Below are 257,677 nucleotides of genomic sequence, written 5' to 3'. Positions count from 1 at the left end.
CTCCTATTTCGCTTGAGCAGCTTGCAACCCACAGTACGAATATTGATTGCTAACTTCAAGTAACCCTTAGTGTAAGAAAATAACTGCAGATGCTGGTACAAATCGACGGTATTTATTCACAAAATGCTGGAGTAACTCAGCAGGTCAGGCAGCATCTCAGGAGAGAAGGAATGGGTGACGTTTCGGGTTGAGACCCTCCTTCAGACTGATGTCAGGGGGTGGGGCAAAGGAAGGATATAGATGGAGCCAGGAAGACAGTGGGAGATAGGGGAAGGGGAAGAGAGGGACAGAGGAACTATCTAAAGTTGGAGAAGTCAATGTTGATACCGCTGGGCTGCAAGCTGCCCAGGTGAAATATGAGGTGCTGTTCCTCCAATTGCCCAGGCGAAATATAAGGTGCTGTTCCTCCAATTGGCCAGGCAAAATATCAGGTGCTGTTCTTTGCTTTCCCTCTCTCTTTGTCCCTCCCCCACCCTAGTTCTCTGACTAATTTTTCTGTCTTGAATAATTTTACTGATTATGTCTCGTTGTCACCATCCCCTCAGCTAACAATCAACCATTCGACATTTCCTTGATCAACGTCTGCTTTGATCTGTCATTTTCACACCTCACCCTTCCATATCTCTAGTCTACCAGTCCCGTCTCTCAGTCTGAAGAGGGGTCTCGACCCGATACATCACCCATTCCTTCTCTTCTCCTGTCCCACTGTCACTAGCATTTTGTGTCTATCTTTGAAGAAAGAAGAAATGCCTAAGTGCCTGAGCGTTGTATTTGACGCTCTAAAATAAAGTCTTGATTGTGGTGTATTTTAAAGTTTTCTTTAACAGCTAACATTAAGATTCTCTTATGATTTATTAATATGAATTTATATTATATGCTTCCTGTTGTCCAATCTTCAGATCCATTCTTAATTAGATTTTAGCACAGCAAGGCCCATCCAACGTCTACAAGGCGCAATAGTGGAGAGTCAGAATCCTTCTCGCTTCACTGGTTAAGTGTTGCTCTAATAGCCCTCAAAGTGTTTGTTGCAATCAGAACAAAGCAGCCCACTTGATTCGTACTGCAACGACCACCTTAAACATTCACTCCACTCCGCCCCTGCACAACTGCAGTTACTTAACCAGGCTCTTCAGAGAGCATCCCCCAAACCTGCAACTTTCACCACCTACAAGGATATAGACACCTCATGCATTGACCACCATCCTGGTTTGGAAATATCTTGCTGGTCCTTTAATGTAACTAGTTCTTAATCCTGCTGCTCCCTATTGGAAGCATTGTGGGAGCACCTTTAGCAGAACATCTTATCAAGATGGCAGCTCATCAATACCATGGCATACCATGACTTCCACCTCCCTTCAAATGACCTCAACTGCATCTCCTCCATTTCCTGCACTTAAAACGTCAACCCAAAGCATGGTTCCTCATAGCCTCACTTTCCACCCTGTCAGTCTACACTGTAAATGGATCCTCCTCTGCAATTTTCACTCCCTTCAACAAGGTTCTAGCATTAGGCCCACGTCCCCTCCTCTTCCTTTCCAATGGGAGCATTCCCGACATGACCACCTGGTTTGCTCTTCCATCTCCAGCAGTCCATCACATTACTTTCCTAAGCATCCACGGGAGATACAACAGCTGGCTTTTTACAACCCTCTCTTCATCAGTGGACACAGTCTTTCCAGATGAAGCAGCGATTCACTTGCACATCTTACAATTATCGAGCTGCATTCAGAGCTCAGGATATAATCTTTAGACCAGAGAAACTGAATGCAGACCAGGAAACCACTTTTCTTCAGACTGCAAGGAAGACCTTAATCCTGTCCCACTCCCAGTGATCTCACCATCTTAGGCCCCGAAATTATCCCAAAGGTGCCCAAGCAGTTATAACATCTTATGTTCTGTCTGACACGATGCAGAATTTTACATTGAATTCAACCATCTCGACTTACCGGCCCTTCCTTTTCTCACGTTTTTTCACTTTGTTCTTATTTTCCCGTTTGTTGCATCTCTTAAGCACTGGCATTTATGCATTGATAACTTTTACAACTTTGGTCTGTGCCCTATTACAGCGATTTTCTCTATTATCTTCACTCCTCCCAGTTTCCATGGCTTAAAAATGCTTTTTTTTCCCCAACACCTTTCCTGTTCCAATGAAGAGTCACTAACTTGAAACTCTCTCTTCCTTGGATGCTGCTTGACCTGCTGAGTGCTGTGGCCATTATCTGTTCTCACTTCTAATATCTAAAGTTTATTCAAATTGATTGGATCTGTAGCAAAACGGTATGCCAAGATGGTTCCATTTAATCCTTATATTCCTGAGTATATTTTCCTTCGATGAACAAGGCAACACAGTGGCACAATGGTAGAGGTGTTGCCGTACCGAGACCTGGGTTAGATCCTGACTGCTGGTGCTCCCTGTAGTTTGTGCGTTCTCCCTGTGACCACATGAATTTTCTCCGGTTGCTCCAGTTTCCTCCTGCACTCCAAAGATATACAGGTTTGTGGGTTAATTGGCATGTTGTAAACGTGTCCCTACAGTGTGTATACATTGGTGCAGACACGATGAGCTGAAGGGCCTGTTTCCGCACTGTATCTCTAGATTCTAACGGTAACTACCACCAGAAGGGCGACCACATTGGTATTTCTGCTACTGGGTTTTCTTCTGTTAAGTTCCAGACTTTCCTGGGTTTTGAAACTATACTAGACTGTTACAGTCATCCAATTGGAAGTGCAGCTGCCCCTAAACACGAGATAAAGACACATCAGAAGCAAGCATTTAAATCTAATATTAGACTCCAAATTTTGCACAGCTTATTAATTGAACACAAGTCTAGTGACCAGGAATAATAGTTTTATAATTGCAACATCTATCACATAATTACATGGGAGATTAAGACCTTATTAATTCAAAGGTCTTTGCAAAAAATTCTCCACTAATTCAGTAATAAGTGATTTCACTTATTTCCCAGGCAACATTGGGATGCATATTCATAGCACACATATTTTATGTTAAATAACTTATAAAAAGTTAAATTTCACACAAATTAGACTTTCACTGGTACAACATGTCAATTATATTAGCAACAGTATTTGTGGATCATAGCAGGAATATAATCCAGAATTATAGCCGTTCTATAGCAACTAACTACTACTATACTAGCCAAACTACTCGGGTTTGTAGTCTGCCTCTTGTTTGCTACTCATTTAATGCACCAGTTAAGAATAAGTAAACAACTTGTGTAATATTAAAATATTTAATTGGCTTTTGCTAGAAGTGTTTATGCTACCTTGTTGCCTCCACGATATCCATTGTAATTATCTCACACATTTGTTCCACGTATGTTGTGACTATGAGGAAAGTAGTTTAAAAAAAATCTTTTCCCCTTAGTCATAACATATTTGGAATCTGCAAGATTCTTGTTATTCTTACAGTCTTTGTTCAGTTACCTGTCACTCTTTTGCAATGTTTGCTTGCATGGTTTGCAACATTCCTTAACCAAGTTTAGTCCCAAGTTTGAATTGCTACCGGGTTTAAATAGACAGCGAGGTCCCAGGGAGTTGTGCTATCACTATTCTTACAACCTTCTTCCCTTTGTATATGCTTCACTACCAACCAGAAACTTTAGGAAGATACAAGGAACTGTACATGCTGGAATCTTGAGCAAAACACAGAGGAGTGCTAAAGGAACTCAACGTGTCAGGCAGCATCTGTGGAGGAAATAAACAGATGACATTTCAGGCAGATAAAAAACTGCAGATGCTGGTTATATACCAAAGATAGATACAAAGTGCTGGAGTAACTCAGTGGGTCAGGCAGCATTTCTGGAGAAAAAGGATGGGTGACATTTCGGGTCGGGACCCTTTTAGTTACTCCAGCACTTTGTCTATCTTCAGATGACTTTTTGGATCATGACCCTTCTTCAGACTGATTGCAGTAGGGAAGAGATCTGGAAGAGAGGGGTTAGGGTGGGACAAGCTTGGCAAGTGATGTGGATAAAGGTGAAGGGGGATTTGAATAGCAGATGTGTGGAATAAGTGACATGGGGCAGAGGTTAAAACTTTAAGGAATCAGTGCATGTTAACGAGACAAAAATTAATGTATTTGTCTAAATCGTTCTACAAATAGTTGAAAGCTACATGCATGCTTTACATTCAGTTAAATATTTTAATTTATTTTCTACTGAAAACCTATTTTCAATTTGTTTCTAAAACCCGAACCCTCTTCAAGCACAAACTGTAACAGGTTCCACCTTTCGACAAAAAAATCAATATTTATTGTCAAGGTGCCTTAATGAGAAAATAACAGAACACAGTTAATTTAAAAACTATGTTACAAAGAATAATGGTAGGCAACAATTCCTCTAACTCATAACTCCTCCTTGCCCTTAATCTGACTACAAAATTGCAGCCTTGAACTCAAATTTTATTGTTTTTAACTCATTTCAGATCAGAATCAATGGCATTTCCTAGGATGAAGGCTATCGAAATGTCAAACGTAGCAATTATTTTTTCAGCCTTTGGATTATTTACCAATCATAACAGTACTGTGCAGAACAAGACATGCACATTAAATGGTAAGGCCTGGGGAGTGTTTTGTAGCAGAAAGATTCAAAGCTGTAGGTACATTGTTCCTTGGAAGTGGAGAAACGGATAGATGTGCAAGGAAGATGTTTGGCACGTTTGTCTTCATCGGTTAGAGTATTGAGCACAGGATTTGAACATCATGTTACAAATGCACTAAGATGTTCTTAAATTTGGATAATGTGTGCTGTTCTATTCGCCGGGATCTGGGTTTGGGTTGTAAGGAAAGGCTGGTAGTTTGGTCCCCGAAACCAAGGAGAAGTTGGATTTTTTTTACCCCTGGAAGACGAGGGGTGACTTTATTGATGCTGTTTTTTTCAGAAGGGGGTACGAAGGATAGGTCCTAGAATTAACCGTAAGTGTAGTCAAATCCCCCACATACATTGACTTTAGCTTTAGGGAAAAACAGGAGCCCAAACCATACAAGGCAATATTCCTGCCCCTCCTCTCTTCCAGCTTTCATACCCACCCCACCTCCCTACTATCAGTCTGAAGGGTCCTGACCCAAAATGGCACCTATCCATGTTCTTCATGGATGTTCCTGACTCGCTGAGTTACTCCAACACTGTGTCTTTCCCACTATTTTAACAAGCATAGAGCAAACTTTGGACAGCCGCAAAACACATTTGATTTACTCAAGCACCATCTGACAAATCTACTTCTTCAAAAGATTCATTTCAATCCATAATTTAACCAGAATCTTTGAATTCTGCATTTTACTTAACTGAAAACATTAGGCTGCGAGATAAGCTACAAAATGATTCTTCATCCACCCCTCTTGTGGTTTCTGCCTTTAAAAAAAGAAAAAAAAGGAAGAAATGCAGAAAGAGTTTAAAAATCTCTCTCCAAATAGGAAAATAAGCCTTTGGTAGATTAAGTAGAACTATTAAAAGCTGGTAAAATGTACATAAAGGAATGGCAAGAAATGCTTTGATAAATGAGGCTACAGTTATGAGGGTAGGATAATTGAGGGAAATTGTGAAAGGTGGGTAAGCAATAATCCGTACACATACCTAATGTTTCATTGCTTCTTCCTCTCCCATACAGTTGTTGAGCCTGTGCTTCCAGCTCAACACAGAATTATTCAGCCTAATCATGCCAACCAAAAATGGGTTGATTCCAATTTTATTTCCCAGCTCTTGTTGTTCAAGTGGTCACACATCAACTTCAGCCTTTCCACCTCCAGCAATCTATCAAGTGTGAAGGACCGGCCATGCCTTATGCATTATACGAGAAGAGTTTTCCTTGATTTCCCTATGAATACGTTTACCAGGTTTGTTTTACATACAAGTTTCCGCATGGTAAAATGATTACACCGGACGGAATAAACTTCCTGATAAATTTGCAGGAGCTTAAACCTTACTCTAGATCCAAAAAGGTGAAGAGCAGGATTTAAACAAAAGATGTGGGCAGATCAAAGTGTTATACAAATCATTCAATCTAACTGTCCAATTCCAAGGTTAAATATTTCAGTGCTGTAACAACTGACTTTAGCAGTTCCATTACAGTGACTTGCATTTGAATACTGCTGCATGAGCTGAACACTTTCCAAATTTGCCAGCAATTAAGGTTTAAAAATTACAAGAACGCTTTGAAGAAATTGACATAGTGGAACTTTATTAGAACATACTCTCCACACTTAAAAGAAGTGTAAAGAATAGGCCCGAACAGCTATATTTTAAAAAAAAAAACTGGCTTTTATTTTGCTATTAGTATTGCTGGTAACTATTTACGGACACAGCCAAAAAAAAACCTAAGGAACTGCAAGTGAGGTACATTCGGAACCTCAAATACATCTTCAATGTAAAACAATAACATAAAAAGGCAGGCATTACATATACCAACATATGATAAATAGAAGGCCTTGAGTGCATGGTGCCAATGGCCACGCGCATATGTTTATTGAAGGACTGCCGAGCTGTTTCGCAAGCGGAGCAGGACCTCTACTTAATCTGCAAGGACACAGCTGTGGCCTGGAACAGAGACAGAATTCCTGTCCCTCAACCTCCAACCCACCCCCCCCCACATTAAATTTTCCACATTGTACATAAGCTTGACTTGGTTTACATCGATTATCACTTTTCAGAAGTCATCAAGATTTTATGTAAAGGAATTCCAATTCCATTATTTTGCACTACCCCCCCCCCCCCCCCTCCTCCTCCCCCCAATACATTTAAAATTTTCAGTTTAGGCTACAGTATTAGCATTAAGAAATCCAATTATACAAAAGTCGAATCAAGCTACATCTATAAACAGTGATGGCAACTAATTTCTTAGTTTGGTTCTATGTCAAGAAATACAAGCTGACAGAGTGCGTTTTCCTACCAGTAAGGCTGCACCTACTGACCATGTAAAGTAGATAGGTTTTTAAAAAAGCTACAGTAATGTTTAACCAAAGTTTAGATGGATACATGCATACTGTAAAAATGACCATAACTATACATCAGTACACCACTGAACTAGAAATAAAAAACAGCCTTTGTTGGCTTTTAAATATTGGTAGCCGAGATGTCAGGAACAGTATATAGATCAAATGAGAGGCCAGAATAATCAAGACACTATCTTACTAGGTTTAACAAACACCAATTCAAGATTGAATTTTTAAATCAAGTGACTGTAAATATAATGGTAGGGTGCACTGGTCTTGCGTTTGTGCCTTATAGAACACTACAAAACGCCTTATGCCTCGGGCGCTTAGCTTGCAGGGCAGCCCTTGTGGCCATTTCAAAAACTTCCCTCACACCATCTTTAGTTTTTGCTGAGCATTCCATGTAGCCGTATGCACAAATCTTGGTGACCATCTCCTTGCCTTCTTCGGGTTTCACAGGCTCCTGCACAATACAAAAGACCACTATTAAAATTTAAATAATATTAAAAACTAGGATTCAAATCACTAATTCATTGCTAATTAATAGAAAATCTGAAGTTAGTCTGCATTACTTTCTACTCAGTTCTGACTTGATAGTAAAGTTTATCTAGTCATGAGTGGTGTAACTATTTTTAAGCTCAGAATTATAGTCACACGGCATGGAAACAGGCCCTTCAGCTCAACTTGCCCGCACTGACCAACATGTCACATCTACACTAGTCACTTCTGCCTGCGTTTGGTCCACATCCTTCTAAACCTGTCCTATCCATATACATGTCTAAACGTTTCTAAAACATTGCCAGAGTACCTGCCTCAACTACCTCCCCCGGCAGCTTATTTCACCACCACCCTTTGTGTGAAACACCAACCCCTCAGATTCCTATTAAATCTTTTCCTCACCTTAACCTGCCTTCTGGATCTCTATTTCCCTACTATAGGCAAGAGATTGTGTGTCTGCCCGATCTATTTATTTCATGATTCTGTACACCTTTATAAGATTTAAGTTTTCCCCAAAGATTCAAAACTGAAAAAGACATCGCGAACAGATACATCCCTTGCTGGTGTTCAACTCAACGTATATGCTATTATAGTAAAACAGGATGCCCAGGACAAAAATCACAATTGATATCTCAAAGTAAATACTCTGAACCTTAAGCAATGACTTCCACCCCCCAAAAGAACACAGACACTGATGAACTTGGTCAGTCTCTTCACAAAACACAAAGTGTTGGAGTAATTCAGACAAGAAATGCCCCAACCCATTTGAACAAGGGTCCCCACCCAAACATCACCTACCACGTCCTCCAGGGATGCTGCGTGATCCACTGAGTTACTTCAGCACTTAGTGTTTTGCTCAAAGTTCCAGCATCTGTAATCTCTTGTTCCTTCAGTCTCTTCCTGTATTTCCCTACTAACCTGTTTCATCTTTGCCAGTTCCCTTCGTGTGTGCTCATCGTTCCTCAAATCCTTTTTGTTCCCAACAAGAATAATGGGCACACTCGGGCAAAAATGTTTCACTTCTGGTGTCCACTTTTCTGGAATATTTTCTAGTTTGGAGAAAAGAAATGAATACATGTGTTTTACTTGTATAGCAGATTCAGAATCCTATGCAGCATGGCAGTTTAGGGTGATTTCTATAACACTTTCTGTTATATATTTTTTGTTTTTAAAATCAAATTGCTATTTGAAAAGATTCTATTGAATCAGTTCCCACCAGCCCGTAAAAAAAAGCACATAAAATACTAATTACGAGGGAAAAAAGGTTGTCTCACATTACCTCTTTTTGACTGAGCAGCCCATGTCTGTGATATCTGATAGTCAACTTCTTAATTAAAAGGACTTTCTGTTTTTTCTAAATACTTCATGATCTTCAAAACATGAAACTGCCTCTGCTATTTCACTCTCAAAAGTTCTACAATCACACTCCAACTATACTTCAGCTCTATAACTATTGTAGCAAATCTCTTCAGACTCCTCTCCCAAGCCGTCATGTCCTTCCAAAAATGCAGTGTCAGCACCAAACATTACTTCTGCCTCAGCAGGATGATGCTCTGTATAAGCTTAGTTCAACTTCGTAGATACGGCCATAATGTACAAAAGCCAGAGTCCAGGATACTGTTCACTTTAGTGAGTGATTTAACCTGGCTTGCACGTTTGAAAACCTTTACTTCCATGTTCAAGTGCTTTCAAGCTATCGGTGTTCTCAGTCTCATTTTTAAATGCATTAGGGTTAATGGTCTGATTTTGACAATATTACCACAGAGAGTCTTCTGTAGCTGCAAATCATTCCGGACTTCCAGGAGTATTAAATATCCTACTCAGCTGGGGGGGAGGGGGAGAATGGGTAGATACACTTTGCACCAAGCTGACCAGCTTTATGCTGTGTGATAAATCTAGAGGGGCTTTATATGCTTGACTAAAGGTCATTACCCTTAATTAAATACGCAAGTTTAGCCAAGGCTGTTCACCTTGATTTAATTTGCACTCATTTTTTGTTTTATTGCACCAGTCTTTTTTCTTTCATCGTCTTGTATAATTTCTGTGTAATTAATGTCAATTAATGTTTTTGTATGTTGTCTGAATCTATGCGGCTGCAAGATTTCCATTGTACCTGTGCTTGTGCTCACTGTTCTTGTGCATGTAAAAAGAAACGTCTTTACTTCTCTGCATTTTTACACTTTAACAATAATTCAAAATGTTAAAATAGCACAGCCACCTCACATTTTACATGGGGAGGGGGGGATACATTCTTGAAAAGGCGGGTGTAATTCAAAACAGCGCAAATTGAACATAAGCGATTGCGCTGCTAGGCGTAAATTTGAGCGTGTTATTCCAAAATACAAGCTGGTAAATCGGGCTTTAGTATTAAATGAAAAAGCATGTTATTCTAAAAACGCATAAATCAAACACGCATAAGACACGAGGTGCCTGCAATGATAATGCAATTAATTTTAACTGTTTATAAAAGTGATGGTCAAGATAGTGCAGGGGGCTCAGGTGGTGACCAAACCATTTGTAACATGTTGCCAGCTGTGGCGCTGCAGGAATTTAGTGCCGTCGTGGGGCTGGTGCAGGGTCCAGGATGGACGGAGGACAATTTGACCCAGTGCTTTTGTACTTGCCACACTGTGTATCGCACGTCTTCAATAACCAGCAAGCAACTCCAAAACAATGCTTTCATAAGTGTTTCAAATAAAAAAATATGCAAGAAATAACCCACAGCAATGCCATGGAAAATCACCCCCGAAGAATCTCTACACTGAATAATGTAACAGGAGGATCAAAGGCAATGAAATCATATAAATTATAATGAGACTGCAGAACAAGGTTAGTCATCACACTAAATATTAACCTTACAGATCACTGTACAAGGCAATAAACTGTTCATTTCCAGAATTTTTTTAATGTCTGAAAAGGTTTTTAAATTTCTTCGTATTTTTACATTTATAAGATCTTCAGAAAGAATTAAATACAGCACACACCCTTCTCAAAAGAGCACTACACATAAGTAGTCTTAATATTTTTTGTTAAATGTCTCCTTTAGATGGTCATTTCTAACTGCAAATACAAATCACTCTTCAACACTGACAAAAGCAAAATTACTTCAGTTTATAGATTAATATATTTAAAGACTGATAGAGTAGTAAGATTAAGCAGTACATCAAAGTCATCTCACCCAAACTGTCAGGACTATCAATTGAAAAACACATTAGAATTACATCTGTATCTGGATAGGAGAGAGGCCGAAGTCGATCATAATCTTCCTGTCCTGCTGTGTCCCAAAGAGCCAGTTCAACCTGGAGAAAATTAAATGTCAATTTTTATACATCTCAAATAAAGAAAATTCATGTTCTGTTCCTGAATTAAAACAATCCCTGCAGCATTGCAAATAGAACAGGCAAATCACACAGGTTTGCTCTTCATTATGAGAGAGCAACTCTGCTGTAAAGATAGTCTTGAATATTGGTAATAAACTCAAAAACATCGATGAATGTTTAGTTTAGAGATACAGCATGGAAACAGGCCCTTCCACCCATTGAGTCCATGACAACCATTGATGACCTATTCACATTATTTCCATGTTATCCAATCCCTACACACTAGGAGCGATTTTACAAAGGGCAACAAAGCCCTCATGCTTTTGGGATGTGGGAGGAATCCTGTGCATGAACAGGGAGATCATGCAAACTCCACACAGACAGTACATGAGCTTATGATTGAACCCGGTTCTACCGCTCCAATTAAAATTCTAAAGGATCTCAACCCAAAGCTTCACCTATTCCTTTTCTCCAGAGATGCTGCGTGACCCGCTGAGTTACTCCAGCATTTTATGTCTATCTTTGGTGTAAACCAGCATCTGTATTTCATTCCCACACCTTAAACAAGGCCCGATTAATGAGTCTTACAGCACGAGAGACTTAATGTCGATCCTGACTACAGGTAGTGTCCATACGGAGTTTGTATGTTTTCCCTGTTTCCGCATTGTATTTCTAAAGTCTGAAGAGTCTTAAAATGGTCAAGAAATATTAAAAACATACAATCATGTTTCAACAGGGTTAACACAATCAGCTTAATAACACACTTTACAGTTCACCATTAGTCTGTTCGTTCCTCTCCTAAACTCTCACTTCTATTTTAAAAGCGGGACCAATGCTGATAAATTCAGACAATTGGGGAAATAATATTATGCATTAAAACTAGATTTTGGCCTTGATGAACAATAGCCAATAGAATAGGGTCCTTGAAGCCTTTTGAATGTTACACATGTTATACTAACAGAATATTTTAGATGTTACTACCAACCTGCTTTCCATCCACTTCAATATCTGCTACATAATTTTCAAAAACCGTTGGAACGTACACCTCAGGGAACTGATCTTTACTGAAGACAATGAGTAGACATGTCTTGCCACAAGCACCATCACCAACTATAACGAGTTTTTTGCGAATGGCAGCCATCGCTGTAAAAAGAACAGAGATCTATTACATATTGCAAACATCATACCAATTCAGTTACAAATTATACCCAGCAATCAACTCTTTTTAATGTGCAATTGTTCAACTTCTAGTGTTTTTTAATTGGGAAACTGGAATTTCCGTTTGTATTGTTCAGCTTCTGCGAAAGTGTATACCCACAGTACAGTTGGGTAGAAAAATAGACCCAGTGACAATGGAAGTGACAGTGTGCAAGCTGGAGTCATGGAAAAAGATTCAGCATAGTAACAGGCCGTTCAGCCCATTGAATCTGCACGAACCACAAACCATTCAGTTGCACAAATCCCACATTAATCCCATCTTTTAATCTCTATAAAATCCCCATCCACTAGGTTTCCTCATTCACGTATATTAGGAGCAATTTACAATGAAGCTATCCCGCACGGCTTTGAGATGTGTGAAATATCGGGCACTCAGAGAAAACCCCACGTGATCACAGGGAGAATGTATAAACTCCGCACAGACAGTAAACAAGATCAGGATCGATTCCTGGTCTCCAGTGCCACGAGGCAATGGCTCTATCTGCTGCACTAACATGCCGCTTGACAAGAACTTGCATGTTGTGGTGTTCCCTTTCATCTACAGCCTCATCCTTATGGTTTGGCAAGTGCTTTGAGATAGATAAACACAATGCATTTATGGTAGATGAAACATCCAACAGGTACTGATCACCAGCTCAGGTGGTGGGGATAGACCCAATCAAGCAAGCTGCTGTACCTTGGTGGTATTAAGGTTAGAAAACATTGTTGAATCTGCACACATCTAGCCAAGCAGAAACGTTCCATCATACTCTCGATTCACCTTGTAGATAATGTAAAGGCTTTGGGGATTTAAGAGGTCCAATAGGATATCTGCTCTTATAATCACCATATTCATGTGGCTAGTCTAATTATGGCTTTGGTTAACAGTGACCCCAGGTTGTTAAAGGTGAGGGATTTGTGTAATGCCAATGATTGACTATTTTGTTGGTGGTAGTTAAGATGAGAATTTCATGTTCATAAGTTCTAAGAGCAGAATCAGGCCATTTGGCCCATCAAGTCTACTCCGCCATTCAATAATGGCTAATCTATCTTTCCCTCGCAACCCCATTCTCCTGCCTTCTCTCCATAACCCCTGACACCCTTACTAATTAAGAAACTGGAAAATTCTGAAAATTTTCACATTGCAGTTAGAATTTGAGCAGAAGAAAATACAGGGAAAGCAGGCCACCAGAGAAGCTCAAAGACCAAAAATGACTCATTTGGTACAGAATGAAATCTTAAATCTACTCCTGAAAACTCACCTCCACTTGAGTTTTATATACTCATAGTTTTGAGTAAATTACGTATTTATACAGTGCCTATAACAAACTAAAAGGTCCACTGCTTCAGTCCTTGGAAATGTATGACATTATAAAAAGATTAAGGAAGATATCATGAAGAGTTCAAGTTTTTAAAAAAAAGAGGTAGCATAGGAGGTTTAGGCAAACATTTCAGAACTCAGGGCAGCCAAAGCACACCCACCAAAGGACATAGCAAATAAAAATTTATGGATTCTCACAATGCTAGAATTAGAGAACCGCAGGCGTGAGCAAAGAATGCAAGGTTGAAGGAGATTACAGATGTGGAAAGTTGAGGTCATGGGGAGACAAAAGAGAGAATTTGTTGTATATTTGCCACGATAAGGAACCTTTGTTTGGGCACACATTCTTACCACATCCAACAAAACACCTGGCTTACAGGTTTAGACAACTCCCATGAAACAAAATGCACATAACTACAAGTCAATTTATGTAATTCCTTTGGCAAGTGGGTGTAACTATAGCTTTGAATCAATGTTTTGGCATGCTATGGCAAGGCTTGGGGTTACTGCAGATTTGTCATTTCAGGAAGCTGTCAAGTTTGACAGCATAACTGCTGTCAATTAGTAGGCAAAATGGCAAGTATTGCTAAAGGGGTGACAGAAACCAGAAAGACAACCTTCATTTGCTCTTCTAGAACAAAACACAAAGTGTAGGAGTAACTCAGCAAGTCAGGCAGCATCTGTGGAAGAAATGGATAGCCGACGTTTCGGATCAGGACACTTCTTCAGAAACCAGAAATGTCTCCTATCCATTTCCCCCGCAGATGCTGCCTGATCTGATGGTTTACTCCAGCACTTCATGCATTGCTCAAGAATCCTGCATGCAAGGTTCCTTGGGTCTCCATTTGCTCTTTCCTGGTTAAAACTGGACTAGTCAATATAATGTTACGGAATATTATAAAAGTAGAAGGTACAGGCAAGGGAAAAAAGGGCGCATAATTCCCCCAGCCTATCCCTCTAGTATAAACAATAGGAATGGGATGTGCAAACTGTTTTTGTCAATATCATTTTATAATCTGAAGTAAATGCTTAGTGAAAGATCTATCTTTCTAAATTAACTAGGAACTTCCATTTTCTCCACAGCAACAACAAAGCTAAATGACAACTATCCATTCTTCTACAGATGCTGCCTGACTTGCGGTTACTCCAGCACTGTACGTATTGCTCAAGAGGAGCAAATGAAGGGTGTCATGAGTTTCTGTCACCACTGTAAAGAACAGCTTTATCGATTCTCTAGAAAAGTTAGTTACTTTACCTTGAAATGCTATTGTTCACGTAGTTCAAAATGTGATTTTTGGAATAAGTATCCAAAGGAAATAGGATCCAACGATCTAATTAATGTAATTAGAACATTTTTGTCAGGCATACTAAGATTTCAGGATAGGCACTTAAAAAAGGGAGACAAGAGACTGCAGATTCTTGAATCTAAAGCAAAAAGAAAATGCTGCAAGAACTCAGTGGGTCAGGCAGCATCTGTGGAAGCAAATGGATGATTGAAGCTTCTGGCCGAGACCCCGCATCAGGATGCGGTTCATCCAATATCGTTTATTTTTTGCTCACTCGAAGGAGAAAATGCAACGCCTGCCGAATACTTGGGAGGTTTAAATGGTTTACTTGCAAAATGCACTGCAATGAGATTTTGTACTTTGTGTTCTTAACTGCAGAAATACATAACCAATTCTTTCTAAAACTGAACGTTTAATTCTTCCTTATTTTCTTTCTATTTAACAGAATGTTCCACCCCAAAAGAAAGTTGATTGTTAAGGATCATTAAGGAACCACATCATTTAAACAAAACTTAACACTTCACATTTCAATGTGCGCATTTTTTTAAAATCTCGAAATTATTTGTAAATCCTTCCTAAAATAGTTCAAATTCAGTAATTATTCTTCACCATTTTGTGCACTCAAAACCACTTTCCATTCTGGTCTGAATCTTCAATTACACAAGGAGGGATTTTAGAATTTGATTTACTTTAATAAAATACTTCACTTTTGTAAAATTGCACATTTGCCTTTCTGCTTACAAATGTCTAGCGATCTGCAACACAGTATTCTCCAAAATCTAGGAATTATTGCTCATGTCTTAATGTATTATTAGAATATGTTGCAGGACCTTCGCGAAACTCCTGCACGTGATCCCAGCAATGTGCTAAAATAAGAGCAGTATACTCAGATTTAGTTTAGAGATACATGAAAGAGGCCTTTCAGCCCACTGACCACTTGTTTACACTAGCTCTATATTATCCCACTTTCTCATCAGCCAACGACACACTAGGATATATATATATATATATATATATATATATATTTATTTATTTTCTTCTTTTTTAACACAGGCCAATTTACCTACAAACCCAGACACCTTTGTTCAACTCCATTAGACAGCACCAGAGGTCAGGATTGAACCCGGGTATCTGACGTTGTGAGGCAGGAGCTCTGCTCTACCAGTTGCGCCACTGTGCTGCTCAGATTGATGGGCAGGTTTTGGGGAGGCGGGTAAATGAGGTGGAACAAAAAGATCCAAGCCTGGAAAGGTGCTTTGGAAAATAAAACTAAGAAACAAAATGACTGAAATATACTTACTCATATTCCTTTTATTACTGAAGGTAGACACAAAGTGCTGGAGTAACTCAGCGGGTCAGGCAGCATCTCGGGAGAGAAGGGTGTGGTTTCAGGTCGAGACCATTCTTCAGACTGATCCCTTTTATTACCTCCATGTTATTTGCTACTGCTAAGCAACCCTCTAAACTTCATCAAATGAGCAGATTGAATGTCACAATCAGAAGAAATGGAACGCGGAACCAAAATAACCTTAAATTTAAATGACCTGCTACAAATACTGCTCACTAAACCCGTTTCTGTAATTCATTACGCATATGTATGTAAAGAGACAGTAAATCAGTCCAATGCGAGCAGTTTATTTTTTGTTCTAGGTTCTAGGTTCGGGCATTTGCATTCTCTGTGCCTCTGCGAGATATACATTGTTCAGACATTATGGCTAACAACACAAATGCAAGGAGTGTCATTATTTTTTTTCTGTTATCAGCAAAATATCACTAGGCCCTCATGGCAGGGAATGGGTGGAGTCAACCACCAGTAGGCAGTGTTCCTGCCAATGTGGTCCCTACTAGCCCTAAAGTCCACTGCTTTCACAGGCCACAGGAACTCCATTAACCCTTTCCTCCCTCCACCCATTCTCCTACTGCATTCTCTAGCTTCAGAAAGAGAATGATTATGGTGTGAACCATGTCACTAGATGGAAAGTAAATGCCTTTCACAGGAATGATAGATAACACAAGCAAAAAGGAATGGAAGGATTGGGTGAGATAATAAAGAATAGGAAGAGCTCAAGTGAAGCACACACAAGATCACAAATTAGTTAAGATGAATGACTTGCTTTTGTCATGTGCATTCAACGTAATGCTGTGGTATTTCGAAATAATTGAACCAATTCATTTTTAAACAATGCGGTATGACACCACCAACAAAAATCAGGTTGAAAGCTTAAGAAAATACGTACTGTTGGCTCTAATGATGATGTAGTAAAATTGATCATGAGTAACAAAATAGAAATGCGGCTGCCAATTGAGGGATTCAGATTTGGGGCTGTTTTGACAGCAGTCTTTGACTCTTCTGGCCTCTAGACTAACTTGGGTGCAAACATCTCTTCCCTCATCAGTCATGCAGCTAAATTCAGCTGTGGATGTGTAATACACGGGATGGAAAATAGACTCATTCCCCAAGATGTGCTCTTTCGGGAGGTCGTCAATGCACAGAGGCCAAGAGGAAGACCAAAGAGTTGCTGCATGGATATGATTAAGGGAGATTTGACAAATTTGAACATTGGCACTGACAACTTGGAAACAGCTGCTGGGGAACTTGGGGAGGTGAAGAACGGGCCTCTAGGTGGATATGAAGCACCATGGCACCGTCTTTCAAGACTCTGGAGGCCAGGCGGCACCGCCACAAAATGGTCAGTGGCAAGAGCACCACACTCCCCAATTCAACACCCAGAGACAACTTCACATAGAAGCTGTGGGAGAGTCTACCTGCTAAGGATAGGCCGAGTCAGCCACAGAAGGAAATGCAACCACAGAAGAAACATTCCCCTCTCCAAGCAGGACAATGTCAAAGTCCCACCATCATCTCTCGCAGATGGATCAGATGCCAACCAACCATGTGTTAAATATGTATTCGGGAGGAATGCTTGAGTAAGACATGTTGGATCATCCATTTAACACTTTTGGATGAACATGTCTATAACTGCTTCAGCCACGTCTTCAGAACTTGCTTGCTGGGCCCAGCCATCATTAAGGATAGCATTGTGTAGGAAGGAACTGCAGATGCTGGTTTACCCTGAAGATAGACATTAAACATCACCCATTCCATCTCTCCAGAGATGCTGCCTGTCCTGCTGAGTTACTCCAGCATTTCAAGGTTTCAAAGTCAGTTTATTGTCACATGTACCAATTAAGGTACAGTGAAATTTGAGTTACCATGCAGCCATACTAAATGAAAAGCAACAAGACACACAACCACTTAAAGTAAACATATACATCCACCACAAGTGGATTCCACATTCCTCACTTTGATGGAAGGCAATAAAGTTCAATCTCTTCCTCTTTGTTCTTTGTTTGTGTCTATTTTAGGGTAGCATTGTTCTTGGAGTTGTTGCCTCTTGTTCAACTGTTCAATTGACCTCCACCATGCATGCCGGGATCTGAGAGTACTGCAGAGATTTGATCAGCTCTATTAAATTCCCATACAATTTTAAGGACTAAGAAATCTCTTTAACCATCTAAATGAAATGTTTACAGAGCCTGGCATTTTAATTTAAATCCAAGTACTAGTTTTATTGTAGTGTTACCTCTCCAACATATTCTTTTGGATGTTGTTCTTCTAAGTGACTGGAGTTCATAGGGTCTGGTCAAAGCATTATAACATATTGTTTGAGATCCAGTCTCAGGAAGGGTTCCAACCCAAAATGTCACCTATCCATGTTCTCCGGAGAAGCTGCCTGACCCATTGAGTTACTCCAGCACTGTGACCTTTTTTGTTTGAGATCAATGTTCTGTTGTTAATATTTGTAAAGAGCCACTTGTCTGCTTAACTTTGTGCCGCAAGACAGCAGTGGGCTGGCTTTTATTATTTACTAGAACAGGGTGGACCCATTGGGCTCAAAGCTCTCCTGCATTGGTGAAGCACCCTCCCCTTTCCCCCCCCCCCCCCACCCCATCCCCCCTCAACCCCACTTTTCTCCCCCTCCTCCCCTCACCCACTCCATCCTCCCTCAACCCCCCTCAACCCCCCTCCATCCACTCTCCCCCCTCCCCCCCCTCCCCCCTCACCCGCTCCATCCCCCTCTCCAACCCACTCCATCCTCCCTCAACCTGGGCACCCTGGATCTTGGAGATCCTCAAGACTGTCCCCTCATTCAGCAGCAGCGGCAGCTCGACGGCCGTTGCTTTGAGCGGGAAGATGGGCATCCCCCCCCATTGGCCACCACTCGGGCGGGTCCTGCCCCGGCGGCCACCTTGGGCACCCACCCCCACCCACTGATTGGCCGCCACTCCCGTCACTCGGGCGGGTCCCATTGTGACGTCAAATGTGGCCGACGGCCAGGGAGAGTGGAGGTGATTTTTAAAAAAGTTTAAAATGTCAATAACTTTAAAAATACAACACCAATTTGAACGAGACTTGCCATTTGCACACCCCAGGACTAGACCAAGTGGGCCCATTGGGCTCATTCCCACACCCCCCCATTCTCTCCTCCCCCAGCACCACTGTTACTCTCCCCTACCCCCCCTTTCTCCACCACCCCCGCTGTCCCCCTCCCCCGTCCCACTCTCCCTCCCACCCCCACTCTCTCCTCTTCCCACCCTCCCCGTCCCCCCCACTCTTACTCTCCCGGAGCGGCGGACTGCTGGAGACGGGCAGTGCGGCGGCGGCTGTGGCGGACTGCTGGAGACGGGGCTGTGGCCTAGCCGAGCTGTGATTACTCGCGGCGGTTGTGGGGGAGAAGGGAGAGAGGAGAGGGAAGCGAGGGGAGAGTGGAGAGAGAAGCGAGGGGAGAGGGGAGCCCCCGATTGCGGGCAGGCGGCTCCGCCAACGGCATCCACCTTGTGTGCGCAAGTGAAGAGAGAGGTCGTGCGTGCCGAATGGTGATGTCATACGCACAGCAGTGCTTGGGAAAAGGTCTTTAGAAATGAGATTGTTGAAGTTTAAAACGTCTAATTTAAAAAATAAGAGCGATTTAAATGAAATTGTTATAGGCACTGGCGGCGAGAGTGGTGATTAAGGTGGTGCAAAAATTGTGGCGCTACGGTTGACCGTTTTGCCAAAATGACAGACAGACAGACAGATAGATAGGGATATATATATATATATATATACACAAGATCTGAGTTTTAGTAGTAGTAATAATATATATATATATATATATATATATATATATATATATACGATAAATATAGATAAGCTAATTTTTGTAGCTAAGCTGAAGAACCTTTGCATGCAGAGATTTTTGACATCAAGTCCAACAAGAAAAATCTGTTCTTTCCAAAGTATGCACTTTTTGATAAAGCTTTTTCATTATTGACTTTTCAGTGAACGTTCAGAGAACTGAACGATAATTTATTCAAACATTCCTTCTTGGCAAGTATTGAAAATGCCTAGTGCCAAAGGCAAAGTGTCCAAACCTTTAATGTACTGTTTATGTTTGCTACTTGGAAGTTCTTACAGCTTGCTATGCATCAGATCATTTGATTCAAAATAGAAATGTTTTATTCAATCAAGTTACTGGTATGTTCCCTCTCATTTGGGAAGTTGTAAAGTTGCACGTTAACATCATCTGGTAGCATGCATATATAAAACAGAAGCACCTGTAGTATAGCTGTGTGGCTGGTAAGGGAAATGATGTTTGCATCCTAGTGTACATCTACACTGGTCTTGCGTAGAAGCCAGAATACATGACAAAACAGCCCAAAACGCCAAATCTGAATTTTTTGTCAAAGAGTGGAAAGTGTGGTAGATCTTATCAACATACACATAGAATCTTCCACAGGGTTGGTATATATCTAGCCCCAAGCGCCTTCCCCACCCTCACCACTTCTTGTCACTTAAAAAAATAAGTTAAAAAATTAAAAGATGTGATCTTTAGCTTTTCTCTTGCTCCCTGACCATGTGGCCTGAATGCTGCAAAGTGACAATGTCCTTCTGCTGCTTTGTGATTAAATGACATATCAATTGATAAAAAGCTGATTAAACGATAACATGGTCCTGCCCAATTAGTTTGGTGGCAATACGTAAATGATAAATAAGTCAATACCTTATGCTTATGGGCTTCCAGACATAGTTATTCATGAGCAGAAATAGGTAATGCTCCAGGAAACACATAAAGTGGTTCTTTTGATAGCAAATAAAGCACAAGAATCGTGACTCATTCTATTGTCCTTGCCCTGAACAAAAAGGGGAAGAAAAGGTTTCATACAATCACAAAGGAAAATCATATGTGAAGTTGATGAAATGGGATCAATGAAAACTGAGAACTAAAAAAAAAAGAGAAGTTACAAAAGAAATTGTAGTAACCAAATACAAAGGGAAAAACAAGAAATGCTGAAAAACAGAATTAGGTAAATGGAAAAGGAAGGAGACTGGCATGCTGAATACAAGCACCAGCTTTACTGGACAAATTTGTCATGTTATGCAATGCCGTATTAACAGGTCATATGCATAGAAGAAACATCTGGAAAAGACAAACCCCATTTGAAAGGATACACAACTGCTTTCCTCATTCGTAACCATATCTTTTCTGTTAATGATCTTGAAGGTGCTGCCACATAATCTTAATTTAACCTCATTCGGTTATTCCATTATTGCACCTTTTTTTGTACTGCAATGTTCACACCATTTTGCTGTATTTGTGTTTATTGTCGTATCTTTCATTACCACGTACACTGTGTATTCTATGAACTTGTGCAAACAAGGAATTTCATTGCACCCTGGTGTATATGCCAAACTATTCTGTAACTGAATCGATTCTTATTTCCTAGCAGGATTTAAAGTATTTCAGCTTCTGGAAGAAACAGGAACAGTATAATTTTCAGGAAATTGAACCTAAGAGTATTGTATACTAAAATATTTTTTTCCTTTAAAAAAACTCTCAGTAGCCAATGAAATGAGTATGATCCAAGTGTGTCTCTACTTTAAATTAAACTTACAGAATTACAAATAACAGCAAGGAAGACAGTCTGTGGAGTTCCTACCAGCTCTAAGAGCAATCCAGTTTGTCCAACTCTGCTCTCCACAGCCCTGCAAATATTTTCTTATTGATAGTTATCTGTTTTCTTATTGACCTCTACAATGTAATCTGGCGGTGTTCAACTAAAAATAGTCATGCTCACCTCAAAAGTCATGAGTCAACAGTGCTTTCTTGCAATCTGTCCTGCAACAGAACAATGAAATTCCTACGTCGCAAATCCATGTTCAAGGGATAGCCCAGTGGAAGAGCCATTTGTGCTGCTAAAACACAGCTCCAGGGACCCAAGTTCAATCCTGACCTCATGGGCTTCTGTGTAAGCAATTTGCATTCTCTCCCCAGTTTCGGCTGGGTGGCCAAGCTTTCTCTCACATCTTGAAGACAAGATAGTAGGTTAATTAGCGACTATCAATTATCTCTTTGTATGTGTTAAGTGAGAAAAGAACTGAAGTGAAGTTGATGAAGATGCAAGAGAGAATATGATACAGGGCTGCAAGGGGAAAACGGAATGGGGCTGAAGGGATTGTTCCACTGAGAGCCAGTGTGGGCTTGAGGGACGGGTGAACTCTCTGTTTCCTCACAATTGATTAGCACAGGTGTCAGGAGTTATGGGGCAAAGGCAGGAGAATGGAGTTGTGAGGGAAAGATAGATCAGCCATGATTGAATGGCGAAGTAGACTTGATGGGCCAAATGGCCTAATTCTGCTCGTAGAAATTATGAACCAGTACAGTATTTCTCAGTGAAGACTGGCTATAAACAAATTACCCATTTTACACATACAGACAGGTTGCAGCCACCAGTGCCTCTTAACTAAGAGACTTCACGATGTTCCCGATAGAACATCCAAACATTTCAGATTTGGCTCAGTGCTAAAATTCCTGGCTTTCCATCAAGCAGCTCTTCTAATGCTACTTTGAGTTCAAGTGGGACTTGAAAAATATTAACACATCTTCAGAAATGCGCTGTCTGATTATTTGCTAAACAAAAGGCACCATGCATTCTCTCAGGACACTGGTCAAGATTTTGTGATGCTATTCAAAAAGGTAAGGGAATGGTATTTGAGCCTTGCCCAATATTTAACTCCTAACTAATTTTACTCAAACTGATTACCTGCTCATTTTTTATTGTCACTGTCTAACAGATCTTGCTGTGCACAAACTAGTAATTATTTGCCCTCATACTATAGCAGTACCTACACTGACCATAGAATAGGGTTGTGTTCTCTTTGTTCTCAGGATGATTTAAGCTTCCAGTTGAAACTGTTTGTGTGCACACGGGTCCATATTGCATTGCTACCCTCTCAAAATATATTTTCTAATCAACACTAAAAAAAATTGCAGAACAACACAGCCAACAGAATTTGGACCTTGATCTTTAATAACCCTTACAGCAAGTAAGCTGAAATCCTTGCCATGATGCAAATGTAATGCATTTTGTTCCAAAAAGATGCACAATACCAGTCAAAATGCTGACACAGTCCAGTCCTATTCAAAGCTGCATTCACAGGATGTCCCACCTCTCAGATTGACCTAGTTTCCAAAATAACTCAAAGGAAACAGACAAGTTTGACACCCTGCCCAATTCAGAGATCCGCATTCCAGTTTCTAATCCAGAACATGCCTGGGGGAATCAAAAACTGGCTGAAATCTACTTTGATTTCCTCATTCTCCATACAGTCTCTAAACAAAAAGGGCGGCACGGTGGCGCAGCAGTAGAGTTGCTGCTTTACAGCGAATGCAGCGCCGGAGACTCAGGTTCGATCCTGACTACGGGTGCTGCACTGTAAGGAGTTTGTACGTTCTCCCCGTGACCTGCGTGGGTTTTCTCCGAGATCTTCGGTTTCCTCCCACACTCCAAAGACGTACAGGTATGTAGGTTAATTGGCTGGGTAAATGTAAAAAAATTGTCCCTAGTGTGTGTAGGATAGTGTTAATGTGCGGGGATCGCTGGGCGGCACGGACTTGGAGGGCCGAAAAGGCCTGTTTCCGGCTGTATATATATATGATATGATATGAATGCAGCCCTTTATAAAAATAATAAAAAATAACAGGATTTGCTTCTTTAAGAGCTCATAGGAAATATGCAAATAGCTGTCTTTTATAACAAACAGTCAAGATAACAAGTTATCCAGATTTAAGTGTTACTAGACCAAGTGGACCCGATGGGCCCATTCCTCATAGAGGGGGGACAGGGAAGGGGAGAGGGTTCACTGACCTCGGCCCCGTGGTGCAGGACTGCAGCCAGAGCGAGCAATGGACCCAAAGCCTCTCCTGTATTGGTCTACACCCTCACCCCCTCACTCAACCCCCCTTATTCCTCCCCCCCCACCACCTCCCCCCACTCCATCGTTTCACTGGGCTCGATTATAATTGATGCATGAACTCAAGACTCTCAGCACCATTGCCAATCTTTCATCGCCACTGACTGATCATGGGCCAGGGATTCTCAAGAGTCAGTGGAGATGTTACTTCCCCCCCCCCCCCAAAGAGGCTTTGAACATATTCTTGAATCTTTCCAGCAGGGAATCTTTTCTTGTGGAAGTGTCTGAAACAGAGTGAGAGTTTTTGGGGTCTGGTGTTCAGCATGTAAATACTGTGGCCTGCCCAATGGAACCAAATAAATGCAATTAGGATCTTAAAGGGGAATACCAGCATGGCAGAGGTCACTGACATCAGTTTGCTTATGCTGTCAATAGATTTGGAAGACTTTGCAAAGTCTGTCTCAGTGGCATTTCCACAATGGTGATAACATGTCGCAGAAACACGAGGGTTATTCTGAAACAGTCTGAAGAGCCCCGACCTGAAATGTCACCTATCCATGTTCTCCAGATATGCTGCCTGACCCGCTGAGTTATTCCAGCATTGTGACCTTTTGTGTAAACCAGCATTTGTTTCCGCACCCTGCTTCACAGATATTCAAGATATGATATTTTGTATGTCAGTGACTCTTTGGGGTATGCATCTTGGATTTAAGCCATTTTTCACTATAACAAATACTGCACCCTCTCTGTGCATGGGAAAATACTGAAGCAAAAATCCAACAATGCATCTTGCCTCAATGTTTTAATTGATAAAATTTGGCTGGTTTAATCATTTCACCGGAACATATGGCTTTTGTAAATCAAACAATGGTTGTATCTGGCATAAATGGAGGTGTTTATTAAGTGCACAACATGCAAGTACAAGATATCATGCAGGCTGTTTTGTGCAAAATATCACACAGTATCCACATCAACTTTATACTAGAGTGACATTTAATAATTGCATAATATGTGCTTTTATCATTCAGAGACATGTGTACATGTTCCAGCACGCATTCTATCCTAGATTTTAAGAAAACGGCACAGAAAGAATTTATGCTATTGCCTTTTGAATGTGTTTTGGCCCCAAGCCAGAGGTATTTTGGGACGGTTGGGGGTAGCTGCAGGAAGCTTTCTACTTCATCAATCCTTGGTGGAAATGCCAACAGAACCACAGAGAATGGAAGTGAGATTAGTTGTGATGGCCTCCATAACCAAGTAACCCATTGAAGTATACTCCACTTACACAATATGTCCACGTGGGCAGAATATCAGATGGGTTCATTGCTCTCTGACATAAACCACTCTCCAGAAGCAGAGAAAACTGGAAATAAAAATAACAATTGTGCTCATTGAACTTAACGTGACAGATTGCAGGATTAATTATGCCTCTGATCAGAGCACCAGTCAGTAAGACACTTCAGTGCATTACAAGTTAAAGTCCAATGATGAATACGTCACCCAATTCTCTACTAAAGTTCTACAGATGTACGGTGGAGAACGTACTGACCGGGTGCATCACAGCCTAGTTTGGTAATTCAAGTGGTCAGGAATGGAGGCTGCAGAAAGTGGTGGACATTGCTTAGTCCATCGTGGATTATTGATTCCCCAACTTTGAAGGGAACTGCATCAAGAAGACAGCTAATATCATCAATGACGCTCAACACCCCGTCATGCTCTCATCTTGCCGCTATCATCAGGAGGAAAGTACTGAAGCCCGAGAACTGTGATATTGGAAACAAGCGATTCATGAAAAGCTCAATTATGTAGAGTACTTTTAGCAGAAATTTGAACTGCAATTTCAAGTGCACTTTGGACACAATTTCCTGACTACATTCAAAACAGGAACTCTAGCTCATTGTTTGAAGAAGTGCGAACATGGGAATTATATTCTTGCTTTATCTTTCAACTGCTTTAATACCGAAATGCAGATTTACTCGTTTTAACACATTGCATCAAAAAAATTACATGTATTCTGAACCAATATTTGTACATCAATATGATGTTCACTTCCAACATTTGGAACATATATTGGAAATCTTGATAATCTAAAGTATAATGGATGGAACATGCAAAAGATGGGGGAGAATTATATTAAATTTTGAAAATGGGCCATTTTTCCACCATCTTCCCAAAAGGTGGGTCTAGTAGTGAGTGGAATAGAAATTTAAATATTAAGGATGCAAATATGACATTTATCCCAATTAATTTTATTTAACCTTTTGAATTTTTATAATTAGACATATAATTAGACTGGCTCAGAAACCTTCCATTAAACATGGGCTAAGTTATGAACATTTAACTAATTTTTTTTCTATTCATGCACATGCCCACATATCTGAATATAATTGTACCCGCCTCCACCACTTCCTCCGGCAGCTTGTTCCATGTACCTACTGCAGTGCAGAAAAAAAAAGCCTCTCAGGTTCTCTCTAAATCTTTCCTTTCTCATCTATGCCCCTTTATAGTTTTAGGCCTCCACTCCCCTGGGAACTCTCTCCAATGATCTGCTAATTAATCAGTAGTAACAAATGTTGATTAAAAGATAATCTGGACATTATCACATTTGTCCATCTGACTGTGCATAAAAAATTGTCTTCCCCGATTCCTCATTTTAAGTACAGCAAACAATCCATTCTTCCGAATGCACATGGCCATTTTGCCCATATGCTATAAATGTGAAGACCACTTATGAGGTGTTTGCGCAGTAATCTACCAGAACCAGAAGTACTGATCATAAGAGCTTCAGAACAGTCAAAGATTTATCAATAATTATCGGCGCCCATCTTCCATTGTCTCTCTGCAAAAAATTATGGAATGATATCCAAATATTCTGCGTAGTTAGATTTAATTGGATTGCAGACAAACATTGGAGAAGCACTTTTTTCCTTATATTGGCATACTACAGAAATATATTTTCTCGCATTAAAAGTTTCTTTCTTTTGAACCCAACTGCAAAGCATAAGTATACAAAATAGTTGTGAGATAACCATGTTACATCCTCTGTAAGGTAAATCTCACGAGTGGTATTTTAATCGTGATGACTTGGATTTTACATTCAAACTCTTTATCAGGTGCTAGTTTTTAAATTGTGAGGTCAACCAAAGTCTTGGAAGTAATCAGCAAATATATTGTATACTCCAAAAGAAAACCACTGCCGTTCTTCAGCCTGAAGGGTCCTGATCCAAAACATTGTCTTGCTATTTTCTTCCACAGATGCTGCCTGACCTGCTAAGTTACTCCAACACTTTGCAATTTACTCAAGATTCCAGCATTTGCAGTTCATTGCATCTCCACTTGCTTTCTTGTTTTGCATTTGGACAATCCTCTGCCAATTATTTTTTTGTATTTGTATACTTGAAGTAAAGAGGCATTTTATTCTAACACCATTTTATTTCATTATTCAAGGCAACAAATCATTTGGTACAAAACCGAGCAGCTGGAGGAATTCACGAGGACAGGCATCAAACTCACCTGGCACCAGAGCTTATTACATGTCCTCCCCAGGTTACAAGGTTCTGTTACTGAGAAATGTTTGTATCCAAACTGTTCGCAAGTCAAAAAGATAGCCACCCAGCAATATATTTCAATAAAGACAATCAACCAAGGATAACGTGGAGTTAAACCATAGTGTTTAACTCAACCAGATATTAAATAGAAACTGTATTGTACTTACTCTATTTCGATATTGTTTTTTGGGGTTGTTTTGTTGCTTCAGTACAGATTTGGAAGACTTTTAATATTGTTTCAGAAAATCAATTGGGCTCTATGTAGGAAACATTTGTAGTAACACTAAACTATAAAAAGCTGCTGAATCTTCATTGATATTGAACTTGTCATTAGTGCTTCACACTTGTGGGCTTTTAAAAAAGCAGGTCAGAATCCTCTCTATTCTGCATTACTAGTCAAAAATAAAAAAGTAAATGAAATGAATTAGAAAAACTTGCCTGACACGAGTCAGCTTTAGACCATCTGCACATTCCAATGACAATGAGGTATGTGAAACATCACTAATAACTTTTGCATCCTAAGGCTGCAGTACAGGTCCAATGCTTCACCAACTACAGCGCTTCAGAATGTTAGGTACAACAGGAAGTATTGAAATTTAATCTGAACAATTTAATAACCTAGCGATTGTTTTCCACCTCACACAGAACATACACAAATTATGGTCAATTTTAATCATTTCAAATACATGTCTGGGGTTTAAGAATTTTATGTTTTTCATGAGTTTATTAGTATGGTCACTGTCCAGATAATATTCTCAAATCAGCATTATCTAAACATTCACTATAACGAAATCAGAACACTGAATATTTCAGAATTTGAATACAACTGGTGCAACAATTGTAGGCGTGTGCTTCTCCTGTGCAGAAAAACAATGTAGGATGATGAATTAGAGAATAATTTTCAATTGCCCATTCTCCCTCAGAGGACTAGGTAAGTATTCTGCCAATTATTTTCCCCCTTCACACCCTTGAACAGAATCTGTTAAAGCTAAACTTTAGTCCACACAGCTTATCGTTTTGGGTTTCCAATGGCATGATTTCTGTGGTGAAACGTGATGCTGTTTTTATTCATTTTTAAAATGCAGTGGTTCTTGAGTAGAGATAATTTGTATTTCATCCAAAGATGTTGTTTTCCCCACTAGCCCACTCACACATGCCAATTATGCTGACATCAGATCCATCCAATCACAATCCAGGATTAAAATTCTTACAGCACAATAAAACTTAAGATATTGCATTCTTCAAGGGAAAAAAAATTGCTTCAGGGTGGAAATTATTCCAGAAACTTGCTAATCATAGACAATTATACAATTCAGATAAAAATTTCATCTTAAGAAACTTAGGAACCAACCAGATGGTTCAGAAAGTAAAATTTGTCTTTTGTTGGAGAGATTCTAGTCATCAAAAGTAAGCCATATATATATATCTGTTAAAACCAACTGTTGGGAATTACATTTGAGGGAAATGGGAGGAGTCAAATTTCTATAGAAAAACTAAAAGACTAATGACAACTTTTATTGTTTCAAGATCAATTACACAAAATCCAAATTGGAATCTTTTATTCATGCTCATATGATGAACTCATGAATTGGCAGGCAATCCATTGGCAGGTCATTAGTCATGATGAAGAATTCCAATTTTACTGAGATGATCAATTGGAAACAAGTTAATTTATCAGATGGATGACAAAGCTAATCAAAGCAGATAAAATGATTGGAAAGTTGGCAAAAGCAGACCAGCTGACAGCAGTAAATATATAGGATGAATGAACAATAGGCAACATACATCAAGCAGATTTAAAGTGCTAAAAACTAAACCCTTGTATGCATGTTGGTATATAAAAGCAGTCATTTTTACAAGCAAAAACATCAATATAAATTTGTCTCAAACTGGCAGATTGACACCAAATGCAATGAATTATTTTATTCCAGATGACCGATGGAACATATCTACAAAATAAGTTTCCTGACAGAACAAACAGATGTAGGGTTACAAACGCACAGATCTTCAAAAAGTTAGAGCAGATGAAAAGCCCATAAAAAGGCATATGTGATATTAAGCACAAGCACAGTACAAAAGCAACAAACAGGACAAAATCTGTTCCCCATCGCTTTAGCCAGAGAAAAGGCATTAAAAATACCATCAAAATGTTTATAAGTTCATAAATGATAGGAGCAGAATTAGGCCAGTTGGCTCATCAAGTCTCCTATACCATTCAATCATGGCTGATCTATCTCTCGCTCCTAACCCCATTCTCCCGCCTTCTCCCCATAACCTCTGACACTCGTACTAATCAAGAATGTATCTATCCATCTCTGCCTTAAAAATATCCATTGACTGCCTCTACAGCCTTCTGTGGCAATGAATTCCACAGATTCACTATCCTCCGAGTAAAGAAGTTCTTCCTCAAGGAATGTCCTCTAATTCTGAGGCTATGACCTCTGGTCCTAGACTCTCCCACTAGTGGAAATATCCTCTTTATATCCACTATTGGGTAAACAATAAAAGTTCCTAACTCTGCTGTTCAGAGAATTGAAATAAAATGACAATTTCAGGATCACTGGAGGTACTAAATAATTTTGAATGCTTCATCTTAAGGTAGATACTGATTTTTAAAATGATTTAGGTATTTGAAAACAACTAGAAAGTAACAGAAGTGGATTTACTATGCCACTCCCACAGTTGCAGTTATATACAAATACTCTGTTTTGTGTATAATTTATTAAAATGCTCCAAAATAGCTTTGCACATATTTCCTCAAAAATGCAAAGCAGTGACATTACAATTGGGGCATATGAAAAGTTAAAAATATCATGCTGTTTTTGTTTGTTGTTTATTAATAATAATAGACTGTATAGGTTGCACCACATACTTTGGTTTGTACTATTATGATCTGGTTACCAAGTATTACTGATAACTTAGAGTTATTGATTATTGTACATTTATTGTATTCTTGCGTAAATGTGTCTGTAAAGTTGCAGTAAGAATTTTGTTGTTCCCATATGAAAATTACATTGACTAATCAAGAGAAAAATCGGCAGAGCTAGACTTCAGATAATTTCAGTATAATTTAGCATAATTCCATAAAGGAAACTACTACACACAAGATCAGATATCTAGAATCTGATTAAATTATCAAAATTAGTCACCAAGCTATCACTTAAATGGAAACAATACTGTCCTACTGGGTCCGAAAACTCTGACTCTAAATAGAATTGCACCAGAGAATTAACATAGACTGTTAATTTCAAAAAAGCAGTATTCCTCAAAGAATCTTCGCTGTATTATTTAAGTGTGAAAACGTAGCAGCACAGAACAAGATTTTGTATACCAAAATTGTCTCAAGGTGTACTGTTTTAAAATTAAGTGCTGATAAATAAACAAGAATGTTACATTCAACTCAAACCACACTCGCACATTAAAACCTAAAGAGCATTTATGATTATATTTGAATCAAATGAATAATGGATGTGGGAATTAGTTAGGAAGCCAATATTTATTAGCAATCCTAATTACCTTTGAAAAGATGCGGTTTCTTCCTTCTCAAAGTACTGCGGTGTGAAGTTACTACAATTGAGCTGGTAGGCAATGAGTTACGGAAATTAGATGCAATGACAAAGGATGCATGATATTTTCCCCAAAGAAAGTAAGATTTGAAATGATGGGGTATTTGTGAATAATGGTCCTAGGTAACTGCTCCTTTGAACCAGTGAGGATCATGGATCTGGGAAATGCTGTTGAAGAAGCATCTCGCAAGGCTGCAACCATAGTGAACCAGTGCAGAGGGAATGGCTATTTAAGGAGGCAGATATGGAAGCAACTAAGGGGTTGCTTAGTATAGATTCTATAGAAGGTAGAAACAAGGAAGTCGATTGAACATCGACTTCTCCAATTTTAGATAGTTCCTCTGTCTCTCCCTTCCCCTCCTCCTTCCCAGATCTCCCTCTATCTTCCTGTCTCCACCTATATCCTTCCTTTGTCTCGCCCCCCTGACATCAGTCTGAAGAAGGATCTCGACCCGAAACGTCACCCATTCCTTCTCTCCCGAGATGCTGCCTGACCTGCTGAGTTACTCCAGCATTTTGTGAATAGGAACTGCAGATGCTGGTTTGCAAAAGATACAAAGTGTTAAGAGTAACTCAGTGGGTCAGGCAGCATCCCTGGGGAACAAGGATAGGTGATGTTTTGGATTGGGACCATTCTTCAGACTGATTGCTTATTTTGAATGATGTCAAACTTTGAGTTCTCCAAAGTCAATTATTGCAGAACATTCTGCCGAAAAACAGCTCCTATAATATTTCCAAGGTGGGTTCTGTTCACCATCTAGTCAAATGCAGTCCCCAGGACATTGACAGAGTGATATTTGGTGATGCGAATGCAATCAAATATCTAAAAGAGGTCAGGAGGTGTTGGTTAGAGTCACTTGTTGAACATAAATTATTGCCTGATAGTGAAAAGGCACAAATATTACTCGTCTAAATGTCACCCAGATTTTCTTCCATGCGGCAACAGACAATTTCATTATGAAGAACCAAGAATGGAATTGTTTGCTCTGTAAACCCAGGCAGAAATCCTTACATCCGGACTGATGATGGAGGAAAAGTCTAATGGAACAGCTGAATGCCATGATGGTTTTATACCTCCAATCCTATCTTGGTCCATCTTGCTTTGTGCTAGATACAATTCCATGCAAGAGAGGATATTTCCCAAATATTTCAAAAGTTCTTTGAAAATGCACCATCAAATACCACAATGCTATCCCATTATCCCCTGAAGAGAACAGCACAATCAGTGTTTTCCACTTTTCAGAATAAAAGCCTCGTAATGAAGTCAGGCCCTGATTAAACATCATATTCCCAACATCTAATTTCATTTCTAATTTCCAGAAGAACATTTTGCTTTTGTACCCGAGCATGGTCATGAAAACATGAGCATGTTTTCACACACAAATTCTTATCTTGCCATACCAATCAGATGGCATATTTACATCTCAATTTTTGCTGGAAAATACATGTAATTTCATCAGAGTTCTGATTACATGCAAAAATAAAATCACTCCTTCCATACAGATCTGCTAATATAATATATACATCACCAGAGACACATGTTGCTCTTAAAATATCCAACTGTGGAAAAGCTCATAGCCAAATTCACAAATCACACCTGGCAAGATTATACACCAATCAGCCAAAACATTATGACCACTGACAGGCGAAGTGAATAACATTATTTTGTTACAATGGCAACTGTCAAGGGGTGGGATATATTAGGCAGCAAGTGAACAGTCAGTTCTTGAAGTTGATGTGTTGGATGCAGGAGAAATGGGCAGGAGTAAAGACCTCAGCGACTTTGACAAGGGCCAAATTGTTATGGCCAGACGACTGGGTCAGAGCATCTCTGAAACGGCAAGTCTTGTGGGGTGCTCCCGGTCAGCAGTGGTGAGTACCTACCGACAGTGGTCCGCCGATGAGGGACAAACCACAAACTGGCAACAGGGTGTTGGGCACCCAAGGCTCATCGATGTGCGAGGGCAACGAAGGCTATCCCGTCTTGTCCAAACCGACAGAAGGTCTACTGTGGCACAAGTCACAGAAAATTTTAATGGTGGTCACAGGAGGAATGTGTCACAATACACAGTGCATCGCACCCTTCTGCGTATGGGGCTGCACACAGAGGACCAAGAGCATATTAGGCTGGTGGTCATAATGTTTTGGCTGATCGGTGTATGAAGAAGCAGGCTATTCAGCCCCTCAAATCATTTAATGTAGCCGAGTTAACCATAACCAACCTGATCATAATCTCTATGCTGCATTCTTGTCTATCATGGGTAGCATTACACCCACCTCCCAATATATCACCGACCCTTTTTTCCCTGACCCACTACTCAATTGTGCCCCCACTGTTGTACAGATTCTGTAAAGATATCTTAGCATGAACTGGAAATCTAACCATACATCATTTTAATTATAGTTATATATTTTACAAGAAATGAGCAAATGACCCCAACCTGAGGAAAGACGTTCTTGCCTTAGAGGGAGTACAGAGAAGGTTCACCAGATTGATCCCTGGGATGGCGGGACTTACATATGAGGAAAGACTAGATAGACTGGGCTTGTACTCGCTGGAATTTAGAAGACTGAAGGGGGATCTTATAGAAACATATAAAATTCTTAAGGGGTTGGAGAGGCTAGATGCGGGAAGATTTTCCCGATGTTGGGGGAGTCCAGAACCAGGGGTCACAGCTTAAGGATAAGGGGGAAGTCTTTTAGGACCGAGATGAGAAAATATTTCTTCACACAGAGTGGTGAGTCTGTGGAATTCTCTGCCACAGAAGGTAGTTGAGGCCAGTTCATTGGCTATATTTAAGAGGGAGTTAGATGTGGCCCTTTTTGCTAAAGGGATCAGGGGGTAAGGAGAGAAGGCAGGTACAGGCTACTGAGCTGAATGATCAGCCATGATCATATTGAATGGCGGTGCAGGCTCGAAGGGCCGAATGGCCTACTCCTGCACCTATTTTCTATGTTTCTATGACCACCAAAAAACTATTTCTTAGGTCAAGTTTTGTTCAAATCTTTTCCATATTTTAAAATATTCACTGAATCAATTCTAAGTGTATAAAGTAACAACTTATTTTGCAAGGATGTATGTTATTTAATATTTAATATTATAACATGTAATATATTTAATATTTAAGGACGTTTAATATTTCGTAAAATTGGTGGTAAAAGATCAGCCATTGTAATCCATTTAAAATAAAATTGGAAACGGTCAATGTTAAGGTAGGCAAAATAACTAGAGTTCCAACAGGTTCAGAACCAGTTCCCCTTTAAGCTTATGGGAAACAATAAAAGCTTCCTTCATTGAGAAAATGTCATCCCCAGAGATGAAGCTTCAGCCAAGGCATCAGAGATCATCTCTTAAGTATTCTCCTTTTAGATTGTTCATTGTTGAATTTATTTTTGTATGGATTATTTAAAGTAAAAGGATAATGTTATTTAAGGGTTTAAAAAACAGCCATTGCAAAACAAGGACTGGATGGGCTACAATCCTGAAATATTAATACAAACTAATTGCTCAAACACATTGTTGGAAAAGGTGCAGGGAAATTAAGCTGCCAATTTGGCAATTTTTGGGTGAATACTCAGCAGAAACGACAAATTTAAAAAGATTTATTTTTAAAAAAAGAAATCCAAGAAATCCTAACTTGGGTCACGATAAGGCAAACATTTCTAGAGCCCAACCCTTCTTAAAAAAAGGTCCAAAAACCTTAACAGAACTAGGACTAGTCTGCCAAAAAACACAGGCACAGAAGCCAAAGAAAATCTAAATTTAGGGCGGTTGCCATTTTAAAATAGATTACCTCATTTTAGATGTCCTGATATTTCCGGGGTTTTTTTTTAACATAAGAAGCTGTCTGATTATACTTGAAATATAAAGCTAAATCCTGTAGATGTGTAAAACGAGAAAACATATCTAAGATTTTTAACCATTAAAAACGTAATCTTGGTTTTAAATAAAGTAATTCCCTCACACCCATCTCTGTTATAAACACAAGGGCCTCGATTTACAAATGCTTCCTCTCACCAGTTACAAAGAAAATGCATTCAGTATTCCACCCACCCACCACCAACTTAAACCGGCATCTCAAGAGCCCAACACAGGCAGTAAATTCTTCGCATTAAAGAATTAACAACACAATAAAACTTTCCAACACTCAGGAAAAAAGAGAAAACTTAGGAAAATCTTCAACTGAAAGCAAAACAGGAATAACCCGGGGAAGAAGATACCCACATGATGCTCCAACTTTTGTGTTTGGGTGAAGAAGGGAAGATGGAGGGGAGGCAGGGAGCGGGGCAAGGGGTTAACTAACCGTTGAGGTGCGGGGTTAAAGCAACGAGGCTGTTAATTTGAACATTTTTTGTTCAGTCAGAGATAAAGGAGAGTCCACCCCATCCTGCAAGATGCCTCCCCCTCCCCCCCCCTCCCATTTCCATTGGGTTGGGTCAATTGCCCCCAAAACAAACTCCAAACATAAGATGGCGGCGGCCAGCAACAGATGATTAAAAAATGGGGCAAAAACACCACTAAATTCATTCGCAACAGGTCAACATCCACAATATAAACCTTGAGATCAAAAACTCTTTTTTATAAAAACAATTAACCTTGATTAAATCCAGTCAAACTGAACATACAAGCACTCACACACACCCAAATGTCCCGTCAGCGCAGGCCGGCTGTCGTTGGAAAAAACCCCCAGGCAAAAAAAAAACCCATAATAGAATAAAAAGAAAGGTTTTAAGGTGATGGTTCTCGATCTGAAAGCAGCCGAATTAGTAGATGCAATGTGACTTACCGGCAAGGTTGTGATTTTGGCGTGAGGGTTGGAGGTTTGTGTGTGTGTGTGTTAGGCAAAGGTTTGCTCGTCCTTTTTTTTCTGTCTGTGGCGCCGCTTCCTTTTCTCTCTCGGTTAGAATCGGGCCGGGCTGAGACGAGGCGCGCTCCCGCGCGACGTGGCCACGCCTGGGGGGAGGCGAGGGTTGCACAATCCACAGCAACACTACACTTACTCTCTTCCCAGGGGCGAGAACTTCTCTCTCTCTCTCTCTCTCCTGGAGACCAATTGATCACTTGAGCCTTGCGGGAGGGAAGGAATTCACCACAGGGTGGGGGACCTTGGTATTGCACACGTTGGCATTAAAGAAACAACAACAACAACAAAAACCTCTGAATAATGTCTAGCTTCCAATGAATCACCAAAAAGTTATTTTACGTTGACGCATTAGTCACCATACAGAGTAGTCTATGGTCGCACTAAGGATTTAATGCTTTTTTGCACTCTTATTAGCGTAATTAATTTATTGATTTTCTTTTTGTTTATTATATATTACCCATGTCTATTGTGTTTTCAGGCCGGTTATACTGCTGCAAATAAGAGTTTCATTGTTCAAATGTGAAAATTCAAGAATGCTGGTACAAATGAGAATTAAAATCCCTTGACCAGTAGAGGCTCTCAAAGCTGGGGTGTGGAATTATTATGGGCAACCCCTGTCAGTCTGATCCACCCACTTTTTCCCCATAACCATGCAACTTATTCTCTCTCGTGTCAATCCAAATTTCTCTGTCTAGCTTTGTCTCTGGAACTGTTCCACTACAATGCTGAGAACTAAATTCTGCACTCTATGGCGAGTCGTAGGCGAAGTACGTTGAAGTAGTCGTTTATTATAACTTTAACAACCGTGACAATCAACGCATCAAACGACAGACAACCATAAATCTTACTGTCTCCGCTGGAGGACTAAACGAGACTGCCTCGTTCCCTTTACCTGCGTACCACCTCACCCGGTCTACCAATCAGAGGGTTCGATGGCCTGGACCAATCCCTGTGTCCCTACATGACCCCCCCCCCCCCCCCCCCCCAGAACCCCCGGTGCGGTACCGGGCAGGTGTCCGGACCATCCGACCGGAGCGGGTGCGGAGAGGAGAGGGGGGCCTTGCCGGGGGAGGGGACGGGGAAACCGGCACGGCGGGAGAAGGTGAAACTGCCGGAGCCGGAGGGAGCAGTGGCAAGGAGACCGGGGGAAGCGGGGTCCCGAACGGGGGCAGCGAGGGGGAAAACTGCTGTACAGGAGCCGCGGCCGGAGGGCGGCCTCTGCGAGGAGGTTGAGCCGCTGTGACGGGCTGGTCTGGGTCTAAATAAGCAGGCTTAAGGCGGGACACCGAGACGACCTCTTGTCTTGTACCCACTTCTAACGTGAAGGTGACTGTGCCTCTCTTCACTACCCTGAACGGACCCTGGTAAACTGGTCGGAAAGGGGGGCGGTGGGCATCGATGCGCCGGAAAACGAACACGCAGTCGACAAAGCCGGCGGGACGTGTGAAGGGGGATCCCCGTGACGAGAAGCAGGGACCGGGGCTAGGGACCCCACCCGCGCTCGGAGTGCAGCTAAGAGTGCTGTCATGGAGGGAGGGGGGGGTGGAACATTGGGGAAGAACGTCGCCTGGTACCCGCAGGGGCGAGCCATAGACCAGGTCTGCCGAGGAAGCTCCGAGATCGTGCTTTGGAGCCGTGCGGATACCCAGGAGAACCCATGGGAGCTGGTCGGCCCAGTCGGGGCCGGACAGGCGGGCAGTGAGGGACGCTTTAAGCTGCCTGTGGAACCGCTCCACCATCCCGTTGGCCTGGGGGTGATAGGCGGTGGTTTGTTGTAACCGGGACCCGCACAGTTGAGTCAGAGCCACCCACAGGGATGAGGTGAATTGGGCGCCCCGGTCGGTAGTGATGACGTCCGGGACGCCGAAACGGGCAATCCAATTTAGCGCCAGAGCCCGCGCGCAGGAGGCTGCTGAGATGTCGGACAACGGGAGCGCCTCTGGCCACCGGCTGAACCGCTCGACTACCGTGAGGAGGTGGGTGTAGCCCCTGGAGTGGGGTAACGGGCCGACGAGATCCACATGGATGTGGAGGAATCGGTCTGCGGGGATCGTGAACTGTTGGACGGGGGGCCGAGTGTGTCGGTGGACCTTGGAGGTTTGGCACGGAATGCAGGCGCGGGCCCAGGAGGCCACCTGCTTCCGCAGCCCGTGCCAGACAAATCGAGCCGCAATGAGAGCCGAAGTGGCCCGTATGGACGGGTGTGCCAGGTCGTGAATAGTGTCGAAAACCTGGCGCCACATGGAAGTGGGTACTACCGGGTGGGTGCGCGGCAGGGAAACGTCGCACCAGAGTTTAGTACGCGTGGGACCACAGGCTACCTGTGCTAACCGCAACCCCGAGGTGGTGTGGGGGTACAGGGAGGGGGTGTATTCCAGGCGCTGAGCCTCCGCGAGCTCCTGGAAATCCACCCCGGAACTTACCTCGGCCACCGGGGAAACCGCCGGTCTGGACAGGGCATCCGCGACGGCGTTTAGTTTTCCCGCAATGTGCCGAACGTCGGTGGTAAATTCCGAAACGTAAGTGAGGTGTCGCTGCTGGCGGGCCGACCATGGATCGGAATCCTTCGAAAAAGCAAACGTCAGTGGCTTGTGGTCAGTGAAAGCCACGAAAAAGCGACCCTCTAAAAAATAGCGAAAATGACGGATCGCCAGGTAGAGGGCCAGGAGCTCCCGATCAAAGGCACTGTAAGCTATCTCGGGGCGAGTAAGCTGGTGGCTGAAAAAGGCCAAAGGGTGCCAGAGGCCGTTAACCTGCTGTTCTAAGACGCCCCCCACCGCCATGCCGGAGGCATCGACGGTGAGGGCAGTGGGGGCAGAGGCGCGCGGGTGGACGAGCATGGTGGCGTTCGCGAGGGCCAGCTTGGCTGCTGTGAAAGCCGCGTCGGCAGCAGGGGACCACACGAGCTCGGTGGGGTTACCCGCGAGGCATTGGAAAAGGGGGCGCATGATCCGAGCTGCCGCCGGGACGAAGCGGTGGTAAAAGTTTATCATCCCTACAAACTCTTGTAACCCTTTGATGGTGTCGGGGCGGGGAAAGGAGCGGATAGCAGCCACCTTCTCGGGCAAGGGAACGGAACCTGCCTGTGTGATCCGATGGCCCAGGAAATCTACTGAGGATAGTCCGAATTGGCATTTGGACGGGTGTAGGATCAGACCGTGGTCCGGCAACCTTTGGAATATGGAGCGCAGGTGGGACCGGTGTTCGTGAGCCGACCGACTTGCCACGAGAATATCGTCCAGATATATGAATACAAAAGGCATACCCCGACCCACATGATCCTTGAGACGTTGGAACGCCTGTGCGGCGTTTTTGAGGCCGAAAGGCATCCGCAGCCACTCGAAAAGCCCGAACGGGGTGATTGTGGCGGTCTTAGGAATGTCTGCAGGGCGAACCGGGATCTGGTGATACCCTCGGATTAAGTCCAGTTTTGAGAAAACCGTGGCACCCTCTAGGCTGGCCGAAAAATCCTGAATATGCGGGATCGGGTATCGGGCAGCCGTGGTGATGGCGTTCAGGCGTCGGTAATCGCCACATGGTCTCCACCCCCCAGATGCTTTTGGGACCATGTGTAACGGTGAGGCCCACGGGCTGTCTGACGGGCGTATAATCCCCAGTCGTTCCAAAGTGAGGAACTCTTCGCGAGCGACTGCCAGCTTATCGGGGGGTAGGCGTCGGGCTCGGGCGAAAACCGGCGGTCCCTCCGTGGGGATGAAGTGTACGACTCCGTGCTTGGCAGCAGGTGTGTCGAATCGCTGGACTAGGAGCTCCGGGAAATCAGCGAGTATCGCAGCAAACGGGTCGGAGGTCGTAGTGACGGCCTGGACGGTCGGGGTGGATGACACGGAAACCGAAGGAGCGGGGGGGTCAACACTACTGGACGACGGCTGCAGGGTCTTCCCGCGGACGTCAGGGATTAACGCGAAAGCCCAAAGGAAATCCGCGCCCAGGATTGCCTGGCCTACATCTGCGATGATGAAAGTCCAGTTGTAGGTCCTGGAACCAAAGGACAGGGACATGTCCCGTGTTCCATAGGTACGGACAGGGCTGCCGTTGACCGCAATGAGTGGGGGGCCGGTCTTACCTGATCGCGCTTCTTGGCAGGATGGGGGCACAATGCTGACGATCGCCCCGGTGTCCACGAGGAAAACGGTGCCCGTATGTTGTTCCGTCAGGTAGAGGCGATGGTTCTGGCCGATCGAGATTGCCTCTACATTTGATCGGCCGAGGCATTTCCCGAGAATGTGCAGGGGCTTCTACAGTTGCGTGCCGCTGCTCCCCATCTTCTATGAAAGAAACACCAGCCGCGTTGGTGTGTTTCTGTGTCGCGGGCCTGCTTCAAAATGGCCGCCGTCGACGTAGCAGCTTGGCGGGCTTTTTGAAAAGTGGCGGGCGGATGGGCGCCATCTTGGCCGCGCGGTCAGTCGCTCACCTGTGTTGAAACCCGATTTACTGACCCGGGGCGCCTCGCCTTTGCCGCGACCAGTGCGTCCGCCTTTTCTGTGAAATCCATCGGGTCCCCGAAAGTAACGTCTGCTAGGACTACGCAGACGTCCTCTGGCATCTTTTCGCGGAATGCCTCCTCGAACATGAGGCATTTGGTGTGTTCTCCCGCTAGAGTCATCATCTCCGTCATGAGGACCGACGGCGGTCGGTCCCCGAGCTCGGGTAAGTGCAGGAGTGTGCTGGCCCGCTGTTGTTGGCTGCGCCCGAAGGTTTTCAGCAGCAGCGACTTGAGGCCCGCATACTTATCGGTTTCTGGCGGCTCGGTGACGTACTGTGCGACCCGTGCGGACGTTTCCGACGGCAGGACGCTCAGTAGGTGGTAGAACCGGGTCGCGTCCTCCTGTATTCCCCGGAGGTGGAACTGTGTCTCCGCTTGGGCGAACCACAGGCGTGGTTGGTGGGCCCAGAACGGGGGCAGATGAACGCCGACTGCGTTTGGCGTCGATGCCTCCTGATGGGACATCTTGGTGATCTGTGATCACGTCGGGGTCACCACTATGGCGAGTCGTAGGCGAAGTACGTTGAAGTAGCCGTTTATTATAACTTTAACAACCGTGACAATCAACGCATCAAACGACATACAACCATAAATCTTACTGTCTCCGTTGGAGGACTAAACGAGACTGCCTCGTTCCCTTTACCTGCGTACCACCTCACCCGGTCTACCAATCAGAGGGTTCGATGGCCTGGACCAATCCCTGTGTCCCTACAACTCAATCTTTTTCTTCGCTTGACCTCTTGCACCAAGCTTGGCTTGATGTATTCATGTATAATATCTGATTTTGCTGGACAGCAAGCAAAACAAAGCTTTTCACCGTACCTTGGTACACGTGACAATAATAAACCTGGACACAAGGAACTGCGGATGCTGGTTTACAAAAAAAGACACAAAATGCTGGAGTACTTCAGTGAAGTTTTAATTTATTTTTAATGGCAGCATCTCTGGAGGTCATGGATGGGTGAGATTTCGGATCCGGACCCTTCTTCAAACAGAATGTAGTAGTGGGGAGAAAGGTGGAAGAGAAGTGGGGCAGGACCCGGGGAGTGGGGTGGATACAGATGAGGGGGGTGCCCCGCACATCTTTAAACTTTGCCCCTGTCACGTTAACGCTATGCCTTATTTGATGTTTTTCATCCTGGGAAAAATGTTCTGACTGCTTGGGATTCTGTAAGTTCTGAAGAATCTCTTCCTTCTGTGACCTCCGGTATTCCAGGAAAAATAATCCAAGTCTATCTAACCTCCCTGTGGCTAATATCCCCTAATCTAAACATCATTCTGGTAAACGTCCTCTGCATGCTTTCTAATGTCTCCTGTGATGTGGTGACCAGAACAGCATGCAATACTACAAATGCTGCCTCTCCAAATTCATATAAACCTGCATCATGATTTCCTGACTCTTATACTCAATTCCCCGACCAATGAAGGCAAGCATACTATTAGCCTTCTTTACTACTCTATCTACTTGTGTTGCCACTTTCAGGGAGTTATGGACTCGGACCCCAAGATCCCTCTGTACATCAATGCTGTTGTTATGCCATTAATTGTATATTTTTTCCCATACTTTTGACTTCCCAAGTGCAACACCTCATACTTCCTTGGATTAAATTATATCCATCATTTCTCTGCACTGTACCTGATCTATATCCTGCTGTATAGTTTGACAGTCTGTGACTCTCGCTGTCATCTGCGAACTTATTAACCAACACCAACTAAGTGTACATCTAAGAAATTCATATATATCACAAGCAGCAAAGATCCCTGCACACATCCCTGCAGAACTCCACTGGTCAAAGAACTCCATCCTGAATATTGCCCTTCCACCACTGCCTTTCTCAGTAAGTCAGTTCTGAATCCATATGTCACTGTTAAAAATGTGCATCTTAAACCAAGTCACTGTTAATTCCATGCAAATATTAACATATTTGATGGTGATTATGCTATAGAATGTCATTAGAATGTGATTAGAATGTATTCAAAGGGTATCACATTGGCAGAGCTGCTGCCTCACAGCTCCAGTGATCTGGGTTTAATCCGGACTTTCAAGGCTGTCTTCATTGAAGTTGCACATTCTTCATGTGAATGCATAGTTTTCCTTTGAGTGAGGCCCAACGCAAATTGGAGGAACAGCACCTCATATTTTGCTTGGGCAGATTACCACCCAGCGGTATAAATATTGACTCCATCCATCCCCCATCCTAGTTCTCCGACTACTGTCCTCCTGATTAAATGTTTAATGATTGTATAGACAATAGACAATAGAAAATAGGTGCAGGAGAAGGCCATTCGGCCCTTCGAGCCAGCACCGCCATTCAATGTGATCATGGCTGATCATTCTCAATCAGTACCCCGTTCCTGCCTTCTCCCCATACCCCCTGACTCCGCTATCCTTAAGAGCTCTATCTAGCTCTCTCTTGAATGTATTCAGAGAATTGGTCTCCACTGCCCTCTGAGGCAGAGAATTCCACAGATTCACAACTCTCTGACTAAAAAAGTTTTTCCTCATCTCTGTTCTAAATGGCCTACCCCTTATTCTTAAACTGTGGCCCCTGGTTCTGGACTCCCCCAACATTGGGAACATGTTTCCTGCCTCTAACGTGTCCAACCCCTTAATAATTTTATACGTTTCGATAAGATCCCCTCTCATCCTTCTAAATTCCAGTGTATACAAACCTAGTCGCTCCAGTCTTTCAACATATGACAGTCCCGCCATTCCGGGAATTAACCTAGTAAACCTACGCTGCACGCCCTCAATAGCAAGAATATCCTTCCTCAAATTTGGAGACCAAAACTGCACACAGTACTCCAGGTGCGGTCTCACTAGGGCCCTGTACAACTGCAGAAGGACCTCTTTGCTCCTATACTCAACTCCTCTTGTTATGAAGGCCAACATTCCATTGGCTTTCTTCACTGCCTGCATGCTTCCTTTCAGTGACTGATGCACTAAGACACCCAGATCACGTTGTACGTCCCCTTTTCCTAACTTGACACCATTCAGATAATAATCTGCCTTCCTATTCTTACCACCAAAGTGGATAACCTCACACTTATCTACATTAAACTGCATCTGCCATGCATCCGCCCACTCACACAACCTGTCCAAGTCACCCTGCAACCTCATAGCATCTTCCTCACAGTTCACACTGCCACCTAGCTTTGTATCATTGGCAAATTTGCTAATGGTACTTTTAATCCCTTCATCCAAGTCATTGATTGTATGCCTCCTTGTCATCTTCCCCTCAGCTAACAATGATCCATTCTCTATTTCCTTGATCTTCGTCCCATGATCTCTCGTTTTCATACTTTACATTCCATACCTGTGTCTCCATCTCCCCTGACACTCAGTCTGAAGAAGTGTCTCGACCTGAAACGTCACAAATTCCTTCTCTCTAAAGATGCTGCCTGAAATGCTGTGTTACTCCAGCAATTTGTGTCTATCTTCGGTGTAAACCAGCATCTACAGGTCCTTCCTACACATTTCAGAATGGAAGTAGAAATTGTGCCATAATTTAGTTTAGTTTATTATTGTCACCTGTACAGAGGTACAGTGAAACTTTTTTTGTTGCGTGCTATCCCACCAGTCAAAAGACTATACATGATCAAGTCGTCCACAGTGTCTAGATAAAGGATAAAGGGCATAACGTTTAACGCAAGATAAAGTCCAGTAAAGTCTGTATATAGTTCAAAGGTCTCCAATGAGGTCAATGGAAGGTCAGGGATGTGAATTGGACAGGAATCACCAAGCTTCTCCATTTATGACCATATGATTGATCGAAGCTCATGTTTGAAGCAACCCAAGGTGGTTGCGGGTAGATTACCATCTTGGGACTAAAATCATGTGTTCGGCATAACTTAATTGATGGAAAGTTTAACCGATGAATCTTGTTGACTTTAACTTTACTATTTGATATCACAATCAGTTCAATGTTGCCTCAATATAAAGCCAGCCACTCTCATATCACTCCTTGAATTCAACTGTTATGTCTGTGAGGTCTGAAACGAAGTGTTCATGACATAATTTACAAGTTCACAAGTTATAGGAGTAGAATTAGGCCATTCAGCCCATAGTCTACTCCGCCATTCAATCATGGCTGATTTCTACCTCCTGATCCCATTTACCTGCCTTCTCCCCATAACTTTTGGCTCCCGTTCTAATCAAGAATTTGTCTATCTCTGCCTTACAAATATCCATTGACTTGGCCTCCACAGCCCTCGGTGGCAATGAGCGCCACAGATTAATTTTAAAGCCAGCACTGATAAGCATATGATTAATGAATAATGTTGATGGATGTTGAGTGGTGATCTAATAGAGGTATACAAAATGATGAGGAAATTTGATAGGATGAATGCATAGAGCCTTGTACTCGGGGAAGAGGAATCAAGAACCACAGTACATATGTTTAAGGTGAAGGGAGAAAGATTTAATAGGAATCTGAGGGCTGACTTTTTCACTCGAATGGTGGTGGGTATATGGAATGAGCGATTAGAGGAGGTAGTTGAGGCAGGTCCTATAACAGCATTTACAAGATACTTGGATAGGTACATGGATAGAAAAGGTTTTGGAGGAATATTTGCCAGGTCCTGGCAAATGGGATTAGGTTGGTTAGGCAACTTGGTCGACATACGCCTGTTTCTGTGCCCTATGACTGGTACCGGATAATATGTCATTGACGACTCTATCATTTTGCTGATGATTTAAAGTAGGCTGATCGTGTCAGATTGGATTTGTTGTGCCATTCCCTCTGATTTTAATCAGATAATCCTTCTTAAGTCATTAATGTAATGGTTTACAGATTGATCAGGCCTAGTAAATTATTTTAAACCCAAAAGCTGATTTAAACCAGAGAAATAGCCAGTGTATTTGATAAACACAGACAGCAAATGCACTGTCACTGGGCCAAAACCAGTTTCCTGCCTCACCAGGTGAGTCATGAGATTAAATCGCTTTCAAAGTTAATCAGAAATTTCTCAGTTACCAATCCGGTGTCTATGGACCCTTTGTGGACATCTGGTTCTCAGTGTGAAGATGGACACAAAAAGATAGAGTAACTCAGCAGGACAGGAAGCATCTCTGGAGAGAAGGAATGGGTGACGTTTCGGGTTGAGACCCTTCTTCAATGTGTCTCAGTTCTGAAAGAGAGGTAGTGTTCCATGGTAGGAAATCATTTGCGACTTCCAGCCAAAGCCAAGCATCAGTGTTATGCAGGTTCATGCGAATGGCATCATTTCTGCAGCAATGCTTGAACACAGCCTCCTGCTTAAACACTGCAGTAAACATGCATAACTCAAGAGGTTTACTCAAGGAACAAACCGCCCAAAGTTCACTTGTGAAAGAGACCCATTTATAGTATCATTCAACCCTTTATAAAAAGAAGCATTTAACAACCGTATTCGGAACACTTACTGCTGGTGAGTATTTCAACAATTCATGCTTTGAGAGTAAATTAATTCTACTTTGCTTTGAGCGAGTCCAATCACATGCAAGGGAGAAATTTAACTGTATGTTAACTCAAGTGTACACTTTATCTGATCAGAGTTTTTGCTTTCATGTGCTAATACAGCAAATTAGTATAGAAGTTGGGGAGTCATGTTGCAGTTATATCAGATGTTGGTGAGGCCAAATATAGAGTATTGTGTTCGGTTTTGGGCACCATGTTACTGGAAAGATGTTGTGAAAGTGGAAAAGATGCAGAGAAGGTTTACAAGTATGTTGCCAGAACTCGAGGGCCTGAGCAATAGGGAGAGGTTGAGCGGGCTGGGACTCTATTCCTTGGAGTGCAGGAGGATGAGGTGTGATCTTATAGAAGTGTACAAAATCGTGAGAGGAATGGATCGGGTAAACGCGTAGTCTCTTGCCCAGAGTAGGGGAATCAACAACCAGAGGACTAAGGTTTAAGGTGAAGGGGGAAAGAATTAATAGGAACCTGAGGGGTAACTTTTTTTTTACACAAAGAGTGATAGGTATAACCAATACAGGTACTATTGCAATGTTTAAAAAACATTTAGACAGGTACGTGGATAGGATAGGGTTGGAGGTATATGGTCCAAAAGGAAGATACAGCATGGGAACAGCATCTTCTGCCCACTGAGTCTATGCTGACCATCGATCACCCGTTCATTACTAGTTCTATGTTATCCCACTTTCTCATCCACTCAGGACACATTAGGGGCAATGTTACAGAGAACAATTAACTTATAAACCTGCATGGCTTTAGGATATGGGAAGAAACTGGAGGACCAGGAGGAAACCCACGTGGTCACAGAGAGAACATGCCAACTCCACACAGACAGCACCCGAGGTCAGGATCAGCCCGGGGTCTCTGGCGTTGTGAGGCACTCTCGGTGTGCTATTCCAGAATTGGATCTATTAGACCTTACACTTTAGAGACACAGGCCCTTGAGTCCACCAAGACTGCATTGATCAGTGAGCCCCATACACTAGCACTAACCTACACATTAGGGACAATTTACAGTTTTACCAAAGCCAATTAACCTACATACCCACACATCTTTGGAATGTGGGAGGAAGCCGGAGCATCCGGGGAAAACCCATGCGGTCACAGGGAGAACATACAAATTCTAAACAGACAGCAACCGTAGTCAGGATCGAAACTGGGTCGCTGGTGCTGTAAGGCAGCAACTCTACCGCTGAGCCACTGTACCTTCCCTGTATTATACTCGTGTATGGTACAACTTGACTGGATAGTATGCAGAACAAGCATTTCACCACACTTCTGTCCATATGACAATAAATGATCCATAACCAAACTAAAATCTGCAGAAAATAACTGGAGGATATGGAAAATAGATATGACTGTTTAGGTTAGTTTAATTTAGAGATACAGCGGGGAAACAGGCCCTTCAGCCCACCGAGTCCGTACCAGCCAGCCATCCCTGTACACCAATACTAGCCTACACACCAGGCACAATTTAAAACCAAAGCCAATTAACTTACAAACCTGTATGTCTTTGGAGTGAGGGAGGAAACTGGAGCACATGGAGAAAACCCACAAGGGGAGAATCTACAAACTCCGTACCTGTAGTCAGGTTCGAACCCAGGTCTCTGGTGCTGTAAGCTGCAATTCTACCTCTGGGCCACCGTGTCGCACTGATTGAAGTGGAGAATCTGCCTTGATCTACTTCAATGACAGAGCAGGTTTGAGAGGCTGCATGGTCTCCTCCTACTTGTGATGATATCCTTTAAGCCAAACAGAAAGTTAGATAACCAATAAGACCATAAGACATTGGAGCAGGATTGGGTCATTTGGCCCATTGAGTTTACTCCACCATTCGATCATGGCCGATCTATTTTTCCCTCTCCCACCTTCTCCCCATAACCATTGACATTCTTTCAGGACAATCACATCATAGAGAATGTGTTTTGTTGTGGAAAAGAGTGGCATTGTAGCTGTTAAAAACAGTGAAGACTAATCTTTTGAATGGGAAGACGTGCACAAAAGGCAAAGACTCAAGGAAACCCAACCAAGATTTTGGAAATTTCAACATGTCATAAATTTCTCATCACAAACACTGAACCTTGGGATGCAGGAACAGTTATATAGGACATTTTGAAATAAGGCATTTATTATAATTTGGACATTTCAGGGACAAATATAATTCTCCCCAATCAGCAATTAAATGGATTAAATACTGCAGCTGACATGAAGTACTCAAAAGATTCTCTCAAGAAACAAATTACCCCAAATTTACTCTTTTAATGCGTCAGTCAACCTTTAACAAAAAGCATTCAACAACAACGCTCACAACATTTCCTGATATGATTCTACAACGGATAATTTTGACATCACTAATTTCACCATGCGATGAGACTTGCTCTGGGACCCCCATTACTAAATGCCAACCAGTGATCCCCAAGTTCATGATGGGGATCACTTCGCGTTCATAAGTGATAGGAGCAGAAGTAGGCCATTCAGCTCATCGAGCCTCCATCATTCATTCATGGCTGATCTATCTTTCTCCTTCAAACCCATTCTCCTTCCTTCAGCCCATAACATTTGACATCCTTATTAATCAAGAACCTGTCAATCTCTGCTTTAAAAATACTCAATGGATACCAAATACCCAATGCTACTTCAAAGCTGCTTTGCCAGACAAATCCAGTACGTAACCAAGAGGCTCACTTACAACAGATAGACACAAAAAGCTGGAGTAACTCAGCGGGACAGGCAGAGAGAAGGAATGGGTGACGTTTTGGGTCGAGACCCTTCTTCAGACTGGTTAGGGATAAGGGAAACGAGAGATATAGACGGTGATGTGGAGAGATAAAGAACAATGAAAAATATGCAAAAAAGTAACAATGATAAAGGAAACAGGCCTTGTAAGCTGTTTGTAGGGTGAAAATGAAAAGCTAGTGCAACTTGGGTGTGGGTGGGATAGAGAGAGGGAATGCCGGGGCTACCTGAAATGAAAGAAATCAATATTTATTGCACTGGGCTGCAAGCTGCCTAAGCAAAATATGAGATACTGTTCCTCCAATTTGTGTTTAGCCTCACTCTGATAATGGAGGAAACCGAGGACAGAACGGTCTGTGTTGGAATGGGAAGGAGAATTAAAGTGTCCAGCAACCGGGAGTTCAGGTGGGCTGAAACAATCGCCCAGTCTGCTTTTGGTTTCGCTGATGTATAAGAGTCCTCATCTTGAACAACGGATACAGTAGATGAGGTTGGAGGAGGTGCAAGTGAACCTCTGCCTAACCTGAAGGGAATGTCGGGGTCTCTGGACAGCGTAGAGGGAGGAGGTATAGCGACAGGTGTTGCAACTTCTGTGGTTGCAAGGGAAGGTACCTGGTGAGGGGGTAGTTTGGGTGGAAAGGGGTGAGTTAGTTGCGGAGGGATTGGTCTCTGTGGAAGGCGGAAAGCGATGGAGATGGGAAAATGTGGCTGGTGGTGGGATCCTATTGGAGGTGGCAGAAATTTCAGAGGATTGTGTTGTTTGTGATGGCTGGTAAGGACTAGGGGGACTCTGTCTCTGTTGCGACTGGTAGGAGGGGGAGCAAGGGCAGAGCTGCGGGGTACCGAGGAGACACAAGTGAGGGCCTCATCTATGATGGGAGAGAGGACCTCCCGTTTCCTAAAGAATGAGGACATCTCAGATGTTCTAGAATGGAACACCTCATCTAGGGCGCAGATGCAGCATAGACGGAGGAATTGGGAGTAGGGAATAGTCTTTGCAGGAAGCAGGGTGGGAAGAAGTGTAGTCGAGGTAGTTGTGGGAGTCAGTGAGTTTGTAATAGACGTCAGTCAATAGTCTATTTCCTGTGATGGAGACGGTGAGATCATGAAAGGGGAGGGAGGTGTCGGAGATGGTTCAAGTAAATTTGAGTGCAGGATGAAAATTAGTGGTGAAGTTGATGAAGTCCATGAGTTCTGCATGGCTGCAGGAGGTAGCACCAATGCAGTCATCAATGTAACGGAGATGGAGTTTGGGGATAGGGCCAGTGTACACCTGGAACAGGGATTGTTCAACGTACCCTACAAAGAGGCAGGCATAGCTGGAGCCCATGGCTATGCCTTAGACTTGGAGGAAGTGGAAGCAGTCAAAGGAGAAGTTGTTGAGGGTGAGGACCAGCTCCGCTAGGCGGAGTAGAGTGTTAGTAGAGGGAAATTGGATGGTTCTGCAGTCGAGGAAGAAAAGGAGGGCTTTCAGGCATTTCTGGTGGGAGATGGAGGTGTTGAGTGACTGAACATCCAAGGTAAAGATGAGGGAGTGGGGGCTCGGAAAGCGGAAATCATTAAAGAGATGAAGGGCATGTGAGGTATCTTGGACATAGGTCGGGAGACCTCTTACAACAGGTACCATTTAAGTAACATCTCTAACATTGGCACATCTCAGGATCTTTAAAGAACAAAAAAAAGCCAAAATCACAGAAGACTTTTTTTTCTGATGAAGGGTTTATGACCTGAAAAATCAACTGTTTCTCTTTCCATGGATGCTGCCTAATCTGCTGAATGTTCCCAGCATTTACTGTTTTTATTGCTTTGTCAATAAGATCTCTAAGCCTTAAAGGAGGAGAGAGCAAAGAAGCAGAAGGCTGGAATCTGGGAACAGGAGTGCACTATTTAACCATTCAAGCTTGTTTGCCATGTAATGCGATCATGGGTGATCTGTGACGTAATCACATCTATGCTTCTTTGTTTCGTATCCCTTCATAACTTTCCAGACTTCATCTACACATGAACTTTCTGAGATCACCGTGCAAGGGTTTACAGAACCTCGGAAAACTATGAACTAGTGTACCACTTTCTTAAAAATGTTTTTCCGTTCCCTCTAGCAAATTGGATAATCTAGCATATTACATTTCATATAGGATACAGTGGTGTGGTGATTACATCACAGTGCCAATAATCAGATTTCTTGTCCATTGATCCAGCATTGCGAGTTTGAATCTCGTCAAGGCAGCTATCTAATTCAAGTAATTAAGAAAATCTGGATATTAAAACAAGCTAATTTCCATAGCAGTAACCATGAAGCTAATGGATTGTTATTAAAAACCTATCTGGCTCATGGGAGGACCCAGATTTCTTCCTTCAAGGGAAGAAATCTATCTTCCTTGCAAGTTTTGGCCCAAAGATATTACTCAGACCCCCAACATGTTGACTCTAAACTACCTCTGCTGTTCAAGTGCAATTAAGGATCTGTAGCGACCATAGAGAATGGTCCAGGTCGTCGAACCCTCGGATTGGCCAGCGAGGTCACGTGTGAACGCGACCATGGGGATTGGTCCAGGGAGCGACATCGCTGATTGGCCAGCGATGTCATGTGCGCTTTTGGCGCCCGAAATAGCCAGTTCGGCGAAGTCTTCGAAGAAGACAGTAAGTTTCTGATGGTTGTCCTTTACCTTGTTGTTTAACTCTGTATTCGAATATTGCGGCTGCAATAAACTTCTTCTACAACCAACAAGTTTTCGGACTCGCCATATTGGTGACCCCGACGTGATCTGGACGATCACCGACTAAGCAGGAACCCGACGCCTCGTTGACGATGACCGCGCCGGGCACACCGGAGTTAGGCGCGGCAAGCGTTCACCTTCCGTTGTTTTGGACGCACGCACCGCAAGCTTGGTTTATCCACACCGAAGCTCAATTTCATATAAAGAAGATATCGGACGAATCCACGATGTACTACTACCTCGTCAGCGCTCTATCGCCGGACACAACCAAGCGCGTGATGCGGTTCATCGTGAATCCACCTGCGGAAAACAAGTACGAGGCCATGAAGAAAGTATTACTGCGAATCTTCGGGTTTAATAAGCATGGTGGTGCGGCAAGACTTCTGCACCTACCGGATCTTGGAGACCAACTGCCTTCCGTCCTCATGTCCGAAATGATGATGCTAGCCGGTGAGCATACGGATTGCCCTATGTTCGAACAGGCATTCCGCGAGAGACTTCCCGAGGATGTCCGACTGCTGCTCACGGATTGTTCTTTTAAGGACCCCGAAGCATATGCAGCGAAAGCGGACGCGCTCATAGCGGCAAAAAACAAGGCAAGCGTTTCGATCAACAAGGTCTCGACATCAGTGACCACGCCACAGCGACGGCAAGATGGCGCCACGTCTCCCGCCAATTCTCAGAAAGCCCGCCAAAAAGATCCGCACAAGCGCGGCTGGTGCTATTATCACCTACGATGGGGTAGCGAATCCCGCAACTGCCGTTTGCCTTGTACCTTCGCGGGAAATGCCTCGGCCGATCGTACATAGGGGCAGTTACGATTGGCCAGAACCGGCGCCTCTATGTCCATGATCGATTCACGGACACAGAATTTTTGGTGGACACGGGAGCCATCGTCAGCATAGTGCCGCCGACCGACCTCGAAACCAGATCGGGTAAGACAGGTCCCACCCTCATCGCGGTTAATGGCAGCCCAATTCGCACTTTCGGTACACGGAAGATGTCCCTTGTGTTAGGCCTCCGCACGTACGAATGGCCATTCATCATAGCCGACGTCAAACAAGCGATCCTGGGCGCAGATTTTCTCTGGGCTTTTTCACTGGTTCCTGATGTCCGCGGTAACGACCTCCGACCCTCCGCCGAAGATGAGCACGTCGCTCCGACAATCGCCTCCTCGCCCAGCCCTATTGTCCAGGCCGTCGTCGCGGCCCCCGACTCATATGCTGAGATTCTGGCAGAGTTTCCAGAGCTGCTCATCCAACGTTTTGACACGCCTTCGGCCAAGCACGGCGTGGTCCATCACATCCGCACCGAAGGCCCTCCCGTTTTCGCTCGGGCCAGGAGACTACCGCCAGACAAACTGGTGGTGGCACGGGCGGAGTTCAGGAAGATGGAGGAAATGGGAATTGTCCGTCAGTCTGACAGCCCGTGGGCCTCGCCGTTACATATGGTCTCCAAGGCATCTGGGGGGTGGAGACCATGTGGCGATTATCGGCGTCTCAATGCTGTCACCATGGCTGATCGCTACCCCATACCGCACCTACAGGACTTTTCATCTGGGCTGGAAGGAGCGGTGGTGTTTTCCAAAATCGATTTGGTGCGAGGATACCACCAGATCCCGGTGCGACCGGAGGACATACAGAAAACTGCAACGATTACTCCGTTCGGGTTGTTTGAATGGTTGCGTATGCCTTTCGGTTTAAAGAACGCGGCACAGGCTTTCCAGTGACTGATGGACCGCGTGGGCCGGGGTTTACCCTTTTTGTTTATTTATTTAGACGACATCCTGGTCGCCAGCCCCTCAGTGCAGGAACACCAGGCCCACTTGCGGACCGTGTTCCAGCGGCTCCAAGACCACGGGCTCATTATCCAACCCTCCAAATGTCAATTCGGCCTTCCTGCTCTTGATTTTCTAGGGCACAGAATTACCCCTGCCGGCGCCTCCCCTTTGCCCGAGAAGGTGGAGGCTATCCGGGCATTTCCCAGGCCCACCACAGTAAAAGGGCTACAGGAGTTCGTAGGCATGGTTAATTTCTACCATAGGTTCGTTCCGGCAGCTGCGCGAGTCATGCGCCCGCTTTTCCAATGCCTTGCAGGGAATCCGGTAGAGTTGATATGGTCCCCGACCACAGAGTCGGCTTTTACAGCAGCTAAGGCAGCCTTGGCTGATGCCACCATGTTGGTCCATCCGAGCCCCTCCGCCCCCACGGCCCTGACGGTTGACGCCTCTGACGTGGCGGTGGGCGGGGTTCTGGAGCAGCAGGTCGGTGGCCGTTGGCAGCCTTTAACGTTTTTCAGCCGGCAACTAAATTCGGCCGAGCTGAAGTATAGCGCATTTGACCGAGAGCTTCTGGCTCTCTATTTAGCTGTTCGTCATTTCAGGTACTTCCTCGAGGGCCGCCCATTTGTGGCCTTTACGGACCACAAACCATTAACATTTGCTTTTTTGAAATTGTCTGACCTATGGTCGGCCCGCCAGCAGCGGCACCTGACTGCTATCTCCGAATTTACCACCGATGTCCGTCATGTCGCGGGTAAGCTTAATGCCGTTGCTGACGCCCTGTCTAGACCCGCTTTTCCCCCTATTTCGGCGGTGGACTGCGAAGTGGATCCCCAGGAGCTTGCGGAGGCACAGCTTCTAGCGGATACCGTTTCGGCATACCGGTCCACCACTTCGGGATTGAAGTTGGCCCAGGTAGCTTGTGGGTCGGAGGGCACAAAAGTCTGGTGCGATGTTTCTCTTCCCCGTCCCAGGCCGGTAGTACCGCCCTCCCTTCAGCGCCGGGTTTTCGATGCCATTCATGGGCTGGCGCACCCGTCCATCCGCTCCACCTCTGCCTTGGTAGCAGCGAGGTTTGTCTGGCATGGCCTACGGAAACAGGTAGCGGGGTGGGCACGTTCCTGCGTTCCCTGTCAGACCGCTAAAGTCCAGCGCCACGTCCAGCCCCCCGTACAGGATTTCGAGGTCCCAGCAGTTCGTTTTTTCCACATCCACGTGGATTTGGTCGGGCCTTTGCCTTCCTCCCGGGGCTACACCCACCTCCTCATGGTGGTGGATCGGTTCACCCGCTGGCCAGAGGCTTTCCCATTGTTTGATATTTCGTCAGCGTCTTGTGCTAGGACTTTGGCCCTTCATTGGGTAGCTCGTTTCGGGGTCCCGGCAGTTATTACCACTGACAGAGGGCCACAGTTCACTTCGTCCCTCTGGGCCGCGCTCGCAGAACTGTACGGTTCCAAGTTACAACCCACTACTGCATATCACCCCCAGGCAAATGGACTCGTAGAAAGGTTCCACCATCAACTTAAGGCATCCCTCAGTGCAAGGCTTGAAGGCCCGGACTGGGTAGACCAGCTCCCTTGGGTGCTTTTGGGCATCCGGACTGCTCCTAAGCTAGATCTCGGTGCGTCGTCCGCGGAGCTAGTATATGGCTCGACACTTCGAGTACCCGGAGATTTGTTTCCGGACCTTTCAGACCAGCTGCCTACAGTCCCATCGGTGTTAGCATCTCTCCGGCAACGGGTGGGCTCCCTGGCCCCAGTTCCAACTTCACGTCATGGGTGTCCCATGGTACATGAACCGCCTTCCCTGAAGGACTGTGAGTTTGTTTTTCTGCGAAAAGATGCCCATCGCGCCCCGTTGCAGAGGGTCTATCAAGGGCCGTTCCGGGTTTTGCGTAAGGGAACGGCTACCTTCACCTTAGACATGTGCGGCAAGAGTGAGCTCGTCTCGGTGTCCCGGCTCAAACCTGCACATTTGGATCCGGATCAACCAGTCCTGGTCGGTCAAACCCCTAGGAGAGGCCGACCTCCGTTAGTTCCGCTCAGTCCAGGACCCCCCGTTCCGACAGTTCCTCCAGGACCCCCCGTTCCGACAGTTCCTCCAGGACCCCCCGTTCTGATAGTTCCTCCAGGACCTCCAGTTCCGGCTGTTCCGCCAAGTCCGGAACCCCCGGCTCCTGTGGTTCAGGCTGTCCCTCTCCGTACTCGTTATGGTCGCAAAATCCGGCTCCCTGCTAGGTTCCGCACCTCGGGTTCTGGGGGGGGTCATGTAGCGACCATAGAGAATGGTCCAGGTCGTCGAACCCTCGGATTGGCCAGCGAGGTCACGTGTGAACGCGACCATGGGGATTGGTCCAGGGAGCGACATCGTTGATTGGCCAGCGATGTCATGTGCGCTTTTGCGCCCGAAATAGCCAGTTCGGCGAAGTCTTCGAAGAAGACAGTAAGTTTGTGATGGTTGTCCTTTACCTTGTTGTTTAACTCTGTATTCGAATATTGCGGCTGCAATAAACTTCTTCTACAACCAACAAGTTTTCGGACTCGCCATAGATCAATAATAAAGATCCCATGACCTATGATTTCAACCTCTTATAAATAAACCTAAAAATTAAAACTTGTCACATTTTTGCGCAAAGGTTAACTAGTTTAAATCCCATCCCATGCTCTTTTTTTGCTTCCTCATAGTTTAAGAGCAGCACAGTGGTGCAGCGGTAGAGTTGCTGCCTTACAGCACCAGAGACCTGGGTTCGATCTTGACCTCGGGAGCTGTCTGTGCGGAGTTTGTACATTCTCCCTGTGATCGCGTAGGTTTTCTCTGGGTGCTCTGGTTTCCTCTCACATTCCAAAGACGTGCAGGTTTTTAGGTTAATGGGCCTCTAAAAATCAACCCTGGTGTGCAGTGCATGCCGATCGCTGGTTGATGCAGACTCAGTGGGCCGAAGGGCCTGTTTTCAAGCTGTGTCTCGAAACGTAAATAAAAAACTAAACTCCCCTCACAATTTATTTACCTGCACACCTTCATATCACTTAATACATTGTACTTGGAGCACTAACCCAAGTTATATAGTTTACAACCGATTTGACCCCATTGTGACCCCTGAGCTTACTCTGCTATTGAATCAGATCACATCCTCGTTCATTTTCCTGTCCAATTCCCATACTTTGCAGCCAATTTTTCATTTACATACTGTGCACATTATGGGACAGTTGGTTACTGTTCTTTGAATCCCGCCTGGCAACGAGGGAATCTAATTCAATAATTAAATAAATCTGGGTTTCAAAAACCAGCTGTGAATGTTGGGTGGGGATACGAGGACATGGAAAGGGCTTGACAACTGAGTGGGTCAAGGGAGGTTGCTTCCACTATGGCGGGCTGTTGAAAATAAAAAGATCTCCAGGCTGCCAGCAAAAGTTTCCAAGAGAGTCTCTCCATAATCCAGGGTGGTTGGCAACCTTATAGTCTTGCAGTTGCTGATGTGTGGGCCTCCTTGTTCTTGGAACTTCTCATCCAACAGCTATGGAAGTAAAACCACAAAAAAAACATTTGACTGCAGGAGACCTAACCTTTAAAATAAGTAACATGAATAGATTTCATGTCATCAATGCATCATGTGATCAAACCATCAAGACTGCCTCCAACCACACTTGAGTAAATATTTAATTAATATGTAGTTAGTTCTGTTTCAAGATACAGAGTGGAAACAGGCCCTTCGGCCCACTGAGTACGAGCCAACCAACGATCACCCATACACATTCTAGTACTGCCCACTGTGGTCACAGGGAGAATGTAGAAACTCCAAACAGACAGCACCCATAGTCAGGATTGAACCAGGGTCTCTGGCACTGTAAGGCAGCAGCTCTACCGCTGTGCCACTGTGCTGTCATTATCATGCAGTTACAGGATGGTGACAAATTTCTGAAGAAAGAATAAGTTTGAGATGAGTCATTGAAATGAATGTTATCTTTTGCTAGTTTTCCAAACTGATATTGATGAATATTAATATATTACAACATCATGCCACAATTGCAAGGAAAATACGAGGTGAAGTATAAAGCATCATGCATGACCATGCTCTACTTCCTCTTCAGCTGAAAGAAACTGTGGACAATTAATGTGTCTGCCTTCAGAAATTTGCCTCCATTTTGTAACTGAATGATGACATACAAGCCACAATTCTAACCAATGGAACCTCCAGCAGTTTGCTTTTCACTCTTCTCAATCTTTCTCACTGCAATCTTTGCACTTCTCTAAGAAAGCCTTCTGCTGGATCTAAATGAGTCTACAGGATGAATGGGAAACTAACTTTTCATCTGCATTCCAAATCAAGACCATTCTAACCTCAATCAATGCTCAGATGATATTTTGTATGAACACACTCAGAGAATAGGTGACCAGTTAAGTGTCAAGGAAGTTTAATTGCATTATGAACCAACAATGAAGTAATTCATTTCCTGTAGAACCAAATAAAACTGCAGACGCTGATTAAAGGTTCAAAGGTCTGTTTATTGTCACGTGTACCAATTAAGGCACATTGAAACTCGAATTACCATACAGCCATACTAAAAAAAAGCAACAAGACACACAACTACATAAAAGTTAACATAAACATCCACCACAGCGGATTGCCCACATTCCTCACTGTGATGGAAGGCAATAAAGTCTAATCTTCTTCCCTCTTTATTCTCTCACGGTTGGGGCAGTCGAACCATCCGCAGTCGGGGTGATCGAAGCTCTCGCGTCAAGGCAATCAAAGCTCCCGCGTCATGGCGGACGAAGCTCCTGCGGCCTGGAGCTCCCGAAATCGGTCCCTAACCAGAGACCGCGAGCTCTACGAATGTTAAAGTCCGCAGGCTTCCATGGTTGGAGCTCCGAGGTCGATCCCAGACAGGGACCACCAACTCCACGATGTTAAGTCCTGCAGGCTCCCACAGTTGGTGCTCCCAACATCGATCTCCAGCAAGAGGCCACCAACTTCACAATTAGGCCGCAGTGCGGACGGAGATACGATGCAGAATTTTTTTATTTTTTAAATCGCATCTCCGTCGAAGTAAGAGATTGAAAAAAGTTTCCCCCAACCCCCCCCACACCCACATAAAACAAGCTAAAGAACACTAAAACATACATTTAATACTTACTATAACACAACAACGAATGAAGGGACGAGACAGACTGTTGGCAAGGCAGCCATTGCGGGCGCCACCCAGTGGACACAAAAGGAAACAAAATACTTGAGTAACTCAGCAGATCAGGCAGCATCTCTGAAGAACATGGTTCAACCTATCCATGTTTTAGGTCGAAAACCTTTTTTCAGACTGCTTCTTACTTACAGCAGCATAACAAGTCAGTAACACAATACATATAGATAATATATAATAAACAAAATAAATCAATAAATTAGTAATCCCAACATTCGTGCCCAAAAAAAGCCCGAAGTCCTTATTGCAACCAAAGAGAACCCACAGTTCACAGGTTAGTGCTGTGTTCTGTTGGTTATTGGGAAAAAACTATTCTTGAACCTGGTGGTCATGGTTTTCAGACTTCTAAGGTGTCATGACGATGAGTCATGATAATGATATGCAAATATCGTGACCTTTGAATCAGGTGACTGGAGAGTTGGAAGGTGTGCTTGCTGTGTCCTGCAAGGCTGGAGGTTGCAGTCAGGAGACAATAAACATAGAAACTAAGTAATGTAACCTATACAGATTGTGTCTGCATCATTACTCCACATCTGAGGCGAAGATGTGACATTGGCGACGAGGATATTTTGGATTTGGAAATTTTGGATACTGAATCCGTAGCAAATTGCTGGAAAAAGGTTAGAAAAATGTCATAATGGCAGTCACTGGAGCTGATTTCTTAGCACTTCACGGAGTTCCACACTTTGATCCGACGGGTGATGCGAGTACCGTCAGCGTGAAGTGGAAAGCATGGCTGGAGGAATCCGAGGCCTTCGCCGACAGTCGAGGACTCTTTCTTGATGAGAGTACGCCAGGGCAGAAGGCGCAGCGGAGAGCGTTGCTTCTCTTCACCGCGGGGCCAACAGTTCGAGAAATGTTTAAAACACTCCCTGACACCGATCTGAAGGAAGACTATAAGAAAGCCCTTGATGCATTGAACAGTCATTATGTGGCGATGCCGAATGCTACATTTCAACGCCATTTATTCTGCAAAACTAAACAGGAAGAGGGAGAAACTGTTGCTCAATTTGTGACGAGACTCAGACAAGTGTCTGTTGGATACAAATATGTGGCTGCTGATGTGGCAAACCAGATATTGGATCAGGTTGTCCAGCATTGCAGATCAGACAAGCTCAGAAGGCTGCTAGAAAAAGGTGGTGAGTTAAACCTTAATGATGCTTTGTCGATTGCAGCAGCACTGGAAGCTGTTGAAGCACAATTTCACAGCATGAAATTGAAAGATTCCAAGACTGGGCAAGTTAACTGACTGTCCCATGGTAGACCAAGAAGTAAGCCTGAACGTGAGATTGAGTGGCAACAAGGGTCACATGGGGAAAGATGCATGTTGTCCAGCAAAAGGTAGAACATGTAGGAAGTGTGGAGGCAAAGATCATTTTGCAAAGAAATGTAAAAGTAAAGCCAGGGAAAATACGTGATTACAAGAGTGAATCTTCCAAGGCAAGGGAGAAAGGAAAGTCCAGTGACAAGATAGACAGACCGTGGCAGAAAAAGAAGAGTCACGTCCGTCACGTAGAAGATGATTTCGGAAGTGATGAGGACAGTGATGAACCTGGCGAGCATGCTGTTAAAAGGAATTATCAATTTGCATTGAATGGTAGCCATCTGGAGAAAGTTGCAGTGACCATCGGAGGTGTTATAGTGCTAGCGAAGAGTCTGAAGAAGGGTCTCGACCCGAAATGTCACCCATTCTTTCTCTCCAGAGATGCTGCCTGACCTGCTGAGTTATTCCAGGATTTTGTGATGCCTTCGATAGTGCCAGTGATTGTAGATTCTGGTAGTGACTGCAACGTAATTGACAGATCACTGTGGGAATGCTTGAAACAGCAGAAAATCAAGTGCACGTCAAGGAGGTGTAGTAGGAAGTTATATCCGAACACCGCAACTGAACTGTTGCAGACCCTTGGATGTTTCACGGCTAAAGTAGAAGTCGGAGATAGAAGAATTGATGCAGAATTCCTGGTGATAGAAGAGAAAAGAGAACCCCTGCTCAGTAAATGTACAGCTCGAGCACTGGGAGTGCTTCACATCGGAGCGCATGTCAATTCAGTGCAGTCAGATGATGACATGAGGCAGGAATTTCACTCAGTATTCCAAGGGGTTGGAAAATTGAACGGCCGGCAAGTGAAGTTAGCCATTGATGAAACTGTTAAGCCGAGAGCACAACCAATGTGGAGAACGCCATTTGGACTTCATGGAAAAGTAGAAGCTAAAATCAAGGAGCTGATTGATCAGGACATTATTGAGCCAGTTGAACGTTCAACACCATGGGTGAGTCCAGTAGTGATAGTGCCGAAACCCAATAATGATATCAGACTGTGCGTGGACATGAGGAGAGCCAATGAAGCAGTAAGCAGTGAAAGACACCCAATTCCGACGATCAATGTGGTGCTAAAAGTTATCAATCAGTAAAGTGTTCTCCAAAATTGATCTCAAGTGGGGATATCACCAATTGGAATTACATCCAGTCAAGAGAGGTGACAACATTTGTCACTTACTGCGGATTATACCGGTACAAAAGACTGATGTTTGGAATCAATGCTGCCCCTGAGATCTATCAGTACGAAATTCACAGAGTGAATCAGGGTGTACCAGGAGCAGCAAACATATCAGATTACATCATCGTCCATGCATCAATTCGTGAAGAGCATGACAGGAGATTGAAGCTAGTGTTGACTACAAGAAGCAGGTCTCATTGTGAATGAAGACAAGTGCAAGTTTGGTGTCTCTGAGATGGATTTCATGGGACACAGACTCACAAGTGAAGGGTTGAACCCGGCAAAGGCTAAAGTGAAAGCTGTTGCAGATGCACGTGAACCTCAGAATGCAACCGAGATGAGGAGCTTTGTAGGACTGGTCAATTACTGTGCAAAGGTTATTCCAAATTTTGCTACACTGGCAGATCCGCTGAGAAAGTTGACCAGGAAAGACGTACCGTTCCAGTTTGGTAGTGAACAGAGACAGGCATTCAAAGCACTGAAACAGAGTCTAATGAGTGCAGAAACCCTTGGATATTATGATCCAGCTGCACCAACAAAAGTCATAGCTGATGCTAGTCCGGTCGGCTTGGGCGCAGTGCTGGTACAAACACATACAGATGGACCCAGAATCATAGCATATGCCAGTCGATCATTAACCAGCGTGGAGAGAAGGTATTCTCAAACAGAGAAAGAAGCACTGGGACTAGTGTGGGCCTGTGAAAAGTTCCATGCTTACTTGTACGGCATTGAATTTGAACTCGTTACAGATCACAAGCCGCTGGAAGTGATCTATTCAACAAGGTCTAAGCCATGTGCCAGAATAGAACGCTGGGTGCTGAGACTCCAACAGTACAAGTACAAAGTAATCCACATTGCTAGGAAAGCAAACATCGCGGACCCGCTGTCGAGACTGTTGAAGGATGAACAGCTGAGAGCATCATCCACCCCAGTGATGGAAGCAGAGAACTTAGTGTGCTTCGTCGCAATTCAGTCAACGCCAAGAGCTGTGACAACGAAGGAAGTCGAAAGGGAGTTAGAGCATGATCCTGAACTCAGAGAGCATATTCACAGTGGGCAATGGGATCAATGCCCTCACAAAGCATATGTTCCCATAAAAGATTACTTTTGTTTAATTGGTCGTGTGTGCTGAGACGTAACAGATTGGTGATCCCGCAGGCACGACGACCAAGGATCGTGTCATTAGCTCACGAGGGACATTTAGGCATAGTTGGTACCAAACATAATTTGCAGAGCAAAGTGTGGTGGCCAGGTTGTGATAGAGATGCTGAAAAAATTGTCAAGACCTGCCACGGATGCCAAATCATAAGCAGGAGCAACCCACCAGAACCAATTAGAAGTACAAAGTTGCCAACTGGACCATGGGTTGACGAAGCTGTTGACCTTTTTGGACCACTTCCAACAGGTGAATCAATTATGGAAGTGGTAGACTACTACAGCAGATACTACGAGTATGCAATGATGAAATCAACTACGGCAGAAAAGACTGTACAGGCATTAGCAGAGATTTTCGCCAGACACGGGTGCCTGTTACATTGTACTCCGACAATGGGCCACAGTTTGTTTCGGAGACGTTTGTTAAGTACATGAGAACCACAGGTATCCATCATCACAAGGTGACTCCTAAATGGCCACAAGCTAACGGAGAAGTAGAGAGACAAAACCAGTCCATAGAGAAGAGGATACAAATCGCTCATGCCGGAGGGAAAAACTGGAAGGAGGCGCTGCTAGCGTACGTAGCTGTATATCGTGCGACCACTCACTCGACGACAGGAAAAAGCTCTGCAGAAGCCTTGTTTGGAAGGAAAATTTCCACTAAAATGCCTGAGGTACGAGAGATCACGGAAGACCAGGAGCTGAGGACTGTGATGCCGAAAAGAAAGGTGCGGCAAAATGGTATGCCGACATGAAACGAGGAGCCAGGCACTCAGAAATTATACCAGGTGATGACGTACCTGTGAGGCGCGATGATGGTGGTAAGATGGACACTCCTTACCATTGTCAGCCATACAATGTTGTATCGAGGAGCGGCAGCAGGGTGACAGTCAAGTCTCCAGAAGGTGTTATCTACAAGAGGAATGTATCGAGTGTAAAAAAGTACATGTCGAGAGACACTTGAATCGAGGGGGGCCAAAGTTCACCAAGAGCTACCGATTCAGAGGGGCCAGACGACATCCCTGAAGTGTTTCTGAGCCAACCAGGATTTCTGAGGTGGTGACCAGAGTTCCAGAGGCAGCAAGCTGCGATGCAGGTGGTGAGCAGAGATGGCGTATGGATGACAACACTTTGGCAGATTCAACAGACTCTGATGTTCTTGCGCCAGCTGGTAGACCAAAACGTGAAAGGAGAGTTCCCAAAGATACGACGATTTTGTGTAATAGACTATAGTTATAGTTTTGTTTAGTATTATATGATATTTGATCAGAGGCAAAGGAAACTTACAAGTTATTATTTGTATATTTGTATTAAGGGAAAAATAACATGATAATATTTAAGAGTAAAGAATTGTTTAATTGGGGAAAGAACAGTAATTTAAAGTTTAATTCTGGTAAAGGATGGATGTCATGACGATGAGTCATGATAATGATATGCAAATATCGCGACTGTTCCCCTCGAGCACACTTTTGAAAAGTGGCGCCTTTTCAATAATTTTTTAACTCTTTAGTTCACTTGTGCGATAAAAGTCGAATCTCATTATTTAAATTTTTTTTTTATTGCATGGCCTTGGAAGAACTTTCTGGAGTCATTACTTTATTGAACCAACCTCCCAGTGTTTTGAACTGTCTGCTCAATCTCCTGTGATGCGTTGGTGGCCTCTGGCATCTGGGGAACCAAAACAAACCGTGACGTCATAACCTCCTCTCTGACTGGCAGTTTACCTCGTCTCTCAGTACTAAAAGAAGAACAACGCAGTCAGATCAAATCTTTCGCACTGACTCTAAAGAAACTTGCATATCATTATCATGACTCATACTAGATGGACGTCCAGAAAGTCAGCAGTAGAGGCAGTCTTGCAGAATTTATCAGCACTGGTAGTTGCTCTACAAAGAATTCTGGATGGCACGATAAAAAACTGTACTCCTAAGCAGCTCGCTGAGGCAAAGGGTATACTGGAAACACTCAGTACTTATGAATTCTTAATTGTTCTTATATTCTGGAGTAAAGTGCTAGACAAGGCTTTCAATTTATCCACATATTTACAGAAAAGTAGTCTAGATCTTCTACGCCTTCTACGCCCGCACCTCCAGACTCAGGAACAGCTTCATCCCCAGTGCCATAGCTGCTATGAACCGGTCCTGCTGAGCCGGATGGCCACAACGCATAGATCAACTTGCACTTTACCCTGTCCAAAACTGTTACAACTGTTTCGTTTCGTTGGGTTGCTGCTGTCTAAATTACTTTTATTGCATCGTATGGGAGGCGCATTCCCAATCTCGTTGTACCCCTGGGTACAATGACAATAAAGATATATTGTATTGTATTGTATTGTATTGTATCTGGTAACGGCTTATCATTTGATTCAGCTTTTTGAAAAAGATATGAAAAATATGCGAAATGAATATGAATCTCAATTCAAAACTTTTTTATTGTGTTTTGATTTTAAATACAAAATAACAATTATGTACTTCCTTTAAAACTGTATCTTCCGTGTGTTTTGATTTTAAACACAATATATAAATGTATAATGAGTTTAAAATTGTTTGGTGTGTGTCATGGCACCTTTTTTTAATGTGCTCTCTCCCCCTAACTTTAGAACCTGGCTACGCCCCTGGACCGGAGAGTTGAAAGGTGTGCTTGCTGTGTACCACAAGGCCGGAGGTTGTAGTCAGGAGAGACAATAAACATAGAAACTAAATAATGTAACCTATACAGATTGTGTCTGCATCATTATTCCACATCTGAGGTGGAGATGTGACATAAGGTACCTTCCCGATGATAGGCCACACTTTGAATATTGTAGATAGCTAAATGCTGGAATAACTCAGCGGTTAGGCATCTCTGGAGAAAAAGAATAGGTGATATTTTGGGTCAGAACCCTTCATCAGTGTTCCGTTTTGGTCACCCTGTTATAGGAAAGATGTTGTCCAGCTGGAAATGGTGCAGAGAAGATTTACAAGGCTGTTGCCAGGACTTGAGGACCTAAGCTATAGGGAGAGGTTGAGCAGGCTACAACTTTACACCTTGGAGTGCAGGTGGATGAGGGTGATATTATAGGATCATGAAAGGAATAGATAGGGTACATGCACACTTTTACCCATAGGGGAATCAAGAACCAGATAACATGGGTTTAAGGTGAGGGGGGAAAGGAATAGGAACCCGAGAAGCAACTTTTTTTACACAAAGGGTAGTAGGTATATGGAACGAACTAGTTAAAAAAACAATTGGACAGGTACATGGATAGGATAGGTTTAAAGGGATACAGGCCAAATGCACGCAGGCCTAGTATAAAAGGGGCATGGTGGGCGGCGTGGAAAAGTTGGCCGAAGGGCCTGGTTCCATGCTCTATGTAAGAAAATTCTCAACCCAGAATGAATGCCACAACGTTTACAGTTGAAGTGAACAGATTTAAGGAGAAACTTTCATCCGCTTAGCTCTCTGTTTACCTCTCAATCCACGAACAATTTGGAAAGACAGAATCGTACTGAAGTTGGAACGAACAAATTAAAGGAACAATTTTGATCCACTTAGCTTTCTGTTTTCCTCTCAATTCATGGACAATGTGGACAAGGAATCAAGCTGAATCGTGCTGAAGTTGGAACGAACAAATTAAAGGGCCAATTTTGATCCACTTAGCTTTCTGTTTTCCTCTCAATTTATGGACAATGTGGACAAGGAATCAAGCTGAATCGTACTGAAGTTGGAACGAACAAATTAAAGGACCAATTTTGATCCACTTAGCTTTCTGTTTTCCTCTCAATTCATGGACAATGTGGAAAAGGAATCGTACTGAAGTTGGAACGAACAAATTAAAGGACCAATTTTGATCCACTTAGCTTTCTGTTTTCCTCTCAATTCATGGACAATGTGGAAAAGGAATCAAGCAGGAATCGTACTGAAGTTGGAACGAACACATGTAAGGAACAATTTTGATGCACTGTTTACCTCTCCATCGATGGACAATTTGAAAGGCGGTTTGAACGAAGTGTGATCGCGCTCCCCGTTGCCAGGCAACGCTACTTTGTCCTTTCCCCGATCCCGTCGGCGGGGCGTCGCGGACTACACACGTAGTTTATGATACGTGCCCGCAGATCCGCCAGAACTGACAGGCGATTTGCATCGCAATGAAACAAACACAGAGAAAATCGCGCATCTATTAAAATAGTTTGTTTAAAATAAACTCGAAACAACGGGGTTGCGGACGGAATTGGGCGCGAGGGGGTGGGGCAAGGAGGGAGGGTGGGTGTATGGGGGAGGTCCGTGTGGCGGACTGGCGCTGTCTGCGGCGGGAGAGGCGATGAGACGGCGCATCATCGCTGCGGCTGTCGCTGTGGTCGGGCGGACTCGCTGGGGAGCAGCACCAAAGCAGTAGGCGGCGGGGGCAATTTTTAAAAAAAAAGTAAGAGCGAGGGCCAGAGGAGGAAAGGGGACACCTCCGGCCCACGAGTGATGCTGCGCCTGGAGCGGGGATGGAGTTGCCGTGGGATCTCGGGCTTCTCTCGGGCCTGCTGGAGAGCGTGGTGTCTTTCTGCAGCGAGTTCGCCCACGACTGGGGCGCCAACGACATGAGAGTCACAATCTTCAAGTTCCTGCTCGGCTGGTTGGTCTGCAGCTTGGTGGCCATTCACATGGCCTGGAAGTTTTACGGGGCGACCGTCAACGACATGTACTACAGGCAAGGTTTGTGGTGGGAGGGTTGTTGAGGAGTTGGAGTGGATAGGACTGGGGGATAGGGGGAGTGAGTGGAGGATAGGCGAGTGAGGGTAAGAGTGGGGGATAGGAGCATGGATGAGGATGTGAGTGGGGAATGGGGTGGGAGTGGAGGTAGGTGGGGTGGGGTATGGGTGGAGGTAGGTGCAGGTGGGGGAGTGGATGGGATTGAGGTGGGTGGGTGGCCAGGGAGCTTTGTTTTCTAATTTTACCCTGTCGAGTATTTGTAACATTGAACTCAAGCCACTGTAATTAAAGAGGTGACACGAGATACTGGAATCTTGAGCAACGTATAAAGTGTTGGAGGAACTCAGCGAACCGGGCATATCTGTGGGGGACGAAGAAGGGTTCCGTCCCGAAATGTCGCCTGTCCATTTGTTCTATAGATGCTACCTGACCTACTGGGTTACTCCAGCACTTTGTGTTTTACTCACTCACTGTAATTAAAATCGGGCATTGTTAATCCTGAACGGGTGACCTGAAACGTTGGAGTCAAATTGTTTAAATACTCAAATGTATATGATCCTGTTCTATTTTTGTAGCAATTAGTCATCTAATTTTCAGTTATTTTAGCCCAGGTTCTACCATCCCCTGCTTTCCCTGTCGTATGTGGACAAATGGATACAAGTAGTAGGTAATCTCGTGGGGCAGGAATAATTTTCGATGTAAATCAGGAATGTCGACATCAGTGGTTAATCCTAAAGTTTTTGCCCTACAGTGTTATTGTCCATGCCCGAAACCAAAAGATCAGCACAGGTTAAGGTTCAAACAGTATTTGTTATGCCTCTGTTTCCATTGCTTTGTTCTGTGGAGTGTCACATCTATGGTGGTGATCAGCTGTCATTGAATAAATATTTTTCCCTTTTGGTTTAACTTCATTATTTGGGAATGATCAAGCTATTTGCTGCTAGGGTTCTGTTGGGTAAGTTGGTTACAAGTGAGGAAATTATCGGACTCTGTTCTTGACTCCTGTTAAATATTTGTTTTGATGATTGGGATCAAAGGCAGATATGGGCATTTTGCCATGTACGTGGTGCATTCACATTGGACTAATTCTTTTCAAACTGTTTTGCAAAAAAATCCCACTGAGAACTCGACCAGTTTAACAATGAAACATAGTGCAGTCTTGTTATATCATTTTGCTTTTAGTTTAGTCAGAGTTGACAATGACTTCCATCTAGTTGTGATGTGATATCCCAGTGAGGCCATAGTGGGAACCACAATCTTTACTACAGATGGGTCTGGAAGTGCCTGAGTGGAGGGACTGCATAACCTGAGATGGTGAACTCCTTTCACCATTTTTGCCAGGTTTCTGTGTGCTCCCAATTAGTGGATTCTGTGTTCTCTGTGTCGCTTGAATGCCCTCTGAGCAGTCATTTGCGAGGAATTGTTAGGAATCAGTTGGGAAATTACTTCCTTTTCCCTCAAGGAGGCTTTGAAAATATCAACATTTTCTTCCTTTATCCGAAACTTGGCCTCAATGTTCGGTGTGTTAGCCTGAAAGAGGATCTCTATGATGTTCATTAATAGAGTGGATTTGAATTTTATGGAGAAATATTGATGGCATCATTAAGGTGCCTCTGTAAGTCTCAAAAGCATACATAAGGATAGTAATACTTGCTATATGGCTTTGAGTTGGATTTGCGGTCTTGATCTTCACTTGAACCTTTCCTGTCACCCAAATACTTTGCTGTTACACTGAAGCCACTGGTGAATTTCAACATTGATATCTGCTTTCGTTGAGAAATGGCACCCAAAATATGGTGGTTCACGTTTCCGAGGGTCCTTGAACATTTATTGTCAAGGTATGGTGTATTGTATGGTGGGGAGGGTACAGAGATGGTTCAGGAGGGTGGGGACAGGAAGTGTGGGGAAGGTACCAGGATGCTGCATGGTGTTATGGTGTTTATTGTCACGGTAGGATAGGTTGATGGAGAATCTCTGTGGTGGCATGGTGGCATAACTGTTAGAGCTGCTGCCTTGAAGTACCTAAGACCCAGGTTTGAACCTGACTTTGGGTGCTATCCATGTGGAATTTACACGTTCTCCTTGTGACTTGTAGGCTACTTGGCCTTAAAATTCCCCCGAATGTGTAGGAGTAGTTTTGTTTATTGTCACGTGTATCGAGGTAAAATGAAAAACTTTTTGTTGCATGCTAACCAGTCAGGAAAAAGACTATAAATTATTACAATCAAGCCGTTCACAGTGTACAGATACATGATCAAGGCTGCTGTTGGAGTAGAGGTTTAAAAAAAGTGGAGCGATTGTAATGAGTGATTGCAGATCCACTTCTGGGACCAGCAAGCAGAGTCTCCTGGCTTGGCTGCCATAGTGAATTTAGAATAACATGGAACTAGTGCGAACAGGTCATCAACACTCGTGTTTCCATGCTGTATTTCTAAACATAAACAAAACATTAATTTACGTAATTACAAATGATGTCATCATTTAGATACAGGTCATTTAAGTTTGTAATTTTAAGTTTGTTTTCCTCTGCTTGCTGACCCACCTTAACTCCTGGTCCAGAAATTGTTTGGTTTTTGTGTTTTTCATCTTTAATTCCCTTGATGGTATGTAACCTCCAGTCTTAATCTCTGCTCACCATCAATTCAGGCTTGTGCATCTCCAACATTGTTCTTGGTGGCTTTTTTAATTGTTCAGTCACAACACTCTAAAATCACCTCCTAAACCTCTATTCAGTTCATTACATTCCTGTGATGTGTAATGGGGTGTATTTTTACTTTAATTTATATAAATTCAAGTTATGCGTTTATTGAGTAACTGGAGCTTGATAACAATTTTATCAATTTACCTGCTTGGATTCTAGTGCCAAGCATTGTACGCTGCAGTTCTTTTCTGGTTGAAATCAAATAATTCAGGTCACTTTTTTGGACTTTTTACAAAAGAAGAAATGTGCAGATTTCCACCTGCACAGACCCCACCTCTGTTTATTGTAGAGAGCATCGTGACCAGCTGGTAGAGCCGCAGCCTCACAACACCAGAGGTCTGGGGTTGATTCTGACCTCTGGTGCTGTCTGTGTGGAGTTTGCATTTACTCCCTGTGACTGTGCGTTTTCTCCGGGTGCTCCAGTTTCCTTCCACATCCCTAAGATGTGCAGGTGTGTAGGTTAATTGGCTTCTGTAAATTGCCCCGAGTGTGTAGAGAGTTGTTGAGAAAGTGGGAAAACATAGAATTAGTGTGAGCTGGTCACCGTAGGTCGGCGTTCACTCGGCGGGCTGAAAGGCCTGCTTCCATGCTATATCTCTAAGCTAAACTAATTACTATACAAGAGGTGGAGTGGGTGAAAGTAATTTTGAAACTAACCTGTTACACAGCTGTGATTAAGTGACAAACAGGTCCTGCTGCTATGGTCATTAGCAACAAAACACCTTTATTATGAGATCAGGCATTTTGTCCTGTCTTTTAGTGCAGGTGTCATGGATTTCTGGATTGGCTCTACCTTTTAGTATTCAGTTGGGTTTTAGCAACTGGTAAAACTGAAGAAAATGTGGTTCAATTCTCTACTACCTTGAACCAGTTTTTCAGATGAAATCATGAGCAACCTGGTCACTGATTAATAGTAAACACTAGACCAAATGGACCCGTTGGGCCCAAACCTCTCCTGCATTGCAGCACCCTCTCCCCCCCTCCCCTCCCCTCCCTTCCCCTGTCCCCCACTCCATCCCCCTCAACCCCCGTTATCCTCCCTCCTCCCCCCTCCTTCCACCCTCCCTCCCCCCTCGGAAATAGATTTAAACTTTAACATGTGAATAACTTAAAAAATATAACACCGATTTCAATGAAACCTCTTCCATTAGCACCAAAGGGACGACGGTGAGTAAGGTGGGCCTAAAATTGTCGCACTATCATGTACCGTTTTGGCTATAGTTCATGAAAAAACAAACAAACAAATGAGAGTTTTAGTATATAGATTATTGGAGCAAGTTACTACAGATTCTGGAATTTCCTGAATCATTTTGCCATCTTCCATCATCACAAAGTTGCACCTCTCCTCCAGTGAAGGTCTTTTAGAGGTAGAGATAAACATCACATCTGATAGAAATTTGTTCAACCTGCAGCAGTTGTACTCCAGATTCAAGGTCACAGTGAGCTGCACTTTGGTCTGCTCTATATCAGTCAGTTTCTCCGTTTTCTCTCCACCTCCTTCTGTGAAACTTAAAATCATTTGTCTTCACACTTACTAATCTGTTAAAGAATCCTTGCCTAATACATACTATTAGGATTTTAGTTAGAATATAAAATGTCTAGGCGTTACAAGGTACAAGCATGTATGGTCAAACCGGCATTCTTCCCACAGACAGAGATTTACTGATTACTTGAAGATCACTGTACTTATTTTGTACATTTTATTCCAAAGTATTTTTGAAATTATTGGATCAATGGTTTCTTGCATTAATATAGTGGCTTTAGTGTGGAGAATGTTTAGTTGCACTATTTTTAACTAGTTTTATTCAGAAAGTGAGAGCCAATTCAAAGTCTAAGATAGACACAAAAAGCTTGAGGAACTCAGCGGGTCTGGAGAAAAGGAATAGGTGACGTTTAGGGTCAAGACCTTTCTTCAGACAGTCAGGGGAAAGGGAAACGGGAGATATAGACAGTGATGCAGAGAGATATAGAACGAATGAATGAAAGATAGGCAAAAAAGTAACGATGACAAAGGAAACAGACCATTGTTAGCTGTGTGCTATGTGAGAATGAGCACAGATAATGACACTCAACAAGACGATTTTGAAGAAGGTACACCTTGGGTAGGGGAGAGAGTGAGAGAGAGCGAGAGAATTGTCCAAGCAAAATATGAGGTTATGTTCCTCAAATTTGCATTTGCCCTCACTCTGACAATGGAGGAGGCCTAACACTTCTAAAACGTACAAAATTGCAGAAGAGTCAAAAGCCCTTTGGCTACCGTGTCTGTGGCAAGCTTCCTGCCAAATTGATCTCTCTCTTCTGGTACTCTATTCTCTGCATATCCATGTGCTTATCTGAAAGATGCTTAAACACCATAATCTCCATCCACCACCACCCCTGGCAGTGCGTTCCTGGCATCCACCAGGCAGCATTTTGGTAAATCTCTTCTGCGCCTTCTTCAAATCCCAGAATTGTGCACAATACTCCAATTTTGGCCTCACCAAAGTTTTATAAAGTTGCCGACTTCCTGACTATTATACGCAAAGCACTCGTTTAGTACCTCACCTACACTCTCTGACCCCCAAGTATAACTTGAGTGGTCTTACCTTTCCACTAGTTACCCTTGTTTCAAATGTACATACAAAATGTTGCTTGTTAATTTTGTGGCCTCTTTTAGTCCTTCAAATTGCCTACTTGAGTTCTTCGTGCTTGCATTATGTTTCTCAAGGACCCTGTTTGACATCTTTCTAAACCTTGTATAGGCTTCCTTTTACCTTTTGACCAAATTTAGAACCTCCCTGGTCATCCAAGGTTATCTTACCATGCCATCTTAACCCTCTTCCTTACAGGAACATGCCACCCTGATCAGTTAGTCTTTAAAGGACTCCCATGTGTCTGATGTGGACTTGCCCAATGACATCTGCTCCCAATTTACTCCTTTCCTTCTGCTTAATAATGTTGTAATCTGCCTTACCCCAATGTAGTACTTATCCCAAAGGTCCAGACTTGGCCTTATGAATAACTATCTTAAAACGTATAGCATTTTGATCGTTGTTCTTAAAATGCTCTTCTACTTGTTCACGCAATTCAGAGATTGAACAACATTGCTGTTGTATTCTTAATGAATGATAGGTAGGCTATGGTTTTGCACTTTCAATTTTTGGTGAAGTTTTTCCATTTTTGGATTTATGCCAGAGAAATGCTGCAAGAAATTAGTGGTTTCTTCTTTTTCAAAATAGGTGGATATGGGAAATTGTAAAATTATCAACTGACTTTTTTTTTTTACATGGGACAACTTTTTTGAATTTGAGTTTCTTTTGCAGGGAGTGGAGGTCAGAATGGTGGCACTCCAGATGGATCCTCAAACTTTGCTCGTTGGTATGTTTCTATATTTTTATTTATTAAATAACTTCTTGGAACTGCAGAATAGCGCACTTGATAAAAGTAATGATTTGGATGAAAACCTTTTCAATAATTTTAGTTGATTCCATTTTCATATGTCTAAATAGTTGGTTCTGCCACCAGTCCCAGCCTAGTAACTTTTTTTTTGTCCAGGCACATGAAATAGGTAAATTAACTGAATTTCTGTAAATGCTTGTGTACTTGAATTTGGTCAAAAAGAGATTCTTCCTGATGAAGATTTAAGTATTTTGAGCAATTAAAATCCCCTCTGCATTCTATTGATTACTGCAAAACAATCATAAATGTGAAAGCTGGTTATTTTTATGTGCCTGCCTAATCCAGCCTGTGATTCTGTAAGAAAAAATCCATAGTTTCTCTTTCTCTCTACAATAACCCAATAAACTGACCATAGACGATAGACTGAACCAGCTAGTTTCCTCAGTTGCCTTAACTTGGGCGTTAGAAAGGTCCATTCTTTTTAACAGGAAAATGTTAGCAGATAGGTTTATAGCAGGATATAGTTCAACTGGGGGAAAAAAAGGCAAGGGAACAGCAGATGGAATATAACTTGGCCAAGTGCAAAGTGATGTGTTTTATGAAATTAATCTGGGGCAGAACATAAACTTGAATGGCAAGGCCCTGGAAACTCATTTTGAACAGAGTGCTTGGCATGCAAGTACATAGTTCCCTGAACATGGCAACGCAAATAGACGGGATGCCAAAGAAGTTATGTGGTACTGTTACCTTTAATGCGTTGAGAACAGGAGTTAAGGCATCATATTACAGTTTTACAAAAGTTTAGGCTGCACTTGGCATATAGTGTACAATTCGGGTTGTCGCACTACAAGATGTGATTAAGCTAGAGAGAGTGCAGAAAATGTAAGAATGTTGAAAACAGGAACTGCAGGTACTGGTTTACACAATAGGACACAAAGTGTTGGAGTAACTCGGTAGGTCAGGCAGCATCTCTGGAGAATATGGATTGGTGATGTTTCTGGTTGGAACCCTTCAGACAGAAGAAGTATCCCGCTTGTGGGATATGGGATTTGCAATCAAAACTGATCTTTGTGCTCTTTTATGATGAGCCTTTTCACTAGATAGTAGTGTAACAAAGACTTGTTTAATCCTTGGTATGTGGTAAGTTAGTTGGTTCAGATGGTGAGACTACTAGCAATTGGCTGTAACACCATTCAGCTCAATGGGGGGAAAACTGATTGTGACTTCTGTTCCTCGTCACCCTTTTAATATGTTTTAGTTTAGAGATACAGCGTGGAAACAGGCCCTTTCGGCCCACCAAGTCTGCGCCGACCAGCGATCCCCGCATATTAACATTATCCTATACCCACTAGGGACAATTTTTACATAAATCAAGCCAATTAACCTACATACCTGTACGTCTTTGGAGTGTAGGAGGAAACCGAAGATCTCGGAGAAAACACACGCAGGTCACGGGGAGAACGTACAAACTCCATACAGACAGCACCTGTAGATCGAACCCAGGTCTCCGGCGCTGCTTTCACTGTAAGGCAGCAACTCTACCACTGTGCCACCGTGACGGCCTTAGTATCAGCAAATTAGTTGGGAGACTGCCATGAGTTGTATTCAAGGAAAAGTTATGACTAGAAGTTTAACAATGAGGCCTAATGCATTTCATACAACTTTGTGCATGTGACAAATGATACCAACTTTGATTCCTAAAATTTATTTATTTGTTCCTGCAGGGAAAATGCCGGTGGCGAGTCATTTAAAAGTCACAGAGAGTGAGTGGCGAAGATGTGTGAACTCTGTAGCCGAGGCATGCACTAGTTTCTGTATGGAGTAAAGATGGTGTGAACCTGCAGCTCTTTGGGTGCTAGGCTCGTCAAAGTTTAAAGTATTGTGGCCTGTTGACTTGAAATGTGCCATTTGTGATTCGATGCCATTAATGTGCTTTTCTTTTGTAATATTCCTAGGCTTTGCTGAGTTGACACTTGTATCAGGGAACTTTTGCATTGGAACATGTATTGGTTTAAATAGAACCAATACTGCAAAATGTTTATCTTGAACAGTGAATTGGCATAATCCATTAAGAGTCAGATACAAGAAGGAATAAGTGTAACTGTAAGCCTGACAATGAATATTCAAAAAGAACGAATGAATTTAGTGGAGTGTAGCCCATGTCACTATTGACCTGCAACACTTATCAAAAGGTACACTAATCAAGATTTGGTAAAATCGAGGAACACTGATCAGTTATCCTTTTGGTTATATATTTGTACTTTAAGACTGCTAAACTATTCCAAACCAGCAATAGAATGGTTTGAGAGGGTTTATCTGAGAGAGATATTGTTAAAAAATTCACTTGTAAAATAGAGCAGTTTAAAATTTTAACAATCAATATGCTATTGAATTTTGACCTTTATATCTGAATCTGAACTTGTGTGCAAGAATGATTTGATAAAGTTGAACTGAAATCTTAGTTACACGATATTGTACTGACCTCAGAGTTCAAAACAATGTAAAATATTACTGAATGAATCTGTTACCTCAGTCTACCTGTAACAAAACTGTTCCCTCGCTGGGAGCAACTTTTAACTCTCTTGTAGTGTCCTTTGTGAAGTTGGACAGGCAACCTAATGGGGGATCTGCAGCTTGAATTTCAATTTTCTAATGAGTTAAAGAGGAACCAGGACTTTTATTTTGCAGACTGTCATTACTAAGTTGCACAATATTGGTAACCAAACATTGTCATGGAAGTATAGAGACAAGTTTCTGTGAGTGATTCTTTTCTCTCTTCGCCCTGACCCCCCTCCTTCCCCCCCCCCCCCCCACCCCAGTAGAAATAAATAAAATTCTTAACATCGACCATACTGTTTGGTGAGAGAAGATCTTCCTTGGAAATTGAGAACCCATTAGGTGCCCAGTGTCCTTGTTTTTTCATTGGAGTTTACATTTAGACAGACGATTAAAATATGTCCATGATCCCTACCTGAAGCAGTTGGGAGGCTACTTTAGATATTCGTTTGGGTGTTTGGCTTGCGTTGAAATCTTGTTTGTAACATGAAGTAGGTGGAACATACTTCAAACACAGGTATCATTTGTCCAGCCTTTGAGACCTAATTAGATGGGAGTTGTTTGGTTTATTATAATTTGAACTGTGAGGAAAGGAGGCGGAGGAGCAGAAATGCCATGGTGCTTTGTTGAAGTGATCAAACCTGTAATGGGATTTGCTGTGAGTCAGATGATTCTCCGTCCAAGGAAAAATAACTGAAATGGACCCTCTGTCACTCCAGCATGAGGTGTTATGAATCAACCAAGTAGATTTACATTATGAAAAATATTCTACAAGATTAGGAGTTGGGTAATGTGTGCCATGAAAATAGCCTTCAGTTGAGTGTCTGAACTATTGGAAGACGGCAGTTTTCCACAGTGAATAATGAGAATCCATGTTAAAATTAAGTTTCCATTATACTAAAAATGACAGGGTCATATTTGATGAGTTAAGCATTGATGGATGATGATCTACTAATTGTTTAATGAAACTCAGTGGGGTTAGTGATATGAATAGGTTGCTGGATTTGTCTTGAGTTGTCACACTTTTCTCCCCCTTTCCTCAAAACAACTGCAATGCAAGCTGTGATATAAAAAGCTGTTCTTGAACAACATAACAGATCTTGCACCAGGATGCACCAGTTCCATTCAATTTAATGACTGGGGGAAAACAATACTGTACATGGGAGCATATCATTTAACATTTATATTAAAACAAATTCCTGAAGAAAAAAATAAATTTCCATGCCTATTAAAACTATTTGTATTGAAAGGAGATGATGAAATATATTAAGAAGTATAACTCTATGCTGGCCTGCTGAAATGGGTTCAATTTTGAGGTATAAATTAAAATTTTTGTTTACACTTGCTGGAAAAAAACACAGTGAAATTTAACGGATCAGATTTGTGGTACAAGTCCACCACCAATTTTCCGGCACCCTAGGTTCCAGGGACTTGCCAGATTATCCTTCTTGCCCAACCAACAGAAGGCAATATAATAATTAAACAAAACACCTCAGACCCACTAATCATACCCCTCCCATGTCTCTAAAGCACCATGGACTGCTAGAATCGTAAGTAAAACAAATATTAAATGTAAATTAAATTTACAGCGAAACATGCATTTCTTGCACAGACACCCTGGGCATCAGTTAAAGAGTTATCCTCGGAAGTCCCGATGAGGGTCGGATTGACAGCTGCCCACGGGGCATGGGCGCCGCTTTCCCGCTGGCGTGCAGCCTCCGGAGGACAGAAACACAAGCCCAGGTCGAGATCGGCGCCCTCATCCAGCCTAGGTGCCACATTTTCGGGTGTACTTCTGAATGCCCATTCCTCTGAGTTGGCAGCACCATTGGCAAATTGCACGGAGTCCAGCTGCGAAGATCCCGATAAGGTCGAGATCAGCTGCCTCAACTGGCCTAGGCACCACATTTTCGGGGGGACCTCTGGGGGGAATTTAAAGTGCACACTCTTAATTTTGTCTGGATTAAAGGAGGTGCTAGAACATCAGTTGCCGGAAAATCAGTGGTGTACTTGAACTATATTTGTTTATTTTATGGTGCGTGGCTTGACAGTGTGATCTTGCACCTTCCCACCCAACCCTCTCCCCCACATATCAAAAATATCTGGATTGAGTGCAGCTGGAATATTAATGATATTATTTGTACTAGGAAGATCAAAATTAGAAATGTGATTGAGTAATGAAATTTTCCCATCTTAATTGCAAACACAAATAGTGTAATATCCATTGATGGGATGGAACAATATTAAGCTGAATGTTCAATTCCAAAAACAGAGTTATCACTGGCCTTGCTTTGGCTGTTGTGCCTTCATTAAGAATAGAATGTAAGTTTTGTGTTGGTTACTAAAATGTGTCACAATCCAGAGTCTCATTATTTCTTTACCCATAAAAGAGATGCCTCACTTGATATAGTCCTGTTTTATGTTAAGTGGTACGATTTAGCACACATGTGTTGCATCCCTTCAAAGCAAGCTTTTATGTAGGATTCTATGGCTCCAATTGTCATCCATTGAATAACCAAATGAAAATACTGCCAACTATACACCCCTAACCCATGTCTTAGCAATGCGGTATGCGGGGAAAAGGGAATTCTTTCTTTTGCACTAACATGAAACTATTTTCTCTCTGTTATGTTCACCTATATTGGTTTTCTTTAAAAATCGTATTTTATTCTTGCCTAGGTCAATTCTTTTGCGTTTACTCCCTCATAATTCATCATTGTCCCCCAGGGGCAGCACAGTGGTGTAGCGGTAGAGTTGCTGCCTTACAGCGCCAGAGACCCGAGTTTGATCCTGACCACGGGTGCTGTGCGGAGTTTGCACGTTCTCCATTACTGCGTGGGTTCTCCAGTTTTCACCCACATTCCAATAATGTACAGGTTTGTAGGTTAATTGGCTTCTGTAAATTGTCCCTTGTGCGTAGGATAGAACTAGTGTACTGGTCGCTGGTCGGCTTGGACTCTTTGGGCCGAAAGGCCTGTTTACACGCTATATCTCTAAACTAAACTCTAATTGGGTAGTAGAAAATATATCAAGCTTACAAAAAATTGAGTGGAGAAATAACGTATTTGCATTGTCCAGGGACCTCCGAGAGCAATCGGAAGCACTTTTTTTTTTTTTTTTGCTTAACTTTATCTATTCTATATCCTCTGACAGCACTTTCCTGGTTGCTCTTAGCTCCAGCTTGTATTCCTGCAGCCATCTGGCCATATCCTTGGGTTATTCTTGATCTGTAGTGCACAGTTTTACAAAGTAATTGTTTGTATTCTGCTCCTGCAGGAAAGAGCCCCAGCAGCACTACTCCAAGGACACTTTGTGATTTGTCTTCACCCCTTTATTTCTGAAGTTCCTTGCGGAGCATAACACGAGAGAAAGAGGTTTCAGGCTTTTGCCAAAGCTTTTGTTGAACTGGCTAATTGAAAAGGCAGTTCATGGAGACAAATTTCTTCCTAGTTTTTTTGTGTATTCTGCGGACGGAAGTACATGATCTGTACAACGGAACCAAGACCAGTTCAATACTGCGTATAAAGTCCCACCATTTTGTGTGTGTGTCTCTGAAGGGATGGGTGTGCTGGGCATCTTCCCAATCCACCATCATCCCCTTAAACCTGATTCAGTATGTGCAGTTAATACTGTCAAAATGGTTGAAATAAAAGTGTAGACTGTAACCTTTTTACCATTGCAATGTTTTGTTGTAGTCTTGTATTTTGCAGGAATGCAATATGCTTTTTGTTGCACAGTGTATTTTTGTTCCGTATCATTGTTTACTCATTATATTGTAGTGAAAATGTTGAAACTCTGGATTTGAAATGCAGTATGCCAAATATTAGTCCTGAAATAACAGATGCTGGGCTCAATACTGAAGTGATGTATATTCTACTGAAACACCCTTTTTCTATAATAAATGTTTTGTACGTAAACAATACATTTTGTAAATCACTGTGATCCAGAAATTGGATAACCTTTGTAAACTTGTTCCCCGAATGTTAATTAACTTATATATTTATGTTTGGACATGTAAAGGTTTTCCCTGATGCTGTATATTAGAAATAAACCTGTGTGTGTGTGTGTGTGTGTATATATGTACATTTAGCTTACTTTTTTTTTGGGGGGGGGAAGACAATTTGATTATGTTTTAAATATATAAAAAACCGTTGCAGAAACATGCTGTTGTTTGTATTGGTGTTTTTCATTGCTGAAAACCATCTTTTAAATACTGAATCAGATCCAGTCTACAAAACTACATTTTGTTGTAACCGGCTCAAATAAATATTTAAAGAAAAACAGACTGGTATAAATAAACTGGAAGATCAAATTACTTATTCCTTGTATTGAGTTTTAATATTTATCTCCAATGTTTTTCCCTTTGGAATATGAGCGTTGTCTAACTGGATTGACATGATGCCATAAAATGCATCACCTCTTGTTATTGAAGACAACTTTAGTAGTATGTGTCATTACTTGTTATTGATTGCAGCTGGCTTTGTGAAAGAAAACATTAAGTTAGTCCCTCAGGAAGAATGAGTCATCAATCTTTTGGGAGGGCATTGCAAGCCTAATTGCAAAACCTACATGAGGTTTTGCATATTTTCTACTGAGAAATAAAAAAAATGTTTGGGATGTTAGTTTAGTTTGGAGGAGAGAAAAGGTGGTATGTGGTTCATTTTATACCCATTTCCTTGTAGGCTGTGGAATAGGAAATCCTTCAAGTAAAAATATACTGCCTAGTATATGTTTTTGAGTTTTTATCCTTGATTTCCTCTGAGTGCTTTTCTTTTGCCTCTCCTATTTTGATCTCTATTAGGGGTATATAGGGTAGGGCTCTAGGAATTCCTCAACGTTTACCCTACTGTTCATCCTCTGGGTGAGGCCAAGGGCAGGGTGAAACTGCCATGAGGTTCTGCACCTCTTTGTGTGGACTGGCCGATTTATTAATAAGCCAAGGGCGCCTTCCTTTTGCACGCGAGGCTAAATTCTTGATTAGTATGGAAGTCAAAAGTTATGAGGAGACGGCAGGAGAATGGGATTCACAGAGAAAGGTAGATCAGCCATGATTGGTGGAGTAGAGTTGATGGGCTGATTGGCCTAATTCTGCTCTTATGACTTATGAACATGACAATAGGGCCTTAAGTAACCTTTACCAGTTTCCACAGCCAAGCTCCATTTGATTGCCTTAATTTGTAAATGCTTTCATTTTCCAGGATGGGTTGGTACATGGCAATTAGGAGTGGCATTTTTCAAATTCCATTTCCTTCTCAGCCAACAGTGTTTAGGTAAATTGTAGCATGCAAATTTAAAAGCAAAGTAAAATCCCATTGACTTTATTTCAGATTTCGAACACACTGAAAACACTCAGCAAATCAAGCAGTTACTGTGGGGAGAGAATGAGAGTTAATGTTTTCAATCACCGACCCATCATTGGTGACCTAACAATAATGCCGAAGATGAGATGCTTCGAATTGGAAAAAAATTACATTGGAAATAGCAATTTAATGTTGCCTAAAGTGGTACCGGGGGATGCATTTATTTATTAGAATCTGTGCAAACATAGTGTTACTGGGTTTCTACCATCCTTAAGGTAGAACAGCTAAAAGACCAGCTCTATGGCCTGGGGTAATTCCTGTCAAAAGCAAAAGTAATAAAGATGCAAAGTGCTGGAGTAATCCAATGGGTCAGGCAGCATCCCTGGAAAAAGTGGATAGGTGACTTCAGACATTTACTGAGATCTAGATGATAATTGGTTATAAACTTGCCATATTAACTTGAATGTAGTGTGCTAATTTTCAATTTGTTTTGTTTCTTCCCATCTGTCTACTCTGACATGACCATTCCTAAAATGAACTGTGGCAGATGAACCATAATTGGATTGAACAGCAGGACCGGCTTATGTAGCCAAGTGGCCTATTCATGTTGTCTTGTATTCTTGTCCACTGATCTGAGAAATGGATTGATATTTTGGGCAAACCTTGTGAATAGACTTAACTATGGACTATTACCAGAATCTCGTGCATTAACATGGTAAAGCATCTTAATGTGTTCTATAGTAATAATAGCAAACTGAAGACAGAATTGTACAGTATACAACTAGGCCCTTTGGCCCACTATGTCAACCATCATGCCTATCTTTTCTAATCCCACATTTGCCTGTGTTAATTCCACATTCCTGTTCCCGTGGTTGTTCAAGTACCTGTCAAGATGCCTCTCAAATATTGTTATTGTTCCCACCTCTCCTAGCAGCTCATTTCAGATACCAACTATTGTTTTGTGTGAAAGATTTACCCCTCAAACTTCCTTTAAATCTCTTGCATTTCATCTTCACGTTTTCCCTCTAGTTTTAGATGTTCCTATATTGGGCAACACACTGTCCATCTACCCTATCCACCCCTCCCAACCCTTCCGAATTTGGCGGAAAGTTTCCGCTTTCTTATTTCATTTCCGCCATTCCGATTTCGCCTCACATTTTCCTGCAAAACAGTCGGTAATATAAATTTGACAATTCGGCCGCTTGAGATATGCCAGAACACTAGGGTTCCGCGAGGGGTTCCACGAGAAATCCCCCCGCCCTGGAAGTCTTCCCGAAAACCTGCGGCCGGGGCTCTGGAACTCCAGCCCAGCTGGAGCCAGCACATCTATCCCCATAGCCTATTTCCTTGGCCAGCTTTGCAGGCCAGTATCTCGGCCCCCTAGCAGCCAAGGTGGACCGTTCCGGTACCGTTGTACCCCTTCTCGGAGGCCGTGGCGTCCTTTGGTCAGGTAAAATGGATTAACTATTTTCTGGAACCAAGAGTGCCAGGAAATCAGTGGTGGTACTGTAATGAGTAAATATTAAATTTAAGTGCAAGATTATATAACTAAATTAATTAAGATGGGGTGAAAATATAAAACAGCAGAAAAGCCAATTACCACCTTTTTGGGCTGATTATCAATTTATGTGTGAATTTACTTCAACAAGTACTTCAATGTGTACTTCAATAAGCAAGATGACAGTATACTAAATTACTGCAATTAGTGGTCATATGTGGGCTTGTTTTCCCCAGGACAAGATCCAATGTAGAGCAGAAATGCTCATCCTTGCTAATCGTATGTAAATGCATTTTTGAGTCATTTTTGTGTTTAAGTTCATATTTGTAATTTTATTATACACGTAGAGCATATTCTTGGAAAATTCTTGGGTATTATAATAAAGTCTTCAACCTATTACATAATTTTAAAGTATAATAATCATAGGGAATATATTTAGCACGTCTATACGGCGCCAGTGTGAAACGACCTTTAGTGGTCAGTGGACAGGAGCTGTACGTGACAAATTTTTATGTAGAGGTTCCCTGAGAAATGAAAATTATTTCAAGGGTTCTGCAAAGGTAAAATGGTTGAAAAACGCTGTGCCAGATGGTATAGGGATGATCTAAATTACCGACTGTTTTCGGATGGTCAACATCGATGCGTTTTATTGTGATCCTTGTTAACACGGTCACAGACTCGCGCTATGAAATCCTTCCGTATGCTTAGTCGAGTCGCATATATCAACTCTTTCTTCATAACTTAAGTCATACATTATGACCATTGTTCTTTTATTCAATACAAGAGAATTGGGATGTGTAAGGAAAAAGCAAAATAGAAAAAACAAAACAATTTTTTCTTTCTGTTGTAAAAAGTATTTCCATTCAATAACCTTTCTATAAATAGCAGAATATACTCATGATAGGCCTGACATTGTACATGTAGACCCTCCAGTCTGAAGAAGGGTCTCGACCCAAAACGTCACCCTTTCCCTCGCTCCTGGATGCTGCCTGACCTGCTGAGTTACTCCAGCATTTTATGATACCTTCGATTTGTACCAACATCTGCAGTTATTTTCCTATGTATCTGGACCCTCAACCTTCATTCTGCCACCAATCTCAAGGATTCTATTTAATTTATTTCTGACGATTATACATAATAGAACGCAAAGAGCCTCATATCTTCTGTTAATCCAGGTCTGGTTTACATTAACTCGTGGTCAAAGTTCAACAAGTCAAAACTTTACACAAATCCCTGCTCCTTTGCCAATATGATCAGGATTGGAATAGAATTATATTGTGAAATTTGATTATCTTTATTCTATGCCATGTAAGGAAATCATGTAAGAACAATAAGTTCTAGAAGGGAAATTATTTCTTTGTCCATGTAATTAATGTGAAAAAGTTATAAGAGAAACACTTCATATTATTTTTTATTTTCTTTGTTTCCTCAGTTTAGCATTGATCTGATACTCAAGTTTCCTTTGGTTGGATAATAATTGCCTGTATATCCATGACATTGGTACTTGTCAGGCCTGTCATGATTAGATCTGCACCTTTGTTGAACTTGCTGAAGAAAGTAAAGGAATCATTGTTATTTAAGAAATCCTCGACATTAAGCCCTTCACGGAAAGCATTTTCAACCATTTCAGTGTAAGCGAATCCTCCAGCTGCTTCAGTAGGCCCATCTTGTCCATCAGTCCCTCCACTGAGAAAAACAATTTCATGTTTTGCAAAGGGATCGTGTAGAGTCTTTGACTTTGCTTGGTGCAGTTCCAAAGCCACACGCAAGGCCATCTCCTGATTTCGACCCCCTTTCCCTCTGCCCTGAAGTTGAACTGTAGTTTCACCTCCTGCCAAAAGACATAGTGGTTTTCCAGAGCTCAGCGTGTTCTCCAAGAGCTCCAAGCAGCTGTCCAATCGAAAATCAGGGAGCTCCAGGCTTCCAATGATCTGCAGCATCTCATCTTTCAGTGCCTGTGCACATTTTGAATCGTGCACTACCAGAACTGAACACGCGTATCTGATCAAAAGACTGAACAGTCTAGCAACAATTGTGACATCTCCACTCACTCCAGTCGACAGAATAGAGGTATTGTAACCTGAGCTCTCAGATTTACATTTAGCTGCCTCCAAGGCAATTGTATTTGACCCCACAATAAAATTAAAAACATGAGCATAATCTTGGGTTTCCTCTTGGTACATTCTTGTGCTAGGCTGAGAAAGAACTTCTTTCACATTTCCTGGCATGGATGATAACAAGTTATATTTTGACAAAATCTTACAACTATCTTCCTTACTTTGCTTGTTAGATATGGTTGGGCCACTGGCTATGAACTCCAAATTGTCACCAATGATATCGGATAGAATAAGGCTCACCACCTGTTAAACAAAGAATCACAAAGATATAAGGAACCATAGATGCTGGTTTACCAAAAAAGACACCGTGCTGGAGTAACTCAGCAGGTTAAGCAGCATCTGTGGAGAACAGGTTTCGGGTCGGGACCCTTCTTCAGACCCACAGAGAATTGTATTTTATGCTTCTTAATCCATTGGAGTCAAATCTGATAAACATATTCCATTACAAGTCTGTGATTTAAATATTTTTTAAAGAGTTTTTAATTCCAGAGATGGTCTCGAAAATTAAGATAATCTCTCATCAAAAATGCATGCAATAACTATGGCAATACTTTTCTGTGGAATCAGCAAATAAATGTAGGGCATTATTCATATATTCCTTTCAGTGAGTTAACAATTACTAAAGGTAGTAATGTTTGCTGCTTCCTAATGTTGAATTGCTGACTTAATCTATTATCTTGATTAAGTGGTGGTCAATCCGTGGAATTCTTTGCCACAGAAGGCTGTGGAGGAAAAGTTAGGGGATATATTTAAGGCAGAGATAGATAGATTCTTGATTAGTACGGGTGTCAAGGTTATGGGGAGAAGGCAGCAGAATGGGGTTTGGAGTGAGAGATAGATCAGTCATGATTGAATGGGCGAAATGGCCTGATTCGGCTCCTATTACTTATGATCTTAAATATACTTTGCGTAAGTTCCTGCATTCCTGATTATCCCTGTGCTGATTCTAGTAGGAGACGATGTCTATAAAATGGCATGTTAGGGCCACAAATAGGCACAGCGAAGATTAAAATATAAAGCAGCAAACAGGTCTGCTCTTGACTATCACCGTTGTAAGTCTCTCTGGAATTGTGGTCCAATGTTTTGACTACAAAGTGTGAGAATGTGTTCAGTTACATAGATCACACAAGTAAATATTCTGTTCAAACTCACTATCCAGGTTCACTCATAAATCACAGTGATTTGGAAAGAGGTGCTTGGAGCTCTTGGAGTAAATCAGTAGGTCAAGCAACATCCGTAGATGAAATGGACAGATGACGTTTTAGGTTGGGACCTTTCTTCAGACTGAACCCAACCTGAAAGATGTCAAGACTGTCGATTAGCTCCACAATTGCTGCCTGAATTCCTCTAGCACTTTATATCATAGTCAGAGTCAGTCATACAACGCGGAAACAGGCCCCATGGACCAACTTGGCCATGCTGACCAACATGCCCCATCTACGCTAGTCCCACCTGCATCCATTTGTCCCATATCCCTCCAGACCTATGCTATCCATGTACCTGTCCAAATGTTTTCTAAACTTTGTGATAGCAGCACATTCAATATACCTAGCAGGTCTTTAGGTAAAAAGGTTGCCCCTCAGGTTCCTAATAAATCTTTCCCTCCCCTCACCTTAAATCTATGTTCTCAATTCCCCTATTCTGGGCAAAAGACTCACCTCCTGCACTTGAAGGAATAAAGTCCTAGCCTGCTCAACCTCTCCCTATAGGTCAGGCCTCGACTCCTTCTTCTGGCTGCTTGGTCCATCTACGTACCACCGTGTGTGTAAAAAGGTTGCCCCTCAGATTCTTATTAAATTTTTATCCTCCTCACTTTAAACCTATGTCCTCTGGTTCTTGATTCCCCCACTCTGGGTAAAAAAAATTCTGTTCATTTATCCTATCTATTCCTCCCATGACGTTATATGCCCTCCGATGATCTTATACATTCAACTATATTTTACTCAATTTTCCAGCATCTGTAATTCCTTGTGTCTTCTCTTACAAGGCTGATGAGGAAATAGTATCTTTTGGTGATGGTGGAATAGAAAATAGGCTAAAAGTTGTCATTTACATCTCCTCAACTTCAATACACGAGTTTGGGGAAAACAAGAACTAATTTAGTTACATTTTAAGAAACTGTATGTAAATATTATAACTCAGTTATACTTCCCCTGATGTAATGATTTTGTTTTCTGTAAGTGATGAAGAAAAAGGTGCTAACTATTGCATATAATCCTGAAGAATTTTAATTATGAGCACTGCTTCCATGAATTAATGCATTCTCTTTGCCAATCAAAAATTCCAAGGGAACGTCACTGATTCCACGGGTTCGCGTGTTCTCTTTGACAAACAAAGACACATGGAGGACGTTGAATAGGTTTTTTAAATGAAGAATGGCTGGACAGTTCACTTGAAGTGGTGGGATTAGAGGCAGGGACAGGCACATCTAAATGGAGGTAAATATTACGGTTAAATGCTCGGATGGGGTCATAGCTTTGGAACCGATTGATTGAAAACATTATCTTCTACAGAAAACTTGACTGTGTCCTGAAGGAGGAAATGTCTAAAAGAAATAGAAGGTTAAAGCTGGTAAAAGTGATAGAGGATTTATGGGCATCAGTCTCTGTGGACTACATAGCTTTAGAATGGTTGGAATCTAGTCAATACTTTAAACTTTTTATACGTATCAAAGAAGAGAAAAGTGAGTCGCCTGCCAGTATGGAGGAGAACGTTAGTCTCTCGACCTCCATTTTGAATTCCTGAAAGTTAACCAGATCAATTCTCGGGTTGACGGGACTGACATATGATGAAAGAATGGGTCGACTGGGCTTACATTCACTGGCATTTAGAAGGGTGAGAGCGGATCTTATAGAAACATATAAAATTCTTAAGGGATTGGACAGGCTCGATGCAGGAAAAATGTTCCCGATGGAAGAGCTAGATAGAGCTCTTAAGGATAGCAGAGTCAGGGGGTATGGGGAGAAGGCAGGAACTGATTGAGAATGATCAGCCATGATCACATTGAATGGTGGTGCTGGCTCGAAGGGCTGAATGGCCTACTCCTGCACCGATTGTCTATTGTTGAGGGAGTCCAGAACCAGAAGTCACAGTTTGAGAATAAGGGGTAGGCCATTTAGGACTGAGATGAGGAAAAACATTTTCACCAAGAGTTGTGAAACTGTGGAATTCTCTGCCACAGAAGGCAGCGGAGGCCAAGTCACTTAATGTTTTCAAGAGTGAGTTAGATATAGCTCTTAGGGCTAATGGAATCAAGGGATATGGGGAAAAAGCAGGAACGGGGTGCTGATTTTGGATGATCAGCCATGATCATATTGAATGGCGGTGGTGGCTCAAAGGGCCAAATGGCCTACTCCTGCACCTATTTTTTATGTTTCTAAGTGGGGAGTGGAAAGGCCTAGATAGAGTGGATGTGTGAAGATGTTTCAAATAGTGGAAGTGTCGAGGGCCACAGGGCACAGCCTCAGAATAAAAGAAAGTACCTTTAGATTGGGGATGGAGAAGAATTTCTTTAGCCAGAAGAAATCTGTGGAATTCATTGCAACAGACAGCTGTGAAGGCCAAGGGTATTTTTTAAATGGAAATTAATGTGTTCTTAATTAGCACGGAGGCGTCAACGGATATGGGGTGAAGGCAGAATGGGGTTGAGAGGGTAAAATAGATCAGCCATGATCGGATGGTAGAGCACACGAGGGGTGGAATGGCCTAATTCTGCTCCTATGTCTTATGACCTTATGAACTCTTCCCCCCCCCCCCCCCCCCCCCCCACCACATTGTACACAGCTCGTTTTCTTCGGCCATTGACAAAAAAATTGCATATTGGGAGACAGCAATGTTATGGTACAAACCCATTCAAAGATTTATAATCAATTAACCTGAAATAGGAGAACAGGAAGCAGAAGGATACAGACCTGTGCGGGATAGGCAGTTCTGGCCAAACCTCCACCCTTCAGCAGAGAGAGTGACTTGCGAACTGTGTTGAGTTCCTGAATAGTTGCGCCTTTGGAAGCAAGTTGTTTTGTCAGATAATGTTTCTCCTCCAAAGTGACAGGGGGGATAGGCGCCGGCAATAAAGCAGATCCCCCTCCTAAAGAAAACACATTTACAGATTATTTGGACAATTATATAGTCTATTGCCTACTACTACTGCATAGTAAGATGAGCAAAGCATAATATTCACACAATTTAGGTTAGACATTGAAAAAAAAATTTTTTTTTTAAAGAACTTGTAAGCTCAAAGAATAGGAAGTTGTCACTTAAAAGGACTGAAATGTGTGAGCTGAGCTGTAATTAAGGGTTTAGAATTAGGTTTTGGTTTATTTTTGTCACAGGTATTGTGATACAGTGAAAAACATTGTTTGTGTGCTCTCTAACAAATCATACACAAGTACAACAGTGCAAAGAGAAATATACCAGAGTGCAGAATATAGTGTTTGGAACTTTATAACAGTTACAGAGAAAGTGCTAATAAAAAAAGTGCAATGAAGTTTGTTGGAAGATTGGGACTACATTCTAGTTGATGGGAGGACTGTTAAGAAGTCTGATAACAGTGCAGAAAAAGCTGTTCCAGATTCTGTCTGGTGCTTTCAGGCTTTTGTTTCCACCCGACAGGAGATGGGGAAGAGGGAATGATCAGGGTGAAAATGGTTTTTGATTATGTCGGCTGCTTTCTTGAGACAGAGTGAAGTGTTGTTGGATGGAGGGGGTTGAGGCTGTTTTTTGCAATGGACACCATTACTTCTTTTTCTTTCTCCAGAGAGGGTGCAAGGGTTCCCATAGCTGAGAGTCAGCTGGTCAGTTTGTAAGAAACTCCTGATGAGGTCATCATTTGCGATTCTGGATTGAGTAGTTTGGAGGGCTGTTTTCTTATTTTCTTTTGTCTGCAATTTTTCAAAGTTGCAGTGTGAATGGTTTGATAAAACACAATACTGTATTCTTTACCTGAGATAAGCACAAGTAACAGATCATTTTCAGTAAGTCCTTCTGCTAAGTGATGGATCCTTTTTGCTGCCTTCAAAGCATTCTCATCAGGGAGATTATGTTGGGCTCCTTCCTGTGCCTGGATCTTTGTTTGAGGTCTTAAAAGCATCTCCCTGTTGGTTTTTCACGAATGAGGCAGTTAAAAAATGGAGACAATCTGGAATATGTGACCAAGTTTGCTACTTGTCCATATATTTTGCAAAAGGTATACTTTGCAATGCAAATCTTTCTTGCATTGTTTCACTTCTCTACTGCATATATTTCCTGTTTTTAGGGCTTCAATTTCTTCTTGCCCTCCATAACTGTGCATATTTTAGTGCCTATAATTGGTCTGTGCTAGTCCAAATTAACTATGGAAGACACAACAAGTTATGACTAAACTGAACCAAATCTGATGTGAAAGCATCATATAAATTTAAGCACACGAGGAAGTTAATTGGCCCATTATACTCTTGCTCTGTAGGCTAATCTACATCTCTCAGAATAGTCCACAGCTCTGTGGATATGGATTCACGTTTCAAGGGTTTCTGCCTCCATTGCCCTTGCAAGCAGTAGAGTTCCAAGCCCTACCACTGGAGTGAATTATTTTCCTCATTTCCCCACTGGAAGGACGTACCCTTAGAAAGATGAGGAATTTCCTTAGTCAGAGGTTGGTGAACCTATGGAATTCATTACCACCGAAGGCAGTGTGGGCCAGATCAATGGATATTTTTAAGACTGAGATTGACAGATTCTTGATTTGTACAGGTGTCAGTGGTAATGGGGAGAAGGCAGGAGAATAGGGTTGAGAGAGAAAGATACGTCAGCCATGATTGAATGGCGGAGTAGACTTGATGGGCTGAATTGCCTAATTCTGCTCCTATAACTTATGAACACTGGTCAATATCGGTGAAGTCAATTGTAGCATGTCGACTACATTCATAGTTGGAATGGAATTGAAATACAAAACTAGACTCAGTACCATTTGATAAATTCAATGTTATTCTTCATTACATTGTATAAAGCTTGCAATTACAACGGAATATTAATTGCTTATGTTTTGCTACTGTACATTTATGCATTTATACTCTTTGAAAGTTATGATTACATTTCACCATCTTTTCAGGCAGCGAATTCCAAATCATAATGACTGGAACCATAAAAAAAATGTCAATTAGTCTCAGAAGTATGAAGTTTAGTCGTTGTTTTATTGTGTGTTTAATATTGTATCATTCTTTTAAACTACACTTCCCTTTGCACCCATCGTATAGTGGAAAATGTCTAAATCTGTTAAGATGGACCTTAATGTAGCTCCATTCAGGACCTTATTGTAGCTCCCTACCAGACCTATTAACCAGTTTACAGTAAAAAACACAAATGGCGTTAATGCTGTATAGACTCCTTAAGCACGGTGAGTCCCCTTTTCTGATCCTATCTGAGTCTGTCACTAAATTGAATTGAAAGATACAGCCTGGAAATAAGCCCTTTTCTTATCCCATCTCTGTCTAGCTAAATGAAATTGCAAGATATAGCTTAAATTGAAGCCTACAAACCTGCATGTTCTTTGTGACACGGGAGGAAACCTGAGTACCCAGAGGAAATGCACGTGGTCACAGGGAAAATGTAGTAACTCCACACAGACAGCACCCAAGGTCAGGATCAAACCTGGGCCTCTGGCCCTGTGAGGCAGCAGATCTACCAGCTGCTCCACTGTGCCACTCCAAGTGATTAGAAATTAGTAATTAAATCAGAGAAAATCACGTTTTACTGTGGATGCATTTCATTAGTTGGCATGAACGCCAGCATCCTCACAAACTTCTACAGATGCACCATCGAGAGCCTGCTGACGGGCTGCATTACAGTCTGGTACGGGAACTGTTCTGCCCACAGCCACAAATCACTACAGAGAGTGGTGAAGACAGCACAGCACATCACTGGCAACTGTCTCCTGGCCATTCAGGACATTTTCTACCATATTATTTTTAATATTGTCTTTTTACCTATTTTTAATATTGTCTTTTTACCTATTTTTAATATTGTCTTTTTACCTTACTAATGTCATTTTTTATAATCTTATTTATCCTTGGAATATTACTGCTGAGGTGACCTTTTGTCTTGTCAAATACATTTCATTGTACCGTTGACCCTGTGCCAACCTTCATATGACAAATAAAATTTATTATTATTATTAAAATTTATTATTATAGATTACAAATTAACCAGTGCAGGCATGCTCAATATCCAAGCATCCTTTTGCGTGACATTCCTTTTAGGACCTATTGGGGATGGGACATTAGAACTGATGGTTAGCACAAAAAAATCTACGTGATAATTTTCCGTTTCTTACTCTTTTCCAGCCAGCCGAAGAACCTTCTGAATTCCAAGAGGAACACTGATCACTCCTTGGACCAAGTGGTCTCCCAGTATCTGTTCCACAGCAGCTGCCATTCCCATCACAGCCTTCCCAAATCCAGCAAGATAAACATTATTATGGACTGGGAAAGACTGATTTTGTATTAGTAGCCTATTTCCTTCCATGCAAATATTATTCTTGATTATGTTTTGAGGCAGAACGCTATTGATTGCAGTTTGAAATATCTCCAGACATTTCTGCTTAAGGGACAATTCCCTGGTGATTACAGAAGCACTCATTTTAAGTCTTTTCGGTTGCCAGTTCTTGGAAATTAGTTGATGATTGGAACGAAGCCACAAGTATCTTCTAAATGAACAGACCATCCTTATTAATGAAGCACATTGATTCCTTGGAATGATTTCATCCTGCCAGAAAACGGATGTGGATTAGAAACAATTCAATATTAAACACAGATTGCTTCCACTATATGTCATTATATAACTATGACTGTTGTTTATACCAGTTGCCAGACATAGTTGTATCTGTAATCACTCATTAGCTGAGTCAGAATGGTGTATAATTGGAGTTAACCTAGAGGATGGTCTAAATTCTGGAACTCAATGTCATTGTTCGGGTACCTTCAGCACTACACTGCCATGGGAAGACAAGTCATTATCTTCTCAAGGGCAATAATCAATAGCTAATAAATGCCAGGCTTGCAAATAATGCCCCATTTCCAGACAATTAATTAAAAAAAATTGCAAAGTACAGCATTTAGCCAAACTAGTCTTCATTAAGTTGAGCTCACAGCATCTTTATAACCATCCCTCAAATCGACATTACTTTTACCGCATTATCCTATTTTTTATCTTGCCTCCAGTTGTCAACCCCCCTCCACCTCCCTCCCCTCTTTCAGTCTGAAGAAGGGTCCCAACCTGAAAATTCATCTATCCATTTTCTCCAGAAATGCAGCCTGACCCACTGACTTACTCCAGCACTTTGTAGTCTACCTGTGGTATAAATCAGCATCTGCAGTCCCTTCTGATTACCGTTCTTCTTCACTTGTTTAATTAGTTTTGTCTTAAATATATTTATACGCTATGGTACCCTCAGTTGAAGGAAACTTCTGCTAATATCAGAGGAAAGTTAACTTGATTTGTTGCATCAATTAAAATTTAGATGAGCAATATGTTCTAAGCAGGGTTGTGCTCAGGAATTTAAATTTGACTGCTTCTGGAAGGGCTTGTTACTACATATATGTTGTACATATAAAGCAAGTGTGAGTATTTTTCATCTGCTTAATAATTACAATGCCAGGTTGGAGGGGAAATGGAGGCTGAGCATGCCTATGCTGCCCTCACCCCCACATTGCACATCACTATTTAAAACAAAGGAGACACCTAGGCTACAAGATAGATTGAGAGATCAGAAAGATTAGTAAGGGTGTTAAGGATTATGGAGAGAAGGCAGGGGAATGGGGCTGAGAGGGAAAGATAGATCAGCCATGATTGAATGGCGGAGTAGACTCAATGGGCCGAATGGCCTAATTCTGCTCCTCTGACATGGACATGAAAATATCCTTAACCTATCAGAAGTCTATTCGAGAGTCTGATAACAGTGGTGAAGAAGCTGTTCTTGAATCTGGTGGTACATGCTTTTGTTTTTGTATCTTCTGCCCTGTGGGAGAAGGAGAAGAATAAGCAGAGTGCGTGCTCCTTGATTATGTTGGCTACTTTCCTGAGATGGCGTTAAGTGTAGATGGAGTCAATGGGAGAGAGGGGTGATGGAGAAGGCTGGTTTGTGTGAGGCCGGGGTGTGTCCACAAATCTCCACACTTTCTTGTGACGCTGGGCAGAGCAGTTGCCGAACCAAGCTGTGATGCCTCTCAATAGGATGCTTTCTACGGTGCATTGATCAGAGACAGTGGAAATGTGTTGAATTTCCGAAGGAAGTAGTGGCATTGGTGTGCTTTCTTGGCAGTAGTATAAGTGGTTTTCCCAGGATAAATTGTTGGTGAAATTGTTCACTTCCATAAGGAAAAACAGAAGGACAGATTATTAGTAATATTATAGATCTCCTCGATGGTAGGGAGGTCAGTATGTCTATGATAGACCTGGTGGTGTCCACTACTTTTTGTAATCTCCTTTATTCATGGGCTGAACCAGGCCATGATGCAACTGGTCAGTATGGTTATAAAGCCAAACGTGGTAATATTAAGGCAATTACCAAAAGCTTAGTTGAACAAGTTTTAAACGCTGTATTCCAGCAGGAAAGAGTGACTGAGGGAATATCTGAAAGCACCACATCCACTGGGAGAATGATTAACTTCAGGGATACTCAGTTGGAGGCCCCAGTTAGAGAAAAGGAGATATCTAGTAGAGGTGAAAAATTGAGTAGTTTACAGTAACAAAGAGAGAGTATTTTATTTTCAATGACTACAATTAAAATAGCTGAAAATCATGAAATTAAATCCCTCTTGACAAAAATATTAAACACACTTCCAATAATACGTTATTTAACAATGATACAAAACCACAGAAGATTAAAAGGCACACTAGTTACAAAGTAACCAAGTTTGCATCTCCACCTGATGTCAATTCTAAAACCAGCAGTTAATGATTGACAGAACATTGGTCACCAGCAAAATTTTACTTTGGAAAAGCATTGCGATTCCAAGTTACCACAACCTAGCCACATTTATGCAACTGCACATTAAAATATCAACACGATCTCGCTTCTTTCCAAGGAGAAATCGATCGTTGTTCAGTGATATTGACAATTTGGCAGATTGGTAAATTAAGAGTGTAGTTCACTCAACGCTTTCAGCTCCGTCCGGGAAGCGGGTTGCCTTTCCGACTATTGTGGGCCGTACAGTGGATTGAATCTGGTATTGAAGCGCAAATGTCGCTTCTGTCCACTTACCTGATCGCGAGGAATCTCCAACGAAGAGTCAACTTCAACAGCGCAGGGCAGCACTCAACTCACTGTCCAACGAATAGCATTGTGGGCAGTCATGAACCCCCGCCCCCTTCTCTCTCCCCCTCACTCCTCTTTTAATCCTCCATAAGGGAAAGCACCCTTTCAGACAACTAAATGAACGCACCTCCCTCCATTCAAGAACAAACACGAGTATAGGATAGAGATGTATAGGATAGAGACAGAAGGGAGTGCAGATACTGGTTTACCAAAGAAAAACACTAAATGTTGAAGTAACTCAACGGGTCAGGCTGGATAAATGGAGAACATCGATCGGTGACATTTCGGGGTGGGACTCTTCTTCAGGTATTTAAATTGAATTTTGTGATTAAGGATTTTTTTTTATATAGACCAATTAACCTACAAAACCGCACAACTTTGGGATGTGGGAGAAAACTAGAGCACTGGGAGGAAACCCATGAGGTGGGGAAGGAGAATATGCAAACCCACATAGAGAGCATCGAGGTCAAGATTGAACCCGGGTCTCTGGTGCAGTGAGGCAGCAGTTCTACCAGCTGGCGAATCTGGGCTCGTTCTCCATGGAACAGAGGTGTCCGATGCAGCAAATGATAAAGCTGTTTAAAATTACAAAGGCAGGAGAGTCTAGAAGCAGGGAACAGTCCGAGAAAGGTTCCTACCCAAAACATCACCTATTCCTTTTCTACATAAATGCTGTCTGAACCGCTATGTTGCACCATTACTTTGTGTCTGTCCTCTACCTTGAGGTACTTTGTGTTTTCTCATGACTCCGGCATCTGTAGTTTATTGTGCCTAAAAATACAGGTGATTGCATATTATGTCCAGATGCGGGGTTTCGACAATTCCTTTCTCCCTCCACAGATGCTGCTGGACCTCCTGAGTTTCTCCAGCAGATTGTTTGTGAGTCTGCAGACGCACGAGTCTACAGGTGCTCAGAAGCAAGAAATACATTGGCAGATATGGTGACGGAGGCAGACTCTACTGGAAGCGTGCAAAGGGAGGCTGGCTAACGATCAGCAAGCGGCGGTGACTACAGGTTGCCCCCACATAAGGAGGTGCCTACTCCACCAGCCTCCTACCCCGTCTCCCTGGCAACCTCAACCGCCCTAGTTCCCCTGACAACCGCTGACCTCTGCCCCGCCCGTCACCCTGACAACCTCACCCCCTCTGACAACCCTGTTCCCCCGGACAACCCCCTCGCCCCGTCTCCCTGACAACCTCCCCCTCCCCCTCCCCTGACAAACCCCATCCCCAGCCAACCCCCGTCTCCCTGACGACCCTAGCCCCTCCCTGGCGATGGGCGGTGGGTATTCTGGGCTGTGGCGTCTTCCCGCCAACCAGCGCCGTGCTCCCAGGATGCGCGGCGCGGAGACGGCGTGTGGCGGCGGTTGGAGCGGCCGGGCGGCCATTTTACCCGCTGCCTCTGGCGCGCCCGGCATCGGGGTAGGGGTAGGGCGAGGGGGAGAGGACACTTTCCCTCCGCGCTGCCCACCTTCCATCGTCCCAACGCTGCTTCCTTCATCGCCGCCGCCGTTGCTGCCGCTGCTGGTGCCCGAGAAAGGGAGATGAAGCTGACGGACAACGTGCTGCGCAGCTTCCGAGTGGCCAAGGTGTTCCGGGAGAACAACGACAAGATCAACTGCTTCGACTTCTCCCCCAACGGCGAGACCCTCATCTCCAGCAGTGACGACGACTCCATCGTCCTCTATGACTGCCAGGAGGGCAAGTGAGTAAAGCCATCGGCTCCCTTTCGGCCCGGGTGCGTGGCCGCGCCGACCACGAGGCCCACGGCCCGCTGCTCTCGGCCTCGATTTTCACAAACGCCGGGCCCATGTCCCCGGGGCTCCGGCTCCTGCCTGGACCTGGCCGGCACAGCACGAGAAGCTGCAGCATCAGCTGTCATTTAATATTTATGGAGCCTGTAGTGCTCGTGTTAACCCCATCGGTCACCTCACGGCCCGCTTAATCGGAATGAAAGCAAAACGGCCTCCATCCCGGGGACCGGCCTATGAGAATGTAGGGTGATCGAGCAGTAGTAATAGTGAGTAGTAATACAGTAACAGGATAAGAGCAGTAATGTAGTGGTAGGGTAATAAAGCATTTATACACTGGCGGGGTAATATAACAGCAGAATGAATATAGCGGTAATGTAATGTTATGGTAATATAATGGTAATATAGTAGGATGTTATAGCAGTCATGTTGAAGTGTTTGGAACAGGTAGGTGTAGTGGGAATAATAATATATTACAAAGTAAGGGACATGTTAATGCCAGCAATGTCTCATCTTTCATCTTTTAGTTCTCTGAAAGTTGCCCTGAGATCTCTTTTCTGTGGAAATTTGTACCCAGCTTCAATTAGTAGTGACAAATGGGAATTGTGTATGGCAAGGCATTAAATATGATAATATTCTGTGGCAGTAAGGCACACACATTATGTATACTTTCTGCAAGGAAGAGGACCTGCGAGTATGTAGTACTTTCAACCCTGTAAAGCCATTCCCAAGGCACCTGACTAAGTAACTAGGTGAAATATCCATTCTGAACTAAAGGAGCAGCTACTTAAGTGTCGAGTAAGAGCTTGGTTGTTGAATTGGGGTTTAGAGATGTGGGTGGGGGTAGGTTACATTTAGAGAACCGTTTCAGAGCTTTTGGCTGTGTATAGAGACGGCGATTTGGTGGGTGGGGGTGGTAGTGTGGACGTTTGTGAGGAAGAGTGGAAGAAATGCAGACTGAAGAAGGGTCTCGACCCGAAACGTCACCCATTCCTTCTCTCCCGAGATGCTGTCTGACCCGCTGAGTTACTCCAGCATTTTGCGTCTACCTTGTGATATAGGTGCAGGTATTAAATGTCCCAGTTCATAGAATACACATGCCTTTTTAGCAGATGGGAACATTGGAAAGTGAATGTTATCAGAATATGAATGTGATCTACTATGCCAAATTACTTGTTCCATACAAAGGGTGTTTCAAGACTTTTCTTGGTGTAATTAGTTTACAAGAGGGTGTGAATGTTACAGGTACAGTGGGCTCTACATGTTTTTTCTACAATGATAAAACTGATTTTTATTTGTTGCTTTTATCATTGCACCCAAGATGGTCTATTGAAGGACTATGGCAGTAAATTAGCAAGTACATAATGCTGTGCATAGATCTCTAGTACTTTTACTTGTGCTAACGGACAAAATGATATGCATTTGCCTACTACATTTGCTGTAATCATTATGCCAGCTTACAAGGTTGATTTTTGTTAGCATATCCAGAAAATAAAAAGCATCCTCACTGAATATTAACCCAGAAGGCTATCCCTTTGCAAATATTGTCAGAAGGTAGATTTGAGCCTTACATCATGTCAATACAAGGAGTAAGCCAAAGACTCTACCTATTTTAGAATAATATACAAAATCTTTTCCACTAATTTCACATTTAAATAAACGCATAGGAGTTATAGGAGGACTAAAGACAACTGTAAGAAAATAAATTGAAGTAAACTAATTTCAGTGACTGGTTTGGATGAATGGTTGAAGTTATAGAGTCAGAGACGTATCCGGGTCAGGCAGCATCTGTGGGTGGAATGGGCAAGCAACCTTTGGAGTTGAGGCGCTTCTTAAAACTCCAAGGTAAAGTTGTGCAGCACAGAATGGTCCCTTTAGTCCACTATGTCCATGCCGACCATTTTTCCCATCTTTGCTAGATGCATTGTCGGGTGAGGTGCTGGATGAAGGTACAATAGTGTTTAAGAAGCATTGAGATAGGGATTTGGGTATGCAGGCAATGGTGCAATATGGATCAAGTGCAGACAGAGAAGTTTTTAATTTGACTTGGCATCATAGTCGGCACAGATATTGGGCTGAAGGGCCTGCTCCTGTTCAGTACTGTTCTATCAAAATACAGTTCACTTCAATTTTGCCAAGTTCATTCATATTTCAACTTCTACCGTATCCTCATGTTCCAGTTTCTCATTTCCTACTGAAAAGTATATAAGAATTGTTATTTTTTAAAAGAACCTGTTAAACTAATGCAAATGCTGCAACATAATTAACTATTCATCTGAATGAGTCCATCGCTGTACTGGATTGCAGAGATCTCATCGAATTAATATCTGACCCGTGCAAGTCAGCACTGCGATTGCTAGATTATTATTCCCTGCTTCCTTTGGGGTCAGTTGCAAGTGCCGACCAGACTAATCTTTGTTCTTTGCATAGAATTCTTTGCAAGAATTCTTGTTCTTGGCATCTGATTTGTTGTAAGCAAATTGTCTATTGTCTAAGAGCAGCAGTTGCCGTCAAATCTTAAGATGATTGTTTCAAAATTATTTATTGTAATCAATGCCATGGAGGACCCACTAGGGTTTTTTGTTGCTTATTCTGCAGTCACACTAATTATTTTTATCACACTTTTTCCACCTAATTCCTGGACACAAATATTCCAAACTAAAATCAAATTGTAATTTTTTAAGCCACCGTGCATTCAGTTGATGTATATCTTTCTTATCTGTTAGGCCAAAGAGGACATTGTACAGTAAGAAGTATGGAGTTGATCTGATTAGGTATACGCATGCAGCAAACACTGTGGTTTACAGCTCAAACAAAATTGATGGTAAGTAATGTTTAAAATTCTGGCTTTCAGGTACGTGCTGCTTTGACATTCTTGAGGCCTGGTTGTTCTTTGCTTTATAAACTTGTCATAGTATAAAGCCCTTCTGTCACATAAATCCAAACATTAGATCTGATTAATAATTTGTACAGTAATGACACATTCAATTAATCATTTACATAGCTTTATACCTGTGATTTTCTATAGAACCCCAACTCTGTTAACTAATTGCTTGGTTTTTCTTTTTGATTTTCTTTACGTAGTAAGTTTCATGCTATAATTACACTTGGTGTAATGAAGTTTCTGCCTCGTTGATGAAAAAAAACAGCATTTTGAAATCTTTTGATCTGTTGGATGTTAGGACTATTTAAGTGAATTGTATCTCCAATGTAAAATATCATTGATGTTGAGTATAACAGTTATGGAGGAAAGGGTGATTTGATGAATATTGGCTTGTACATTTGTTTATTGTGCCACAATTTTGCAAGTTTTGTCCAATATTTATAAGAATCCTCAATAAATACTGAACCTACACAGCAAATGTGTCTTTGGCTTGTTGATTAGTATCTGCTTAGTGGTGTTATAATAGTAAGAGTCATAGGCAGCATGGACACAGCCTTTAAGCTCAACTCATCTATGCCGACCAGCTTGTCTCGTTTCCCTGTGTTTTCCCCCTTATCCCTCTCAAGCTTTCCTATCCGTGTCTGTGTCCCAGTGTCTTTCAACTCCTACTGGCAGTTTGTTTTACATGCCTGCCGTCCTCTTGTAGAAAATGTTGCCTCTCGTAGCCTCTTAAATCTTTCCCCTCTCACTTTAAGCCAGTGCCATCTAGTTTTAGGCACCCCTCTGTGGCCAAAAGACTAACCATTCACCCTTTCTATGTCACTCATGATTTGGTATGTCTCTATAACGTAACCCTTGGTCTCATACACTAGGGAAAAATCCCTAGCTTATCCAGCCTCTTCATATAACTGAAGCCCTCCAGTCTTGGTACCATTCTTGTGAATCTTGTCTGCACCTCGTCCACCTTAATGACATTCTTCCTGTACCTATCGAAGGTATTTATTCACAAAATGCTGGAGTAAAATCAGCAGGCCAGGCAGCATCTCAGGAGAGAAGGAATGGGTGACGTTTCGGGTCGAGACCCTATTCTTCCTGTACCTAGGCAACTTGAACTACATGAATATTCCAAGTGTGGTCTCAGTCATGTTTTGTACAATTGTAACAATTAGTATGAGAGATGCTTCTTATTTACATTTGTTAGAAGACTATTTGCATTACTTTTGGTAATTTTTGAACATAACAATTATTCTATGATTAAGATATTCCAATTCATGGTTTTGTTTCGCTTTTAATATTCAACATAAACCAACTCGAGACCTTTCTGTGACAATAGTCCACTGTGGGTGTACTTTGGTTATAAGAACAATGGATTTATTCTGTAATTTACATCTAGGACATTGAAATGAAAACTTGGTTGTTAGCCTTGTGACTGACTGCAACACAATATATTTTCCTCTTGCTGTGTCTGGCTCGCTGCAGGACTTCCCTGTCTCTTCTGACTGCACCATACTTTTATGTGCTTTTTTTCAATAAGCATGCTAGCCAACAGTCCCTTGAGCTACATTTTGTATTCATTACTAGCCCCCTCTCTTTCAACAGATTAACTTTTTTCTTATCCTTGTTTGTTTTTTTTGCAGACTCAGGCATGTGAATGTTCTACTTTTCCGCGGATTTCCACATTTTTAAAATCCATTTTTCGTGCTTTTTGCATGATTTCCGCGTTTTTCACTTTGCCAAAATCACATTTACCAACGGACAAATCGGATCGGGAAAAAAATTAAAATAAATGATGTATAGACTTGTAATAAACACTAGGGTTCCGCTAGAGGTCACTAGGGGTTCCGTGAGCATTCCCCCGCACACTGGAAGTCTCCCCGAAAATGTGGCCCCTAGGCTTGGCAAGGCAGCCAATCTCGACCTCCTCGGGACTTCCATGGCCGATTGGTGGGTTGAATTTGCAACCTGTGTCCGGTGCTCTGGAACTCCAGCACATTAGGAGCCAGCAATTCTATCCCCATAGCCAACTTCCTTGGCTGGCTGGATAAACCAGTAAAGCTCTGGAAAATCAGTGGAGGAACTATAATATTAGATTTAAATGCAAGATTATATAACTAACTTAATTAAGATGGGGTTAAAATATAAAACATAGCAGAAAAGGCAATTGCCACCCTTTTAGGCTGATTATCAATTAATGTGCATATTTACTTCAATGTTATTAGTATGCAGTGACATTCACATTATTTCGTAATGTTCGGTTTTATTAAAAAAAGCACTAAAAGAGGCTTGAAACGGGTAATTTTGTGTATAATTTCCCCCCAAAACCCCCCCTTTTTTTTAACCCCAGCTGTACACTTCGCGCAAGCGCTCGGCTCTTTTCCTCTTTTTTTTTTTACCTCCCTCACATGCCTGCAGACTGAACCAAAATGGGATTTTCACATTTGCTGTCTAGCATGCTGTCAGAATTGTCTTTTGTTTCAGTCACAGCTCTTGGACAATAGACAATAGGTCCAGGAGTAGGCCATTCGGCCCTTCGAGCCAGCACCACCATTCAATGTGATCATGGCTGATCATTCTCAATCAGTACCCCGTTCCTGCCTTCTCCCCATACCTCCTGACTCCGCTATCCCTTAGAGCTCTATCTAGCTCTCTCTTGAATGCACTCAGAGAATTGGCCTCCACTGCCTTCTGAGGCAGAGAATTCCACAGATTTAAAACTCTGACTGAAAAAGTTTTTCCTCATCGCTGTTCTAAATGGCCTACCCCTTATTCTTAAACCGTGGCCCCTGGTTCTGGACTCCCCCAACATTGGGAACATGTTTCCTGCCTCTAACGTGTCCAACCCCTTAATAATCTTATATGTTTCGATAAGATCCCCTCTCATCCTTCTAAATTACAGTGTATACAAGCCTAGTTGCTCCAGTCTTTCAACATATGACAGTCCTGTCATTCCGGGAATTAACCTAGTAAACCTACGCTGCACGCCCTCAATAGCAAGAATATCCTTCCTCAAATTAGGAGACCAAACATTTTCGGGGAGACTTCCAGTGTGCGGGGGAATGCTCACGGAACCCCTAGTGACCTCTAGCGGAACCCTAGTGTTTATTACAAGTCTATACATCATTTATTTTAATTTTTTTCCCGATCCGATTTGTCCGTTGGTAAATGTGATTTTGGCAAAGTGAAAAACGCGGAAATCATGCAAAAAGCACGAAAAATGGATTTTAAAAATGTGGAAATCCGCGGAAAAGTAGAACATTCACATGCCTGAGTCTGCAAAAAAAACAAACAAGGATAAGAAAAAAGTTAATCTGTTGAAAGAGAGGGGGCTAGTAATGAATACAAAATGTAGCTCAAGGGACTGTTGGCTAGCATGCTTATTGAAAAAAAGCACATAAAAGTATGGTCAGTACTCCAGGTACAGTCTCACTAGGGCCCTGTACAACTGCAGAAGGACCTCTTTGCTCCTACACTCAACTCCTCTTGTTTTGAAGGCCAACATTGGCTTTCTTCACTGCCTGCTGTACCTGCATGCTTCCTTTCAGTGACTATATCTCAATTCATCCCTTTGTGCTCTTTATCTGTTAATTGGGTATTATCTGTTTCTCTAATTGCTGGTACTTTACTGGATCTTATGTACTTCATCTGTCCTCAATTATGTGTGCTTCCAATATAACACCAGTATCAATTACGAGCCTCACGATCAATCCAAATGAGTCAAACATGCTGCTTATGCAGTCATTCATTGTTGTTAATATTTTTACTGAACATTTTTAATACATACTGTGTTTCCTTTGACAAATTTTATAATACTGTTCCATTATAACAAGGATATCAAAACTCGAAGACTTATTAGCAACACTTGAATAGCTTATACATTAAAACCTTGTTTTGTTTGTGCCAGGTCTAATACATGGCTCTGATCATTATAGACCTGTATTTGAGATATTCCGTATCAGAAGCTTCATCTGTACGACAAACAAGACACCTGTCCAGTGGTTTTGGGGTTGCTCAAGTTGTACAGAGATGTGATTGTTGGAAGCAGTTGATGTATTTGCTTAATTTTGATATTGAAATTTAATTGTGATTGAATCTGTCTTGACACTGTTCACTGCTGTATTAAATTACATAATTTTGTTAGTCTGGATGACCAATGATCTGATAATCCATCAGCCAATGTTGATCTTTCCTGAACAATGAGGATTTTCAAAAGTTAATTAAGTATATGGAACTGTGAATTGGGTATGTTCAATGCCTTGAACATTATGTTTATCCAGAACACTTCTCCAGAAAATGCCAGACAACGTGGATCAATTGATTGCTGAATCAAAATCAATTACTGTTCTCCGCCTTTGAAAAGTTATAGTGGCCAGCTGAAACAACTCTGATCAAATGACACAATTCACTTTTGAAAACCAACTTGTCATAGGTGTTCTGCTATTGCTGAACTTTATATTGGTATCCTGTTTCCTGTGTGATCAGCCAATGCACTGATGTCTGTGCTATTATCTGCGCCTGTGCAGAGGTAGTTGTTTGTACAGTTTGAGGGTTTGTGACACCACCCGGTTGATGGAGTTAACTGTACAAGCCACTGCCTTGCCTGGGCCAGAGACCTACATCACCTGAAGAGAATGAGAGCTCTTGTTTGGATGTGCCAGGTATCCTCAGAAGATTAAAGGTCTTGATCCAAGTATATCAAGTTACTGTTTATTTGAAGTTATGAATAAACCTGTTAAGATTAATATTTTAATGTATGTTGGATCATGCAGAGTTTTGCAACCTGCAACTCATAATAGAACTTGCTTCTTGCCGAAAAAAACTTCACATTTTCATTCAAGGTGGGATGCAAAAATAAGTTGGCTTGCAAATCTTGATCAAGTGTAATTTGGATTCGGTATCTTCATTTGGGAAATCAACAGATGAATTTCATAAATCTTGTCATTACTCCACAACGAGACATAAAGAGGGCCAATCAGTTTATAAATGATGGCCCTGTTCTGTAATTCATATGTCCCCTTTGGAAAATCTCCGTTGTAGCTGGAAGTGGGAGACTTTCTGTTCATCTTGAGCATTAAAATAATGCATCCTTTGGAAGTGCTCCAGCATATCAGGGATGGGTGTTCAAGGAACAGTGTGCTACCTAATTGTTTACTGGACCTCAGACGTAAATTGTTTTTGATATTTTTCACAATTTTGCCATGATAGCAGCTCAGGCCTAAAAGAAGGTGCAGCAACAATTTAGCTTCAGGTAGTTTCAGAACTTAAGAAAAGGGTGCTGCCAGACTTAGTCATTTCCCTAAAGTCAAATTATGTCATGCAAATAATCTTCAACTAGCCGCCACTTAAATGTCCTCTTCAGGACCAAATTATGTTTGGAATTGAAGGAGCCAGGTGACCTTCAAATCATACCTGTGTCTGATAAATGCTGCATTTAGTACAAAAAACATAAGGCTGGAATTAACACGCAGTGCATCACTTGTAGTGTCACATAAGCAAAGAACAGCAAGTAATTTTTCCTTTCTAATTTTAAAACAAAGGTGATAATGTTAGCCTTAATGTACCGCAGATATTTACTTTTAAATTGCCTATCTTGTTTCTTTTTAGATACCATTCGTTACTTGTCTCTTCATGACAACAAGTACATTAGATACTTCCATGGTCACAGTAAGAGGTAAGCAAAAAATTCAAATGGACCACCAATTTGGGTGATATTGAGCTAGTGTCGACATCTAGTGGCCCAGCAGGTCATCTTGGAGAGAGCAAGTTTATCACCTGCTGCATCTTGACGCAACTGTGGTGATACACATGAACGTGTTTTGATCACATCCATCACTTTGCTTGCAGTCTTCCTCCTTGGTTTTTTTTCCGCCTTACCAAACCTGATCACATCCATTCCATTATTTGCCCTCATCAGCTTGTCAATGTCAGCTTGAGCATCAAGACCTCAAGGAAACAGGTAGGCTGTTTGGTTCAAGGTTTATTGGTTAGTGGAGCTTGCTGTCCATGGGATTTTGAGCAATCGGTTAAAGTTACTTTTCAAGTTAATTGACCAACTTTTAACTTTTAGAAAGTCCAGCTTTTACATTTGTCATGTCACCAATATAAAAATTCTTCTTTTGGACAATACTACAATATTAATCTGATCAAAAATGTATTAGGCTATTTTAGTGTGCAAAATAAGAAATTGAAATAGACACAAAACGCTGGAGTAACTCAGTGCGTCAGGTAGCATCTCTGGAGAATTGAATTTCTCAGTAGAAGCTCTTGACTGTCTCTCCCAAACCATGGTGCAGCAAAAGTGTTAAAGTAGGTCATTATTGCAATCTATCTTGATTTTATGATATTTACTTTATTTTTGAATGTATAGCGTGCTTTGTGTATGCTTTTTAGTTACTTTGAATGCATTAAAACAATGTCACTGGTCTGTAAAGGTTTTGCCATTTCTTTGTTAACATAGCATGTTTAACAATATTTGGTGAAAGAGCTACCATTATGGGGCTAAAAGTTACATTCACAGAATATCCTTGGAACTTCCATTCGGTGTTTACTAATCACAAATATGAGGTAGCTATGTCTGAGGCGTTCCCTAGTAAGCATTAATCGTCACTTTCCTTTTTATGCCTTTTTTCCTTTTTGATAAAACTCCTTGTACCATGGTTATATGTATAATTGTATATCACAGTTGTGCATTAAACCCCAGTTGACGTGAAAGCTTTGAAAGTGCAGTCGAAGTTAGATTGATGAGTATGGTTGAGTAGTTTATCCAATGCAGATTGCCATTGGTACATTTGGGAGGGACTGAAGAATTCAGAGACTCGTTCACCAACTAGTGCACATCTCACTTTCAAAATAGAAAAAATAAGTCCCAATAAACTCATTATTTCTTGATGGCCTTTGTTGCTTCAGAAAATATTATGATGTTAAAAATACTAGATGACACGTGGACCCGTTGGGTTCCCGTTGTGACAGCGGGGGAAAAAAGACACACAATTTTAATATTATTGGGTGGTCAAACTTTAACTTGAAGAAAATTTGAGCATTTACCTCAGGAGTCATTGTTCAACGAAGCACGCATTTAATGACAACATTAAACACGGAAGTATTAGATCAAAATGGCGATGTTTAGTTTATGGTCCGAAATACAGCCAAAACAGTACTCGATAGCGCAACAATTTGAACGAAACTTGATACTGCACAGTGCAGGCGAATGGTGAGTACGGTGCCCCTAAAATTGTTGCGCTATTGTGTGTGTGTGTGTATATATATATATAGATATATATAGATATATATAGATATATATAGATATATATAAAACCTAATCTGAAAATGACTAATATTGGTAACTAATTGGGTACCAAAGTAAACTCCATTCAATTGAACTTTGTTGATGTGCAGAAAATAGCTATGTTGTACAATTGTATTCTTTCTTGCATGTTTTAGGGTTGTGGCGCTATGTATGTCTCCTGTGGATGACACCTTTATGTCTAGTTCTTTGGATAAAACTATCAGATTATGGGACCTCAGATCACCCAATTGCCAGGTATGTTTTACTTGCTGTCATCTATATAACGTGATTTCCATTTATCAGCCTTGGAAAATGGGAATTAGTTGTCAATTTTGTTAGCTGGTGGACTGTTGTGTCTTTATATTTATACATTATTAATCCTATCTTGCATCAGAATTTGAGCACATAACTAAAGTGTACATTTTAGTATAATGTTGTGTGCAGGTGAGTTAAGTGGCCTTTATATATGTCTGTGGTGGATGTAACTGAATAGGCATCCTGGCAGAATATGCAGAATAACTTGGAATTCCTATTGACTTGACTGAACTTGTTAAACAATTGCCACTTGTTCTTCACTGTTGGCAAAACATAAGAAATATTACATTTGAAGTATTCTTAACTGCAGAGGTTCAGTTTTAAGGTCTGAGCCTTGCGAATATTTACTTAGCTTTCATGATGGGGATCTATTTTGGAAATGTTTCTCACGATCAAACAAATGCAGAACAATTCTGATTTATCCTTGAATGTTAAGCACTTATTTTGTATTAAGAAAAATATTCAGTTACTCTATTTTAGAGGCAAGTATCTGTTCACTATTGTCAACACTTCAATAAGTAATTTGTTAGCTGCAAACTCTTGGACTGCCTTGTGATTGTGAAAGATACAAATTGTTTTATATATTTTCCCTCTATAATCAGAGGTCAAAGAAATAAATACTTGGCTTATTAGTATGTTGACTGGAAAAGTACAATTGAAGTAAGCTGTGTTGAATATTGTGTTTGAGTATATTCCTGAAATGTTATCTATCACAGGGTAAGCGTGTTTAGCTTTTCCAGGGAGAAGAGATGTTTTCCAAACATACTGAAATTGGAAGGAAGATTTGTCCGAATCATCTTTCCATTTACCTTCCAATGGCTAGTTTGGATCAGGAGACCTGGCAGATCAGTTTTTCTTTTTGCACAAATGTACAGTACAGGGAAACAATGGAAAGAGGAAGTTGACATCGTAATTTAAACATAAATTCACCTTTTAAAGTGGTGTGGGTGCAGAAAAAACAGTAGTCTCTCACAATTTTCTGTCCTTAATTTGCTTGCCCGCTGATACCTTTTTTTCTTCTTTTATCATTTGTCCAGGGCTTAATGCATCTTCAAGGGAGGCCAACGTGTTCTTTTGATCCTGAGGGACTTATTTTTGCAGCTGGTGTGAATTCTGAGATAATTAAACTTTATGATTTGCGGTCATTTGACAAGGTAAACGTTTTCAGCCATATCGGCTAACTTTGTCTTGAACTTCAACAGTTGCCTTCAACTTCAACAGTTAACATCTAGCAAAATTAAGTTCAAATTCTAATTCTTTTATCTCACCAATTTCTGTGAGTGTTAGAGAATGCAGAGTATGTTTGAAACTGAAGGTGTCCTCAATCCAATTGTGAGCTTTTGCTTATGTTGTGTGTGGAAACCAATCATATATGCATGACTTGGCTGTGATTTCTGAATTGAGCAATAACTGATGAACAGTATTTGGTTACATTATTGCCACCTTTCCATGTTTCACTGTCTATGCAGTGGATGGTCGAAGAATGCTTTGAAGCATCATTGCTTTAGTGAGTTGTATGTGCAGATCCAATTTATATTTGGGTTCATTTGTTTCTCAATTCAATTAATTGTATTTTTTTGGGCGGGATGGGATGTGCTTACAGATAAAATGATAATTTTGAGAAATGGAGCTTTGAAATAAAAGAAAAAATATGGGGAGAATAATGACTTACTTATCAGGAAGCATTAAATAGAGAAAAGCAGCTAGTGTTTTACAATGCCAACTTCATCAAAACTACAATGAGTAAAAATAAAACAAGTTTTAAATTGTAGACCAGTACTTTTCTCTATCACAAGATGTAAAACTTTATGGCTGTCTCTCCCACCAGTGGTGTAGAAAGGAACTTCAGATGCTGGTTTAAACGGAGGTCTGAGACTCTGGATGTCTTTTTGGGACCTTCAGAACTCTTGCACTGCTGCTCTTTCCACAAATATTGCCTTACTTGCAAGTTTTCAGAATCTTCTGCTTTCTATTATAATAATTCCTTTGTTTCTGAATTTTTGTTGGAACACCATTGACTCTTTGGCGTATGTATCTTTGTTTGTGTTCATATAACCAATAGTGTGCCACTCTGCATTTTAATACCGTAAGCTCTGCCAAGTCTTTTTGATTTATGTACCTTGGGTTTATGAAATGTTTCCTAGGAATGTAACCCTTTTGTAAAACAAATGCTAGCATAAATGGTGATATTGCCTGTATGGTACACTTCCTGAGAAGAAATATTTGTGCACTTGGCTGACTGCCTGCATTTGTGGGACGTGTTCTAATAAAATATATTATTTCATGGGTGGTCGATTAGGCTTGTAACTGAATCAGTAATACATACCTTTTGACAGTATAACTTGGGTAACGCCTTACTCAAGCTGACAAGGAGAGAGGAGTGCTGAATTCAAGTCGAATCAAACAATTTTATTCAATGACATTAAAACTAGAAAATGATCGGATTTTCCAACTTGTTTTGGTAGGGTCCTTTTGCCACATTTAAGATGCAGTATGAACGAACTTGTGAGTGGACAGGATTGAAATTCAGCAATGATGGAAAGCTTATGCTGGTCTCTACCAACGGTGGCATGGTTCGACTCATTGATGCTTTCAAAGGAGCGGTCTTGCAAACATTTGGGGTAGGTGGCTTCTTGTTATGATGGTGACCAATAAGCTGCTGGAAGAGGAGAAAACTGCGCAGGCTGTCAGGCATGCTGTCATTAAGATTATATTTTTAAAGAAAAGCAATGCAATTGAATGGCTTTCATTTCTCCATGGTATTTGAAATGATGCTTTTGTTCCTGATTTGCTGTCTGACCTCAGGCTTTGAGATTCCTAATTTCTCTTTATTTTTATACCAGTGTGTCAGGAACATACAGTGCCCTCCTTAAATGTTTGGGACAAAGACCCATCATTTATTTATTTGCTTCTTAACTCCACAATTTGAGATTTATAATAGAAAAAATCACATGTGGTTAAAGTGCACTTTGTCAGATTTTAATAATTTAATAATTTTTATACATTTTGGTTTCACCATGTTTCTTAATAAATTTCCATGAAGCTTCATCCAAAGTGAACTGTTCCTATAGTCTTTTATATTTGTGCCATCATCCTATTGGGTCTACTTTGCACTCATTATTGTGGGGCAGCCAAATTTCTGTGACAATCAACTTGTATCTTACTCTGATCTGATTTTGTGCAAATTTGTCAGGATACCCTCTTTTTATTTTTGTTAAATGTCTTTCGGGGATTCATGCACTTAAAATCCTACCAATTGTTCATATGTACCATCAGTATTTTCCTTCCACTTGCTATTCCCAGAATATTGCACCCCATTTCTTCATTTTAAACACAATCTGCCTGCTTTCTGCCCAATCCACTGCTTCTGACCTCCAAGTAAGTTGCTTACATTTTCTTTCATCAAATTCAAGTTGTTCACTTTGTGCTAACATGCAAATTGTCTATTCTAAGAACAGCACTGACCTATTGGTTCTTATTTCAACTCATCTCAGGTAACGCCCCTTTAATTTGGTTTGCTTTTTTGTAAACCATTCCCTTATTTATACTGCTGATATTTCATCAGAAACCACCTGGTGACCACCAGAAACCAAATCAATCTTTTAAAAAAACCACTATGCAATTCATCTACTGGATTTCTTGTGTACACAGATATTTAAAAAGTACTAGACCAAGTGGACTCGTTGGGCCCAAACCTCTCCTGCATTGGTGCAGCACCCTCCCCCCCCTCCCCTCTTCTCTCCCCTACCTACCTCCCTCCCTCCCCCTACCTACCTACCTCTCCCCTCCCCCTACCTATCTCCCTCTCCCCTCCCCCTACCTACCTCCCTCCCTCTCCCCTACCTCCCTCCCTCTCTCCCCAACTCCACTCCATCCCCCTAAACCCTCATCATCCTCCCTCCCTCCCTCCCTAGGAGATAGATTTAAACTTTGAAATGTGAATAACTTTAAAAATATAACACCGATTTCAATGAAACTTCTTCCATTATCACCAAAGGGACGACGGTGAGTAAGGTGGGCCTAAAATTGTCGCGCTATCGTGTACCGTTTTGGCTGTAGTTCAGGAACAAACAAACGAGAGTTTTAGTATATAGATATCAAACATCATGTAACAATTTGTGGCTGAGCCAGTATTTTAGAAAAGTGTATCATAATTGTTTTGCGGCTCTGCTTCTATTAATAAAGCTTTGGATCACAAAGTTTTTAACCATTTTCTTAGATTGATTGCCATTTATGTACCTCTTGAACTGTATTCTCCTACCCCTTTTGTGATTCTGCACTTTGCTTTATTATTGCCTGCTCTCATTCTTATCAAAATATTTCGCATCACGTCTCTTAATATATTTTAATTGATGCCTGTTCCTGCAGACTTCAATTCCCTTGAAGTCTGTTACAGTTCACTGCCTTGCATTTTGTGTCAATGCTTGAGATAATATGGATGGGTGAAAAGAGCATATAGACTCGTTTTCTGCTTTGCTACCTCTGGCTACAAATATGAAAGAATTTTTCTATTTTGATTGCATAATGTGTTAATACAATATTCACTTCTGAGGACAATTGTACTTTTTGAGTGTAAGAGATCTGTAATTTCTCAATCAATGAAAACTGAAAAACTGATTTATGCGGAAATGTCTTTTCTAATGTTTTAGGGATTTAACAACAGTAAGGGTATTAGTTTGGAGGCATCGTTCACTCCAGATTCTCAGTTTGTGATGATAGGTAAGTCTGAGAATACTCATTCTAACAGTTTGTATTCGTAACAATCTCACCTACAAACTGAAAATACCTCTACGTTTTTTATTATTTTGTTAGATTGTTGGGAAGTGCATTCCAAAGATGTGCAGGTTGATAGTTTTATTGGCTAAATCGACCTAATTTTAGATGGGTGGCAGGAGAATTGCAGAGATTCGTTGGGCACGTGAGATTGAAATAAGTTTGGGAATTAGCTCGAAGAAATTGCTCTGTGAGCCAGCATAGACTGGATAGGTTTAATGGACTTTTACAGTTGCAAGTAAGAATTTCATTGTTCTGTTTGGGACCTTGACAATAAAACATTCTTGGCTCTCTTGACTCTTATTTTTTTACAAGAATGAATGAGTCACAAGAAGTATTTCAACTGTCGGGGTTGAAGAAAAATTCTATTGCACTTCAACGTTACAATATGTCTTTGTTTGCAACTGTGCTTCAAGTGAAAAGCCATCCCTTCACTACATCTGTCACTGATAGTTTATTGCTCTCATGATAGGTGAGGTAACAGTAAAGCAAATTGTCCACATGGGTTCCATCTACTGACAGCAATGTAATTCATAGTGATGCCATCAGTTGTTTTCATTTGACAGTATACATGCAGAAGTGAAGTTTCCACTCCTATTTTCCATTAAAATGCAATTGAATTACTTTTCAACTGACGGTAGTCGGTGGGTTGAATGAGACCAGTTAAAACGCAATGTTCTCTCTTCATGATATATTACCATGATGCATCGTAATTAATTCCTTCAAGATAAATGAAGTAAATTAGATCTTTTGATTTTTACCTCTTTATGAAGAACCGTCTGGGCCTTCCTATCATTTTAAAGAGACAATTGAAAGGACCATCCAACATTTTACTAAACTCGATAATTGTTTAGAGAGATAGTGTGGAAATAGGGACTTTGCCTACCGAATCCGCACCGACCATCAATCACCCATACTATTCCATCCTATACACTAGGGACAATTTACATAAGTCAATTAACTGGAGCACCCGGAGAAAACCCACAGGGAGAACGTACAAACTGCACCGTCGGTGTCTGGCACAGTGAGGCAGCAGCTCTACTGCTGTGCTGCCCTAATCACATAATTAAATGTTTTTTAATTTGGATCTTTTGTGGAATTTGGTTGTGACCACATTCCCCTCAAATTAATGAAATGGCTGCCCAATTTAACCTCTCTTGATTTGCAGGATCAGAGGATGGTAAAGTTCATGTGTGGAACGCTGAAAGTGGGTTAAAGGTGGCTGTCTTAGATGGAAAACATACAGGTCCCGTTTCTTGCCTTCAGTTTAATCCCAAATTTATGACATTTGCCAGTGCATGCTCTAACATGGTAAGTATGCATACATTTGTGCGATTGAACTCCCATAAATTGAAATGAAAACCAGTCTTTGTGGGGTGGGGAAGGGATACGTTTGCAGTAATCGGGCACCATTGTCTCAAGAATACAGGTTGCCACTTTTACTGCGGGAAGACACTTAAGAGTTGCTTTGGGAATTGACAAGCATTGACTGACATACGGGCAAAATCAAATTAAAAACGTCTGTAAAAATGTAATCCATTTGTAACCTGGGGGGGGGGGGGGGGGGTGAGCGGCAAGTAATGCCAACCACTCAAATGAGACTACAGTAATCCCTCTTTATAATGGACCATGGGGAGGGGAATAGTGTCGGTTATTGCCGTTTGGCCGCTATAACCGAGTACGGTATTTGCTTTAACTACCTAGTAGTCACTCTGTCAAACAAGTTGTTTTGAAATACAAATTATTTTTAACAACTAAAATGTCTTTTTATTACCACAAGCTAAAAATACTAAAGGCTGTTACATTGTTTAATAGTGTTAATTGTCAATTGGAGTGATTGTCAATTTCAATGCAGTGTCATTTTCAATAGCCTCTGCAGTGTAACTAGTATCCTGTGCTCTTAAAGGGACAGTTGGCTATATCCAAAACCTGTTATTAAGAGGTCTCTAATTCAGAGGATTTACTATATTTTGAAAATATTTGTTCAATTTAAATGTGGCTACTCTCAGATGCTTCTATGATTTTTTTTTCTTTGGATTCCTCACTTATACTGTTACTTTCTTTCCATTGTTGTGTTTCAGCATTTTTCCCCAATTGATGCATTTCTTTTCATCATAAAACTTTATTAATAATAGATTGAAGGATTTCTAGGAGTGTTAATATTCACTATAAACTGCAAAATATTAAACTCTCAGTAGTGTTGTTGGAATATTTGGTAAATAATTGAACTATAAAATAGGACTTGGGTTAACCTTGTTGTACTCTTAGTGTCTAATAACTGTTCTAATTATTTTTGCAGGCATTTTGGTTACCCACGATTGACGACTGAAGTAAAAATCTGAATAACTGTTAATAAACTCTTGAATCGGACGGAGCCTGACTGAATCCAGAAAGTTTGGGGTCCAGGTTTTTTTTTAAAGGATTTCTTCGGTGAGAGCAGTTTGAACTTGATCACAGACCGATGATTCAAAATAGTTTGCTTGGATGCCATTGGTAATACTAATGATGGTTACAGATACCTGCAGATACAGATGGGTACAAGAAGTAAAGAAAAATGAAAATGGTGTCTCCAGATCTTTTGCATCCTCGCATGGTCTTCGGAATTTTGAACTTTCATTACTTCATTATTTTTCTTCTGAGCATGTGGAAACTAAATTTACACTCGTTTTTAAAGCTATTCCGTGAAAATATGTGGATATTGTAAGTGGGCCATCACCAGTTGTCTGAGCACAGCTGACCAGGAGGTTTTGGTGTTCAGTGCCATTGCTGTGTTGATTTTTGTGTCCAACAATTCTGTGGTTTCACGGTTTTAAAAGCCAAGAACCCATTGCAGTGTTTTGTTGTCAATGCTCTTCCAAAAATGATCTTGTTTGGATCAAATGGACATGTTTTTGAAAAACTTGAGCAAAAAAACCCCTGGAAAAATGCACAGTAAGATTAGTATTTTGGTTGTAAGTAGCTATCATTTGCCTAAAGGGGAAACTTTCTCCTGAGTTTTCCATCAATGTCACATCTTTTTGGAAAAATTGAGTTGGTTCATTTACTGTGGTAATCAGAACCACTGATTATATTCCTTTTGCAGAGATGTATATCTGTGTTACTATATTGTATATTTGTGTACAGTTTTAAATGATCTTAATTCAGAACAAAGTTTGAAGTAGCTTTGGGGTGTTTTATGTAAATATAGAGTGGGTGCTTTGTTTTTGCAATTTTTAGCAAAAACAAATTACGTTATTCAGCAGTAATCTGTACTTGTAAGATGTGTAGATGCGTTTTGCAATGTGGGTGCTTTAAAAAAAAAAAAATACTTTTGGTGTTTTAATGTGCCAAAGATGTATTTTTGTTCAACCAGAATAATAATAATGCAGAAACTGAGAGTTTGATTCGTGGTATTAAAAAGTTGAACAGTACATCCTAAGGAAAGTGGTTTATATTTCAGTGCAGATTGCCATTTAGGAAATTTACTACTTCTGTCTGGAAAATTACCTTGTCTTTTGCTCTTCTGGGGAAAATTGAAATGGCTTAACATCCATTGTTTATGAAAATCTGCAGTCCGGGCAAATCTCGAATATGACTAGAAATGTATGGGCCTGGGAAAGAACTCCGTTCCATTCAGTATAGTGGCTGACTCAAATGATGTTCCTATCTCCTTTGAAATGGTAATGCAGGAGGGAATGTTCAAGATTAATGGGGAGAAATGTGGGCATTCTGTGGAAATGGGGAAGTTGTCTGATAAAATTTGAAGAATTCAATTTGTCCAATCAATTTTGCAGTTCTTTTCAAGTGAGCCCCACAGCCCTGGTGGAAACTTAGTGTACAAAAAAAACCGGCCAACTGATATTGTGAGGATTTTTGTGAGCAAGTTGTGCTGCAAAATCGTCTGGTGGTCAACATGAGATTGTGCTGACAAACTTTCGATCTTTCATGCTTTTCAACCTTGTAAATACTGAACCATTGTCCAGTCGGAAAATAAACTTTGTGTACAGGATATAGTGAAAGGGAAGTGGCGATTACCATTGTAAAGACATGAATTGATCCCCTCTTTCACTATTCATGAATGAGATGACAACTCGAGCACTAACCTTCCATTTTATTTCCAATGCAGCTTCATCTCCTTTGTCGTATTGATTTTTGTTTATTTTCTAATACATGTTTGTAACCGAGCATATTATCATACTTTGCCATTAAAGTACTGCATTGGTATTTTGTTTTTGAAAATACAGGTTTGTAAACTGGATCTTTATTCAGTGATATGTAATGTATAACTGCTTATGGTTAAAGAGCTATTTCTTGTATTGCCCTCCTGCACCATCCATGTCTCTCCTCCATTCTCCATGCCCAAACAAAAAATATCTTCAGAAAAATGTCTTTATCTTATCCGCAGTGTTGCCCAGTCAGGGAACACTACTGTATTGTCGTCCAGAAAATAACTCTCTCTTTTGTTCCAGCATCTGCAGTTCCTTGCTCTATTCAAATATTCTGATTTTTAAAATAAATAATACAGCAGTAGTGCTGTAATTGATGTTGATATCAATATCAAGGGAGGAGTAGAATACGTAAAGATGCGTGAAAAAATATCTCCTGGTCTAATCCTAGGGTGGAGGGGATATGTCAAATTTAAATGTTGGCCTGATAATACAATGCTCGAGTTTGCAAACTACATCTGCTTTTGATCTAGTGTATCATGAATGGCTTTAATGGGTGTTAATCATATTAATTGAACATAATTCCCTACATTAATTAGGAATTATTTTAGAACACCCTTCCATAACACTGATTGATAGAATAGTGATCAGATCTGTATAAATTTCAATATCCAAAGGCACTGCCTCATTTGGGTCCTGGTACTGGCTGGAAAAAGAGGATGGTGATTTTGGCATGTTATATGCTGCATGTTCTTCCAATACAATAGTCTGTTAATGTGCCATGATCTGAAAGGGGCATTTTGTAAGAGCCAAATCTTTACATTTTGATAGCTTATGTGGGAGTTTCTTTTGTATATTGGTTTAGTTTTCTACATGCTGTTAATATTTTGTAGAGTATGAGCATGCAATGCTTGTGCTGCTAAATATAGATTTGTTTTCAGCATGGATCCTGGTCTTCCCAAGTTGCAGTAAGGAAATGGTAGGAGTCATGTCGTCCTTTGGTGTTCTGGCCAAGTTCTTGTTCTTAACCGAATTAGGTCACTTTCTACTGTCGATCCCAAGACTATGTGCTTTAAAAGAGTTTCCAGAAAAGGAAAATGCCTTTGCTACATAAGTACAGGGAAGCTTTAATGAGCAACTATTGTGACTATTGTTAAATATGATGAAATTGTCTTCATTTGATGTGAGACTGTTGCATTAAAACAGCTGTATAATGTATAGAAGACATTATTCACTTGCAAAAGTTTCACTGTAACTCGTAAAATTAAACTTGACAAACATTTAGTTTCTCAGTGTGAGTGCTATCTGTCTAGATTTTCATATCACTATGAAATTGCTCATTGTACATTTGGAAAATTGCTCTCCTAGGGTCTGTGCATAAACTGTACATACCATAGGGTATTAAAATCAATTGCAACATGCATGTTGTCCACTTGCTTAGTTCTGCAACAGGACTTCTACTTGAATTTTTTATTCAACAATGCATATCATTCCCCAAGTAGATTTCTACTGAGGCTTGGTTTTGCTAGGTGGTGTAAAATGTATTGATCAATATTGCATTTAGAAATCTATTTTAGTAAAATTGGAGAACTCAATCTAAGCACTGTATCTTTCCATGACTAACACAATTTCATTCAAAGGAAATTGATAATTTTTTAATATCTTAATTTTCACTTGTGTTATGCTTCTAAGAGACAGCAACAAAAGGTATGTACTGTTTTAATGCAACCAGTTGGTAAATATGCAGATGTTGTATAATGCTGAAATTGTGCCATATTGAAAAACCTTGGGAGTAGGACTGCCTTGTTTTACCTCCTAAATAAATACCTTGGATTTCTCTAGATTGTCACATTTCTCTCCCCGTGACCCTAGAGTCATAGAGCATGGAAACAAGCCATCCAGCCCAACTTGCCCACAACGACCACCAGGCCCCATCTACACTAGTCCCACCTGCCAGCATTTGGCACATTTCCCTCTAAACCTATCCACCCTGTCTAAATGTTTCTTAAACATTGTGATAGTATCTGCCTCAACTGCCTTCTCCAGCAGCTCGTTCCATACACCCACCACCCTTCCCAGATTCCCCAACTCTGGGCAAAATGTATGTTTTTACTCAATATATTCCTCTAATAATTTTATACACCCATAAGATCACACCTCATCCTCCTGCACTCCAAGGAATGAAGTCCTAGCCTGCTCAGCCTCTCCCTATAGCTCAGGCCCTTGAATCCTGGCAATGTCCTCAAATCTCTGCACACTTTCCAGCTTGGTGACATCACTTGAATCAGTTGTCTAAGCTACAGGTGCTGGTAATCTGGAATGTCTACAGCATAATTGTCCCCTTGTTCCCCTCAAGACTAAATCAGTATCTACCATGAAAAGCCAAGGTTCTGCCAGACTTGGTGAATAAAAGGCTGTTTGCATTGGGTGCAAAAATCACTCTTATTGAGTTAAATTTGAACACATAACACCTCCCCTTCAATTGATGGGCCAAATGGCCTAATTCTGCTCGTATGTCATATGGCCTTCCAGCAGAGGCTTTAAGTTGTTAAAATAAGCTGCACTGGTGCCAAAAGCACAGCCTTGCACACCAATGGTAGAAACGCATCTTAAGGTGCAGTTGGTTAATTATTTAAGCCTTAACCAACATTCTAAAGACAGATTATTTAGAAATTTAAAATGTCAGAGCACCTACCACCTCCCAAAAAAAAAAAAATTTGTACAATAAATTACAACATTAAACATCATCTCTGGAAAAGATCAAACATAACATGTATATTATGGAGTTATAAGTGGGGTTGGTATGCAGGAAGCAATTTCAGCTCTGGTGTGACAAGGGTAGATAAATTAAAATCTCTCCACTGTATTTACATCTAGACTCAAAGCAGCCTCCTGCATATACTGACTATTCCAGAATGAATCTGGAATTTACCTGCAGTTAGACAGTAATGAGTAGTGTCAGCTTGGTATGACTATATCATAATTCAAACTCACATTCACTCTGTTCAGACTTTAACAAAGGCTTAAACTAACAATGGTAAAAAATGTCACGTTATCAAATTGCTTTCTCTTAATACTGAGATTTAACAAGTAAAAAATAATGCCAATTGATCATTTGAATTTTCAATTAAAAACCCCTTATTTGACACTATGATATTGGAGTTAGGAAGACAATGGACTGGATTTTCATGCCAAATCTACACTTAAAATGGTTATCCAGAGGTCATGAGATGTATTAGGCATTTCTAAATTAGTAACCACAATCTTTTTTGGACAGCAAAAACAGTGGAGAGACACAGCATGGAAATGGGCCCTTCGCCCCACCGGGTCTGCGGACCAGTGATCCCTGCATATTAACACTATCCTGCACCCACTAGGAACAATTTTTACATTTACCAAGCCAATTAACCTACAAACCTGTACGTCTTTGGAGTGTGGGAGGAAACCAAAGATAGAGAAAACCCACAGGGAGAACGTACAAACTCGGTACCGATTGCACCCAGGTCTCTGTGCTGCATTCACTGTAAAGCAACAACTCTACTGCTGTGCCACCCGAATTAAGTGCACAAACTAGGCAGCCTTGCTGGGGCTAGGAGGAAGGATTTCTTATCACGCTGATTTCCAGTGATTTTTTTTTTTTTTTGCAAAGGTCATGCTGTGCCTCCTTGGTTATGCAGTGGTATCACAAATACTGATATGTCATCATGTGAGGCAAAGCTGCCATCTTCTAGTGTCCAGTCATTGTTATTTGGAAAGCCTCTTGCCTTAAGTACGAGATATTGGGCCAGCATTGTGTATCTACGGGAAGAAAAAAAAATCTGTACTTTTTCTCTCACCAGCTTACTTTCCCTTGAAGATTTATTCTTTATTATTAGATCATGTCACGACTAGTTATTCCTCAACAGATTTCACCTGTGCTAAATAACAAATTCTTGGCTAATTTTCTACCTTCCTTTCCACCCCAGCTGTTATAGTATCTTGTACTACTACTTCAATATAGGCAGAATTGAATTAGTGGTTTAAGTCTTGATATCTTGCATACAACTTTAACAAACAGCAATTGGGGTAGTAATTAATCTATTTTGTGTTGCCCTCTGAAAATTTCATTAGAAGCAATCATAATACACATCCTTTTCACATAGTCTTTGCCACTTGCTCTCCCCATTTGCCAGTCGTCCCCTCCTTGCCTGCATCCACCTATCACTTACCAGGCTTTGTCCCATCCTCACCTCTCTTCCACCATTCTCCCTGCCTACTCCAGTTTGAAGGGTCCTGGCTCAAAATGTCATCTGTCCATTCCCTCTGCACACGCTGCCTGACCTGCTAAATTCCACCAGTACCTTGTATTTTGCTCAAAATTCCAGCATCTGCAGTTCCTACTCAAGTTAACTGACTACACAAGCACAATTGAGCATTTACCTGCGTGCCTCGTGTTTCTGATCTTCCAAAAAATTCTCTGCGGCGTCCGCTACATCCTTATTAGACATGACATCCCATAGTCCGTCAGTGGCCATTATGAGGACATCATTCAGTCCAAATTCATGTTGTTCTAGATCAAGGACTGTCACCTTTTTTAAAAAGTCAAAAGTCATGAGCCATGAATAGTTCTTGAATGAAGTGTTAAGCAGTAACAGATTTTGTAATATCAACCATACATACTGCTTTAAGATGGTTTTTCATGTTTGGATTATTATTTGTCAACATCAGCAAGCTGATGAAATGCCCCAAATAAGGAAAAAAAGACGAGATACTGCAGAAACAGGCACTTCAGCTCACCAAGTCCATGCCAACCAGCGATCACCCAGACACTAACACTAGGGACTATTTATTATGGAAGCCAATTAACCTATAAACCACGAGTGTGGGAGAAAACTGGAGCACATGGAGAAAACACATAAACTCTACAGACAGCACCCAAGTCAGAATTGAACCTGAGCCTCTGGCACTGTAAGGCAGCGACGCTACCATTGTGACCCCAAAAGGGGCAAGAGATGGTTGAACACATGACTAGCTTTTACTACGTTTGATGTAAATTAGAAAAACGGAAAGCTAATTAATTTGTTTTATGCAACAAAAAATCCAATCCCCAGAATTCAATAGCCATATGTTAATGTGGCCAAGAACATTTTGTTTACATATTGTAAATTCATCAGAAAATTGTTTTTCCTCAATCAGCTCCAATGTTACGTTTTCATATATTATGCAGTATTTGTTGCATGATAATTAAAAACCAAATAGTGGCAGCCATTGGTTGGTTTTGTAATCTGCTGCCTATCGCACAACGTGCCCAATACTGAGAATTACTCTGCTTTTGTCCAAGCTTGCTGCATTCAGTTCAATTATAGCCTTCTCTAGCTCATCAAGCTGGGATTTCTGAGGATCACAAGATTCATTTACTGACTAAAGCTCCAGATGTGGAGTAATGACATCAGGCTGTGCATACTGGAAATTAAATCCATTGCATATGCTTAAAATCACCTCTCCTGCAACTGCACTGCTAAGTTGTAACCTCACGATTCCATATGGTACATTGAATAGAAATGAAAAAGCCCATGGGTTGTGCATTGACAATTTGGGTACAAAACTGGCGGTCATCAGGGACAAATAATGAGGCATATAAAAGGCAGGAGAAACTACAGATGCTGAAACCTTGAGCAAAACACAAAGTACTCCAACACTTAGGTAATCATGTGGAGGGAATGGGTAGGCGATATTTCGTGTCAAGGCATTACTTCAGAAGAGCTGAAGTGTCCTGACCTGAAACGTCATCTGTCCATTCCCTCCACAGATGCTACCTGAGCCCCTGATCTTCGGTTTCCTCACACACTCAAGACGTACAGGTTTATATGTTAATTGGCTTGGTAAATGTTAAAATTGTCCCTAGTGGGTGTGGGATAGTGTTAATACGCAGGGATCGCTGGCCTGTAGCTCTAAAACTAAATTGCTTTCCCTCAACGAGAGGAGTTGAGTATAGGAGCAAAGAGGTCTTTTTGCAGTTTATCAGGGCCCTGGTGAGACCACACCTGGAGTATTGTGTTCAGTTTTGATCTCCTAATTTGAGGAAGGACATTCTTGCTCTTGAGGGAGTGTAGCGTAGGTTCACTAGGTTAATTCCCTGGATGGTGGGACTGTCATGATGAAAGAATGGAGCGACTGGGCTTGTTTAGCTTAGTTTAGAGATGCAGCACAGAAACAGACGCTATCGGCCCACCGGGTCCGCGCCAACCAGCGATCCCCGCACATTAACACTACCCTATACCCACTAGAGACAATTTTTACATTTGCCAAGCCAATTAACCGACATAACTATATGTCTTTGGAGTGTGGAAGGAAACCGAAGATTTCGGAGAAAACGCACGCAGGTCATGGGGAGAACGTACAGACTCCGTACAGGCAGCACCCGTAGTCTGGATCGGACCCAGGTCTCTGGCGCTGCATTCGCTGCAAGGCAGCCACTGTGCCACCCAAATTATTCACTGGAACTTAGAAGTTTGAGATGGGATCTTATAGAAATATAAAATTATTAAGGGATTGGACACGCTAGATGCAGGAAACATGTTCCCCGGTGTTGGGGAATCCAGAACCAGGAGCCACCGTTTAAGAATAAGGGGTAGGCCATTTAGAACTGAGATGAGGAAAAACATTTTCACAAAGAGAGTTGTGAATTTGTGGAATTCTCTGCCTCAGAAGGCAGTGGAGGCAGATTCACTGGATGCATTCAAAAGAGAGTAAGATAAAGCTCCGGGTTAGCGGAATCAAGGGGTATGGGGAAAAGGCAGGAACGGGGTACTGATTGTGGATGATCAGCCATGATCATATTGAATGACGGTGCTGGCTCGAAGGGCTGAATGGCCTACTCCTGCACCTATTTTCTATGCTTCTAAGCGGGAAGTGCAAAGGTCTAGATAGAGTGGATGTGTAAAGATATATCAAGTACTGGGAGAGTCTAGGGCCACAGGGCACAGCCTCAGAATAAAAGGAAGTACCTTTAGAATTTCTTTAACCAGTGGGAATCTGTTGAATTCATTGCAACAGACAGCCATGAAGGCCAAGACATTGGGTATTTTTAAAATGAAGACCAATATGTTCTTGATTAATATGGAGGCGTCAAAGGTATATGGGGAGAAGGCAGGAGAATGGGGTTGAGAGGGTGAAATAGATCAGCCATTGTCCTGCACCTATTGTCTATGTATCAACCTGATGATAATCAATGTTTCGTAAGAATTCACGCCATGGCTCATCCACTGTTTTTGCCTGTCAAAACATTGTACTGTTACTAATTCAGAAATACCTAATACATCTCATGATCTCTTGATAACCATTTTAAGTGTCGGTTTAGCTTGAGAATCCAGTCCATTGCCCTCCTAACTACAATATTATGGGTGATGCAAGTGTCAAATAAGGGAATTAAAAATTCAAAGTACTTTTGGTCAATTGCTTCAGCATTTTGTGTTTTGCAAATAAATTGGTAGAATTCCACAAGGGAGCAGTATAGTAAATACAAAGCTGCCCTGTGAAGCCAAGGGAACATTTGCCATGTCCTCATTACACAACGCTTTCTGGACTGTGGCAGACAGAATTGTTTGCTGTCCCGAGGGGGAGATAACCAACAGCAGCTCGAGAAAGTGAAAGAAACAGAACACAGATGTTTGAGGAACTGACTTTTGCATAAATTGAAATTATTCAGGTTATATTCATATTAGATGCATGTGTAATCCACTGTGTGGCATTGAAAGTGTACCAAAGTGTAGCAGATGACAATGCTGTTGCAGGTTAGAAGGCTACTGATGAACAAGATTTAACTTGTCAGTCTGAAGGAAGGTCTCGACCCGAAATGTCACCCATTCCTTCTCTCCAGAGATGCTGCCTGACCCGCTGAGATACTCCAGCATTTTGTGTCTACCTTCGATATAACTTGGCAGGGGGTTGGCATCTTTTTTACAAAAGCTGGGACTAAAATTAATGTGCTATTACAGCGATTTTACAGGAGGAACAGCATTTTGCATTTTCACAGGTTTCCTCTCCCCACCCCACCAGCTATTCGAGCTGATTACATTAGTTGGTAGAAATCTTAACTTTTCTTCAATTTGTTTAAAATCTGTTTTTTGTGGTGTTTAATCTTGAGCAGCAGGTAATGAAAAATAAATTAACATACGAGTCAAGAGTGTTTAATTATCATATGTACCAAAATGGAACAATTAAATTCTTACTTGGAGCAGCACAACAGGTTTGTAACACTTAATAGATAATGATGAACAGACAAAAAATTCAATAAATTAAAAACAATGCAAAAAACAAAAAATAAAGGCAAAACAAAGCACAAGTCCTCAGTGCAACCATGGCAGCCTGTAGGGACCTTGGGTTTTGCATTAGCTACTTAGAGGATAATTTCTCCATCTCAGCCAGGCCGACCTTGGAACGAGTAGTGGCAAGTCCTTTAGTCACTATTCCTGTCTATGCATCGACTGATTGGAGGAAGCATCCTAGCCCTTTCCAGTGCTCAGTCAATAGGCTTAGTAACTTCAGCATGTCCCCTACAATTCTCACCAACTTTTACAGATGCACCATAGAAAGTCTTTTATCAGGGTGTATCATAGCTTGGTTTGGGAACAGCTCCATCCAAGACTGCGAGAAATTGCAGAGAATTGTGGACGCAGCCCAGACCATCACACAAACAAACCTCCCTTCTATTGACACCATTTATACCTCACGCTGCCTCGGCAAGGCCACCAGCATAATCACGGATGAGTCATACCATGGCCATTCCCTCTCCCATCAGGCAATAGGTATAGAAGTGTGAAAATGCACACCTCCAGATTTAGGGACAGTTTCTTCCCAGTTGTTATCAGGCAACTGAATCATCCTACCACACCAGAGAGCAGTGCTGAACTACTATCTACCTCTTTGATGACCCTCGGACTATCCTTGATCGGACTTTGCTGGCTTTACCTTGCACTAAACGTTATTCCCTTATCATGTGTCTATACACTAAATGGATCGATTGGAATCATGTATTGTCTTTCTGCTGACCGGATAGCATGCAACAAAAGCTTTTCACTACCTCAGTACACGTGACAATAAACTAAACTGAAACATTACCATAGCCTTGAACGTATCTGATGAATAAAGAACCCAGTCAATCTTAGCATTAGAGTGTTGCCCTATAATGGCAACAACTGTCCTTAGGGCTTTGCCATCCTTCAATATGCATAGAACATGTTTCTTTACCAATACCCTGCATCAAAACAGAAGGTGACCTTCCTGGTCCATTCTCTTTCAACATGTCGAGACTTTCCCAGATATTGTAGTTACACGCTAGGTGCTCTTCCCACTATGTCTGAGGACAACTTGCTAGGATTAGAATGACAGGGGTGACTGTAGGTGGTGTGTGGAAGACCAACTGCAGAAAAGGGATTTACAGACAAGGTGTTGCAAAGACACTGTCCAAGCAGTTTGCCCACCATGGTAATAGTACTGTTCTGGCCTTAGTGAATGAGTCAAGAGTTATATCAGGGCAAATGTAGCAGGAAGTGCCAGTCCCGTTAGAAAAAACTAGTATATTGCAGAGAAAATAATATCATGGGGAAGAAAAAGTAATGTTCAGCAAGATTGAAAGTGAAAAATGTAGACGAGCAAGTTGGAAATAGAGGATCTGATGGGGTTTTTTAAAAAAGTACGACTGAGGCAAAGGTTAGTGCAGGATGAGGTTTTAGAAATGAAATGAAATTGAATAGAAGTTGATTAAAATGGGAAAATAAGGGAAACAGTAACATCAGGATCAAAATAAGAGATGAGATGAAATTAAAAAGTGAAAATGATTAGTCATATGATGAAAGAAGAAAAATTAGTGAGTTTAACAATTAAAGTTGCAACTAAGATAATACAGGAAAAGATTTGCAAAGACCAAGAAATGGCAAGAAATTTATTGTTAGGGAAATAAAATAATGGAAGATAAAGGGAAAATATAAATGAGGGAGTAAAATGCAGGTCAGATAAACATATTGGAACTCACTGCCAGGGGAAGTGGTGGAAATGGATAGGATAGAAACATTTGAGGCATTCACAAAGCAGCGAGCATGCTGGGAACTGAAGGGTATGGACCACGTACAGACAGATGTGCAGTTTAAATCGGCATAGTATGGACGAGGAGCTGTTCCTCTATTCTGATCCATAAATTCAAAAAACAATTGAAGTATTGGGCAGTGCAGCAGTAGAACTGCTGCCTTACAGCGCCAAAGACCCGCATTCAATCCGGACTAGGTGTGCTATCTGTGAGGAGTTTGTACGTTCTCCAGGGGTTTTCTCCGGGTGCTCTGGTTTCCTCCCACACTAAAGACGTACAGGTTTGTAGGTTAATTGGCTTCGGCAAAATTGTAAATTGTTCCTAGTGTGTAGGATAGCACTAGCGTACAAGGGATTGGCACGGACTCAGTGGGCCGAAGGGCCTGTTTCCGTGCTTTATCTCTTAATTCTACAGGTTCAACAAGTGAAGAAGCTTCCAAACTCAATGTCACAAACTATGCACAGATTGAAAGATATAGCAAAACACTTTGCCTACCTCAGGAATACAAGATAAAAATGGTTTTATGGAGAGATCAGTGTCATAAACCATCAATTTATGGTCTCCAAGTCCACGTGTGACGGCGATAGTCCCCATCACTCGAGTCTGAAATAGAAACAAAAGGCTTTGAAACAAAACCTGCAGAATAACTAGGTGGATAACCACTGCTGGTGAATATCAAGTCTGCTTGCTGACTGTTTGGGACTGGCTCCTGCTTGACGCCAGCTCATTGTCCATCTGAGACTTGTTACTTGCAGACATTTGAAGCAGATGGAAACCATTTTAATGTCACGACTTTCAATGCTATTGGCTGTGTAAACTGTTGCTAGATGATAGTGTGAAGCACATTCGGACCACAGACTGTGACAAGTGTTGGGCAAACGTTACCAAAAGATGTGATGGTTAGGAGAAGATCGATCATGATTTACTGAGCAATGTCACAGAACTTAAAGTTCCCATCCATTCCTATGTACCTGAACAGCAGCTTGGATGCAGGGAAGGGAATACATTTATGTATCCAGCTGCACAGGCTCTACGTTTCTGATCACAAGAGGAAAGCCACAAGCAACTACTCAGGTAACAATATAATGAAGAATACAAAACTACTGATGTCGGAAACTGAATATAAAGGAAATGTTAAAAATACTCAGTATTCAGGCAGCATCTGAACTGAAACCATTAGTGTTTTAAATGTGTGCAGGAAGGACCTGCAGATGCTGGTTTATAACGAAGATAGACACAAAGTCTGCAGAAGGGTCTCGATCCGAAAAAGTCACCTATTCCTTCTCTCCAGAGAAGAAACGTTCACCTATCCATGTTCTTCAGAGACGCTGCCTGTCCCACTGAGTTACTCCAGCATTTTGTGTCTGTCTTACCTGAAACATTAACTTTCTTTCCCTCTCCATCGATACTGCCTGACCCGCTGAGTTTTGCCAACACTGGAGTTTTATATAATGAGGGTGATGGACTTCTTTTGCTGGAAGTAATCATTGCATGCGAGCCATTATCATGCTGCTTATAATGTTGTGCCGTCTCTCAGTGCCAGTGATCCAGGCTCGATCCTGACAAGAGCAGTCTCTCTACCTGTAACAGTGTTGTTTGCTCTGGATAATCTGGTTTCACCTTAAACATTGCTGGTTTGTAGAATATTTGGCTACTGAAACCCATGTCCTGCTCTGGCCCACATGCCTCTAAACTTTTCCTATCCATGTACCTGTCCAAATGTCTATTAAATGTTGTTATAGTATTTGCCTCAACTACCTCTTTTGGCAACTCGTTCCATATCCACCACCCTCTGAGTGAAAACGTTGCCCCTCAGGTTCCTATTAAATCTTTCCCCTCTCACCTTAAAGATATGTCCTTTGGTTTATAATTTCCCTACTCAGGATATGCATTCACCCTATCTATTCCCCTCAGGATTTTATACACCTCCATAAGATCACCCCTCAGCCTCCTGCGCTCCTAGCCTGTCCAACCTCTCCCTTCGGCTCAGGCCTTTGCGTCCCGGGAACGTTCTCGTTTTGGGTCGGGACCCAAAATGTTACCTTTCCATGTTCTCCTGAGATGTTGCCTGTCCCGCTGAGTTATTCCAGCACTTTGTGTCCTCTAGGGGGAGATAAGATTCGATGGGAATGTGCTGAGAAGCAGCATGCAGTAAATGTGACATACAGCAGGCCCCACTACACTGTACAAGAGAATTTGAGAAATCGAGATACCGAAACCAGCCCCCGGCAACATTACACTCTCAATAACGATCAGTACAATGACTTGTCAGAGTCATACCTGTCTACCATCTCCATGCACAACAGGGTATTTGAGATCATCTTCCTCTGCAGTTTTATACCCCCTGTAAAAGATGGAACAAAGTCTGAGTATTATAATCTCAAGACAAGGGGGTTCACATGGAGGGGTTGTTTGCACTGAAATTTCAAACACTGCAAAATTATTTAATATTAATAATATTTATTATCAAATAGTAGCTCCACAAAATCTGCATCAGCTTGGTTGGGTTGAAAATGTTGTTGCTTCAGTGTCGAGTAGGCTGTAGATTCAAAAGAGTAACACTTGCATTTACAGGAGGGGTCACATTAAATAACACACATTTCACCAACTTCAGTATTACATGTCCTCACTAAATTACCTATTATTAATGTGGACCATAAACCAGAACTTTCTCATAGTCATACATTTTGGAAACAAACCCTTTGGCCCAACTTGTCCACAGCAACCAACATGTCCCATCTACACTAGTCTTACCTGCCTGCTTTTGGTCCATATCCCTCTAAACCTATCCTATCCACGTGCTTGTCTAAATGTTTCTTAAACATTGCAACCATACCTGGCTCTTGCCGTAGTACCTGGTTCCTATTTGATCTGTTTTTATGGTGAAGTAAATAATGGGTGCCTCACACAGATGCTGTTAGAACGTGAAGACAAAAATTCAGTGGCGTTGGTGAAGACAAAATTGCAATACTAAATGCCTGGTGTAATGTTTCGATTGGTGAGACTTCATCAGCAGACCTGAGCTAACACTTCATAACAAGCCTTTGTACGAGTAGTGCCAATGGATTTTGTTTCATCCAATTTCTGAGCTTTTACCCATGCTTTAACCATCCTCTGGCAACTTCCTGCAGATGCACCATAGAAAGCATCCCATCCAAATACGTCACAACTTGGTATGGCAACTGCTCTGCCCAATGCTACGAGTAATTGCAGAGTTGTACACACGTCCCAGTCCATCACACAGGTGCTTGTGTGTGGAGTTTGCACATTCTTCCCGTGACCCCGTGGGTTTCTCCCCACTTTACTTTAGAACCACAGCGCGGGAACAGGCCCTTCTGCCCACCGAGTCTGCGCTGACCAGTGAACGTGCCTGTACACGAGCACTATCCTACACACTAGGGACAATTTACAATTAACAGAAGCTAATGAAACCTGTACGTCTGGACCGTGGGAAGAAACCCATGCAGTTACAGGCAGAACGTATAAACTCAGTACAGACAGCACCCATAGTCACGATTAAACCGGGGTCTCTGGCGCTGCAAGGCAGCAACTTTACTGCTGCGCCACTGTAAGGTCGTGTGGGTTGGTCGGTTAACTGGCTTCTGTAAATTGCCCCTAGTGTGGTTGAATCTGGGGCACGGGGGAATTGATAACAATATGAAGAGAATAAACTTGGATTAGATTAGTGTAAATGGCCGATTGATGGTCGGGATGGACAGTGGGCTAAAGAGCCTGTTACCATGCCATGTCTCAACCTATCTAGCTAACAACAATCAAGCAGGTTAAACTGAAGGAAAGCTATTGATACCAAAAAATGTCACCATCAAGCAGAAGATTGGCACTGGCTCAAAAGGTGGCACAGCATAGTTGCTGCCTTATAGCTTTGTCTGGACAGAGTTTGTATGTTCTCCCTGGGAGCTTGTGGGTTCTCTGGTTTTCTCCCACATTCAAAAGATGTGCAGGTTTGTAGGTTAATTGGCTTTGGTAAATTGTCAATGGTGTGTAGGATAAACCTAGTGTACGGGTGATTGCTGGTCGGCACAGGCTCGTTGGACACAAAAGTCTGTTTCTGCGCTGTATCTCTAAACTAAATAAGGTGGGAATAATCAACCTAGTTTGTGTAGATTAAGAGTCAGAAAGGATACAGGATAGTGTAAATATTTGTGTGAGATTTTTTTGCAATGAATAATTGGTCTGAAGAAGGGTCCCAACCTGAAACGTCACCTATCCATGTTCGCAAGAGATACTGCCTAACCCTTTGAGTTACTCCAGCACTTTGTGTCTTTAAAAAAAACAAAAACAGCATCTGCAGCCCCTTCTTTCGAGATAATTGGTGCGTTGTGCACTCACCAGCCAGACATGAAGTAATCCCTGTACAGGATCTTCTTTCCAATGTCATTTCTTTTCACTCTGCGAGGAAACTCGTATCTTGAAAACTCTTCACCAAGTAACTCAGGCTTCAGGAACGCCTATAAAGCAAGTTAACTTATTAATGAAATGCTTATGACTTGACTTTCCGTAACATCTGGAACCACAGCAGGATTGCTCTAATTTCCAAAGACTCTCCTGATCCCTCACCAACCATCAAATCCAACCACCCCCCTACCTACGACACTCCTTAAAACCTAACCCTTTGACTTGACGAGTCATCCTGCTAGTTCCACTGTTCACATCCGTATATCCCTTCATTATCACCTCGTCCACAGCCAACAATGGACCGTCGTGGGCTCCATCTTTCCTTGGTCATCAGTGCCGGCTCTAGATTGTTCTGAGCCTGGTTATACCTCTAGTTTCCCTCTCAGTCTGAAGAAAGGTCCCTATCCAAAACCGCACCTATCCTTTCTCTCCAGAGATGCTGCCTGACATGCTGAATTATGAGAGGAATAGATCAGGTAGATGCACAGATTCTCTTGCCCAGAGTGGGGAATTGAGAACCAGAGGACATAGGTTTAGGGTGAAGGGGGAAAGATTTAACAGGAATCAGTGGGGAAACTTTTTCACACAATGGGTGTATGGAATAAGCTGCCAGAATGGGTAGTTGCGGCAGGAACCATCACAACGTTTAAGAAACAATTAGACAGGTACATGGATAAGACAGGTTTGGAGGGACATGGGCCAAACACAGGCTGGGGAACTCGTGTAGAAGGGACATGTTGGGCGGTGCGGGCAAGTTAGGCTAAAGGGCCTGTTTTAACGCTATATGACTATGACTTTGTGTCAATCTGGTATAAACCAGCATCTCCAGTTCCTCCCTATCATATGTTTTTAATCTCTTTGCTTTGAAAATGTACAGCTACACTATTCATTGATTTAAAAATGTACAGATTTTAATCTGATCTTTAAAGGATCAGCAGGATGTAAATGTAAATGTTGATTTACCAGATGTTGAATCCTTTGTCTCTCGGTGATAGCTGTGAACTCGTTGGAAAGAGAGAGAACACCATTCTTCTGCACCACAATTGCTCTTAAAAAAAGAACAAAAAAGTCATTTAGTAGACAATGTCCTATATCAGGGGCGTCACAGTGACGCAGCGGTAGAGTTGCAGCCTGACTGCGCCAGAAACCCGGGCTCGATCCTGACTGCGGGTGCTGTCTGTACGGAGTTTGCATGTTCTCCCTGGGTGCTCCGGTTTTCTCCCACATCCCCAAGACATGAATTAGCCCCGGTATAAATCATAAATTGTCCCTAGTGTGTCAGCTAGTGCACAAGGTGATCGCTGGTCGGCACAGACTTAGTGGGCCGACGTGCCTGTTTCCACACAGTATCTCTAATGTCAATATATGTTCTTCCTTCTCTCCAGAAATGCTGCCTGTCCCGCTGTTACTCCAGCATTTTGTGTCTATCTTCGATTTAAACCAGCATCTGCAGTTCTTTCCTACTCAATATATGGTCTCCTGGTTATGCAGGAAAGAAACAGGATTCTTGCCCCCGTTGAATCCCAGTGTTGGCTGCTGGGAAGAGGGGGAAACTGGCCAAAAATACACCACACATTTTTGAACCAAACCTATCCTGGACGGTGTTGTCTGAGACTGCTCGCGCGGTACATCTGTACGCCAGAGGGCAACTGGAAGCTAACTTGGGTAAAAGGACACCTGGGTTGTTTTTTTTGACTGCGGAAGGGTGTACAAAACATTGTAATGAAACACTTTACTTTAGAGATTCCGCGTGGAAACAAGCCCTGCAGCCCACCAAGCATGCATCCACCTCTGATCACCCGTACACTAGCTCTATCGTACACTCTAGGGACAATTTACCTACAAACATGTACGTCTTTGGAGTGTGGGAGGACACCAGAGCACCTGGATAAAACCCACGCAGTCACGGGGAGAATGTACAAACTCCGTACAGACAGCACCCAAGGACAGGATTGCACCCGGGTCTCTGGCGTTGCAAGGCAGCAACACTACCAGTTTCTATGCACTAATTTGCTGACTGGCAGCTATATGGTTTCATGGACTCTGAGGGTAGCTTTGTGAATAAACGTGTTAACTTGAGAAAATAATTTTGATTTGCTGTAGCCAAAACAAAGTCAATAACAAAGGTTTACCTTAGCTGACTTCCTGGCTGAAATTGATGCCAATGTGGAGGACTTTTGGTGCATTTGTTATGGTATAGGTATGGGAGTTTTAGAAATAAAAATAACTTGCATTTTAATGAGATCCATCAGTTAGGATCGAGCCTGGGTCTTTGGCACTGTGAGGCAGCAGCTCTACTGTTACACTACTTGCCTCTAGCTCCAAGTGGAATATACTTGGTAATGGAGGTTAACATGGTGAGGATGTGTCCATTTCACACACTCACCTACTATCTCCAGCACTGGCCACAAAGAACTTTCCCTGAAAGTGAAGAACAATGAGGGCCGTGCACCCTCCAGTTTGGTTGCATGATGCCACTTGGACTCCAATCAGCTCGTCCTGTGGAAGAAACGGACACAAAGATTAAATACCTAGTCTCTCTCTGAACTACAAATTTCCCCAAGAGATTTTATGCTGTCGATCCTGACTACGGGTGCTGTCTGTTTTTTAGTTTGTACGTTCTCCCCGTGACCATGTGGGTTTTCTCCGGCTGCTCCGGTTTCCTCCCACACTCCAAAGACGTACAGGTTTGTAGGTTAATTGGCTTCAGTAAAGATTGCAGATTGCCCCTAGTGTGTACGATTGCGTTAGTGCATGGGATGATTGCTGGTTGGCGCAGACTTGGTGGGCTGAAGGGCATGTTTTCGCACTTGTATCTCTAAACTAAACTAAACTGAAGATTGCATCAGATTCTGTGGCATTATTCAAACTATTTGTCCACTTTACTGGTTGACGACTCAATCAACAGGCCATGTTGCTGTCTGAGAGACTATGACCTACATTTTTGGATAGGCATCTTGTTGTGGTGGAGTAGTTTGCATGTGCCTAAGATCCCGAGATATTATCGGTTAGCAGCCTCAGTAAAATTGCCCCGCGTGTGTAGGAAGTGGATGCAAAAGAGGGACAACATAGAACTCGTGTGAATGACGGTTAACATAGACAGTGGGCCAAAGGGCCTGTTTCCATGCTGCATCTTTCAATCAATCAATATTACCTAAATAAAAAGTGCAGGAGTAGCTCAGCTGGTCAGGCAGCATCTCTGGAGGACCTGGAGATGCTGCCTGACCAGCTTGGTTACTCTAACACTTTGTGTCCTTTTTTTTGTTGTAAATCTGCATCTGCAGTTCCTAGTCTCTCCAATCAATATTCTCAGATGGTTGCACATCCATGAACCACTCAATGTGATGAACATTTCTTTAAATTATTGATAAAATTACCATTAGCACTGGAGAGGGAATCACACAACTGGAACTACTTACAGGCATTATCACAAATTTAAAAAAACATTTGGACTGGTACGTGGATAGGATAGGTTTAGAAGGACATTGGCTAAACGCTGGCAGGTGGGACTTGTGTAGGTGGGGCATTTGGTCGGCTTGGGCAAGTTGGGCCGGGGGGGCTGTTTCCGTGCTGTACGACTCTATGGAATGACCGATCCTAAATCTCTGTAAAGCGTCTTTGAGTATATGAAAAGCGCTATATAAATAAAATACATTATTATTATTATTATTATTAAACCTACGCATTTTTTGAAGGCAATTTCCAAAGCCCCTTTCACCACGTTCTCCACACAGATCTCCTTCTCCTTTGAATAACTCGTCTCGCTCCCGTTCCCTTTCTGTTCTCCCAGATGCATTGGGGGCGAGGCGTCGGTAGGGTTGCTGATGACGTCAAAGATGTCCTCCAGCTGATCTTTGATGCAGTGGTGCAAGTGTTTAGATGCCTGGATTGCAGCTGCAGGTCCACCGTGACCATCAAACAATCCCCAGTAGGTGGCCACGATCTCTTGGGTTTGCTACAGACGGAAAACGAAACACCCATAAACATTTCACTCTCCAGTAAATCCTTGTGCTCACACAAGGATTACGGACGGACAGCACAGACAGCCACTCATCCCACTGTGTCCGCACAATGGTTCTATGGGACTTCATTGTCACATGTACAGTGATGGCCCCCCCCCCCCCCCCCCCCAAGCTTTAGGGGCTTGAGTTACTTCACTTTAGTTCAGTTTATTATTTTCATATGTACGAGGTACAGTGAAAAGCTTTTTTTTGTCAGCGAAACGTCTTTTCATAGTTACAATCAAGTGTGCAGGAGAGAGTGGAGCATTTGTAATGAATGGTATCAGATCCTTGTCTGGGACTAGCACACATAGAGTCGCCTGGCTTTGGCACCATCTTATTTATCATGACTAGTTGGTTCCATATATCCCACGCAGTTGCTTGACGTTAGCAGGAATTTTTAAACTAACAAATTGATTCTTCTTGCATGTTTCTCAGACAACAAACCGCGTGATACATACCGTGTTATCGTTCGGGCACAGAAATACCCAGTCTTCTTCAATGCTGGTTCTCTTTTTGAGGATGACAGGTCTACAGGTCGCTTGATCTTCATTGGAAATACTTTTGCCTGCGTTCATCACCCTGGAAGGAGAACCACAATGTTAGCCACAAAAACAGTTCCTTCCAGTTTGTGTGGTTTGTTTGGTTTAGAGATACAGGATGGAAATAGCACCTTTGGCCCACTGAGCCCGCAATGACCAACGATCACCCGCGTACTAGTTCTATCCGACACACTAGGGACAATTTACCTAAGCAAATTAACCCACAAACCTGCACATCTTTGGCGTGTGGGAGGAAACCGGAGCACCCAGAGAAAACCCACACCGTCACAGGAAGAACGTACAAGCTGTGTACAGATAGTACCCGTCGTCAGGATCGAACCAGAGTCTCTGGCGCTCTCTGACCAGAGTCTCTAAAGCAGCAACTCTACCGCTGCGCCTCTGTGTATCAGCTCCAACTCCGCTCTCTGTTCCTTTGGTGGGCAATAGGGGCATATTTCCAAAGGCACCCTCGCCATTCTTTCTACATACTTGGCACAGTTGGCATCATGAAGCATCGGTATCTGATCTTCTTCCCACCTGCAGAATCCCGGACATGAACGAGCCCTGTAGGGCTTCCTCCCTCCCCTCTTGATTCCTGACCAGGAAGTGGGCACTGCCAGCAAGACCTGCATCCCATGCCCATCCACAATTGCTCTCCAACCTTGTGTTGCCATCTGCCTATCCATACGTTTCTGAAATGCCACTATCGTATCTGCCTCCACTGCACGTTCCAGGTACCGACCAATCTGTGTTTTAAAAAAAACTTGCTCTGCACATCTCCTTTAAACATTGGCTCTCTCACCGTAAAGCTATGCCCTCTAGTATTGGATTTTTCCATCCTGGAGAAATAGGTTCTGACTTTCTACTCCATCAAAGCCTCTCATAGTTTTTTTTACACTTCTTGGGTCTCTCAACCTACAGCGTTCTAGAGAAAATATGTGAGACCATTGTTTATAGTCAAGATTTATTTAATGATTTTTTCTTGTTTCCAGAGCAATTTTTGAACTTTGTCCCTCTCACCTTACAGCTCTGCCATCTAGAATTTTATATTTCAACCCTGAAACAAAGGCTCTGACTGTCTACTCCATCAATGTCTCATAATTTGACATACTTCCTTCAAGCCTCCCCTGAACCCCTGGCATTCCAGAGACAAAACAAATCTGTCCAACCTCTCCTTGCAGCCAACACTCTCAAATCCAGACGACATTCTGGTAAACCACCTCTGCACCCTTTCCAAAGCCTCAACACCCTTCCTGTCATGGGGTGACCAGACTGGCACAGAATACTCCTATAAGAATGCAGCCCAACCAAACTCCTATAAAGCTGTGTCATGACTTCCTCACTTCCTCAATGCCCATTACAAGGCAAGGCATAACAGAGTAAACCATTTGACTCTTTGAGCCTGCTCTAATTTTCATCAAGGTTATGGCTGATCTTCCAAACTGTCCCGTGTTCCTCTATTCCCCAAATGACTAGAACTTTATTGATCCATTTTGAATGAATTTAATGATCCTCTCAGATAAAGAATTCCAAGGAATCAACACAATTAGCCAACTCTCTGTCCATGTGCTACAACCCCTTGCATTCCGTGGGGTTTGACTTCATGACAAACCGACTTTGTGGCACCTTATCAATGGCTTTTCGAATTGATCGATTGAAAGATACAGCATGGAAACAGGTACTTCGGCCCAACGAGTCCACGCCGATCATCACATTAGTTCTACGTTATCCCATTTTCATATCCACTCTCCGCACCCCAGGGACCTTGGTGGCCAATTAACCGACCAGCCTGCACGTCTTTGGGATGTGGGAAGAAACCGGAGAAGCCACAGGAAAACCATGATCACAGGGAGAAGTTGCAAACTCCATACAGAGTTAAACTAAAACTGAAACCAAAACCCAAAACCTAAACCAAAACCAAAAACTGACATTGGAGTATAACATCAGAGAGCCTGTTTCCTGTTCTCCCAATATTTCATTTACAGGTCTATTAAGCTGCTGCAAGAATTTCATTGTTCTGCTCTTGGTACATGTACAATTAATTTCTCTCTCATCCTCAGGAACAGAACCCTTACAAAACCCAGAAACCCCCCGATACAATAGATTTACAGGTTTCCTTCTATCGTAAATCCATCATATAACAAAGATTTTCAGCCATTTGTCAAACCTGATTTAATTTCATAAAACCATATTGACCAGGGCTGATTATATTTAGCTTCTCTAAATGATTAGTTATCATATCATATCATATATATACAGCCGGAAACAGGCCCTCTCGGCCCACCAAGTCTGTGCCGCCCAGCGATCCCCGTACATTAACACTATCCTACACCCAATAGGGGCAATTAAAAAAATTTTTTTTTACATTTACCCAGCCAATTAACCTACATACCTAAAAGTTCTTTCCCCTTTGGTTATTAACTTGAGCAACTTACTAAAAACAGACGTTAAACTGTCTATAGAAAGATCTAACAAAGTGCTGGGTTAACTCTGGGCCAGGCATCATCGCTGGAGAATATGGATGTGACAATTCAGGTCAGGACCCTCTTCAGACTCCACAAAAATGCTGGAATAACTGTCCCTGCCTTTCACTTTCTTCTTTTACAACAAAAAAGTCGCACTAGCTGTTACCCAATCTTCTAGCACAATTCTGGAATTTACCAACTTTTGGTAAATTCCAGAATTGTGCTTTGGTAAATTTCACCAATGCTGGAGTGACTCAGCAAGTCAGGCAGCATCTCTGGAGAACATGGATAGGTGCGGATACAGTGGGCTGAAAGGCCTGTTTTCACGTTCTATCTCTAAGGTAAATCTTCTTCTTCTTAAGCCCGCTCGGTCATGGCTGACCATGGGTGATGCACCCTAGTTGGCTGCTTGCTCCACACCTCGAAGAAGATGAAGATGTTTGCAGTGATGTGTGGTCGGATGCAAGCCTGGGTGATGTCATATGAAGGACAGGCTGTTGCCCGTGCAGCACGTCCCCCCTCTCCACGTCGCTGATCGATCCAAAGGAACAGCAGAGCCGTTACAGTTTGGCACCAGCGCCATCGCAGGAGCTGCCAGGACGAGGTTGTAGACAACGATGAACTGCCTTAGGGACTCCGACTCCGGACTTTTCTTGAGGTTTACTCCTGGAGCCTTTTCCATGAGTGGATATGGCCACAAGGTAGTGGAGGTTTTAGATCAGAGTTTCTCCTCTCCTAGATGGACTGCCATCCCAGGCTGATGAGCCTCATCTGCCCGAGACTCGTGGGGGCAGGAGCGTCTACCTTCCCGTGCAGGTCTATGACACCTGCCCACTGCCCAAGTAAAGTAAATATGGTGGATTAATTCATTATTGTGTTCATCCTCAAACTGCATTTAGAATGTGGCCATTACATCTTTAACCACAAGTCCGCTTACTAATCCTTCCTCATTAATGATGGCTAATTCTAAAATAGCCTGTTCTCCAGTCGGTTCTGAAACATACTGTTCTAAGAAGCTGTCCCTGACGCACCCCATAAGTTCATCTTCTACGATATCTTTGCAAGTTTGGTTTATCCAGTCAATAAGCAGATTCAAATCTCCCATGACAACTGCAGTTCCCTTCAAACATGTCTTGATATGCTTGACTAATCTTCTGGAATTTTTTGAGGATACGACAAGTAAAATGGATGAAGGGGAGCCAGTGGATGTAGTGTATCTAGACTTTCAGAAAGTCTTTGATAAAGTCCCACATGGGGGATTGGTGAGCAAAATTAGAGCACATGGTATTGGGGGTAGGGTGTTAACATGGATAGAGAATTGGTTGGCAGACAGGAAGCAAAGAGTAGGAGTAAACGGGTCCTTTTCAGAATGGCAGGCAGTGGCGAGTGGAGTGCCGCAAGGCTCGGTGTTGGGGCTGCAACTGTTTACCATATATATTAATGATTTGGATGAAGGAATTAGAAGTAACACTAGCAAGTTTGCAGATGACACAAAGCTGGGTGGCAGTGTGAACGGCGAAGAGGATGTTAGGAGGTTGCAGGGTGACCTGGACAGCTTGAGAGTGGGCAGATGAGGTTATCCACTTTGGCAGCAAAAACAAGGAGGCAGATTATTATCTCAATAGTGTCAGTTTAGGTAAGGGGGAAGTGCAGCGAGACCTGGGTGTCGTTGAACACCAGTCACTGAAAGTTGGTGTGCAGGTACAGTAGGCAGTGAAGAAAGCTAATGGCATGTTGGCCTTCATAACGAGAGGATTTCAGTACAGGAGTAAAGAGGTTCTTCGGCAGTTGTATAGGGCCCTGGTAAGACCACATCTGGAGTATTGTGTACAGTTTTGGTCTCCTAATTTGAGGAAGGACATCTTTGTAATTGAGGCAGTGCAGCATAGGTTCACGAGATTGATCCCTGGGATGGCGGGACTGTCATGTGAGGAAAGATTGAAAAGACTAGGCATGTATTCACTGGAGTTTAGAAGGATGAGAGGGGATCTTAGAGATATATAAAATTATAAAAGGACTGGACAAGCTAGATGCAGGAAAAATGTTCCCAATGTTGGGAGAGTCCAGAACCAGGGGCCACAGTCTTAGAATAAAGGGGAGGCCATTTAAAACTGAGGTGAGAAGGAACTTTTTCACCCAGAGAGTTGTGAATTCGTGGAATTCTCTGCCACAGAAGGCAGTGGAGGCCAATTCACTGGATGAATTTAAAAGAGAGTTAGATAAAGCTCATGGGGCTAGCGGAATCAAGGGATATGGAGAGAAGGCAGGCACGGGTTACTGATTGTGGATGATCAGCCATGAACACAATGAATGGCGGTGCTGGCTCGAAGGGCCAAATGGCCTCCTCCTGCACCTATTTTCTATGTTTCTATGATATTTTAGACCCAAAATGCAGCAGCAACTCAGCGGGTCAGGTAGCATCCCTGTAGAAAATGGATAGGTGACATTTTGGGTCGGCACTCTTATTCAGACCCACAAAATGCTGGAGTAACTGTCTATTGATCCCTGGCTTTCACTTTCCTCTCTTCTGCAACAGAAAATGTCGCATTAGCCATTTCCCAATCTTTCAGCAGAATTCTGGAAATTAGCAAGTTTTGGTAAATTTCAACCAATGAGTCCCGTCTCTTTTGTCACCTCCTTCAAAACCCTGGCGTACAAATTGTCAGCTCCTGGTACTTGTCCAACTTTAGCCAATATTTTATCCTCTTCTGGTTGGGATTTGTACATATTTCTCCCCGTGTTTTGTTATCTGTCCATCTGGTACCTTAGCGATACCAGGCAGGCATCCTCCCTGATAAAGACGAATTGATTTTTTTTAAATCAAATGCGTCATTTTCTTGTTTCTCAATTCCTTGCCCTTAATTTCTCGAGGTCCCACACCTACATCAGCTGCCTTCTTCCTATTTATACATCCATACTCTTTAGACCTTAGAGATACAGCATTGAAACTTTGGCCCACTGAGTCTGCGCCGACCAGCGATCACCCCGTACACTAGCACTATCCTACATGTGAGACAATTTACAGAAGCCAATTAACCTACAAATCTGTACATCTTTGGAGTGTGGGAGGAAATCGGAGCACCCGGAGAAAACCCACACACTCACAGGGAGAACATACAAACTCCGTACAGACAGCACCCTTAGTCAGAGGTAGTCACAAAATGCTGGAGTAACTCAGCGGGTCAGGCAGCATCTCTGGAGAAGGAATGGGTGACGTTTTGGGTCGAGACACTTCTTCAGGATCAAACCCGGGTCTCTGGCGCTGTAAGGCAGCAACTCTACTGCTGCACCACTGTACCACCCACTTACCATTTTTTAAATACATGTTATACAGGTTTACTCTCAAAAATCAATTCTCTCCCTTCCTGAGCTATTTAATCTGTCACTGCTGGATTCTAAAAACTTCCATGTCCTTTGACCATCCAATTGTCTTTGCATGAAATAACAATGAACTGAAGAAGTTCATTATGAACTAAGGACATAAAGTGCTGGAGTGACAGTGGGTCAGCAAGGTCAGCACAGTGGCGCAGCGACAGAGTTGCTGCCTTCCAGCGCTCGAGGCCCGGGTTTGATCCTGTTCGATCTGTCTGTACAGAGGTTGTATGCTCTCACTTGATTGTGGGGCTTTCTCCGTCCAGGTGCTCGGGTTTCTTCTCACACTCCCAAGATGTGCAGGTTTGCAAGTTAATTGGGGCGGTAAAAATCGTAACTTGTCCCCAGTGTGTAGGATAGTGCTAGTGTATGGGAGTGATCGCAGGTTGGCACAGACTCGGTGGACCGAAGGGCTTGTTTTTGTGCTGTATCTGTATCTCTCTCTCTCTCTCTATATATAGTTTAAAGTCAGGCAGCATCTCTGGAGAACATGGATCGGTGACCTTTCCGACTGAAGAAGTGTCTCGACCGGAAACGTCACCTATCCATTTAGTCCAGAGATGCTGCCTGACCAGCAGAGTGACTCCAGCACTTTAACCCACTTGCATTTGCGTGTCCTGCTTTTCAATTTACCATCTCTTTTGCTAACCATAGACTGTGTCTCCTTCTCATGGAATACCTCTTTCCAATTGGGATGAATTCCTGCTGAGAATTATGGACCAGCTTTCTGAATATCTTTCATCATTCATCTACTGACCTGTCACTTGGCTTATTTTTCCTGAACACCTTAGATTACAACCTCATACCATTATTTAAGTTTGTTATTTAAGTTAGGGCAGCAGGGTGGTGCAGTGGTAGAGTTGCTGCCTTACAGCGCCAGAGACCCGGATTCGATGCCGACTACGGGTGCTGTCCGTATGATCTCCCTGTGACCACATGGGCTTTCTCCAGGTGCTCCGGTTTCCTCCCACACTCCAAAGACATGCAGGTTTGTAAGGTCATAAGGAATAGAGTAGAATTAGGTAATTCAGCCCATCAAGTCTACTCTGCCATTCAATCATGGCTGATGTATTTCTCCCCCCTAACCCCAAGGTGTGGGTTAATTGACTTCTGTAAATTGTTACTAGTGTGTAGGGTAGTGCTAGTACGGGATGATCGCAGGTCAGCAGGGACCCGGTGGGCTGAAGGGCCTGTTTCCACACTGTATCTCTAAAGTCTAAAGTAAAGATAATGGATTGAGTCTTGTTGTGTTCATCCTCAAACTGCATTTAGAATTTGCACACATCCTCGTCATTACGTATTAGGAAATCTTTAACCACGTTTGCTTATTAATCCTTCCTCATTAGTTACGGCTAAGTCTAAAATAGCCTGTTCCCGAGTAGGTTCTGTAACATACTGTTCCAAGAGACAATCCATGACGCACTCCATAAGTTTATCTTCTACGATATGTTTGCCGGTTTGGTTCACCGGTCAATGTTAAATCTCCCATGACAACAGCACATAGTTCCCTTCAAACATGCCCTGAATGTGTAGGGAGTGGATGAGAAAGTAAGATAACAGAACTAGTGTGAACAGGTGATCAATGGTCAGCGTGGACTCGGCAGGCTGAAGGGCCGGTTTCCATGCTATATCTTTCAATCAATCAGTGTACATAGGAGCTTGATAATTGGTGTGGGTCAATGGGATTGTCCATGGTGTACGAATCTGTCTAACTATCCCGTTTCGAAGCCTCTGCAAACGTATCTAAGCCAACTCCCAAGTCCGATGCCTCATTTAAGATTCTTCCTTCAAGTTTAGATCCTATCTTGGCCTCCCGCCTGTTTATACAAGCAGCAGAACAAAACTAGATAACTGCTGGAAAATCTCGGCAGGTCAGGCTACATCTGTGGGGGAAAAAAAAAGGTCAATTGGCGGTTCAGGTTGAGACCTTCATCTCAATCTAGGTAAAGGGTCCTGACCCAAAACGCCGACTGTCCATTTCCCTTTTCAGATGCTGCCTGACCCCCCCCCCCCCCCCCCGAGTACCTCCAGCAGTTCTCCTTTACATGCTACACATTCCAACATCTGCAGTCTCCACTGCCTCTATTTACAGTTGGTTAAACAAAAAACCTCCACCCACGTTCCTTGATGCCTCTTTGGCATCCCCCACTCTTTTTACCTACAAATGTCAAGGCGTCCCCTCTGAATATCCTCCCTAACTTTAGTTTACATTCTCAACAAGCTTTGCAACCAACAGGAAGCTTTATTATTAATTTTATTAGTCAGCAGAACAAAAAAAAGCTTCAAAACACTGGCAACCCAGAACTGCTAAAGAAAATGCAGAACAAACATATTCTCCTCGACTCAGAACGAAACACAACATACTGCGTAAACACAATGTAGTTTAATTGTAGAACAAGGGGGCTGAGTTGGCGTCTTTGGAAATCAAGGAGCCAATTCATTCCAACAGTATTGAAGGTGTCACTACTTTGGATAGACACAAAATGTTGTAGTAACTCAGTGGGACAGGCAGCATCTCTGGAGAGAAGGAATGGGTGACGTTTTCTCCAAAAGAACATCACCTATTCCTTTTCTCCAGAGACGCTGCCTGGCCCACTGAGTTACCCCAGGATTTTTTGTCTGTCTTCAGTGTAAACCAGCATCTGCAGTTCCTTCCTACACATTATTTACGTTGGTATTGGTCTGTTAATATCACAAGGCACTTCATTGCAGCACAATGACAATGAAAGAGACAGAGTCAAGGGAGCTAGGAGGTCAGGTGACTTAAAGACTGGTCAAAGACTGAGACAGGAGGAGGAGGCTTGCTGCCGGGGTGGGGGTGGGGGGGGGGCGGGTGAGAGATTGGGGGGGGGGGGGGGGGGGAGAAGAAGGGAAAGGGGTTAGTTAGAGTTAGTCAGTCTGAAGAAGTGTCGCAACTCAAAACGTCACCTATCTATGTTCTCCAGAGATGCTGCCTGAGATACTCCAGCACTCTGTCCTTTTGGATAACTTGGTTCTGGAGTGGTCACGATGAGGTGAACAGGCACCATTAGTTCAATGGTTAACTCCACTCCTGCAGGAGGTTTGCAGGAGGCAAGTTACAGCATTGTGGTGAGAAAGATTGAAACAAAGTTTAAGGGAAGTGAAACCGCCTTGTTTGACATGCTGTAAACACAATGGTCAGGATCAAGGCTTTATGCCATCATGAAGCACAATGGCTGGATATAAGGTGGCACAGTGGCGCAGCTGGTAGAGCTGCTGGCTCACAGTGCCAGAGACCCGGTTTGATCCTAAACTCCGGTTCTGTCTGTGTGGAGTTTGCACATTCTCTCTGTGACCGTGTGGGTTTTCTCAATGTGCTCCAGTTTCCCCCACATCCCAAAGACATGCCGGTTTGTAAGTTAATTAGCCTCTGTAAATAGCCCCTAGTGTGCAGCAAGCAAATACTAAAGTGGGATAATATAGAACTAGTGTGATAGTCGTCGTGGACTCGGTGGGCTGAGGGGCATTGTTTCAATGATGTAACCCTGAACTACAGTAGCGCGTCTGGTAGACCTGCTGCTTCACAACGCTGGAGACCCGGGTTCGATTCTGACCACGGATGCTGTGTGTGTGTGTGTGTGGAGTTTGTACTTTCTCCCTGTGACTACGTGTGTTTCCTCCGGGTGCTCCGGTTTCCTCCCACATCCCAAAGACATGCAGATTTGTAGGTTAATTGGCCCTCTGTAAATTGTCTCTAATGTGTAGGGAATGGATGTGAAAGTGGGTTAACATAGAACTAGCTTGAATGGGTGATTGATGGTCAGCATGGACTCGGTGGGCCGAAGGGCCTGTTTCCACGCTGCATCTCTAAACTGGAAAACAGGTTACCATGTTACCCAATCAATAGCCAAAGTTAATTGGCCCATGTGACACAGAGGATATAAATCTTGATTAACCACAAACACCATAGAAATGGTTCATTTTCTTCACTATAACACCCAGAGTCACCTTGACATTTCCCCCACCCCCCCCGGACCGGTCATTGGTCGCAAGTGGCTGAACGTACAAGTGTTCCTTTACACGCAGTAAATGAGGTTTATTAGGCAGATACACCACAGACCACAGGCCCAGTGAAACTGCAACGTTGGGAGAAAAACCAGCTGACTGGTAGGGCAGGTCTTCAGTGCCAAACATACAACAGCGAGAAGCAATCGTGCAAGTTCAATTTTGACCAGCAATATTCTGGGGAACATCACCAGACAGCAATCATTTCAACAGTAGATCTTAATGCTCAAATTTAGAAAACACGATTCTCTAATGTTTAGGAAGGAACTGCAGATGCTGGTTTTTCACCAAAGATACACACAAAATGCTGGAGTAACTCAGCAGGTGAGACAGCATCTCTGGAGAAAAGTAATAGGTGATGTTTCGGGTAGAGAACCTTCTTCACTCTGATGCTGCCTGACCCCCTGAAGTACTCCAGCATTTTGTCTATCTTCTCTAATGTTTAATTTAGTTTCATAAACTCAAGCTTCCTTCATTTTCCTTTCAAATCATTGATAGAATGCTGTCCTGTGCAAACAATACTTAGGTCAGCAGGGAATTTAGGAGATGTACAAGTGCGTAGATTTTTGCGCCAATATATATCTGGTTTGGGTCTAGATGCTAACCATAACTAAACCAATAACATCCTCCTGACGTTGCCCATGAGAAAACCCGAGTATTTGCTCCCTGAAATGATCCTTTTCGTTTAGTTTATTATTGTCGCATGGTTCGAGGTATAGTGAAAGTTTTTTTGTCGCGTGCAGGGCAAAGATTGATCAAGATTTTTTGTCTTTGTTATCGTTTAAATGTTTCTTTTGATTTATTTTTAACTCTGTATATGTGGGGGGGGGGGTGGGGGAAACCTTTTTTCTAATCTCCTCCTCAACGGAGATGCGACCTTTACCGTGTTGTGTCTCCGTTCGCGCTATGGCCTAACACCGTGGAGTCGGCGGCCTCCAGCTGGGATCGACCTTGAAGACTCCGGTCGCAGGGCCTGGACTTACCATCTCGGAGGCTTCGGCCGTGGGCGCTGCAGACCGCAACATCGGGAGTTCGCAGGTCCCTGGCTGGCGACCGGCTTTCGGGAGCTCCAGCCGTAGCAGCTTCGACCGCCCCGAAGCGCGAGGTTTGATCGACCTGCTCGCAGGCCCTTCATCGCCCTGCGTGGCCTGGCTGTGGCACTTTCCATCGCCCGGTGGGGGCTCAGGACCTTCATCGGCCTGCTCGGCTCGGCCCTGGGACTTTCCATCGCCCGGTGGGGGCTTCAAAGGTCGGGAGCCTCGATCGCCTCGTGGCACCACGGGAGAAGAATGAGGAGGAGATAAGACTTTTCTTTGCCTTCCATCACAGTGAGGGTGTGCCTGGAGCAATCACTGTGATGGCTGTTTGTGTTAAAAAATTGTAATTGTGTGTCTTGTGTTCTTTATTGTCTACTGCCGGACCCTGACGTGAGAGGACGCTGGCGCTATTTGTTCGCCACTTCTCCGTCAGGATAGTTCGTTTGTTTATTTTTATGTCTTGACTGTTTTTGTAAAGCGTCTTTGAGCATTTGGAAAAGCGCTATATAAAATAAATGTTTATTATTATTATTATTATTATATTATATATTGACCTTTGTCCGATCACTGACAACCCCCCCCCCCTCACCTGTATCCATCTACCACTTGCCAGACTTTGTCCTGCCCCCACCTCTCTTCCAGCTTTCTCTTCCCCTCCTCATCACAATCAGTCTGAAGAAGGATCCTGACCCAAAATGTCATCTATCCATATTCTCCAGAGAGTTATATTTAGCTCTTAGAGCTATAGGAATCAAGGGATATGGGGAAAAAGCAGGAACAGGGTACTGATTTTAGATGATCTGCCATGATCATATTGAATGGCGGTGCTGGCTCGAAAGGTCGATTGGCCTACTCCTGCACGTATTTTCCTATGTTTCTATGCTGCCTGACCCGCTGAGTTACTCCAGCACTGTGTCCTTTTTTTGTAAACCAGCATCTGCAGTTCCTTGTTTCTACTGTGGGCTTTGATCAAGTTTGCACTGCAAACTTTGGCTTGTACTTTAATGGCTTGGTTACCTGGTATCAATGATAATTAATTGTACTATTGTTTATTGGATATTTATTTAATGTGTAGTTGCATTCTGTGTGCCTGTAAAGCTGCAGCAAATTTAAAAAAAAATCATTGTAGAAACAAGAACTGCAGATGCTCGTTTATACCAATGATAGATATAAATTACTGGGGTAACCTAACGGGTTAAGTGGCATCTCTGGAGGAAAAGGATGGGTGACGTTTCAGGTTGGGACCCCATTTCAGTCTGAAAGTAGGGGGGGTGGGGGGAGGAAGAGCTGGAGGTGAGAAAAGACCAGGACCAGGAAAAGGCCAGCCACAAATAACTTCAGTCGGGGCGTTGCCTGGCAAGTCCATTGATGGCCAGAGAACAAAGTCATTGTGCCGATCCTGGTCCAGATGACAACTAAACACTCATGACTCTTGACTCGATGACCCATGAAACGTACATTCCTGAAGGCTAACTATTAACCTGCATTTTGTTTATTTTGATTTAAATCAAATATCTCTGTTACTGATTCCCAGTGGGTTTAATTCCACATCGACCACAGACACCTGGAGAGCAGGGAAAAGCAGCAACATAAACTACATCCTCTTGTTGAGGGGAATGGGAAGGTCAATGGAACTGGTGCGCTACAATGTTGAGAACTATTTTCTGCACTCTGTATCCCCCCCTTTGCTCTATCTATTGTACTCGAGTTTGAACTGGTTGTTTCTATGCAAGGTATATTTGATCTGTTGGGATAACATGCAGAATAAAGCTTTTCACTGTACCCTGGCACGTGTGACAATAATGAACCTAAACCAGTATATGAAGAACATTTCCGCCAAACAGGAACTTGAATCTTCTTAAAAATGTCTTAATCTATTAAGATTTAATATATTTTACAATGTAATATGTGTTGGTACACACACTGAATGGATTTTTTCTCGTTTATTATACTGTTTGCAGTGTACTATGTTTACATATTCTGTTGTGCTGCTGCAAGTGAGAATTTCATTGTTCTATTTTGGACAGATGACAATAAAACACTTGACTGGTTGAGATCAGAAGAGTGGGAAAGAGAAAGGACTAAAGGGACTGCTTGACCAAGGGAGTCAGGAGACCCAATGTGGAGCATAAATACTGGTACAGACCTGACGGGCCAAAAGGCCTTGCTCTGCACTGTCATTATTAGGGTTGGATCATCAGGTAAACTGTGCATTGCTCAAACTGGGCAGGTGCACACTGTAGGGATCTGTAAACTACCCCTTGGGTAGATTATAACTTAACAGTATGAACTTTGAATTCTGCAATTTTAGTTAACTACCAACCCCCAGCTCCCGCATGTCCCACCTGGACTCTCTCTCACCTATATTCCCCTCCCGCTTCCATTCCTTCTTCTAGCTTCACTATTCGCAACGCTTCAATCGTTTTGTATCACACCTTCTGTCTTTTCATCTTTATTAAACCAAACATCCCCTCACCTGTATCCACAAATTATTTACCAGGCCTTTTCCTGCCCCCCCCCCCCCCCCCCCCCCAGCACTCTTACAGCTTTCTCTCCACTCCCCTTCCCCCTCCCCCCACTTCACGATTAATCTGATGAAGGGTCCCTAGCTAAAACATCACCTTTCGTTTAGTTTATTGCCACGTGTACCGAGGTAGGGTGAAAAGCTTTTTGTTGTGTGCAATCCAGTCAGCGGAAAGACTATACATGATTACAATCGTGCTGTGCATACATACAGGTTAAAGGGAATAACATATAGTGCCAGGTAAAGTCCAGTAAAGTCAGATTAAAGATAGTCAGTCTCCAAAGGCCTATCCATGTTGTCCAGAAAATGCTGTCCGAGCTGCTGACTTACTCCAGCATGTTGTGCCCCTTTGTGTAAACCAGCATCTGCCGTTCCAGGCTTCCAGCATCTCCCCTCTTACTTCCCTGTAACCCATCTGAATTACCCATCACCTCCCCTTGCTCACCCTGCCATCTGATTTCCCTGCCACTCACTTACACCAGTGCATAGTTTACAGTAACTGAGTATGTTTACAGTAACCGAGGAAGTTTACAGTAACCATCTGCAGTTCCTTATTTCTACAAAAATCTTTTAGTTACTTTCTTTTACTATGCATGCAGCCAACCTTATGAAGGAGCAAGTAGTGAATTATTGTACACAGTTGTTGACATCCCATGAGATAAAGTACAGACATTTCCCACTACAGGTCCACCACCGCGGCTTCCCCGGTACCCTTGGTTCCAGAGCCTTGCTGGATTATCCGTTTTGCCAGACCAACAAGAGGTCCCAGCCTTGGGGGTTGGGGGTTGGGGGTTGGGGGTTGGGGGTTGGGGGGGGGGGTGGAATACAGGCCCACAAGGTCGGCCGCGGAATTTGGCTATGGGAAAGGATCTGCCGGCTCCCACTGGGCCAGAGCTAAACACATTTCGGCAGTGATCTTTATAAATCAGCAGCAACACAAATTCTGTGGGATTCCTGGAGTTAATCAAACATCACTTTTTACTGATGGCCATGAAACGTCCAGGTTGTGCACCAATCTGGCCTGTATTTTGAATTCAGAACTTTTTGTTTTTTATCAGAAACCACTCCAAATGTGTTTTTTGGAATGGACACTATTTCTTCGTATACCATATAGGCAGTTCCTCTCCTCTCGTGTGTATTTCCAACTCTTCCCAAATATATCATATATTTCTCCAGCTGTTATTTTGTACGGCAAATCTTGTGCTGATTATCAAACATCTGGAATTTCCACCTTTATTCAAGTTAAGTTTTGGAATGGTGCAAGACCTTCAAAAGGCTACAGGACATTACTGAACAAACCCATTTTTCTTTTTGGTATCATTGATCAGTACGCACAACAGTAATTAATATTAACAAGTTAAAATGCTCACAATGCAAATACATTGCAACTGCATTTTAACTTGATAATATCAATTAACAGGTTAAAGTGTAATTATCACGCAGTTATGAACACATAAACCCGGCGGCTCTTGTATACGATCTCAGGAGGCAATTTCTAGAGCGGTGCTGGCTCGAAGGGCCTCCTCCTGCACCTATTTTCTATCTTTCTATACATTATGTACTTACTCTGGGATGATGCTCGTGTGTAGTGATAATTTACTGAATCGTATACAACAAAAAAATAATGTCACTGTAGTTCGGTATATGCAAGAAAAAAGAACCACTGAGACGCAAAGCAAAAGTCGATGCATCTCATATCTTGGAAACAAGGAACCGCAGATGTTGGTTATACACAAAAGGACAGATAATGGTTTCTACCGAAGATAGACACGAAGTGCTGGAGTAACTCAGGTCAGAAACGTTCACCTCTCCATGCTCTTCAGAGAAGCTGCCTGACCCGCTGAGTTACTCCAGCATTTCGTGTCTATCTTCGGTAGAAACCAGCATCTGTAGTTCCTTTTCTACACGCTCAAGTTTTCTTTATTTTTGAAAACACGAATAAAAGCCCAAGCTGAACCAAAACATTAAAATAAAAATCCACGCCTTGCCTTGCCTTGGGGCACACAACAGTCTGGTTGACTCTAAACCGTGGAAATCAGGGCAATGAAGACCGGTTAATGTAAACCCAGTCTTAATTGAGTTAATTGGGTGATTTAAACGTTAAAAAAAAGCTAAACGGCGCTCGCACTTTGTGAATAAATCAAAGCACAACAACAACGGCAATGGGAAGATTTGTGACTTTGCAACCGTTTGCGGTGATTATTGCGAGTTCCAATAACGGGGAGAGTGAAGAGGGCGGAGAGAATCGGGAAAGGGACGCTGTCGACATTCACTGGTGGTGTCTGAACTGTGGAGTATTTTTAAACTCTTGCTGCCTTTGTTTCGGATTTACAGCAGTTACCGTCTTTGTTTTTTGCTCCGAGCAACTGTGCAAAGTTTTAAAAGGAACGTTAAACACACACATTATATATACACAGAGATAGATGTTGTGCTGCTCACTCTGCATATCCCGTACTCCAGGGCAACCTCTTGTTCCTGGGAGGGCATACGACGGGTCTGGTCCTATGATCCGAGTTCAGGCTCGTTTCCCCCGGGCTCTGGTGCAGAAAGTGGGGTCTGCGGTGCACGTTCTCCGGCGGCTCCTCGCAGACAGGAGCAGGGCTTCTCTTCACCAACGGGCTCCGGCGCCTCAACCTCTTGAACATGCCGTCGCCGTGGTTCCCAGCGGCTGCGAGTGAACCGCAGTCTCGCCTTCCTTTCCCTCCAATCCCAGTTCAGGCTGGTGGGGCGAAGATAGAGAGGAAAGAACAAAAACAGAACAAAAACAGAACAAAATCGCTCCGGGGCTGAGTAACGCGTGCTCAACTGACCCGCAACATCAAGAGGAAGTTTCTGCGTCCCACTAGTGTTGATAACTAGTGTTGTTAAATCTGCAGTTACTGTGTTAACTTTGAACCTGCACCACGTAGACTGGCTGTCCAATTGCCAGAGTTGATCCAACTCAATAGACCAATGGACAAAGTTGAAGGAATAATCCTCTCCACAGTCATACTCAAATATATATATATTTTTTTTAGTATGACTGTGGAGAGGATATATATATATGTGTGTGTGTATATATATATATATATATATATATATATACATATACACACACACACATAAAAAACAGACAATAATGCAAAAAGGCAAAACCAATGCCCCCAAGTCTATATAGTCCAGAGCTTATTTGGAGGTTGTAGTGTTTAATAGCCTGATGGCTGTGAGGAAGAAGCTGCTGCTGAACCTGGATGTGTAGGAAGGAACTGCGGATGCTGGTTTAAACCGAAGATAGACACAAAAAGCTAGAGTAACTCAGCGGGAAAGGCAACGTCTTTGGAGAGAAGGAATGGGTGACGTGTCGGATCTGAACAAGGGTCTCGACCCGAAACGTCACCCATTCCTTCTCTCCAGAGGTGCTGCCTGTCCCGCTGAGTTACTCTAGCTTTTTGTATCTATCCTGAACCTGGATGTTAGTTTTTAGGCTCCCATATCTTGTTCCCAACTATTGAATTTGAATTAATTTGAAAACAAAACCAACCTATCTTAGGAAAAACATTCGCTCTGTGAAAATAAGTACAGGTCCCATTGATTACTGCGATTGGTGTTTCAGAAAGAAGTGGAATTTTTTTTTAAATCCAAAATTTCCCTTTGAAAATTAAGCAGATGGATTTGCATTTACTTTTGCATTCCTTCTGCTAAATATATTACTGCTACTTCAGTACATTTGCAGTCACCGTTGCAAGTGGTGCAACAGGTGGCAAGCTCCCAAACAATAGCACCACATCATAGAATCTCATACAGCAGGGAAATAGGTCCTTCCGCCCAACTCATCAATGCCAGCCTAGATGCCCCATCTAAACTAGCCCCATTGACCCAGATCCCTCTAAACCTTTCCTATCCATGTACCTGTCCAAATGTTTGTTAAATAATGTTATTGTATTGGCTTAACTACTTACACTGGCAACTCGTTCCATATACCCACCACCTTAATCGGGCTTTACCTTGCACTAAATCTTATTCCCATTATCCTGTATCTGTATATGGACGGTTTGATTGTAATCATGTGCAGTCTTTCTGCTGACTGGATCGCATGCAACCAAAAAGCTTTTCACTGTACCTTGGTGCACGTCACAGCTCTTAGGGCTTAGGGAATCAAGGGATAAGGGGAGAAAGCAGGTACTGATTTTGGATGATCAGTCATGATCATATTGAATGGCAGTGCTGGCTCAAATGGCCGAATGTCCTACTGCACCTATTTTCTAAACTAAACCTCTGTGGGAGAAATTTGCCCTTAGATTGCTATTAAACCTTTCCCCTCTCATCTTGAACCTATGGGTTCTAGTTCTTGATTCTTCTATCCTGGGAGAAAGACTATGTGCATTCACCATATCTATTCCTCTCATGATTTCATACAACTCTATATATCACCTCTTAGCCTCCTACGCCCTAGTCTGCCCAACCTCTTCGCAGGCCTTTGAGGCCTGACAACATCCTCAAAATTCTTCTCTGCACTCTTTCCAGCTTAATAACTGCACCTCGAGCTGGGTGATCAAAATAAACACAATATTCCAAGTGTCGTATAACTGTAGCATAATGTCCAAACATAATATACTGAATTCACCTGTTAAAGGTCAGCATACCAAAGGCATTCTTTACCACCCTATAATATATATATTCCTTTATTGTCCCACACCGGGGAAATTTGCAGTGTTACAGCAGCAGTGGATAGCAAGAGATCATTCATTATAAATAAAAATAAAGACAAGGATAAATTGTCATCAATTTACTGTGTTTTCCGTAACTGTTACTGTTGACTCGTCTGCTGGGAGCAGTTCTGGTTGTGCAGTCTCACAGCAGCGGGAAGGAAGGACCTCCGATATCTCTCCTTCACGCACTTTTAAAAATTTTAATTTTATTTTTATTATCAAAAATTATACTCAACTATTTAAAAACAATATTTACAATACAATAAGACAAAACATAACCCACCACCAGAATACTATACAAACAAATATACCAAATGAAACTATTATACAATTATATTACAATCCCCATCCAGGATGCATCCAATCCCCCGCGGTGCACAGCGGTCCCAGGAAATCCACCAGGGTGCCCGTGGACAGCGCATAGTCCCTCTCCAACACCACCCGGGCGCGGATGTATCCCCGGAAAAGGGTAGGCAGCTGGCTCGGGCAGAGCCCTCTTCCACCTGGCGCCTTGAGACGCGGATGGCCTGCTAGGCCAGGCATCCTTCACACACTTGGGGTGAAGGAGTCTGTCACTGAAGGAGCTATTCAGTGCAGTGACAGTGTCCTGCATGGAGTGGGAGTCATTGTCCAGCAGCGATGTTAACTTTGCCATCATCTTCCTCTCTCCCACCGCCTATACTGAGTCGAGGGGGCAACCCAGGACAGAGCCAGCTTTCCTGACCAGCTTGTCAAGTCTCTTCCCCTCCACTGCTGAGATGCTGCTGCTCCGGCAGACCACTCCATAGAAGATGGCTGATGCAACCACAGTATTGTAGTAGGTCCTTAGGAGTGCCCCCTGCACTCATTGATGTTTTTGGTCCATTGATGTTCAAGGCGAACTGCAGCAGATCCATTGATGGTCTCACCAGGGGGCAGAGATGGGCGAGGACCAGACGCTCCAGTGTCTTCATCAAGTGTGATGTCAGTGCCACCGGCCTGTAGCTGTTGAGTTCTTTCGGGTGCGGCATCTTTGGCCATGCAGGATGTCTACCTGCAACACCACTTTCAGCAAACTATGTAGTTGTACGCCTAGATACTTCAAATGCATGTATATCTATCGCTCAAAATCCTCTTCAGTAACTTTCCTCCCACAGATGTGAAGCTTACTGATCTACAGTTTTCAGGTTTCTTCTTTGCAGTCCTTAAACAGAGGCACAACATTAACCACCCTCCAGTCTTCCTGGCATCTCTCCCATATCTAATGATGATTCATTTATCTCAACTTGGATTCCTGCAATTTCTTCTCTAGCTTCCCACAGTGTCCTTAGATAAATGTTTTCAGGCCCGGGAGATTTATGTACTGTCATACATTTAAGGACATCCAGCACCTCCTCGACTGTAATAATGATCAGGTAATCTGCTTTAAAATAATTAAAGTGAAGGCTCCTCCAAACAGCAGAGCAACATTCACTTTTGCCTTGACTATCGTGCTCCAGCCTCAAAAGTTCATTAACTCAGAGGTAAGAATAGTACCCACTGGGTCATTGGTATATTAAGTTATCATTTGCTTCCAGCAAATAGTGGATTCTAAATTCAGTTTGGGCAGCCTACAACCCAGCGGTATGAATGTTGATTTCTCTAATTTCAAGTATCTCCAGGATTATTTTCCAACACCCTCTCCCACCCCCACACCCATCTTAATTGTCCTACTAGTTTGGGAACAGGTTTGGGAACAGCTCTGCCCAGGACAGGATGGCCCTGCAGAGAGTAGTGCGTTCGGCAGAACGCACCATGGGAACTACACTCGTCCCCCTGCAGGACCTATACATCAGGAGGTGCAGATCCAGAGCAAGCAAGATCATGAGGGACCCCTGCCACCCCAGCAACGGACTGTTCCTGATGCTACAGTCAGGCAAACGCCTCCACTGTCACGCTGTGAAAACGGAGAGGATGAGACGGAGCTTCTTCCCACAGGCCATCAGGACTGTCAACTTTTATAACCCCAGACTAATTTTTTGTCGACACTAATAGTAACTTATTAACTTTATTTATATGCTGTAACTGTAATTCTTTTTGTGCACAACCCGCAGGCATTGCCACTTTCATTTCACTGCACATCGTGTATGTGTGACAAATAAATTTGACTTGACTTGACTAGTTCCACTGTTCGCATCCTTGTAAATCTATCATTAGCAAATCTTCCCCAGCCAACTTGGCCCTTTGTTCTGCCCTTCTCTATCTTTCAATCTGAAGAGGGGTTCCGACCCCAAACATCCTTTTCTCTAGAAATGTTGCCTGACCCGCAAAGTTACTCCAGCTTTTGGTGTCCGCCTTTGATTCTAAATTGAAGAACTCTTGCGTATAAACACGCTTCTTCTTATATATTTTCCTGATTCTTTAGCCAATTACCACCCCCCCCCCATCCCCTCCCCCGCAGTTAGTTAGATACAAATTGCCTGTTATATGTGTTGGCTGTAATTCCCGACCGGTGGGCAAGAGGCTGCTAAGCCACCTTTGTATTTTTTCAATTTAAAACATTGTCTGATCATTTTCACAATATGGAGGTAGGAGTTGTCACTTATCCCGTTAGCCTGCTCCATCTTCTAATGGTTCCGTGACTACTTGTCTCTAGCAGATTCCCAATCTCTCCTCATATTACTCAATACCTTAGCATCTAAAAACGTACCTATGTCCTTCCGAAACACATTCAACAAATTGGCCTCTACTGCCCTCTATGGTGGTGAATTCCACCGGTTCACCAACCTCCCTTCCATTGACTCCATTTACACCTCACATTGCCTCGGCAAGGCCACCAACATAATCAAGGACGAGTCTCACTTCCAATTCTCCTCACTCCCATCAGGCAAGATGTACAGAAGTGTGAAAACACACACTTCCAGATTCAGGGACAATTTCTCCCTAGCTGTTATCAGGCAAGGAACACCTTGCAATACCTAGCACCACCAAGGAACACCTACCAACACCTAGAGAGCAGTCCTGAGCTACGGTCTACCTCATTGGAGATCCTTGGACTATCCTTGATCAGACTTTAATGGACTTTATCTTGCATGAAACATTACTCACGTTATTCCCTTTATGTTGTATCTGTACACTGTGGATGCCTGGATTGTAATCATGTATTGCCTTTCTGCTGACTGGTTAACACACATCAAAAGCTTTTCAATGTACCTCAGTACACTTGACAATAAACCAAACTCAACTAAACTCAAACTCACTCGGAAAATGTCAATACTTTCAATGTAATATATCTTAGAAGCCTAAACTTATTTACATCAGAACAATATGTTCAATTGCCATTTTGAGTCTGTCCTGCTATTCATCAGGGTCTTGGTTGACCTTCTCAACACCATTTCCAATACTATCACCATATCCCCTGATCCCTTTAATGTCTAGAAATATGTCTATTATTGAATGAGCTCAATGACTGAGTCTCCACAGCACCCCCAGAGAATTCTAAAGGTCCCCAACCCCTCCAAGTTGAGATTTTTTCCCTTCATATCATATCATATCATATCATATATCTACAGCCGGAAACAGGCCTTTTCGGCCCTCCAAGTCCGTGCCGCCCAGTGATCCCCGTACATTAACACTATCCTACACCCACTAGGGACAATTTTTACATTTACCCAGCCAATTAACCTACATACCTGTACGTCTTTGGAGTGTGGGAGGAAACCGAAGATCTCGGAGAAAACCCACGCAGGTCACGGGGAGAACGTACAAACTCCTTACAGTGCAGCACCCGTAGTCAGGATCGAACCTGAGTCTCCGGCGCTGCATTCGCTGTAAAGCAGCAACTCTACCGCTGCGCTACCGTGCCGCCCATCTTGGTCCTCAATGGTCCTCAATGGTTCACATTTTCAAATGCACCATTTTTAGAATTAGTCTAGGGAATTTTCCCTGCAGTCCCTCCATCTCCCCCGATCTGCTAGATTGCTCATTCTGGGTAAACATTGCCCTGCATTTAGTTTTTTAAGCCCTTTGAGAATTCTGTAAATTTTAATGAGACCTCATCTCATTCTTCTAAATCCCACAGGATACAATGCCAATCTACTTAATAAGTCCTCATAAAAAAACTTTTGGACAGGTTCATGGATAGGAGAGGTTTAGAACATAGAACAGGAAGAGGCCCTTCAGCCCACAATATCTGTGCTGACATGATGCCACAGCCAAATCTTATCTCCCTACACATAATTCATATCCCTCCATTCCCTGCATATCCATGTGCTTATTCAAAAGTCACTTAAATGCCACTATCTTTACCCTGTCTATGCCAAGGATATGGGTCAAACACGGGCAAATGGGACTAGCTTGGATGGGCATCTTGGTAAGCTGCAATGAGGTAGAATGAAAATCAGAAAATTTATCCCCAGCATATGAGAGGTCCGTTCAAAGGCCAAATCATTAATGTAGATCAAGGGTTCCCAACCTGGGGTAAATTTACTCCCAGGGGATAAACTTCACCTACCCAGGGGATAAATTTGTTGATTCTGGATTTGTACATATTGACTGACTGTTTTTTGGTTCTGGTATTTCTATCTGTTCATCATCAGTTGTTCATAAATAAGCGAAATAACATTGTTATATGCTATATTATTGTTATTTGAACTTAAAATAATAATGTTAAAAACAGTATTTTTAAATTTCCCCTTTGTCGGTTGCTTTATTATGATAGAAGTGTAAACTCAAATTACTGAACAAAACAGGGTGGGGGTAAATTTACTCTCGAAAAGTTGCCAAAGGGTAAACGGGACGAAAAAGGTTGGGAACCCCTGATGTAGATCGTAAAGAACTGGGACCCAAGCACCCATCCCTTTGGCTTCCCACTACGCACAGCCTGTCAACCTGACGAGTCTCCATTGAGTGCCTCTCTCTGGTTTCTGTCTGAGTGCAGCATTATCATCTTGAGTTTAATGTCAGCGATTCCCATTCTTCTTCCTTCTTTCTTCAAAGTTGAAATGTGAAAGTGAAATCAAGTGAAGGCTACTTTCAGGGGTCCTTCTCCCTTCAGCAGGTGACTCATAGCAGATAAGTGAATTGAAACCTTTGGCGAAAAACGAACAGCTGATTATCTCAGCAAATTGCTTCTGTAAGATGGCTCATTTTCACATTATATTCCACTCACTCATCACATTCAATATATTCTTCGCACCTCATATTCTGCTTGGGTAGCTTACAATCCCAACATTTTGAACACTGAATTCTCCAATTTCAGGAAACTTAACTTACAAACACACCGCCCCCTTTCTTCCCTGCACCCCACATGGTTGTGTGCGGATTTCTCTCTTTCCCCTTCCCCTAAAATTCCCTCCTCTGGCTTCACATTTCATGCCTCTTCTCTCCTTTTGTCCTCACACCTCTGTCCTTTGTCCAACCATCTCCAATCAATACTCTCATCTGTATCCAGTTGTCACTTGTCAGGCCTTGTCTGTCATGCCCTCTCCGCTCTTCCAGCGTTCTCCCTCCTGACTTCAATCAGTCTGAAGGGTCCTGCCCCAAAACATCGCCTATCCATGTTTTCCAGCGATGCTGCCTGACGCGGATTTATTCTGGCACTTTGTGACTTTTTTCACCTGATTGTTGAGGTTTTAAAGTATCTTTAAGATGGTACCTGTAATCACTGAAACAATTACAGTTGTTTATTTTCCGACATGTCCAAGAGCTTCATCTCCCGGCAAGCACGCCTGGCTTTGGAGGAATACAAGGCAAGTGTCCAGGCCCTTCAGAGCATCAGTTCATCCTGTATATCGGGTTTGAAAACTTGACTTCTCAACATAATCTTGTACGAAAGTGCAGAAACAAGAACTACAGAAGCTGCTTAATACACAAAAGGACACAAAGTGCTGGAGTAACCCAGTGCAGCATCCCTGGAGAACATAGATAGGTGACGTTTTGGGTTAAGACCCTTCTTCAGATGGATAGTGTGCAGCCTCAGGTAACATCAAGGTCAACTGAGCTTGTGCAGTGTTTAGATTGGCGCTGTTCCAGCTGCTGGTTAGCTTATTTTCCGTATCATTATTGTGCAGGTGGAAGAGGTTTACCTGCGATTTGCTTGAGAGGTGCAGTGTGCGCAGTGGGTGCTGTGTGCATGGTTTGAGAGTCCCAACAGAGCTGTACATTTGTTTGTTATCTCTACAACACTGCAACGCCCTCTTTACCCTTCCAAAGCCTGGCCACTCCAAACATTCAAACAGGCAGGACACAGGCTTCACTTTGCATATATTAGGGAAATCAATAGTTAAGGGTTTTAGTGTAGGAAACTAAGGTAAAAGATTAGCTATGATCCCAGTGTCGAAGTGAGTGTGAGTGTAAAATAATGGACTTTCCCATTACATTGAATCAGAACTCGTCATAAATCCTTTAAAATTGATGTAATACTTATCTATCCAATCATTTACTTTAGCATCTCTTTAAAGGGATAATCCCACATCTTGATTCTTTTAATATCAAGTATAATCTATTGATTACAGTCTAAAGTAAAGTCGGTGACTGAGCCACCATTGCCCTTTTGTGTAGAGATTTGCCAAGATTTACTGCACCCTCAGTGTAGAAATTTTCTCCCCATCTTAAGCATTCGCTTAATTCTATTTTGAAACTTTTTTGTTTTGCGTGTCAACATGTTTCTGCTCCTCATTCGGTATAGAAAAGGTCACTTCACGTTTTCCAGGTTTTTTCTTGTATCTTCTTCCACGAATCAAAATATTTGATTAATTTCTTAGCCAATTTTTTCCCCCCATCGTAATTTTTCCTGTCTCAGTTTGTAAGACTCACATTAACTTTTACTGATCTTTTCTATTTTATTGTTTTATGGAGAAGCTTTCATCCTTTTAGTTTATGGATTATTTACATTTTATTTTACTCTTACTTATCAATATCTTAGGTCCTCCTATACAGAATTCTGAAATGTTCAGTCTTCATACTTATGTTATGCTTTGCAACGTAATATGCCTTTTTCTTTGATCTAATACTATGTTTAACTTCCAATTCCCTACAACATAGCAACTGTTCAAGTAGAGAAAGTACAGCAAAAACCATACCTTCAATGCCCAGTCTGTTTGATTAGACAATGTTAGATGGGGCAAAGGGGGTGGGTAATTTAATTAGTTATTAGCATCCTTATATTATGGAGAGATTCCTTGAATTGCTATCAAGTGACCCCCAGTAGAAATGGTAATCACGCTAGATCTGGATCTGGTTCACCTGTGGTAACGCCAAGAGTGAGTGATGTGCCAACAACCCAATGTCTAGGCACAGGTATTAATAATGGCAACTGTAACAAGCATCCCGGAAATGCAATCCCATACACGAACCTTGGTCATAGAGTGATACAGTATGGAAACAGGCCCTTCAGCCCACCTTGACCACAACTTGCCCACACCAGCCAACATGTCCCAGTCAAACTAGTCCCACCTGCCCGCATTTGGTCCATATCCCTCCAAACCTGTCCTATTCATGTAAGGCTTTCTGAAGAGGTCTTGCATTATGTAGCACTTTTCTCATTCCACTCAAACCATCAAAAAGGACATTGTAGCTTACAGCCAATCATTGCAAAATGTTTAATAGACTTCCACAAGCACCAACATTGGAGTGCAAAGAAAAACATTGAAATTTCCAGTGATGATGTCAGTGTTCTTGGAAAATTGGTGAAACATAAAAGTGCAAATATCCAGAGTTGTTGACTGTTCTTTGCCAGCAATTCTCTGTTGCACCTCACAAGTTCACAAGTTATAGGAGTAGAATTAGGCCATTCGGCCTTTCGAGTCTACTCTGCCATTCATTCATGGCTGATCTCTGCCTCCTAATCCCATTTACCTGCCTTCTCCCCATAACCCTTGACACCCGTTCTAATCAAGAATTTGTCTCTCTCTGCCTTAAAAATATCCACTGACGGCCTCCACTGCCCTCTGTGGCAGTTTCACAGGTAAACTACCCTCTGACTAAAGAAGTCCCTCCTCACCTCCTTTAATTCTGAGGCTGACCTCTGGTCCTAGATTCTCCCACCAGTGGAAACATCCTTAATGAGGTCCCCCCTTAACCTTCTAAACTCCATCGAGTACAGGCCCCTGCTGTCAAACGCTCATCATATGCTAATCCACTCATTCCTGGAATCATTCTCGTAAATTGCTACCTGTGTAACCTACTGTGTTCCAAGTATGAAGATTGTGGAAACGTTTTTCCACTAAAATTAGCAGAGGAACTGAAAACTTGAAGCAACATTTATTGTACAAAGCATGAATTTGTGCAATTTTAATCAATATCGGTTATTCAAGGGGGAATCAATGGTTCGCATAGCACAGCCAGAGATAACTTTTCCTTTAAAGTTTACTGGTGTAAAAGGCAGACAGAAAAATCTTTTTTAGTTGAGGCAGACCAGAGCAACATCACAAAGCACTGAGCACCCTGCAGATAAATTACATAACAGCAACTGAAACAGGTACAGGTGGCCACACAACGCCATGGTAATACTTGTAAAACATTTTCAATTTGCTGCAAATGTTATGGAAGTAGGAGCAAATACTGTGCATTACTGTGAAGAGCAGCAGCTTACCATACACGAAGCAGTTTACTGTTCGATGTGACTGGAAGAATATTAAACAAGCCCTGTTTGAAAGGATATGAGAAACAGCCCAGTAGGTGGTCCATATGAACAGATCCGGAGACTTTAATGCATGATTGTGTGTGTGTGTGTGTGTGTGTGTGTGTGTGTAGGCTTGTGCAGTGCTTTTTTGTAGACAAAGAGGTGCTATAGATCGTAAGACAAGGAGCAGAATTAGGCCATTCGGCCCATTGAGTCTGCTCCACCATTCGATCATGGCTGATCTAGTTTTCCCTCTCAATCCCATTCTCCTGTCTTCTCCCCATCACCTTCTCCCCGTAACCAGTACGGATAACATTCCTTGCTGTTGGTGGTAATGGCGGATCATTCTCCTATACAATGTTTGAGCCGTGTTAAGGGCCTGACCACCTAAAGTTACTTAATAAATGTTATCTTTTAAACTGTAGTATATTTTGTAATGAAACTGATGTTAAAACCCTAAAATGTGAAAATCTTGTTTTTAAACTATCTAGAGGTACTGTACTGGTGAGTACTATCACATAAAAAGTACTAGGCTTATGTTACAACGATGAGTTGACTATTAAGTGGCCTTGGCAGTATTTTGCATTATAGTCAAGTCAAGTCAATTTTATTTGTATAGCACATTTAAACACAACCCACGTTGACCAAAGTGCTAAGACAAACTGGCTGAGAATAAGAGGGAAATCGAATTTTAAAAAGTCACAATTTTTTCTTTCAAGATAAAAATTAATTGCAAATGAAGATTATCATGCCAAATTAAGGAATTTAGCATTTAAATTTCATAAAATATTTATCTTAATGGTAATCTGATACAGATGATGCATAATAATGCTTAGCCTGTCAATAGTAATGACACTGTAATGCAGTAATCTAATTCAATGGATGGGTAGGTGGGAAATGATCAATTTATTTAATAGAGGTGTATAAAATCATGAGGGCAGAAATAAGGTATATTTTCCTGGGGTAGGGGAATCAAAACTAGAGAGTACAGGTTTAAGGTGTGAGGGAAAATATTTAAAGGAGACCTGTGGGGCAACTTCTTCTTGTGCCTATCCCAACCACTGTATCCTGCAGCTCATTCCATATATGCACCACATATATGGATCGAGGTGCCAGAGAAAGTGGTCGGGGCAGGTTGAAGAAGTTGCCCCACAGGTTCTTCTTAAATCTTTGGCCTCTCAAATTAAACCTGTACTTGCTAGTGGTGTGTATATGGAACGAGCTGCCAAATAAAGTGGTTATGGAGGGTCAATAACACCATTTAAACAACATTTGGACGAGTACATGGCAGGAATGGTTTAGAGGGATATAGGCCGCATGCGGGCTTAGATGCGAGGATTAGCTTAGATGGTCATCTTGGTCAGCATGGACGTGTGGGGACACAGGGCATGTTTCCATGTTGTATTACATTGTGACTCAGAGAATTAATACAAAGATAAAGATTACATTGCTCTAATTTTAAGTGTAACAAAGAATTAAATGTACATAGATAAAATCACAAAAAAGGCGTACCAGAGCCTCTACTTTCTTAGAGGTTTACAGAGATTCAGCATATCACCAAATAATCTTACAATCTCCTTCAGATGCACCGTCAAAAGCATCATGAACGACTGCATAATGGCCAGGTACGGCACTTCCAACACACAGCAACACAAGAGGCTGCAGAGAGTGGTGGACTCAGCCCAGTCCATCATGGGCACAGCCCTCCCCCAATGACGAAAGCATCTACATGAGGTGCTGCCTTAAGAAGGCAGCATCTATCATCCGGTATCCCCATCATCTGGGTCATACTCTCTTCTTCTTGCCACCATAAGGCATGAGGTAGGGAAGCCTAAAGTCCCACATCACCAGGTTCAGGAAGAACTCCATGAACCGACCTGCACAACCTGAATCCTGCCTCAGCAACAGAACACTATGGACCTCCTGCACTCCCATGAACTTGTTTTTCTAATTGAGATTTGAAGGTTTTTTTATTTTTACACTTGGAAGAATTTGTGTAAATTATTTCTCATTTTGTTTTGTGTTTTTTGAGTCTATGTGTCAGAGATGTTGCTGCGAGCAAGATTTTCATTGTACCTGTAGCTCACAGTCCCGTGCATATGACAATCAACTCAACTTGACTTGATCAATGATGTTCCGTTGAGATGACATGTTAATTTGATTTGGTAGGACAGTAAATGTCATGGAAACTACCAAACATAGCAAATGAATAAGCCATAAGAAGATAGCTCCTGAATAGTCCATTTTCAAAATCATACAGCACAGTTTTCTGTCAATTTCAGTAGAACTGTCCCCATCGTAATGTTCTTCACATTATGCCAATTAAATCACTGAGTTATCTGGTATAATTGTCAGAGAGTTATGTAGCATGGAAACAGACCTCCTCACTATCTATAAGAGGTGCTGTCTCAAAAAGCCAACATTTGCAGGTAATATCATATCATGCAGGTATTATCATAACATTTAAGAGACAACTGGGCAGGTGCGGATAGGCCAGATTTAGAGGGTTATGTGCCATGCACGCACAGGTGGGACTAGTGCAGAAGGGACATGTTGGTCGGCATGGGCAAGTTGGGCCAAAGGGCCTGTTTCCATGCTGTATGACTCCATCATCAAGGACACACAACACGCTGGCAACACTCTCATTTCACTCCTGCCATCAGGATGAAGACATAGGAGTCTGAAAACTGTACCGTCCAGTTCAGGAACTTCTTCTCAACAACCATCAGGCTATTGAACATTACAAACTCTAAATAAGCTCCGAGCTACAAACGGTCTGGGTTGCAACAGGGACTTAGGGCTTTCTTTTGCTTTTGCACTATATTGTGTTTTTTATTCACGGAACTTTTTCTTCTTTTTTTTGTTTGTTATATTATGCATTGAGTACTGTGTATATAAACCTGTCGTGCTGATGCTGCAAGAACGTCATTGTCCTGTTTTTCGGGGCACACGACAATAAAACATTCTTGACACATTTAAGGAAGAGGGAAGTCCGGAGGCAGATTTAGCTCCGGTAACAGATTTTTTTTTTCCTTAGTCTGAAACAGTTGCAGGCATCCTGAGTTTGGGAGTTAAAATTCAGGCTGAAGAAAGGCCATAGTTTCATGGTACATAGTTTCTGGTTCTATTGTTATATAAAAAAAGTCCCCCAAAAAATACATAGGCATACAACACCAAAGGAGGAAAACATAGAAAAATAGGTACAGGCGTAGGCTATTCAGCCCTTCGAGCCAGCACCACCATTCAATATGATCATGGCTGATCATCTAAAATCAGTACCCCATTCCTGCTTTTTCTCCATATCCCTTAATTCCTTTAGCCCTAAGAGCTAAATCTAACTCTCTCTTGAAAACATCCAGTGAAGTGGCCTCCACTGTCTTCTGTGACAGAGAATTTCACAGATTCACAACTCTCTGGGTGAAGAAGGTTTTCCTCATCTCAGTCCTAAATGGCCTACCCTTATTCTTAAACTGTGACCCCTGGTTCTGGACTCCCCTGACATCGGGAACAATTTTCCTGCATCTGGCCTGTCCAAATCTTTAAGAATTTTATATGTTTCTATAAGATTCCCTCTCATCTAAATTCCAGTGAATACAAGTCCAGTCGACCCATTCTTTCATCATATGTCAGTCCCGCCATCCCAGGAATTAACCTGCTGAACCTATGCTGCATTCCCTCAATAGCAATAATGTCCTTCCTCAAATTAGGAGACCAAAATTGCACACAATACTCCAGGAGTGGTCTCACCAGGGCTCTGTACAACTGCAGTAGGACCTCCTTGCTCCCAAACTCAAATCCTCTCGCAATGAAGGCCAACATGCCATTAGTTTTCTTCACTACCTGCTGTGCGTGCATGTTTACTTTCAGTGATTGATGTACAAGCACACACAGGTCTTGTTGCACCTCCCCTTTTCCTAATCTGACACCATTCAGATAATAATCTGCCTTCCTGTTCTTGCCACCAAAGTGAATAACCTCACATTTATCCACATTATACTGCATCTGCCAAGCATCTGTCCACTCACCCAACCTATCCAAGTCACCCTGCAGCCTCATAACATCCTCATCGCAGCTCACACTACCACTCAGCTTTGTGTAATCCGCAAATTTGGAGATGTCACATTTAATTCCTTTGTCTAAATCATTAATATATATTGTAAATAACTGGGGTTGAAGAGGGTCGTGGGGTGCTTTTCCATACGAAGAAGATATGGTGGGGATAGGGATGGATTACTGGCTGGAGTATAGTCAGCACAATTTTATTCAAAAAGAAAATATTTTATATTTAAAATGTTTATTTCTGCCATTCTATGTTTCCAACAAGAGCGGAAATGACACAAAACATTTATGTGGCATACCTCAAAGAATTAAGCATTCTTCTACCTTGTGAAGGTGTTGATCATTGTGAGATCCCTATCTTCAATGCCACTGATTGTATCCCAAACGTTAAGCAGAAATTTAAAGAATGAATTAAAGACTTACTTTGAGTCCTGGCCCAAAACGTTGCCTGTCCATTCTCTCCACAGATGGTGCCTGACCACTGAGTTACTCCAGCACCTTATGTTTAGCTGAAGATTTACTCTGTATGCACATACCTAAATAGATAGTCTGCCTTCAGCAATCATTAGACATTACAAATTTAAAAACTGATGTGATTTATACGTTAAAATTCATTTATTATCTTTCAGAAAGAATCAAAACTCTACACTGAAAGGAAATGCAAGTGAAAAGTGCCGCATTAAGCCTCCCTGATGCATACCTTGTCATAATTACCCAAATTCAGTTCTGGATTTACTTGAATCAGTTGTACCATGGTTTTAGTCCTACAGAAACTACAGCTGTAAACGCAGACACATGCTTTGTTTACAGCTTCACCAAAGCAAAGTGCATTGTGTAAATTAACTTACAGTACGGGAACCTACACTCCTTCAACAAAAACAAAACAAATTCTGAATCAGGAACCAGGTTTGAATCAGATTCAGGTGAACATTGTGATCCATTTTTTTACCTGTTCTCCTCACGTGGAGAACTCTAATTATATACAAAAGGTAAATAAAGTTGAGAAGCCAAACTGGCTTACATTGGGCACCTGTCCCTTCAAACATAAATCAGGAAGTCATGTTTCAAAATAACCAAAACTTACATGTACATCGAAGTTGAAGGGTAGTATAGAGCTGGGAACAGCTCAACAGGCAGACATTTATTTGAATGACATTTCTGGGGATGGTCTGTCTGCCATTTTCCACAGTTGATTATTATGATTATTTATTCCAACTCCCTCACCGTCTGTGGGAAGAGTATGTGGTTAATTCTCTCTGTGGTGAGTGTAAGGGTTTATGGATTCGTTCTGTGTCACTTTGGCGCAGGGATAAAATAGCAGATCCCCTGAAAGTACCACGGCAGTATATGCACTTTGGCCCTGAGTGGTCTTTCACTGGGCTGCACACCAACCGTGTAAAATCAGACAATGAATTCCCAGGACCTTTTCCTTAAGAATTAAAATCTGATAATGGCGCATAAAAATAGGTAATGCAATTTTGATAGCACTTCTGAATATGGATAGCATGTAGTGTTGGCAATTAAATAATTGCATTTTCTGCCCATATGTTGTCCTTCAAATTAAGTAATATGTTTTGATACTTTGGTCAAATCTTGAAAACATCACATTTAATTGTCTTTTATAGGAATCTGACAAGACTGCCAATTGCTCACCTTAGATTAGTGGTAATTGTAAAGCATTTGGTAGTGGATTGCCAACTGATCCTGATTCCAAGTGGGATAATAGACTGCTTGCCATCGCTACCATGTAAATCCAGCAGTAATTATACAGATGCTATAAAACACTGCTGATTATTTTCTGTTTTGTAGAATGATGACATGACAGTCATTGTACAGGTAAAAGAAAACTCTCCCAAAGATTCTGATAAAGCAGTCAGCAAACAAAGTTTTAAAACAATCAAAAAAAAGGTGCTTATTGCATTTTGGGAGAGAAAGGTTAAAGTTAAGAAGTTTAACTGATGTAAATTAATATTCTATTACAATTTTTTAATTTAGTGTTAGAATAGAAAGTTCAAAGTCCCTGATTCTTGACCGTGCTTTAAAAGTCCTCTCCATTTTCAGCCTCGCCAGCTCCTTTAATGATTCGTTTCTGTCCACGTTTCCCTGCTGGTCCTTTGGGCTTCGCAAAGGCTTGTTTGTAGGCATGTTGCTTTGGATGGACTTCTTCGTAAAGGAAGTCTGGCGTTAACTCTTCACCATTATCTATCTCAATCTGAAAAATAAGAATTATTCACTGATCCAAAAAACAATGGCACACTGAGAAAGTTTAAAATAAAAACAAAACGCACGTTGAACACCTTGGTTTCAAACGACAATGTGATATTGAGGTTCCAGTGGCAGGTAAAATCCACAATTGCTCATCTAAATGCTTTGCTTGGTGTAATACCAGGGTTATTAGATTAGGGGCGCAGCGGTAGACTTGCTGCCTTACAGGCCAGAGACCTCAATCCTGCTGCCATTACAGGCCAGAGGCTTCAATCCTGACCACTGGTGCTGTCTGTACAGAGCTTGTATGTTCTCCCTGTGACCGCGTGGGTTTTCCCCCGGGTGCTCTTGTTTCTTCCCACACTCCAAACACATATTGGTTTGTAAGTTAATTGGCTTCGGTAAAAAATTGTAAATTGTCCCAAGTGTATAGGATAGTGCTAGTGTACGGAGTGATCTCTGATCGGCGTGGACTCGGTGGGCCAAAGGGTCTGTCTCTATGCTGTATCTCTAAAGTCTAAAGTAAAGGTTAAATAAAAATTGTAGAACAACCCTTCTGAAATAGGCATCATTCTCACATTATTATCTATGGCTTATCTCAGCTCACCTGTTAGAGATCTCAATCGAGTGAACGGTGGGAAATAGAGTTGGACCCAAAAAGAGTGATGATCAGTCAGGGATCTTACAATTCAATACAGCCAATTGAATAGCTATTCACAGACACACAAAGGTGACTACCTTTTTGACGACTTTCAGTTGTAGTTGCTGTTCTACCACGTCCAATAGAGGACCCTTGCAGCTGGAATACAGCATTCGATCTTTAATACCACATTTGTACCCTGGCATGGAGTAGATAAATACTGTGGAAAGAAAAGTAATAATTCAGGACGTGGATGAGTTTGCAGCAGTTCCATGGCTAAACATCTGTGATTCACCTAATACTTATATTTATTCGACCCTAATTTTTATTCGACGCTCTCTTTGCATTTGTGAGACATACTTGCCAGAGCATCAGGAATAGAGAACAATTGCAGCCACTTTAACAGTAGACAAGTGACAGGAGAATTAACAGTATTAAAGAAAATGGGAAGTAATTTAACCTGTTCAGCAGTGAGGAGCACTGCCATTGCTTTAAATGTTTCAACATGTAACATTTGACCATAGTGGATCAGCAGTAATGTATATATCGAGCTGCTGCCTCAGTACCAGACTCAGGTTCGATCCTGACTACGGGTGCTATCTGCGTGAAGTTTGTACGTTCCCTCTGTGACCGTGTGGGTTTAATCCAGGTACACCAGTTTTCTCCCGCACTCCAAAGACATGCATGTTTGTAGGTTAATTGGCTTCGGTAAAAATTGTAAATTGCTCCTGGTGTGTAGGATGCAAAATTGGGATAACATAGAACTAGTACAGTTGATCGTTGGTCAGCGTGGACTTGGTGCGCCAAAGGGCTTTTTTCTGCGCTCTACCTGTAAACTAAATTTGGAGCTATTACAATAATTCACTTCCATTTTTCCATACACAATTAACTGTACAAAAACATTACTGGACATGAAATTAAAGTTGCAACAACGTTCAGAATTGGCGTTGTGATGTACAAAGTTAATCTTACTGACTAAGCATAGTGCAAATTGGGAGTGAAACAAGGAAATTTGCAACTAAAGACATGACATTTTTTTTCATATAAAGTATGACTGTAGCGATGATTTCATTTCCTGGTGCCTCTTTGAGGTGCACAGACCAGAAGAAAAATTCGGCTGAAAGCAGAACTCAACTGAATGAGGATTCAAATGCTATAATTAATTTTCCAAGTAAAAAGACGCAAAATAAAGCAAACTGCATTGAACTCTGGAGTACTTGTTAAACAGGAAAGAAGAGGGTGCAAAATACATCACATTATAATGCCTGAATGGTTTGTAAATGCTTCCATGAGAGGAGCTAAAATAAACAAGACGATAAAAATGAGCAAAACTCAATCTGGCTACATTCAGTTATAAACTTGTGAACTTACCGACAGATTCTATGTAGTCACCATCATGTGAGTGTTTGTAGAGGAAAAAATGATAGCGAGGAGCATTATTTGGGATCCTCTTTGGCAAGTCAAGAATGTCAGTGACATCAGTATGCACCAAGTTAATGGTTTCCTTCCCTATATCTAGTTTCTGAAGGATGAAATATAAAAAGCACTCAGTTTTGACATAAGCCAAAATGTGTGTAAATAAATAATTTATAGAAAAATGTCTTGTACAAAATACATCCGAGACAGAAAAATAAGCTTTTACCACCCCTAAATCATTGAACGATCAACAACAAAAAATAGGTCCTTTGGCTTATCGTGACAGTTACAGCTCTTTAGAAGAACAATCTTACTAATCCCAATTATATCGAGTAATATGAGCAGTTTTGGCCCCGATATCTCAGGAAGGATGTGCTGGTGTTGAAGAGGGTCCAGAGGAGGTTTATGAGAATGATCCCAGGGATGATTGAGTTAACATATGATAGCTTTGACGGCACTGGGCCTGTACTCGCTGGAGTTTAGAAGGATGAGGGGGGACCCCATTGCCACTTACCGAATAGTGAAAGCCCTGGATAGAGTGGGTGTGGAGAGGATGTTTCCACTAGTGGAGAGTCTAGGACCAGAGGCGACAGGCTCAGTATAAAAGGATGTACTTTGAGAAAGATGTGGAGGAATTTCTTTTGTTTGGGGGCGGTGAATCTGGGGAATTCATTGCCACAGAAGACTGTGGAGGTCAAGTCATTGGATATTTTTAAGGTGAAGATTGATAAATGTGTGATTAGTACGGGTGTCAGGAGTTATAGAGAGATGGCAGGAGAATGCAGTTGAGAGGGAAAGATAGATCAGCCATGATTGAATGTCAGAGTAGACTCGATGGGCCGAATGGCTTCATTTTGCTCCTATAACCTATGAACATGAATCCCACTGCCCGTTATTTTTCCAATGTCCTTGAAAAATCCCCAATTCACACCTATAAATGTGGTGTTTTGTTTTATTCTATCTGCCTGACTGAAAATGATTCAGGAGAGGAGATAATATTTTTTTGTTTAATGGTCAATTTATTTTTAAACATACAAACTATAACACAATGAGGAATGATTCTATGCCTTTGATTTTGCTCTGTTCACTTGCTCTATTCAATCACTGTCCAAGCATTTTAAAGTGTTTTTCAGACAAAATTTGACACTGAACTACGTAAGGGCATGTTAGGAGACAGAGGTTCTGTTAAAGAAATAGTTTTTAAGGAGGTAGAAAGAAGCAATTTTGATAAGAAATTCCAGGGTTAAGGGCCTAAACAAGTGAAGACATTGTCACAAGAAATTAGGGAGACATAAAAACAGAAATGGAGTTCTCAAAATATTGTCGGGTTGACGAAGGTAACAGAGATTGGGAGAAGGTGAGGTGAAGGGGGTGGAGAAATGTTGGGATGCTATCCAGAGTTAACATAATTGCTGTTTTTTGGTTGTAGTGCTATGGAGTGTTGGGAGGAAGTTACTGTCGACACAAGGGACTGCAGATGCTGGCTTCGAAAAAAAGACACAAAGTACTGGAGAAACTCAGTGGGTCAGGCAGGAACGTGGATAGGTGCTGTTTCGGTTTGGGACCCTTATGAAGTTACTGCTCTTTTTTTAATGGATTCATATCCATTCTGCTGTTCAGGATTCACAACTAAGACAGATAGGTGATGGTTTCTTGAGGTACCATTAAATGTTTTTTATATTGGTCAAGCAAATGGGAGGAAGTATTAAAACTGTATTTAACATTTGTTGCTCGCCTCCTGATACCTTTGTTTGAATCTGGAGAATTAAGAATTATTAACTAGATTTCCATCTATTATAAATATGTCAAAATAAGGTAATATTGATACAGTTGCTACTATTGGTGAAGGGTGAGGAGGCCAGTTATAGATCATAAAATGGATTTATAAAAGCAAAAGTCGTTGGAAATACATAGCAGGCCAGATTGTATCCAAAAGTTAAAATAGGTTACGCATCTTCTCTTGACAGATGCTTATTGGACTGCTGCGTAATTCTATTTCAATAGACAATAGACAATAGGTGCAGGAGTAGGCCATTCAGCCCTTCGAGCCAGCACCGCCATTCAATGCGATCATGGTTGATCACTCTCAATCAGTACCCCGTTCCTGCCTTCTCCCCATACCCCCTCACTCCGCACTCCGCTATATATTTTACTATGAATTTGAATATGGAACGGTTATGATTGTACACTACATTGATTAAGAATGTTAAAATATGCAAGTCTGATATAACATGGTTCGAAACGTCACCCATTCCTTCTCTCCCGAGATGCTGCCTGACCTGCTGAGTTACTCCAGCATTTTGTGAATAACATGGTTCAACTTCGATACTACTGAGAAGTATGATCATACTACGTCAAATATCTCAATTGTGCCTCAGTTTCTATGTAATTTCTTTTTAGTCCTTTGACACCATCAGATTTAAATCATATGACATTATTTGCATAAGCCACAGAGCCAAAAATGGTTCAAATATTATGAAATACTATTAAGTAATTGCGGCTTGTCTAGTTGACTAAAAGAGAGCTTGTTTTACCATTAACGTTATTGATATTACACCGGTGAAAACAGGAACAGAATTTTTAATTGCTCCATTCCAATTTAAAAAAAATTAAGGGGGAGCAAAAGATTTTCAATTTCCTGTTTGTGCAACTAATGACCGAACTATTAGCATTCTTGGCTGAGTCAGAATGTTGTGTGCAATACAGTGTGCAGCTGGTGGAGCTGCTGCCTCACAGCACCAGAGACCCAGCTTCGATTCTGGCCTCAGGTGCTGTCTTTGTGGAGTTTCCACGTGCTTCCTGTGATCGCGTGGGTTTCCTCTGGGTGCTGTGGTTTTTCCCCACATCCCAAAGATGTGCAGGTTTCTAGATTAATTGACCCCCGTAAAATTGCCCCTAACGCGTAGAGAGTGGATGAGAAAGTGGGATGGCATAAACAGGTGATTAATAGTCAGTGTCGACCTGGGGTGGCCGAAGGGCCTGTTTTCATTCTGTATTTCTAAACTAAACTTTAAATCCCATTCCACGGACTTTAGTAAAAAAAAATCTAAACTGACACACCATGCATTGTTGAGAGGGTTTAGGATATCAAGCCAAGACTTGGAGGCACTATTTTTCAATGGAGGTACTATTTTTTAAAAGCAGACCAATACTTATTCCCCAATCACCAACAATGAAACAGATTAGCTAGCCATTATTGCAATACTGCATATGGAGCTTGCAGAGTACGAACGAGCTGCCAAGCTTCATACATTATACTGGAGTCTACACTTCAGTACATCACTAGCTTTGTGAACACTTTAAGTCAGGGTAGGCGCTTACAAATTATTTTTTAAGAAACCACGATTCCTTCTCACCTCAGCCAGGAAGGTTATCAGAACCTTTAGATTCTGCTAGCCTTGTGTGATGGAAGGGGGGGGGGGGGGAATAATAAACATAGCACAAAAAGTAAGGAAATTTGTGTTTGGTAGATTATTTCTTTGTTGTAACAATGCTTCTTGGCAATAAATCTTATACCGTTGGAAAGCCTGTTTGTTTCCCTTTTAAATGGTGCCACATTTGTAAGGAACATGCATTTGTGGGATGAGCAGCAGAGCTGAGTATATGGGTTGCGCCCATGAAAAATTTGCCAAATCTTCTCTGCCAATGCCAAACAGCTTATTCTGCTGTTGCTATTGACTCTTGTTTTGAGCTTCTGGTACCCCCAGGTGCTGACAATCAGGTGCCTGATTGGCACCTGATTGGCAGCATCTGTGAGCATGGGCCCTGCTTCAGCGGTCAGTAGGTGTCTGCTCCAAGAATCAGCATGCCATGTTTGACTGATCTGGATAGGGCCCGTGCGATAGGGCAACTTCAAGCTGGTGTTCCGCAAAACCAAGTTGCGGCATTATTTGGAGTGAGCCCTAGTACCATCTCCAAAGTGAAGGCCAAGTTCCATATAACGGGGGATGTCAGAGACAGGCCGCGAAGTGGGCGTCCCAAGAAGACGACACCCGAAGAAGACCGTTTCCTCACCCTGTCAGCACTTAGGAACCGTAGGCTGTCTTCTACAGATTTGCAGTCAAAGTTTGCAGGATGATATGGCCGACGGCTCTCTGCCCAGACAATTCGGAACAGACTGCACGCAGCCGATCTCCGGTCTCATAGAGCTGCCAGGAGGCCTGCCATGACTGCCCTTCACTGTCAGGCCCGTTTGTGCTGGTGTCGGCAACACGTGCACTGGAACCTGAACATGTGGAGGAACGTTATGGTCAGCGATGAATCCAGATTCTGCCTACGGCAGTTGGATCATAGGGTCAAAGTGTGGAGAAGACGCGGAGAACGCTATGCTGATTGCTGCACCGATAGAGTAACATCTTTTGGTGGAGGCAGTGTGATGGTGTGGGGCGGCATCCCCCTCACTGGAAAAACGAGGCTTGTCATCATTGGAGGCAATCTCAATGCAGAGAGATATCGAGATGAGATTCTGCAACCAGTGGCAATCCCATATCTCCACAGTCTGGGACCGAACTCTATCTTCCAAGATGACAATGCTCGCCCCCACAGAGCAGGGTTTCTCAGAGACTACCTCCAGAATTTAGGAGTGGAGAGGATGGAATGGCCTGCCAGCAGTCCTGACCTCAACCCCATTGAACACTTGTGGGATCAGCTTGGGCGTGCTGTTCGTGCCAGAGTGACCAACACAACCACGTTGGCTGACTTGCGACAAATGCTGGTTGAAGAATGGGATGCCATCCCGCAACAGTGTGACCAGGCTGGTGACCAGCATGAGGAGGAGGTGCCAGGCTGTTGTGGCTGTATATGGTTCTTCCACACGCTACTGAGGCTCCTGTTTATTAAATGAATAAATTGTTAAATTGCCAATATGTCTTGTTTCTTCAGACTTCAATCATCCAATCCACCAAACAAACCGAACAAGAGTCAATGGCAGAATAAGCTGTTTGGCATTGGCAGAGAAGATTTGGCAGATTTTTCATGGGCGCAACCCACATACTCAGCTCTGCTGCTCATCCCACAAATGCATGTTCCTTACAAATGTGGCACCATTTAAAAGGGAAATAAACAGGCTTTCCAACGGTATAAGATTTATTGCCAAGAAGCATTGTTACAACAAAGAAATAATCTACCAAACACAAATTTCCTTACTTTTTGTGCTATGTTTAGTTCAATGTTAATGGCCTGCTCTTCAAATGTAGCATTGTTGTCAACTGAACAAAGTTAACGATCTTTGAGACACATCAGATCTGTTACAAATATAATTAAGTTAACCCAAGCAAAAGCATCATACTATACACTAATCTTGTGCTTGTTATCATAATCCACCTATTTTGTTACATGCAATACTACAATTAACAAAATTATTTTGATCTATGTTGATTAAAATTCAAGCCATGAAATGGGGATTACATACCATTTGGATGTAATTTATCTTCCTCTCTTTAAGTAAGAGAATAGCTGTCATGGCACTTTCCTGGATTGGAAATGCAATACCTTGCATTGTCTGGTGTTTACTTTGAATGCTGATCTCAGTCTTTACCTACAATGGCCAAACATTACATTAGTACATAACCATATTAAAATTAAAGGTAACTAGGCACAACAAAAACATAACTGACTCAAAGACACAATTCCAACATACTTCGAACAGAAAAGGAATACCTAATGCAGTTAAGCACAATCCTGAAATGGGCACAGTTCTCAGAAAATGTCGTTGGGTTCTCCAGGAAGACCAAGCTGTGTGGAATACAAACTGTATGCCAACTTTGTCTTGCTTGCTCATGGTCATTAATAAAGACACCAGTCAGCATTAATGTTCATTGATCGGCTAATCAGCAAGGAGTCAAAATGATAGCTAGTTCTGATTGAAACTAGTCTGCTGTACTTAATTCCAATTTACAACTCTTAATAAGGAAGTGCAATGTGGCTATTTATCATTCTTTGACTGAATCTGGCCTGGGAAATTATGTAAAATGGCATATAGAGAAGAGAGAAAGCTGAAAGGTTTTAGGATGCTGAAATTAAGGCCTGGGTGCAGGAAAATGAACCCAAACGAAACTGTGTCTGACAGTCAATGTCACAGTTTCCCACTGCATCATTGGCCACAGCTACACAAAGTCTCAGTGTTATAGAGGAAGCTCACAGTACTACCTGGCATGTTATCGTGTAAGCTCAGACAGATGACATCATGGACTGTAGATTAAAATGTTGAAAGGTCTGTCCTCCGGTCTATAGGATTGTTGAGGTGATGCTTGATGGAGCTAATGGCAAGATACAAGATAGCATTTACCTTGCAATCCTGCCAGTACCTTGCAGTTATCTATCACTCCAGCTTGCTCTGTCAATTGTGCTGTCTGTTGCCTGGCATTGTTTGCTCTAGATTGCCTCCCAAGGAAAAATACTTATCTGTTAAAAAATATGAAAATTATTGAACCCATGTTGTGGTCATTGAAGCAGCACCACACGGGACAACAAGAATCCTGGTACCATTCTTTTAACTTGTGTCGAGCTCAGCCTCCAAATCTCATATCTGTGCTATCTCTAAGACTCCATATATCTACACCCACTTTGTTATGCAAATGCAGGTTTACTGCTTTGGGTCAATGTCTGATTGGTACCGTTTTTGTGCAGCGGCTTCAGCCATTTGTTCAATTTTAATGAGCTATATAAATGGAAGTTCATTTATTGAAGGACAGGCAAAGACATGTAGAAAGTGCAAATGCAAGGACGATTATTCAACTGCTCTTTGTAATTTTGGATGGTTTCATTTACCAGTTTGACTGGGGTTGATCACTTTGCGGTGGTTTTTATTTTCGCACATCAAAACAGATGCTTGTATAGTAAACATTTTATCTGTGCACCTCAATTGAAAAATTCTCATCCTTGCTATCAAATATCTCCACCCTCACAGTAATCTCCCCAAGACCTATAGCTCTTTGAGATATCTACACACCTCCATTTAGATTTTAGATTTTAGATTTAGAGATACAGCGCGGAAACAGGCCCTTCGGCCCACCGAGTCCGCGCCGCCCAGCGATCCCCGCACACTAACACTATCCTACACACACTAGGGACAATTTATTTTTTATTTTTTATTTTTTACCCAGTCGATTAACCTACATACCTATTTCTTGCCCCTTCAACATACCCACTGCAGAATTGGCATGTAGTTATTGTTCTCCAGCTTGGATAATTCCTTTATGGAGACGCTGAGCATAAAAGGGTTATTGGATGTCCTTTTCTTCCTGCTTCTGCTCCTGCTCCTTGTTGCTTGGGTGGTGGCAAGAGCTGCTCTCATGATTTCGAGGCTATGCAGGATGCAGCAGACCATCATGAACGTGGACTACACTCGACGGAGTACTGCAGGGTTCATCCAGAGCAGTGCAGGCATTAGCAGTGATGTTTCACCCATATCGATCATCAGTTTCATTACCATGGGTGCAGAAGTATGACTTCCAGTGCATGCATGCTGCTCATGTGTGAGTGGGCTGTACACACACTCACTGAGCCATTAGTCATTTTGTCACTGGATAGATCTTCTTGGCATGACAGCATACACATAGCTGGTGTTGTAAAATTCATAGAATACAGATAATATGAGTGGCACGTATTGCATGATTCACCATCAGGTGATAAAGTACATTCCCTTTCACCTCTGGCATATTGGTCTCTGGTTGGACTGAATTGAAAATGAGCTCTGTTTGAATAAATTATTTCAGTGATCTCTCTCCCATGAGAGCAATTTGCAATATATATGTTGGAAATATTTCCAGCTCTAGTTATACCTAGAAGAAACCAGATGCATGAAATTCATTACCACATTTATCTTGACAGCCACTGGCAACATAACCCTTGCCCTGCCCTGACCCTGTAATATGGCTCTGGAAGGGGTTATATTTAAGCACAAATGAACAATTCCTTTCTGCCAACAGATGTTACTTGTTCTGCTAAGCTCCTCCAGCAGATTGTTTGTTGTTCTTTGCAGGAACGAGCTGTCCAAATTGTACCAAGCAAGCTGGCCAAATTGTAAGAACTATACTGAACCCCTTCACTTTATATGGAGGCAGAGTGTACAAAATAGTAATTCTAAAACCTGATACAGACACCAGTTTGTGTATTGTGTCCTTTTCTGGGCACCACACATTTGAAAGGATATTAGGAGTTGGAACAGTTACAGAGATATCCTTTGATTATAAATGATTGCAGGGAAATATATAGATATTTGAACAGATTAATTTGAGAAGCATTTATTTCCCTTGTGTAATATTATTGGTGCATGTTCTAGCATGGAATTGATTAATTTAAAAATCTGCACGAACAGCTTGATTTAAACTGGAGGATAACATCAAGATTTAAAAGGCTTGGAAAGAATCGGTAAAACAAGTTGTTTCAGAGATGTGAAACCAGCACAAGTTTAAAGCCAAACTCATTGAAGCTGTGGCAAAGAAAGCACACCAATTCCTCTCCATCCTCGGAAGACTAGGGACATTCGGCATGTCTCCAAAGACTCTTACCAACGTCCACAGATGTACCGTAGAAAGCATCCTATCGGAATGCATCACAGCTTGGTTAGGCAAAATCTTTGCCCCAGAAGGCAAGAAATTGCAGCGTTAAGGATGTGGCTCAGTCCATCACACAAACCAGCCTCCCTCCCCTCTCCCCTCCCCCCTCCCAGCAACTGAATTTACACTTCACGCCTACTTGGGAAATCAGCCAACATATTCTAGGACCATTTTCACCCAGACGTTCCCTCTTCTCCCCTCTCCCATTGGGCAAAAGGTACAAAAACTTGAAAGCACGTAGCACCAGATTCAGGATCAGCTTCTTCCCTGCTGTTACCAGACTACGGTCCTCCCATAAACTAGGGTGTAATCTCGATCTTCCAACCTACCTCACTGCAGATGGTGCACTTTTAAAAATGTGCACTTTCTCTGTAACGTGACACTATATGGATGTAGCACTATATTCCGAATTATGGTAGTTTTCTGTTTGCACTATCTGTTGTAACTGTGTAGGCTTCATTGCACTCATGAATAGTATAATTTGACTGGATAGCACACAAACAACATTTTCACCATATCCTGTACACATGTCAATAATAATCCAATACCAAATCAAAGGGTGACCTGAAAGAAACTTAGCAACTTACTTTAGCAATACACAAAGGGTTTATTTCAATATACAATAATGCGTGGAAGCAGGAGATACCGCAGGTGCTGTGACCTTGAGCAAAAAATAACAGGAGGAACTCAGCAATGGGGGGGAAATGGATAGGTGATAGTCCATCTAATACGGGACACTTTTTCAAATGTCTGAAGAAGAGTTGTGACCCAAAATATCTCTCACGGATGTTGCTTAACCATTGAGGTCCACAAGGGGTTTGTTTTTAATTGCTAATTGCCTTCAAAAGTTTTAACACTAGTATTGATTAGTTAGGTAAATGACCAGAACAAAATAACTCAAATAATTGTTGCTTAACTAAAACTGTTAATACAAGGGGCTGTAAATACTAGAATCGAGCAAAACACAAAGTGCTGGACTAACTCAACAAGTCAGGCAGCATCTGGGCAGTGGATGGACAGGCGATGTTTCAGTCGGAATCCCTCTTCAGACAGATTACTGGGTTAGGTAATATTTAGGTGTCTGCAATTTTAGATTTAAAACAAAATCATTTAGGATTACTGAGTAGATTAATATTTATAACAGATTGTCTAGCTTGCTATTTGCATGATTGTTAAGGGTCGTGTACAATCGAATAACACCAATATGCAGATAATAGATTCATCTTTCAGAATACAGATAGTTCAAATTGAGACAGTGTGTGTGTGTGTGTGTGTGTGTGTGTGTGTGTGTGTGTGCCCCCAGATCTATGATTTAAATAGATAGCTAATATATTTATTTAAGTAAAATACTGGAAAGTAAGTGGCACATGAAACAGATAAGCATGAGTAAATGTTTTAAAGGCCAGATAGAAATAAACATTAAAAAAAGAGGAAGCTGTACTTGTTTGCAGAATAAATAAAACTAAATGGCAACATGCTCATTGTACACCTGGCAGCTGTTTGCTTTCTACTGATTTATTTGTAGAAAGCTTAAAGAATGTGAACTAAACTGTTCATATCAGATCAACACAATTTTTCAAAGACCGTCAAAAGACAAGGTTAAAATATTTGATTCAGTTCTGAATTATATACAATTTCCTTATTAAGCTGTTTGTACTAACACAAACACGTTAACTGAAACGTCCAACATAAAACATTGGAGTTCATGCTGTCAGTGACTTAAGTAGTGGGGCTTTGCTTGTTGCTAGAATCATGAGTGAATTGGGAGGCTGATGAATTTACTGATCTAATTTAAAAAAATGTCCTTAACATTCCAATAAACAACTTTAGTTTTGAGTTGCAAGTGTAGCAACAGAGTGTACACACAAAACTAAAACTGACCACATTATCCAATTGATTAGTCAGTCAGATTGAAAATAGGCAACCAGCTACTATGTCATAACTGAGTCAGATTGACACCTCAGTCATGGGATAGTTTTTCCAAGAAGACATGGGCTAAATGCTAAATGTTTCAGGGCTGAGTAAGAATACATTTCTTGTCAGAAGATTGTGAATCAAGTTGTGTTTCCCAAGCACAAAATCTAGTCTTACTAATCACTCCAACACCAAAGGATCCTTGCATTGCCAGAGATGGCATCATTTAGGGCAATAAAATAATATCACCCTATCTCTTGGAAGCTTGGTTATTATTGAAGGACAGGCAAAAGCATGTGGTGGTCAGACATTAAGTGCATGCAGAAGGATGATTATTCAACTGCTGTTTGTATTTAATAAACGGTTTTATTGCAAGTTTGCTGCAAAGATGTAAATGCACGTTTTTTTCTATTTACTGAGCTCAACCAGGCTGAAGGTGGGAATCCAAATATATAATTAATTATATTTGGGCATGTGGGAGAATTTGAGATTTCAGAAAATAAGTTGGGGATTAATGATATAGTGTGATTTCGATGGAAATAAATTCACCAGAATTCACCTAATTCCTTGGATGAGAAGATTGTCCTATCAGTATAGACTAAACAGGTTGGGCAAAAAAAAACCAAAGTGCTGGAGGAACTCAGCAGGCAAAGCAGCATCTGTGGAGGAAAATGGGCATTTTGGGACCCAGACTGGTTTCTGACTGGTTGGGTCTGCATTCTTTGGCGTTTAGAAGAAAGTTTGTATTAATGATTTGGTTGAACTACCAAACAGAACATGGGACTAGAGATAGTTCAGCCTGTATTGAGTATGGAAAACAATGCCTAATTCTATGCACAATTTTCATTTTACTGCCCGAGTTACTTACTGTTTTTGCTCTTTCTGGATAACAAGGACACAACTTTGGACTCCTTTGATCACAACTTTTATCATTATGTACTCACATAATTTAATTAATTCAACTATGTGATAAATTTAACAATATTTCAAGGGATATGTAATGAACAGTGGACAGAAGAGCTGGATTCGTACCTGAATTACCTTAATAATGTAAATTCACTCACATTTATATCAGATTGTTTATACAATTTAAAAAAATGAAACCTATAAACTTCATTTTGGTGCTGAACGAGTCAATGAGAACAACATTTCTAATATTACCCATTAGTGGGCAATTTAATTATCATCGGTGCTTAAGATCCCTTTATTTCGAAACTGTAGGCAATGACAGACAGAGCCACAGATACAAATATGAAGAAGTGAAGGCCTACCATTTTGCTGCTAGACTCCTGAAAGCATGTGGAAGAGGCAGAAAAAAATGCAGCAGAGAGTGAAAACATGATAGTAAAGGTCTTTAATAATCAGGCACCAAAGACCTACAAGTTGTTTTAGTTGCATCTACTTGCAACGGTCCACAGATTAAGTGGCAATAATAGTGCCTTATCAGCTGGTTTTGTTAATGGTAAGAAGTGAATTTGAACTATCAATCCACAAAGTCAAGTTGAAACAAGATTCAAAATGGTGTTGGACATTACTTCTAGAGATGTAACATGTTTTGAAACAAATTATCTAGATTTTAAAAAAAGCGATTTATTTGTTAAGTGAGATTTACTTCACCATTCCTGGAGATGAACTTTGTTTCAATATGATTTGGTAAGTTTGAAAACTCCATGAACCCCTTATCCAGTTCAGAGGTTAATCACCTAGACCACAAAAATGAACTCCAAATGGATGAAATTAAGTTCCGAATTCACAATTCACATTGTGGCTGTTTTAATGAAACTTTTATAGTATACAATCAGATATTTATTTACAGACATGTATATTTAAAAACAAAATATGAAAAATAAAAATCAACTATCCTGATTGTGAATGTAATTGGTTAGAGTCAGGAGATTAAAGACAGGAGATTAAATACCAGGTAAATATAATTTATGTTAGAATTGAAATTCAAAACCTTTCTGCCTGTTCTCACTAACATACACTCTTTTATTCTCATTCCCATGAATTCTGAATGAGAATAAAAGAGAAATACTATTTCAACAGGCTTTACAAATTTAATATAATAATTCTGAATTATGTTATAGTGACATCTTGTGGTATTCCGAACATCGCAATGAACCATATGTCCCTAGCAATTCCTTTTGATGTAATAATTTAATTTCAATCTATTACCTCTGACAAAAAAAACAAAATGGTGAAATATTATTTTAATTTAATGTTGTTTATTTTATGAAACAATTGCAGATGTGGCCAGGTTGAAGCTGAATACAATGCACATTTGTCAAGAACATGTATACACCACACGACAGTCCACATACATATAATAAATCTAAAGGGCAAATAGTACTGCATCAATCAAAGTAACAACCTGCGCCATTCTGATAAATATTCTACAGCAAATTCTCATACACCGTTAAACATTCCATCCAGATGCAGTGAAATACATACAAGCTGATTGTTAACCAAAGGCCAATTTTCAAAATTCCATCATCTATGGAAATATGCAACAACCTGACAATTGTAGTATCATCGAAACATTCAATGAAAATGGAAAGGCAGTTACATAACTTTAGACTTTAGAGATTTTAGACTTCGGCCCACTGAGACTGCGCTGACCAGCGATCACCCCGTACACTAGCACTATCCTGCACACTAGGGACAATTTACAAAAGCCAATTAACCTACAGACCTGTATGTCTTTGGAGTGTGGGAGGAAACCGGAGCACCCGGAGAACACCCACGCGGTCACAGAGAGAACGTACAAATTCTGTACAGACAGCACCCATCAGTCAGGATCGAACCCAGGCCACTAGCACTGTAAGGAAGCAGCTCTACCGCTCCACCACTGGGAAAAAGCTGGCAGAAGTCATTAGAAAAAGCTACAGAAATTAAAAATGAATTGTTAAAAATCACACAGATTTTTGTAAAGAGACATTACTTTTGTGACATAAAAAAACAATCGTCAAAGGGAAAAAATATTATTTCAGTTTATTCATTTGCCCATGTGGCTTTAAAAAAAATAGTTTGGTGGATATTGTTAATCAATTTTATTTGAAATTGTGCTCATTTGAACTCAATTTTCTGGGGAGAAATTAGCATATTGCTTGTTCAAAAAAAATCCAATCAAATTAAATATTAATGTCATGTTGTGATGATGCTGGAAGATGCAAGTGATCTTGTGAAAATTGGCCTCACAAAACACACTACCTTGTAAATTTACGATTCTTATTTATTATTAATTCCACATAGAAAATCATGACATAGATTAGATGTTCAATGCAATTGAAATCATTCCAGAGAGCATAAAGTGAAAATGAAAATGAAGAAATTAACATAATAAACTTCTGATGATCATTCATCGATTCAAAGTTGTTGAAATGAGAATTTCTAGGCTTGCTTTTCTGTGCTGTATAAAGTACTGAGCCAAACATACTTGTTAAACATTCATTTTCTACTCTGCCTCAACGAGATCCACACAGGGTTTGTGGAACACTGGGTATGAGGTTCTGCATGAGGTACCTCCTTCAGGAAAGGAGTAAAATCCAATGGAATAATATGCTGTTTTGAATTTAAATACATCAATTTAAGTTCAGTTTTGTATTGTCTGTATTTTCTTTGCCAAGCTTCATATCTGAAGCTCGACGGTTGGATTCAACATCAGCTCAAAGGACACTACTAATCACGATTGTGATCAACTGTTACCGAGGTCTAGCCTTTCTGGGAAACTGAATAGTTTTAATTTTGCTTCCAATTTGACTTTAGGTAAAAGACAAAACGGCCAATTGCGTTTTTGATAAAGAAAACAATCATTGCAGTATGCAAAGGAATAATTAAAAAAATATCAATGACAACTGACATGCAAGCATATTTCACTACAATGTCGTTCAGACAACTGTAGAAAATAAAATAAATTGGAATACCAGAACAGGGGAGAAAAACACACACAGTCACACACACATAAATGAAACTTATTGAATTTATATCAAATATCTTATATTACTTTCTGTTCATGTGTTCTGTGCTCTGAACAGACGTTCAATGTTGGCAGGATGAGGAGCTTTACCTCCCTACAATGTGACTGGCTTCACTTCAAAAGGGAACTGTTGCCAGGTGCTGCAAACAGGACAGTGATGGTTTGCAGAGGATGTAAATGGGCTGGTGAAATGGACAGATGCATGGCAGATGAAGTACAATGCAGGAAATGTGAGGCCTTGCAATTCTGCAGGAAGAGTGTGGAGCGGGAATATAGAATAAAGAATATTGATCTGTTAAGGAGTGCTAGAGCAGAGCGACCATTGAAAATGAGTGCACAGATCATTTACGGTGGCAGGACCAGTTGAGACTAGTCTCCGTAAAGTAGACTATCCATAAGGAATAGTCCCTCTGTGACTCCTTCTTTCACTCCTTCCTCCCCATCTATCCCTCCCCTGCAATTGTAGATGTAACACCTATCCCTGCACCTCCAACCTCACCATCCAAGTATCCATCCAGACTTTCCAGGTGAGGCAGAGATTCACATGTACCTCCTCTGATCTCCTCTATTGAATTAGTTGCCCTCAATGTGGCGTCTTCTACATCGGCGAGACCATGCGCAGATGAGGCAGCAACTTTGTGGAGTACCCGCACTGGCCACTGGAACTCAAGGTTACGAGCCATTTCAATTCCCCTCCCCATTTCTACACTAACCTGTCTGTCCTTGGCCTCCTCCACTGCCAGGGTGAAGTCAAATTCAAACTGGAAGTACAGCACCTCATATTCTGCCTTCATAGTCTACAACCTGATGGCATGGACATTGAATTTTCTAATTTCAAGTGACCTGCTCCCTCTCTGTCACTCTATCCACCCACATCCTTCCCACACCTATTCTTCTTTCCCACAACTCACTGTCCCCCATCATCCAGCTTCTTCCCCACCCGCACCGTCTGCCCATCACCCACACACTTCTCCCCATCGGAACCCCTCCCCTCACTGTTCCCTCCTGCCCGCCCCATCTCCCTCATTTTATATTCCACCTTCTTTTCCCATCAGATTCCATCACCTGTAGCCCCTGGCTACCTCCACCAATTACGTCCTAGCCTCTGTTGTTATCCCACTCCTCTCCCCTATCTGACACTATCCACCAAATCACCCTTCCTCATCTGGATCCACCGAACGCCTGTCAGCTCTTGCTCCACACCCCCCCCCCCCCACCACACTTCATCCCTTTATACTAGCTACCTCCACTCCACTTTAGTAGTCCAAAGGGGTTCAAACTGAAACATCAACTTCATTTCACTCTACAGATGCTGCCTGACCTGCTGAGTTCCTCCAGAAATTTGTATATTTTGATCCTTTACTTTATATTGCCTCTCTTCATTCTTCCCACCAAAGTCTATAATCTCTTATTTCTCTGCAATAAACTTCACCTGTCATGCATTTGCCTATGTTCAATTCTGGTCGCCACATTTTAGAAAGTTTGTGCAAGCATCAGAGAAGATCCAGAAGATTTACAGGAACAACCGCTGGGATGAGGGGCTACAGTTAAAGGAAGAAAAGGAAACTAAAGGGCCTGTCCCACAGGCGATTTTAAGGCGACTGCTGACTAGGCTGTCGTTGAACGTTCGCCGTGGTGTCACGGGCATGATTGTGAGGAGTCTTCAATGAATCGTAGTGGATCTCGGTGCGTCGCGGAAAAAAATTCCAGATAGAAATTTCTCAGCGACAGCTGTATCGTAGCTTATTGCGGGCGCTGTCGCATGATGTCCCCAGGTTTGGTAGGTTGTCGCAGATGCATTTAGAAGCACGTAATATTAAATTAAGAAAAGGAATTTGAAGATACCAGAAGATAGTTTTCTTTAACCAATTTATTTACCGTCAGGACATTTGACAGGTAGATTGGAGGCGACAGTTTGACGGTCAGGTAAGCGTGGGAATTTTGCAATGTTTCCGAAGACGGTGTAATCTCTTAGCCAGGTTTCACTAAAAAAGTAACTTGTATCGACCTGACTCGGCATTGTCGTGGTCATTGTCGTAGGGTAAAAGAAAATGTCGGCGATCTGCTACGACTTTGAGAGTCGCCGGCAGTCGCCTTAAAATTTGCGTAACTGGGATAGGCCCTTTACTGGAGATTTGACAGTACATAAAAGGGGGTCTGGACAGAGTGAAAGTGGAAGGCTGTTCCCTTGATTAAGGGTGTAGGAAAGAATTGCAGATGCTGGTTTAAATTGAAGGTAGACACAAAATGCTGCAGTAACTCAGCGGGACAGGCAGCATCTCTGAAGAGAAGAAATGGGTGACGTGTAGGAAAGAACTGCAGATGCTGGTTTAAATCGAAGGTATGTAGGAAAGACTGCAGATGCTGGTTTGTAGGAAAGAACTGCAAATGCTGGTTTATAGACAATAGACAATACACAATAGGTGCAGGAGTAGGTCATTCGGCCCTTCGAGCCAGCACCGCCATTCACCGTGATCATGGCTGATCATGACCGTGATCATGGTTTGTAGGAAAGAATTGCAGATGCTGGTTTGTAGGAAAACTGCAGATCTGGTTTGTAGCAAAGAACTGCAGATGCTGGTTTATGATAATGTCTACCCTTGCTTAAGGGGTTGAGGACAAAAGGTCACAAGGAAACGATAAAAGTGGAAGAGAAATAAGATTGACAAGAGAATTTTTTATTTTTTATGTAGTGTGTGATTGGTACCTGGTATTCACTACCTACTAAAATAGTGGAGGCAGGTTGCAGAGAAAAAATTACAAGGTTTTGGAGTAAGAAAGAGAGAGTTACTTTAGAGGTCCAAAGACCTGTTGTACCCTCTCTATGATTCCATGTATTCAAAATGAGGCAACAGGCAGTTTAATAACATAATTGGGTTTTACGGTCAAAAGAACCTGATGGGTATTTTAAGTTAGTTTTAAATAGGACAGAGGCATCAAAATCACAGGGATATATTTGTTGCTGGAATGGTTGACAAAAGTCAAAATTTGACCCTGTGGACCCCTGTACATTTGATAACAACTCTGATGGCTTCGGGTCCATGGACTTGTTCTCTCCAGACTGTCTTAGGTAGGGAAAGAACATAGGAGGGTGTCCTAATGTATCAGTTAGCATGATATAATGCTTCAGAAAAGTATTAGGACCAACATCCTCAATCTTACAGAATGTGATCTTATGAAAATATTATGGATGCACTTTCTGTGACAAACCTTTGACTTTTCAGTGCAGTCTCGAGGTTATACACAATGTATTTTCTAAAGAGTACTTGTAATTCTTGTGCTAACAGTTATATAGAAATTATATTTAATTAAATCTTGGCAATATGTACAGATTTTATTGGTACAATCAAATTTAAATTTAAAATAATGATAACTGCCCGTCTTCTAAAATGAAACAGACAATTGTAATCATTTGCAAGCTGACAATAAACAAATGATTTACCACTTAGAATCAATGATTCCATCTGAATTTACTGGGGATGGACGGCACTTTTCCTGATCTACAGTCAAATAAGTTTCTGGTTTGCACACAGGAATTTGGCATGCTTTAAATTATAATTTCAAAAGTCACTGCATTTCTGTTCATGCAACACGGCACCAAATGATTTCAGTTGTTGTTGTGAATGTGTTTTTAAAAGTGAGTATCAAATGGTGATGCCACTTTGCTGGAGAGCTTTGGTGCAGATTACATTTTTGGATAGTAAGAAGTGAATATCCTTCACTGCACTACCAATGAAAGTGCCTACTGTAGTCACACCCAATTTGGCAAATGCACTTTCTTGATTTCTGTCTTGTGCATCATTTGTACTGGCAACAGAAAGGCACCTTAGAAGGCAATTTACCATGGTAACACTGGCCCTTTAATAGTCCTTTCTGATACCGCACCCTATAAAAAGTTGTATTGTATTGTACTCTGGTATCAAAAAAATCCACGCTTTATATAAAATGTAAAGCTTATCTACTTCACCTCAAATAGACACTGCAAAAAGCAAAAGATTGTAGACGTTTGAAATGCTTACCTGAATCATCTTACCCTGCAAAAGACAATAATGTCACAGCAGCAGATATTGGCTAACATGTCATTTGATAAAGCTGCTTATTACCTCATGCGAAAAGTCTCCAGTGATTTACAGATGTAAGAACTCTCAATGCGGTTTTGTTAATTAAGTATGCACAGATGAATGCAACTGGATGGCAATTAAATATTTACCACCAGTACAATAATCTGTACTAAATGCAGCAACTGCCAAGTTTGTAGAGTGATCTTACATTTATACGCTCTCTATTCAATTGCAGGCCTAGCATTATTCTTTCCAGTGATAGTTTTAAGTGCAATTGTCTTTTACTTCTATATTACCAAGCATCTTATAATGCTCTGCATTCCATTCGTTTTCATTCAATTTGACCTAATGCAGAACAGCTGACAAGAGCTTTTTTCCTTTTAAATTCTGTCTGCAGTGTGCATTATTTGAGTCCAAGAGCTGCAAAGGGATTACTTGTTAACACTATCTCCCATTATCCTTTATAATTGGAATTTGGAATTTGTCACCCAGAGGAAATACAACCTCAAGTCATAGTCAAAGAGGAATATAGCACGGATATAGTCCCTTCCATCCATCTTGGTCATGCTGACCAAGATGCCCCTTCTACGCTAGTCCCACCTGCCTGTGTATGACCCATATATACCTCTAAACTTTTCATAACCATGTACCTGGTGCAGGATGCTATTGGGGTTCTTCAGGGTCAGTCATGCACGACTGAGATGAAGAAATTTCATCACCCAGAGAGTGGTGAATCTTTAGGATCCACTATCTGATAAAGTGGAGGAGCCTTTTTCACTGACTACCTTTAAAAAATGAATCAATGGATTTTTTTATTATCAAGGGATTTGGGGGTTAATGTGGAAATTGATGCTGACGTAGAAGATCACTCCTGCTTTTGCATTGAGTGGGCACAATGAGCCAAATGGCCTACTCTGGCTTCCGTTTCCAGTGCTGAAACAATTTTCAATAAACCAAAATTTAATAATTATGGGTGATGATTCACAATGAAAAATACATGGGAGAAAAAATAAGATCAGTCAAAAACATGCACTGCAATACAGGATTGATGCTATTGTTACCTCATTAATCTTAATCTGCTTCAGTTCCTCCTCAGCTGCCGTAAGTGGTGCTGGCCCCAAGCGGGACTGGATGTGTTTCTGATAGCCACCTAAACAAACATCGTCCTGTTGAGAGAAACATACCACAGTGTTTAATAGCAGCACACTAAACATTACCCTCTTCCCTTTACCCTGCACATACACTGTGGACGGCTCGATTGTAATCATGGATTGTCTTTCTGCTGACTGGTTAGCACGCAACTAAAGCTTTTCACTGCACCTCGGTGTCAATAGGTGACAATAAAATAAACTAAAACTGAACAAAAGCAATATCAATCCTAAAATTAAAAGGTTTCATAAGTGAGATTAGCAGCATGTTAAGGCCCTTACCACAGCAAGCTGCAATGTTAGTCGAATTACCTCTCCTCAGGTTAATAGCAATACTACTTTCTAAAGTGCAAGAGTGTTTGCAGGAATAGCTATCGCATGGTCAGGAGAATATTATGTTTCAAAGCTCAATCACCTGTAATGTTGAACAAATATTTATGGATAATATGAGGGTACCAGTGGAAGACCTTCAGAAACAAACTAGAAGAAGAGATGGGAGTGTATTATAGTCCTAAAGACTGTATTAAATCATCCAAGGGAGATGGAAAGTCAAATCCGCAGGCAAAGTTTTGATAGTGCAAAACCATTAAGAGATTTCAATTATTCTATTAACTGGCAAGGTCAGAGTAAAAGGTATGTAGGATATTGATTCCCAGAAGAAAAAAAATAGTTAGCATATAGCAATCCCAATAAAGAGGAAGAAGGGGGGGGGGGGGGCAGGGAAATCCTGTTTATTGAGTTTTAAGGATTGTATTTGGGCAATAGCAAGGAGAAGATTTGCCTTTGTTCTGATCATAATTTGGTGTGATTTAGCATAGTTATGGAAAAGGACAAAAGATAATAATGGCTCTAAACTGGGATCAGGCCAAGCATACCAGACTGAAGTGATTCTGTAAAAATGGTCTGGAAATGTATAATTGTCAGAGTAATGGGAACATTTAGAAAGGAGATGTAAGGGGTTTAGGGTAAACATGTTCCCACAAGAAAAGGAGTAAGAATGCCAAATCTAAACCTCTAGACGAATAGGTACTTTGTGTCTTAGATTTTCCATGATTCTAAGACGGATGTTATAAAGCATGAAAGCTGCTAATGATGGGCTCTTGAATCACTGGGTTGTTAGTTAAGGGCCTTGGATTATTGTTTTGATTAACTTAACTACTACTGTTTTAATTAAAGCAATAATTTCATGTGTTTCTGCAATCCAGGTCAACAGAGTGAACTTTTGTAATTCTAGTTAATATAACTAAATGCAAATTCAGGAAAATAAGCAAAAGTCAGTGATTATAAACACACTATTTAAAGTCAGTTGTGAAGAATGTATTGGTGGAATATTCATTACATTCACATTTCAAAATTTAAATCGTTTATATTTTGTTGCTTTTGAGAAAATGTATTTCATTAAGTTAAATTATTATTGTACCTTCATTGTTCCAAACAATTCATCCTTAATGTGTCCTCCACCAAACTCCTTTTTCACGGTGGCCCGAGTTGCCGCATACAACATCTTTTGTCTGACCTATGTAAAATAAAATTAGATTATTGTATAATTTGGTACAGGATGCACATAAAGGTTGGGTTTCCAATGGAATTTTAATACTCAGTTTCAGAGACATTATTCCGTCAGAAAGTTGTCTTTAATGTATACAAAAAATCAAAAACATGGGCACCATACGAATTGACTAGGATATATATTCGACAAACCTCTTAATATAACCAATCAATGGAAAAACAACAGAGGACAATTCATAGTTCTGAGCAAGTGCACATTCCGTTTTGAGATAGTTCCATGTGAATAGTTAGCCACCAATCAATCTCATGAGAGGCCAACGTGAGAGTATAGCTCTACATAGGGTTTTGCGCTATCATATTACTTAGAATAACTGGTAATTTATTGTATATTTATTGTCATTGTTGTCTTAGCCGGGTATATACCCGGAACATTTAACAAAGAAACAACTTGATTCTTTAAGGATAAAAAGATGAGGGTTATAATTAAGCAAAAAAAAGACCAAGGACCAGAAAAGCAATAGGAATGGCAAAAGTTGAATTAAAAATTGGCAAAGATAAGATATGAGCAAATTAGTAAGAAAGGGAAAAGATTAGAAGTTCATAAGTCATTGGAGCAGAATTAGGCCATTCGGCCCATCAAGTCTACTCCACCATTCAGTCATGGCTGATCTATCTTTCTCTCTCAACACCATTTTCTTACCTTCTCCCCATAACCTTTAACACCCTTACTAATCGAGAACCTATCAATCTCCGCTTTAAAGATACCCAAAGGCTTGGCCTCCACCATCGTCTGTAGCAACAAATTCCACAGATTGACCACCCTCTGGCTAAAGAAATTTATCTTCATCTCCTTTCTAAAGGTATGTCCTTTCATTCTGAGGCTGTGCCCTCTGATCCTAGACTCTCCCACTAGTGGAAATATCCTCCCCATATCGACTATCCAGGCCTTTCGTTACTTGGTAAGTTTCAATGAAATCCTCCTTCATTCTTCCAATCTCCAGTGAGTCAGGCCCATAGATGTCAATTGTTTCTCAACAATGTAAAAAGTAGAAAAGTAACATGTTAGTTTGTACACCTTAGAGGCAAAGGCTGGATAAACTATGCTGAGGGAATAAAGAAGTGACAATTAGGTTCAATAAATATTTTTGATCTGTCTTCAAAAGACCCTGTATGGAAAGCTCTCCTCCTAGATACACATCATTAAACAGAGAAAAATAGTTTTAAAGCAAAAAGCCTGCTGAATTAGCTTGAAGAGTAATTTACAATTCACAAGAGTATAGTGTAGTGACAGACATGGCATGCATCAGAGACAAGCTATCCACACAGGAGCTTTACAACATAAGCCTGTGTGACAAGATTACGAAGATAAACGGCACACATGATAAATTATTAAGGCCAACATGACTTAGGTGGCCCTCAGAAACATGGCTACAGCAGTAGATAATAAGGAGAAAGATCAGAAGGTATGCAAATCGACACTGTTGTGATAGGTGGCAGTTCGAACTGCAATTGGTGGTGCCAATTTGAAAAACTGTTTGGCCCAGACTGACGATCTGAAGATTATTATATATCAGCTAAATAGTAGATCTGAAAATAGAAATAGTTTGTAATAGTTGCAAGGCCATTGTTAGTAGCAGGTAGAACACACAATGTTAATGTCAAATAAATAATTTAGTTACGGGATCCTAGTTATTCAATTTGATCCAAACACAGATTAACATAAGGAACAGAAGGGTTATAGACAATAGACAGTAGACAATAGATGCAGGAGTAGGCCTTTCGGCCCTTCGAGCCAGACCGACATTCACTGTGATCATGGCTGATCATCCACAATCAGTACCCCGTTCCTACCTTCTCCCCATATTGACTCTGCTATCTTTAAGAGCTCTATCTAACTCTCTCTCTTGAAAGCATCCAGAGAATTGGCCTCCACTGCCTTCTGAGGCAGAGAATTCCACAGATTCACAACTCTCTGAGTAAAAAAGTTTTCCTCATCTCCGTTCTAAATGGCCTCCCCCTTATTCTTAAACTGTGGCCCCTGGTTCTGGACTCCCCCAACATCGGGAACATGTTTCCTGCTTCTAGTGTGTCCAATAAATACCTTAATAATCTTATATGTTTCAATAAGATCCCCTCTCATCTTTCTAAATTCCAGTGTATACAAGCCCAGTCGCTCCAGTCTTTCAACATACGACAGTCCCGCCATCCCGGGAATTAACCTCGTGAACCTACGCTACACTCCCTCAATAGCAAGAATGTCCTTCCTCAAATTTGGAGACCAAAACTGCACACAATACTCCAAGTGTGGTCTCACTAGGGCCCTGCACAACTGCAGAAGGACCTCTTTGCTCCTATACTCAACTCCTCTTGTTATGAAGGCCAATATGCCATTAGCTTTCTTTACTGCCTGCTGTACCTGCATGCTTACTTTCAGTGACTGATAAACCCAGATCTCGTTGTACTTCCCCTTTTCCTAACTTGACACAATTCAGATAATAATCTGCCTTCCTGTTCTTGCCACCAAAGTGGATAGCCTCACATTTATCCACATTAAACTGCATCTGCCATGCATCTGCCCACTCACACAACCTGTCCAAGTTACCCTGCATCTTCATGGCATCCTCCTCACAGTTTGACATTGGATGTCAGGTAAACCTTGGAGTCTGTTACTATGCTAATAAAATATCTTGAAACCATAATATATTATATATTTTCTTTCAATGTTGATAGCAGTCGCCGAACTTAATGGGCTGGATTGTGGCACTCATTAGTGGAGGTTGTGTGAAGCCAAGATACAAAGTGCTGGAGTAATTTAGCGGGTCAGGCAGCATCCCAGGAGAACATGCATGGGTTACGTTTTGGGTTGGGACCCCTCTTCAGACTTCTGTAAAGCCAGTCAACTGCAGATGCTGGTTTAAACAGGCATGTGAGTGAGGTAAAAAAAAGAGGAAAAGAGCCGAGTGCTTACATGAGGCGTACAGCAGGGGTCCAAAATTTTTTTGAAAATTTACACACAAAATTACAAGCCTCCTTTAGTGCATTTCAAAGTAAAAACAGACATTACAAAATAATGTGATACTTATAACATTTTGAAGTAAATTTGAACATTAATTGATAATCAGCTCAAATAGGTGGTAATTGGCCTTTCTGCTGTGTTTTATATTTTAACCCCATTTTAATTAATTATATAATCTTGCGCTTAAATTTAATATTTACTCATTACAGTTCCACCACTGACTTTCTGGCACTCTTGGTTCCAGAGCTTTGCTGGTTTATCCAGCCGGCCAAGGAAGTCGGCTCTGGAGATAGATGTGCTGGCTCCAGCTGGGCTGGAGTTCCAGACCCCTGGCCGCAGGTTGCAAATTCAACCCACTGATCGACCGTGGAAGTCCTGATGAGGTTGAGATTGGCTGCCTTGCCCAGCCTCAGTGCCACATATTCGGGGAGACTTCCAGGCGCGGGGGATTTCTCGCGGAACCCCTAGTGACCTCTAGCGGAACCCTAGTGTTCATTAACAGTCTAGACATCGTTTATTTTCTTTTTTTTTCGGATCCGATTTCTCTGTTGGTAAACGCGGTTTTGGCAAAGTGAAAAACGCGGAAATCATTCAAAAAGCGCAGAAAATGGATTTTAAAAACGCGGAAAATTCACATGTCTGTTTAAACCGAAGACATACACAAAATGTAACATTCTCCATCCCCTTTGTCCTATTTTCACCCTTACACTTCCATACCTATGTATCTCCCTCCCCCCTGACATCAATCTGAAGAAGGGTCTTGACCTGAAACGTCACCCATTCCTTCTCTCCAGAGATGCTGCCTGTCCCGCTGAGTTACTCCAGCATTTTGTATCTATCTTCAGCTGTAATGTGTTCCTGACTTCTGCGCCTAAACGCTGTGGATTCAGGAACATATTGTTGGGTGGATACTGGCTGGTCTGACCTACCCCACAAGTAGACTCTACACATGTTCTGAGGTGAAACACAAAGAACCTGAGTTCAGGGGTTGGATGCAGTCTACAGATGGCCCCTTAGCTTTATGGCACTAGTGTACATAACACAATTTCATCAATTTGAATGGGGTAACCGATCTGCATTGGAAAGGTGTTTATCTTACTCAATTTTAATATTTTTAACTTGTTTAAGTTAAATATATTTTTAAATAAATGGCTTTATTTTTAACATTTTAAATGTTGGAATTGATTTAAATATCTGATTATCATAGACAATTAGACATATTTAAAAAGACCTTTTGACAGTGGCAAGTTTTGGAAAGGTCATGGGGGAAATGGAATTGGGTAGGGGCAGGGTCTCTGAAACCCATTGGTGCTTGTGGATTATTCCACTTCGATGAACAACAGTAGCCATGAGGCTGAAGCTATACGAATGGGGCTGAAAGAGGCAAGTGCAGTTAATAAAAAAAGTGTGGGGATAGAATACAAGAGGCAGCCAATGACCTAGAACATGGAACAGTACAGAATAGGAACATAGACAACAATGGTCATGCTGAACATGATGCCATTAAACTGATCTCATCTGCCTGTTAAAGATCCATATCCCTCATTTCCCTGCACTTCCATGTGCCTATCTAAAAACTTCTTAAACGCCACTGTTGTATTTGCCTCCACCACCACCACCTCTGACCCACCACCACTCTTGGTGTAAAAAACTTGCCCTGCACATTTCCATTAAACTATCCGCCTCATCTTCAATGCACACAATATCCCAAATGTAAACTGGTAATTGAGAAGATTGAGAATGATCCAGTTGAAATGCACATAAAGAGACAGTAAATAAGATACAACCCATGGTACTGATAATCATACTCCACCTTACCACAACAATTAAAAAAGCCGAACAAGTCAATGACAGAAACATGTAATGCTTATGGCATGCAATGCTACTGTCCCACTGATTCCATGGAATTCCTAGTCTATCTGCAAGTTATTCCTCTCCCTCAAATGCCTATCTAATTGCCTATTGTAACTGCTGATTAATTCTGTTTCCACCACCTACACAGACAGTGTATTCCAGATCATAACATCTCGGTGTTGAAATGATTAGCCTCACAACCCCTTTGTATCTTTTAGTCAAAATTGATAGGCCCAGTTGTTGAACCAAGCACTAATGGGAAGAACCACCTTCAATTTACTGTATCTAATCCAGTCATGATGTTGTACACAATTACTAAATCTCATCTCAACTTTCTTTTCTTCAAGAAATGTGGATTTAGGAATATAGCTTTTGCATATTCACCCAGTTTACAAGTTGAGTGTAAATTTCTTTCCATGACTGAAAAGTTCACTTCCCTATATGGACATTCCTAACTGTAAAATTTAATAAAGTGTATAAATTTGCCAGATGCATTAGCAGATATACTCCCTGCTGCTTTCATTTGATTTTGTTGCAGTAACTTGTGTCAGGTTAGATCTGATCCATTCATTTCAAAAGGGGTCCAAATTAGATTACATGGGGATCTTGATCAACTGGCCCAAAGGGTCCAGGAATGGCAGATGGAGTTTAATTCAGATAAAAGCAAAGTGTTGGATTTTGGCAAACCAGAGCAGAATTTATAGAGTAAACGATAGAGCCCTGGAGTGTGTTGTACAAGAGAGACACTTTGAGGAGCAGTTATGTAGTTCCATAAAGGTGGCGACACAGATGGTCAAAGTTATGAAAAGAGCATTCGGCATGCCTGCCTTCATTGTTCAGGGATTGAGTGTAGGAATTGGGATGTCATGTTACAAGATGTTGGTTATATTTGGAGTACTGTGCACAGTTCTAGTCGTCTTCTAGTCTAGTCTTCTAGACTTCTAGTCTAGTCCTCAGAGGCACTCTGAATTTCCTCAGCTGTCTAAGGTGGTAAAGGCGCTGCTTTGCCTTACCCATCAGTGCGGCAATGTGCGTTGCCCATGTCAGATCCTCTGTGATGTGGACTCCCAAGTATTTAAAACTGCTCACCCTATCCACAGTAGACCCATTTATCTCCAGTGGACCCCTGCCACCCCAGCAACGGACTGTTCCAGATGCTACGGTCAGGCAAACGCCTCCGCTGTCACGCTGTGAAAACGGAGAGTATGAGACGGAGTTTCTTCCCACAGGCCATCAGGACTGTTAACTTTTATAACTCCAGGGACTAAATGTTGTCTTCTCTATATTAACTTTATTAACTTTATTTATATGCTGTAACTGTAATTCTTTTTTGTGCACAATCCGCAGGCATTGCCACTTTCATTTCACTGCACATCGTGTATGTGTATGTGACAAATAAACTTGACTTGACTTGTTATAGAAAGGATGCTATTAAAATGGAAAGGGTGCAAAAGAGATTTATGAGGATGCTATCAGGGTCTGAAGGGTTTGTGTTATAAGAAGAGGCCAGGCAGACAGATCTTTTTTTCTCCCTGGAGTGTGGAAGACTGACGATACTATACTTTATGGAGGTAAACAAAATCATGAGTGGCATAGATAAGGTGAATAGCCAGTCTTTTTCCTAGGGTAGGGGAGTCTAAAACTAGAGATTTAAGGTGAGAGGGAAAAGGTTTAGAAGGGATCTGAGTGGCAACGTTTTCACAGAGGGTGGTGTGTATATGGAAGGCGCTACAAAAGGAAGTGGTAAAGGCGGGCATAATTATGAAATTTAAGTGACTTTGAACAATTACATGGATAGGGAATGTGTGGAGGGATATGGGGCTGGACCAGGCAAGTGGGACCAGCTTGGCTAAGTAATCTGGTCGGCCAAAGGGCATATTTCATTGTTGTATAAATTCTATGACTGTACTTCAAGTAAAGCATGCCTGTTAATTACAATATTGCACAAATCACAAATATACAATAGAGACACAAGAAACTACAGATGCTGGAATCTTAAACAAAACACAAATTGCTGGCAGAATTCAGCAGGTCAGGCAGCATCTCCACAGAATCTGAGGAATCCCCTTCACGAATGCTCAAAAATAAACAAGGTGTATCATTTTGCTCAAAAATAAACAAGGTGTATCATTTTTAAAAAAAACATTGAGGACTGTGTTTGAACCTTTACCAGATTTTAAAATAGAGATAATGCCTAAAAGCAGAACTCCAACAAAGCAGATAATTTACTATACATTATAGTAGCAGTTAATTCAATCTAGATTACATTTATAAAATAAAATTGATTATTATTACAGTGGATTTCATCCCTTCAGTGCAATATTGTTATACTAAAAGGAGAAAAATAAATCACAACATGCAAAAATACCAATGTGCTTTTTACAAAATATCAGGACCTGTATTCAAGAGATTGTTTCAAATTTCATTAGTTTATTCACCGATTGTACCAGTAGGTGGTAGCAGATATTCACGGATGGGTGGGTTTAAGATTCAAATCTTGGAAGAACACTGCTGGCATTTGTTCATTATGCTGTGATCGTGATTCAAAGAAAATGTGGGATAAAAAACTATGATTTCCTTTGATTTTAATTGCGAATTGCTGATTGAAACTGGCAGGGAGGAAGAGTTTATGCCAATATTTTAGATCATCATCAAAAAATATAAATAAAGTGTATTTTAAAAGAAAATCCAACATCTGTTTATAATCTTCTGAAAATGGCAGGGCAAACTAATCAAAAAAATTGACTACAGAAAATACAGTATATCTGTTACTGACAAACATATTTATGTAATTTGACAATTATTCATGAGCTATAACAGTTTGTAGCAAATAATCACAAAGTATGTAACACAGCAAGAGTATGATGTACTCATGTGCAAGGTCATTTTCAAGGCATATTTCCATTATAACGCCTTATGGTATTAAACAGATGTAGATGTTGTAAAGATGAGGTTTCTTTGAAGGGAAACAGATTGTGTTCCATGTTCAGCGAAGATAAGCCTTTTGTTGCCTTTAGTGCAAGAGCTAAGTCAGCAGAACGTGTTACCAGAAAAGGAAGGCCTCTTTAAAAAACAATCTCAAGATTATCTGAGGAACATAGGCAGCAGAGAAGGCAGAGTTTATTTTCTCTGAGGGATCTGGAGTTCTCCACTAGAATCATTTATAGTATAGAAATTGTCACATTTCATGGGATAAGATCGAGAATTATTAGATCTTTTTGAATTTAATTTTGCAACCTTCCATGACAGAATTTCGAGACAAATGGCTTGTTAATTCAATATGTGATCAAATGGACCATCATTATTGCATCTGCCAAATTCATAATTTGGCTTGTTTCTGAATGAAAAGCAAAAGGTGCCTAAGGAACACAGGTTTGTCAGCTTTTGATGAACAGAAGCAATATGTTTAAAAAAAATTCTTTTCTATTAGGTCTGATTTGCTTAATAAATATTAAGAGTTTCCTATTCTATTTCAAATTTCGTAACTTCTGTTTTCATTTTGGCTACCTAATCTGTGCCTTATTTTGGGGGCACACGGCAGGCAAAAACATTCTGCTATCATGGCTGAATTTTCTATATTTTGTGCAGCAGTTTTTATTTCCTTTAGGTTTGCTACTCCATGGGATCAGATTTAAAGTACACATTAAAAATATACAAAAGGTTGCTGAGCAACTGGACAAGCAACTCGTATATTACTATGGAAAGGATGCTCGAGAAGCTGAAAGGATGAAAGGTGGATGTCACCTGGATTTATGGAGTGCACCTTAGGGTTCTGAAAGAGGTGGCTTTAGAGATTGTGGAGGCGTTAATAGTGATATTTCAAAAATCACTAGAGTCAGGAGTGGTTCCAGACGATTGGAAAATTGCCAATATTACTCCTCTGTACAAGAAGAGAGCAAAGCAGAATAGTGGGAACTATAGGCCAGTTAGTCTGACTTCAGTGGTTGGTAAGAGTTTAGAGTTCATTATCTATATACTAAAAGTCTCGTTTGTTTGTTTGTTCCTGAACTACAGCCAAAACGGTACATGATAGCGCAACAATTTTAGGCCCACCCTACTCATGGTCATCCCTTTGGTGCTAATGGAAGAGGTTTCATTGAAATCGGTGTTATATATTTAAAGTTATTCACATTTTAAAGTTTAAATCTATCTCCTAGGGAGGGAGGAGGGAGGATAAGGGGGGTTGAGGGGGATGGAGTGGGGGATGGAGGGGAAGGGGGGAGGGGAAGGGGGAGGGGAAGAGGGGGGAGGAGGTGGGGGGGAAGGGGGAGGGAGGGGGGGGGGGAAAGAGAGGGTGTTGCACCAATGCAGGAGAGGTTTGGGCCCAGCCGGTCCACTTGGTCTAGTATCCATTACAAGGGATGAGGTTACGGAGTACATAGAAGTTTGTGATAAAATAGGCCAAAGTCAGCATGGTTTTGTGAAGGAGAGATCTTGCCTGACGAATCTGTTGGAATTCTTTGAAGAAATAAATAGTAGGACAGAGAAAGGAGAGTCAGTGGACATTGTTTGCCTAGATTTTCAGAAAGCCTTTGATAAGGTGCCATATTTGAGGTTACTAAAGAAGATGAGAGCCCATGGTATCAAAGGGCAGATACTAGATTGGATAACAAGTTGGCTAGATGGCAGAAGGCAAAGAATGGCAATCAAGGGGGCTTTTTCTAGGCAATCAAGGTTGGCTGCCAGTGACTAGCGGAGATCTGCAGAGGTCGGTGCTGGGGCTGCTACTCCACATTTTTAAAATTGATTTGGATGAGGGGATTGATGGCTTTGTAGCCAAGTTTGCGGAAGATAAGAAAATAGGTGGTAGGGAAGGTAGTGCAGAGAAAGCAGGAACTCTGCAGTAGGACTTGAACAGGTTGGGAGAGTGGGCAGAGAAGTGGCAGATGGAATATAGTGTAGCAAAGTGTGGAGTCATGCATTTTGGTAGCAGGAATAAAGGCGTAGACTATTTTCTAAATAGGGAGAGAATCCAGAAATTGGAGGTGCAAAGGGACTTAGGAGTGCTGGTGCAGGATTCCCCAAAAATTAATCTGCAAGTTGAACCAGCAGTAAAGGCGGCAAATGCAATACTACCATTTATTTCAAGAGGGCTAGAATATAAAAACAGGAATGTAATGCTGAGGCTCTATAAGGCGTTGGTCAGGCTGCATTTGGAATATTGTGAGCAATTTGGGGTACCATAGCTGAGGACGGATGTGCTGGCCCTGGAGAGGGCCCAGAGGAGATTTACAAGAATGATCCTAGGAATGAGTGGGTTAACATGATGAGCATTTGACAGCACTGGGCCTGTATTCGCAGGAGTATAGAAGAATGAGGGGGGACCTCATTGAAACGTACCGAATAGTGAAAGGCTTGGATAGAGTGGATGTGGAGAGGATGTTTCCACTAGTGGGAGAATCTAGGACTAGAGGTCATAGCCTCAGAATGAAAGGATGTTCCTTTAGGCAGGAGATGAGATGGAATTTCTTCAGTCAGAAGCTGGTGAATCTGTGGAATTCTTTGCCACAGAGGCTGTGAAGGCTGTCAATGGATATTTTTAAGGCAGAGATGACAGATTCTTGATTAGTACAAGTGTCAGGCGTTAGCAGGGGGAGATAGATCAGCCAAAACTGAATGGCAGAGTAGACGATGACTGAATGGCCTAATTCTACTATTACTTATGATCTTGTGAATTATATATACCCATGAAAATCCCGGGTTTCACTGTTACCTGCACGTTCTGACTGCCATATGAGAAACTCATAGAAAATGAGCACGTCTTCTTTTGGGTGGGCGGTGGCTGTACCCCTTGGAAATAAGTACTCCTGTTTAAGTACTGTTGGGGGGGACAGCCTACCTGGGGGCAGCGACGGTGCCCGGGCCTCTGGCAAGGAGTCCGGCCCTGTTGCTCAAAAGGGTAGGGAAAGGAAGAGGAGAGCGATAGTAATAGGGGACTCTATAGTGAGGGGGTCAGATAGGCGTTTCTGTGGACGCAGTCGGGAGACCCGGATGGTGGTTTGCCTCCCTGGTGCCGGTGTCCGGGATGTGTCTGAGCGTGTCCAGGATATCCTGAAAGGGGAGGGAGAGGAGCCAGAGGTCGTGGTACATATAGGTACCAACAATATAGGTAGGATAAGGGAAGAGGTCCTGAAAGGAGAATTTAGGGGGCTAGGAAGAGAGTTAAAAAAAAGGACTTCCAAAGCAATAATCTCAGGCTTACTGTCTGTGCCACGCGATAGTGAGAACAGGAATGGAGTGAGGTGGAGGATAAATAAGTGGCTGAGGAACTGGTGCAGGGAGCAGGGTTTCAAGTTTCTGGATCATTGGGACCTCTTCTGGGGGAAGTATGACCTGTACAAAAAGGACGGATTGCATCTGAACCTGAGGGGAACCAATATCCTGGCGGGGAGATTTGCTAAAATAATTGCGGAGACTTTAAACTAGTACGGTTGGGGGGAGGGACTCAAACACAGATAGCTAACAGGCAGTGTGTGAGGCAGGAGGCAGAAAAGGGAAACACTCAGATCCAATATGTAGGAGAGAAAGAAGGGAAAAGAAATAAACTGAGAATAAGAAATGATGGGTCCCTTAAATGTGTATATTTTAATGCTAGGAGCATTGTAAGAAAGGTGGATGAGCTTAGAGCCTGGATTGACATCTGGAAGTATGATGTTGTGGCGATCAGTGAAACATGGTTGCAGGAGGGTTGCGATTGGCAATTAAATATTCCAGGATTTCATTGTTTCAGATGTGATAGAATCGGAGGGGCAAGAGGTGGGGGTGTTGCATTGCTTGTCAGGGAGGATATCACAGCAGTGCTTTGGCAGGACAGACTAGAAGGCTCGATTAGGGAGGCTGTTTGGGTGGAACTCAGAAATGAGAAAGGTTTAGCAACACTTATAGGGGTGTATTATAGACCGCCAAATAGGGAACGAGAATTGGAAGAGCAAATATGTAAGGAGATAGCAGATATTAGTAGTAAGCACAGAGTGGTGATTGTGGGTGATTTCAATTTTCCGTATATAGACTGGGAATCGCATTCTGTTAAAGGGCTGGATGGTTTGGAGTTTGTAAAATGTGTGCAGGATAGTTTTTTGCAGCAATACGTAGAGGTGCCTACCAGAGAAGGGGCAGTGTTGGACCTCCTGTTAGGAAATGAGATGGGTCAGGTGACGGAGGTATGTGTTGAGGAGCACTTTGGGTCTAGTGATCACAATGCCATTAGTTTTAATATCATTATGGAGAAGGTCAAATCTGGACCAAGGGTTGAGATTTTGGATTGGAGAAAGGCTAATTTTGAGGAGATGAGAAAGGATTTAAAAGGAGTGAAATGGAAATTGTTGTTTTATGAAAAGGATATAATAGAGAAATGGAGGATATTTAAAGGTGAAATTTTGAGAGTACAGAGTCTTTATGTCCCTGTTCGGTGGAAAGGAAAGAATAATAATTTGAAAGAGCCGTGGTTTTCCAGGGAAATTGGACACTTGGTTCGGAAAAAGAGGGAGATATACAATAAATATAAGCGGCAGGGAGTAAATGAGGTTCTTGAGGAATATAAAGAATGTAAAAGGAATCTTAAGAAGGAAATTAGAAAAGCGAAAAAAAGATATGAGGCTGCTTTGGCAAGTAATGTAAAAGTAAACCCCAAGGGGTTCTACAGATATGTCAATAGCAAAAGGATAGTGAGGGATAAAATTGGTCCATTAGAGAGTCAGAGTGGTCAGCTATGTGCTGAGCCGGAAGAAATGGGGGAGATATTAAACAATTTCTTTCTTCGGTATTTACCGAGGAGAAGGATATTGAATTATGTGAGGTAAGCGAATCAAGTAGAGTAGTGATGGAAATTAGGAGGATTAAAGAAGAGGAGGTACGGACACTTTTGAAAAATATAAAAGTGGATAAGTCTCCAGGTCCTGATAGGATATTCCCTAGGACATTGAGGGAAGTTAGTGCAGAAATAGCAGGGGCTATGACGGAAATATTTCAAACGTCATTAGAAACGGGGATGGTGCCGGAAGATTGGCGCATTGCGCATGTTGTGCCCTTGTTTAAAAAAGGTTCTAAAAGTAAACCTAGCAATTATAGACCTATTAGTTTGACGTCTGTGGTGGGAAAATTAATGGAAAAGATACTTAGGGACAACATATATAATTATTTGGATAATCAAGGCCTGATTAGAAACAGTCAACATGGATTTGTGCCTGGAAGGTCATGTTTGACTAATCTTCTTGAATTTTTTTGAGGAGGTTACCAGGGAAGTTGATAGGGGCAAGGCTGTGGATGTTGTCTATATGGACTTCAGTAAGGCATTTGACAAGGTTCCACATGGAAGGTTGATTAAGAAGGTTAAATCATTGGGTATTAATAGTGAGGTTGCAAGATGGATTCAACAATGGCTGAATGGGAGATACCAGAGGGTAACGGTTGACAATTGTATGTCAGGTTGGAGGCCAGTGTCTAGTGGAGTACCCCAAGGATCTGTGTTGGGTCCACTGTTGTTTGTCATTTACATTAATGATCTGGATGATGGTGTGGCAAATTGGATTAATAAATATGCAGATGATACTAAGATAGGTGGAGTAGTTGATAGTGAGGTAGATTTTCAAAGTATACAGAGAGACTTGGGCCTTTTGGAAGGGTGGGCTGAAAGATGGCAGATGGAGTTTAATGCTGATAAGTGTGAGGTGCTGCATTTTGGTAGGACAAATCAAAATAGGACGTACAGGGTAAATGGTAGGGAATTGAGGAATGCAGTGGAACAGAGGGATCTGGGAATAACTGTGCATTGTTCCCTGAAGGTGGAATCTCATGTGGATAGGGTGGTGAAGAAGGCGTTTGGTATGCTTGCCTTTATAAATCAGAGCATCGAGTATAGAAGTTGGGATGTAATGTTAAAATTGTACAGGGCATTGGTGAGGCCGAATCTGGAGTATGGTGTGCAGTTCTGGTCGCCAAATTATAGGAAGGATGTCGACAAAATGGAGAGGGTACAGAGGAGATTTACTAGAATGTTGCCTGGGTTTCAGCACTTAGGCTACAGAGAGAGGTTGAACAGGTTGGGTCTTTATTCTTTGGAGCGTAGAAGGTTGAGGGGGGACTTGATAGAGGTTTTTAAAATTTTGAGAGGGACGGACAGTTGACGTGGGTAGGCTTTTCGCTTTGAGAGTGGGGAAGATTCCAACAAGGGGACATAGCTTCCGAATTGAGGGACAAAGGTTTAGGGGTAACATGAGGGGGAACTTCTTTACTCAGAGGGTGGTGGCTGTATGGAATGGGCTTCCGGTGGAAGTGGTGGAGGCTGGCTCGATTTTATTATTTAAGAGTAAATTGGATAGGTATATGGATAGGAGGGGATTAGAGGGTTATGGTCTGAGTGCAGGTAGATGAGACTAGGTCAGGGAGAATGGTCGGCGTGGACTGGTAGGGCCGGACAGGCCTGTTTCCATGCTGTAGTTGTAATATGTTATATGTTATAAAATAAAGTTATGCACTTGAATGTGTCTTGGTAATGAATTTTCCTTGGCATTATTTTGATTTTCATTTTAAAGCAAACATCTAATATAATGTGCAAAGTCAGAATAAAAAACTGCAAAGTCCAAACAAAAAAAGGTGATTTAAAATAACTCAAAATGAAATCTTGGGGTACTCAACATTTTCAATTGGAAAGTATATCATCGTTGTTTGGAGAAACTGCTCACAGGAATTCAGCTTTGCTGAGCAAGCTCATTTGGTGCTTTGGACATAAGTTCATTACATACTGAAGAGAGGCACAAAATGTTGGAGTAATTCAGTGGGTCAGGCATCTCTGGAGAAAAGGAATAGGTGACGTTTCAGGTCAAGACCCTTCTTCACTGAAGATGCTGCCTGACCCCCTGAGTTACTCCAGCATTTTGTGTTTATCTTCGGTGTAAACCAGCCTGCAGTTCCTTCCTACACTTTTCATTACATGCTGCACACTATAGTCCACACTACAATTCCAGGTGCTGAAACTTGTTGCATTTTGTTGGATGGACACTTGCAAAACGACTAAGGCAATACTTTAAATCCAGATAAGTGTGAGGTAATGCAGTTGGAAGTCAAATTCTGATAGGTAATAGTGAATAAACGGCAGGGACCCAACGAGTGTTGATGTACAGAGGGACCTTGGGGTGCATGTCCATAGCTCGCTGAGAGTGGCAACACAGGCGGATAGGTTAGTGAAGAAGGCATTTGGTATAAGCCATCATAGGTCGAGCATTGAGTACAAGAGCTGGGACATTATGTTGCAGCTATACAAAACTTTGGTTTACTGCTTTTGAAGCATTCAGTTCTCATTGCCACACTGAATGCTGAAGAGATTCACTAGCATGGTCTTTGGAATGGTGGGCTGTAGTTATAAAGATAGATTGGAAAGGCTGGGTGTATTCTTAATGGATTCTAGAAGGCTGAGAAGTGACCTTACTGAGGTCTACAGAGGGGCATTGAAGGAATAGAGAGTCAGTCTTTTTCCCACGTCTGGGGAGTCTAGAATTATAGGACATGTGTTTAAGGTGACAGTGGAGAAATGTAAAGGAGATCCAAGGGGTAGGATTTTCCATACAGACAATGGTGACTGAGAAGTATGGGAGAAAATCATTTGGCTATGGACTGTAATCTTTTAATGCTCTCTACCTACATTAACGCCTCCATCCCAAACACACTGGACCACCACCAATATGCATACAGGCAGAACCGCTCCACTGAGGATACAATCGCTTCTGCCACCCATCTAGTCCTGTCTCACCTAGAGAATAAAAACACCTATGCACGTCTGCTGTTCATCGACTTTAGCTCAGCGTTTAGCACCATCATCCCCCAGACCCTGATTAGTAAGCTGAGCTCGCTTGGTCTGAGCACCTCAATGTGCAATTGGATTTTGGACTTGCTAAGTAACAGGACACAGATAGAGTCCACACTCGGTCATCTCTCAGTACCACTGTGAACACCGGAGCCCCCCTGGGCTGAGTGCTGAGCCCACTTCTGTTTACACTGCCGACCCACGATTGTGCCGCCATACACCAGGCCAACCACATCATCAAATACGCGGATGACTCCACAGTCGTGGGGCTCAACACCAACGGCGATGAATCCGCCTACAGGGATGAGGTGAGGCAGCTTGAGGTCTGGTGCAGAGACACCAACCTCTCTCTGAATATCGACAAGACGAAGCAGATGATTGTCGACTTCAGAAGGGCTGGAGCAATTCACTCCCCCCTGCAGGTCGACGGCAGGATTGTGGAGACAGTGCACAGTTTCAAGTTCCTGGGAGTGCATATCACAGACAATCACTCCTGGAGTCAGAACACCTCCTCCTTAGTGAAGAAGGCTCAACAACGCCTGTACTTCCTAAGGAGGCTAAAGAGAGTTGGTCTGGGTACATCCATTCTATCTAGGTTCTACAGATGCACCATCGAGTCCATTCTGACCTGTTGCATCACTGTCTGGCATGGGACCTGTTCAGCTGCAGACAGGAAGGCCCTGCAGCGTGTTGTGAAGACAGCCCAGCACATCACTGGGACCAGATTCCCTGCCATCAGTGACATTTACAGAGGAAGGTGCAAAAGTAAAGCCTGCAGCATCATGAGGGACTCCTCTCATCCCTTCCAAGGTCTATTCGACCCACTGCCTTCTGGAAGAAGGCTGAGGAGCATTAGCTGCAGAACCACCAGGATCAGGAACAGCTTTTTCCCTCAGGCTGTTCGCCTACTGGACTGCCCCACCTGACTCAGGGTGGGTGGAGGGGGGGGGGGGGGGGGGGGGTTAGCACCTCACCTAGCACTCTGCACTTTATAATCTCATTTAATGTGCAATTAATAATTTACCTGCTCTCATTGATGGTTTTAAATTCACTGTTTACATGCTTTAAACTCTAGGTTAAATCTGTACCTTTTATCGTTTACATGCTTTAATCCCCTGTCTATATGTTTTGCATTTGTATTGCACTATGGCGCCCGGAGGCACTCTGTTTCGTCCCATTCATTGCATGATCTGTAAGGAGTGGAATGACAAATAAACTAAATAATAAAATAATAAATAAATAGATGTGGGAGTTGTGCCAAAGAACGGAGAGTGACAAATGTTTTTCCCTTGGTCAAAAACGGGAATGAGAATAAACATAACAATCACAGACAAGTCAGCTTGACCTCAGTGCTAAGAACAAGATTAAAAGACTCCTGCAGGGAAATTGATCAATTAAGGTGAGTCAACATGCATTTGTTTAGGGCAAACCTTTAACAAGACTCATTTAAATATTTTGATGAGGTAACAGATAGACGTGATGAGGGTAATGCAATCAAGGTGGTGTACATAGACTTTGAGGGCTTTTGAAAAGGTCCCACGTTACAGATTATCATGCAAGCTGAAGTACTTGGCATAAAAGGGATATTGATAGCATGGGTACATAGTTGGCAGAGTAAGAAGCCGCAGAGGATGTGGTATATAGTTGTTTATGAGAATGGAGGAAAATAAATAGTGGCATTCTCCATTGCTTTTTCTGACCTATATTAATTACTAAGGCTTGGGGATGGAAACCCCAATTCCTAAATATGATGATGAAACAAAGTCTGGCAGTAATGTGAAGTGTGAAGAGGGTGGCGATAAACTGCAGAAAGATACAATCAGGCTGGTAGAATAAGGAGTCACGTGACACATGAAGCTTAATGCTGAAAAATGTAAGGTGATCCATTTTGGTTCGAAGAATAGGAAAAGCAATACAGAACAAAAGAGGTGTAGAAGCAAAAGGATTTGGGGGTATGGATGCACAGGTCATTTAAAGTGCCAGAGCAGGTTGAGAAAGTGACCAATAATGCACACACAAATCTGCGCTTTATCAACAGAGATAGAGAATATAAAAGCAGGGAAGTCATGCTAAACATTTATAAGACAGCAATCTAACCTCAGACAGAATAGCCTGGTCACATCATTATAGATAGGTTGGAAACAATAGACAATAGGTGCAGGAGGAGGCCATTCGGCCCTTTGAGCCAGCACCGCCATTCAATGTGATCATGGCTGATCATTCTCAATCAGTACCCCGTTCCTGCCTTCTCCCCATACCTCCTGACTCCGCGATCCTTAAGAGCTCTATCTAGCTCTCTCTTGAATGCATTCAGAGAATTGGCCTCCACTGCCTTCTGAGGCAGAGAATTCCACAGATTCACAACTCTCTGACTGAAAAAGTTTTTCCTCATCTCAGTTCTAAATGGCCTACCCCTTATTCTTAAATTGTGGCCCCTTGTTCTGGACTCCCCCAACATTGGGAACATGTTTCCTGCCTCTAACGTGTCCAACCCTTTAATAATCTTATACGTTTCGATAAGATCTCCTCTCATCCTTCTAAATCCCAGTGTATACAAGCCTAGTCGCTCCTGTCTTTCAACATATCACAGTCCCGCCATTCCGGGAATTAACCTAGTAAACCTACACTGCATGCCCTCAATAGCAAGAATATCCTTCCTCAAATTTGGAGACCAAATGGGAGAGGGTCCACAAAAGATTTACGATAATGATTTCTAAGATGGGGTATCAAGAACAGTTTTGGAGGTTGGGACTGTTGTCCTTGGAGAAGATTGAGGGGTGATTTGATAGAAGTATATAAAATGATGAAGGGTCCATCTGAAGTGTATAATGGGAGACTGGTCCAATTAGTGGAGGGGTCACGGACTAGAGGTCAGAGATATTCATAAAATAATTTACCTGCCCTCATTGATGGTTTTAAATTCACCGTTTACATGCTTTAAACTCTAGGTTAAAATAAAGGGGATGTGAATTAATGGTGACATGAGGAAATACTTTATTTTAAACAGAACACGACTGGAATCTGGAATCTGGAATGCTCTGTCTGCAGAAATCTGATAAATTTCCGACAGAGAGAGAGAGAAAGAGGGATTTCATAGACAAGACATTGACAATTTTTGCAGGATGTATTCTATGGATGAACAAAATGAACACATTTTGTCGTTATTCAATACTGTGCACTGATGCAAATTAGAATGAGAACCTACCCGTAGAAAAAAATCCAAAGATTTGCATCTTTCTGGCTTCAAAAAAGATTTTCCTTGTCAAATTTCAGTATGTTAATAGAAGAGCCCAAATTTGTTTTCTCAGCAGAAAATAGGCACTGGTGAGTGATCAGCAGCTTCCTGCTCCATCCATCAGTGTAACCGGCAGCAAACTGATAAGCCACTCGCCATTCTTTGCTGCCAACTGATTGATAAATGTTATTTCTTTTGTTGCTTCTGCATTCCAGTCGAGATTTTTTTTTGTGCAAAATATTTTGAAGTATTCGTGGGATATAGAAACTATAAATCATTGCCTTTCCAGAAATTTACTTACAACATGTTTTTAGCAAATGAGGAAAGGAGTTAATTTTTTCCCCATTTCACTTGCTGCTATTCCGAGTACATCTGTACGCACAAGTTATTACATTTGGAGTTGTGGGCGGGGTGAAGTGCATTTTGCCTTAAATGAAGTAATCTATACCAGGTAGAGCATGCACCAGCATGGTACAGTCATAGGCTCTTGTCAATATTCTACCGATGTGTGGAACAAATAGCTTGAATCACTGAAATGTTACTATGGTCCATTTTGGCTCTGTGCAACTGTCCTGATCCTGCCAATGTTGTGTATAATGGACTCACTACGTGAGATGGTTAACTTAACGCATTCATTGGAATTGAAAGCTGATGGCTCGGCTGTGGTAATGGCAGCACAACAACAAATCTGCAGTATAATCACCATTAGGTCCAAATCTATTCCGGTATTTCTTCTGGACTCTCTATGCAAGGAACAGATTACATCTAATTTTAATAAAATCCAGAAAGCTTAATGACTAATGAGGTATCTCTTAAGTGGAACAAAGATGTTTTCGTTGAAAGCTTTGGGGTTACTCATTTTAAACATGGAAATTTGGAATAAAGCTTTCTAATCGAGGCATGTGGTAGCTTAAATGATGTATGGGTATTCATTTACAATGAAGATAATGTACTTCCATTGGTCAACTATACTTCCCAAGAGACACATTAGCTCCATGAAAATTGGTTTCGATTTCCTTTGTAACTGAGGTAATTGAAAATTTATGAGCTGTTATGAAATACCACCTTGCTTGCTATATACTTTACATTTACATGATCAAGTTCAGAAAGAGGAAAAAAAAAACAGAAAATAATATTAAAGAGAGAGTGCTAATATATTCTCAGACAGTACCACGTCCCAACATAGCAAATGGTTCAGCTAGGAAACTTTGGAATGGACCCTCTACATTACACAAAAGCAGATCTGCACTGCTGCCAGTGCATATCTTTCAATACAATTTTTATGTTTTAATATAAATAAAATAAAAGGATAAAGCTTGAACTGAAGCTTTAAGCGTTTCTCTAATGCCTGTACCCTCTAATACTCCTAACGTTGCTAGTATTGGATAAAAAGCATGTGTACTTACTGGGGAATAATCAGGCGACCAGGATATAAAAAGCCATTCGTAGCCCTGTGCATTCTGGCTGTCGAGGCGATATAGAATGTAGCACGGCTGCAGGTCCTCCAACAAGGGAAGGATGAAATTGTCGTAGTCTCTATCCCATGTCTGCGATGGCTCTTTGTACATTCCCAATACTAATTGCTCTGGAAGAGAATAATACACATTGTAAATCGCACATTACAAGATGAACTCTTGCTCATTTTATCTACTATAAATAGCAAGTCAGCCAAACATATCTTTTCCATTTTTATTAAAGATGCACACTTGGCATTTTGTTGAAAATACACTGCATACATTCATCTGATCAATGATTGCACCATGATCTTAACTGATTGTTTAAAGTTGTTCCAAAAAGCTTGTTAAATTTTACAGTAATCACATACTATTTTATAACTGCAAAACCAGGCGGCCAGCACCAAGGATACACATCACTAAAGATGCAAAAATTAATCATTGCCCTCGAAGTTCTGCAGCTGCTCTTGAGGAGTACATGGTAAGCAGATGGTGACTGAGGACTGGCTAATGTTTCCCGGATGGGTTGACTATCGACTGTCGACACAAAAGGACATGTGTAAACAAAACTGCCGCAAAACAAACCTGGGCTTGTTTGAGTTGACTCCATGTCAACTACATGAAAGCCATTTAATTCCCTAGGACAGCTGCCACAAAAATTACAACAGAAGATATTAGTATATTTTTTGCATTAGCTTATGTTGCAGTCAAGTTGAGTTTATTGTCATATGCACAAGTACAGTGATGGACAGGTACAATGAATATCTGGCATGCAGCAGCATCTCAGACATTATACAAAACATAAATTATACATAAATTGCACAAATACTACGACAGTAAAAAGAAAGACTGTGTAGGAAGGAAGTGCAGATGCTGGTTTACTCCAAAGATAGACACAAAATACTGGAATGACTCAGCGGGACTTGCAGAATCTCTGGATAGAAGGAATGGGTGACGTTTCGGATCGAGACACTTCTTCAGAGATCCTGCTTGTCCCACTGAGTTACTCCAGCAATTTGTGTCTATCTTCAAAGGAGAGACTGCATATTCAATTAGTACAAGCGATGACTTTGCTCAAGATGTTATATTCCTCAACTCAGTAATACTCCAATAAACTCATGCTCAAAGAAAGATATTCAAAAATGGCTTTTAAAATTGGTCTTTTTCTAGTAGCTGTTCCCCGATATATGGATGTGCCTACGCACTATTCTCTGTGTAATATATACTTACACCATGTGTAAGCATTGTAGTTTGAATACTATATTAAGTAAGAAATTATTATTTGTTATTTGAACAAAGAGACCAATCTATTTAAACTAACAGTGAAGCAAAATAATACTGAATGAATGCAAAGCCTTTTAACTGAAATAAAAACTTCTATGCTTTTTTTTATTTCTTTATCTTAATACATTCACATTGTTTTGTTTTCTAATCACCAGAAATAAGTAAACTTATCTTTCAAAATTAATCAAACTGTGAAGGGGCTTCAAATGTTTCTTTCCAAAGAAAACTAATATTTTCTTGCAGAGAATCATACACTACTTATTTTCAAAAATCACACGACCCCTGGGAACAACTAATGGTTTGCCGTTATTTCGCAAGTACAAAGAAAATAGGAACGGGGTAGGCCACCTGGTCTGGAAAACCTTTCCTGCCATTCAACATAACCATTAGGTAATCTATACTTTTCTCTGTGCCAGTTCGCCATAGCCCCCATTTCCACGGTGGTTCAAACATTTATCTACATCATTCATAAATACTTCAATTGATATGTCTCCACAACACTGCAGGATAGAGAATTCTAGGGAATCTTCACCACTGCAAAAAGAAATTCCAATGCACTGATATACTCTTCATCAAGCTATGATGATGCCATATTTAGGCTGTATCTTTAAGGCAGTAAAATATCTCAAGGTATTTCACAGGAGCATTATTGGATAAAATTGAACATAACACTAAGAAATATTAAACTTGAAAACATATCTTAAAGGAGTAGAGGCAACAGGATTTAAGGATGCAATTCCATTACTGCTGATGATCATTTCAAGTGCAGCAATGGGCATCTGTGAAACACAAGACTCCAGAAATGGTGAATGTCAGAGATTTTGGAGGGCTACAGAACTGAAATTCTCAGGATAGTTCAATCTCTGTATTGCAACTACTCACAATATGATAATGGCAAGTGACAAATTATTTGGAATTATTATGGTTGATAGTAATACACAGCTCAACCCATACCAATAGCAGTCACATATAATTAATTACTGCATTTTGAACATCGAATAAGGCCTAATATTAATTTCTTCTGTTGGAGTATTTCTCTAATGAACTACACTCAGATTTGGTGCATTCACTGGGGTCGAGGTACGATTGATCTAAAGATACAGTGTGCAAAACACGAGCGTAACTTGTAATGGTGACCAGAAAAGGCCGTGAGTAATGGAATCAGAATTTCAGAAAATCCCTGAATTTAATCATTTTTATTTCTCCATTTGATTTAATCATCCATGTGGTAGTGCACAGAACTATTTTTCGGATTTCATTTAATCTGCATTGTCCTGACATTAAGTCGTGCATTGAAAAATCCTATTTTTGTTCGCTGTATTTCTATTTCCTCTGGAGATTTGAAACATTGTGTTAATTAAGGCAAAGTATCTCTATGTGGAATGATTGAGTGATTTTCCATTTTTCATTGACAATATGATTTTTTCTTCAGTGTGAGTTACTGTAAAGTGCAGATTTGTTTTCTTTTGGAATTTGTAGTGTATAAGCAGGAGAATAAATCATAACAATCTAGTTTAGGTCATTGTCGGTAGAACGTTCTGACGCAGACTGAAGCAAGCTTAAATAGACTTTAACTAAATACTAGTCCTCAAACTATCAATTACTGAAAAACAGTGCGTGATGTTTAATAATATGTTACAGAAACTTTGATGAGCACAATTTAACATTGTCCACCCTTAAACCAAACTGTTGTTGACATTAACAGCTTAACAGGTTTGCATGAAACACCTTTGCTTTAACATGAGAACTATTCATTTAATATCACAAATAATTTTCTGGGCTTTAGTGATAGGAATGGCTCTACCTCTTCAACCATTTTTGATTGATTAATAAATTAAAATATGTAGATTTTGACTCTCCATTTGAATGAGTTATAGGATTTTTCAAGGCAGTTTGATGTCAACATTGAGGCAAGGTGAAATAGTGAAATTGCATTTGTGCATTTTGAGGCATAATAAACCTAACAAATATCTTGATCTTGCCTACAATCTTGCCTGTAATTTAAACATACACAATGTAAAAAAAGAAACTGCAGATGCTGGTTTATACCGAAGATAGACACAAAATGCTAGAGTAACTCAGCAGGTCAGGCAGCATCTCTGGAGAAAACGGATAGGTGACATTTCGGCAGGACCCTTCTTCAGACACAGGTTGTCCTCGGGCTGCAGCAGAGATCTGCTCCTGTGAACTGTTCTGCAAGTCAGAAACATGTTGGCGAACTGAGTTCCCAGGCAGCAGAAAATACCAGCATTCCCACAGCAGCCAGCAAATCCAGTTTACCCAGTGGCATTGTCCAACTGCAGTTCACCTACCGCCACACCAGGTCCATGGACGATGCCATCGCCCTAGCTCTACATTCATCTCTAGAATACCTGGATAAGAGAGACACCTACGTCAGACTCCTATTCATAAACTACAGCTCTGCCTTTAATACCATGATACCATCCAAGCTTATCACCAAACTAGCGGGATTTGGTGTTAGCACTCATCTCTGCAACTGAATCCTCGACTTCCTGACTAACAGACCCCAATCAGTGAGGATAAGAGACAAATCATCCTCCACGATAATCCTGAACATGGGGGTTCCGCAAGGATGCGTTCTCAGCCTCCTTCTTTACTCCTTGTACACCCATGACTCTGCAGCCATGTACAAATCTAATTCAACTTTCAAATTTGCAGACGACACCACCATTGTGGGCCGGATATCAAATAATGATGAGACGGGGTACAGGAAGGACTTTGACAACCTCGTGTCCTGGTGTCGAGACAACAACCTTTCTCTCAATGTCAGCAAGACAAAGGAGATTGTGATAGACTTCAAGAAGCGAAGCGGTACACATACCTCAGTTTGCATTGATGGTGTCGTGGTAGAGATGGTTGCAAACTTCAAATTCCTAGGAGTCAATACCACCAACAACTTCTCCTGGACCACCCATGTTGAAGGAACAACCAAGAAAGCACACCAACGCCACTACTTCCTTCGAAGGCTTAGGAAGTTTGGCATGTACCCTACAATTCTTACCAACTTCTACAGATGCACGATAGAAAGGATTTTGTCAGGATGCATCACATAGGTTTGGGAACAGCTCTATCCAAGACCGCAAGAAATTTCAGCAAATTGTGTGTGCAGCCCAGACTATCACATAAGCCAACCTCCCTTCTATTTCATTTATACCTCACACAGACTCGGCAAGGCTAGCAGCATAATCAAGGATCTGACATATGATGAAAGAATGGATCGACTGGACTTGTATTCACTGAAATTTAGAAGGATGAGAGGGGATTGTATAGAAACATATAACATTCTTAAGGGATTGGACAGGCTAGATGCAGGAAAAATGTTCCCTATGTTGAGGGAGTTCAGATCCAGGGGTCACAGTTTAAGAATAAGGGGTAGGCCATTTAGGACTGAGCTGAAGTAAACCTTTTTCACCCAGAGAGTTGTGAATCTGTGGAATTCTCTGCCAGAGAAGGCAGCGGAGGCCAATTCACTGGATGTTTTCAAAAGAGAGTTAGATATAGCTCTTAGGGCTAACGGAATCAAGGGATATGGGGAGAAAGCAGCAACGGGGTACTGATTTTGGATGATCAGCCATGATCATATTAAATGGCGGTGCTGGCTCGAAGGGCCGAATGGCCTACTCCTGCACCTCTTTTCTATGTTTCTAAATTTTTAAGGAGTCAGGGGAGTCAAAACGAGAGATACGGAAGGATAAGGAGTTAAAAACGAGAGATCAAAGGGGACGAGGTTCAAGAAAAATGTAGAATTGATTATTGTTAGCTGGAGGAAGGTGAATATTCATACAGCTGGGTTGTAAGATCCATCCATACTAATGGGTCCTATCTATACAAACAGTGTTTGATCAATCCAAATGTGGTACCTGGTCACAAGTGATATACTCATACACCTCCTATCAAGTCGGTAACAATATGGTCATGTTACATGATGACAGAAAATATTGCTACAAAAGCAGAAATTAATTGTTCATTTTTTGGGTGCATCTTTCATTAGTCATCAGCAATTATAAACACGTTGAGCCTTTAGGAACAGCATTGATACGCAGTATCACTGATCATCTTCTGCAGTGGTAAGTGAATGTCCTAAAATGGGGCTTGGCTAATTTTTATGGCAAGAGACTGGAATTTGATTTGGAGAGGCTGTTTGCAGGTAAAGGGATGTCTGGCAAGTGAGATAAGGGAGAGTTCAGGGCAAGTACTTTCCTGTCATGAGTAAGGGCAAAGCTGGCAAGATTAGGCAACCTTGGTTGATGAGGGATATTGAGGCTCTTGTCAGGAAAAAACAAAGAGGCATCGATCAGGTATAAGCATCTGGGATCAAGCAAACCCCTTAATAGCTCACGCTTTCTTTCTAACTGTATCGGAACTGATAATTTCTGCCCGTCATCACATTGGCTCAAGGTAGACATTTTACATCTGGAGCAATTCAGCTGGTCAGGCAGCATCTCTGCAGAAAAAGAATAGGTGATTTTTCGGGTTGGAACCCTTATTCAGTCTGAAATATCACCCATTCCTTTTCTCCAGAGATGCTGCTTGATCCGCTGAATTACTCCATCATTTTGTATCTATCCTCTGTAGAAATCAGCAGCTGCAGTTCTTTCCTACCCATCACATAGCCTCAGTTTTTCTTATTCTAATTGTATACCCTGGCCTGCTGGGCACCTCACAAAATCTCACCATTTCAAGTCAAGTCAAGTCAAGTTTATTTGTCACATGCACATACACGATGTGCAGTGAAATGAAAGTGGCATTGCCTGCGGATTGTGCACAAAAAAGAATTACAGTTACAGCATATAAATAAAAGTTAATACAGAGAAGACAAAATTTAGTCCCTGGAGTTATAAAAGTTAACAGTCCTGATGGCCTGTGGGAAGAAACTCTGTCTCATCCTCTCCGTTTTCACAGCGTGACAGCGGAGGCGCTTGCCTGACCGTAGCATCTGGAACAGTCCGTTGCTGGGGTGGCAGGGGTCCCTCATAATCTTGCTTGCTCTCGATCTACACCTCCTGATGTATAGGTCCTGCAGGGGGGACCTGCAGGACCTATAATTACAACAAATTATTCAGACGAGGAAGCTTAATGTACTAGTAGCTGCCCCTATTAAGCCATTTGGGTTCACCTAAGAAGAGATATTCCCTTTGCTCAACGTTTCCCTCCCCGCACTGACCACCAGCAATTTGCTTTTTGCTCAAGATTGCAGTATCTGCATGTTCTTGTGCCTCCCCGATTCCCCACAAAAACTAACATGCACTTTTCTCTTTCTCAGTCCTGAGAGTGTACAGCACCCCAAGTAGAAACAAGGAACTGCAGATGCTGGTTTACAAAAGAGGACACAAAGTGCTGGTTGTGTAGGAAAATAACTGTAGATGCTGGTACAAATTGAAGGTATCACAAATGGCTGGAGTAACTAAGCGGGTCAGTCAGCATCGCTGGAAAACATGGATAGGTGATGTTTCCGGTCGGGTCCCTTCAGACTAAGACCCCATGCCTTCCATTCCACAGAAGCTGCCTGACCTGCTGAGCATTTCCAGCAATTTTTGATTTTGTTTCAGATTTTCAGTGTTCTGCAGTTTTCTTTTGAATTTTTCAATTCAATATCCTCCTGGTGATTGTATGCTCTACCCACATATTAAAAACATGGGCGTGTACTGGAGGTAGCTTTTACTTGCAGAATGACTGCAAGGTGAGAAAATGAAAAAGATGATTTTAACGTGCATTGGCATGAATATCGTTCGGTCTACCAACTTAAATAGTTGGATGCATTAATTTACAGGATCTTCTTGCAGCGGCACCAGGCCTGGCACCGCATGTGACGGCAGGCGGCCGGTCCCTCTTCATTCTCGGCGGCCCTCTGCCGGGTCCCTCTTCATTCTCGGCGACCCGCCTGCTGGGTTTCCCTCAGCCCGCCTGCTGTTCGGCTCTGTGGTGCGGCACATCCCAGGAGGCTTCTGCTGCCACACAGCACATCCTGGGAGCCCCAGGTGCATCACATTTGTATTGGCATCTGAAAATGTTTATCTAGTCACACAGTTTCTTTGAATACACACAAGCTGGCCACATACTGCATCTCTAATATAGTTTAAACTAGATGACAAGTAATTTTTAGTTATCAAATGCTTTGATGTAAGGCTATTAGAATTGTGAACCTAATTCTACTCCAGCTACGCACAACTTAATTTCAACGGAATGATGATCTGAGAATCAATTTACATTGACGTTTTTGGACATGACATAATTCATTTCATATGCCAAATGCGCAGACATGAGCCATCAAACTGCATTTGATATTTTGAGTAATCCAACTCCAAAAAATCTTGAAACAGTGGGCTCAACCATGTCATGAAGATGCCAATGAAATGATATCATGTCACCATCACATATCCTAATAAAGAAAACTACAGAAAATACGTCTCATGCAGCTAAATGTTAGAGGAATTGCACTGATGTTTGTATTTCTTAAAGTTGCAAACCTTTTTAATAAATGTACTTTGGGCTTTCAGAGAACATTTGATAAATGAGGAAAATTTAAAGACTTATGCCATTAAAGTAGAAGGGATAGAGGGATGAGAAATTAAGAATTAACATTTTGGAGTGGAGTTGGTGGGATGGGGAGGCAAGGACTGCGAATAGTAATATGTATTAAACAACCTGATTCTCCGTGGAATGCAGAAATACAGAGATTCAGTGGTACAGATAAACACCTTTAAATAAAAGCACAATTGAGTGAAAGATACTGCAAATGGATTAAATAGAACTGCAGGCAGTTCACTGAATGTAAACCAAGGGATATTTATGAAATGTTAGTTGGATCAACATTGTTTGCAGCATTTGACAACAGTTATAAAATTGGATGTAGAACAGAAACAACATGCCTGACCAGCACACCGTATATATAGCGATGATGGCAGACTTAAAGAAAATGGCTGAATATACTGGAATTTAAAATTGAAAAATAAGTGGTTGCAAAATTATTGAAAATAATTTTAGGATCTGGGTTGGGACAATACGTTTACTACAATTTTTAAAAAACATTTGCTAAACTGTTATTAAAAGAAACTTGAAACTTTCAAAAATGTATGTTTTATTTCAAATAGCTATTAAAGTTTAGTCAATGAAAGTGGTTGTGACAATTAAACATTTAAAAAAATAACCTTTTAAAACCAATGTGACCAAGTAAATAGTATTAGAGGCACAACAGACTGTAGATGCTGAAATCTGAAGTAAAAAAGACGGAGAGCCGCTGGAAAAATTCAGAGGATCAGGCAGCATTTGTGAAAGGAAATGGTAATCAATGTTTCAGTGTGAGACCTTATCTGATCTCGGATTATAGATCAGCACAACTGGTATGTTTGGGATTTGAACTTCGATAAATAGCACTAAACCCCCCCCCCCACAGTACTAAATGTAAATGAAAATATCTAATTCAATTAATCAAATGAACACCTAGAATGATGCAGAATAGCTGTCATTTTGCCCATCATGCCTCAGGTGCCTGGCAGAATAATCCAGTTATGAAATCATAAAATTTGCTTAAATGTATGCCTTCCACTTACTGATCGCTCTGCTAAGAGTAATACAGTTCTACTATCCATTCCATTGAACCCTCCCTCCCATTGAACCCTCCCTCCCATTGAACCCTCCCTCCCATTGAACCCTCTCTCCCATTGAACCCTCTCTCCCATTGAACCCTCCCTCCCATTGAACCCTCCCCCCCATTGAACCAACCAACCCTCCCTCCCTCCCTCCCTCCCTCCCTCCCTCCCTCCCTCCCTCCCTCCCTCCCTCCCTCCCTCCCTCCCTCCCTCCCTCCCTCCCTCCCTCCCTCCCTCCCTCCCTCCCTCCCTCCCTCCCTCCCTCCCTCCCTCCCTCCCTCCCTTCTTGTTTGTGGGTATATGGATATATTTGAAATTTGTTCTGGAAATACAGCCGAAACGGTGCATGATAGCGCGACAATTTTAGGCCCACCCTACCCACCATTCCCCCGCGGTCTCAATAAATCAAGTTTGGTTACTTTTTTAAAGCAATTAACTTAATAAACTTTAATAAATGCGCTCCCCCACCCCCCGGCCGGGAGGACTAGCGGGAGAATCACCGCCCGTCCCAGGCTTGCCCCGCGCCTGACCTTCCTCCCCTGGTGCAAAGCGGCGGCAGAGGGTCAAACAAAAGATGGCCGTCATCGCCGTTCGCCGGCGAGCTGCAGGAGACACTTTGGATCCACGGCTCACTCTGCCTGCAGCACTGGCCTCATGGGGCCAATGTGAGTGGCTCCCTCTCCCCTTCCCTGTCCCCTCTCCCCTTCCCTGTCCCCCCTCCCCTTCCCTGTCCCCCCTCGCCCGCCACGGCCCGGGGGACACTCCCCAGCCGGCAACGGGTCCACGGATCCTCAGTTGGGGGAGGGTTGCCTAGCCCGCAGGAGAGGTTTCCACCCAACCGGGGTTGCCACGCCCGCAGGACCGCCCGCAGCAGAGATTTGGACCCAACGGGTCAGTTGCGTAGGGTTGCTGCGCCCGCAGGAGAGGTTTCCACCCAACGGGGGTTGCCTAGCCCGCAGGAGAGGTTTCCACCCAACGGGGGTTGCCACGCCCGCAGGACCGCCTGCAGCAGAGATTTACACCCAGCTGGTGCACACCCGTCTCGTAATTGAAAAAATCTGGATTAAATAGCCCTTCAGCTGGCTATTCCCCCACCTAGACAAAATGTTCAATCTTCTCTGCAGCCTCTCCGTGGCTTATATATCTGTAACACTATGACCAGAACTGCACCTGAAAGATGCTGGAAGATAATTAAACCAGTTAGTGTTTTAATCAATATCCAGCTCCTTTCTCATATTTGTAAATCAGTAATAAAAATACTATTCACCACCTTACCCATTCAAGGAAAGTATTTCATACGCCATCTTCTAACCATCTTTTCATCCTTCAATGACCACGAACATTCGCTACAGAGGTCCTTAGTTCCTTCTTCCATACTTCTAAGTCTACACCATTTATTTTGCATTCCCTTGCCCTGCTTGCCTTCCCTCTCATGCATTAACTTTGCATTGCTCTGGATTGAATTCCATTTCTGACTTTTCAGCTCAAGCCAGTCCACTGATAGTTTGTTTCCATTGATTTATATTTCGTGTCAATCACATGATTTATTCTCCATCATCTTCAACTATGCTAATCAAGGCCCTTGCTTTAGATCTAAATCATGAGTCTATATCAAAAAGGAAAGGGTTGCTATTCATTGTGAACTCAAATCCACTTCTACCAATTAATCCCAACAATCTGCTGGAGGAACTCCACACATTGAGCAGCATCTGTGGGTGGAAAGGAATTTAGTTTAGTTTAGAGATACAGCTCGGAAACAGGCCCTTCGGCCCACTGAGTCCGGGCCGGCCTGTGATCCCTGCACACTAACGCTCCCCTACACACACTAGGGACAATTTTCAATTATACCAAGCCAATTAACCTACAGACCTGTACTTCTTTGGTGTGGGAGGAAACTGAAGATCTTGGAGAAAACCCACGCGGGCACAGATAACGTACAAACTCTGTACAGACAGCACCTGTAGTCGGGATCGAATTTCAGGTCTCCGGCTCTGCAAGCACAGTAAGGCAGGAACTCTACCGCTGCACCACCAAAATGACTGACATTTTGGTCAATACCCTGCATCACCTGCAGATTGTTTGTTGCTCCAGATTATAGCACTTTCAGTCTCTTTTGTCTCTGTCAATCAATTACCTTTTATGCCCTATTCGTGCTTCAAAGTTACCTTAAACAGCAGCATGGTGTGTACGATGGAGAGTAACTGGAACTAAGACGTCAGGATCTATTCTCTTCAAACAAAACTAAAACGATGCATCTTTAAAGCTGGCTATGACGTAATGAGCTTGAACAAGACTGATGTAAATGGTCCAATTTAAATCCCCAGTTGTTGGTGTCCATAAGTTAACGTAATATGATGCACAAGTGTGATCAGAGCAACGGGAATGTAAATACTGCAGGATTAAATAGGATCACAGCAAAGGTGACCTTCCCAGTTGGAGAACCAGAACAAAAGTAGAAATGCATGTGTTATCCCCTTTTCTGGATTCTCCGTAACTCAACATACAACATAGATAACATCATAACAGGGGTCTGAAGAAGGGTCTCATCCCGAAATGTCACCCATTCCTTCTATCCAGAGATGCTGCTTGTCCCACTGAGTTACTCCAACACTCTGTGTCTATTATAGATAACATCATGTGTTACTTCTGAGTATGAACACTAAAAGTGCCTGAAATTTTCAAATGAATTGGGTAAATCCGACCTTATAATGCTATGTCGGTTTTGTATCTTTTATTGAGATGGGTAAGCAGCAAATTGACAATAATCATTGTTAATAATTCTACATTTGGTGTACTTGGTCGCCTGCTATAGGAAGGATATCTGGATCTGGAGGGGATTGAGTTATAAGGAAAGACTGAATAGAGGTGGCTCCTTATTCCCTGGAGCATAGCATTTATACAGGTATATAACATCATGAGAGACATAGATAAAGTGAATAGCTACAGTCATTTTCATGAGATAGGAGAGCCAAAAACTAAAGGACATGAGACAGGAAGATTTAAAAATAACCCAATGGACAACATTTCACACAGTGGGTGGTGCACACATGGAATGAGCTGCCAGAGGAATAGGTGGAGGCAGATGCAATTTGGACACGTAAAGCACACTTGGATAGGTACACGGATTGGAACGATTTTGAAGAATATGGGCCAGGCACAGGCAAATGGGACTGGCTTGGTTGGCAAATTGGGCCAAAGGCCTATTCCCGTGCTGTATGACTCTGACTCCATTAGGTATTATCAGATTTTGAATAGTAAGGGAGCATTGATTGCAAGTATTAATGAGAGCCAGAATGACACGGAATTCATGTTACTACATCTGGAAAATCGTAGGTGAGGCTTCAAATAATTCAGAATGAGTGGAGATGGTTCAGCTGACTTAACTGCATTCATTAATCAGCAAGTATAATCACCTGATTAACAGGCATTCATGCATTTTAAATGGTGGAAGCTGCACCACATTCTACAGGCATAGAAGACAACCATTTGATTCCATTTCCACTAGAAATAGATAACAAGTTAAACTCAGAGACACAACTTTCATGATGAGGAGTTTTATGTACGTGAATTATTATTTTCAGCCCAAATAATCTGCAGACAGTTGCGTATCTACCACAATATATGTCCCACATGATTTTAAATTCTATTAATCTGGGCCTAGATGTTTAGTTTAGTATAAAGAACGAGCATGGAAACAGGCCCTTAGGCCCAATGAGTCCATGCTGACCATCGATCATCCGTTCACACTATTTTCTCATCCACTCCCTGGAGTGCCCACCTTGGGGCAATTGTACAGAGGCCAATTAACCTACAAACATGCACGCCTTTGTGATGTGGGAGGTAACTGGAGCACCCAGAGGAAACCCATGAGATCACAAAGAGAACGTGCAGGCTTCACACAGACAGTACCTAAGGTCAGGATCGAACCAAGGATTCTGGCATCGTGAGGGAGCTGTGCGACATATACCTTCAAGGTCACAGTGAGTTATCTTGTTCAATGTTCTTCAACCAATATTTTTGAATCCCTAAACACCGGGTTCCACTTCACACTACCCTTCGGAGTGTTGATTGTGAATATTCAGGGCTACGTAACCACCCCCTCCACCAAACGTTAAACAAAGTCATCCACTGGGACATGACCCTCTTGTGCCTGAAATCTGCAGCAAAGAATCATCCCATGGTTCAGTAGGGAGAGGATGAATGTAGCGTCATGTCATGAGCATTGAGGGAGGGTGGGGAGAAAACAAGAGTAACAACTGCTCAGTGGTCAGATGGCGGACTCAGAGCTGCATTTTGGTTGGCACGGTAAGCACAGGCCATTTCTGGAGACTGGTAGCATCTGCGTTGACATATTGCCCATATCAGAAGTTTTCTCTCATCATTACCTGTAGGATGAGATGGAAGCCCCTCACTTTGTTTGGTTAAACAGCTTTCTCCTCCGTGAAATAGTGGTGCAGCTGGAACCGCAGCCTTACTGCTCTAGTGACCTAGGTTCAATCATGACATCTGGTTCTACCTGTGCACATTGTCCCTATAATTGCATAGGTTGTCCAGTTTCCTCTCATCCTAAAGGCATGCAAGTTAGTACATTAATTGGCCTCGGTAAAATTGCCCCCAGTATGTAAGTGACCAGTAGAATCTAAAGGGAATTGAAGATACAGGAGGAAAATAAAATGGGATTAGTGTCGGATTATTGAAAAATAATTGCTTGATGGTTCGGCCAAAGAGCCTGTTTCATCGTTGTATAACTCACTGTTGTATAACTCTGTTACCCTCTATCTGAAACAGTATCTGTGGTTAGCCATGTCCCACATTGGCTATTTTATGTATCAGAGAAGTTAACGCAAGTTTGAAACATTACAACATTCCATACTGCATCTGGGCTTTTTAACAGCCTTGTTCACTGTTTATAATCCAAGCTCTAATATGATTATATATTTATTCTTTATCTATCTAAAGTCAGGAGTAACGTGGAAGACAAGTGACACATTCAGGAAAGTCAATACCCTTTGCTGCATGATTCTATGCCCTTAAAATTATGTTTTGAATCTAAACTGATACTAATATAAAAATTGCAATCCCTATTTCCTCTGCAATACTGATCCAGATTTATGCAATCAGACCAATCCCTCTTTGCACACATTAAATACCTCCCTGTGCTGTGGTCAAAAGCTCTTAATTCCTTGTCAACTGCTACTGCTCATCTGATAAAAACAAGACTGCCATGTGTAATTTGCACATATCTATAGTTTATTTCTTCATCCATGAGAAAGATACAGTGTGCAGCTTCCCAACTATAATGGTGTCGTGTAAAAGGGGAAGCTTTACTAACTATCCTTGCAAATTTGATATATAGAGTTCAGATTACATTGTATATGATCCTGGTAAAAGCTCAGAGCAGCAATGCCCTCAACTAATAAACAATTTACTGGAGAGACTCTGAAACCTGATCAACAGTTGATGTAATAATGACGCCTTGAATCCTCTACTCATTAATTAAAGAGCAGAACAGGAAAGTTCATACTGCGGATTATTTATAGGTAGATCAACCTTTGATTAAAATATCAAATCGGTTAACAACCTTCCATTAAAACTGTAGATTGGTTCCCTATCATTATCTCCTTAACAATGGTTTTTGTTACCAGTTTAAATAGTAAATAATGTTGATACACAGCAAGTAGGAATCAAAATGATACAAAAAGATGTAAAGCGTTTGGAGATTTATTAATAATTCAATGGATTATACTAAAAATAGATATATTTTTGGTGGATCTGCATGTAGTAGTAATCTTGTTATTAGACTGAGATTATGAAGGATCATTGATGATAAATATTGCCCAAAATAATATATCAATATTGATTTTCCTCAACCATGTACACTTCATTTTTCTAAGAAGTCAGATGAGAAGTTCAATAATAATATACTGGATTATTTGTGTTCATTCAAAATAAATTTACAATATCAAAAACTGTGGATGAAAATTATAATTTTGCTTATTATCCTTGTGAACAGAACCTATCTGGGCCATTTTCCACTTACCTGGCAGACGCAATGTTGTGACTACCCTGAAACAGTTTAGCTAGACGCGCAGTTATTCTGGAATGCAAGTCTTCAGTACTGCAGCTGAGATACTGTCTGCTCCCAGGGACTTTGCTTTGTCCAATGCTCTCAACCCTTTCTTAATATCAGGCGGAGCAAATCATATTTGTTGAATAATTAGCTTTCATTATGGACATCATAGGAGGACGTTGAGATGGATTATTCACTTGGCACTTATTTGCAAATATTCTAGCCTAATTTTTCACATTCATACCATCATCATTGAGGATGGGAACACTCTTGAGCCTCCCCCTTCCACTAGTTATTAATTTCCCATTAATAGGATTAGCAGGACTGCAGAGCTTCCATCTGATCTATTCGTTTAGGGATATCTTAGCCATTCTATTGCATCTAATTTTTTTGCTTTGCATGCATTCAGCCCTGTATCGTGGATTCATCTCAATTTAAATGCACTTGGTTCTGCTCCCGCATGCCCTGCCAATTCCTCACCAAATCAGGGTTTATCCTCTGGCACGACTGTTATGGTTGAATGAGAGATGTGCCGGGTCACAAAATTATAAATCGTGATGGTATATATTTCTGCTGCAGTGGATAGTATATAAAATGTTGCAGATGTCCAATTTTGAGCTGTATATACTGTATCCCTTGAGCATGGCTGTAGTGCCACATTACGTGGTGTGCAGTGTGAGAAGTGATCATTCGAGTTTTAGGCCCAACACATCAATGCTGAACATTGATCACTCGTTCACACTAGTTCTACATTATCCCATCCACTTCCCTATCCATTCCCTACACATTAAGGGAAATTTTACTCAGGCTGATTAACCTGCCATCCAGCACGTCTTTAGGGTGCGAATAAAAACCAGGGCACCCGGAGAAATCTACGTGGTCACAAGAACGTGCAAACTTCAACAGACAGCACCCAAAGTCAGGATTAAACCCAGGTCTCTGGCAGCAGCTCTACCAGCTGCACCATTATGTCACTTTTAACAACATCCTGAGGGGTTTTGACAGAGTGCACGAAGAGAGGATGTTTCTTTCTATAGAAGCATCTAGAATTCGGAATCAGTTTGAAACGAGGTCATCCATTTAAGATAGATACAAGGTGAAATATTTTCACTGTGGATTGAATATTTTCCTTGAAACGATGATAGCAGTGAATTTGAATATGTTTGAGGCAGATAGAGATTTCTGATAAGCTGGAGGATAGAAAACCATCAGGGGTAGATAAAAATGCAGAGATCAGGTTACAATCATATCGGTTGTAATCTTTTAAAAAGGCAGAGCAAGCAAAAAGCTGACGGGTCTAAATTTGCTGTATGTTTGTATGACTTTGCAAGGACAACTGGACTGGAAGTGTCTTTGCTGAACTTCATTACAATGATGATGCCAGTTAGTTCATCTGCTTTAGATTCAAAGAATCATAGGAAAGATACTGCACAAAAATAGGCCCTTTGACCCAATTTATTAATGCCAACCAAGTTGCCTAACTGGGCTGGATGCCACTTGTCTGTGCCTGGCCCATATCCATCCGAAGCTTTCCTATCCATGTAACTATTTTATGAAGTCATTTTATAAAGATGCCATCCTAACTGTAATTTAATTACCCTGCGGTAGATTGAGGTCACAAGATTCGTTTGCCAATTATGCTAATCACTTTCCTTTTACACAATAATCCACTGTGTAAAACTCTGAGAGTTGTTCTACATCACTGGATTAAGACATGAGTACAGCATGGTCGGGAACCATTCAGCCCATTACGTCTGTACATGCTCTAAATTACAGTAATCTAATTTATTCCTGTTCCCCCCAACCCCCTCCTCCTTGTCTTGCAAAGTATTTCCTTTGTCATTTATCCAGCTTTCTTTTGAACCCTCCCCCTGAAACTGCACCACGTCTACTATTACTGATGTAAAACACCTTTTTATTTGTGTAATTAAAATTTAAAAAAACTTTTGATTCTTTTGCCAATTCCCTTCATTCTAAAACCATTGTTCTAAACCCCTTCCACCAACGGGAAGCTTCCCTCCATCTGCCCTGTTTATACCCATCATGATTTTTGAAAATTTTATCAGATATCCTCACAAACTGTCTTGTTTTGAGGAGAAACAGTCATAGCCTTTCCATCCCTCTTGACTCATTTTAATGTATGCATTCTGCACCCTGTTTAGCCTCAACCTCTTTTGCAAAGGGCGGCAACCTAAATTGGATACAATACCTACTGTGATTGAACCTGTGTTTTTTAAGGGATGATTAATTTACTGCAGAGGCATGCCAACCGGTTTATTTGAGATGGTGGCACACAAGACTGCAGATGCTGGAATCTTGAGCACAGCACAAAATATTGGAGGAATTCAGCATGTCACACTGCATCTGTGAAGGGAATAATAACGTCATATATCCATTCCCTCCACAGATGCTGTCTGACCAGCTAAGGTCCTTCAGCACTTTCTATTTAGGCTATCTGAAATCATCAGTTTAGGGGTAATGGACATTTTACTATGTTTTTGGTCATAATGCAGCATTAATCAAGATTCATTTATTCAACAATTAACAATGCCATCGGTTGTCTTGCAAATCAATGGGGGTAGGAGAAGGTTTGATAAAGGAGTTTAATGCCATGAATTGTTGAGATAGGAGTAAATAAGAAACCATATGCTGTGTCAGACAGAGCACAGCAAAGTTGTCATGACTACGCTTCCAGAAAAGGTGTTGGGAGGAGATAAAACAACAACTAATAGAACTGGATAAATAAAAAGGTAAAACATTTATATATCTTAGGGAAAGAGCAGCAAAGTCGGATTAATTGGCAAACTCTACAAAAGAGTTGGCATAAGTACAATAGATCAAATGGTTTCCTTTTATGCAGTATCATTAAATGATTCCATGAGATTGCTTGAGTATCAATTATCACCACTCCCAGCCAGCGACTGGAGGGAAAAGTGACTGATCTCATGTTCACCTACTTGTTTTGAGATATGACAAGTTGGCAGTTCTGCATCATAAGCAGACGTCAAAGCAAATTCTGCTTTACAGCTTAGATCTCGACGGGCTACATTTCAAACTTAAAGGAAATAAATATCACTCAGTAAGAAGAGCTCGCTTGCGAAAGCTCCTGTCAGCTTATTGGAAGCAAGAGAATTAAACTCAACCCCCTGATAAGGCACCTGCAAGATTCCTGAACTTTTGCACCTTCATGGATTATCACAGTCTCATATACTAGTATACAATTTAAATAAATGATCCAATAGGTTTTTGCCAGTGTGCTGTGAAAGCTGTGTTTAGAAAAAGCAAATGGGATTGTTTCCTTCATAGCAGATCTAGTACAAAAGCAACAAAATTATACTCTTATAAAAGGCTAGCCTTGCCCAAAGCTGACAATGAATATTTTAAAAAACAACTAATTAGAGCTCTAGTTTCTGCGCATTGAAAATCCTTGTCTCAGAGTTGTAGAATTGGAGACATTGCAGTGCATATGGAAAAGCAAGAGTTACCTGATCTAATTAAAAAGTGTTTAAAATTGGTCAGTGATTAACAACATGGTGGTCTAATTGAGATTTAAGCAGAATATAGAGGTGGAGAAGCCATGGCTATTGACTTTGTCTAAATAATTCATAATGTAATTATTTGTTTCGATGCAGACAAAAGAGAATGATCAAACTGACTGTGGCACTGTGTGCAGGAGGTCAATCAAATGGTGGGAGTGAGAAATACAGCAGTTGTAGGGAACAGCTAGAGGAGCACACTAAGGTGTACGCCAAAATGTTGTTATTTATATTATACTAGAAAAGGGTGGACCCGTTGGCCCCAACCTCTCCTGCATTGGTCTAGCACCCTCCCTTCCCCTACTTCCCACCTCTCCCCCTTCCCCTCCCCCCACTCACCCACTCCACCCCCCCTCAACCCCCCTCCTCTACTCCAACCCCCCTCATCCCCCTGCCATTTGCACCATTGCAAAGTTGAAATATCGTATGTCGAAGCATCGTAAGTCGGGGAGCATCTGTATCAGATCAACGGGCCTAAACTGCGTAGGCACGGATCAGTTGGGTTCCCATTGTGACGGTGAACTGTGCAGGCGCGGCTGATGGGCAGGGCAAGTGGAAAAGGGCTTTATTAAAGTTTAAAAAGTGAATAACTTTTAAAATATAACAACCATTTGAACCGCAGGCCAATGGTGAGTAAGGTGGACCTAAAATTGTTGCGCTATTGTGTACCGTTTTGGCTGTATTTCGAGTATGCACAATCAAACAGACAAGATGAGAGTTTTAGTAATATAAAGATATTTGAAAATAATGCTCATTCCTATAAACAGAAAATAACTCATTTGAATCTGTCACTCCTATATATAGCAGAAATAATGCACCATTTTACATATTGTAAAAAAGGCTAAACTCATGAATTAGCAAATTACTAACAAATGGACAATGTAAGCTGTCTCTGATTTTTTTTAATCAACTGATCTTGACAGCTACTAGCAATCACCAAACTACAGCAGAAAAATAAATGAAACCAATTTTTGCATAATTTTATTATTGCTAAAATGTAATGACCTAAATATGGACATTTCCAAGTATTGATGTGTTCATTAACTACTCCTGCACAGTAATATTTTCCATTGCCTTTTTCAGCACAAAACAGCTGACAGAAATGGAGTTGTTGTTCAGAGAATAGAGATTGCATTGGATCTTGGTGAGGGGGGGGGTTTGGACTTTGCCACAATTATTTGGAGGAAATAGTGATGCTCTTGGTTCATCCCAGATTAATTTAGCACAGATTATGTTTGTAGAAGTGCGCTTTTGCGAAGTACAATGCATGAAACATTACTAACAATAAAACCTAGGTTTATGGCTCTGTAAGTGAACAACCTTGGTATGGTAATGTTAAGTAGATCAATGCATAATACACAGATTGGTGTAGAACTGATATGCATGTTAATATGGTAACATTCATACGGTAATGTTAATATTGGCCACTCAGCTCATCAAATTCACATTAGCTTTCTGTTGTGTAGGAAAATAACTGCAGATGCTGGTTCAAATCGAAGGTAGACACAAAATGCTGGAGTAACACAGTGGGTCAGGCAGCATCTCAGGAGAGAAGGAATGGGTGATGTTTCGGGTCTGACATCAGTCTGAAGGGTCTCGACCTGAATCCCTGACATCAGTCTGAAGAAGTTCTCGACCCGAACCCCTGCCGTCAGCTTTCTGTTGAGTAATCAGTCAATTCCATTCCCTGATTTTTCTTCAATAGCTTTGTTAATTCTTTTCTCTCGTGCATCACATCAGTTCCCCTTTGAATGCTAGTACCCTTATTGACAGCGGGGTCCAGATTGCCAGTAACCTCTGTTTTCTACAACTTAACTATTTAAAAAACTGACCTTTTTATTCTGATATCTTAATTTTGTTAACCAGCTTCTTAACTGGGATTTTATCAAGTGCTTTCAGAAAATTTACGCCAATGAAATCTACAAATGGCACAGTGATGCTGTTTTACAGATCCAATAATTGTTCTGGACCTCTGCTGCTCTCAGTATGAAGCTTGCATGTTCTTCCTGTGATCATCAGCGTTCCGTTTTGGCACTGCAGTTTCCTCCCATATCACAAAGACAAGCTGGTTGGTAGATTAACAGTATAATATAACAATATAACAGAGCTTTATTTGTCATTCGGTACCGAAGTACCGAACGAAACTACATAGCAGTCATAGAAAAAAAGAACACAAGACACATAGCCCCAACACAAACGTCCATCACAGTGACTCCAAACACCCCCTCACTGTGATGGAGGCAACAAAACTTCCACTCTCTTCCCCACGCCCACGGACAGACAGCTCGTCCCCGACCGACCCGCACAGTCCCCGCAAGGGGATGGAAGTCCCCCCGGCCGAATCGCACCGGGCGCTGAAACGTCTCGCGGCCGAGCCGGGCGATGAAAGGCCCCGCGACCAAGCATTGCGCAGCTAAGTCCCGTGGTTGAGCCGCACCAGCGATGTAAAGTCCCGCAGCCGAGCCGCACTGGGCGATGTTAAGTCCCGCAGCCGAGCCGCACCGGGCGATGTAAAGTCCCGTGGTCGAGCCGCACCAGCGATGTAAAGTACCGCAGCCCAACCGCACCGGGCGATGTTAAGTCCCGCAGCCGAGCCGCACCAGCGATGAAAAGTCCCGTGGTCGAGCCGCACCAGCGATGTTAAGTCCCGCAGCCGAGCCGCACCAGCGATGAAAAGTCCCGTGGTCGAGCCGCACCAGCGATGTTAAGTCCCGCAGCCGAGCCGCACCGGGCGATGTTAAGTCCCGCGGCCGAGCTGCACCGGGCACTGTTAAGTCCAGCGGCCAAGCCGCACCAGCGATGTAAAGTCCCGCGGCCGATCCGCACCGGGCGCTGTAAAGTCCCGCGGCCAAACCGCACCGGGCACTGTTAAGTCCAGCGGCCAAGCCGCTCCGGGCGATGTAAAGTCCAGCGGCCGAGCCGCACCAGGCGATGTTAGGCCCCGCAGCCGAGCCGCACCCCGCGCCGTGAGGAAGAGAAAAGTTTCCCCCGCCACCCCCCACCCACACCACCACCCCCCACACATACACAACCAAAAAAAAATACAAAAACCATCCCAACACCGACACACAACAAAAAAAAAAAGGAAAAAAGACGAACAGACTGCTAGCGAGCCGCAGCCGTTAGGCTGTAGCGTGGGAGTGCAATTAGAGAATAAGGTGGAGTTTTGGGGCATGCATGAACAAATACATTTCAAGGAAATAAATGGGATAATGGGATGGATGTGAGCTGGCCTAGACTCAAACAAACTGTAATATAAACAAAAAGACGTATCACTTTCCCTTTTTCAACTTTCCTTGTTATATATCCAAATATTTAACCAGTTAAGCCAAATATGTTTTGCCCTAAACAAATCCATGCTGGCTTTCCTTCATTAGCTCAAAATTTAGCCAAAGGTCCATTAATATTTTCCCTGACTATTGTTTCTAAAAGCTTTTATATTACCAAGGTTAAGCTGATCGATCTGCAACTGCCTGGCAGTTCTGGCACACATTTTTTAACAATATCACATTTACCATTTTCATGTAATCTGATCCCTCCTCTGAATCAACAGAAATTGCTCAAAACTCATCATTCATCTTCTGTTCATCATCTAATTTTGTATTCATGCTCCTTATATCCCAAGGGCTTCAAGTTTGCTAATGAGATTCAAATGTGATTAAAAGAGAAAATGCTGAACATATTCTGCAAGTCAGGCAACATCTGTGCAGAAAGAAACACAGCTAACATTTCTAAAATTTAAGATTTGTCATAAGAAGCTTATTTCTGCCTCATGATTTATGCCTGCAAACCCTTTTACTCTCTGAGGGAATTTACCTCTTTTAATCTCGCTGGAGTTTACATCCCTCACAAGCCTGCGTACGTAAAGTGCAAAGGCAACTCACTGACCAGGTATTGAGGGTAGAGAGTGACTTCCCGGACTCAATGGTCATTGTTTTGGTGGACGTTAACAAGGCCAACCTCAGTCATGAGCTCCCAAAGTACAGACTTCATGTTACCTGCCCCACCAGAGGGGAGAGGACACTTGATCACTGCTACTCTTCAATCAAGAACGCATATCGCTCTGTTCCTCGGGCGGCTCTGGGTCTCTCCGATCATTGTTTAGTTCACCTTATTCCGACCTACAGGTAGAAACTAAAATCTGCTAAACCTGTGGTCAGAACAATGAAAAAGTGGACAAGCGAGGGCATTGAAAAACTACAGTCCTGCTTTGACTGCACTGATTGGAATGTGTTCAGGGTAGCAATCACAGGCCTCGATGAGTACACAGACACTGTGACATCCAGTGTCAGCTTTTGTGAGAACAGTTGCATTCCCACGAAGACCCGGATCTGGTTCAACAACAACAAGCCCTGGTTCACAGCAGAACTCAGACAGCTCTGCTAGTCAAAAGATGAGGCCTACAGGAACGGGGATACAGACCTCTATAGGCAGGCCAAGTACAAGCTGAGAAGAGGAATCAGAGCTGCCAACGAAAGGTACTCTGAGAAGCTGAGGAGCAAGTTCTCAGCTAATGACTCCTCTTCAGTTTGGAAGGACTTGCAAGAAATCACCAGGTACAAGAGGAAAACCTCACGCTCCTTGGACAATCGTCAGCTGACCAATGACCTGAACGAGTTTTACTGTAGGTTCAAGAAACAGAAACATAACCCTGGGACCCCCTCCCCACACCCCCAATCACCACTTCACATGTACTCAAAGACTGACTCCAGTTTGCAAAGACTGGATCCGTTCCCACCCACTCCTCCCCAAGCAGCAATTCACACCTACTCAGAGACTGGCTGGAGTTTGCAAAGACTGGCCCTTCCCCCTCCCCCCACCCCTCTGCAATCACCAATTTGCACATCCCCACAGAATGACTCCAGTTTAACAATAGAAATTGCGAAGGTGGAGAGGCTATTCAGAAAACAGAAAAGCTGGAAATCTCCAGGACCGGACAATGTTTCCCCCTCCACCCCCAAGCTCTCTGGGCGAACAACTGGAACCGATCTACACAGACATTTTCAACCAGTCCCTGCAAACCTGCACTGTCCCTGCCTGCTTCAAGGTCTCCACTATTGTCCCTGTACCCAAAAAGACATGGATCACTGGTCTAAATGACTACAGGCCTGTCGCACTTACCTCTGTAGTCATGAAGACCTTTGAAAGACGTGCTGGCCCAGCTGAAAAACATCACAAAGCCCCTGCTGGACCCCCTGCAGTTTGCATATAGGGCCAATAGATCGGTGGACGATGCAGTCAATCTAAGCCTGCACTTCATCCTCCAGCACCTAGACCACAAGGGGACCTATGCCGGGATTCTGTTTGTGGACTTTAGCTCTGCTTTTAACACCATTAAGGCAAATGTAGGTCCCTTGCAGTCGGAAACAGGTGAATTGATCATAGGGAACAAGGAGATGGCAAACCAATTGAACAAATACTTTGGTTCTGTCTTCACTAAGGAAGACATAAACCGTCTGCCGGAAATAGCGGGGGACCGGTGGTCTAATGAGGTGGAGGAACTGAGGGAAATCCAGGTTAGTCGGGAAGTGGTGTTAGGTAAATTAAATGGATTAAAGGCAGATAAATCCCCAGGGCCAGATAGGCTGCATCCCAGAGTGCTTAAGGAAGTAGCCTCAGAAATAGTGGATGCATTAGTGATAATTTTTCAAAACTCTTTAGATTCTGGAGTAGTTCCTGAGGACTGGAGGGTAGCTAATGTAACCCCACTTTTTAAAAAGGGAGGGAGAGAGAAAACGGGGAATTATAGACCAGTTAGCCTAACATCGGTTGTGGGGAAAATGCTAGAGTCAGTTATTAAAGATGTGATAGCATCACATTTGGAAAGTGGTGAAATCATCGGACAAAGTCAGCATGGATTTACCAAAGGCAAATCATGTCTGACGAATCTTATAGAATTTTTCGAGGATGTAACTAGTAGAGTGGATAAGGGAGAACCAGTCGATGTGTTATATCTGGACTTTCAGAAGGCCTTCGACAAGGTCCCACATTGGAGATTGGTGTACAAACTTAAAGCACACGGTATTGAGGGTTCAGTTTTGAGGTGGATAGAAAATTGGTTGGCGGACAGGAAGCAAAGAGTAGGAATAAACGGGTCCTTTTCGGAATGGCAGGCAGTGACTAGTGGGGTACCGCAAGGCTCAGTGCTGGGACCCCAGTTATTTACAGTGTATATTAATGATTTGGACGAGGGAATTGAATGCAACATCTCTAAGTTTGCGGATGACACGAAGCTGGGTGGCAGTGTTAGCTGCGAGGAGGATGCTAGGAGGCTGCAGAGTGACTTGGATAGATTAGGAGAGTGGGCAAATGCATGGCAGATGCAATATAATGTGGATAAATGTGAGGTTATCCACTTTGGCGGCAAGAACAGGAAAGCAGAGTATTACCTGAATGGAGATGCAACGTGACCTGGGTGTCATGGTGCACCAGTCATTGAAAGCAAGCATGCAGGTGCAGCAGGCAGTGAAGAAAGCGAATGGTATGTTGGCATTCATAGCAAGAGGATTTGAGTTTAGGAGCAGGGAGGTTCTGCTGCAGTTGTACAGGGCCTTGGTGAGACCGCACCTGGAGTATTGTGTGCAGTTTTGGTCTCCTAACCTGAGGAAAGACGTTCTTGCCTTAGAGGGAGCACAGAGAAGGTTCACCAGATTAATACCTGGGATGGCGGGACTTGCATACGAGGAAAGACTGGATAGACTGGGCTTGTACTCGCTGGAATTTAGAAGACTGAGGGGGGATCTTATAGAAACATATAAAATTCTTAAGGGGTTGGAGAGGCTAGATGCGGGAAGATTGTTCCCGATGTTGGGGGAGTCCAGAACCAGGGGTCACAGCTTAAGGGTAAGGGGGAAGTCTTTTAGGACCGAGATGAGAAAACATTTCTTCACTCAGAGAGTGGTGAGTCTGTGGAATTCTCTGCCACAGAAGGTAGTTGAGGCCAGTTCATTGGCTATATTTAAGAGGGAGTTAGATGTGGCCCTTTTTGCTAAAGGGATCAGGGGGTATGGAGAGAAGGCAGGTACAGGCTACTGAGCTGGATGATCAGCCATGATCATATTGAATGGCGGTGCAGGCTCGAAGGGCCGAATGGCCTACTCCTGCACCTATTTTCTATGTCTATGTTTCATTCAAGATCATCTGTTGTACAATCATCTTATTCAAATTTTGATTTTGTAATTAAACCAGTAACCACTATACCCAAATGAATTCCACGCAAATTTATACTGACAAACAAACGTCACTGTTTAATCCATGCTTTTCATGGGCACCATGTAGTATTTACGTCAGAAGCAGCAACATGCTTTCATTCTCTGTAACACACTTATAATGTTGTTCCACCTCAAAGTCCAGTCCAGCCAAGCCCATTAGCTGCAGGCACTATTTTAAGCACAGCCAGCAGCTGTTAACACTTTCCAGAGGATGGTGACAAGTCACATCATGCCGCTCTTGTCACCTGACATCATTGCTTGTTCAGTATTGATCCCTCCAAATTCTGAGTTGCTTCATACAGCTCATACATCACATACAAAATTCCAACAAAAACACGTGCTATTTTTAATTTGTTTTTCATTGTATTGTAGCAACGGACTTGGTGCTAACTAACTGAAAGACTATCTCTTAAATTCAAAAATGCAACCACAATCCAGATCATCCAGGGCGGCACAGTGGCGCAGCCGGTAGAGCTACTGCCTCACAGCATCAGAGGCTCGGGTTCAATCCTCGGGTGCTGTCTGTGTCGAGTTTGCAGGTTCTCCCTGTGACTGCATGGGTTTCCTCCGGGTGCTCCAGTTGAAGTGGAGAAAATGGATAGGTGAAGAACATTAGATGGAAGATGAGTCTCAACCCAAAACTTCACCTATCCATTTTCTCCAGAGATACTGCCTGACCCACTCAGTTAATCCAACATTTTGCACCTATCTTTGGGTTTGTAAGTTAATTGGTCTCTGCAAATTGCCCCTAGTGGGTAAGGAATGGATGAGAAAATGAGATAACATTGAAATAGTGTGAACAAGTGTTTAATGGTTGGTATGGTACTCAGTGGGCCAAAGTGCTGTGTCTCTAAGGATTTACAAATATCATTCAAATATCTATTACAGGCAAAATAATTGATCTTAAGATAAGTAAATATTACAGAAAGACATTTTAAATGGACCTGATTTCCCCATTCTATATATATATTTTTTCTCATGATAATTAGATTGATAAACTGTTTAAAGCATCTCTTCCAATGTCATCAATGCTCATCAGTCTCCCAGGGATGCACAAGTAATACACCAATTCCACACAGTAGCGGGAAATTGGGGGTCAGTGTGTGTGTGGCAGGGAGGAAGGGGTGTTAAATGTTGGTTGTTGAATTAGGAACAAACTGCTTTGTCTTATCATGCATAACACTGAGCATGTTGGACCACAACAGTAAATAGGTTATACCTTTCAATACACTGTCTACGGCTTTTATGTCTCTCCAATTATCAAAAATTGACCTTCAAGAGTTTTCCATCAGGTTTTCCTAACAAGGGGTATCATGATTCCAGATACTATCCATCTTGTACCATATTCCACAAACCTATTGCAAAGCATCATTCATTTTCTGCAACTCTGCAACATTCCTATTCCCCATAGCAATCATTTTCGTCCAATTGATTAATTGTTTACACTTCTAGTTTAATTGTGACTATAATTACAACTGTTTTCAGTTGGTCGCACTCTAGCGAAGTAAAATGTTTATAGGTTTACTTTCCACTCCAACAATCGTGCACATAAACTTGAGCTGATACTTAAGTACTGATGGATCATTGCACTGTTCAAGATGCCATTTTGCAGCCAGCATAAACAGAGACAAGAAACTGCAGATGTTGGAATCTTGACCTAAAAACTGGAAAAAATAGCTCCTCATATTCCACTTGGGTAGCTTACAATCCAATGATAGGAACATTGAATTCAAGTAACAGTCAAGTAATAATTGCAGAGAATTGTGGACGCAACCCAGATCATCAAATAAACCAACCTCCCTTCCATTGACTCAATTTACACCTCACACTGCCTCAGCAAGGTCAGCACCATAATCAAGGATGAGTCGCACCCTCCTACTTTCCCCTCCTTTGTATGCTTATCCCCCAATCCCGAGTTCCATTTTTCATTTTCATTCTTCCACTTCCCCACCTTCCTCCCTCGCCATGCATATCCTTCCCTCTAGCATTACAATTCACGCCTCCACTTCTTTCCTTATCTGACACAATTTTTTCTTCTTTTCACCTCTGGCCTTTGTCACTTACTTCATCCATCTGCTAAACATTCCCTCCTCTTCACCTGTATCTATCTGCAGGCTTTGCCCCATCCCCACTTCCCTTTTCCAGCTTTCTCTCCTCTACTCTGAAGAAAGAAGCTGGCCCAAAATGTTGATGGTCCATTGCCTCCACAGTTGCTACTTGACCAGCTGTGTTCTCCAGCACTTTATTTCTTTATATATTTAACTGAGATACCTTATGAGATACCTAAGATACCTTATCTCAGTTGGAATAAAGATCCCATAAGACTATTTTGGAGAACAGCAGGAATGATCCTCAGTGACATGGCTTATTTTATACCTCAACATTTCTGCAAAAATGAAGATTATTCTGTCATTCATTACAATACTGCATATCACAGGACTGAGGAATTTCCAAAATCATTGCAGTGTCCGCATTTCAAAAGTACTTCACAGTCCATTAAGTATTTTGGGATGTTCGAAAAGGATGCAAGAGTTTCAATCTTTCACTTTTCTTGTGAGCTGGAATTTAATGATGCTGCTTAAACATATTTCATGTGGTTTGAAAACAGATTCATAGTCAGTTTCACAGCACTGAAACAGGTCCTTCAGTCAAATATGTCAATGCCGACCAAGCTGCCTAACCAAGTTAGTCCCATTGTCTGCATTTGGCCCATATCCCTCAAAACGTTTCCTATCTATGTACCTGTCCCTTAAAACATTATCATTGTATCCACCTCTACAGCTTCCTCTGGCAGCTCATTCCATATACCCACCATCCTGTGTGTGAAAAAGATACCCCTCAGATCCCTTTTAATTCTTTCCCCATTCATCTTAAACCTATGCCTTCCAGTTTTATATTTCTTTACTCTGAGGGAAAAATGACCATTCACATTATGTCCCTCATGATTTTATATACCTCTATAAGGTCATCTATCAGTCTCTTATACTCCAGGGGGAAAATATCCAGCCTCTCCAGGTTCTCCTTATAACTCAAACCCTCTGGTGCCGGTAATATCCTTGGAAATCTTTTCTGCACCCTTTCCAGATTAATGACATCTTCCTACGGCTAGGCGATCAGAACGGCATACTATATTCTTGTGCGATCTCACCAATGACTTGTGCAGTTGTAACATGACATCCAAACTCCTGTACTCAATGCCTTGACCAATGCATGCCAAGTGCCTTCTTCACCACTTGTCTACCTGTATGTTTCCACTCTGGGAAACAAGTACCTGTACCCCAAGGTTTTTTGGTTCTCCACACTCTTCAAGACCTTATCATTTACTATGTAAATTCTGCCAGAGCTTACTTTATCATAGCGAAAAACCTTGCATTTATCAGTTAAATTCCACCCGACATTCTTTGACCCAATTCCCCAGTTGATTTAGATCCTAATGTAGTCTTAGAAAGCCCTCTTTGCTGTCCATTATACCACATATTTTGGTATTATAAGCAAACTTACTAACGATGTGATCGACACTGTGATCCAAATCATTATTGTAGGTGACAAGCTAGTGTCCCCAGCACTGATTCTTGTAGCACACCACTGTACACAGACGTCCAATCTTTAAAACAAATATCCACTACAATCCGCTGACATCTTCCACTAAACCAATTTTGTATCCAATTGGCTAGCTCATCCTAAATCTTATGTGATTTAATCTTACAGACAAGCCAACCATGTGGAGCATTTTGTCAAAGACCTTGCTAAATTGCATGAAGACAACATCTACTACCCTGCCATCGTCAATCCTTTTGGTCCCTTCCTCAAAAATGTCAAAGTACTTTAACTTTAAGAATTGTTGCTTGATATGAATGCTTGCCCCCTCTGTTAAAGAACAATATTGAAACAGAATTTAATTGGGTATGATTATGCAACTATGTCAGTGGAGATGAAAATCGGACTGACCTGGTGTCACAAAGTAACTAGAGGCTTCAGGCATTCAATAATTTAGAGGGGAAGTCTCATGAAAATTAACTCCTTAAAAAGATGCACTTAAATATATCCAGTTAAGTTAGGAATACATTAATCTGACAGCAGCTTCTTTTTTAACACATTCTTAATCTGCTTACTATACTTGGTATACAACATCCTAATCTATATAAAATGTGCCTGCTTTCTACAATGTTATACACACATTTACATTTTTAAATACAGTTGAATGTTTTGTTGAGGTATATTAAGTTTCAAAGCAAAACAAGACCAGCAAAACTCACCATCTCTGATTATGACCTTCATAACACGAATAGATCCATTGCGGGCCTTTGCGAAGAAATCCTTTAGTTCCCTGGTAGCTAAGAGAACCAAAAACATGTTGATTAAACAAGAACCCGTAAATTTCTCTTCCTAACAAAACTTGTCAATCAATTTAAATATTATGTAGACTACGGTTTCAGTCTGTACTGTGGAAACTATGAAGCACTCAGTAAAGCACTAATGTTCTGTACGAGTCCGGTATTAAATACTGTATCTGCATGTGACCAAGAAAACCTGACACCATCGTGAGTGAACATAATCCCCAAATTTAGCTGGGGATGGCAAGGCTGATGCTTGTAGGAAGAGCTCCAGTGATCAATTTTCACATATATATATATATATATACTAGACCAAGTGGACCCGTTGGGCACAAACCTCTCCTGCATTGGTCCAGCACCTTCTCCTCCCCCTCCACTCCACCCCCCTGAATCCCCCCTCCTCCCCACTCGATCCCCCCTTATCCACCCCCTCCTCCCCCCATCACCCACTCCATTCCTCCTCAACCCCCCCTCCCCTCACCTCCCTCACCCACACCATCCCCTCTCAACCCTCTCCTGCATTGGTCTAGCACCCTCCCCCCCCCCCTTCCTCTCCCCCACTCCATCCCCCCTCAACCCCCCTGAACCCCCCTCCTCCCCATTCACCCGCTTTATTCCCCTCAACCCCCCTAATCTCCCCCTCCTTCCCCCCCCCCCTCAACCCCTCTTATTCACCCCCTCCTCTACAGCAAACGTAAGCGGAAGCATCGTAAGTCAGGGAGCTTATCGACAGGCCCCAACTGTGCACATGTGGACTTACGTCAAAAACGCAGCTCGTCCTCCCGGCGGGGGGGGGGGGGGGAGGAGCGCATTTATTAAAGTTAGCTCGTCGGCTCAGCAGCCACCCCCCCCTCCCCCCTCCCCCTCATTGGCCATCACTCCCGTCACTCTGGTGGGTCCCGCACCCGGCGGCCATCATGGCCCCTTCCTCCCTCATTGGCCGCTACTCCCGCCACTCAGGCAGGTCCCATTGTGACGTTGAACGTTGAAGATGGCCAGTTTAAGATTAAAAGGTAATTTTAAAACTTTAAAATGTCTATAACTTAAAAAATATGAGACCAATTTGAATGAAGCTTGCATTAGGATGATCCCAGGACAATGGTGAGTAAGGTGGGCCTAAAATTGTCACGCTATCGTGTGACGGGGGCACAAAGATAAGGCAGGATCATCTGGGGGGCGGGGAACAAACAAACAGACAGAGTGTTTTAGTAAGGTAGTGTAGGAAAATAACTGCAGATGCTGGTACAAATCGAAGGTATCACAAAATGCTGGAGTAACTCAGCGGGTCAGGCAGCATCTCTGGAAAGAAGGAATGGGTGACGTTTCAGGTTGAGATGTGGCGGCCAATGAGGGGGGCTGCTGCTGAGCCGATGAGCTGCTGCTAACGTTAATAAATGCGCTCCCTCCCTCCCCACGTCTGAAGAAGGGTCTCGACCCAAAACGTTACCATTCCTTCTCTCCCGAGATGCTGCCTGACCCGCTGAGTTACTCCAGGATGACAGACAGACAGATAGAGATAGCTAGCATGCTTGCTAGCTTGATTTTGGGAGTACGGTAATGGGTAAAACAGTGCCTTTTGGACTGGATGGCAGATAGAGAGACGAGATCATGAACTATAAGCATAAGGCTGACAGCTGGTTGGGACTGTGCAGAACAGAATACAGGCAGCTTAGGCCTGTTTATCAGAAGATGAAATGTTTAAAGTGCCACTGTATAATAGCAATGTTATTACACAACAAGTTCTACTTTGCAGCTTGGTCCAGAATCTGTTTCTCCTCATCCCAAATATTCAAGGTTGTTTTGAAAGGGCAATTTCCAGTGACTGAAATAAAGTTTTGAAATTGGAAATAGAAATAAGCAATTCATGTCTTTGGTTGAAATGAGAAATCCTCCCCCTATCCACTCTGGTTGATTTTAAGTGACACATTTCATTGTAATTAAAACTTGATGAATTAAAATATTTTATGTCAGATGTTAAACATTGCTCCTTCTATTATTAAGAAACCAAAATGCTGGAAGGACTCAGTGGGTCATGCAACATCGGTGGAGGGAAACAGATAGACAATGTTTCAGGTTCGGACTTTTTTTCCGAAGAATTCCTCCAGTAGTTTGAATTTTGCTCAGGATTCCAGCATCTGCAATCTCATGTCTCCTTTTATCACCTTTTCCATTTAAAACTCCCCAACTGTATTCTTGTGGTACTCTAGATTTTAACATTTCACATGGCCTTGCTACATCCATCAACTCTGCTCACTACCTTACATTATTCTTTACCCACACTGATTTTCACAACCCTAAATCATTTGAGTTGAGTTTAGTTTATTGTCGAGGTACAGTGAAAATTTTTGTTGCATACCAACCAGTCAGCGGAAAGACAATACATGATTACAAACGAGCCTTCCACAAATACACAATAAAGGGAATAACGTAAATAATGTTTAGTGCAAGGTAACGTCCAGTAAAGTCTGATCAAAGGTAGTCTGAGAGTCTCCAATAAAGTAGATAGTAGCTCAGGACTGCTCCCTAGTTATTGGTAGGATGGTTCAGTTGCCTAATAACAGCTGGCAAGAAACTGTCCCGAAACTGGAGCTGTGTATTTTCACACTTCCGTCCCTCTTGCCTGATGGGAGAGGCGAGAGGAGGGGGTGACTGGGGTGATACTCGTCCTTGATTATGCTGGCAGTCTTGCTGAGGCAGCGTGAAGTGTAGATGGAGTCAATGGAAGGGAGGTTGGTTTGTGTAATGGTCTCGGCTACAGCTCCTCTAACGACGGTGGAGACCGAGGACGGAAAGGTTGGTGTGGCAATGGGAAAGGGTATTAAAATAGCTCCCAATCGGGAGCTCCAGCAGGCCCTGGCAGACAGGGCAAAAGTACTTCAACAAGACAGCTAGTATTAAAGACCCACACAATACTGGGTACACACCAGACACACCAACAAGGCAGCTAGTATCAAAGACCCACACCACACTGGGTACACACCACGTTCTTATCCTGCTGCTACTGTTGGGTAATGTGCACCTTTAACAACAAAATTGGGTGTCCAGAATTAGTACTTGTTTACCCTGCCAACAAATGCCTGTAATTATAGTGCCTATTCTGCAAATTCCATTACTGTGACCTGATTAGACATTGTTCTTTGAGCTCTAGTAATCTACAAATCAAACTTTACCACGCCTAGTTTCAAAAGTTAGCTGTGCCTGTTTAATTAACATTTCACTCTGAAGGGGAGTGGGAAAAAATGCGCAACAGGAAAAGAGCTCAGAGATGTTGCCAAATAATGAGTCAATCCGATAACCAAGTTCTAAATTCTACTGAACATTTTGTAAAGTTGTACTCTCCATAAATTAGGAAAATCATAGATAAAATGTAGCTCTACGTACATGAACGGCAAATTCAAAATAACAGGTGCAGTGTAAAGCTATAGCCAAGTAACTATATTATGGAATTATACACTGTCAGATAATACAATTTATGTAGATGCATCCGGTTTCAAGTCATTCTTCCTACACAATTACACCATACAAAAAAAAAACAAGAAAATACAATCATTAACTTAAACTATTTATGAAATATTATACATGATAAAAATTGCACGAAGACCAGGAAATTCAATCATGGTAAAACAATGGCAACATTGAAAAAGTGTGTTATGTTTTGTGATACTCTGACAATATTAAGGTGCTTTCTAATTGCAAATTATTTCCTTCCTAGTTAAACAGAAAATTCAGATGATAACCCAACAGATGCAATAGGAGCAATCTATATACTAAAACTCTTGTTTATTTGTTTGGTTGTTCCTGAACTACAGCCAAAACGGTACATGATAGCGCAACAATTTTAGGCCCACCTTACTGACCTTCGTCCCTTTGGTGCTAATGGAAGAAGTTTCATTGAAATTGGTGTTATATATTTAAAGTTATTCACATTTTAAAGTTTAAATCTCTCTCCTAGGGAGGGAGGGAGGGGGGAGGGATGGGGGGAGAGGGAGGATAAATGGGGTTGAGGGGGATGGAGTGGGGAAGGGGGGTTGAGGGACGGGAAGGGGGAAGGGGCAGGGGAGGGGAAGGGGGGAGGGAGGAGTAGGGGGGAGAGAGGAGGGGGGAGGAGAGGGTGCTGCACCAATGCAGGAGAAGTTTGGGCCCAAGGGGTCCACTTGGTCTAGTATCCCACTAAACGTTTCCTATCCATGTTAGGAATCTATTAAGGGATGACTTCACATGAACCAGATGAGTGTCCAAGTGCTTATCAAAAGACTTTGATCGCATACTAGCTACCTAGTATCTGGTTAAAATATGTTAACCAGGAATTTTAGATATTTTTCCATTTTAATCTGAATTACAGAATCTATATGTATTTTGAAGGGGCCAAGGCTCCACATACCAAAAGAAAATACGTTGGATAACTAAAGGGACAAAATAAAGCTTTAAAAAAAAACTAAAAAAACATGCATCTTGATGAGTGGGAGAGGGAAACAGAAAGGTGATAGAGAAGAATTGCCAAAAGAAAGGAGATTTTTGTAAAGGGTGTTAAAGTCAGCACTTTTTTTTCCCATCTATTACATAAGATAAAAAAGTCAAATGCAATACAGGACCTTGAAGACTGCAATCAATGACATTATAAATAGAAATATGAATATGCAAAGCCTTCCACTTGTGCTGGAGTAACTCAGCAGGTCAAGCAGCTTCTCTGGATAGGCGACATTTCGGGTGGGGACCCTTCTTCAGATTGATTCAGTCTGCAGAGTTACTCCAGCACTTTGTGTCGTATCGCCTTAAAACTAGGGGCAGATACGGCTGGCCTGCATCAGTGAGCCCTTCTTCAAGAGCTGCTGTATGGTCTGGTTGACATGGCTGTCGTTGCGGCTCACGTTGTAGCTTCTGGCTGGAGCCCATTCTTCAGGCCGCTGCCACTGACAGGATGCGCTCTGTCACTGTAGGGCTCACTCCCCTCTCACCAGCTGTCGCACCTTTCTGTTGGCCATTGCTTTGTCCGCTTCATCCTCCACCACTATCTTTTCCTCCTTCTCCCATTGCTTTGTCCGCTCCTCTGCTCTCTCCACCGCCATCTCCTCCTCCTCCCCCGCAGTCGATGACATCTTCCAAGTGTATTATGTTGGCGACTCCATGGGAGAAGGAGATGATGGTGATGGAGGGCAGTGGTGGGAGGGGTCAAGAGGGCAAGTGGACAAAGTGACGGCCAACAGGAAGAAGTGCCAGCTGGTGAGAGGGGAGGAGTCCCATGGTGACTGAGTGCGTCCTGTCGGTGGCAGCGGCCTGAAGAAAGCACTGCAAGCCAGCGGCTACAATACGAGCTGCAACAACAGCATCATCAACTGGACGATGTGGCAGCTGGTGAAGAAGGACTCACTGGTGCATCTTGTGAAAGAAGTTGGCAACTCGCCGGAGCTATAAGTGGCTGGAGAGGCGCTGCGAGCCAGGGGTGGCATGGCAGCCATTGGTAGGTCCATCCGCTATAACCGAAATCCGTTAGAGGTCCGTTAAAACAAGGGTTTACTGTACAGTATTACAAATGGACAAAATAAAATTTAGAACTATCTACCTAAACAATTCTAACAGTTGAATATTCGAACAGTTATTAGCTCAAGCTAAGCAAATTTTACTTCAGAGTCCCTTTGAAAAATCCTGATATTTAATCAAGAATCTACAATTAGAATTTGTGCCCTATTACCAGGCTAATCGAGTTTGAATAGAAGAACAATTTCAGGAATACACATGACTTTATGTGACTTGTCAGTGAGGCACCAATATTGATTTACATTTTGTGAACACATATGAAAGTATTGCTTGAACAAGTTAATTATTAAACAGATAGCAATTAGAACATAGTGCTGGTTCTCCTTCCTGTATTCGTTCTGGGTACAAAATCACACTGGCAGCAAGAATCAAAATAAAGAAGGTTAGTGTTCATTCTAAAAGTACATATAAACCTCCTTACAATGCTTCGCTGCTCAGCAAATCAAATTCTAGTTTCAGATAAAAATATTCCTTTAATCTATTAATAAAATCATAACAAATATCTATTTCACTCGGTTGCAAAGATGATAAAACTGTTGAAAACAGCTCTCGTGAAGATTAATGGTATAAGGTATTTGAAAAAGATTTGTACTAAAGCACACCAGGTTTTGAACTTAACATCCATCTACTTATGTGAAGGAAAGAACTGCAGATGCTAGTTTAAATCGAAGGTAGACTCTGAAGAAGGGTCTTGACCCGAAACGTCACCCATTCCTTCTCGTCAGAGATGCTGCCTGTCCCGCTGTGTTTTCCCTCTATTTATCTATGGACCAGAACTAGCCAGTCTACTAACCAATGGTGTCCCATAATTAACACAAAAATATATTTAATACTGTTAAGAAAGTTTTCAAAAAAGTTACCATATAGTACAACGTCACATGTGAACATTAGTCTGGACCTCAAACTGAGAATCACCATGGGTTTTAACATCAAAGGTTTTAACAGAACTAGTTTGCAAAAAGTAGCCCTGTTTTATCATCCAGTGTAAGCTTTGAATTTCAAAGCATAAATTCTGATCAGCTTTAGACTTTAGAGATACAGCATGGAAACAGGCCCTTTGGTCCATTGAGTCTGTGTCAACCAGCGATCACCCCGTACACTAACACGATCCTACATGCTAGGGACAATTTTTATAACTTACCAATTAACCTACAAACCTGTATGTCTTTGGAATGTGGGAGGAAACCGGAGCACCCGGAGATAGCCCACGCAGTCACAGGGAGAGCATACAAATTCTGTACAGTTAGCACCCGTAGTCAGGATTGTACCCGAGTCTCTGGTGTTGTAAGGCAGCAACTCTTCTGCTGCGCTACTGTGCCATCCTAAGATCTCAGTGGTTCTCAGCTCGCTTTTCTGATGAAGGATATTTGATCTGAAACATCAGCTCTGTTCCTCTTTCCATAAATGCCGCCTGACCTGCCGAGTGATTCTTGCATTTTTGCTTTTATTTTGTATTTTTCTCTATCCCTATTCATTGTGAAGTCAGGGAACTCCAATTGTATGACCTCAATAAAATGGACTGAGATAATATGACACATTAGTGCAAAGCCAAAACACTGTCGATGCTAAGTATCTGAAAAGTAGACTGAAAATGTTGAATATTCATAGAAAGACTGGCAACAACTGTGGAGAGAAATCAGAGTCAACATTTCAGGTCCATGGTATTTCATCAATTCTGAAATATTATCTGTTTCTCTCTTGAAACTAATCATAATTAATAGAATGAGAGCATGTTGACAGCCCGACAAAATACAACACCAATGCATTATTCAGGTACAGAGCATATAGTATTCATTACTTAGTACAACAGATGGCTCAATCTTCGACTGAAAGTTCCTCTCAATAGAGTGACAAACAATAATGATAAATGGTGCCCACCAAGGTGCTGATGGCGACTGATGTCTAACACTGTTTTGAGAGTAAAGTGAATTTTCTGAATTATGTATTATTTTAACCAAAGCCCAGTCATCTTGTGGGCAAGGTAAGACAATGTTAACTCATGATTATTTACTTCATTTATCACTAAAGGCTGCCAAGTGGCATCGACCGGATGTCTTCTTCCAGTTCTGCAATCAGCCATGCTCTTCATGGTGGAATTCGAATGCAAATAAATAGGTAACATGAGCTGGGATGTACATGTGAGCTCGGATGTAGATGTGAAGGGATTCATTTCAATTCTTGCATAATTATACCACAGACCGCAAGACTACATTCACACTATTATTGATCAGAAAGTCATGCCTTAGCAATGAGTTGGAAAACCAGTGGAACAAATGTGATCAACACATTTGTTCCATTGGCACATGATGAGACAGTTATTTTCAAAGTAAGATTGCTTAATCTTCTGGAAAGTTTCACAAGAAGATGCCAAATAACATTTCTGCATAATGGAAAACAGGTCTGGTGGATGTGGATTCCAAGTATTCTAGGCACAATTACAAAGCATGACCTGCCAAACACTGGTACATTTTAAATCAAACACACTCTCCTCTATCTGCTTTCATCTTTTGGTACCTGGTTGTGAACTGTTGTATACGCTTTTCTTGGAGTCAAAGGGAGAATTTTATTTTTATTTTCTTTCTTCTACAACATGGTGATTGCATCAGCCATTTTCTATGGCGTGGTCTGCTGGAGCAGCAGCATCTCAGCGGCGGAGGGGAAGAGACTTGACAAGCTGGTCAGGAAGGCCAGCTCTGTCCTGGGTTGCCCCCTCGACTCAGTACAGGCAGTGGGAGAGAGGAGGATGATGGCAAAGTTAACATCGATGCTGGACAACGACTCCCACCCCATGCAGGACAATGTCACTGCACTGAGTAGCTCCTTCAGTGACAGACTCCTTCACCCCAAGTGTGTAAAGGAGAGAAATAGGAGGTCCTTCCTTCCCGCTGCTGTGAGACTGCACAACCAGCACTGCTCCCAGCAGACGAGTCAACAGTAACAGTTAAGGAATACACAATTTATGATGACAATTTATCCTTTACTTTTATTTATAATGAATGATCTCTTGCTATCCACTTTGATGCTGTAACACTGTAAATTTCCCCAGAGTGGGACAATAAAGGAATATATTATTATTTCAGTTCTTACTGGATTGTAGGTTACATTCTTCCTAGCCATTGCTAACAATCCTCTGTGACATTTATAATAACACTACCACCAATTCCATTTTCTTCCCTCACCTACCTAGGACCCTAATGACACACTGTGACCTAACGGGTGGGTGAAGAGTTATTGATAGAACATGCAGCATCTTGGCGGCACGGTAGCGCAGCGGTAGAGTTGCTGCTTTACAGCGAATGCAGCGCCGGAGACTCAGGTTCGATCCTGACTACGGGTGCTGCACTGTAAGGAGTTTGTACGTTCTCCCCGTGACCTGCGTGGGTTTTCTCCGAGATCTTCGGTTTCCTCCCACACTCCAAAGACGTACAGGTATGTAGGTTAATTGGCTGGGTTAATATAAAAATTGTCCCTAGTGGGTGTAGGATAGTGTTAATGTACGGGGATCGCTGGGCGGCACGGACTTGGAGGGCCGAAAAGGCCTGTTTCCGGCTGTATATATATGATATGATATGATATGTTCCAAACTAAATAGCTTTAACAGAGGTCAAGCCTAAAATTACCATCTAGCCATAAAGCAACTTTGGACTGCTGTAAAATAGTTTACAAATTGAATCCCAAAATGGCACGGCATACTCCTAATACATTAGATTTTTTTAAATTACTTATGCACAGTTAATGAATCTATGTGAAATTTGGCCAATTTAATTAACTCTGAAAGATTATATCTTAGTTTCCCTTAAGTTATTAGGAGAAGAAGCATGATGTTCAGGTGTAGACCTGCAATGAGATAAATTAAAGAGATCCCTGGTTTCCAGAGGACACAAGGTGAGGTTGTAAATAATAACGTGTTTATATTAAACTGTGCAGATTACAGGGACATTCGATTTTAAGAAATTGCTTACAATTTTATAAAACAAGCTCAACTCACCTGCCTAATATTGCACAATGACAGAATGTGATGAAATTGGAGATGGCAACATCACGTCTTGTTATCATAACATTGAATTGCACAGTAATGAACAGACTTCAGAACAAGTAGTCCATGTAGGTGTTATGCCACTTCCTACCATTTGATCTAACCATATCAGCATTTATTTCTATTCATGCGTCCATCAAGTGTTTCGGGTTTTGTCAAAATAAGAGCTATGTTATTTGCCTCAATTCTGGATGCCAAACAAAATGTTACAAAAGACATTGAAAAAAATTAAGGACTAAAATTAACAAGCTAAATCCAAGGTCTAACTGACAGGTATCACCATCAGAACACATACTGCTATTATAAGTAATGTATTGTAAGTAATTATAAGTAATGTCTGTTAAATCAATTGCATTGAGGTGTACCTTAGAAACAGATTATAAATTGATTGCAGCAACATCTGATTACCTCAATGCTCTTTATGGCTACCTGCTGAGTGTAGAATTGCTGCCAGGTCACATTACAATAGTGAGTACAGTTCATAAGTACTTACTGCCTGGAAAGCATTTTGGGGTATGAAACGCACTATAAAAATACAAGCTATTTTTGAATCCTTAATTTAGAGTTTTGCTTTTGATTGGGTTTTTTAATTCTACAATCATTCCCAATCATTAATTGCATTTTATCATGTGGTGCCAAGGACCATTCGCTACTAGTGCTCCAACCGGTTTCCACGTTGTTTTCAAAATAGCAGCTGACAATAATGTTTCCACACTATCCTAGGGGCCTGCCCTTTCATTGCCCAGGCTACTGGCTTCTGATTAAGAAGTATCAGAGAAATCTCCTCCCCACCATCGAAGGGCTCGACAGGAGTCACTGCCTCAAAAAGGCAGCCAGCATCATCAGAGACCCACACCACCCTGGCCACACTCTCATTTCATTCTTGCCATCGGGAAGAAGGTACAGCGGCCTGAAAACTGTAATGTCTAGCTTCAGGGGCATCTTCTTCTCTACACCATCAGGCTATTAAACAACCTCCAACTAAGCTCCAAACGGTATAGACTTAGGGGCATTTCTTTTGTTTTTGCACTATTATTGGTTTAAAAAATATATATATACTGAACTTATTTTTGTTGCATATCATGGTGTTTACAGAGTACTATGTTTCCATATCTGTTGTGCTGCTGCAAGTAAAAATGCCATTGTTCCATTTCGGGACAATTGACAATAAAACACTCGACAACCGACTTGAAATGTGGCTCACCAACCACCTTAATACTCCACTAAGTGGAGAGGGGAGGTAACCATTTTTCTTTTTTGCTTTATAGAAAGCTATTGTTCTGGAATCCAGTGTCTGTTTGGTCTCAGATGACCAAAAATAAAAGCCCAGAATATTATCCTTTGTCTTTTATATATCAACTATTTCTCTTTTCCACAAGAGGAAAGTGCACTTTGAGATGTGCTGAGAGCGGGCCTCAAATTATTGCAGTCTTTCCAGAGATTCACGACGCGATGCGTCAGTTGCTGGTCACCACGTTTGCTTTCACGTTGAAGTAAGTTTTCTAGAGAACGGTGATGCAAAGAGGATTATTCTCCATCAAGATGGGGACAACTCAATTAATGTAAACACTTTCAGGACTAATTTTCACCAAGGAAATCAAACAAACTTATTTTATTTTTGCCATAAAACTCCTTATTCACCAGATGGGGAACATTTCAAGTCAGGAGTGTCTTACTTGCAGCAGCATAACAGATGTGCAAACAGAATACCCTGTAAATACCATAATATGCAACAAAAATAAGTTCAATATACATTTTTTTTAAACCCAATAATAGCGCAAAGACAAAAGAAATGCCCCGAAGTCTATGTAATTTGGAGCTTAGTTGGAGGTTAATAGCCTGGCGGTGCTGAGAAGTTGCTCTTGAACCTGGACGTTACAGTTTTCAGGCCCCTACACGAAAAAAAAATGATAGTGCAAAGGCAAAAGAAAGGTTGGAAGACATTTATGCCTCTATTTACCAGATTAAAGACCGTTGTTTTATCCTCTACTCAACCTGCCAGATTAGCCGGCTCTGGGCGTGATGGACGGCATTGCCGGCCAATCACCGAGCGCCCCGCGGGGCCACAGCTCGGTTGACCAATGGGCGCTTCGGGAGGCGGGTCTTCCGGCGACGCCTGCCCCGGGTCAGACGCCGGGTTTCCCCAGCAACCGGACCGGGGGCGACGGTGCGAGGATAACGGCCACGGCTCAAATGTCACCGCCGTCACTCTGATCGCAACATTTCGACCTCCCGATACCGCTGGCGCATCTTACCGGGTATTCCAGTCTGGTGCGACATTGCAGAGGCGCTGCTTTGGACACTGGCCGCTAAGAGAGAGAGACGCTAACAGTAACGGTGACGCCCGCCGATGACGCGGGGGAGAGGGAGGAGCGGAGATGCGCATGCGCACACCGCGCGTCCGCAGCCCCTCCCCGCGGCCAACCGCCAGCTGCCAACGCAGCGACATCCAGCGGCCAGCCGCCGCCACTGCCAGCTGCCAACGCAGCGACATCCAGCGACCAACGCAACATCCAGCGGCCAATCGCCGCCACTACCAGCTGCCAACGCAGCGACATCCAGCGGCCAGCCGCCGCCACTGCCTGCTGCCAACGCAGCGACATCCAGCGGCCATTTGGATGTATCCCCTCTATTCTTGCTCCCCCCCCCTTGGGAGAGGTCATAAGCAAAGATAATAGATCTATTATCAATTTGACTTGAATAGATCTATTATCTTTGGTCATAAGTGATAGGACTGAAGAAGGGTCTCGACCCGAAACGTCTCCCATTTCTTCTCTCCAGACATGCTGCCTGTCCCGCTGAGTTACTCCATCATTTTGTCTTTTCAGTTTAAACCAGCATCTGCAGTTCCTTCAAGTCAAGTCAAGTCAAGTCAAATTTATTTGTCACATACACATACACGATGTGCAGTGAAATGAAAGTGGCAATGCCTGTGGATTGTGCACAAAAAAGAATTACAGTTACAGCATATAAATAAAGTTAATAAGTTACTATAGTTTCGACAAAAATTTAGTCTCTGGGGTTATAAAAGTTGACAGTCCTGATGGCCTGTGGGAAGAAACTCCGTTTTTGCAGCGTGACAGCGGAGGCGTTTGCCTGAGATGCGCATGCGCACACCGCGCGTTCGCAGCCCCTCCACCGGCCACCGGAGGCGTTTGCCTTCTTACCCATAAGTGATAGGAGATGAATGAGGCTATTCAGCCCATCAGGTCTTCTCCGCCATTCAATCTTGGCTGATCTACCTCTCCCTTCTAACCTCATTCTACTGCCTTCTCCCCATAACCTCTGACACTCATCAGGACCAGAGGAGAGGAGAGCTGATACTGAAGCTGTTCCATGGATTCTGGGAGATGGTGGTGGTTGCTGAAGAGAAAGTAGTTTCTCAGAGACACAATGAACTGCATTTAATACGACCTGCCACAGTTACAGTGGAGACTTTGGGTTTCTTTTGCACTATGTTCTTTTTTTATTCATTGAACTTTTTTTGTTTGTTTTATTATATAATTTATTGAGTATTGTGTTTAAAACCTGTCATGCTACTGCAAGTAATAATTTCATTGTAGGACAGAAAGAAGTGGGAGTAACTCAATGGTCCATGCAGCATCTCTGGAGAACGAGGGTATGTGATGTTTTGGGATGGGATCTGTCTTCAGACAGCAGTCTGAAGTGTCCCATCCCAGAATGTGTGCTGTCGTACTCCAGACATGCTGCCTGACCCGCTGTGTTATTTGTTGCCCATTTGTGTAAACCAGCACCTACAATTCCAAGTTTCCACAAGAATCTCACTGTTCCGATTCGGTACATATGACAATAAAACACTCTTGACATTCATATTTACATCGGCGAGACCAAGCATAGACTCGAAGACCATTTCGCTGAATACTTTCGCTCTCTCTCCTCCGAGACGTGCTGGATCTTCCAGTTGCTAATCATTTTAACTCCCTTTCCCATTCCCATACTGACCTTTCTGTCCTGGGCCCACTCCATTGCATAAACTAATTTGAATCTGAACTTTATTATTTGCAGGGCAGGCAGGCTGGTGAAAGACATTTGCAGTATAATGCCCATCATCAAGAGTCAAGAGTGTTTAATTGTGATACGCACTGGGAGCAAAGCAATACATTTCTTATTTGTTGCAGTTCTACAGGCACATTAATGGAACAACACAATAAAAACATTAAACAAATACAATAAATTATCATTTATACCGGGTGGCCAGACTATAATAGTGCAAGCCGAAGTATGTAGTGCAATGCATGGTCCAAGGCCCGACGTCGGAGGACAGAGTCCCGAGGTCGCATGGGGGACCGCCGAGGACAAAGGGGTACCCGGAGTGGAGGGCCGTCGAGAACAAAGGTGGACCGGGCCGTGGAGGGGGGGGGGGGGGGGTTGGAAACTAACGTGGGGTGGAGAGGGGGACCATTGGGGCGAAAAGAGGGGTACTTTGTAACTTTGTCGGCGACTCTTTGTATGCCTAGGTATGCAAAACAAAGCATCTCACTGTGACTTGTCACATGTGACAATAAAAGTAATCTAATCTAACCCATAATAGTTTGTTGTTGAGGTAGGGTTGTAACTAGGGTTGTGCATTGTTATTCAGGAGCCTGGTAATAGATGGGAAGAAGCTGCCCTTGAACTTGGTAGTAACAGTTCTCAGGCTCCTCCTGCGCCTTCTTTCTGATGGCAGCATTGCATCTGTGAGCAAGGGCATCAATGACGCAGATCAAGTTCTGAATGCATGCACACACATTGACTGTCTATGCCAGACAACTACTGATGCTGGGGTAGCCTCGGCTCTACAGAGGACATGACATAGTGAACAGTTTCCCATTTGTCCTGTCTGGTGTCTCCACTCCAGTAGGCAGCATGTTGTGCTGCTGCAGAATTATGCCTGCAGAATATGAATCCACATACAGGTTACACATTACAGGTTATTTTATTCAATCTCTCCTTAGACCTCTCAAAGAAAACAATCCCAGACTCTCCAATCTATCCCTGTAAATATAGTCCTTCAAGCTGGGAACAATTCTTGCAAATCTTTTATTTTACATTTTATTTAGTTCAGTTTATTATTGTCATGTGTACCAAGGTACAATGAAAAACGTTTTGTTGCGTGCTATCCGGACTGTATATGATTACAATCAAGCTGTCCACAGTGTACAGATGTGGGATGAAGGGTATAATGTTTAGTGTCAGACAAAGTCCAGTAAAGTCCTTCTGAACCTTCTCTCATGCCCTGACATTGCTCCGCTGATGTGGCAAGTAAAATTGCAAACACTATATTCAGGTTAGGCCAGTCTAGGGTTTTATAAAGATTCAGCATTGCTGCCTACTTAGTTGTTATTCCATTTCCTGTAATCCCAATAAAATCCTCATGCTGATCAAATGTGGTATAGTCTTCCTCATTTCCTTTTGCTTTTATATCTTTAACTTTATCTTCTCCAAAGGTCTTTTCTTGCCAAAGAGGTGTAGATAATGTTGGAGTTTAGAAAAAAACATCAAGGTAAATAACATTTTCTATATCAGATGTACCTAGTACCAATGATTTTCTTAATGTTTTCATTGAATGTGGGTATTTCTGATAAGGTCAGCGTGTACTTTATGTGCCTCTAATCAGCCTTGATTTTAATGGTTTGTTGGGCGATATCAGAGCTAGGATTTAATCATGATCTTGTGGATTTGGTGTTACAGTTTGGTCAAACCACATAGGGCAGCAGATTTTCTCCCCTGAAGTGAACTAGATGGGTTTTCATGACAATTCTTCAGGTTCATGACCATCATCACTGATTGTTAGTATAAGAAAATAACTGCAGATGCTGGTACAAATCGAAGGTATTTATTCACAAAATGCTGGAGTAACTCAGCAGGTCAGGCAGCATCTTAGGAGAGGAGGAATGGGTGACGTTTCGGGTCGAGACCCTTCTTCAGACATCACTGATTGTTATGTTTTTTAGTTCCATAAATTGTCTTAGTTTGGTTTTTGGCTTTAGAGATACAGCATGGAAACAGGCCTTTCGACCCAACGAGTTCGCACCAACCAACAATCACCCAATTAACCTACAAACCTGCACGTCTTTGGAATGCGGGAGAATGTACACATTCCACACAGTCATCACCCGTAGTCAGGATTAAACCTAGGTCTCTGGCACTGTGAGGCAGCGACTCTATCGCTGTGCCACTCTTTCAGTTAGGCTTCTGGATTGCTAGATGCGTAACTTCACCAATAAATATGACGAGTAAACAGCAGAGACACTAGAACTGCTGGGTTCACTGGATGTTCGAGCAAATTGCTGGAGGAAGTCAGTGGGTCTCGCATCATCTGTGGAGGCAATGGATACGTGACGTTTCTGGTGAGGCTGAATGAAGTAGGGTCCCGACCCAAAACGTCACCTATCCAATTCTCTCCACAGATGCTTCCAGCACCTTGTATTTCGCATGCGTATCCATCAAATGGGTTTAATTGAAACCTATTAATAAACATTCTCTTTGGTACAAAGAACTTCGAAAAAAATAAAAAATCATTTAGTACAGTAAAGCCTTTGATATAAAGAAGCACTAATACACCAGGCATTTGAAACAACGTCTCCCGAATATAGTATATCGCATGATTGGATATAAATAACTCTAAATTTCATATGACCATGATTAACCATTGCCTTATGTATCTCTCAGAACCAGAAAAATGTATTCTTGTTATTGTCGATATTACCCATACTCCCATTGGGAATTTTAATGACATTTTTATGGGGCTGAGGAATCTTCTATTTATGAAAGCTGGCTGATGAAATGATGGCAGAATTTAATGGCCCAGGCTTTGACATTTCAAAGGGTCTGTTAGAAAGCAGAAAACAAATCTTCATTCGATTCATAGAGCCACTACACAATGTTCAACGGCTAAGCCTGTTAATAGCAATTTGATGCAGACAGGGAGCATTGTTGACCAATGGCTTTAGGGGGGAGGGGGTGAGCTGTAGTGGATTGGACAAAGAAGAGAGTGAAGTGTGAGTGAGGG

At 42.0% G+C, this 257,677-nt stretch overlaps 6 protein-coding genes across 11 annotated transcripts; 2 read left to right on the top strand and 4 right to left on the bottom strand.

Annotated features, from left to right (window-relative positions):
* Positions 1-6,175: 6,175 nt before the first annotated feature.
* Positions 6,176-35,973, bottom strand: LOC144601786 (transforming protein RhoA). 2 transcript variants are annotated; one of them, XM_078414204.1, is made up of 6 exons: positions 35,705-35,973; positions 32,802-32,925; positions 11,750-11,907; positions 10,623-10,743; positions 8,363-8,493; positions 6,176-7,409 (listed from the first exon to the last, which is right to left on the bottom strand). In XM_078414204.1, exons 3-6 carry the CDS (start codon positions 11,903-11,905, stop codon positions 7,236-7,238), a joined length of 582 nt encoding a protein of 193 aa, XP_078270330.1. In that variant the 5' UTR covers positions 11,906-11,907; positions 32,802-32,925; positions 35,705-35,973; the 3' UTR covers positions 6,176-7,235. The 2 variants fall into 2 exon arrangements, with proteins under 2 accessions (XP_078270330.1, XP_078270329.1); XM_078414203.1 differs by lacking the exon at positions 32,802-32,925 and having other exon boundaries at positions 35,705-35,971.
* Positions 35,974-66,087: 30,114 nt separating this feature from the next.
* Positions 66,088-79,437, top strand: tcta (T cell leukemia translocation altered). Of its 4 annotated transcripts, none has more exons than XM_078414200.1 (4): positions 66,088-66,506; positions 72,507-72,561; positions 74,307-74,345; positions 78,415-79,437. In XM_078414200.1, the coding sequence occupies exons 1-4, from the start codon at positions 66,296-66,298 to the stop codon at positions 78,452-78,454; spliced, it is 345 nt and encodes a 114-aa protein (XP_078270326.1). In that variant the 5' UTR covers positions 66,088-66,295; the 3' UTR covers positions 78,455-79,437. The 4 variants fall into 4 exon arrangements, with proteins under 4 accessions (XP_078270326.1, XP_078270325.1, XP_078270328.1 ...); XM_078414199.1 differs by having other exon boundaries at positions 76,751-79,437; XM_078414202.1 differs by lacking the exon at positions 74,307-74,345.
* A 3,293-nt stretch (positions 79,438-82,730) lies between these two features.
* On the bottom strand, positions 82,731-94,335 carry glyctk (glycerate kinase). Its single transcript, XM_078414198.1, has 5 exons — positions 94,288-94,335; positions 91,360-91,790; positions 88,995-89,146; positions 87,965-88,140; positions 82,731-84,296 (listed from the first exon to the last, which is right to left on the bottom strand). The coding sequence occupies exons 2-5, from the start codon at positions 91,746-91,748 to the stop codon at positions 83,388-83,390; spliced, it is 1,626 nt and encodes a 541-aa protein (XP_078270324.1). The 5' UTR covers positions 91,749-91,790; positions 94,288-94,335; the 3' UTR covers positions 82,731-83,387.
* A 1,493-nt stretch (positions 94,336-95,828) lies between these two features.
* On the top strand, positions 95,829-117,334 carry wdr82 (WD repeat domain 82). The gene is made up of 9 exons (XM_078414197.1): positions 95,829-96,046; positions 98,819-98,916; positions 104,578-104,644; positions 106,414-106,513; positions 107,611-107,727; positions 109,039-109,194; positions 111,223-111,292; positions 112,515-112,657; positions 113,646-117,334. The coding sequence occupies exons 1-9, from the start codon at positions 95,886-95,888 to the stop codon at positions 113,673-113,675; spliced, it is 942 nt and encodes a 313-aa protein (XP_078270323.1). The 5' UTR covers positions 95,829-95,885; the 3' UTR covers positions 113,676-117,334.
* Positions 117,166-150,781, bottom strand: LOC144601781 (protein phosphatase 1M-like). Its single transcript, XM_078414196.1, has 10 exons — positions 150,377-150,781; positions 134,433-134,553; positions 133,653-133,925; positions 132,357-132,469; positions 130,934-131,018; positions 129,905-130,023; positions 127,835-127,898; positions 126,050-126,157; positions 119,911-120,059; positions 117,166-119,289 (listed from the first exon to the last, which is right to left on the bottom strand). Exons 1-10 carry the CDS (start codon positions 150,580-150,582, stop codon positions 119,142-119,144), a joined length of 1,386 nt encoding a protein of 461 aa, XP_078270322.1. The 5' UTR covers positions 150,583-150,781; the 3' UTR covers positions 117,166-119,141.
* A 10,049-nt stretch (positions 150,782-160,830) lies between these two features.
* On the bottom strand, positions 160,831-253,023 carry twf2 (twinfilin actin binding protein 2). Of its 2 annotated transcripts, XM_078414194.1 has the most exons (10): positions 252,921-253,023; positions 241,017-241,094; positions 211,002-211,180; positions 190,604-190,699; positions 189,097-189,201; positions 181,270-181,287; positions 174,937-175,062; positions 169,482-169,632; positions 168,209-168,330; positions 160,831-167,477 (listed from the first exon to the last, which is right to left on the bottom strand). In XM_078414194.1, the coding sequence occupies exons 1-10, from the start codon at positions 252,943-252,945 to the stop codon at positions 167,304-167,306; spliced, it is 1,074 nt and encodes a 357-aa protein (XP_078270320.1). In that variant the 5' UTR covers positions 252,946-253,023; the 3' UTR covers positions 160,831-167,303. The 2 variants fall into 2 exon arrangements, with proteins under 2 accessions (XP_078270320.1, XP_078270321.1); XM_078414195.1 differs by lacking the exon at positions 181,270-181,287.
* Positions 253,024-257,677: the final 4,654 nt, after the last annotated feature.

Source organism: Rhinoraja longicauda, chromosome 17 (assembly GCF_053455715.1).
Source record: "Rhinoraja longicauda isolate Sanriku21f chromosome 17, sRhiLon1.1, whole genome shotgun sequence".
Taxonomy (NCBI): domain Eukaryota; kingdom Metazoa; phylum Chordata; class Chondrichthyes; order Rajiformes; family Arhynchobatidae; genus Rhinoraja; species Rhinoraja longicauda.
The sequence above is the reverse complement of the archived record's forward strand: the minus strand, read 5'-3'. Positions and strand labels throughout refer to the sequence as shown.

What these genes read in the sequence shown, in the direction of transcription:
- tcta (XM_078414199.1), top strand. Translation starts at nt 66,296, where the DNA reads ATGGAGTTGCCGTGGGATCTCGGGCTTCTCTCGGGCCTGCTGGAGAGC. An exon ending in TCCTCAAACTTTGCTCGTTG is followed by an intron (nt 72,562 to 74,306) that starts GTATGTTTCTAT and finishes TTGTTCCTGCAG; the next exon opens with GGAAAATGCCGGTGGCGAGT. An exon ending in TCATTTAAAAGTCACAGAGA is followed by an intron (nt 74,346 to 76,750) that starts GTGAGTGGCGAA and finishes TTTCTTGCACAG; the next exon opens with ACACCCTGGGCATCAGTTAA.
- wdr82 (XM_078414197.1), top strand. Translation starts at nt 95,886, where the DNA reads ATGAAGCTGACGGACAACGTGCTGCGCAGCTTCCGAGTGGCCAAGGTG. An exon ending in ATTTGCGGTCATTTGACAAG is followed by an intron (nt 107,728 to 109,038) that starts GTAAACGTTTTC and finishes TTGTTTTGGTAG; the next exon opens with GGTCCTTTTGCCACATTTAA. An exon ending in CGGTCTTGCAAACATTTGGG is followed by an intron (nt 109,195 to 111,222) that starts GTAGGTGGCTTC and finishes CTAATGTTTTAG; the next exon opens with GGATTTAACAACAGTAAGGG.
- LOC144601781 (XM_078414196.1), bottom strand. Translation starts at nt 150,582, where the DNA reads ATGTTCAAGAGGTTGAGGCGCCGGAGCCCGTTGGTGAAGAGAAGCCCT. An exon ending in GACAAAGGATTCAACATCTG is followed by an intron (nt 130,024 to 130,933) that starts GTAAATCAACAT and finishes CTTGCTTTATAG; the next exon opens with GCGTTCCTGAAGCCTGAGTT. An exon ending in TTTTATCTTGTATTCCTGAG is followed by an intron (nt 120,060 to 126,049) that starts GTAGGCAAAGTG and finishes TTTTTAAAAAAG; the next exon opens with GTGACAGTCCTTGATCTAGA.
- twf2 (XM_078414194.1), bottom strand. Translation starts at nt 252,945, where the DNA reads ATGTCGCACCAGACTGGAATACCCG. An exon ending in GGTCGCCTGATTATTCCCCA is followed by an intron (nt 190,700 to 211,001) that starts GTAAGTACACAT and finishes TATTTTACATAG; the next exon opens with GTCAGACAAAAGATGTTGTA. An exon ending in TGACTACATAGAATCTGTCG is followed by an intron (nt 168,331 to 169,481) that starts GTAAGTTCACAA and finishes TTCTTTCCACAG; the next exon opens with TATTTATCTACTCCATGCCA.
- LOC144601786 (XM_078414204.1), bottom strand. Translation starts at nt 11,905, where the DNA reads ATGGCTGCCATTCGCAAAAAACTCGTTATAGTTGGTGATGGTGCTTGT. An exon ending in TTGAAGTGGATGGAAAGCAG is followed by an intron (nt 10,744 to 11,749) that starts GTTGGTAGTAAC and finishes AATTTTCTCCAG; the next exon opens with GTTGAACTGGCTCTTTGGGA. An exon ending in AACTGGCAAAGATGAAACAG is followed by an intron (nt 7,410 to 8,362) that starts GTTAGTAGGGAA and finishes TGTATTGTGCAG; the next exon opens with GAGCCTGTGAAACCCGAAGA.
- glyctk (XM_078414198.1), bottom strand. Translation starts at nt 91,748, where the DNA reads ATGGTCTGTTCATTTAGAAGATACTTGTGGCTTCGTTCCAATCATCAA. An exon ending in GTTACTTGTGCTTATCTCAG is followed by an intron (nt 88,141 to 88,994) that starts GTAAAGAATACA and finishes TGTTTTCTTTAG; the next exon opens with GAGGGGGATCTGCTTTATTG. An exon ending in GAACTGCCTATCCCGCACAG is followed by an intron (nt 84,297 to 87,964) that starts GTCTGTATCCTT and finishes TTTGTTTAACAG; the next exon opens with GTGGTGAGCCTTATTCTATC.